Raw genomic sequence first — 288,358 nt, forward strand, 5'->3', positions numbered from 1 at the left:
TTTTTATCTGACGTTTATTTTTTTCTGACAATTTTCTTGTTTTATTTCTCGTATCTTAGAAATATCTTGATTCCTTATCTTTGAGGCAGGTGACTTCTTCTTGGACTAGATATTTGCAGGATCATATCCCAGCCTAGCAGGAGTTGTCTTCATGAACCAGGGCTTTGTGTGTGAGTTTTATATCTACTTCTTTTTCTCTTTATATCTACTTTCTCTTTTAACCACATCAATTCTGCTTTTCACAACTAACTTGCGTCCAGGAGAGTTCTGGAGCCCTTAGGTGCACACTGTTCCCTTTGTTGCAGACATGTGGCCTCTCTTCTGGTCCACACCATACCTTGTGCCCTCTATTTTTGCGGAGTCATCTGATTTCTGTAGCCATGAACTCTTTTCTTTTCTCCCTCCTGTCTACTCCCCTGCTCTTTGAAGTCCTTCCACCCATTTTGTTGTTCTGTGGGTTTAACTACCTTCTAGTTTTCTGAAAAAGAAAATTTTGTTTCTGTCTCTTACTTTCCTTTTGCTTTGGATGATTTCAAGAAAAGAAGGGAAAGACTGGCTTCACGCCTTCATCTTCACACCAGACATGTGGATGTTGATATTACAAATTTCCAATGTGAATATTTTAAAGGGTTGAAGACAGCTAACTTTTCTCTACATCTTTTAAAGAAAAACTACACAGGATTCACTACCAGAGCATAGAGCTATTCTGTAGTCTCAATATACAAGGCCAATTTTTAGGTCTTTCTTAGGTTACCACTTGGGCAATTCATTTAATCTCTCTGGACCTCATTTTTCCAATAAGGGGTTTGACTAGAGGATCTCCAAAGCCATAAGACCCAAGGTTTAACTCAAAAAAAAAATGAATCACTGGTGGTGGAATTAGGCACTAAGATACTTGGATGGGGGAGAAGTGGAAAGAGAATTAACTTGTCTTGAGAAATTATGATGTTCCTGGCTCTGTGCTGGGAACTTCATGTATGTTAATATCCCTAGGAGGTAGGTATTATCATCAACTGCATTTTAGAGTCATGAATAAAGGAGGTGCTAAGGGGTTAAGGAACTTATTCAAGATGGCAGAGCCAGGATTGGACCCCTGGTCTTTCGGACTCTGAAGTCTTGTCCTTTCCCAGAGCTTCTCTCATAGGTGCACAGGCCTGTCCCACACCAACTGCATGTTGGCACCTCCAGTCACCCCTGCCCTCTGCTTTCCTCCCACCCCATCTCCATAGCGATTATTTTACAACCAGGTCTTTCAATCTACTTGTCAAATTGATTTAGTCTCTGGTCATGAAGCCAACCAAAATACTCCATTCTGCTCTGAGTCCATTTGTGGCAGGATCCACACCGTGCTAAGGATTCAGCCTGCCTAGGGGAGTGCTCTGGAAAATTCACTCCAAATAAGAGGGAATTCATTTCATTGTTTAGACAAAGCATCCATTTTAGAAAAGAGACAAAGTAGACACCTTTGAAGATCCAGTGCATCTTTTACGCAGATCATTTCTTAAAAACAAGATAAAACAAATAAAAAGCCAGGGGTGCTTTGTTCCCATACTTTAAAATAAGATACTGCATTTTGACTATTTCTCATTGTTCGCTAAGGAAATACAGTTGGTGCAGCCCATTAGAGTTGGTGGTGCAGGACAGGCATATGCACCTAGGCAAATAACCTTTGTATTTGTTTTAAAAAAAAAAAAAAACCAAAAATACAGCTCTTAAAAATATATTTGCTTAGAAATTCTTTTCACCTGTGAACTTCCTTGGCTTATAAACCTGTCAGCAGAGTAAAGTGGGGGTCAGTTTCCTGCAGCCATAAACTCCACCACCCTTTTTACAAGTCTTTATTCCTTGGAAATATAACACCTGTGTTGAAAAGCATTAACAGGGAAGATATATGAGCAACAAAATGATTAGTGCCCATGTAGTGGTTAGTTGCCTGTGGCTGGCTTGTTAACAATGGGAAGCTGCCTCCATCAGCTTTGAAAGCTGTCACCTTGGCTTCACACCTGGTTCTCAGTGGGTGGGTGTCACAAAGAAGAAGAATAAATGAAGTCTCCTGATTGCACTCTGGTCCTGCCTGGGCCTGCCCAGCCCGGGGCCCCCAGACAGCCCCACCACTGCACATCCCAGGGGGCTTGTTAGCCTGCTGAGTCTACAGAGCAGAGGTTCCAACTTCTCTGCCCCCTTTAGGCTCCTACAGCAGGCAGAGAAAACATGAAATTACATTCCAAAGCGATTTTCCAAACCCCAAAGAGTTGAGGCTGCCTCCCTCCTGAATTCTCCGTTTCTGATTGGAGGCAAAGACAGTTGACGCTCATGGTGGGGTGGGTGTATATGCTGTTCATACCCTTCTCTCCCTTGGGCCATGGCCCAGGCCCACCTTCTTCATGGAGCCCTCTCCATCGAAACCTGGCAACCCTCATAAAAAAACATAAAAAAAAAAAAAAAAAAAAACCCTCATAGCTCCCTTTTTATACCTATTCTGTTCTGTTTGAGAACCTTCATTTCCATCCGTTTCAAAGCCAAACTCTTCAGCCTGATCTTCAAGACTCGGATCACCTTTCCTCGCACAACTTACTGTTGACTGCTCCTGGACACATAATTGGTTCTCTGTGTAGCCATGATGGGTGCTGCAAAAAAACTCGAAACCGGTTGCTGTTGACTACGACTCATGGCGATCCCATGTGTGACAGAGAAGAATTGTGTTCCACAGGGCTTTCAGTGGCTGATTTTTCCGATGTAGATCACAAGGCCTTTCTTCCAAAGCACCTCTGGGTGGACTTGAACATCCAACCTTTCGCTTAGCAGCCGTGAGCATTAACTGTTTGCACCGCCCAGGGTGTGCCAATTAACAGTTGACAAAAAAAAAAAAAATTTTTTTTTTTCATATCCTAGTCTGCTGCCTTACATACAGAAGGGTTAAAAAATGGTAAATGGTTGGATTTACATTTACTAGAGGAGGGAGCTTCCCCGATACAGTAAGTGACATATGTATCCTCATCACTGGTAATGAGCTGTAACCAAATATTCAAAACAAAATGAATTACTTCATGTTATATGGAAAATGAAGCATACATTTCTGGGGGTGAGTGGTGGCATAGACTACTGGTCTTTCTTACAAACAGTACTCATCAATGACTTTCTGCATTACAGGGGACTCCTTATGGGTGGCTCCATCTGAATACCCCTGATTTTTATGGTTTTGGGTTCTCTACCTGCTTTTCCTGGTTACTCCACCTCATCTTGTGCCATTGAGGTGAAAGGTGCTGTTTCTTCCACTCATCAGTGTGCCTGCCTATTGGCATGGGCTAGCAAACCGGAAAACAATATTTTTATTATGTGTTTCTGAAATAAGAATAAATTGGCCTCGAGTGGAGGCATTGACCTTGTAAAATCTGATTGCTCAAAAATGGGGGCTGGTAAGGGGAGCAGGGGTGGCAGGGCTGAGGGGAGGGTGAAATGAAGGGAGCTGTCAGGGCAGGGGGGAGGGATAAGGGAAGTGGAGGAGGAAAGTGAGAGAAGGCGAGTGGGGGTATCAGGGCTGGGGAAGAGGGGGAAGGGGACTGGGGGTGTCAGGGCTGGGGGGAGTGGGAAGGAGAGTGGGGGTGTCAGGGCTGAAGGGAGAAGGGGGAAGGAGAGTGGGGGTATCAGGGTTGGGGAGCAGGGGAAGGGGAGTGGGGGTGTCATGGCTGGGGGAGGAGGGGAAGGGGAGTGGGGGTGTCAGGGCTAGTGGGGAGGAGGGGAAGGGGAGTTGGGGTGTCAGGGCTGGGGCAGAAGGGGGAAGGAGAGTGGAGGTGTCAGGGCTGGGAGAGGAGGGGGAAGGGGAGTGAGAGTGTCAGGGCTGGGGGAAAAGGGGAAGGAGAGTGGGAGTGTCAGGGCTGGGGGAAGAGGGGAAGGGGAGTGGGGGTGTCAGGGGTGGGGGAGGAGGAAGGGGATGAGGACTGTCAGGAGGGTGGGCTGCACATTAAAATCCCAGTGCCCGGGCCACACCTCTGACCAATTACATCAGAATCTTTAGGGGTGGAGCCTGGCATCCATTTTGTGAAGCTCGTCCAAGTATTCCTGATGAGCCAAAATTGAGAAGCACTGCTCCTGACATAGGCCATGTCACTCTGCACATAGAATTGGCCAGAAATGCAAACAAACACTTGGTGCAGAGGTGGGGAGAGAAGGCAGTAAAGCCAGAAAAGCAGTATCTGGGCCAGGTGAAGTCCCCAGTCCCAACTTCTTCCCCTGACAATTCAGACCCAGAAAATTAACCCTCATGAGAAAAAAAGTCCTGTGAGCCTCCGCCACACAAAATCTCCAGAATTGTTTTTTTTTTATTCTGCATTTTCCAGAATTATGTACATTCCCCATTTGAGTAGTTAGGATGTAGTTGATAAATTATATTTTATCTGGGTTCTTTTGAGAGTTTTCACAGAATAGACAGCCCTGGCCCTCTGGGATCATTTTCATTTTTATTAAAAAATATATTTATATGCATTATACCACTTATTAAATGTCAAATACTGTGCAAGGTTCTGGAAATAGAAGGGTATGTTGAGGGTCCCCAAGACCACTCCCATGTTAGGAGACCTGCTGTAAGGGCTCACAGACATCAGTATACAGCTGTACTCACAGCGGTGCACAGAGGATACATGGCTGGACCCTAGGAGGCAGAGGTAACTCAGTGGTAGAATTCTCACCTTCCATGCAGGGGACCTAGGTTGAATTCTGGGCCAACCACCTCCCATCTGTGCGCTGCTATGATGCTGAACAGGTTTCAGCAGAGTTTCCAGACTAAGATGAACTAGGAAGAAAGGCCTGGCGATCTACTCCTGAAAATCAGCCAGCGAAAGCCCTACGGATCGCAAGGGTCTGACCCACAACCAGTCACGGGAATGGGAGGACTGGGCGGCATTTCATTCTGCTGTGCGTGGGGCCACCACGAGGCAGGGCCAATTCAGTGTGGTGATGGGTCATTCAGAGCACACTCTGCCCCAGCCACAAAACTCCAGCAATGTATGTGCAGTTTTTCTGCCCAGAGAAGCCTGTTGGAGACTCCGTGCCCGAGGTTTTTATCGGGACTGGTCACACAGGCCCCCTCAGAAGGAAAGCAAGTGTTCCAGCATAAACTGCATTTTTTGCACAAACAGTTTGGGCACAGTGGGCCACTCTTGCCAATTATCATTCAGGGAGGGTTTTATATGAGCAAAGGGAACTGTTTCCCAGTCAAGTTCCCAGATGTCAGCCAAGGGCCAGCACTGCAAGAGGCCTTTCTAAGGACAGCAGGCTCAGACCTGCTCTGTAAGCTCTTTCCTGAGCAGATGGTCTGTGCCTTCATGAAGCTTTGTGTAACTGGGGAGATGAATATTAATCCAATTATACACACAAATATACAAATGTGACTGTGATAGTTCCATGAAGGAGAGGTGTAGGGGACCATGAGAGCCTGTGCTAGATCTGACCCCTAAGGCATCCCGTCTTCGTCTCCTAGGCTGCCATAACAAAATACCGCAAACGGGGTGGCTTGGAAGAACGGCAACTTATTATTCCCTTGCAGTTCTGGAGACTAGGAGTCCAAACTCTGGGTCTCAGAGGGGCCATGCTCTTTCTAAGGGAAGAGCCTTCCTTGTCTACTCCAAGTTCTGGTCACCCCAGGTGTTTTCCTGGCTTCTAGACGCAGCTCCACATGGCATCTGTCTCCCCTCAAGTGACTCTGTCTGCCCTCCCCTTTTATAAGACACCACTCAGAAGGGATTAGGACCCACCCTACTTGGTGTGGTGCAGTGGTTAAGAGCTCAGGCTGCTAACCAAAACATCGGCAGTTTGAATCCACCAGCCACTCCTTGGAAACCCTATGGGGCAGTTCTGCTCTGTCCTCTAGGGTCCATATGAATTGGGATTGACTCCATGGCAATGGGTTTTATTCTGGTATAAGCTCCTTAACTGATAATATCTTCCAAGAAAAATCCTATTTCCAAACACGGTCCCATTTAGAGGTACAGGATTAGGACTTCAACATATCTGTTTTGGGGAAAAAAAAATTCAATCCATAACACTTCCCTAAACCCTAAGGCTTCCCTAAGGTAGACTTTCAGGCTGACATCTGAGGGAAGATCAGGGCTCAGGTAATTAGAGAGGGGCCGGAAGAACATCCAGGAGAGGAAACAGCACGTATCAAAGCTAAGTGGCCAGAGAGAACATGGCCTCCCTCAGGGTCTGTGCTGGTCTAACAGAAATAGCACAAATAGATGGCTTTAACAAACAAAAATTTCTTTTTTCATGGTTTAGGAGGCCAGGAGTCTGAATTCAAGGCACCAGCTCTAGGGGAAAGCTCTCTGTCAGCTCTGGGGGAAGGTCCTTGTCTCTTTTCAGCTTCTGTTCCTCGGTTCCTTGGCCATCTTCATGTGGCTTCTATCTTTCTCCCATTCCTGCTTGCTTTTGTGCCTAAGCTACTCCTTTAATATCTCAAAAACGATTGATTTAAGATGCCCTATGCTCCTCGGAAACTCTATGGGGCAATTCTACTCTGTCCTATAGAGTCGCTATGAGTTGGAATCGACTCGGCGGCAATAGGTTTTTTTTTTTCCTACGCTGACATAACCTCATTAACATAACAAAAACCATAGTCCCAGTTGGGGTTATAGCCACAGGTATGTTATTTTTAGGTACCCTCGAGTCGATTCTGACCCATAGCAATCCTATAGGACAGTGCAGAACTGCCCTATAGGGTTTTCTTGGCTGTAATCTTTACAAAAGCAGATCACCAAGTCTTTCTCCCACAGAACTGCTGGGTGGGTTCAGACCCCCAACCTTTTGTTAGTAGCTGAGAGCTTAACCATTGTGCCACTGGGGCTCCTCATCCACAAGTATAGGGGCTGGGATTTACAACACATATCTTTGAGGGACACAATCCAATCCATAACAGTCTGAACAGGTAGAGTAGCTGCAGCAGAGACGGGAGTCCTGGAGGTATAGCATGCAAAGCCTCACAGATCATGGCAAGGATTTGACACTACATCCTAAGGGCAGTGGGCAACCACTGAAGGGTTTTAAGTGAAGCTGGGATGCGTGTGTGTGGAGGAGGCAGGGGGCGATACACAATGAAGCTTGTATTTAGAAATGTGCACTCTGGCTGTAGTGTAGAGAAGGGACAGGTGGGTTCTAGAACGGATGTAGGCAGGCTGGGAGGGAAACACAGCAGTACTCCAGAACAGAGATAACGGTGGTTTGGACTAATGTGATGGTGATGGGGATGGAGCGAGGTGTCTGGTTTTGTGCGATTTTTACAGGATAAAATAGAAAGACCATACATGGCATGCCCAGGTTGAAATAGAGTGAGGGGTCAAGGATGGCTCTAAGATTTGTGGCTTGTATGATTGGATAAAGCTAGGAAAAACTGAAGTGAACCGTATCTGTTTGTAAAGTGGCTTTTCTTTCCTTCGTTCCTTTTCTTTTTCCTTTTTTTCAGTTTTTGGTAAAGGAGATCACGAGTTTGAATTTTCTGTGAGGCACCAAAATGTGACGTCAAGCAGGCATCTGGACATTCAAGCTTGAAACCCAGATGGGAAGTGTGGGTGGAGATATAAATTTGTTGGTCACCTGTACACACTGGCACTTGAGTCCATGGGTGTTGATGATGTCACCTAAAGAGGTGGTACAGAATAAGAAAAGGCATGGCTCTAGGACCCAGTTTTGAGGAATGGGAAAAATGATCTTTTCTGGACTGGATATTTTCAGGATTTTATGCACTAATCAAGTATTGGGGTAATTGAGCTCTGAAACTTTGGAATAATAACTGAAAGGTGGTATTCAGCCTAATAACTTCATAAAACAAACAAAACCCGTTGCCGTCGAGTCAATTCTGACTCACAGCGACCCTACAAGACAGAGTACAATTGCCCCCAAGTGGTTTCCAAGGAGCAGCTGGTGAATTCAAACTGCTGACCTTTTAGTTAGCAGTCAAGCTCTTAACCACGCTGCCAACATCTTCATAAAAAAAAAAAAACCAGTGCCATCAAGTCGATTCCGACTCATAGTGACCCTACAAGACAGAGCAGAACTGCCCCATAGTTTCCAAGGAGTGCCTGGTGGCTCTGAACTGCCAACCCTTTGGGTAGCAGCCGTAGCACTTAACCACTTTGATATATAACATTTAATGGAATACAACTGGATTTTTCATAGGCTGGTGATATGGAAGCTCTTAGGAGCTGTATAGAGATGGAGCAAATGATGTGAGCATACACATGTATAACAATAACAAAAACTCAGAACAACAAAAAAACACCCAAGTGTTCTTAAATGGATAGAATTCTGGACTAGGATCTGCTTTTGAGGCTAAAGCGGCACTGATGTGCGGTTGGAAGCATCAATACCACTAGATTTGCTGGGTAGATGGATCAGCTTAGCAGCCCTGGTGCTGTAATGGTTAACAACTATGGCTGCTAGCCAAAAGGTCAGCAGTTCAAATCCACCAGGCACTCCTTGGAAACTCTACGGGCTAGGGCTAGTACTACTCTGTCCTATAGGGTCTCTATGAGTCGGGATCAACTCGACAGCAACGGGTAATGAGTGCTTTTATTAAAAATTTTGAATATCACTCTGGTATAATGTGTCTAAGGAAGATACTGTTGTTGTTGTTATGTGCCGTTGACCCTATATACCACAGTATTGGAACACTGCCTGCTTCTGCGCCATCCTTACAATCATTGTTAGGCTTGAGCCCATCGTTGCAGCCACTATGTCATTCCATCTCATTGAGGGTCTTCCTCTTGTCTGCTGACCCTGTACTTTACCAAGCGTGATGTCCTTGGAAGATACAAGAAGGCTACAAGTTCCAAAGGTATTTTATGGAACATCAGTTCATCAAGACGCTATATTGGGAAAATGGTCACTGTGGTAAAATACACTTGAGAAATGCTAAAAACTATATCCATTCTAGGAGTTTTACGATGCACATTAAGATATGTGCTCCCAAATCCAGTAAGAAAGAAATCCGTTTAATTTGGTCTAGACTCGACGGCACTGGGTTTGGTCTTTTCAGATAATATCTATCAATAGCCAACCTCTTTTGGCAATGATGATGTAAAAAAGAAAAATGTATCTCAATCTTCTAAAGGTGCCTCAAAAATATCAAAGTTTTATAATTTCCTTTATTAATTTATCTAAGTCATATAAAATATGTGAGGAAATGAAAAATTGAGTAAAAACCGTACAATTTTGCATATCTTTATAGGTGGCTTAAGTAACTTAAAGACCGTTAAAAGTATCAGGAAAGCCCTGGTGGTACAGTGGTTAGAGCACTCAGCTACTAACAGAAAGGTTGGCAGTTTGAACCCACCAGCTACTCCACAGGAGAAAGATGTGGCGATCTGCTCTCATAAAGAATACAGCCTCAGAAACCCTATGGGGGAGTTCTACTCTGTCCTGTAGGGTCACTATGAGTTGGAATCAACTAGATAGCACTGGGTTTGGTTTGGTTAGAGCTCAGGAATTCAGTCTCTAAAGTTCTTGCTATAAAGTTAAGCAATTTGGTTACTATTACCAGGGGAAAAAAAAAAACAGTCAAGGCTTCAAAACAGTAAGTGTGAAACATTTTCTGCACTCTCTTCAGTCAGTCATATGGGTTTTCTCCATATAAGTCTAAATATATATGGAGAGAGAGAGACAGAGAGAGGGCAAGAACACAGTTGTTAAGTGAAGCCAGTGGTAGAAGGAAGAAACAGAACTGTACCAACAAGCTTTTCGCAAATTGGGGGAGCTCCGCCATTTGGGTCCGTGGTGTCCATACCAAGGTCTCTCAGGGTCAGACTTTCTGAAGGAGGGAGAGCTAAGGGGAGGGTTCCATCGGCACCCTGCAGCTACCCTGCCAGCTGGCCCTACCTGGGATGTGGTCCCGAGAGGCTAACAGATTCTCTGAAGGACAGACAACACACTTGGCAGTGAAACTCCAGTGCTGGCAACTGTGTTGGGTTAAAACAGACACTGATCTCTGAGGACAGTGCTTGGGACTGTGTGAGGAGAATATGCAAAGAGCCAGGTTTTCACTCCAGCAACGTGTGTGGACCTATGTGTCAGGCTCGTGATTCTTACCAAAATGGCCTGGATTTCAAGCAGATAATTTCTGGAGACTGCCCCCTCTGAAACTCCTCTGGAAGGCTGTGTAATGCATTCCGAATTCCACAGCTGACTTCTTGCTTCGGGTTCTTGGACAGGAAGGAGGATTCACTTATCAACTACAGCAGTGTGGGAAAATCCCTACTTGTGAAAAGAGGTGAATAAAAAGCACAAGGCACTTCCCAGACCCAAGCTCTACTTACCTGACGGAGCTAAGAGTAGAGATTCAATAAACAAAATTCTTTCCTGAAGAACAGACTCAGGAAGCTGCTTGAAACCAGGAACATTGACTAGCAGCCTCCACCGTTGCTGTTGCATGTCGGGGGCGGAGGGCGGGGGGCAAACAGCTCAAACCCGGGATATTTTTGCACAACCCTTGCTCCCACTGTCCCTTAAGGCATAATCTCAATGCACCAGAATTGCCCACTAAATTACCTTTTGGTGTCCACTTTAAACTTTCCTCCATATCCTATGCCTTACTCTCAAAAGAATTTAAAATAAAAAATCAAATAATACACATGCTGGACAAATCTTTTAAAAATGAGGTGATGTTTATAACTCCAGGAGATCATAAAACGTGTATGTTTAGGTATCATTATGAATTAAAAGTTGCCAAATTGATACGGGGCAAAGAAAGGTCTCAGGCTTTTTTTTTTTCTTTCTGTTTTTTAAAGTAAGGGTTGAAGCTTGGTTCGCAAAGCCTTTAGCGTGGAATCAAGCGCTTAGAGTCGCCACAAACATACCTAAAGCATGCAGGCCTGACTTCAGGGAAGCAGAACAGGCCAACGTGGTCAGGCCTAAGAAATGACCCGAATCTCACCACGCGCCTTCTCCAGCCGTTTTGCGATCTGAGGCACTCTACTGCAGAGATCATGCTTTTATGTGGCTTGGGGGCTGGGACACAGGGTGATGCGCCTGCACCTCAGACCTGCCGCCTGCCAAGCCGATCAGCACATTCAAGCTCCGGGACAGTCACCTTACCAAGTGCTCCAGCGTGTCATGCCACTGCTCCAAAGACGAGAGGCAATTATCAGATAGAGTCAAATCATTCGTGGTTAGTTCTTTAGAATACACCTTTTTGCTTTTGGTCATTTTCTAGAAAACGCAGAAGAAAAAAGTCTTAGGCTCTTGGGGTATCTGAAGTGTTGCAGGAAGCAGCTGAGTCTCCCATGCAGCCGCTTCACTTGTTCCTCCTCTGTCTCTGTGCTGCCATCTAGAGAGAAAAGAAGAACGTCTGTGTCCTGGTGCTGAGGAACGACATTCACCTGGAGTCCCAGGCACCAGCTGCAGTTCTAGAACAGGGAAGCAAGACTGGCTGGTTTACTCCTGAGAATTAGCAGCTGTTCTTTCTGCTTCTAAGAGAAGACAGCAAGTGAAGGAGGGGTTTCAGTGTTGCCAGCCTTGGTGATGTCCCTAGGCCTAGACATCAGGCTCCTGGAGAGGCAGCCGGCTAAGAAGGATGTGTTTCTGCCAATGATCAAAGGAAATAAGATGCAAAATAATGTTGGAGGTGCCTGAACTTTTGTAATACACACTGTTATTTTAAAGAAAAATGAAAATAAAAGAAACCTATGAAAACAAGGTTTTAAGGTGAATAATTCTTAACCATGTTTCGTCCTTTTTTTTTTTTAGGCAGATTCTTTTAAAAAAAAAAAAGGGTAGGAAACTTTATGTAAACTCTAATTTATAGACTAATTGGTTGAAGCAGTAGCCCCTAATATCCTTCTGAAGAATATAACTGAACAAGCTTAATTACTATACATGTGTTTCTTATTGAGTATAATGTCAAAAATAACTTCTTCTGGAGCTACAAGTTATAAAAAAGGTGTTGTTAATGGAAATCGGATTGCTGTGCCACAATGTGGATAAGAGGTGAAGATGAGGCCTTCCCTGACCAATTTAAAATTGCAAGCCATTCCTTCAGAGCCTCCCCAGAACTCTGTTCCCATCCTGCTTATCTTTTCCCATAAGCCCCTAGCACTATCTGACAGACCAGCCGTCTATGCACCCTAGAAGGGAAACCCTGTGAGGGCAGGCTTTTTTTTTTTTTTTACACACTTGTTCATTCTTCTTCTTCTTTTTTTTTTTTATTGTGCTTTAAGTGAAAGTTTACAATTCATGTCAGTTTCTCATACAAAAACTTATACACACGTGGTTATGTGACCCTACTTGCTCTCCCTATAATGTGACAGCACACTTCTCTCCACCTTGTATTTCTCATGTCCATTCAACCAGCTCCTGTCCCCCTCTGCCTTCTCATCTCGCCTCTGGACAGGAGGTGCCCACTTAGTCTCATGCGTCAACTTGAGCTAAGAAGCACACTCCTCACCAGTATCATTTCATGTCTTATAGTCCAGTCTAATCTTTGTCTGAAGAGTTGGCTTTGGGAATGGTTTTAGTTTGGGGCTAACTGAGAGTCCGGGGCCATGTCCCCTGGGGTCCCTCCACTCTTTTTACTAGAATTTGAGTTCTGCATCCTACTTTTCTCCTGCTCCATCAGGTACTCTCTCTTGTGTTCCCTGTCAGGGTAGTCACTGGTGGTAGCTTGGCACCATCAAGTTCTTCTGGTCTTAGGCTGATGGAGTCTCTGGTTTATGTGGCCCTTTCTGCCTCTTGGGTTCATGTTTTCCTTGTGTCTTTAGTGTTCTTCATCCTCCTTTGCACCAGGTGGGTTGGGACCAATTGATGCATCTTAGATGGCAACTTGCTAGCTTTTAAGACCCCAGACACCACTCACCAAACTGGGATGCAGAACGTTTTCTTAATACGCTTTGTTATGCCAGTTGATCTAGATGTCCCTTGAAACCATGGTCCCCAGACCCTAGCCCTTGCTACTCTGTCCCCTCAAGTTTTTGGTTGCATCCAGGAAATTTCTTAGCTTTTGGTTTAGTCCAATTGTGCTGACTTCCCCTGTATTATGTGTTGTCCTTCCCTTCACCTAAAATAATTCTTGTCTACTATCTAGTTAGTGAATACCCGTCTCCCTCCCTCCCCAACCTCATAACCATCAAAGAATGTTTTCTTCTGTGTTTATACCTTTTCTTGAGTTCTTATAATAGTGGTCTCATACAATATTTGTCCTTTTGTGACTAATTTCACTCAGCATAATGCCCTCCAGATTCATCCATGCTATGAGATGTTTCACGGATTCATCGTTGTTATCATTGCGTAGTATTCCATTATGTGAATATACCATAATTGGTTTATCCATTCATCCATTGATGGGCACCTAGGTTGTTTCCATCTTTTTGCTATTGTGAACAAGGCTGCAATGAACATGGGCATGCATATATCTATTCATGTGACAGCTCTTATTTCTCTAATATATTTTCCAAGGAGTGGGATTGCTGGATCCTATGGTAGTTCTATTTCTAGCTTTTGGAGGAAGCGCCCAATTGATTTCCAAAGTGGTTGTACCATTTTACATTCCCACCAGTGTATAAGTGTTCCAGTCCTTCCACAACCTCTCCAGCATTTACTATTGTGTGTTTTTTGGATTAATGCTAGCCTTATTGGGGTAAAATGGTATCTCATCGTAGTTTTGATTTGCATTTCTCTAATGGCTAATGATCGTGAGCATTTCCTTATGTATCTGTTAGCTGTCTGAATGTCTTCTTTGGTGAAGTGTGAGGGCAGGCGTTTTTGTCTGTCATATTTACAGCTGCTGGGTTTCCAGTACTTCAAAAGATGTGGCAGTCTGCTTCCATAAAGAAGCTTTGGAAACCCTATACAGTCGCTATGTGTCAGAGTCAGCAGCAGTAGGTTTGGTTTTTGGTTTAGAGCAATGTTTAGGAGTCCCTGGGTAGCTATGGAGTCAGAATTGACTTTACGGCAACGAGTGTGGTTTGTTTTTTTCTGGGTAGCACATACGGTTAAGTGCTCAACTACTAGCCAAAAGTTGGCAGTTTGAACCCATCCAGAGGTGCCTTGGAAGACAGGCCTGGTCATCTGCTTCCAAAATGTCACAGATGGCAACTAACAATAAACAACACAATAATGCTTGGTACACAGCGGGTGTTCAGTATACGTTAGTAAATGAATGCATGAATCTAAACTTATTCCTTGACTATTTATTTTGCAAGAACTAATGACTAGATTTAATTTTACACAGATTCTGATTAAAACACATGTGTAAGGTTTTTTTTTTAAGACTATAAAGAGGGCAGATCTAATCTGGTGCTTTTCTGCCTCTCAAATAGGTGTGATTGTTGTGAGGCCACCAAAAAAACACATTTATTAATGGAAGTACAGTAAATGTTAAAACGCTCACAGCTAAATTAAAGATTTGACATATAAATGTACCAGATAAGTAGAAGCTTTACTTAAATTTTGGATTACCACTGCTGAGGAGAAATTGACCTGCATAATTCATTTATGAATATAGCAAGAGAAAGAAGCAGAATACAGTCTGATTTTTCTTTTCTTAAAATAAAACACACAATTAGACCAAAAGCTACAAAGCCAGTGGTATGACTAATGTCCTTGGGTAAGCAGAAAGGAAAGAGGCCTGGGCTTGAGGGTGGAAGAGTGGGTGTTATGGATTGAATTGTGTCTGCCCCCAAATATGTGTTGAAGTCCTAATCCCTATACCTGTAAATATGACAGTTTAATAAGGGGTTTCTTTTTGTTTGTAAATGAGGTCATACCAGAATACTGTGGGTCCTAAACCTAATCACTTCTAACAGGCGTCTTATACAAAGAGCAGAGCAGACACAGAAACACAGGCACAAGGGACAGGAAGGAACAACAAGGAACCAATGAGGAAGGACCTTGCTTTAGAGCCAATGCCCTGATTTGGACTTCTAGCCTCCAAAACTGTGAGACAATAAATTCCTGCTCTTTAAAGCCACCCACTTGTGGTATGTTTTGTTACAGCAGTGCTAGGCAAATAAGATGGTGGGTGTCCGGCTTCTGCCACTTACTCTCTGTAAAACAGGTATACTACCCGCTTTCTGGTCCACCTCAGAGGGGTGTTGTAAAGACTACTTTAAATGCTAAATACGTAACTGCTGTGAAAACTTCAGAGTACTATTAAATATAAGGTATCATGATAAAAAAAAAAATTCTTTTTTTTTTATCATGATTGACAATGTAGGAGGAAAACTTCGTCACTCTGATTGTGCTAAGCATGTATATCAAATCATTTCTTCTGATTATCCAGATCCAGTCAAACCTGTGGGCATCTTCCAAGCACACTAAGGAAACACTCATTATACTCTTCCTGGACCTGGAGCTGTTTGTCTTCCAGGAAGAGTTTTGACCACATAACATAGCTGACCCTAGACATTAAGAAATTTTGGATTAGTCCTGGAGAAAAGAGTGTTTGGAAAAAAATATGTGAGACAGCATGGCCAATCAAGCTGGGTCAACTTTAAGAATATAGAGAAAGTAAATTCCTAAGATACGTGAAGAGGCTGTCTATCCCATCTGGTGGAGAGGTGACTTCCTAGGATGTAACAGAAGTCAAAGGCAGGGCCTCTGGGGAGAGGGAATTTGTGTGGTGGAATGAGTCTGGAGTCAGGGGTCTTGAGTTCAAGTCCAGATTCAGTCACTTATTAGCTGTATGACCATGGGCCAATAATCTGACCTTACCTTCTTCATCTTTAAAATGGGGGAGATAATACCACTCGTGCCTTATGGTTTCTGGAAGGATTAAATGAATATATCCACATGAAAAGAGCTTTAAGAAATTGCAAAGCATTTTATCAGTCTTTGTGATTACTTTGCAATAATTGTGCTTCGTGTTTCCTTCATTGAAAAATTGTATTTTTGGAAAACCAAGAAAAGAAAAATAATATCAATGAGATAATCCATCTTAGGAGTTAGAAGAGTGCCTGATGAATGCTATCTCTAAAAGCATTCTCCTCATGGGCATAAATGAGATGGGGCTCTCCAACTGTCAGTAACTATAGGAAAGGGCATAAAACAATTCAACCATCTAGTCTATTCCTGGGGTTGGGTTAGTCTTGTATCACGGAGGAGGCAGCTGTGGGCCAGCAGTGCTGGTGATTTGTCAGTGGATCACAGAATTGAGGCAGGGCTGGGACTCTACCAGGTATAATCAAGGTACTTTAAATTAACTGGTCTTTTTAATATGATCCCACTTGTATGAAATACTGCATTTTTACACAAGTAACGTGCACCTTCTATGTTTGTTTGCCAACCATGCCCTCCCCCTGCAAGGTATTTTTGTAAGCGGCTCTATGCCAATTCTTTTTTACATGTTGCTGTAAAAAAAAAAAAACTAGCATAGTGCACATGCAAAAATACCTTGTGGGGGGCGTGGCTGGCAAATGAATGTAGAAAGTGCATGTAATTGGTGTAAAATACAGTACCTAGAAAAGACAAGTGTGTAGAGACCCCACACGTCTGTCAATTTGTCATACAATGGGGGCTTGTGTATTGCTGTAATGCTGCAAGCTATGTCACTGGTATGCAAATATCAGCAGGGTCACCCATGATGGACAGGTTTCAGCAGAGCTTCCAGACTAAGGTGGACCAGGAGGAAAGACCAGTGAAATCTTTATGAATAGCAGCAGAACACTGATATTGTGCTCGAAGATGAGTCTCTCAGGTTGGAAGGCACTCAAAATATGACTGGGGAAGAGCTGCCTCCTCAAAATAGTCAACCCTAATGACATGGATGGAGTCAAGCTTTCAGGTCCTTCGTTTGCTGATGTGGCACAACTCAAGATGAGAAGAAACAGCTGCAAACATCCATTAATAATAGGAGTGTGGAATGTATGAAGTATGAATCTAGGAAAATTGGAAGTCATCAAAAATTAAATAGAATGCATAAAGATCGATATTTTAGGCATTAAGTGAGCTGAAATGGACTGGTACTGGCCATTTTGAATTAGACAATCATATGGTCTGCTATGCTGGGAATGACAAATTGAAGAGGAATGGCGTTCCATTCATCATCAAAAAGAACATTTCAAGATCTACCCTGAAGTACAGTGACAGGATAATATCTATATGCCTACAAGGAAGACCAGTTAATATGACCATTACTCAAATTTACGCACCAACCACTAAGGCCAAATATGAAGAAACTGAAGATTTTTACCAATTTCTGCAGCCTGAAATTGATTAAATATGCAATCAAGATGCATTGATAATTACTGGTGATTGGAACTCGTAAGTTGGAAATGAAGAAGTATCAGTAGTTGGAAAATATGGCCTTGGTGATAGAAATGCCAGAGATCGCATGATAGAATTTTGCAAGACCAGCGACTTCTTCATTGCAAATACCTTTTTTCAACAACATAAACAGCAACTATACACATGGACCTCACCTGATGGAATACGCAGGAATCAAATCGACTACATCTATGGAAAGAGAAGATGGAAAATCTCAACATCATCAGTCAGAACAAAGCCAGGGGCTGAATTCAGAACAGACAATCAATTGCTCATATCCAAGTTCAGGCTGAAGCTGAGGAAAATTAGAACAAGTTCATGAGACCCAAAGTACAACCTTGAGTTTATCCCACCTGAACCTAGAGACCATCTCAAGAATAGATTTGACGCGTTGAACATTAATCACCAAAAACCAGATGAGTTGTGGGATGACATCATACATGAAGATAGCAAGAGGTCATTAAAAAGACAAGAAAGAAAGAAAAGACCAAAATGGATGTCAGAAGAAAACTTCTGAAACTTGCTCTTGAACATCAAGTAGCTAAGGCGAATGGAAGAAAGGAGCTCAACAGATTTCAAAAGGTGGTTCGAAAAGACGAAGTGAAGTATTATAATGACATGTGCAAAGACCTGGAATTAGAAAACCAAAAGGGAAGCGCACACTCGTCATTTCTCAAGCTGAAAGAACTGAAGAAAAAATTCAAGCCTTAAGTTGCAATATTGAACGATTCTGTGGGTAAAAAATTGAAAGACACAGTAAGCATCAAAAGAAGATGGAAGGAATACACAGAGTCACCCTACTAAAAAGAATTGGTTGATGTTAAATCATTTGAGGAGGTAGCATATGATCAAGAACCAATGGTACTGAAGGAAGAAGTACAAGCTGCATTGAAGACATTGGTGAAAAACAAGCCTCTAGGAATTGATGGAATACCAATTGAGATGTTTCAACAAACAGATGCAGCACTGGAAGCATTCACTGGTCTGTGCAAGAAATTTAGAAGATAGCTACCTGGCCAACCGACTGGAAGAGGTCCATGTTTATGCCAATTCCAAAGAAAAGGTGATCCAATAGAATATAGAAATTATCAAACAATATCATTAGTATCACACACAAGTAAAATTTTGCTAAAGATCATTCAAAAGCGGTCGAAGCAGTACATCAACAGGGAACTGCCAGAAACTCAAGCAGGATTCAGAAGAGGATGTGGAATGAGGGATATCATTGCTGATGTCAGATCCAGGCTGAAAGCAGGGAATACCAGAAGGATGTTTACCTGTGTTTTATTGACTATGCAAAGACATTCGACTGTATGGATCATAACAAATTATGGATAACATTGTGAAGAATGAGAATTCCAGAACACTTAATTGTGCTCATGAGGAACCTGTACATAGACCAAAAGGCAGTTGGTCATTCAAACAGAACAAGGGGATACTGCGTGTTTTTAAGTCAGGAAAGGTGTGTGATAGGGTATTATCCTTCCCCGTACTTATTCAATCTGTATGCTGAGTAAATAATCCAAGAAGCTGGACTATATGAAGAAGAACGGGGCATGAGGATTGGAGGAAGACTCATTAACAGCCTGCGATTTGTAGATGACACAGCCTTGCCTGCTGAAAGTGAAGAGGACTCGAAGCACTTACTGATGAAGATCAAAGGCTACAACTTTCAATATGGATTACACCTCAACATTAAAGAAAACAAAAATCCTCATAACTGGACCAGTAAGAAACATCATGATAACAGAGAAAAGATTGAAGTTGTCAAGGATTTCATTTTACTTGGATACACAACCAACGCCCATGGAAGCAGTGGTCGAGAAATCAAACAACACATTGCATTGGGCAAATCTGCTGCAAAAGGCCTCTTTAAAGTGTTAAAAAGCAAAGATGTCACTTTGAGGACTAAGGTGTACCTGACCCAAGCCATGGTGTTTTCAATTGCCTCATACGCATGCCAAAGCTGAACAATGAGTAAGGAAAACTGAAGATTTGATGGCTTTGAATTATGGTGTTGGTGAAGAATATTGAATATACCACAGACTGCCAGAAGAATGAACAAATCTATTTTGGAAGAAGCACAGCCAGAATGCCCTTTAGAAACAGGGATGGCAAGACGTCTCACACACTTTGGACATGTTATCAGAAGGGACCCGTCCCTGGAGAAGGACATTATGCTTGGTAAAGTAGAGGGTCAGTGAAAAAGAGGAAGACCCTCAATGAGATGGACTGACACAGTGGCCGCAACAATGCGCTCAAGCATAAGAATGATTATGAGGATGGCCCAGGACTGGGCAGCATTGAGCTCTGTTGTATATGGTGTCGCTATGAGTCGGAACTGACTCGACGGCACCTAAGTACAACATAGGACCAAAGTTTATGAGTGGTTATGAGAAGCAGGTGGGAGGGAGGGGGAAATGAAGATGCAATGGTTAGGGGACACTGAGTTTCTGGTAAGGGTGTTGGAAAAATTCGGGAACGGTTAATGGTGATGGCTGAATGTGGTGAAAGTAGTGAATGTTACCGAACTGTACTTAAGGATATTGTTAAAATGGCAAATATCTTGTTACCTATATACTTACAACAGTAAATTTTTAAAAATTATTTGGTCTTTTTAGTCCTAAAACAAGGTTGTCATTTGAAGTTACTTTTCATTTCATTTACATTTTTAAAAATGAAGATATGTTTATTGTTGTCACAAGTTTGCATACAATATGAACAGCACTGTACATTTAGTGGGGCCCTGGTGGCACAGTGGTTAAGAGTTATGACAGCTAATGAAAAGGTCAGCAGTTTGAATCTACCAGCCGCTCTCTGGACACCCTATGGAGCAGTTCTACTCTGTCCTGTAGGGTCGCTGTGAGTCGGAATTGATTTGATGGCTATGGATTTGTATTTTTTCTTATGTTTATGTTTGTATGTTTAGTAAGTAAATGGGTATATTTTTGTTTTTCACTTCTAACTTCTAAATTGCTTTGTGTTTTGCTTAGGCCCCAAGTAAGAGAAGTATGATCCTGGGAATGGACAGCAGCACACTATGAAATAGACCCCAGCCAAGGAAAAGCAACCCACTGGACAGCCGCATTAAATCTTATGGACAAAAAGCTCTTTGGGAGTGCAGAGAAGCATAAACCTTGACAGGTGAAGAGGCCTGAGAGCTGACAGTATAAGATAAATCTGAACTGAAAATAAGTTAGATAGCACAATGGACATAAAAAAGGGAAAGAAAGGTGGTACCCTGGGATTAATTTCATAAATATATGTGGTTTGATGAAAAAATGGAGGCTTCTCTGTGTGCACACCCAAGTGGTTTTATAGTTTGCAGAATTTTTTTGATGCTTTTCCCACACTCATCACATCAATCAAAAAGATGTAATAAGAGAAGCAATGGGCCAAAAAAAAAAAAAAATGGATTTGAGTAAGCTAAAATATCCCAATGTTTGCTATAATAAAGTCTAAAAAAGCTCTAGTTTGAAATTCTTTAAAAAATTTGAAAGGACAGGATATATGTGTGTATGCATGCATATGGGCATATATGTGTAGTACATGTATATGTTCATGTATGCTTATGTATCTGTATATGTGTGTGCCTATGTATGTGTGTGTGTGTGTGTATGTATAAGCTCGTATCAATTTGTTCCTAATATCATTCCCCAAAACAGCACTTGGCATGTGTAACGCCTTTCATTGCTTCATTTTTCAATTACTACTCACTTTGTAGTTAATGTTGCAAGTGAGGTTAGGATCTACATCTTGGAGTCAAAGGTAAAGTCAAACATGCAAGAAAACAAAATTGATGATCTCCCAAATTGCCATTTAATCTGTGGCTATGTCATGGTGAGAGCTCCTATTTAACACTCCTGGGAAGATAAGGAGTTTATAGAGACCATATGTATTTTCCAGCTTCAATCATTTAGGTCGTGGGCTTAATATAAATAATCTCTAAATGCCATTCAAAAGCAAACTTATTAACATTAGGACGGCCACACAGATGTAAACAATGTATTCTATCTTCAAGTCTTGTGACACAGATAAAATGTCTAGAGAAGTGCGGTCCACATGAACTGACACAAGAAAACTCACAGCGCTTTCATCCTGAAAAGCTAAAGATTGTGCTATTTCATTCACTGCCTCCGTCACTGGCTTACAAGTTTAAGATCCATACAAGAAGTTTATGAATCTGTTCTTGGACTTCAAATACTAGAGCATCACTCTTAGAATGAAACTTGCAGTTCTAGTTGGAAACCACAGACCATTCAAAGGACCCAAATGTACTGCACAAGACATGTCTGAAGTGCCCAGTAAAGACTGATTGGCTAGTTGATTAGTTCTTTCATGCAACTACTATTTATTGAAGGCCTAATCTGTTGTGCTGCCCTGTGTTTGGTGCTGTGGATATAACCATGAACCAGCCAGACAAGGACCTATCAAGAAAGACAAGGCAGAATAATGGGATGAAGAGGGACTGAGTAGGAGATGGAGGCAGGTGAGGAAGGTCAGAGACTGCATCTCTGAAAAGGTGATTTTTGAGATTAGTGATGATGACAAGCTGGAACTAGCCATGTGAAGATCTGGAGGAAAAGGGTATAAAGATAAACCATCATAAAAAGGCACCAGTGTGAGAACAAGCTTGGCATATTGAAGGATAAAAAGGAAGGCCAGATAACACCTTTGGCACTTTAAAAGACCAAGATAGATCAAGATCTTGCCTGTGACCCTGGGAAAAATACTGTCAGGTCTCAACTGGCTAGATAATTCCAGCTACCTATCATGTACTCAACATTTGTCAGTTGCAGACTCGGTGCCTAGCACTGTGCAAGACACAAACTTGAATAGCAGAGTTTTTGCTATTAAAGAGCTTACCTCCAATAGGGATGCTGTCTTAGTCATCTGGTACCTCAAGTGAATGGCTTTAACAAAGAGAAGTTTATTCTCTCACAGTTGAGTAGGCTACAAGTCCAAATTCAGGGTGTCTGTACCAGGGGAAGGCTTTCTATCTCTGTCAGCTCTGGAGGAAGGTCCTTGTGATACAACAGTCTTCCCTTGGTCTGGGAGCATCTCAGCGCAGGAACCTCAGGTCCAAAGGATGTGCTCTGCTCCCAGGACTGCTATCTTGTTGGTATGAGGTCCCCCCGGCTCTCTGCTCACCTCTTTCTTTTATACCTCAAAAGAGTGCCTCAAGACACAATCCAGTCCTGTAGGTTGAGTCCTGCTTCACTAACATAACTGCCACCCATCCTCCCTCATTAACATCAAAGAGGCAGGATTTACAACATATAGGAAAACCACACAATACCAGGAATCATGGCCCAGCCTAATTGATGCACACATTTTTCGGGGGACATAATTCAGTCCAGGACAGATGCTAATGCCAGTGTTTACACAGCCTCTCCTCTCATCCTCTGCCCTTTGGGGTGGGTGTCATTATTCTGGGTCCTATGGCACCCTGCCCAACAACTAGAGTTACTGCGGGGATTAGATGATTTTATGTAAAGTGCTTAGAGCAGGGCCAAACGCATAAGTGCTATACAGTGCTTGTTAGTATTATTAAATGATCACGTTCTTGAGAAGCAGCATGTTGGCATAGTTTCAAAGTATTTAATAGATACTTATGAAATATAAAGGGGAAAATAGTGGCTTTACAGTGAAGAAACCTCGCAGACAACACCTTAGCCACGTAATCAGAGTTAGCACCACTAGTAATAAGACATATTGACATCGTGTACTTTTGGTAGAATGCCCTAAGAAGGGACCAGCATCTTCTTTGTGGTATTCTTGCCAAGACACATAATCTCAACCTTATCATGTAAAAAATACCAAACAAGCCCTCGTTAAGGAGCAGTCTACAAAATAACTGACCAAAATTCTCAAAAGTGTCAAGGTCATTAAAGACCAAATAAAGACTGAGGGATTCTTACAGACGAGGGTAAAAAGGGTACCACAGCTAAATGCAATGCGGGTCCTGCACTGGGTATGGGGCAGAAAAGGGACATCGGTGAAGGGACAGGCGAAGCCGAGATAAGGTCATCGAGAGGTAATGACACTGCAATTTTCTGTTCTGATACTTGGTTTATGGGTATGCAATATCACTATAGATGCACAGATCTTAACAGGATAATAAAAATATGATGAAAAACTTATGCCAATAAATTTGATAACTTAGATGAAATAGACACATTTCTTGAAAGACAGAAATTATCAAAACTGGCACAAACAGGAGAAAATCAGAATAGACCTATATCTAATACGCAAACTGAGTTGGCAGTTAAAAAACTTTCCAGGGAAGAAAGTTCTAGGACCAAGTGGCTTCACTGGTGAATTCTGTACAGCACATAAAGAAGAAATTATACCAACCTCACACAAACTCTTTCAGAACATAGGTGACGAGAGAGTATTTCCAAACTCATTGCATAAGGCCCGTTTTACCCTGATACCAAACCAAAGTCATTACAAGTAAAGAAAATTACAGATCAATAACCCTCATGAACAGAGATACAAAAATCTTGAACATCAGGAAATAAGACCTAATACTGTATATGAAATGAATAATACAGTGACCAAGTACAGTTTAGCAAGACTGTAAGTTTAACATTAAAAAATCAATCATTCAAAGGACTTTATCAACAAAGGGAAGAGAAAACCTATAGATTGGGAGAAAATTTGGGGGACCTTAATATCCGATAGGGGTTTAATATCCAGAATATATAAAGAACTCCTACAACTTAACAACAAGAAGACAACCCAGTCCAAAAAATGGGCAAGGGCTTGAATAGACATTTCACCAAAGAGGATATATAAATGATTAAAAAACAAAACAACAACAAAAAACCAAACCCACTGCCGTCGAGTCGATTCCGACTCATGGCGACCCTACAGGACAGACTAGAACTGCCCCACAGAGTTTCCAAGGAGCACCTGGCGGATTCGAACTGCTGACCTTTTGGTTAGCAGCTGTAGCACTTAAACCGCTATGCCACCAGGGTTTTCCATAAATGATAACAAGCACATGAAAAGATGCTCAAAAGCATTAGCCACTAAAGAGATGCAAATCTACAATGAGATGTGACCTCACCCCCACTAGAATGGCTGTTACGGATTATATTTTGTCCCCGAACAATTTGTGTATCAATTTGGCTAGGCAATCATTTCCAGTGTAGTGTGATTGTCCACCATTTTGTCATCTGATGCGATTTTCCTGTGTGTTGCAAATCCTATCCCTATGATGTTGATGAGATGGGATTAGTGGCAGTTATGTTAATGAGGCAGGACTCGGTCTACAAGATTGGATTATGTCTTGAGCCATTCTCTTCTGAGATATAAAAGAGAGAAGTGAGCAAAGAGACACGGGGATCTCATACCACCAAGAAAGTAGTGCCAGGAGCAGAGCATGTCCTTTGGACCCTAGGGTCCCTGTGCTGAGAAGTTTTTTGACCAGGAGAAGATTGATGACAAGGACTTTCCCCCAGAGTGGACAGACAGAGAAAGCCTTCTCTCGGAGCTGGAACCATGACTTTAAGCTGCTAGCCTCCTAGACCATGAGAGAATAAATTTCTCTTTGTTAAAGTCATCTACTTGTGGTATTTCTATTATAGCAGCACTAGATGACTAAGACAATGGCTAAGATTTTAAAAAAAGAAAATAACAGGTGTTGACAAGGATGTGGAGAAGCTGGAACACTCATCCATTGCTGGTGGGAATGCAAAATGGTACAGCCACTGTGGAAAACACTTTGGCAGTTCTTCAAAAAGTTAAACATAGAACTACCATATGCCAACAATCCCACTGCTAGATATACCCCCAAAACTGAAAGCAGGAACGCAAACAGAAACCTATACACCAATGTACATTTCAGCACTATACACAATAGGCAAATGGGGGAAACAACGGAAATGTCCATCAAGAGATGAATGAATATACATACATTGGAACATTGTTGTTGTTGTTAGGTGCTCCAACCCTATGCACAACAGAATGAAACACTGTTCAGTCCTGTGCCATCTTCACAATTGTTGCTATGCTTGAGCCCATTGTTGCAGCCAATGTGTCAATCCATCTCGTTCAGGGTATTCCTCTTTTTTGCTGACCCTCCTCTTTACCAAGCATGATGTCCTTTTCCAGGGACTAATCGCTCCTGATAACATGTCCAAAGTATGTGAGATGTCTCATTATCCTTGCTTCTAAGGAGCATCCTGATTGTACTTCTTCCAAGACAGATTTGTTTGTTTTTTTTTTTTTTTGGCAGTCCATGGTATATTCAATAGTTTTCACCAACATCACAATTCAAAGGCATCAATTCTTCTTTGGTTTTAATTATTCATTGTCCAGCTTTCCATGCACATGAGGCAACTGAAAACACCATGGCTTGGATCAGGCGCGCCTTAGTCCTCAAGGTGACATCTTTGCTTTTCAACACTTTAAATCTGTCTTTTACAGCTGATTTGCCCAATGCGATGCATCTTTTGATTTCTTGACTGCTGCTTCCATGGGTGTTGATCGTGGATCCAAGTAAAATGAAATCCTTGACAACCTCAATCTTTTCTCCGTTTATCATGATGTTGCTTATTGGTCCAGGTGTGAGGATTCTTGTTTTCTTTATGTTGAAGTGTAATCCATACTGTGGTCTTTGATCTTCATCAGTAAGTGCATCAAGTCCTCTTCACTTTCAGCAAGCAAGGTTGTGTCATCTGCATAACAAAAGTTGTTAACGAGTCTTCCTCCAATCCTGATGCCCCATTCTTCTTCATATAGTCCAGCTTCTTGGATTATTTGCTCAGCATACAGACCTAATAGGTATGGTGAAAGGACATAACCCTGACACACACCTTTCCTGACTTTAAACCATGCAGTATCCCCTTTTTCTTTTCAAAGGACTGCCTCTTGATCCATGTACAGATTCCTCATGAGCATGATTAAGTGTTCTGGAATCCCCATTCTCCACAATGTTATCCATAATTTGTTATGATCCACACAGTTGCATGCTTTAGCATAGTCAATAAAACGCAGGTAAACATCTTTCTGGCATTTTCTGCTTTCAGCCAGGATCCATCTGACATCAGCAATGAAATCCCTGGTTCCACGTCCAATGTTTGGACATTGGAAAATTACTTAACCATAAAGAGAAATGAAGTCCTGATACATGCTACAACAAGGATGAGCCCTGAAAACATTATGCTAAGTCAAAGAAGTCAAGAGGACAAATACCATATGATCCCACTTATATGAAATAGGCAAATGTATACAGACCAAAGCTTAATAGTGGTTAGTAGGGGTGGGAGGGGAGGGGAAAGGGGGAGTTATTGCTTAGGGGCACGGAGTTTCTGTTAATGGTGGTGGAATAATTTTAAAAAGATAGCGGCAATTGTTGCACAACATTATGCATGTAAACAATGTCATTCAATTATATATGTAAAATTTTTGAATTGGCAAATGTTTTGTTATATATACTTTTACCACAATAAAGAGTATAGGATAATAGTCTATATTAGCAACTTAAAAATTAATCATTATAACTCACCAGTTAAAAGACATTCCATTATTAAAGGAAAACTGTATGATCATCTCAATAGATGGAGAAAAAGTATTTGACAAAATATAATACTCATTCATGATAAAAATTCCCAGTGAATCGGAAATAGAACTTCTTCAACTTGACAAAAAGACCACACACAGGTGTGTGTGTGTGTGTTTCTATATATGTCCAAAACCAAAAACCAAACCCATTGCCATTGAGCCGATTCCGATACATACATATATATATATATATATATATATATATATATATATATATGATGGATAGATTTAGATATTTTGATAGAGGATTATATCGTGTGTATATTTGGTTTGGGGTTTTTTATGTACATATATGCAAGCACACACACATACATTTCCTAGCTGTGGCCACTAAGTGGGCCTATAAGCAGACAATGACACACCAATAGAAATGAGCACACTTTGTGGCTACATCTTGGTTTCTAAATACCATTTTCCACTAAAAGGAACTGGGGTCCTTGGAGAAAAGCCTGATTCCAGGGCTTGGGCAGGAGAAGTACAGGAAGAACCTGGGACATCATATCACAGGAAAAGTAAGAAAGTCATTCTAAAGGAAAGGATAAAAGTTGTGAACAAGTATTTACATACAATCTGATTCTTCACAACATTATGTATAACAGTGACCATCTGGAAATAATCTAAATATCCAAAATAGGATCATGATTATTAAATAATCAAATACATAAATAATGGAAAATTATACTGTCTTTGGAGTCATGCAAATGGTTAACACACTTGGTTGCTTACCAAAAGGCTGGAGGCCTGGTGAGCTACTTCTGAAAAATCAGCCATTGAAAACCATATGGAGCACAATTCTACTCTGACACACACAGGGTTGCCATGAGTCAGAATCAACTTGATGGCAACTGGTCTACTGCTATACTGTCTTTAAAAAAGATATTTATGCAGAAAACTTAATAGCCTGCTGTTACCCGGTGAAAACCTTATGAATAGCAGTGGAACATTGTCTGATATTGTGCTGGAAGATGAGTCCCTCAGGTTGGAAGGCACTCAAAATATGACTGGGGAAGAGCTGTCTCCTAAAAGCAGAGTCAACCCTAACGGCGTGGATGGAGTCAAGCTTTCAGGATCTCCATTTGTTGATGTGGCACAACTCAAAATGAGAAGAAACAGCTGCAAACACCCATTAATAATTGGAACGTGGAATGTACGAAGTATGAATCTAGGAAAATTGGAAGTCATCAAAAATGAAATGGAATGAATAAAGATAGATATGCTAGGCATTAATGAGCTGAAATGGGCTGCTACTGGCCATTCTGAAACAGACAATCATATGGTCTACTACGCTGGGAATGACAAATTGAAGAGGAATGGCATTGTGTTCATCATCAAAAAGAATATTTCAAGGTCTACCTCAAAGTACAAGACACTCAGTTAAGGATATCCATACACCTACATGGAAGACCAGTTAATATGACTATTTATTCAAATTTACACACTAACCACTAAGGCTGAAGATGAGGAAATTGAAGATTTTTACCAACTTCTGCAGTCTGAAATTGATTAAACATGCAACCAAGATGCATTGATACTTACTGCTGATTGGGGTACAAAAGTTGGAAATAAAGGATCTGTAGTTGGAAAATATGGCCTTGGTGATAGAAACAATGCCAGGGACTGTATGATAGAATTTTGCAAGACCAATGACTTATTCATTGCAAATATCTCTTTTCAACAACATAGATGGCTACTATACACATGGAGATCACTGGATGGAAAACACTGGAATCATATTGACTATATCTGTGGAAAGAGACGATGGAAAAGCTCAATATTATCAGTCAGAAAAGGACAGGGGCCGACTGCAGAACAGACCATCAACTGCTCATACGCAAGTTTAAGTTGAAGCTGTAGAAAATTAGAACAAGTCCACGAGAACCAAGATACAACCCTGAGTATATCCCACTTGAATTAGGAGACTACCTCAAGAATAGATTTGATGCACTGAACACTAACGAGCGAAGACCAGGCAAGTTGTGGCATGACATCAAGGATATCATACATTAAAAAAGCAAAAGGTCATTGAAAAGACAGGAAAGAAAGAAGAAAAGACCAAATTGGATGTCAGGAGAGACTCTGAAACTTGCTCTTGAACGTCAAGTAGCTAAAGCGAATGGGAGAAATGATGAAGTAAAAGAGCTGAACAGAAGATTTCAAAAGGCAACTTGAGAAGAGAAAGTAAAATATTACAATGAAATGTGCGAAGACCTGGAGTTAGAAAACCAAAAGGGAAGAACACACATGGTATTCTCAAGTTGAAGAATTGAAGAAAAAATTCAAGCCTTGAGTTGAAATTTTGAAGGATTGTATGGGTAAAATATTGAAAGATGCAGGAATCGTCAAAAGAAGATGGATGGAATACACAAAGTCACTGTACCAAAAAGCAGTAGTTGACATTCAACCATTTCAGGAGGTCGCTTTTGATCAAACTGATGGTATTGAAGGAAGATGCTCAAGCTGCACTGAAGACGTTGGTGAAAAACAAGGCTCCAGGAATTGACAGAATACCAGTTGAGATGTTTCAACAAATGGATGCAGTGTTGGAGGTGCTCACTCATCTACACCAAGAAATTTTGAACAGCCACCCAGCCAACTAACTGGAAGAGATCCATATTTGTGCCCATTGCTAAGAAAGGTGATCCAACAGAATGTGGAAACTATTGAACAATATCATTAATATCACACACAAGTAACATTTTGCTAAGTATCATTAAAAAATGGTTGCAGCAGTATATCCCCAGGGCACTGCCAGAAATTCAAGCTGGATTCAGAAGAGGATGTGGAACCAGGGATTTCACTGCTGATGTCAGATGGATCTTGGCTGAAAGCACAGAATACCAGAAAGCTATTTCCCTGTGTCTTATTAGCTATGCAAAGGCATTCAACTGTGTGGATCACAACAAATTATAGATAACATTGTGAAGAATCAGAATTCTAGAACATTTCATTATGCTCATGCAGAACCTGTACAAAGACCAAGAGGCAGTAGTCACTCAAACAGAATGAGGGGACAGTGCATGGTTTAAAATCAGGAAAGGTGTGTCAGGGTTGTATCCTTTCACTGTACTTACTCAATCCCTGTGCTGAGCAAATAATCCGAGTACCTGGACTATATATGAAGAAGGACAAGGCATCAGGATTGGAGGAAGACTCATTATTAACAATCTGCAATATGCAGATGACACAACATTTCTTGCCGAAAGTGAAGAGGACTTGAAGCACTTACTGATGAAGATCAAAGACGGCAGCCTCCAATATGGATTATACCTCAACATAGAACAAAAATCCTCAAGACTGGACCAATAAGCAATATCATGAAAAATGGAGGAAATATAGAAGTTGTCAAGAATTTTATTTTACTTGGATCCGCAATCAACACCCATGGAAGCAGCAGTCAAGAAATCAAATGATGTATTGCATTGGGCAAATCTGCTACAAAAGATCTCTTTCAAGTGTTGAAAAGCAAAGATGTTACTTTGACGACTGAGGTGCACCTGACCCAAGCCATGGTATTCTCAATCATCTCACATGCACGTGAAAGCTGGATAATGAATCCGGAAGACGAAAGCATAACCGATGCCTTTGAATTATCGTGTTGGTGAAGAATATCGAATATGCCACGGACTGCCGGAAGGAGGGAGAAGTCTGTCTTGGAAGACATACGGCCAGAGTGCTCTTTAGAAGTGAGGATGGTGCAACTTCATGTCACATACTTTGGACATGTTATCAGGAGGGACCAGTCTCCGGAGGGTGACACCACGCTTGGTACAGGGCCAGCGAAAAAGAGGAAGGCCCTCCATGAGACGGATCGAGACAGTGGTTGCAACAATGGGCTCAAACATACCAACAATTTTGAGGATGGTGCCGGAATGGGCAGTGTTTCATTCTGTTGTACACAGGGTTGTTCAGAGTTGGAACTGACTTGATGGCAACTGACAACAACGGCATATCAATAACTTCTTTTAGAATGAAGTAGTAATTAAAGGAAGGAGTGATATATGAGAATTACAAGAAAAATTACTAAGGTTTCTTTATGTTCTGGCATGGGAGGATATCCATAGGGGGTGACACAATGAGCTACCATACTGGGTGATGTTAACCCAAAGATGTCACTGGTAGAGGGCCAGTGAGGGCAAGGGAGACCCTTAGTGAGATAAATTTGTACAATAGCCACAATGATGGACTTGAACATGCTGGAAAATGTGAGCATGATGCAAGACCAGGCAATATCTCATCCTGTTGTGCATAAGGTCACCATGAGTTGTAATCAACTTGATTACAGTAATCCATCCATCCATCCATCCATCCATCCATCCATCCATCCATCCATCCATCCATCCATCCATCCATCCATCCATCCATCCATCCATCCATCCATCCATCCATCCATCCATCCATCCATCCATCCATCCATCCATCCATCCATCCATCCATCCATCCATCCATCCATCCATCCATCCATCCATCCATCCATCCATCCATCCATCCATCCATCCATCCATCCATCCCCCTACCCACCCACCTACCTATCATCTATATTTTCTACAATGAACATATATTCATAAAAACTGAAAAATACCATTAAACAAAGATTTACTAAAATCCAAAGCTTTTTGAAAAGTAGTAGCTTACCTGATGACTTTGCTATACCATTTCTCTCAGTAGATTGAAAACAGTATTGCTATAGCTATTGTGTGGCAAAGTTGTATGAAATAACAGGCACGTAGTCAAATACCATCACATGTCATTTTATTGGGGGAACTGTGTTAGTACATGTTAATTCTATTTACTTGGTTGCTTTTCATTCTGTCAAACAAGGCTCCAAAGGCCACAAGCCCATGAAATTATACAATTATTCTCCCATAATTTGCTCGAGAACACAAAAATCAAATACAAAGAATTGTTCAAGTGAATATGAAAACTGTCCTTCAGCTTCTTTGGTTGACATTGTTGTTTTTTTTTTTTTTTTGGTTTCTCCCCAAAAGGTGGCCATTAAGGATCAGGGAGTACAGTGGCATGGAAGAAGGATGAAAATGGAACATGTAAAAAGCAAAAACAAAGTTTTGCTACATTTTATCTTCAAAGTTTCAAATCTTTTTTTTGCTTTTTGGACCAAAAAACCTATCAATACTTTTCATTCCACTCTTGTCAACTTTAGCCAAAGCCTTCTGAGCTGCAGTCATTTTGCTATTTTTCTGTTAATGGAAATAAGAGAGAAAAACTGTCATGAATCATAACATTCATAAATCACATGTACAAATCAAACAAAACGTGTATGTCTTGAGGTTTATTAAGGGGAGGTAAGCCTTCACTGCTAACGTGCTTCCTACGGGAGTGATTATGGAGAAGAAGTTCTAATTCTATCCAGAGTTCAGACCTAAGAGTCAGAGTATGTTAAAAGAGGCAGGAGACAAAACTGCCGCCTTCTGAGGAGTGGGATGTTACAGCGATTTACTGGAGGGGATAATTCTGGAGGGCACGTTAAATGCAATGACACCAGCGATGGAACAGACAGACTGCAATTCCGTCTGCGCTGTCAGAGGGAGGAGCTGCAGCCTTGTATCACCACATGATGAATAAACCACACCAATTCACCATTTCATTTTACTCATACACTCTATAGGAAACCAACACTAACTATTATGTCCCAAAGATGACCTGCATTGCAAGGCATACTGGGAGCAGAAGAGCTGCCCCATTTTTCTTCCAACAAAGAAATACTTCCCAAAAAGCTGATCCAAATGACCCTGCCCTGTAAATTTCTGTCTCTCCCACAACTTGCTCAGAATACCGGATGAGAACCGGCAAAGAAAAAAATCATATGTCTCCCCGGGGGCTGTGAAACAAGATCATTGCCAAAGTAGCTTTTCAGGCTCCAGCATGTGATCGCCACACTCTTCCTTCTCACAGTCTGTCACTTATAGTTTAGTGGGCTCATTTTTTGGCTGGATGGTGAAAAATGACAGTCCCTTTCAGACAAGCTATCCCACACACTTTACTGACATTCTGGTCCAACCTCCGACCTCACCGGTGCTATTCCCAGTGGATACAATGGAAAGTTGGCTTAGAAGGGTGGGACACAAGTATTACTCTTAGAGAAACTCAAAATGTCCCTGCTAACAAAGGGCACTGAGAAAACCAGCTAGTTAGCCAGCTCTCAAGCTGGTTTATCCCCTGGCACCACAGGCCAGAATAAATTACCTATAGACTAAAGAATAAAATTAAAAAAACAAACAAACAAAGGAAAAAAACCTCTAATGGTGGTTGTTAAATGTTGTTAAAATCTAAGTGGAAGTTACTTTATCTTGGGATGGCAAGACCTTTCTAAGCATAAAAACAATGGTCAAATCATAAAGAAAAGCTATTCTTATACTTAATCTCAGGAAATATAAAACTGTTAAAAATCAAAAAGGCTAAAAAATATTGGACAATTATTTGCATCTATACATCATGAAAAGTGTTAACAGCCATAATTTAGAATGAACTCTTACCAATCAGCAAGGAAAACATTAGTATTCCAATATAAAAACAGGCAAGGGACATGAATCAACAATTTTCAAAAATGGAAATTAGCAATAAGCATTTGGAAAAAAAAAAAAAACCTTTTTTAGTTGTAAACTAATTTGACAGGCAAAATTTTTCAAGAATAAAAATCACATTCAATGTTGTCAAGCATGCAAAATGAATACTCACCAGCAATAATGGTTGAGGGTACAAATTTTACTACATTTTTGGAAAGCATTTTGGCTATATGTATTTCAGTAATTATGAAAGGGCTCATGTTTTTTGAGCTCTTACTTTAACTTCTAAATTGTACCTAAAAGGTATCATTAGGAGTGTAGGGAGACTATAAATAAGAATGCTGATCACTTCTTTGTAAGAAAAATTTAAAAAATATGAAGTAATCCATGTGGCCAAAAATAGGGGAATGATTAAATAATGTTCCATATGATGAAATAAAGTAACACACATACTTGAATGCTGTGAAGCAATTAAAATGTTTTCAAACAATATTTAATGACGTGAATATTTTTTATAATACAATGGTAAAGGAAAAGAACTAAAAACCACGTAAATTTTATAATGCCAATTTAAAAATCTATGTATATGCATATGTATATATGTATGTGCGTATACATACTGTATATATATTACATGCATAAAACTTAAGAAGAAACATTTGCTGAGGTTATTGCTGAGTGGTAGATTAATAATTATGTCAGCATCATGATTTCAGGGAAGCTTCTGGGTAGTAGGGTTGGCAAAAAATTACCTGTGGCTGCCCCCTCTCTTGCCCCACCCTATCACTCTGTGGACACATAGCAAAGTTCAGGCACACTCATGCTAAGCACATTGCATTTCTTTGATTTGTAAGAAGTTTTAATTGCCTAACACTTTCAATGCCAATCACAACTTTGAATTAATTATTACATCAGGGAAATGCAAGTTGCTCATTTGCATGATCAGGATTGCAAAAGCGCCCACCATCCAGTGCACCAACCTCCCTTGATGTGCTCAGGTAGCAGCATCCAAGTGTACAGACAGCATGCCACTGCCCTGGACACACATACCTTTTCGGTCTTCAAATCTTTAGTGTTAAACTTAGTATAATCTTCTTTTGCTTCTACAGGCTCATCAGACAACTTTATTTTCTGCAATGTTAGAGCAGTGAAGTGCTGTCAAACATCACCTTGACACTTATATCAAACCATTCAAAAACAACAATGATCAGGTGCAATCTGGACCCAGCAGTCACCTCACAAAGAGGCCAAATGGGGCAGCAGATGCCACAAAGGGCTTGAAATTTTCCAAGTTCCTTCACATTTTGCTAGTTTTCTAAGAGCTAAGGCACACGCCACTTCCCAGAAGGAGACCTGGTGATGTGGGCTATGGATGGGCAGCTACACCATCCAGCCCCTTAGGCAGTCTCACAATACTAAATACAGACTGTGTATGCACCAGGTATGGCGGGCATCTGGTGACTGCTGACTGCCAGGACAGTGTGAGTGGTGAAAGCAAGGCAAAGTGATCACGGGTGACAAGCCCCTCTAGGAGGGCAAGTGCCAGCCAGAACCCTGCTCCATTCCCCTCCTGGGCTGGTTTAAAACCCCCGTATGAATACAGAGACCATGTCATTCTATTATTGCCATCTTTGCACAACTGTGTGTTCCTCCCTGCTCTGCATTCATTTTATGCACGCAAGAACAACCCTGCAAAGCAAGCAGCTAGCAGCAGAGAGAAGCACAGAGAGGTAAATGATTAGCTTAAGGTCATCACGGAGAGGACTTGGGACAAGATCTTTGTTTTCAACAATTGTTCTTTCCATTAAGCCTAGTGACAGCTAAGCTAAACCTTTACTTAATATCTTCATCTCTCACATGAGTGTTTTGTACCAAAGAATGTGAGAATCTTGTCAAGAGCAAGTGAGGCCTTAATGTTCATAATACAGAACAAATTGTGACACACTTGTTATGAGAAGGTACCATAGCTGGGCAGATAAGTCTGGATGTTTAAGATGCAGGATTGACTGCCTGGTGATCACAGCTTGGATTCTGACAGATCTTTAAGTTCTTTGTGGAGACACCAGGCTAACAAGACCCAAGAGAGATCTAGCCCAGGAAATGTGGCTTTGCTCCTTGCCTCATGCTTCATTCCCGAGCTCTTGCTGAACACAGAACCGGTGGAGCTGGCAATAAAAGATGGCCAGTGTGCACGGCACAGGGAGAAAACATGTCTTAGGGATTCTTCACTGGAAGTAACACAGGTGCATCCTGGGAAGGCACCACATACTGTGGAAACCTCTCAGCCACACAGCAACCTCTAGTGTTAAAAAATTAGTATACATCATCTATGAGTCATCTGTCCGCCCAAAGTGAAAGCATACGCACAACTTTCTTAGGAATACATGTTTCTATTTAAAGTAAGAGAGTAAAGGGTATATAGGTGATGTGTATTTTTACTAGTAAGGTATCTTCAACCAGGAGAGTTGAGCTCACAGCTAATAATGCTGAAGGCTATAATATTTTCAGAACACAAAACACTAGAAGTTATGTGGATGTTTGAGCTCCTTTTCAGTGGAAAAATGTTTCTAATATAGATGTCACTGTCACAACTTGAATACTATTCACTTTTCACTGATACATCAAATAAAAAATCTTCATGGTGAGGGCTTAAGATGAAAGACACTTACTTATAAATAAATATAAAGTGTTTCACAACATGACTGGTCCAGATGTTTCCATTCCTCATTCCCAAACAAGATACCAGTTTAAGAGCTTATGAAAAAGAAAATGATTGTGGTAGCTTCTGCACGTAATCAATTCTTATGTTCTTCTCAGCATGCTGTCGAGTTGTTGGAGAAAATATCATTGCTATATTTAATGAAACTCTTCTTATTTAAAGACCGAAAGTCCATGGATTTGGGGGAATGTCTCAGTATAGTCAGATGTGGCTCAGAAAAAACGTAAAAAGGGTCTGAAAAAAGAAGCGCAAACAGCAGAGTACCACAGAGATCAACGCTGGGATTGGTTTTACCACTCTTATAAATTATTTATAAGCAGTAACTCAGGAATCTCTCCAAACCCACTGACTGCATTCAGTTCTTCTTGTTAGTGAAAGCAGTGACAAATTCAAAAGTCTGAAGGGATGGGAGGTTGGAAACTGAGCTTCAACATAGCCAAGTGTATAACAGTAAAGGAAAAATAATGCAAAACATATGGATGACAGGCTCCAAGCTAACAACAACAATGAAAATCTAAGAGCCATTGGAATGCATTTCCTGAAAACAATCAACTATATTACCATAAAAATCAATCACAAAATAGACCTTAAAGCAAAATCCATCACAAAGGATAAGAAAGGACACCATATAATGATTAGAGAGTCAATTCAACAAAAAGACATAACCATAAAAAGTACCTATGCATCCAACAACAGGGCTCAAAACACATAAAACAAACTCTAACAGCAATGAAAAGAGAAACAGCCTCACAATAATAGTAGGAGACTTCAAAACACCACTTTTGGTGAAGGACAGAACATCCAGAAAGAAGCTCAATAAAGACACCGAAGATCTAAATGCCAAAATCAACCAACTTAATCTCATAGACATATACAGAACACTCCACCCAAAGCAGCCAAGTATACTTTCTTTTCCAACACACATGAAACATTCTCCAGAACAGGCCACATATTAGACCACAAAGCAAGCTAAACAGAATCCAAAACATTGAAATATTACAAAGCATCTTTTCTGACCATAAAGTCACAAAAGTAGAAATCAATAACAGAAAAGGCAAGGAAAAAAAAATCAAATACATGGAAACTGAACAACACCTTGCTCAAAAACTACTGGGTTACAGAAGAAATTAAGGACAGAATAAAGAAATTCACAGAATCAAGTAAGAATGAAAATGCATCCTACCAGAACCTTTGGGACACATCAAAAGCAGGGCTCAAAGGTCAATTTACAGCAATAAACGCACACATCCAAAAAGAAGGCCCAAAATCAAAACATTAATCCCACAACTTGAACAAATAGAAAGAGAGCTGCAAAAGAAGCCCTAAGGCACCAAAAGAAAGCAAATAATAAAAATTAGAACAAAAGTAAATGAAATAGAAAACAGAAAAACAATTGAAAGAGTTAACAAAACCAAAAGCTGGTTCTTTGAAAAGATCAACATAATCAATAAACCATTGGCCAAATGGAAAAAAAGAAAAACAGGAGTGGAAGCAAATAACCTGAATAAGAAATGAGATGGGTGATATCACAACAGATCCAAATGAAATTAAAAGAATCATTACAGAATATTGTGAAAAACTGTACTACAACAAATTTGAAAACCTACAGGAAATGGACAAATTTCTATATATATATATACTACCTAAACTAACACAGAGGTAGAACAACAAAATAAATCTGTAACAAAAGAAGAGATTGAAGAGGTAATTAAAAACCTCCCAACAAAAAAAGCCCTGGCCCTGATGGCTTCACTAGAGAATTCTAACCAAACTTTTGAAGAACAGTTAACACCACTACTACTAAAGGTATTTCAGAACCCAGAAATGGATGGAATACTTCCAAACTCATCACATGAAGCCAGCATAACCCTGATACCAAAACCAGGTAAAGACACCACAAAAAAAAGAAAATTACAGACCTATATACCTCATTTATTATATTATTATATTTATTATATTATTATATTAACGGGTTATACCTCATGAACATAGATGCAAAAATTCTCAACAAAATTCTAGCCAATAGAATTCAACAACATATCAAAAAAATAATTCACCATGACCAAGTGGGATTCATACCAGCTATTTTTATGCAGGGATGGTTCAACATTAGAAAAACAATCAATATAATCTATCGCATAAATAAAACAAAAGACAAGAACCACAGGATCTTATCAATTGATGCAGAAAAGGCATTTGACAAAGCCCAATGCCCATTCATGATAAAAACTCTCAGCAAAATAGGAATAGAAGGGAAATTCCTCAACATAATAAAGGGCATTTATACAAAGCCAACAGCTAACATTATCCTAAATGGAGAGAGTCTGAAAACATTCCCCTCAAGAATGAGAACCAGGCAAGGATGCCCTTTATCATCACTGTTATTCAACTTTGTGCTGGAGGCCCTAGTCAGAGCAAGCAGACACAAAAAAGAAATAAAAGGGCGTCCGAAATTGGTAAGGAAGAAGTAAAAGTATCCCTAATATACAGAAAACCCCAAAGAATTCACAAGAAAACTACTGGAATACAGATTTCAGCAAAGTATCAGGATACAAGATAAACATACAAAAATCAGCTGGATTTCTCCACATCAACAAAGAGAACTTTGAAGAGGAAATCACCAAATCAATACCATTTACAATACCCCCCAAGAAGATAAAATACTTAGGAATAAATCTAACCAGAGACGTAAAAGACCTATACAAAGAAAACTGCAAGACACTACTGTAAGAAACCAGAAGACACCTACAAAAGTGGAAAAACATACTTTGCTCATGGATAGGAAGACTCAACATTGTGAAATTGTCGATTCTACCCAAAGTGATCTACAGATACAGTGCAATCCTGATCTAAATACCAATAACATTTTTTAATGAGATGGAGAAACAAATCACCAACTTCATAAGGACAGGGAGAAGACCTCCGATAAGTAAAGCATTACTGAAGAAGAAGAACAAAGTGGGAGGCCTCACACTACCTGATCTTAGAACCTATTTATGTTAGTCATCTAGTGCTGCTATACCAGAAATACCACAAGCTGATGGCTTTAACAAAGGGAAATGTATTCTCTCATAGTCCAGTAGAGTACAAAGTCTGAATTCAGGGCATTGGCTCTAGGGGAAGGCTTTCTCTCTCTCTATTGGCTCTGGAGGAAGGTCCTTGTGATGCATCAGTCTTCCCTTGGTCTGGGAGCATCTCAGCACAGAAATCTCAGGTCCAAAGGACACACTCTACTCCTGGCACTGCTTTCTTGGTGGTATGAGGTCCCCATGTCTCTCTGCTCGCTTCTGTCTTCTGTATCTCAAAAGAGATTGGCTTAAGACACTGATCTTGTAGATCTCATCAATAAAACTGTCACTAATCCATCTCATTACATCATAGTGATAGGATTTACAACACACAGGGAAATCACATCAGATGACAAATAGTGGACAATCACACAATGCTGGAAATCATGACCTAGCCAAGTTGGCAGATATTTTGGGGGAACATAATTCAATCCAAGACACTATTATACTGCCATGGTAGTAAAAACAGCCTGGTACTGGTACAAAAACAGATACCTAGACCAATGGAACAGATTGAGAACCCAGACATAAATTTATCCACCTATGAGCACTGATATTTGACAAAGGCCTGAAGTCCGTTAAATGAGGAAAAGGCAGTCTCTTTAGCAAATGGTGCTGGCATAACTGGATATCCATCTGCAAAAAAATGAAACAAGACCCACACCTCACACCATGCACAAAAACTAACTCAGAATGGATCAAAGAAGACCTAAATATAAAATCTAAAATGATAAAGATCATGGAAGGAAAACTAGGAGAAATGCTGGGAGCCCTCATACATGGCATAAACAGAATACCAACCATAACTAACAATGCACAAACACCAGAGGAGAAACTAGATACCTGGCAGCTCCTAAAAATCAAACGCTTATGCTCATCCGAAGACTTCATCAAGAGTAAAAAGACAACCTACACTGGGAAAAAAATTTTGGCTAGGACATATCCGATCAGGGACTAATCTCTAAAATCTACAAGATACTGCAAAACTTCAGCAACGAAAAGACAAACAACCCAATGAAAAAATGGGCAAAGGATATGAACAGGCACTTCGCCAAAGAAGTCAGGCATCTAACAGATACATGAGGAAATACTCACTATCATTAGCCATTAGAGAAATGCCAATGGAAACTACAATGAGATACCATCTTACCCCAACAAGGCTAGCATTAATCCAAAAAACACAAAATAATAAATGCTGGAGAGGTTGTGGAGAGACTGGAACATTTATACACTGGTAGGAATGTCAAGTGGTACAACTACTTTGGAAATCAATTTGGAAATCATAACATATGCTGAGTGAAACTAGTCAGTCACAAAAGGGCAAATATTGCATGAGACCACTATTATAAGAACTCAAGAAAAGATTTAAACACAGAAGAAAACATCCTCTGACAGTTATGAGGGTGAGGAGGGAGGGAGAAGGATATTCACCAACTAGATACTAGACAAGAATTAGGTGAAGGGAAGGACAACACACAATACAGGGGAAGTCAGGACAACTGTACTAAATCAAAATCTAAGAAGTTTACTGAATACAACTCAACACTTCCAGGAACAGAGTAGCAGGGGCAGGGGTCTGGGGACCATAGTTTCAGGCGACATCTAGGTCAATTGGCATAAGAAAGTTTATTGAGAAAATGTTCAGCTTGAGACCATAAGAACTTGATGGTGCCCAGCTACCACCAATGACCACCCTGACAGGGGACGCAACAGAGAGTCCCTCACAGAGCAGGAGAAAAGTAGGGTGCTGAACTCAAATTCATGTAAAAAGACCAGACTTAATGGTCTGACTGAGACTACAGGAATTCCAGAAGACATGGCCTCTGGATTCTCTGTTAACCCAGAACTAAAACCATTCCCAAAGCCTAATTGTCAGACAAAGAATAGACTGGACTATAAGATATAAAATGATACTCATGAAGAGTGTGCTTCTTAGCTCAGGTAGATACATGAGACTAAATGGGCAGCTCCCATCCAGATTCAAGATGAGAAGGCAGAAAGGGATAGAAGCTGGTTGAATAGACATGGGAAGCCTGGGGTGGAAAGGGTGAATGTGCTATCACATTATATGGATAGCAACTAGGGTCACATAACAATGTGTGTATAAATTTTTGTATGAGAAACTAACTTGAGCTGTAAACTTACACCCAAAGCACAAAAAAAAATTATTAAAAAAAAAAATCAATCATATCCTGGGCACAGAAAGGAAAACCAGCAGAAGACATTAGCCTACATTGGTTTAAACTATGGTACATAATCCAGTACAGTCTGTAATGTGTACAACGGAACGGGAAGAAGATATGATACAGAAGACCTCAAAAAGCAACTCAGAGAATCCAGGAAATGAGGCTGAGGCTTAGGAGGAACCAGACACCAAGATCTAAATCAGAGGTTGACAACAGATGGCCCAGAGGTCAAATCTAGCTGGCTGCCTGTTGTTGTAAATAAAGTTTTATTGTAACACAGCCACGTCCATTCATTTACACATTGTCTATGGCTGTTTTCACACTACAAACAGCAGAGGTGAGTAGTTGTGACAGAAACCATCTGTCCCAGGAAGCCTAAAATATTCACTATCTGGCCTTTACAGAAAGGTTTGCTGACCCTTGATCTAAATCATAAATGATGAAATCACAAACTAGTTTTGGAAACTAAAATGAGAAGACAAAAAACTGAGACAGAAAAGAATAAACTTATGAAGCTTGTTACCCCAGAGGGTATTACAGGCTAAAACCTGCAAAAATAGGTTTAGATCAATTCATGAATGATCTCTAAGCTACTAAGGAAAAAGACATTTGGGAGAAAGGGATATGCTTAATTTTGGGAAAGAGAAAGTAAGAAAGAACAAAATACTTTCAGAGTGCCTGCTCTCTTAGTTACAGCACGACAATTATGATTCTCTATATCTCCTGTTAGGTCTCTGGGTGGTGCAAACAGTTTGCACCGGACTAGAGTAGCCCTGGAAACCCTGGTGGCGTAGTGGTTAAGTGCTACGGCTGCTAACCAAAGGGTTGGCAGTTCGAATCCGCCAGGCGCTCCTTGGAAACTCTGTGGGGCAGTTCTACTCTGTCCTATAGGGTTGCTATGAGTCGGAATTGACTCGACGGCACTGGGTTAGAGTAGCCCTGGTGATGCAGTGGTTAAAGCTCTTGGCTGCTAACGGAAAGGTCAGTGGTTCCAACCCATCAGCTGATCTGTGGAAGAAAGATGCGACAGTCTACTTCTGTAAAGATCTACAGCCTTGGAAACCCTGTGAGGCCGTTCTGCTGTCCTACAGGGTCGCTGAGTCTGAATCAACTCCAAGGCAGTGAGCTGGGTTTACTAACCTAAAGTTTGTGTTTTGAACACACCCAGAAGCCATGGAAGAAAGGCCTGGTGATTTTCTTCCATAAAGATTACAGAAAAGAAAAGCCTACAGGAGAAGTCCCACTCTGTAACACACAAGTTCACCATGAATCAGAATCCACTCTACGGCAATGTGCTTGGTTTTTTTTGTTTAGGAGCCCTGAAAGGGTGGCAGTTTGAATCCACCAGCCACTCCTTGGAAACTCTGTGGGGTAGTTCTACCCTGTCCTATAGAGTCGCTATGAGTCAAAACTGACTCGACGGCAACGGGCTTGATTTTTTTTTTTTAGTGCTATTGTTAAGCACTCAGCTGCTAACTGAAAGATCTGTGGTTCAAACCCATTAGCCAGTCCATGGGAGAAAGACGTGCCTTGGAAACCCTGTGCGGCAGTTCTACTCTGCCCTATAGGGTCACTGAGTTGAAATCGACTCGACGGCAATGGGTTTGTGCTACCATAAGGAGCCCTGGTGGTGCAGTGATTAAGTGCTTCGATGCTAACTGAAAGGTCAGCAATTTGAACCTACCAGCTGCTCCGAAGGAGAAAGGTGTGGCCGTCTGCATCCAGAGGGTTTGGTTTGGTTTTTACTGCTACAACTGGACCAGCTGCTCCGAGGGGGAAAGGTGTGGCCGTCTGCATCCAGAGGGTTTGGTTTGGTTTTTACTGCTACAACTGGACCAGCTGCTCCGAGGGAGAAAGGTGTGGCCGTCTGCATCCAGAGGGTTTGGTTTGGTTTTTACTGCTACAACTGGACCAGCTGCTCCGAGGGAGAAAGGTGTGGCCGTGTGCACCCAGAGGGTTTGGTTTGGTTTTTACTGCTACAACTGGACCAGCTGCTCCGAGGGAGAAAGGTGTGTCCGTCTGCATCCAGAGGGTTTGGTTTGGTTTTTACTGCTACAACTGGACCAGCTGCTCCGAGGGAGAAAGGTGTGGCCGTCTGCATCCAGAGCGTTTGGTTTGGTTTTTACTGCTACAACTGGACCAGCTGCTCCGAGAGAGAAAGGTGTGGCCGTCTGCATCCAGAGGGTTTGGTCTGGTTTTTACTGCTACAACTGGAGATTTAACTACTAGGCTGGAGGCTGACAGGTCCGACCCAGAGGTAGTTTTCTTATACAGTGAAATTTGTGATAGCTGGAACTTGATGAGACTGCCTTGTTTTTCCGGCTCTTGAAAGTCTTCTGCTTTTTACAGGGCACGGTCACCACTTCTCTATCACTCTTGAATTAGTGGAAAATATTTGAGTTTTCCTTCCCTGATAGGTTTCTGCCTTACACAGGCTCTGTCTTTCAGAGGCTTTACTATATCTTACAGCATCTCATTTCTTCCTGGTGCTATTTTTCGAGGGTAAACATTGGGGCTCCTTTGACAACCTGCTGAAAATGGTCCAAAAGTCACAACGAAGATTTTAAAAACTTAGTAGTCCTTTTCTAAAAGTCAAAGTAGTAAGTGTTTTTGGAGGCTCCATCACCTCCAAACAAGACATGATTCAAAAAAAGTGCTGGGTATGTTGGCGACCTTGACACACGAGGGATGAATGCATGGGGAAGGGACGCTGTTGAACATCCGTGACATGTCCTTCACGTTCTCAGGGCCACCATGATTTCACTGGCTGCAGTAGGCGCAAGGAGAATGACCTCACTGACAAGCTTACTTCCTGTCTCTGAGCAGCGCCGACTCATCTGAGATCTGGCCTGGGCTGAATGATACTTCATTTTGAGATGAGGTGTGGCTCATGACTGGCTTCTCCACTCTCTGGAGTCCCTAGGTGATGCAAATAGTTAACGAGCTTGGCTGCTAACTGAAAGGCTGGAAGTTCAAGTCGACCCAGAGGCACCTTGGAAGAAAGGCCTGGCAATCTACTTCCATTGAAAACCCTATGGAACACAGTTCTACTTTGGCACAAATGGGGTTGTTCCATGCATTGCAGTCGGCTCAAAGGCAACTGTTTGTTTGTCGCTTTGTTCTTTTTCTTGGTTCTCCAAATCTGGGAGATAAACGTGAGTGGCAGCCCGCTGTGCAGAGAGGCTGTGGCAGCAGTTTGTGACCTCTGGGAGAAGAAAAGTTTTTCCGCCAGCAGATAAAAATTATACACAAATTTCCTTCATCATTTCAAATACAGAAGGAAAAAAAAAAATGTGGCCATCCTTGTTCAAAGGATTCTTTGTGTTGCAAAAATCATGTTTTGTGTACCTTTGTGCCAGTGACAATTAGATTTAGCAAAATGAGTTTTAGCAATAAGGAGGGTATGCCTGTTATTCATAAAGTTAATTGATTAGCTAATTAAAGAAGACAAAAGTTAAATTACACATCTGTAATATTTTACACAAATATCTTGTTAAAGCTTACTCTTACATTAGGTTTTCATGGTGCTTTATTTACCCCTCAGGGAAAACCTACAAAAATAAAATATACTGAAGGAAAGCCCAGTATACTCCTTACTCCACACAGTGTCACTCCGTCCACGGTGAGTTCAGTACGCTTACGCTAGAACAAGCTTAGTCTCAGATGGAAAAAGTGTAATATTTTTCCAAGTCCCCCAAAGTTATCTCAGTCAGAGCTTCTTACCTTTGATGGAGGGTTTGGCAATGAAGCTGAAGGCTGTGAAAGCCTAAGGAAGAAAAAACCAAAAATTGTAGTCATGGTTTTTCAAAGATAAGCAAACAGAAAGCCTGGACAATTTCAGACTTAGTAAGCCTTGCTTTCATAGCGCAGCTTTGCCTTCATACATCTGACCGTGCGACCACTGCAGCGTAAAAACGAGGTTCTTCACATGACTAAATCTTCATTTTGCTACCTAATTCCTTAGATTGGAATTGTCTGAATTAAAAAAAAAAAAAAAAAATTAGAACCCATTTGTTGAAATACAGTTGCTTTTTTATGGCTCCCAGAAATGTGCATTTTGGCACCGGATGATTTTTCTTCACAAATGACAACACTAGCATATATTAAAAAATGAAGTGAAAATATTTTAACTATTGACAAAAAGCCACACGAACTTTGCTTTTTTTTTTTCCATTGAAGAGAAGTTTGTCTTTCCCCCCAAATCCTTCACCAAAACTTAAACATTCCAGTGAAAAGAAAAAAAAAAAAAATCCCAAAAAATAATCGCAGACAGAGACATAAGGTCTTTAACAAGACAAGCAGCAAAGAAACCCAAGGAAATATCGAACAGAAGGAGGCGCAGGTTTTCAACATACTTTAACTATTACAGAAACCAGTTTCTACAATTTTTAAAACAGGTCCTATGGAATTTGTTAAAAACAACAACTAAATCTATTAAAAACTCATTTTATCTAGATGCATCAGAAGGCAAAAAAGATTTATAAGGACCAGGAAAAGCTATTAAATCATTACACAAATAAAATCTTAACAACAGTTGCTAAAATCTAGGACATAAACACATTTTTTCAACCTAAGATAAGGATCTTTGAAAAGGAGGAAACACAAATCCCGTCATTCTGAAAGCCCTTCTTAAGCCCCTCAAGGACACAGATTGGGTGATACCCTCAAGTTCCAAGCACTGGGCACAATAAAGATACTTAGTGAATATCAACTGATGACAGTCAAAATGATACAAAACCTTTAGATCTAATTTTCAAAAACATTCTAAATGCCATCTACTCTTTCCTTCTCACTTCCTGTTCAACATGATAACGGAGAACTCAGATTATCCTCTAAAATTATTACCAGTTGCCACGGGAATGATACCAACTCATGGTGACCCCATGTGTCAGAGTAAAACTATCCTCCACAGGGTTTTCAGTGGCTGATTTTCCAGACAGATCACCAGGTCTTTCTTCCAGGGCGCCTCTGGGTGGACTTGAGTATTCAACCCTCCAGTTAGCAGCGGGTTGGTTGGTAGTTAGCAGCTGAGGACATTAACTGTTTGCACCACCCAGGGATTCTCTAAAATTCTGTCAATCTGTAATTCCAGTCCTAACTACTCGCTAGTTCCTGCAATCGGTACCCACCAATCACTTTGTTACAATTAGGCACTATCCATTAAAAATCACCTCCAAACCATACAATATATGACACAACTCAAGAATAATCTCTAATCAGAAACAATGATATGAAAAGCCATAAAAAAACCCTTGCTGGGAGAGCCCAGAGCACATAGGTTCTTGTTCAACATCACTGCACACGAACTATACTTACTTTAAGTGTTTAGATAAGTCATCACTTAATTCTTTAGGAATGTAATCAGATATCAGACCATGGGCATAACGAATGTAATCCTCTGAAAGAAAGAAGAATGGAGAAACAAAACAATTAGTAATAATTATGGTGGTTTTACACTCAAATCGACCTGAGTTCAAATTCTGGCCTTCAGGAACTCACTTAACTTCTTGGCCTCAGTTTCCTCATTTGTAAAATGGGTGTACCAGTAGGTGGGGCGATGACAAAAGTGTAACCAGGGCTTCTAACCGGTTTATTCCAGTTTGAGCCTTTGCTGCGAATTTGCATTTCTAACGAGTTCCCAGGCAGCAATGCTAATGCTGCTGGTTAGGGACTGATTCTTTTTTTTATTGTGCTTTAGGTGAAAGTTTACAGAGCAAATTAGTTTCTCATTCAAAAATTTATACACAAATTGTTTTGCGACATTGTTTGCAATCCTCGCAATGTGTCGGCAACCGCCCCTGTCCACCCTGCGTTCCCCATTACCATTCCTCCAGGTTTCCTGCCCCATCCTTTCTCCTTGTTGCTTTAGGCAGGTGTTGCCTATTTGGTCTCATGTACTTGACTGAACTAAGAAGAAGCACGTTCCTCATGTGTGTTATTGTTTGTTTGATAGTGCTGTCTATCTTCAGGAGTGGCTTCAGTTCTGTATTAGAAGGGTGTCCAGGGGCCAGTCTCAGGAGTTCCAACAGTCCCTGTCAGACAAGTAAGTCTGGTCTTTTTAATGTTTTTCTCCTGCTCTGTCCAAGACCCTGTATTGTGTTACCTCTCAGAGTGGTCATTAGTGGTAGCCGGGCACCATCTAGTTCTGGGCTCGGGCTGGTGGAAGCTGTGGCTCACGTGGCCCGTTATTCCTTTGAACTAATATTTTCCTTCTGTCTTCGGTTTTCTTCATTTTCCTTTTCTCTGGACAGGATGGGACCAAAAGCTGTATCTTAAACAGCTGCTAGCAAACTTTTAAGACCCCAGATGCTACTTACCAAAATAGGATGTAGAACATTTTCTTTATGAACTATGTTATGCCAGTTGACCTAGACATGCCCCAGACCATGGTCCCAGCCCTCAGCCCCAATAACTCTGGCCCTGGTGTTTAGATGCGTCTAGGAAGCTTCTGTGATTGTGCCCCTTTGTGTTCTATGATATATATATGAATATACACACTGTACATACAAACGTGTATGTGAAAATATCCACAGTCTAACCTATATTATGTACGTGGGTATATCCTATATGCCCCCACTTCAGCATACATATCTGCTTATCAATTATTGTTTTTATTGTTGTAGAGTTGTATATGCTATAGTATTTACTGTGGTTGCCCCCCATCCCCCTCTCCCCTTATGTTTCTCTAAGTGTCTTGTTTTGCCCCGGTCAAGTTCTGCTGACTTCCCCTCTATTGTATACTGTCTTTCCCTTCACCAAAGTTACCACTTCTGTACTATCTAGTAAGTGATTTATCCTTCCCATCCCTCGCCTCCACTGTAACCATCAAAGATTGTTTCTCCGTGGGTAGATCTTTTGAGTTTTTATAATAGCGGTGTTTATACAACATTTCACTCAGCATAATGCCCTCCAGATTCATCCATGTTGTGAGATGTTTGCAGATTCGTCACTGTTCTTTATCGTTCCATAGTATTGCACTGTGTGTATGTACCATAATTTGTTTATCCATCCACCTGTTGATGGGCACTTAGATTGTTTCCACCTTTTTACTGTTGTGAATAATGTTGCAATGAACATGGGTGTGCATATGTCTATTTATGTGATGGCTCTTATTTCTCTAAGATATATTCCTAGGAGTGGGACTGCTGGATTATATGGTATTTCTATTCTAGCTTTTTAAGGAAGTACCATATTGTTTTCCATAGTGATTGTACCATTTTACATTCCCAGTAGCAATGTATGAGAGTTCCAATCTCCCCACAAGCTCACTAGCATTTGTTGTTTTCTGAGTCTTTGATCAATGCCATTCTTGCAGAGGTGAGAGGGTATCTCATCATGGTTTTGATTTGCATCTCTCTAATGGCTAATGATTGCGAGCATCTTTTCACATATTTGTTGGCCTCCTGAATGTCATCTGTGGTGAAGTATCTGTTCATGTCCTTTGCCCATGTTGTGCTTGGGTTGCTTGTCTTTGTATTGTTGAGATGTTGAAGTTTTCTGTATAGAGTTTAAATCTTTAACAGATACGTCGTTGCCAATGATTTTTTCCTAGTTGATAGGTTCTCTTTTTACTCTCTTGGAAAAGTCTTTTGATGAGCATAAGTATTTAACTTTTAGGAGGTCCTAGTTATCTAGTTTATGTCTGGAGTTTGTGCATTTTTAGTTATGCTTGATATTCTATTTATGTCATAAATTAGGGACCCTAGTGTTGTCCCTATGTTTTCTTTCATGAACTTTATGATTTTAGGTTTTACATTTAGGTCTTAGATCCCTTTTGAGTTAGTTTTTGTATATGGGGTGAGGTATGGATCCTGTTTCATTTTTTCTGCAAATGTATATCCAGTTTTGCCAGCACAATTTGTTGAAGAGACTATCTCTTCTCTATTTAATGGATTTCAACTATTTGTCAAAAATAGATGTCCATAGGTGGATGGATTTATTTCTGGGTTCTCAATTCTGTTCCATTGGTCTATGTGTCTGTCGTTGTACCAGCACCAGGTTGTTTTGACTTCCATAGCTGTAGAGTAGGTTCTGACATCGGGTATTGCGAGGCCTCTTTCTTTTCAGTAATGTTTTACTTACCCGAGGGCTCTTTCCTTTTCATATAAAGTTGGTGATTGGTTTTCCATCTGGTTAAAGAATGTTGTTGGAATTTAGATCTGGATTACAATGTGTCTATAGATCGCTTCGGGTAATATCAACATTTTCACAATATTTAGTCTAGTCCTATCCATGAGCATGGTACATTTTTCCATTTATGAAGGTCTCTTTTGGTTTCTTGCAGTAGTGTTTTGTAATTTTCTTTGTGTAAGTCTTTTACATCCCCCAAAACCAAAACCAAACCCACTGCCGTCAAGTCGATTCTGACTCATGGCGACCCTTTAGGGCAGAGTAGAACCGACCCACGGAGTTTCCAAGGAACGCCTGGTGGATTCGAACTGCCAACCTCTTGGTTAGCAGCTGTAGTACTCAACCACTACACCACCAGGGTTTCCTTTATATCCCCAGTTAGGTTTATTCCTAAGTATTTTATCTTTTGAAAGTACGTTGTAAATGGTATTGTTTTCCTGATTTCCTTTTCAAAGTTCTCTTTGTTAGTATAGAGGAATCTGACTGATTTTTGTTGATCTTGCACTCTGCCACTTTGCTGAATCCTTCTATTAGTTCCAGTAGTTTTCTTGTGGATCCTCTGGGATTTTCTATGCATAGGATCATATTGTCTGCCAGTAGGGATATTTTACTTCTTCCTTACCAATTTGAATGCCCTTTATTTCCCTTTCTTGTCTTATTGCTCTATTCAGTACAATGCTGAATAAGAGTGGTGATAAAAGCCATCCTTATCTGGTTCTCATTCTCAATGGGAATGCTTTCAGTCTCTCTCCATTGCAAACAATGTTGGCTGTTGGTTTTGTGTATATGCCCTTAATTATGTTGAGGAATTTCCCTTCTATTCCTATTTTGGTGAGACTTTTTACAGGAATGCGTGTTGGGCTTTATCAAGTGCCTTTTATGTGTTGATTGAGAAGATCATGTGATTCTTTTCTGTAGTTTTATTTATGTGGGGGATCATATTGATTGGTTTCCTAATGTTGAACCATCCTTGCATAAGTGGTATGAGTCCCACTTGGTCATGATGTATTATTTTTTGATATGCTGTTGAATTCTATTGGCTAGAATTTTGTTGAGAACTTTTACATTAATATTTATGAACAATATTGGTCTGTAATTTTCTTTTTTAGTGGGTCTTTGCCTGGCTTGGTATCAGCGTTATGCTGGTTTGATAGAATGAATTTGGGAATATTCCTTCCTTTTCTATATTCTGGAATATTTTGAGTAGTAGTGGTGTCAACTCTTCTGAATGTCTGGTAGAATTCCTTAGTGAAACCATCTGGGCCAGGGCTTTTTTTGTGGAAACATTTTTTATTACTGCTTCCATTTCTTCTTTTGTTATGGATCTGTTCAGATTTTCTACCTCAGTTTGTGTTAGTTTAGGTAGGTAGTGTGCTTCTAGGAATTTGTCCATTTTCTCCAGGTTTTGAAATTTATTGGAGTATAATTTTTTGTAGTTTTCATTTATAATCCTTTTTATTTCAGTTGGTTCTGTTGTGATGTCACCACTTCATTTCTCATTTGGGTTATCTGGATCTTCTCCTTTTTTTCTTTTGTCATTTTGGCCAGTGGTTGTTAATTTTATTGATCCTCTCAAAGAGCCAGCTTCTAGTCTTCTTGACTGTTTCCATTGTTTCTCTGTTTCATTTATTTCTGCTGTAATCTTTACTGTTTCCTTTCTTCTGGTGGCTGTGGGCTTCTTTTGCTGCTTGTTTTCTATTTGTGGGAGTTGTAGGGTTAAGGTATTGATTGGGCCCTTTCTTCTTTTTTGATGTGTACACTTATTGTTAGAAATTGGTCGCTGAGCACTGTCTTTGCTGTGTCCCAAAGGTTTTGGTATGTTGTATTTTCATTCTTGTTTGATCCTAGGAATTTTTTAATTTCTTCTATTACCAGTGGTTTTTAAGCATGGTGTTGTTCAATTTCCAAGTATTTGATTTTTTTTCCTTGTTCTTCCTGTTATTGATTCCTAATTTTGCAGCATTGTGATCTGAGAAGATGCTTTGTATTACTTCAATATTTTTGAATTTATTGAGGCTTGATTTGTGATCTAGGTCCATTCTAGAGAAGGATCCACGTGCGCTGGAGAAGAATGTGTTGGGTAGAGTTCTCTGTATGTCTATGAGTTCAAGCTGGATGATTGTGTTATTTAGATCTTCAGTATCTTTGCTGAGTTTCTTTCTAGCTGTTTTGTCCATCGTCAAAAGTGGAGTGTTAAAATTTCCTGCTATTGGTGCACAACCATCTCTCTTTTCATTTCTGTTAGGGTTTGTTTTATGTATTTTGGAGCTCTGCCATCTGGTGCATAGATATTCATTACGGTTATGTTCTCTTGGTGGATTGATCCCTTAATCATTATATAATGCCCTTCCTTGTCTCATGATAGATTTGATTTAAAGTCTATTTTATCAGAGATTAATATTGCCACTCCTGCTCTTTTTGGGTTGCTGTTCACTTTCCATCCTTTAATTTTTAATCTCTTTATGTCTATCTCTTGTAGGCAACATATTGATGAGCCATTTTTTTAAATCTATTCTGCCACTCTGTCTCTTGACTGCATTTAATCCCTTTACATTCAGTGTGATTATAAACAGATATGAAAGTACCGCTATCATTTTGTTATGCATTTTTTTGTGTGTGTGGTGTTGACAGTTTCTTTGCTCCGGTTAATTCCCTGTGCTGAGTTTTTTTTGTTCATGGATTGTCTTTTCATCTCCTTTGTTTTTGTCGATTTTGTGTTTACTGAGTATTTTTGATTTTCTTCTTTATTTTGGTCAGTAGACTTATTAATTTTTTTTTGTGGTTACTGTGAAGTTTACCTTTAATGCAGTATGTTTAAAACAGTCTGTTATTTTTAGATATTGCCTTGACTTCCTCTGTATATGGAACTTCTGTAACTATACCATTCATTTCCCCTTTTCTGTTTTTGAAGTTGTTATCGATTTCAGATTGACATCTCTGGTTTCCTTTTTGGGTTCTGTAGCTTTATTTTACTTTTGAGATTTCTCTGTCTCGGCTGGCATCTTGGTGATGTCGTTATGTGGTTCACTCTCAGGTTGTCATCTGCTGTTGTTGGTTCTCTGTCTGAACAACTCTCTTTAATATTCTTGTAAAGATGGTCTGGTTTTTACAAATTCCCTTAATTTCTGTTTATCTGGGAATGTGCTAATTTTGTCACTGTATTTGAGGAACAATTTTGCTGGGTATACAGTTCTTGGTTGGAAACATTTCATTGCCTTTTAGTCTGCATGGGCTCTGCCGAGAAATCAGAGCTTAGTCTTATTGGAGTCCCTTTGTAGGTGATATTTCACTTTTCCCAAGCTGCTCTCAGAATTCTTTATCTTTGTACTTCGAAAGTATGATTATGATATGTCTTGGTGACTTTCTTTTGGGGCCTATCCAGTATCAGGTTCACTGACCGTCTTGGATGGAAATCTTCTCATCTTTCATGATATCGGGAAGTTTTCCTTCAGCAAATCTTCAAAAAGTCTGGTTTTTTTCCTTCTCCTCCTGTTTTGGGATTTCCAATATGTATAAATTATTCCTCTTCATAGTGTCTCACATAACTCAGGCTTTCTTCATTTTTATTCATTCTTTTTTCTAATTCTTCCCCAAACAAATCTGTATCAAGGTATTTGTCCTCTATTTTTCTAATTATTTCTTCTTTTGTTTCAATTCTACTGGTATGTCCTTCCATTGAGTTATTTATTTCTGATATTCTATTGTTAACCTTCTGGATTTCTAGTGGCTGTTTCTGTATGATTTTTAATTGCCTATTTAATTTGTCCTTTTGTTCTTGTATTGTTTTCCTGAATTCTTCTAGGGTTTTATGTGTGTTTTCCTTGATCTCTTTGAGGACCCTATATGTAAACCTTTTGAACTCCTTATCAGGCATTTCCATTGCCATCTCTTCCTCAGGAAGGTTTTCTACCCCTTTATTGGTCATCTGGTTGAGCCATCTTGTCTTGTTTCTCTATGTGATTTGATATTGTCTGCTGTCTCCAAGGCATTAAGGTGTTGTTTTATTTATTTATGATTTTTGTTTTGTTTTGATTTATCAGTGGGGGTTGGTCAGGCATGCTTTGGTGATTGCTCGTCTGGCGGCACCGGAGGGTTCACTTCCTGTCCCCAGTTGGACGGGGTGACAGTGGGCAGGGTGAGCCCTCATCATTGTTTACTGTATGTGTGAGACGGCTGAGGGCATACTGTGTGGGTGCTATCTGGCAGTACAGGGATGCTCAGTCACTTATCAGGTGGGTAGGTTATGGGCAAAGAGGAAGGCAGGTGTTTGGGGGGTGCTAAGGTGCTCCCTCTGTCAGGGGGGCAGTGCGGTTAGCCAGGGAGCAGGCAGGCACTGTCTCCAGTGGGGGAAGGGCAGTTGGCAGGGGAGTGCAGGTGCTCTTTCTGGTGGGGGAGAGGCGATGCAGTCAGCCAGGGGGCACGCAGACGCTGTCTCCAGTGGGGATGGTGCACACAGCCAGGGGTTGCGCAGGTGCTGTCTGGCAGAGGAGGGATGGAGCAGTAGACCAAAGGTCATGCTAGTGCTCTCTCTGGCAAGGGGCGGCAGGGAGGGCAGCTGGGGGGAACACGGGAGATCTCTCAGGTGGGGGAGGGGAGGACGAGCGGCTGGGGTCACACAAACACTGTCTCCAACGGAAGAGGAGCAGGGTGTGCAGATGGGGAAGGGAAGAGAGAAAATATATATATATAAAAAGAAAAGGAAAAACAGTTAGAGGTTCATCTACTACTCCATGCTCGCCATCCACCCTACCAGTCATACACCATTGCTGGGGAGTTGTCCTGGCTCTGAGTCCTGGCTCCCTCCCTGCTCTGTGTACTCCAGGATCCCTGAAGTTCTCATTTACCTTCCTGTATTTTCCCTCCTTATCTCAAGTTCATGTCCTGCTCACCTTGCTTCACTCTGGGTATGTTACCACAGTTTCTCTGTCTTCTGTTGGGAGTTCCATGATGTTGTCTTCCTGGGCTCCTCACCCATGATCACTGCTGATTTTGTCTCAAAATGGCCCCACTGTGCCAGGCTGTCTGGCAGGGCACCTCTACTTCATATATCTCCCCATTTGCTGCTATCAGTCAGTTTCTTTTTCCAATTGGTTTTTGATCTAATTCTGTATCCTTTCATTTGATGCTCTGGTGTCATCTATATCTGTTTCACTTTGTTTCTTGGGTCTTTGCTGTAAAGGGACATCATGGTACATGCGACTAGGTTGTCATCTTGAATCCAGATCCTCGGGACCAATTCTGAGAACCACTAGTAGAGCAGTGGTTCTAAAAATTTATTATACATAAGAATCACCTGGGAATCTTGTTAAAACAGAGATTCTGATTCAGTGTATCTGGGGATGGAAATGCAAATTCTCAGCAGGGGTTCAAACTGGAACGAACTGGTTCAAAGCCTGAGGGCAACATAATAGATACCCATTGTTGGTGCTGTTGCTGTTAGGTGCTGTTGAGTCAGTTCTGACTCATAGCAACCCTGCGTACCACAGAATGAAACACTGACTGGTCCTGTGCCATGCTCACAATCGTTATTCTTAAGCCCACTGTTGCAGCTACTGTTGTCAATTCATCTCGTTGAGGGTCTCCCTCTTTTCTGCTGACCCTGTAGTTTACCAAGCATGATGTCCTTCTCCACAGACTGATGCCCCCTAAGAACACATCCAAATTATGTAAGATGCAGTCTTGCCATCCTTGCTTCTAAGGAGCATTCTGGTTGTACTTCTTCCGAGACAGATTTGTTCATTCTTTTGGCAGTTCACAGTATGTTCAATATTCTTTGCCAACACCACAATTCAAAGGCATCAATTCTTCTTCAGTCTTCCCTATTCATTGCCTGGCTTTCGCATGCATATAAGGTGACTGAAAACACCATGGCTTGGGCCAGGCGCACTTTAGTCTTCAAGATGACATCTTTGCTTTTCAACACTTTAAAGAGGTCCTTTGCAGCACATTTGCCCAGTGCAATGCATCTTCTGATTTCTTGACTACTGCTTCCATGGGTGTTGACTGTGGATCCAAGCAAAATGAAATCCTTGACAGCCTCAATCTTTTCTCCGTTTATCATGTTGTGGCTTATTGGTTCAGTTGTGAGGATTTTTGTTTTCTTTATATTGCGATGTAATCCATACCGAAGGCTGCGGTCTTTGATACCATTAAATGATACCCATTAAATGACAGTAAAAACAAAAATTCAAAGGTTTTTTTTTTTTTTTTTTCTAGTTGATGCCCTTGAATACAAATAAAGTTCAAAAATCAGCTGTAACAATATAAAGTACACAGGTCTTTTTCTTTTTAGGTAATCTTTTATAGATCTACTTCAATATAGAATAAATCTAAAAAATTAGTATGCTTGTTTAAGAGATATAATATATATAATATCTCTTTTTTTATCTCTACTAAGTACTTGCTTATTAAGAACACTGAACATATTTACTCAAAAACTAATAAAATGCTTTTTTAAAAAAATTTAAAAAACTAATTCAACAGAATATTTATTAATTCTAAAGCATCTGGACCTGACAATTATTTGGCAAAAACTTTAGTACTAAACTGCATTTCTGGCCTCAATTAAATACAGTTAGATAAGGCAATAAAATCTGTTTTAAAGCCCTGTTCTTAATTTGATATTTTATGTAGAATACTAGAGGATAATCAATCTTAATCATAAGATGGAATAATCACATAGGGATCTAAGCTACCAAAAGCAGATCGCTGGTCTGTTGCTGGGGTATTCATTATCTTCCTTTTGCCTTTTCTACCCTACTTTCAAGCTCAGGTAAAAATTTGGCTCAGCATTAGTTATGAAATGACTGTGGTCTGATAACCACTTGATCTTAAAAAGTCTCCAGTAAGACACTGTTGTTGTTAACTTAGAATCAAAAATTATCACAGCTCTGGGTTACAAATTATCTGCTGAGTCATAAGTACACAAAGCAAAGACAGCACTCATTTGTTTCTTCTGGTGCCATGCCAAATTAAAGACCTAAAAATGGAAATAAAGTGTGCATGCTTACTTTATAGCTAGGACAATAAATGGCAATACGACCAAGCCCAGGCTCTTCTATTTACAGTACTGGTAAAAGCACTGGGCTTAAGGCAAAAGACCTGGCTTACGAGCCAGGACGGTGACCTTGGATAAACCATTTACCTCTCAGAGAATCATAGTTTTCACTTTCAAAGTGAGAGGATCTGTCTAATTAACCTCTAAAATCCTTTCTCATACTTAAAAGAAAAAATCTATGGTTTGAGTGATTCATTTGACTCAGTCCCTCGTCTTTTTTTGTTAGCTCCAATTAAAAACATGGATGCCTCGTGTACTCAGTGGTCCTGGCCACCACTCTGAAATGGTGGCAATCAGCCATCTGTACGTGTGGGGTGTTGTAAGGCAGAGTTCTACAAATGAAGACCACCTGAGTTAACATCAATCACAAACAAGCCAGTATTCCTAGTTTGAATTTTTTTAATGACTAAAGCTAGATGTTTTAGAGTTGCATATCTAGAACAGAGGAACACTGAAGTGGAGCTAAAAGTCAGAATAATTTCTGCCCCACCAGCTGAGAATGTTAATTGCATTACATAGCTATTTTTACTCAGTTATACATATAAAAAATCTCTGGGTGGCTTAAATGGTTTGCACTTTACTATTCACCTAAAGGTTGGTAGTTCAAACCCACCCATAAAGATTACAGCCAAGAAAACCCTATGGAACAATTTTGCTCTGTAACAGATAGGGTCATCATGAGTTGGAATCGACTCGATGGCAACAGGTTTAAACCCAATAAAAAAACCAAACCCATTGCCATTGAGTTGATCCCAACTCATAGGGACCCTATAGGACAGAGTAGAACTGCCCCATAGAGTTTCCAAGGAGCGCCTGGTGGATTCAAACTGCCAACCTTTAGGTTAGCAGCTGTAGCACTTAACTCCAGCGTTTCCAGGCAACAAGTTTAGTTTTTGTTTTTTCATATGTAGAAAAATAAGAGGGTGTTGCACTGGAAAAAGCAAAAGAATATAGTCTAATAGCCTAAAGGAAGAAAATCTGGCAAGTGAATCAATTTTCATCTAAAATCAAAATACTGAGACTACTATCAGGGCATTAGCTTCTTGAGAGCACGATGCAAACAGCTTCAGCCTATTGGAAGCCTGTGCCGTCGGAGCAGTACAAGAAAAGGTGACGAGGGAAACAAGCTCGGCTGGTGGCTCTGCTTTGCCGTTTTAGTAGCCGTGTGACTGCAGACACAGACTCAAGGCTCTCATGTGTCAAAGGAGACTGACTGAGAGGGTCAAATTAGAGAATGTGTATAGACGGGCAATTTAGCAAAGGCGCACACAGTGGTAGCCAGGGTTGTTCTTATTAATGCCAGGCGCACACAGTGGTAGCCAGGGTTGTTCTTATTAATAATGCAAAATAAGTCTTTGCTGAAGGAGTGCTTTGAGTCTGAATCAGTGACAGAAGCAATCTATAGTATAAATAACACTTGACCCTGAAATAAAATGCATACTGGCCACGAGATGTAGAACACACTGACAAGAACGTGAAGCTTCTCCAGTGCAAGGACTCTTTTATCTTAGAGAGGCATTCATACATCCGCAACCTACTATGGATGAAAATCATTTCTGATGAAGTGATGTACTTACCTTCCCTATTACTGGACATCTGGTCACTGGGGAAAAATGCAGCGGACTGGACCCGGGCGCCAACATTTATTTTATTGGTTTTTAGCGCCACCATAGTCTGATTCACCTACAATGTAACCAACAGGGGAAAATCAGGGTATTTCCAGCTTAACCTTAGAAATTGATGGCTTTATCGATGGTCCTCAATCCATTTAAGATCCAGGGAGAAGTAATGCCAGGTACCGGAAGTTGAGAGATGGCTGCACATTTACAGAAAGCCAAGAGGCAGCAACAATATATCTGGCTGATCGAAACACACGGCCTTTCAAGGACCCACATACTCTAAGAGGTGCGGTGATAGAGACCCCTGACTGCAGGGCCAGGATTCTTGGGTTTGCTCTGTGACCATGGGCAAGTTACTTAACCTCTCTGTGCCTCTATCTGTAAAGAGGGAGAAAAATAGTACCTACCTCGTAGGATTGTTGTGAGGGTTAAATGAGTTAATACAAGTAAAGCCCTTAGAACAGCATTTGGCCCACAGTAAATACTACATGAGTGTTTACCATTACTTCTATGTAGTAATCTTCTAAACAGAATAAACAATATAAACCTCCCACTTCCTAGGAAATTAAGAAAGTAAAAAAAAATCAATAAACATAAATTTCACTTTGTTATACATGCCATAAAGGAGCCCTGGTAACGCAGTGGTTAAGCGCTCAACTGTTGACAGAAAGGTCAACGGTTTGAACCCACCAACCGCTTCTCGGAGAAAGGCGTGGCAGTCTGCTTCCATAAAGATTACAGCCTTGGAAACCAGATGGAGCAGTTCTACTCTCTTCTACAGGGTCGCTATGAGTCAGAATCGACTCGATGGTAACAGGTTTGGTTTGTACGCATGCCGTTATCATTTGCTAAAAGCAAACACTACACACAAGATTCTGCTGAGTTTCATACTCATACTTCAACCTCATAGAATGCTACCATTACCGCATAGATGAAAAGTGAAACACGGTGGCATTTTTTAAATCTTACTATTTTGTACATTAAGAATCTGACTAGTTCTACAGGGTTCCTTTCCATGTTTCCTGGCTTCCATGTGCCCAGTAACATGATATGACAAACAAACATGTTTTTCATATATAAGAATAAAAGAATCTTAGGAAACAGTATGATAAGTGCTGGTAACCAGCAAACTTGTAAAGCTTTGTCATCAGTTGATCTGGTTTGGTGAGGTTGCAAATCAGTGTGAACACACACTGTTCCTTAGACCGGTAGCTTTTAAAGTGTTTTTACTTTTTTTTTTGTTTTGTTGTTACCATAACCCACAGTAAAAAATACACAGCAATCCAATACTCAAACACATATATAAATACATGTTTCATAGAGCCATCTTCAACATTTGCCCTTACTCTGTGATGTACTTTGACACGTTCTGTTCAATTCTATTTTCTATTCCATTCCATTCCATTCAAAAAGAAATCCTGGCTGTGACTTACTCAGTCAATTTGTAAAGCACTGGCCTAGACCTTGTATTGAGTCATAATTCTTAGGCTTACTAAGAAAGTGATGGTTTGCCTAGAAGGTGACCCCTCTTCAGAGCCCAGACAGTGAGCATGGGAAACAAACCATCTAAGCCCTGTGTGGCTGTGTGTGGGCAACATCAACAGCTCAGACACCTGCAGGGCCGACAGCAGCAAATGCACGTCAAGCCTGGCATCACCTGGCTTGGAAGGCACAAATTCACACCAACAAAAAGCAAGACATTCTTCCATTCAGTGCTGAGGATCAGGCAGAATGGGGATGTCAGCTAAAGGAGAACATCAGGCTGACGGCAGATATATGAATTAGGAAGGATAAAAACGAAAGATTTTTTCTCACACCTGGATATTTTTAGATAGTTTTCCTATTTTAGTTGGACATATAACATGGACTTTGAATTTATTAAGGAGCTCCGGTGATGAAGTGGTTAAGAGCTATGGCTGCTAACCAAAAGGTCAGCAGTTTGAATCGACCAGCCACTCCTTGGAAACCCTACGGAGCAGTTCTACTCTGTCCTCTAGGGTTGCTATGAGTCAGAATTGACCTGACAGCAACAGGTTTGGTTGTTTTTTTTTTTTTGGGGGGGGGGTCTTGTCTAAAGATTTTTTTAAAAAGAGCATTACATTTTTATTTTACCACGAGGCACTTAGAGAGTACTATACCTTTTTTTCCAGCCACTTCAGTGTCTTCTCTTTGCTGTACTTGTAATATTTTTTGCTGTCTATTTCTGTATTAAATTAAAAGGAAAAAAAAGACAGCATGGTAGATTAAGCATGAAATAAACTCATCAGGTTATCTCATATACACATACAATTAATAATTTAAAAATATTTCCTAGTAGTTTGTGTTCTTGAAAGATTCGATTTTATAAACCTGAGGTCCTACTTGGATGCAAAAAAGAAAAAAAAATTCCAAAACAGACTTTGGGTACCCCAGGGTTCATCCAACCACTAAATCAGGTGGAAATTTACGAAAATCATCAAATTATACAAATTATGGAAAAGGTAATTTTGTTTAAAACTCAGCAAACTAACATGCCAGTTAACCTTAGTTTTTCTAGATAATTTTAAGCTCACCTCAATGTTTTTGATGAAAGCTGTCTCTTCTAAAATTATAATGGAAATCCCAAGAAAGAAAATAGAAACCAAATGCTGATGCCTACAAGGTTCACTGTGTGTTTTCAGGAAAGAAAATTAATAAATCCTATCGACTACTCAGTACTGCACTGGCTGGGTTAGTGGAGCAAGACAGAAAAGATACGTATGTCTTTTAATGTATTACAACAGAACCACAGCCATTTCGAGGGACTTTTTTTTTTGGATTTATGGCAGACTCAACCTGCTCCTTTACGGGAATAAAATTTTCACCTTTTATAAGTTATACTTCTGCCCCTCACAATCCACTAAGCTTTATGTGCTATGTCACTAAACCGCTGTTTCCTCTGTAACACTTTTCTTTCACGCGGTTGCTTGCTTTCTGAGCAATTAGCAAAGGCAGCACTTCTACTCCCCACCCCCTCCCTCTGGTAGGATTGTCTGCATGACCACGTAAATCTTAAATCCTACGCCAGAGGCAGGCTTGCCACCTGTGACTCCACGGGCGCTCTCCTAGGGTGATACAGAATGCCTTTTTCTTTTGCTCCCCTCTGTATAATTGCGGTGGGAAATGCAAACTGCTTATTCAGGGATGGATTTCTGCAGTCTGTTAAACTGCCTGAGCACCACTAAATGATCTGTGTGCCACAGGGGCCGGGAGGTCCTGTGCGTTTCATCCCATTTTGGTGGTGCTGGCATCAACATCATGGACAATAATAAGGCAGGATAGAGTGGGGGCTGGGCTTTGCACCATATGCTCAGGACGTGTCACGGCGATAACAAAAAGGAGGGACATTTGAAATTGGCATGTCAGCAGTTTGAGAATTCAAAGGGGCAATGTCTGCCACCCTGCAGCCAGGCTGCCTGGGCTCCCAGCCTGCTGTCCGGCTTTCTCATTTCGTTCTCAGAATGACTCTCAGGTGGCAACCACTATTCACCCCCATCTTAAAGGACTGAGTTTGAGTGCAGTTCAGTGCATTATCCAAAGGCACTGAGCTAGTCAGCCATGTTTTTGTCACATTCAGTGCACTGGTCTTGCACAAGTTGTGTTAAATTTATCCCTTCGCACTTAGTGCTCAGATGCTAACCATAAGGTTGGCGGTTTGAGTCCACCCAGAGGTGCCTCAGAAGAAGGACCTGGTGATCTACTTCCAAAACTCAGCCACTGAAAACCCTATGGAGCACAGTTCTGCTCTGATACACATGCGGTTGCCACGAGTAGAAGTCAATTCAACAGCAAGTGGTTAAAAAAAAAGATTCAGGATTTCTGATATTATGAACGGTAAGTTTTCATTCCTTTATCCAGTTGTACACTGCTAGCATACAGATAGATTCCTTTGGAGTTTTTCAACACACGTGACAATGAATAAAGATAGTTTTACTACTCACTTCCCCATTCGTCTGATTTTTATCTCTTCTTTGTCTTCCTGAGCCTGCTGGCACTTCCACTACAATGCTGAACGGAAGTGGTGAGGATACCCTGGCCTTGTCCCTAATCTTAGGGAAACAGTGCTCCGCCCTTTACAATGAAGCATGATGTTGGGTGGAAATTTTTCGTACATGTTCCTTACCAGATTGAGGAAGTTCCCTTTTATTCCTAATTTGTTGAGAATTTATATCATGGTTGAATTTTTTTAAATGCTTTTTCTGCATGGACTGAGATCATCATATGGTTTTTCTTTTGTAATGTGTAAATATTGTAAATTACACTGATTTTCTAATGTTCAACCAACTTTGTATTCCTGTGATAAACTCTACTTGGTCATAACGTATTATCCTTCTTATGTGTTTAATTTGCCAATATTTTGTTAAGAATTTTCAGTCTATGTTTACAAGGGACCATTGGTTTAGTTTTCTTTTTGTAATAATTTTGATTTTGGTATGCGGTCAATTATGATTTCATAAAGTTAATTGGAAAATATTCCTCATTTATTTTCTGAAAGAGTTTGCGTGAGATTGGTACTATTTCTTCCGTAACCAAAAAAAAACCCCAAAACCTGTTGTCGCCCAGTCAATCCCAACTCATAGCGATCCTATAGGACGGAGTAGAAATGCCCCTAGAGTTTCCAAGGAGCAGCTGGTGGATTCGAACTGCTGACCTTTTGGTTAGCAGCCAAATGCTTAACCACTGTGCCACAAGTAAGGTAAAATTTACCAGTGAAGCCATCTGGGCCTAGAGTTTTCTTTCTAGAAAGTTATTAATGACAAATTTATTTCTACATTAAACATCCCCTGGACAAGAGATCACTAAGGACCATTCAGCTTGAATATCCCAAAATTCTATACAAGAACCAAGTACATGAACTACTGCTTACTTTTTAAATTTGCAAATTTTGATAAGCAAGGAGATTTAAGACATTCATAAAGGTAACAGACTACGCATAATTATGAAAAACGCCACAACTTGTTTGTGTCCTAAACTGAATATTTGTGAGAGCTAGAAAGTTTGATAATGTGAGCTATTCTGGAAAGGTTTTCCCCTAATGTGTCTGGTACCTATAAAACTGGTCTCAAACATCTGGAAAGATTAGATTTAGAAAATAAAGATGGCATAGAAGTGAGTCCACAATTAAACAGCATGTTCAGCAATTGGGTAATCGCTGATGTATTGCTGAACAAACTGCCCGAAGCACATTTTAACACCTACTTCCTCAATGTTTTCCATAACTGAGAAACTCACATGGTCTCTTTTTTTCCTGCCTCCTGGGGATAGAAACTTGGCAGGTGGACTTGGGGTATTTTAATCAGGTAAGTTTTCCTGGCTCTTCCTGTTAATCACATCAGACAGCACATCGCAGCCTTTGCTTGCAACATGAAACAAAGTGTAATGCTCAAGAATGAAGTCCATAACCCTCTCCCCTGTCATCCCTCCACCGTACGTGAACTTCCTTGGCAAGAAATGTGCTTTACAGCCCAGAGCTAGCAAGCAGAGACACAGCATTTCCTTCTCTAATAAAGTAGACAAGGCGAAGGTCACCGCCATCATTATTCAGGGTGCAAACAACCATGGCTTCGTCACCGGGGAGAATGGAAGAGGAAGGCTCTCACAAACCCAGCAGAGTAAACCAGGTCTTTAATGCCACAGACTTTTAAGACCACATCTGGAGCTTAATTTCAAAATAGCTGGTTGGGGAACGTAAGTACTGCAACTTTACACTATCTGCAGAAGTGTCCATGAGAGGATGGAAGTTAAAAAATATCCATTTTCTTCTTTATCTTTGCTCCTGGTCACGGATATTACCAGAACTCTCTTTCTCTTCCCAGTTGCTGTTAATTCAACTTCAACTTGCGGCATCATGCGTGCCAGAGTAGAACTGTGCTCCACGGAGTTCTCAATGGCTGATTTTTTGGAAACAGATCATCAAGCCTTTCTTCTGAGGTGTCTCTGGGTGGACGTGAACCTCCAACCCCTTGGTTGGCAGCCAAATATTTAACGATTTGTACCACCCCAGGGACTCCAACCTCTCTTTGGCAATCATCTTTTTTTTTTCCTTATTTAAAAATCATAGAAATAAAATACAGAAAATGGAATTGAGCGTTAATTTATAAATGATCAATAATCCAAATTCAAATAAGCAGTCAGTACCCAAGGCAATCACTAAGATGACCTGCAAGGGACCACGGTGCCTGGAATAGAAAGCCTACTGCTGGCAAGGAGGACTGTTTTTTCCACATTTTCCACACCCTGTTAAAGATCTTTCTGTCTCCTTTTTCACGACACACAAAGATGAAATATTAATAGGAGGTATACACACACACACAAAAATCAAGTTCCAATTTTACACGAAACAACACCTAAAAACCCTAATAGAGCATTTTAGAAGTGTTGCAGAGCTATAAGAAGGATGGGAGAAAAGGGAAAGGAGAGAGTCGGTGTCAGACAGACGCAGGGTTCAATTCTTGGTTTCACCACTTCTAGCTCTGTGATGTTAGTCAAATTACTTAACTTCTTTGAGCCTCTGTTTCTGCATTTGTGAAAATGCAGGTTATAATATCAGTGACAGAGAATTGCTGCAAGGATTAAATAACATATATGTGTGTGTAGAACAATTGGACAATAGGAGTCCCTGGTGCTGCAAACATTTAAGTACTCGACTATTAGCCAAAAGTTTGGTGGTTCGAATCTACCCAGAGGCACCTTGGAAGACAGACCTGGTAATCTGCTTCAGAAAACCCTATGAAAACCCTATGAGGTAGTTCTACCCTGCACATATGGGGTTGCCATGAGTCCAAGTTGACTCGATGGCAACTAACAACAACAGAACAATATGCGGTAGCTATTTTATTATTATCTAGTTATACCCATTTTCCTACTTAAACCACTTGAATACATACTAACCAACTGAGCATCAAACACGTGTGTACTCGTCACTTTCTGTGTACCTAGTACTTAAAGTAAAAGTCAGCAAAGAATTAAGATTTTCTAATTCAGCAAGTCTTAATGATACTAATATTACTGAGCATTTACGATATACCCACGACTCTTCTGGGCATTTACTTACTTGTATTATTTCATTTAATTCCTCAAGCCTCTCTTTGTGGTAAATGCTAGATGCTATTAACCTAAATACTTACATAATGTTCATATGTTTGTCATTCAGAAATCATAACACTATAAAGCTAAGAGAATGAAAGCTTTATTTCATGATTTAGAAAAACTGCAAAATACTTCTTATAAAAGAAGAAATGGGGGATAGTCTTTCCTTCAACCCCTTTATCTTACAGGTCAAGGACACTGGAAGTTTCAATGATTTGTTCAAAACTATATAGTGAATACATTTTTAATTTTCCTTGCATCCAGTCAAACCCCGAGACCAGATTACTAGATTGTTCTTAAAGAAAAAGAGCTACAAAGCAAATATAACAAAACATTAACATTTATTCATTCTTAGGGTTAAGTATAAACATCTATAATATTAATCCATATATTTTTCTCCATCTTTAAATTTTTTAATTAAAAAAAAATTGCAAGAGGTGGAGCCAAGGTGGCAGACTAGTCAGGTGCACTAAGCCCTCCCTCTGCAACAAAGACCCAAAAAAACAAGTAGAACAGGTACAGACATCAATCCTGGAACCCAGCACCTTAAATGAAGTGATAAAGTATTAGACAGGAATCCACTGAGAGGAAGAAACTGATCGAAAACAGCAAATGAGTAGATATACAGAGTGGATGTTCCTGGCCAACCGGCACAATGCAGTGTGGCCATCTTGGAATAAAGCCAACACAACTGCAGGAAGAGCACAGAAAGGCACCTTCATGGAATTCCCAATAGGAAATAGAGGAACAGCATGAACATACCCAGAGTGAAGTAAGACCATGCTTGCTGGCTGCATCTCAAGTGCCCGCCTCTCTCCTCTATCCTTCTATGCCCTGCACCCCAAGTGGAACCAGTGATGCCTTAGCCTGTCACCCACCAGTTCCACCCTGCTGTACCCCGCAGCCCCAGCCAAACCAGCTCTGTGACACCCCTGTCCCCACCAACTGCAATCTGGCACGTACCACAGCCCCGAGCTGAACCAGCCCCGTGACACAAGCCCCTGCCAGCTCCGCCCTGTTACAGCCCTGAGCAGAACCAGCTACGTGGTGCCCCCTTCCTCGCTGGCTCCAGCCCACTGTGCCCTGTGGTCCCGAATGGAACCAGGCCCATGACACCGCCTCTCTGCTGGCTCTGCCCCACTGCGATGCAAACAAACAACCCATACCCATCCCTCCCCTTCCCCCACTGGACCTGCCCTGCTGTATCACAGCTGAGCAACCAGCTCTGCCCACCCAGAAAAGATGGCGAGAACCATCGTGCCCACAAACAAAGCAACAAAGCATGCCCAGTCTGCTGACCCAGACATAACCAAACAAAACAAAAAAGCAGGATGAAACAAACTAACAGTTGATAAATAAAGAAAATAATACCTGAATGTCTCAGGGACAACAGATGATATCAAAATATATAAAAAAAGGACAAGATGGCTCCAGCAAATAACCAAAATAAAGCATAAGATGACCTTTTGGTAGAAGAAAATGCACTGGAGCTACATGATAGAGAAGTCAAAAGCATAGTACTCAGGGCTCTCCAAGAAATTAGGAAACAAAGAAAACACAGAAAAAAACTCAGGAAAAAATCCAGAAAACACAGACAAAAAAAATACCAAAATCAAGGAAAACACAGACAAAGCAATAGAAGAATTCAGGAAAATAATACAAGAAGGAAGGAAGGGAGGGAGGGAGGGAGGGAGGAAGGGAGGAAGGGAGGAAGGGAGGAAGGGAGGAAGGGAGGAAGGGAGGAAGGGAGGAGGGAAGGAAGGAAGGAAGGAAGGAAGGAAGGAAGGAAGGAAGGAAGGAAGGAAGGAAGGAAGGAAGGAAGGAAGGAAGGAAGGAAGGAAGGAAGGAAGGAAGGAAGGAAGGAAAGAAAGAAAGAAACAATTAGAAAACATACAAAAACAGTAATTAGAAATCCATAAGATAAATGACAAAATTTTGGAATGGAAAACTCAATAGAAGATTTTAGGAGCAAATCTGAAAAAATGGAAGACACGATCAACAAAATTGAAGACAAATCCATGGACGCCACCTTGAGGATAAATCAGAGAAAAGGTAGAAGAAAAATGAAGAAAACCTAAGAATCATGTGGATACAATAAAAAGCAAGAAATATGCACAAGATCAGAGTTTCAGAACATGGGTTAAAACAAAAAACAAAGGGAACCATTGAAGATTTGCTGGCAGAAAACTTAACAAATATCATGAAAGACAAAAAGCTGACAATCCGGGAAGCTCAATAAACCCCATACAGGAGAGACACCAAAGGAAAGCCACCAAGACATATCACAGTCACATTTGCCAAAACCACAGACGAAGGAAGAATCCTGAGAGCAGCTTGAGAAAACCAAAAAGTCACTTACAAAGCAGCAGAAACTAAGCAGGCAAGAAGGCAATGGGATGAAATATATAAAACTTAGAAAAAAATTGCCAACAAGAAAATATGTCATGCAAAACTCTCCCTCAAATACGATGGTGTAATTAGGACATTTCCAGATAAACAGAAATTAAGGGAATTCGTAAAAACCTAACCAAACTTACAAGAAATATAAAAGGGAATCTTTTGGTTAGAGAACCAACAGCATCAGACAACAACTTGAATCTAGGACACAGGACATCATTAGCCAGATACCAGTATAGATAATGAATTCTCAATAATAAAATAAAACTAAAAGTTTTTAAATAGGGAACCAGAGATGTCAATCTGTAAATGACGACAATGTCAAATCAATAAAAGGAGGATTACACGGTGTAGGTATAGAACTTTGGAATACAGAGGAAGTTAAGGTGATATTGACTAATAAAAGGCTGGTTCAAACTTAGGAATGTAAGAGTAAATTTCAAGGTAACCATAAAGAAAGTTAACAAACTGACTCAACAAAATAAAAAAGAAGAAAAACATAAAGACACAATAAACACAAAATCTACAATAATGAAAGAAATGAAAAAAAAAATTTCTCAAACAAAATTCAGAACAGGAAAGTAACAGGGAGAAAGAAAATATTGCCACTGCAAAAAAGAAAAAAAAAAAACTCAACATACAACTAAATAACAGCAATAAACTGACACCTATTGATAATCACACTGAACATAAATGGCTTTAATGCACCCATTAAGCAACAGAGAGCGACAGAATGGATTAAGAAACAGGACCCATCAATATGCTGTCTACAGGAGACACACTTTAAAAACAATGACATAAATATATTAAAAATCAAAAATATATCAAGTAAACAGAAACCAAAAAAGAGCAGAAGTGTCAATACTAACCTTAGATAAAACAGACTTTAAGGCAATACCCACCATAAAAGACAAGAAAGGACATTATATAATGATTAAAGAAACAATCCACCAAGACAACATAACCTTAATAAATATCTACATACTCAATGACTGGGTTCTAAAATACATAAATTCTAACAACACTGAAAGAGAAATAGACGCTTCCACAAGAACAGTAGGAGACTACAACACACCACACTCAGTAAAGGACAGAACATCTAGAAAGAAACTCAGTAAATACACAAAAGATTTAAAGGCCACAATCAACCAACTTGACCTCACAGACATATAAAATACTTCATCTAACAGCAGCTAAGTATACATTCTTTCCCAACACACATGGAACATTCTCCAGAATAGACCACATCTTAAGCCACAAATTAACTCTCAACAAATTCCAAAACACTAAGATAACACAAAGCATTCTCTTTGATCACAACGCTATAAAAGTAGAAATTAATAATAGGAAGAAGAGGCAAAAAAATAGAAAACATGGAAACTGAATAACATCTTGTTTAAAAATCACTAGATAACAGAAGAAATCAAAGAGGGAATCAAAAACTTCCTAGAATCAAATGCAAATCAGAATACATTATACTAAAATCTTTGGGACACAGCAAAAGCAGTGCTCAGAGGTCAATTATAGCAATAAATGCACACATCAAAAAAGAAGCAAGAGACAAAATCAAAACATTAGCTCCACAACTCAAACAAATAGAAAGAGAACAACAAAAGAAGCCCACAGAACCAGAAAGGAAATAATAAACATCAGAGCAGAAATAAATGAAACAGAGAATAGAAAAACAATAGAAAGAATCAACAACATCCAAAGTTGGTTCTTGGAAAAGGAACAGAATCGAGAACGCAGATGTAAATCCATCCACCTACAGTCAGATGATCTTTGTCAAAGGCCCAAAGTCCGTTAAATGGGGAAAAAACAGTCTTTTTAACAAGTGGTGGTGGCAACCTAAGATGTCTATCTGGAAAAAAATGAAACAACACATACCTTACACCATACACAAAAGCTAATTCAAAATGGATCAAAGACCCAAAAATAAAACCTAAAACTATAAAGATCCTAGAAGAAAATATAGGGTCAACACTAGAGGCACTAATGCATGGCATAAACAGGATTTAAACCATAACTAACAATACACAGACACCAGAAGATAAGCTAGATAACTGGGATCTTCTAAAAATTAAACACTTAGGCTCATCAGAAGACTTTACCTAAAGATTAAAGAGAGAGCCTACAGAACAGGAAAAAAAATTCGGCTATGACAAATTCGATAAAGATCTTATCTTTGAAATCTATAGGCAAATCCAATGCTTCCACAACAAAAAGAAAAATAATCCAATTAAAAAATGGGCAAAGGATCTGAATAGACATGTCATCAAAGAAGACATTCAGGTGGCTAACAGACACATGAGGAAATGCTCACAACCATCAGCTATTAGAGTATTGCAAATCAAAACCACAATGAGATACCATCTCAACCCAATATTACTGGACAAATCAAAAAAACAGAAAATAACAAATGTTGGAGAGGCTACGGGGGGCTTGGAACTCTTATGCACTGCTGGTGAGAACGTAAAACGGTACGACCATTTATGGAAAATGATATGGCACTTCCTTAAAAAGCTAGAAAGAGAAATAAGCATATTATCTAGCAATCCCACTCCCAGGAACATATCCTAGAAAAATAAGAGCTGTCACACAAATAACCATATGCACACCCATGTTCATTGCAGCATTGTTCACAATAGCAAAGAGATGGAAACAATCTAAACATCAATAATAGATGTATAAATAAACTATGGTACATACAATGAAATACTACATGACAATAAAGAACAATGATTAATCTGTGAAAAAGCTCACAACATGGATGAATGTCGAGGGCACTATGCTGAGTGAAATAAGTCAACCACAAAAGGACAAATACTGTATGAGACCACTATTATACAAGCTCACACAAAGGTTTACATACAGATAGAAACAATCTTTGCTGGTTAATAGGAAGGGGAGGGGTGGGAGGGAAAATTGAATATACCACAGACTGCCAAAAAAATGAAAAAATCTGTCTTGGAAGAAGCAAAACCATAATGGTCCTTAGAAACAAGGATGGCAAGACTACATCTCACATACTTTGGACATGTTATCAGGAGGGATCAGTTCCTGGAGAAGGAAACCACGCTTAGTAAAGTAGAGAGTCAGAGAAAACGAGGAAGACCCTCAATGAGATGGACTGACACAGTGGCTGCAACGCTGGTTCAAGCATAACAAGGACTGGGAGGACGGTCAGGACCGGGCAGTGTTTTGCTCTGTTGGACATAGAGTCGCTGTGAGTCAGAACCAATGCAACATCACCTAACAAAAACAACAGACAATAGATTAAGTGGTAACTTTGGTGAAGGGTAAGACAGTACAGAATACTGGGCAAGTCAGTACAACTTGACCACAGTAACGTCATAGAAGCTTCATATATACGTCCAAATGCCTGAGAGAATGAATTACTGGGCTGAGAGCTGGGGACCATGGTCTTGAGAGACGGATCACAATAGAGGGCTGCAGACAGAGGGGAAGAAAAATGTAGAACAAAATGAAAATTCACAAAAAAAGACCAGACTTACTGGTCTGACAGAAACTGGAGAAATCCCAAGACTATGGCCCCAGACACCCTTTTATCAGAACTGAAGTCATTCCTGAAGTTCACCTTTCAGCCAAAGATTAGACAGGTCTATAAAATAAACAATAACACATGTGAGGAAGTGCTTTGTAGTTCAATCATGTATATGAGACTAAATGGGCACTCCTGCCCAAAAGCAAAGATGAGAAAGCAGGGATAGACAGGAAAACTGGATTAATAGAAGTGAGGAACCCAGGGTGAAAAATGGAAGGGTGTTGACATATCACGGAGTTGGCAACCAGTGTCACAAAACAATTTGTGTATTAACTGTTTAATGAGAAACCATTTTGCTGTGTAAACTTTTACCCAGAACACAATTAAAAAAAAAAAAAATGCTTCAGGTGCCCAAACAGGTTTCATTTTCAAAGCGGGTATCTCAACCTTCCGGTGTATCAGATTTCTAAAACTCCAGGCCTGCATTTTTTCTTCTTCTTTTAAAATAATGATAATAAGGCAAAACAGATGAAATTTCATACAGCAAAAAATCTGTATAATTCTCTAGAGGTTTTTTCCAGTTTCTTCATAACCAAATTCTTCCCATTAATGAACTGGAATCTGTAAATCTTAAAATAATGTAAAGTCTAATGGTAAAACCAAAAATCACACTAAATAGACAATAGATAAGTAGTAACTCTGGTGAAGGGTAAGACAGTACACAATACTGGGGAAGCCAGCCCAACTTGTATAAGACAAGGTCATGGAAGCTCCAGAGACACATATAAACTCCCTGAGGGGCCAAATTGCTGGGCTGAGGGCTGTGGGGTCCATGGTCTCGGGCAACATCTAGCTCAACTGGCATAACATAGCTTATAAAGAAAATGTTCTACATTCTACTTTGGTGAGTAGCGTCTGGGGTCTTAAGGGCCTGTGAGGGGCCATCTGAGATAATCCACTGGTCTCACCCTGTTGGGAGCAAGAGAGAATGAAGAAAACTAAAGACACAAGGGAAAGAATAGTCCAAAGGACAAATGGACCACAACTACCATGGCCACCACCAGACTGAGTCTAGTACAACCAACTGCTCTGACAGTGATCACAAGACAGGGTCCCAGACAGAGCAGAAGAAAAATGTAGAACAAAATTCTAACTCACGAAAAAAGACCAGACTTACTGGCCTGACAGAGACTGGAGAAACCCCCAGAGTATGGCCCCTGGACAACCTTTTAGCTTAGTACTGAAGTCACTCCTGAGGTTCAGCCTTTATTCAAAGATTAGACAGGCCCATAAAACAAAACAAGACTAAAGGGGCACACCAGCCCAGGGGCAAGGACTAGAAAGCAGGAGGCGGGAACCCAAGGTCGAGAAGGGAGAGTGTTGACATGTTGTGGGGTTGTTAATCAATGTCACAAAACAACATGTTTACTAACTGTTTAATGAGAAGCTAGTTTGTTCTGTAAACCTTCACCTAAAGTACAATGAGAAAAAAAAAAAGAGGGTGGAGATAACAAGATCTCTCATGTCTCATCCCCAAAAAGGCCTCTTCATCAAAGTGCATGTAAGCAATTGCACAGTACTTGCTTCACCCCTTGACCCAGAACATGAAGCTGTGAAATATTTTTATTTATCTAAGTAGTGTGTACAAGGAGAGCATATGAACAGACTTTTTTTCCATGAAGATCCAAAGGGGAAGGCATGGTATTCTGAAGTTTACAACTAGTTTTTAGGACCAATCAAATAAGATAAATGTAGGGCACACATTTCTAATACGGCAGAACTTCTAGAAGTCAGGCAATGATGGAGAAGTATGAAAGATGAGATAACGATTCAATAAATGGGTTCAGTGTGCGAGAGGGAGACATAGGCTATAACACAGACTATCAGCTGACAGACGGAGATGAGCTAACTGTGCTTCTGAATCTGGGTTCCTGGGTTTCATTTAAGATACCTGCTCTTATGCAGCTAATAGCAAAATCCTGGACAATGAATTACTTGCATTTTTAACTTGAGTTAACTTGGTAAAAATTAAAATGACTTGTAATTATTCTTCATTATTTTAGCTTTCAGGAATGGTTATGGGCTACTTCATTTGTCACTCACAGAAAGACTGCCATCTCCTGCCAAACTCAGCACCCGAGAAAGTCTTTGAGGGAAATGCTTTCATAAATCCTTGGTGCCACACAACCCTCAGATACAAAACGGAGCTCCAAGTTCGGCCAAGTGTGAAGTTAGAAGACTCCACCAAAATAAAATGTAATCGCTTAGGTTCTCCCCTCTCCCACTGAAAGCTTACGCTTCTTGGAATTACTTTCTTGGTCCCAGAAGAACTTTCATAGTTTGCCAAACCACCTATGACCCTGACCAGCCATGAGCTGTCAGCTTGTTGATCTGGTTCCCACACTATGTTTCCATATTAACTCTGAAGACACGTATAGTGCTTCTAACCTGTCAAAACACATTCACACACACTGCCTCACTTCCTCTCAAAATTTAGATGAATTGTATTGAGAACTCCCCTTTTCATTACCCCCATCTGCCCCTCCACTTGTGTGCCCTGTCTCCAAGACAGCACAAGGCACAAACCCACAAATCATCCTTGACTCTGCCTTCTCCTGGCCACCATCCAATCACCAAAGTAGCACAGTGGTTAAGCACTCAGCTGTTTAACAAAGTCTGAAAGGTTTAAACTCACTAAACACTCCGTGAGAGAAAGATGTGGCAGTCTCCTTCCATAAAGATCACAGCCATGGAAACCCTGTGGGGCAGTTCTACCCTGTCCTATAGGGTTGTCATGAGTCAGAATCGACTTGACAGCAGTGGGTTTGAGTTTTGATTCTAGTCCCATGTCCTAAGCTCAGGTAGCATCTGCCTAGGCCACTGCAGCAGCTCCTTATACCTGGCTTTAGCTTCTCCAATGTTCTCTCCACACCAAAGCACTGACTGCCCTGCTTAAAACTTGACTGACACTCCACCACTTACATGCATATACAGCCCAAATGCATATAAGGCCCTTCACAATTTGGTCCCTTGCCCAGCATTCCCACCCCCTTCCATACCAAACTTCCCTGGCTTCCTATACACGGCCACACTAAGCTCCTCAAGCCAGAAAAACCAAACCCACTGCCGTCAAGTCGATTCTGACTCATAGCAACCCTACAGGACAGAGTGGAACTGCTCCATAGAGTTTCCAAGGAGCGCCTGGCGAATTTGAACTGCCAACCTCTTGGTTAGCAGCTGTAGCACTTAACCACTACGCCACCAGGAGCTCCTCAGAGCTCCCTAAACGTGACAACACTTCCATACATCGACCCCTCTGCCATGCTGTTTCTCTGACTTAGCCTTTAGGGCTCCACTTAAGGTCACATCCCCAGGAAGCAACATGGTACCCACCTCCACCCCTACCTAACCCAGGTTCTGCACCATCCTCATAATCATTGTTATGCTTGAGCCAATTGTTGCAGCCACTGTGTCAACCCATCTTGTTGAGGGTCTTCCTTTTTTTCACTGACCCTCTACTTTATCAAGCATGATGTCCTTTCACCAGGGACTGGTCTCTCCTGGTAACATGTCCAAAGTACATGAGATGAAGTCTCAGCATCCTTGCCAATGGAGCATTCTGGTTGTACTTCTTCCTAGACGGATTTGTTCTTTCTTCTGGTAGTCCATGGGATATTCAATATTCCTCACCAACACCATAACTCAAAGGCATCAATTCTTCTTTGGTCTTCCTTATTCATTGTCCAGCTTTCACATGCATATGATGCGATTGAAAACACCATGGTTGGGTCAGGTACGTCTTAGTCCTTAAAATAACAACTTTTCTTTTTAACACTTTAAAGAGGCCTTTTGCAGCAGATTTGCCTGATGCAATGTGTCCTTTGATTTCTTGACTGCTGCTTCCATAGGTGTTGACTGTGGATCCAGGTAAAATGAAATCCTTGACAATTTCAATCTTTTCTCCGTTTATCATGATGTTGCTTATTGGTCCAGTTGTGAGGACTTTTGCTTTCTTTATGTTGAGGTGTAATCCATACTGAAGGCGTTAGTCTTGATCCCCTCAGTATGTACTTCAAGTCCTCTTTGCTTTCAGCAAGGAAGGCTGTGTCATCTGCACATCATAGGTTGTTGGTCTTTCTCCAATCCTGATGCCGTGTTCTTCTTCATATAGTCCAGCTTCTCGTATTGCTTGCTCGGAATACAGATTGAGTAAGTATGGTGAAAGGATACAACCCTGATGCACACCCTTCCTGACTTTAAACCACCCAGTATCCCCTTGTTCTGTTCAAACGGTCTAAGTACACGTTCCTCGTAAGCACAATTAAGTGTTCTGGAATTCGAATTCTTTACAATGTTATCTATAATTTGTTATGATCCACACAGTTAAATGCCTCTGCATAATCAATAAAACACAGGTAAATATCTTTCTGGTATTCTTTGGTTTCAGCAATGATAACCCTCGTTCCACGTCCTCTTCTGAATCTGGCTTGAATTCATGGCAGTTCCCTGTTGATGTACTGCTGCAACCGCTTTTGAGGATGATATTAATGAGGCCTGGTTACCAAGGGGCCCAGAAGTGCAGAATATTAGAATTCAGAGCATTATTCTTCCCACTTAGGTTTAGTTTAGGAAACCCTGGTGGCATACTGGTTAAGTGCTACGGCTGCTAGCCAAAGGGTCGGCCGTTCGAATCCACCAGGCACTCCTTGGAAACTCTATGGGGCAATTCTACCCTGTCCTATAGGGTCGCTATGAGTCGGAATCGACTAGACGGCACTGGGTTTGGTTTTTTTGGGTTAGGTTTAGTTTGCCTTTACTTCACTAGTAGTATGGAGAAGTGAAGTTTGTCTAGATTAAGATATCAGTCCCCTGATAATGTGGATACCAGACTTTGTAAAAGATGGATGGTTTTGCCCATGTGCCAATTCTAGCTCACGCCACTTTTCTGTTTTAGTGATAACTATTTTTTTTTTATACAGTGTAGCCCCAAAGAACCCAGGGCTCACTTCTATTACACGGTGCTGGCATTGCCCCATGTGTCATTTATCCCTTAGATTCGAAGCAATCTGAGAAAAAGGGCAATGCCCTGTTCATAAGTATCTCCAGAACACAACACTAGTACTTAACAGATGCTTCTTAATAGGTGCTCAAGAAACACTTCTTGAATCAACAAAGGTAGAGGTTTTATATAATTTTACGAATGAGGATTCTGAGGCAGAAAGCAGTAAAGTGACTTGCTTAAAGAGCTGAGACTAAAGGCCATGCCTTGTGATTGCCGGCCCTGTGGGGCAGGGGCCACCAGCTGTCAACAGGAGCCACCCCAAAGACTGAACAATCCAATGCAATAACGAACCAAACCCATTGCCATCGAGTTGCTTCCAACTCATTGCAACCCTACAGGACAGAGTAGAACTGCCGCAAAGAGTTTCCAAGGGGCACCCGGTGGATTTGAACTACCGACCTTTTGGTTAGCAGCCACAGCACTTAACCACTATGCCACCAGGGTTTCATCCAGTGCAATAGAGGAATAGTACTGATAGGTGGGAGCAAATCTTCTGAGTGACAGCTTCCCCTATGACCAGCACAAAACAAACATGACATCCGGTGGGCCTTCGGCAGCTACATTTTCAGACATATTCCCAGGCTTTCGAGCAGCTTGATTCTAAAAGGCCCACATACTATACCTTTTTCCTCTGTTACATGACCAAGGAACTTCTCAAGCTCAGGAAGTTTCAGCAACAGGGTGCAATTCGGAAACGTGTCATCCATCACAACTTGATCTAGAGGCTGGAATTTTCCCTGAAAAAATACTTCATTTAGTCAACAAACTCACACAAGAAAAGATGAGAAAGGGGTATATTACCTTATGGCTAGGTCTTTATGCTCAGGTCAGAGTCACTCGTCCCATATAATGCATCCCTAAGAATCCCTACACTGAATGGGGCAGGCTCCAGAACTGACCCTTTAGGAAGCTCTTGTGAGAGCTGGGGCTCCACCCAGCACACCATCTACCTTAGGGCACAGTCACCAAATTAAAGAGGGGCATTATTCTGGAAATCACTGGAAGCACAGAAACTTGCAAAGACGGCAGCGATTACCTAGGGCTAGTCCAACCTACTGCATGTGAAGATGAAGCAGCTGAGGGCCACAGAGCAGGAGTCCTGATTATCTGGGGCCAGATTGGAGTCCCTGGATGGTGCAAATGGTTAAGTGCTGGGTTACCAACCAAAAGGTTGGCGGTTCAAATCCACCCAGAAAGGCCTGGCGATCTGTTTCCAAAAGGTCACAGCCATGAAAACCTTATGGTGGCTAGTTCTACTCTGAAATCCATGGGGTCACTATGAGTTGGAATCAACTGATGACAACTGTTTTGGTTTTGGGTTTTTTTTTGGGGGGGGGAGGGCGGTTTGATTCTTTGGGGAATGCATCTCTCACCTCCCCATATTCCCTCCAGGACTGAAGAAACACTCGCAAAGAAAAATCCAAAAGTAAATCTACTCCTGTCGAAGCTGTCTGACATGCTTTCAAACTGAGACCATAATAAAAGAATGGACAACTAGGGGGTAAGTACAAGCAAGCTGCAGACACACTCAAATCAGGCTCGGAGAGAGAAACGTAGGGGCCTGGGCGCCAGAGGGCCCAGAGGGGCAGAATTCACACATCCTTCTCAATTCAGTTTAGTTTGTCTTCATTTCACTAGTAGCATGGAGAGTGGTTTGTCTAAATTAAGATATTAGTCCCCTGGCTTGGGGATATCAGAATGCAGGTCATTGTAAAATGACTTACAAAAGACGCCTGGTTCCGCCCATGCACCACTTCTAGCTCCCTCTGCTTTTCTGATTTAGTGACAACTCCTTTTGAAGACAGAAAAGCTGTGTCTGATCAATTTTCTTTCTGAAAGTGTAGCTTTCTTTGGTTTTAAGGGTGAAATCTTCCCACTGATTTGGTAGTATGTGTAGTAGCTTTTCATATTTTCTGTTAGAATAACAAGTAGCAAGAAATGCCTCAATTCAAATGTTCTCTTTTTCCCTCAAATGGCAAGAATAATCCACAGATTTCCCAGATCTCACTGTCTTCAGATTTCTACCGTAATTTGTATTCTTTTATGATCAACCAGTACTTTAAATGTTTGCTCTAAAGCAGTACTCTGTCTGTAAGGGATCATTAGACAGTCGTGACATAATTCGTTTTTCACTCTCATTTTCTTAACCACACATACATAAAAAGAAAATGCATCAAAACAATTTGCTAATCCTTTGAATATAAAATCTGTAACACTTGGGAAAGCTAGAAAGTAGAGTTATTTTTACTGAGATTAAAATAAGTCTGGTGATTAAAAAAGAATAGGTCAACATTTCAAAAGTGCTTACCGATTTTTTTCTAAGTAAGAAAAGATCACTTCTAAAATACAGGGAAAGAAATGACTAAATGTCTTAAGTGTTACTTTAAAGGATCTCTCTAGCACTTGACAGAAGAATGTAACATGGTTTAAAATGAAAGCCAGCCAGCCCCCTGGGAATGATTTCAGCTTCATTCTCCACCTGCCAGCCTGAACCAGCCCAGGCACCTGGGGGCTTCAAGGGGAGTCATGGTGCTAATGGGAAATGGTGAGAGACAACCAAAAGAAGGGGAGGGGACTTAAAAGTACATCAATACAGGCACTACGGCTGGTTAGTGGTGTTCTCTCTGTAAAACTCCACATATGTGTGCCAACTAACATTTTCAGCTTCTTCCCGGAACACTCTCAGGGCCTTCCTAGTTGATGAGTGCAACAGTTTCTGCATATTAGAGAAACAGGACTTGTGCCCTTATTGATGATAATGACATAATTATACTGGCCACCACGGCAGCTTCCAGATATACAACTTCACTAATTCATACCAAGGAGTTGCTGGGAGGTGCAAATGGTTAACACGCTCGGAAGCTAACCAAAAGATTGGAGGTACGTCAGAAGAAAAGCCTGGCGATCTACTTCTGAAAAATCAGCCACTGAAAACGCCATGAGTCAGAATCAACTTGATAGCAACTGGATGAACCATGATTATTCAAATTTAGGTGTTTGGTGATAACTGAAGTGAACCTCTCACATCCAGGGAACGACTGACAGTATTTGTTGCCAATGATAAAGCTTGAACTTTGAAGGAAAAATAAGAATTGTGGAAACTTTGTATCTGCCACCATGACAGCTTCCCAACACTTAAAGAATCTTCTGATAGGATCAGTGATGATATTAACCAAGGTGATTTTTTTACATTTATAAGGAGATTTGGAAGGTGTGCATAACTCAGTGAATGGATATTTTTCAAAATGACCCATGTATGATGCTACAAAATCAGACATGGGTAAAAGATCCATTTTAAGTGCAAAATGGACCCGTGGATTTTAGTTTAACAGAGTACGAAAAGTTCACTGTTAGTTTCAGATTCCACAATGCAACTAACCTTTAAGAAAAGTTTTTTGATTTTTGGAGTTGTATCAAAGAAGTTGGTGTTGTTGTTAGGTGCTGTCGAGTCAGTTCCAACTCATAGCGACCCTATGTACAACAGAATGAAACACTGCCCAGTCCTGCGCCATCCTTACAATTGTTGTTATGCTTGAGATCACCATTGCAGCCACTGCGTCAATCCACCTCGTTGAGGGTCTTCCTCTTTTCCGCTGACCCTGTACTCTGCCAAGCATGATGTCCTTCTCCAGGGACTGATCCCTCCCGACAACGCGTCCAAAGTATGTAAGACACAGTCTCGCCATCCTTGCCTCTAAGGAGCATTCTGGCCGCACTTTTTCCAAGACAGATTTGTTCATTCTTTTCACAGTCCATGGTACGTTCAATATTCTTTGCCAATGCCACAATTCAAAGGCGTCAATTCTTCTTCGGTCTTCTTCATTGTCCAGCTTTCACATGCGTATGATGTGACTGAAAATACTATGGCTTGGGTCAGGTGCACCTTAGTCTTCAAGGTGACATCTTTGCTCTTCAACACTTCAAAGAGGTCCTTTGCAGCAGATTTGCCCAATGCAATGCATCTTTTGATTTCTTGACTGCTGCTTCCATGGCTGTTGATTATGGATCCAAGTAAAATGAAATCCTTGACAACGTCAATCTTTTCTCCGTTTATCATGATGTTGCTCACTGGTCCAGTTGTGAGGATTTTTGTTTTCTTTATGTTGAGGTGTAATCCATACTGAAGGCTGTGGTCTTTGATTTTCATTAGTAAGTGCTTCAAGTCCTCTTCACTTTCAGCAAGCAAGGTTGTGTCATCTGCATAACACAGGTTGTTAATAAGTCTTCCTCTAATCCTGATGCTCCATTCTTCTTCATATAGTCCAGCTTCTCGTACTATTTGTTCAGCATTGCTGGGGGCAGTGGGTGCAGAGGGGCCGCCCTTGCAGCCTTGCTGCAAGGGCGGCCCCTCTGCACCCACTGCCCCCAGCACAGCATACAGGTTAAATAGGTATGATGAAAGAATACAACCCTGACGCACACCTTTCCTGACTTTAAACCAATCAGTATCCCCTTGTTCTGTCCCAACAACTGCCTCTTGATCTATGTAAAGGTTCCTCCTGAGCACAATTAAGTGTTCTGGAATTCCCATTCTTCGCAGTGTTATCCATAGTTTGTTATGATCCACACAGTCGAATGCCTTTGCATAGTCAATAAAACACAGGTAAACATCCTTCTGGTATTCTCTGCTTTCAGCCAGGATCCATCTGACATCAGCAATATCCCTGGTTCCACATCCTCTTCTGAAACCGGCCTGAATTTCTGGCAGTTCCCTGTCGATGTGCTGCTGCAGCTGTTTTTGAATCATCTTCAGCAAAATTTTGCTTGCATCTGATATTAATGATATTGTTCTATAATTTCCACATTCGGTTGGATTACCTTTCGTGGGAATAGGCATAAATATGGATCTCTCCCAGTCAGTTGGCCAGGAAGCTGTCTTCCATATTTCTTGGCATAGACGAGTGAGCACCTCCAGTGCTGCATCTGTTTGTTGAAACATCTCAACTGATACTCCATCAATTCCTGGAGCCTTGTTTTTCGCCAATGCCTTCAGAGCAGCTTGGACTTCTTCCTTCAATACCATCGGTTCCTGATCATATGCCACCTCTTGAAATGGTTGAATATCGACTAATTTCTTTTTGGTATAATGACTCTGTGTATTCCTTCCATCTTCTTTCAAAGTTTCCTGTGTTGTTTAATATTTTCCCCATGGGATCCTTCACTATTGCAATTCAAGGCTTGAATTTTTCTTCAATTCTTTCAGCTTGAGAAATGCCAAGCGTGTTCTTCCCTTTTGGTTTTCCATCTCCAGCTCTTTGCACATGTCATTATAATACTTTACTTTGTCTTCTCGAGAGGCCCTTAGAAATCTTCTGTTCAGTTCTTTTACTACATCAATTCTTCCTTTTGCTTTAGCTGCTTGACACTCAAGAGCAAGTTTCAGAGTCTCCTCTGACATCTATCTTGGTCTTTTCTTTCTTTCCTGTCTTTTCAGTGATCTCTTGCTTTCTTCATGGATGATGTCCTTGATGTTATTCCACAACTCATCTGGTCTTCGGATGGAGTAAAGCTTTCGGGACCTTCATTTGCTGAGGTGGCATGACTCAAAATGAGAAGAAACAGCTGCAAACATCCATTAATAATTGGAACCTGGATGTACGAAGTATGAATCTAGGAAAATTGAAAATTGTCAGAAATGAAATGGAACACATAAACGTCGATATTCTAGGCATTAGTGAGCTGAAATGGACTGGTGTTGGCCATTTTGAATCGGACAATCATATAGTCTGCTATGCTGGGAATGTCAACTCGAAGAGGAATGGTGTTGCATTCATCGTCAAAAAGAATGTTTCAAGATCTGTCCTGAAGTACAACGCTGTCAGTGATAGGATAATATCCATATGCCTACAAGGAAGACCAGTTAATACGACTATTATTCAAATTTACGCACCAACCACTAGGGCCTAAGATGAAGAAATAGAAGATTTTTATCAGCTGCTGCAGTCTGAAATTGATCGAACATGCAATTGATAATTACTGGCGGTTGGAATGTGAAAGCTGGAAACAAAGAAGTATCAGTAGTTGGAAAATATGGCCTTGGTGATAGAAACAATGCCAGAGATCAAATGATAGAATTTTGCAAGACCAACTACTTCTTCAATGCAAATACCTTCTTTCACCAACATAAACAGTGACTATTTTATACACATGGACCTCGCCAGATGGAATACACAGAAATCAAAATGACTACACCTGTGGAAAGAGACAATGGAAAAGCTCAATATCATCAGTCAGAACAAGGCCAGGGGCCGACTGTGGAAAAGACCATCAATTGCTCACATGTAAGTTCAAGCTGAAACAGAAGAAAATCAGAGCAAGTCCATGAGAGTCAAAATATGGCCTTGAGTATCAAAGAAGAGTATCCACCAATTATCTGAAAAGGCTATCATAATATTCTTTCCTTTTCTGACTGCATATCTGTATGAGAACAGATAGTCTTCATATACTTCCACTAGAACAATGTATCAGAACAGGCTGAATGCAAAGTCCTGGATGAGAATTCAGTTATCCTCTCTAAGCCAGACCGTAAAGGGATTTGCAAAAATGTAAAAGAATGCTACACAGCTGATTACATTTTTTAAATTAAAATGTGTTATTTATATAACATGCAATGGGCTTATTTATTTTTAAATAAATGAATAAAAATATTGTTAAAATTCTCAGTTTTAATTTCTAATATGGCACATATTGATAGATAGAACCCACAGAAACAGAAGTTCTTTGGGATGTTTAATACTTTTTCAGAGTATAATGATACCCTGAGACCAAAATGTTTCAGAACACTGGCTGAAACTGTCGGTATTAGTAAACTGCCTTTATTTATATTATGGAGGTAAATTTTATCCAGCAGTTGAAACTTTATGGACTTCCCCATTAATGAGCTTTTACTAGACACCCCCATTTTACCTATTACACCCACCGCCATCAAGTCAATTCTGACTCATAGTGACCCTACAGGACAGAGTTGAACTGTCCCACAGGGTTTCCAAGGAGCGACTGGTGAATTTGAACCGCCGACCTTTTGGTTAGCAGCCGAGCTCTTAACCACTGCGCCACCAGGGCTGCTACCTATCACACAGTCTCTCACAAAGAAGAAAATGAGAGAAAATAAGCCTTCTTTCTTCCTCAAGGTTTGTGGTCAAGTTTTTTTTGGAACATTTGTACTGTATTGCATATCTAATGAGTACTTAATGATAAAAGTTTTTACTGTGAGACTTTGTCAACCCAGTAAGGCACGTGGGGTTGGATGGTTCTCAGGTCACGTGGCAAGCTGGTGTTAAACCAACCGGGCGCCGTAGATTTGACTTCGACTCAGGGCAACTCCATGTGTGTAAGAGTAGAATTGTGCTTCACAGGGTTTTCAGGGGCTGATTTTTGGAAAGTAGATCACCAGGCCTTTCTCCTGAGGCACCTCTGAGTGGACTTGAACTTCCAACCTATTGTTCAGTGGCCAAGAGTGTTAACCATTTGCATCACCCAGGGGGTGTTAAATTGGATCAAGATTAAGGACCTGGTTGTCAGCTCTGTGTGTCTCCATGCTCTGATCTGTACTAGCACACAGGATACGTGTTTTTTACAAAACCAAATTAAATCTGAAGTGTGGGGAATCTACATTCAGATAATTAAAAGGAGAGAGAAGAGATAAAGTAAAAAACAGTCTATTCTGTTTCTTCATTAGTAATACTCCAAACTGAGAAACTCACCTCTTTATCAGCCTTCATAAGATAGTGGAGAACCAGAAATAATGGGTCCATTGGTGTAGCAAAGTGGAGATGACCTTCTACAGATTAAAAAGAGAACAAAAAGAATTAAATATCTTAGAAAGACAATTTGGTTATTTCATCTTAGTCCCAGTGGGAAAACCATTCATTGAAATCACAAATTAAGATGGTCTTTTTACATAGGCCAAAGATTTCTAGGCGACTCTCTCAAAAGACAGAATGTGGTCCATGAGATTTTACTCTAAAGAGCTTCAAACCCCTGTGAGGAGAAGAAAGCCAAGGCATTGAAATGGATTTTTAACTTTCCTCTTTCTCCTTTGGAAATCATTTTCAACAGCAGCCAAGAAAGAAAAGGGGGCAGGAGCCTGCAGACAGAACAGTGAACTAGGCAAATATTAGGAAACCTGTGTAAGTAGGTCCACCTATAAAGCATCTGTAGTTTCCTGTGGTTTGGGGGATGAAGCCAGGGGAAAACGATAGCATCAGTCTGCACACGGCTCCTCCTATGGGCTGCTCTGCCATGGGTTCACAGCTGAACAGACCACTGGCTCAAAGCTCATAAGGCCGGGAACCACCATGCCCCTCCTGCCCCTGGAAGAAAAAGGCAAGAGGGCAGCAACCTAACAAGACTGGACATAAGCACACAGAACCAAAGATCAACAATGTTTTCCAGGCCAGAATAAAAAAGGCAAATCAATACAAACCAGCCTACCTGCTCCCCACTTCTCTTTCCTCCATCTCACTCCCCTCCAAGCATCCCAGACTCCTCCTTCCATGGACATGAACCAGAAGGGGTATTTCACCAAATGGAACAGTAAATACTTCATCCACCTCCTCAAAACTTACTGCCTTAGCTTCAGGAAACACACTGTTACGGCTTGAACTGTATCTTCTAAAAAGATACACTGAAGTCCTCCTAACCCCTGTATCTGTAAATGTGGCCCTGTTTGGAAATATAATCTTTGAAGACGTAACATGAGGTCATGCTGAAGTGCGGTAGGTCCTGAACCCATCTGAGCGCTGTCCTTATAAAGGAGGAGAAGGACAGCCATATGAAGACAGAGGCAGATGTATCTACAAGCCAAGGAGCACCAAGGATTGCCACCAGAAGGTTGGAGGAAGACACTGGAGGAAGACACAAAACAGTTTCTCTCTCAGAGTCCTCAAAGGAATCAAGACAGCCGATACCCTGATTTGGACTTCTAGCCTCCAAAACTGTGAGATAATAAATTTCTCTTGTTTAAAGCCACCCACCTTGTGGTATGTTGTTATGCCTGCCCTAGGAAACCAATACACACATGTACTCACATTTATTCTCTAACAGAGCAACCTACCTGCATAGCCAGAAATTCTAACCCTAAGTATAGGTGTTTGGATAGATAGATATGCAAATACATGCGTGTGCACGCATACACACACACACACACACACACACAGAGTCCATTTCATAGTACATAAGTAAAAAAAAAACTTAAAGTAATTTCATACTGTTATGCCACTGCTTGATAGTTTAGAAAAAGTCGAAGTTTATATAAACAACCTTATCAGAAGCTCTAAGCTCATTTTATATGTTGTTGTTGTTGTTGTTAGGTGCTGTCGAGTTGGTTCCGACTCATAGTGACCCTATGCACAACAGAACGAAACACTGCCCTGTCCTGAGCCATCCTTACAATCGTTGTTATGCTTGAGCTCATTGTTGCAGCCACTGTGTCAGTCCACCTTGTTGAGGGTCTTCCTCTTTTCCACTGACCCTGCACTCTGCCAAGCATGATGGCCTTCTCCAGGGACACTGATCCCTCCTGACAACATGTCCAAAGTATGTAAGACGCAGTCTCGCCGTCCTTGCCTGTAAGGAGCATTCTGGCTGTGCTTCTAAGACAGGTTTGTTTGTTCTTTTGGCAGTCCATGGTATATTCAATATTCTTCACCAAACACCACAATTCAAAGGCATCAATTCTTCTTCGGTCTTCCTTATTCATTGTCCAGCTTTCACACACATATGATGCGACTGAAAATACCATGGCTTGGGTCATGCACACCTTAGTCTTCAGGGTGACATCTTTGCTCTTCAACACTTTGTTCTGTCCAAACAACCGCCTCTTGATCTATGTAAAAGTTCCTTACGAGCACAATTAAGTGTTCTGGAATTCCCATTCTTGGCAACATTATCCATAGTTTGTTACGACCTACACAGTCGAATGCCTTTGCACAGTCAATAAAACACAGGTAAATATCCTTCTGGTATTCTCTGCTTTCAGCCAGGTTCCATCTGACATCAGCAATGATATCCCTGGTTCCCTGTCCTCTTCTGAAACTGGCCTGAATTTCTGGCAGTTCCCTGACGATATACTGCCGCAGCCGTTTTTGAATGATCTTCAGCAAAATTTTGCTTGCATCTGATATTAATGATATTGTTCTATAATTTCCACATTCGGTTGGATTACCTTTCGTGGGAATAGGCATAAATATGGATCTCTCCCAGTCAGTTGGCCAGGAAGCTGTCTTCCATATTTCTTGGCATAGACCAGTGAGCACCTCCAGCGCTGCATCTGTTTGTTGAAACATCTCAACTGATATTCCATCAATTCCTGGAGCCTTGTTTTTCGCCAATGCCTTCAGAGCAGCTTGGACTTCTTCCTTCAGTACCATCGGTTCCTGATCATATGCCACCTCTTGAAATGGTTGAACATTGTCTAATTCTTTTTGGTATAATGACTCTGTATATTCCTTCCATCTTCTTTTGATGCTTCCTGCGTCGATTAATATTTTCCCCGTGGAATCCTTCATAATTGCAACTCAAGGCCTGAATTTTTTCTTCAGTTCTTTCAGCTTAAGAAACGCAGATCGTGTTCTTCCCTTTTGGTTTTCCCTCTCCAGCTCTTTACACATGTTATTATAATACTTTACTTTATCTTCTCGAGAGGCCCTTTGAAATCTTCTGTTCTGTTCTTTTACTTCATCGATTCTTCCTTTTGCTTTAGCTGCTCGACGTTTGAGAGCAAGTTTCAGAGTCTCCTCTGACATCCACCTTGGGCTTTTCTTTCTTTCCTGTCTTTTCTATGACCTCTTGCTTTCTTCATGGATGATGTCCTTGCACAACTCGTCTGGTCTTTGGTCACTAGTGTTCAATGTGTCAAATCTGTTCTTCAGATAGTCTCTAAATTCAGGCGGGATATATACTCAAGGTCATATATACTCAAGGTCATATTTTGGCTCTCATGGACTTGCTCTGATTTTCTTCAGTTTCAGCTTGAACTTGGATATGAGAAATTGATAGTCTGTTCCATAGTCGGACCCTGGCCTTGTTCTGACTGATGATATTTTTTCTGTCGTCTCTTTTCAGAGATGTAGTCAATTTGATTTCTGTGTGTTCCATCTGGCAAGGTCCATGTGTATAGTCGCCACTCATGTTGGTGAAAGAAGGTATTTGCAATGAAGAAGTCATTGGTTTTACAAAATTCTGTCATTCGATCTCCAGCATTGTTTCTATCACCAAGGCCATATTTTCCAACTACTGATCCTTCTTCTTTGTTTCCAACTTTGGCATTCCAATCCCCAGTAATTATCAATGCATCTTGACTGCATGTTCGATCAATTTCAGACTGCAGCAGCTGATAAAAATCTTCTATTTCTTCACCTTTGGCCCTAGTGGTTGGTGCATAAATTTGAATAAAAGTCGTATTAACTGGTTTTCCTTGTAGGCGTATGGATATTATCCTATCACTGACAGCACTGTACTTCAGGATAGATCTTGAAACGTTCTTTTTGATGATGAATGTAACACCATTCCTCTTCGAGTTGTCATTCCCAGCATAATAGACTATATGACTGTCCGATTCAAAATGGCCAATAGCAGTCCATTTCAGCTCACTGATGCCTAGGATATCGATGTTTATGCGTTCCATTTCATTTTTGACAATTTCCAGTTTTCCTAGATTCATACTTCGTACATCCAGGTTCCAATTATTAATGGATGTTTGCAGCTGTTTCTTCTCATTTTGAGTTGTGCCACATCAGCAAATGAAGGTCCTGAAAGCTTTACTCCATTCACGTCATTAAGATCGGCTCTGCTTTGAGGAGGCAGCTCTTCCCCAGTCATCGTTTGAGTGCCTTCCAACCAGGGGTCTCATCTTCCAGCACTATATCAGACAATGTTCCACTGCTATTTATAAGGTTTTCACTGGCTAATGCTTTTCAGAAGTAAACTGCCTGGTCCTTCTTCCTAGTGTGTCTTAGTCTGGAAGCTCAGCTGAAACGTGTCCTCCATGGGTGACCCTGCTGGTATCTGAATACCGGTGCCAGAGCTTCCAGCCTCATAGCAACATGCAAGCCCCCACAGTACGACAAACTGACAGACATGTGGGGGCATTTTTATATGACTATAATGGATGCCTCATCACACACACATCATTTTATATGAGGCATCCATTATATTCAGAAATTAGCAACAGGATTTTGGTCTGAAAACAATATCCTGATAGCCACTCTTGAAAACAGCTATAGTGTATATCCTGAACCCAATCACTGCTAGGTGACTTAAGGAGTAACACCGACACAGGAACAAGCAGGCACAAGAGAGGGGAGGGTAGATGCCATGTGGAGATGACCAAGGGACACGGGGGTTACAGGAGCTGAGACAAGATCTTTCCCAAGAGCGGATAGCTAGTGCCCTGAATTTGGGCTTTTAGCCTCCTGAACCATTAGAAAATAAATTTCTGTTCATCAAAGCCACCCCCTTGTGGTATTTCTGGTATAGCAGCACTAAAGAACTAAGACCAAAGTCCTCAAGAGTGGCTAAGAGGAAAAGCAAAGAAGTTCCAGGTGATAGGATGCACTCCTTGTCACGAAGGTGATCTGACTTCTGACTGAGCCACTGCCAGGGATTTAGTAGACAAATCAGAGGTATTCATTTAGAATTTCCTACCATCTAAGACACACAGGCATTGATCTAACCCACTGCTGTCGAGTCGATTCCGACTCATAGTGACCCTATAGGACAGAGTAGAACTGCCCCATAGAGTTTCCAAGGAGCGCCTGGTGGATTTGAACTGCCAACCCTTTCATTAGCAGCCGTAGCACTTAACCACTACGCCACCAGGATTTTCAGTATTGATCTAAACCTACTCAAATTACCTTCCCTTTCTCCTTGAGTTATTAAACCCTGCTATGGTTCCAAGGTAAGCATTTGGCTGCTAACCAAAAGGAGAGCAGTTCAAATCCACCAACCGTTCCTTGGAAACCCTGTGGGGCAGTTCTACTCTGTCCTATAGGGTTGCTATGAGTTGGAGTCAACTCAGTGGTAACGGGTTCGGTTTTGATTTGATATGGTGTCAAGGAAAGTGAAACCAACCATGGCCCAGGCTCAAACCCAGGCTGGCAGGCCTGTGTGAACAATGGAGCACACACTCGGCTGCTGGAACTGCTTACACCATGTCACTCACCTGACTGAACTGATTGGTTTATGAACCAAGAACGGTGTTTCTCCTTGAAAATTTTTATCTCAAACAGCTGCTGTAGACACATATCGAACAGGTAAATGGCTCCTTCCCCTGTTAAGACAAATCTGTTTTTTATTTGTTAAGTTTCCACATTAAGAAAAGAAAAAAATCAAAAGATTATCCAATAGTTCTGAGGACTGTTCCTAATAGGAACATAAACATACATAGATATATTCTTTACAGACTGACTCCAAGTAAAGCTTACAGCTATTACACACAGATGCTTGTTTTCCAGCTCCATAGACTCCACTGGACTTAAACCAAGAAATAAAGACACACAGACCGTTTATCTGAACTGCTCAAAGCCTCTCACTGAGTCCTCATCAGAGCAGGAGGGAAGATCCATTCCTGCACTGTCAACACCTAATGGAGCAGCCTGCAGCTCCCCTGACACAGGGACCCAGAGGGGGTGCACGCTGCAGAGCAGCTCCACGTGAGAACGGCAAGGGCCCTGCAACATGATTCATGCCGTAAGAGGGCAAAGCCTGCTTCAACTGGATGGACTTCCCCTTTCTTAATTAAAAATAATGGGGGGGCGGGGCATGACACCTGCGTGTTTTATCCCTCCAATTCACGCAATGTTTTTCTAAGCACAGCACAATCTCTGAGTGTGAATCCCTCTCCACTGTATGTGGGCATTCACACTGGGCCAGTTACATAGCCTTTCTGTGCCTCTGTTTCCACCTCTGCAAAGTGGGGGCATCACTGAACCGACCTCTTAGGGTTTTTATAATAGACTAAAAAGACAGAATACATAATAAAGTTCCTAAAACAGTACTTGGCACATAGTAACTGCTCAGCAAAAGACAGCCTTTTATTTTCCACTGTCAGCGTAGCAAATAAAAACATTTCTTCCTCTACTGTCTACGGACATTAAGATAAAACAGAAATTTTAGAAGAGGGCCAACTCTTTTTTTATACCTGTAATTTTGTTAAATGTTTTCAAACCTTTAAACTCGTTGCCATCAAGTCAATTCCAACTCATAGCGACTGCCTAAGACAGAGCAGAACTGGCCCGTAGGGTTTCCAAGGAGTGGCTGGTGGATTCAAACTGCTGGCCTTTTGGTTAGGAGCCAAACTCTTAACCACTATACCACGAGGGCTCCTTAAAACTTTTACTGCTAACTAAAACTTCTCTTGAAGAAATATTTCTCACCTCGACTTAATCTTAAGCATATAACTAGGTGTTTCAAATAATATAGCCAACGAATGACATTCAATTCATTCTGAGGAATGGAACACTGGAAGGAGCCAGGATGATTTTCTTCTCTTGTTGCTTAGATTTATGTGTCTTTTCATAACAACAGCAGAGGTACTGCCAGTTGGCTTTCCCTTATTTTTACTATTCAGTGTTACAGTCGATAGGAGAATGCTCTGACTTGATAAATCTCAGAACCTTATAAATTAATAAGAAAAACACTCCCACACAAAGATAAAAAATATCACCAAATTCACTGCATATATATATATATATACAGTATATTTTAATATTTTTGTCTCAACAAAAAATTAGGAGACAAAACAGAACATGCACTGAATATAAAATTAAGTAAAATTATTTCTAATAAAATAGGCATCTCTTCAATATACAATATTTTTATTAAAAAAAAAATTCCCTGACAAGGAAAAATATACTTATTAGAGAAAATGAATTAAGGAAATACAGCTAAAAATGAAACTACTGAAAGTTCTGGCATGTCACATAAAACCCTTCTTTTTTAAAAAAATTCTAGTTGTTTATTTTACTTTATAACATAAAATGAATATAAATGAAAGCTAATGTTGGATAACTACTCTGAGAAAAGTTGGCTTAAGAAAGCCAAAGAAAATTAATATGTTTCAAGAGAGAAACCAAACTTGCTACTTTTTTGTTTTGCTAGCATTTCAAATGAATGAACAGTTCTGTGGATTAAAATTATAAGAAAAAACAATAAAGTGTTGAAATTGAGAGAAGTATCTGGGAAGACAAGTAACATTTTCAGCTTGTTTTTGTCATCTCTCATGATGCCGTTTTAGCTTTAAAAGCTATTCCAGAAGAATGGAGACACAAAGTCAAATAAGTACATATACTTATCAGCCACAATGTTTAAAAAAACATTCAAGTTATCGTCACTGGGGGAAGGGAAAGGGAGGAAAGGGGTAAGGAGAGAAGGCCAGGGGAGAGCGAAGGAGGGGAAGGGCGAGGAGAAATTTACCTGAACATGGGTTAACCAACTTTACAAACATAAGCCCACTTTTCATCTTCTTTGAAGCATCTTTCAAATATTCTGAAAAGAAATGGTGAATTTGTAAAATTAAAAGACATTTGCTTTGTTGCTCATCTTACCCCTTTTCCTTTCTTCTGCTTACATGATTTTTCTTTCTAAAACTTTTAACTCATTTCCAACACTTATAAGCTGTGTGATCTTGAGCAAATTACCAATTTCTCTGTAACTAACTATGAGATTTCAGGTCATTTTAGTTCTTTGAGAAGTGATGAGGAGCAAAGCTCTAGAGTCAGATGGCCTGGGTTATATCGTGTTTCAGCCATTTGACACTTTGTCACCTTGGGCAAATTCCTTAATCTCCTGTCTCTGTTGCCACATTTATAAAATAATAACAATACACTTGCCTTTCAAAGGATTCAATTAGCTGATCTGTTGAACGCTCCTAAAACAATCAGGCAAATAGGAATAGGTAATAAATCAGAGCTATAAAAAAAATTTTTTTTTTATGGTTACTAGCATTACTGTTTTTATTATTACTATGAAATAGAACATTTTTAAAAATAAATGTTCAGGGGTGGGGCCATGATGGCTGACTAGGTTGAAGCTACTGTGGACCCCTCTTGCAACAAAGACTCGGAAAAACAAGTGAATCGATCACATACATGACAATCTATGAACCCTGACCATCGGAAACACAGAACTAAGGAGTTGACCTGAGTGACAGGAGAGCGAAAAGCCGTGTGCTGAAGCAGCAACCGCTTCTGGAACCGGCATCCCGCACCACAGCCTTCAGCCCTCGCAGTTCCCTGGTGCCAGAGTGGTGGCGCTGATCACGGCTTACTGAGATGGGACAAGCACGGAACGCAGCCCTAAACCCTAAGCCCCTGGAGTAACCTCGGCAGAGCCTCTGCCAGCGCAAGCAGGCTGCACACTGACACGGGTGACAGGAGAACAAGAAACCATGGGGAAGCAGTGACTGTTTTTGGAGCCAGGAGCCAGCAACCCAGTCAGAAAACCTTGGCGCTGGGCTTTGGACTAAGTGCAGAGGAGCTGATCACGGCTTCCTGAGACGGCGCAAGCACAGGATGCAGGCCTGACCCTGATCTCAACCTAGCCAGCGCACACAGGCTACACGCCCCTCTGGAATCTCAGATAAAACAGTCTTCACCAAACAAGATAAGTAACTTTGTCTATACTGCCAGTGCTACTCTCTCCTATCTATCTGATCCCTCCCCTCCCTGCCCCAGGTGGCTTCATTAACATTGGACTTCCCTGGGCCAGGGAGTGAAGTGCTCTGTGGGGTTCTTTTTTTTTTTTTTCTAACCCATTCTCCTGGCCTGGGAGAAGAAGCAGTTAACAATCTGGGGAGGGGGGTGGGGGGAACCCGTCTCTGGCTTCCCTAAACTGGAATAATAATACAGAACAAGCTCCAGCATAGGAGATCCACAGTCTTTGGCTTTCATCCCTACAGGGAACAAGGTGGCTACTATAATGCAAAGGCAATTCTGATAGAGATCTGACTGTAATTGTTTTAGCAGAGCAGTGGAAAAAGAAGTTTTGGAGGTCTGATACCTCTCTACCTATTAAACAGAGCCCTCACTGATCCACAGGAGGGAACTGAGGGCTGAAGCTCCACCCACACCACCTAGCCACCTGCTAAAGGGGTCTGAGGATACTGACACCTACCAATCTTTAGAAGTACAAGCACTGGGTGCCTAAGGTACAGCTGCGGAGCCCACCCACCAAAGTATTCTAGGAATAGAGACACACCTACTTCACTGGCAAGTGGGGGAAGGCTGTCAGCATCCTGCCCTCCTCGGAGTGTGACCCCCTGCCACTACTAGAATCTGGTGCATACAACCATCACCACTACTCTTCTAATAGGTGATAGCCTAACCCACACACTAGGTGACCCACAATCAGGGCACCTAAGCTGATTCTATTCAAGAATAGTGAATGGACTGATAGGCTCATATATCTGGTAACAGCTCAAACCAGCTGGTAACAGGACATAAGTGATTCAAAGGCTACAACAATCAAGATAGCGCAATCTAGTAGCCCATCTGGGTGTATTGAAACACAACAGAACAAGAAGGTAAGATTCAGTAAGCAAATATAAAATAAATCATTACAATATCTTATAGATGGCTCGGAGACAGCAGTCGATATCAAATCACATAAAGAAGCAGACCATGATTCTTTCTACAAATCCCCAAATCCAAGAATCAAAATCTTTCCCAAATGAAGACACATTCCTGGAATTGCCAGATGCAGAATATAAAAAACTAATATACAGAATGCTACAAAATAGCAAGGATGACCTGAGAAATGAAATAAGGCAATCTACAGAAAAAGCCAAGGAACAAACTGATAAAGCAGTTGAAGAAATCAAAAAGATTATTCAAGAACATAGTGAAAAAATTAATAAGCTGCAAGAATCCATAGACAGACAGCATTCAGAAATCCAAAAGATTAACAATGAAATTACAGAATTAGACAACTCAATAGGAAGTCACAGGAGCAGAATCCGGGAATTGGAATGCAGAGTGGGGGTGGGGGGGGGTTGGAGGATAAGGCAATTGACACCAATATAGTTGAAGAAAAATCAGATAAAAGAATTTCAAAAAATGAAGAAACCCTAAGAATCATGTGGGACTCTATCAGGAAGAAAAACTTGCGTGTGACTGGAGTTCCAGAACAGGGAGGGATAATAGAAAATACAGAGAATAGTTGAAGATCTGTTGGCAGAAAACTGCCCTGGCATCGTGAAAGATGAAGGGATATCTATTCAATATGTTCATCAAACCTCATGCAAGACAGGTCCCAAAAGAAAATCACCAAGGCATATCATCATCAAACTTGCCAAAACCAAAGATAAAGAGAAAATTTTAAAAGCAGCCAGGGATAAATGATAAGTCACCTACAAAGGAGAATCAATAAGAATAAGTTTAGACTACTTGGCAGAAACCTGGCAGGCAAGAAGGCAATGGGATGACATATATAGAGCAGTGAAGGATAAAAAACTGCCAGCCAAGAATCATATATACAGCAAAACTCTCTCTCAAATATGAAGGTGAAATTAAGACATTTACAGATAAACACGAGCTTAGAGCATTTGCAAAAACAAAACCAAAGCTACAAGAATTACTAAAGGAAATTCTTTGGTCAGAAAATCGATAATATCAGATACCAACACAACACAAGGTCACAGAACAGAACATCCTGATATCAACTCAAATTCGGAAATCACAAAAACAAAATAAGATTAATTTAAAAAAGAAAAAAATGCTCAAAACAGGGAATCATTGAATTCATTATGTAAAACCTTACAATAATCAAAAAAGAGGGAGTAAATACAGGAGGTATAGATCTTCCATATGGAGAGGAAAGCAACGCAATATAGGATGATAAAAGTTAGGTTTTTACTTAGAAAAATAGGGGTAAATATTAAGGTAACCACAAAGAGGTCTAACAATTCCATACTTCAAAATAAAAACCAAGATAAACATAACGACTCAGCAAAAATAAATTCAACTACTATGAAAATGAGGAACACACAATTTACAAAGAAAAACTTCTCAGCACAAAAAAAGTAAGTGGAAAAATGAAATTGTCAACAACACACAAAAAAAGGCATCAAAATGACAGCACTAAACTCATACATATCAATAATTACGTTGAATGTAAATGGACTAAATGCACCAATAAAGAGACAGAGAGTCTCAGAGTGGATAAAAAAACACGATCCATCTATATGCTGCCTACAAGAGATACACCTTAGACTTAGAGACACAAATAAACTAAAACTCAAAGGATGGAAAAAAATATATCAAGCAAACAACAATCAAAAAGAGCAGGAGTGGCAATATTAATTTCTGAAAATATATGCTTTAAAGTTAAATCCACCACAAAGGATAAAGAAGGACACTACATAATGACTAAAGGGACAATTTACCAGGAAGATATAACCATATTAAATATTTATGCACCCAATGACAGGGCTGCAAGATACATAAAACAAACTTTAACATAATTGAAAAGTGAGATAGATACCTCCACAATTATAGTAGGAGACTTCAACACAGCACTTTCGGTGAAGGACAGAACTTCCAGTAAGAAGCTCAACAGAGAAACAGAAGATCTAATTGCTACAATCAACCAACTTGACCTCATAGACGTATACAGGGCACTTCACCCAACAGCTTAAAAGTATACTTTTTTTTCTAGTGCACATGGAACATTCTCTAGAATAGATCACATATTAGGTCATAAAACAAACCTTTGCAGAACCCAAAACATCAAAATATTACAAATCATCTTCTCAGGCCATAAAGCCATAAAAGTAGAAATCAATAACAGAAAAATCAGGGAAAAGAAATCAAATACTTGGAAACTGAACAATGCCCTCCTCAAAAAAGACTGGGTTAGAGAAGACATTAACGTGGGAATAAAGAAATTTCATAGAATGCAACGAGACTGAAAACACTTCCTATCAAAACCTGTGCGACACAGCAAAAGCAGTGCTCAGAGGTCAATTTATATCGATAAATCCACATATACATAAAGAAGAGACAAAGTCAGAGAACTGTCCCTACAACTTGAACAAATAGAAAACAAGCAACAAAAGAATCCGTCAGTCACCAGAAGAAAACAAATAATAAAAATTAGAGCAGAATGAAATGAATTAGAGAACAGAAAAACAATTGAAAGAATTAACAAAGCCAAAAGCTGGTTCTCTGAAAAAGTTAACAAAATTGATAAAGCATTGGCAAGGCTGACTAAAGAAATACAGGAAAGGGAACAAATAACCCGAATAAGAAATGACATGGGCCATATCACAGCAGACCCAAATGAAATTAAAAGAATCATATCAGATTGCTACAAAAACTTGTATGCTAACAAATTTGAAAACCTAGACGAAATGGATGAACTCCTAGAAACACACTACCTACCTAAACTAACACAATCAGAAGTAGAAAAACTAAACAGATCCGTAAAAAAGAGATTGAAAAGGTAATCAAAAAACTCCCAACAAAAAAAAGCCCTGGTCCGGACGGCTTCACTGCAGAGTTCTACCAAACTTTCAGAGAAGAGTCAATACCACTACTACTAAAGGTATTTCAAAGCATAGAAAAGGATGGAATACTACCTCATTCTATGAAGCCAGCTTATCCCTGATCCCAAAACCAGGTAAAGACACCACAAAAAAAGAAAATTACAGACCTATATCCTTCATGAACATAAATGCAAAAATCCTCAACAAAATTCTAGCCAATAGATTTTAACAACATACCAAAAAAAATAATTCACCATGACCAAGTGGGATTTGTACCAGGTATTTTTATACAAGGTTGGTTCAATATTAGAAAAACAATTAATATAATCCACCATATAAATAAAACAAAATACAACCACACGATCTTATCAATTGATGTAGAAAAGGCATTTGACAAAGTTCAACACCCATTCATGATAAAAACTCTCAGCAAAATAGGAATAGAAGGAAAATTCCTCAACATAATAAAGGGCATTTATACAAGGCCAACAGCCAACATCATCCTAAATGGAGAGAGCCTGAAAGCATTTCCCTTGAGAATGGGAATGAGACAAGGATGCCCTTTAACACCGCTCTTATTCAACACTGTGCTGGAGGTCCTAGCCAGAGCAATTAGGCTAGACAAAGAAATAAAGGGCATCCGGATAGGCAAGGAAGAAGTAAAATTATCTCTGTTTGCAGACAACATGATCTTATACACAGAAAACCCTAAGAAATCCTCCAGAAAACTACTGAAACTAATAGAAGAGTTCAGCAGAGTTTCAGGTTACAAGATAAACATACAAAAATCAGTTGGATTCCTCTACATGAACAAAAGGAACATCAGAGAGGAAATCACCAAATCAATACCATTCACAGTAGCCCCCAAGAAGATAAAATACTTAGGAATAAATCTTACCAAGGATGTAAAAGACCTATGCAAAGAAAACTACAAGGTACTACTGCAAGAAACTAAAAGGGACCTACATAAGTGGAAAAACATACCTTGCTCATGGATAGGAAGACTTAACATAGTAAAAATGTCTATTCCACCAAAAGCCATCTCTATATACAATTCACTTCCGATCCAAATTCCAATGACATTTTTTAATGTGATGGAGAAACAAATCACCAACTTCATATGGAAGGGAAAGAAGCCCCGGATAAGTAAAACATTAGTGAAAAAGAAGAACAAAGTGTGAGGCCTCACTCTACCTGATTTTAGAACCTATTATACCGCCACCGTAGTCAAAACAGCCTGGTACTGGTACAACAACAGACACATAGACCAATCTAACAGAATTGAGAACCCAGATAAAAATCCATCCACATATGAGCAGCTGATATGTTAACTGGGGAAAAAATAGTCTTTTTAACAAATGGTGCTGGCATAACTGGATACCCATCTGCAAAAAAGCAAAACAGGACCCATACTTCACACCATGCACAAAAACTAAATTCAAATGGATCAAAGACCTAAACGTAAAGTCTAAAACGATAAAGATCATGGAAGAAAAATACAGATAATGTTAGAAGCCCTAATACAAGGTGTAAACAGAATACAAAACATTACTAAAAAAAGACGACAACAAACCAGATAACTGGGAGCTCCTAAAAATCAAACACCTATGCTCATCCAAAGGCTTCACCCAAAGAGTAAAAAGACCAGCTACAGACTGGGAAAGAATCTTCAGCTACGACATCTCCGACCAGCGCCTGACCTCTAAAATCTACATGATTGTGCTAAAACTCAAACACAAAAAGACAAATAACCAAATTAAAAATTGGGCAAAGGATATGAACATACACTTTACTAAAGAAGACATTCAGGCAGCTAACAGATACACGAGGAAATATTCTCAATCATTAGCCATTAGAGAAATGCAAATTAAAACTACAATGAGATTCCATCTCACTCCAATAAGGCTGGCATCAATCCAAAAAACACAAAATAATAAATGTTGGAGAGGCTGTGGAGAGATTGGAACACTTCTACACTGCTGGGAATGTAAAATGGTACAACCACTTTGGAAATCGATTTGGCATTTCCTTAAAAAGCTAGAAATAGAACTATCATAAGACCCAGCAATCCCACTCCATGGAATATATCCTAGAGAAATAAGAGCCTTTACACAAACAGATATATGCACACCCATGGTTACTGCAGCACTGTTTACAACAGCAAAAACATGGAAGCAACCAATGTGCCCATCAATGGATGAATGGATAAATAAATTGTGGTATATTCACACAATGGAATACTATGCATCGATAAAGAACAGTGATGAATCTGTGAAACATTTCATAACATGGAGGAACCTGGAAGGCATTACACTGAGTCAAATTAGTCAGTTGCAAAAGAACAAATACTGTATAAGACCACTATTATAAGATATTGAGAAATAGTTTAAACTGAGAACACATTCTTTTATAGTTACGAGATGGGGAGGGACGGAGCGAGGGTGGGAGAGGGTTATTTACTGATTAGATAGTAGATAAGAACTACTTTATGTAAAGGGAAGGACAACACTCAATACAGGGGAGGTCAGCACAACTGGACTAAACCAAAAGCAAAGAAGTTTCCAGAATAAAATGAATGCTTCGAAGGGCAGCAAAGCAGGGGCAGGGGTTTCGGCACTATGGCTTCAGGGGACATCTAAGTGAATTGGCAAAATAAAATCTATTAAGAAAACATTCTGCATCCCACTTTGAAGTGTGGCATCTGGGGTCTTAAACGCTAGCAAGCAGCCATCTAAAATGCATCAATGAGTCTCAACTCACCCGGATCAAAGGAGAATGAAGAACACCAAGGTTGCAAGGTAATTATGAGCCCAAGAGACAGAAAGGGCTACATGAACTAGAAACTACATCATCCTGAGACCAGAAGAACTAGATGGTGCCCGGCCACAACCGATGACTGCCCTGACAGGCTACACAACAGAGAACCCCTGTGGGAGCAGGAGAACAGTGGGATGCAGACCCCAAATTTTCATAAAAAGACCAGACTTAATGGTCTGACTGAGACTAGAAGGACCCTGGCGTTCATGGTCTCCAAACCTTCTGTTGGCCCAGGACAGGAACCATTCCTGAAGACAACTCATCAGACATGGAAGGGACTGGACAATGGGTTGGAGAGAGATGCTGATGAGGAATGAACTACTTGCATCAGGTGGACACTTGAGACTATGCTGGCCTCTCCTGTCTGGAGGGGAGATGGGAGGGTAGAGGGGGTTAGAAAGTGGCAAAATGGCCATGAAAGGAGAAACTGAAAGGAGGGAGCGGGCTGACTATTAGGGGGAGAGTAAATGGGAGTATGTAGTAAGGAGTATATAAGTTTATATGTGAGAGACTGACTTGATTTGTAAACTTTCACTTAAAGCACAATAAAAATTGATAAAAAAATAAATGTTCCTTGGTCATTTATAATTTTGCCCCTAACTGTGATTACCTAATCATGTCCTTTTCCCATTTTTCCAGGTGGGTGTTTATCTTTGTTTTACTACTATATTAAAAAAAAAAAAAAATTTAGGAGTCATTATATCAACTCTGTTTTTAAGTCTGTTTATAATGATGTCTTGCCATACAGAAGAAATAAAATCTTTGTGTAATCATACCATCTTGCCTTTATGGTTGTATTCTTTGTGTCATACTCAGAAAGATCTTCAAGGTTATGAATTAATTACCTATATTTTCTTCTAATACTTTTATATCTTTAACCTGTCTGGAATATATCTATGTATAATACATACAGAGGAGATCTAACTTATTTTTTCACTGAGTTGACCAGTTGTACTGAGGTTACTAAGCCGTCACTGAAATGTCACCTTTATGCTCACTATATAAAATGTACCTATAAGTATATCTAAGGACAATCAATTGTGATCCACCTATCTGTGTCTGAAGAAGCCCTAGTGGCATAATGGCTAAGTGCTCAGCTGCTAACCGAAAGGTTGGCAGGTCCACCCAGTGGTTCCACTTAAGAAAAGACCTGGCGATCAGCTCCCATTAAGATTACAGTCTAGAAAAGCCTATGGGGGCAGTTCTACTCTGCCACATGGGGTCGCTATGAGTTGAAATTGACTCAGTGGCAGCTAACAACAGCAAAAATCCAAGTCTGTATGAGCATCTGTACCTCAATATTTTAATTACTAAATCTTTATGTTGGGAGGATGGTCTGGCTCTACAGCTCCCATCTGGAATATTCTCTGATAAAGAGGCTGGGAATTGGGTCTCTTTCTCTCTCCCAGACCCTTCTCCTTACCAGAGAAGTCTTCCTCTCTGTTCTGGGCATACAATAACTTTGTCTCGTGCTCATGCAAGGGCACTATACGGTACCTGGCCAACCCGACTTCGGTATCTGTTCCCACAAGGGAAGGAACAGGATCTCTCTGTCGCATAGGGAGGTGTGTGTGGAGCAAATGCCCTGCACTGGCTTCAAAGGGGGACTCTCTGGCCATGGGAGACCAATGGCCACAAGTGAAGCTGATCTTGCTGTAGCTCTCCTTTTTGTGAGTAAAGTGTTATCTCATGCATTAGTACAGCATGTGGTTTGTGTCTTCAGCTGGTGACCTCGAACCCTGATGTGACACTTTAAAAATACATTTTAATACCTAGTAAGTCCCGTTATTATGTTTCCTCTATAATAATTGACTGTCAGAGTTTTAATCATGTAGATTAGAACATTGTTCCATGATAATCTTATTGATAACTTATCTTCCATGTACTCTAAGTAGTACATTTACAGAACTCATTTAAAGAGTCTCTCTCCAAAAGGTACAAAAGGGCTTTGGTTGACAAAGGAGTATAATGACAATCTACCAGAAAGCAAAATGGAAAGCTTCAGAGGAAGTAGAGAAGTTTTACTCTCTCTTATTCCCTGTGGCTCTCACTCCATTCCTCCATTTTAGAGCTTCATAAACTTAAAACATAGCAAGCATGTTTAGAAATTGGCTTGCTCATAAATGGCTAGGATACATTTTTTTTCTTAAACTAAATGTGACATTAAATATGCAAAGGGAAAAGAACCCACTAGTTTTGAGATTTCCACTTCCAAAAAAGATAGAGTAACAGGAACCCTATTTACAGTCCCATTGGAGACAACAACAAAAAGCCATGAAGAACGATAACCTTTGAGAGATGGGAAACAAATGATATGAGCCCTATGATTGGCCCAGCTTACTGCCTTGGCAGAGATTCCAGTACACAGCATGAGAAGGAATTCAGGTGAAGCCAGACAGGCTTCCTGAGTAGAGAAGACGGAGCTGGGGGTTCTGGAGATACCAAGGTATCTAGAGTTCACAGGACAACATACAGGAAAGGAAAGAGCTACAAAGAAAAAAATCCCAGAGACCTGCAGAGGGTCCTCTTTGTGCATTCAACAAAGTACTGATTAGTACTTACATGTGATGAAAATACCTGATGCCAAGGGAAAAATGGGCACTGGGTAAGGTTCTGCTGTGCATAGGGTTGCTATGAGTCGGAACTGACTCGGCGGCACCTAGCAACAACAACAACTCAAAAAGATCTTGCCTCAGCAGTAAGGAACAGTATCTCTAGACTAAATACTGCTCTGATCCTGGCGAACCATTTTTAAAAGCAAGATCTGAAAAGATCAAACAGGTAAATTAACTGTGTCCCAGAACAAAGCTCAAAAATATTTATAGGAATATAAAAATATTAAGCATCCAACAACGTAAAATATCCAATGTCTGGCATCCAGTCAAAGATTACTAGGCATACAAAAAAACAGAAAAATATGACCCATAATTAGGAAAAAAAAAATCACTGAGAAAAAGTATTGATATTAGACACAGATATTAGAACTAGTAGACAAGGGCATTACATACAGTATTTCTCATGTACAAAAAGTTAAGTACATGGAAGAGAAAGAGATTTTTTTTTAAAGACCTAAATTGAATTCCTAGAGATGATGAAAAATACACAGGATGGGGTTAACGGCAGAAGAAAAAAACTAGTAAATCTGAAGACGTAACAACAAAAATTATCCAAAATAAAAATGCAGAAAAAAACTTAAAAAAAGAGAGTATCAGCATCCTAATACATGTGTAATTGGAGTTCCCAAAGGAGAAGAGAGCAGGGAGCAGAAAATATATTTGAAGAATGTATGCCTAAAATGTTTCCAAATTTGATGAAAACTATAAACTCAGAGATCCTAGAAGCTCAATGAACCCAAAACACAAGAAACATGAATAAAACTAACCAAGACACATTATAATCAATAGTTCAAAACCAGTAATAAAGAGAAAGTAAAAAGCAGTCAGAGAGAAAAGACATATTACTAACAGAGGGAAAAACAGTACAAAACAAAAAACTAATGAAACAGCAGATTTCTTGTTAGAAATGATGCAACCCAGAAGACAATAGAGCAAAATCTTTAAGTACTTAATAATAAAGCTAGACTTCTATATCCAGGAAAAATACCTTTGACAAATGAAGGTGATACATATAGGCTTTTTCAGACATACAGAGTTGAAAGAAATAATCACCAGCAGACCTGCACTGTAAGAAATGGTAAAGGAAGTCCTTCGGGCAGAAGAATATAATACTAGATGAAAATATGAAGCCTACGTAAAGGAACTGGAATACCAGTAATGGCAACTATGGAGGTAAATAAATAAGACTTTTTTTTTCTTATTTAAACCTCATTAAAGATAACTGTTTAAAAAAAGATAACGATTTAGTGTGGGGTTTATAACACATGTATAAGTAAAATGTATGAAAACAATAGCATAAAGGCCGGGAGAGGAGAAATGTAAATATACTATTGTTTTTTAAGTTTCTTATATCATGTGTGAAGTGGTATAATATCATCTAAAGGTAGAATGTGATAAGTTAAACATGTAGACTAAAGCAAGCACTAAATAACAAAACAAAACAAATCACTAAATAAACCCTAAAGCAAGCACTAAATAACAAAACAAAACAAATCACTAAATAAACCCTAAAGCAAGCACTAAGTAACAAAACAAAACAAATCACTAATGATACAACAAAAGAGATGAAATAGAATCATAAAAAAAAATAAAATCAGTTGGTCCAAAAGAAGGCAGAAAGAGTAAAGGTGGTAGAAAGAACAGATGAGATAATTTGAAAACAAACAGCAAGGTGACAGACTCAAACCTAACCATATCAATAATTACATTAAATGTAAATAGTCTAAACACCCCAATTAAAAGGCAGAAATTATCAGATTGGATTAAAAAAAAAGACAAAACTATATGCTGCTTATGAGAAACACATTTTACATATAGACATATGTAGGTTAAATGTAAAAAGAAAGAAGACATAACATGGTCAAAACTCATTACTGTCTAGTCAATTCCAACTCATAGCGACCCTATAGAATAGAGCAGAACTGCCCCATAGGGTTTCCAAGGAGCACCTGGTGGATTCACACTGCCAACCTTTTGGTTAACAGCCGTAGCTCTTAACCACTATGCCACCAGGGTTTCTCATAACGTGGTAACACTAATTAAAAAAAGAAAGATGAGATGGCTACACTAATAAAAGAAGGTCACTTCATAATGATACCCATTGCCAACAAGTCAATTCAGACTCATGGTGACCCCATGTGCTACAAAGTAGAACTGCTCCGTAGGGTTTTCTTGGCTATAATCTTTATGGAAGCAGTTTGCCAGGATTTTCTTTCACAGAGCTTCTAGATGGGTTTGACCCGCCAACATTTAGGTTAGCAGCCAACTGCAAAACTGCTTGCATCACCCACTTTTGTAATAATAGAAAGGTCAATAAAGCAAGAGGACATCAGAAAAAAATGCATATTAATTATTTAATGAGAACTAATTTGCTGTGTAAACAATGTAAAATAAAATTAAAAAAAAAAAAAAAAAAGGACATAGGGAGCGGGGCCAAGATGGCAGAATAGTCAGATGCTTCATGTTATCCCTCTTACAACAGAGATCCAAAAACAACCAGTTAATTGGATATATGTGATAATCTAGGAACTCTAATCATCAAAGACAGAGATGAAGAATTGGACTGAGCAACATGTGGGAGGAAGGACAATTCAAAAACAGTGGAAATGAGGAATTATGGATCATGGATCACCAGTGTTCTGCTAGCTGAATCTGCACAGCACACACAGGGTGACGCAAACAGCAACATCCCAAGCCAAAACCCACCCCATCTGGTGCAGCAAAGCAGCAGCAAATCTGCACGCACCTCCAGAACCAAACAGGAGCAACAGCAGACCTGTGAAAGTTAAGTGCAAGCTCCCAAACCACCACGCACACACAATAACCCTTCCCCCCACCAGAGCTCCACGGCTAAGGAGTATTCCCTTTTCCTCACTCATCCCCCTCCCCGATTCAACACCAGTCCAGCGGCATTCAACACCACCATGACCCCTAGGCCTGGAACTCATGGCCAAGTCTGGAGGCACCTGCTCCTTAGCTCAGCCACTAGCACAGGGGTTCCATGGACTTGCAGTGCCCTTCACCTACGCTGACTAGACACCGCACACCCTCATTAGGAGAAAACGGACAGGGAATGCGCCTGAAGCCCATTTTCACCTGCAGAAGCCAAGTGGAAGCTGCAAATTTTTGACATTTGACACTGCCCTGCCCCCTAAGAAGGGATCTCACCCACCCACACCAGGTGCATGAGGGCTGGTGGTACCACCCTTCCACCTAGCCATCCATGAGAATGGCACCAGGTGCCCAAGGATCGGCTGCACTACCCTCCCTTCCATGTGCTCTACTGGACAGGGACACATTCTTCATCTGGACACCTGGGGGCAGCCAAGAACCCCAGACCTTGTCCCGCACTGCAACCAGAGACCTGCACCTGCTCCAAACACTCCCACACAGGCCTGCCCACCCAGAACTGTAGGCGAGAGTCTCCACACCACACACTTGGTGACCAATGACCTGGCACCTGCACCCTGACCAACCAGTGGTGCAGTGCACAGACAACACCCAGCCCAATGACCAGGGAGAACATCTACTGCACCCACGGCCAGGTGGCCAGCAGGACAGATTCATCACCTCACCAAAAACATCATCTACATCTTCAGTGCCCCTGCAAGAACAGTGAACAGACTCCTGAGCTCACACACCTACTAGCTGCTCTGAGCACCTGGAAACAGTTGGTGAGAGCTTCAACGATGCCAACAACCAGAGTAGCACACATGCCCAACCTACTTGGACAGATCAAAACAAAAGTCAGGATCAGTAAACAAAAATACAATAAATAAACATAGTAACTTATTGATGCCTTGAAGACAACCCCCCAACCCCCAGTGCCATCAAGTCGACTCTGACTCATAGTGACCCTGTAGGACAGAATAGAACTGCCCCGTAGAGTTTCCAAGGAGCAGTCAATATCAAATCATATAAAGAGGAAGGACAAGATGGCTCCAACAAGTGACCAAAATAAAGAAGCGGAAAACCTTCCACAGGAAGGTAAGGCAATGGAGCTACCTGATAAAAACTTCAAAAAAGACTAATGTACAGAGCTGTCCAAGAGGTCAAGGACAAGATCAGGCAAAACACAGACCAAGACAAGGAACACACAGATAAAGCAACAGAAGAATTCAGGAAAACAATAAAGGAAAAAAAAAAAGACAATAAACAGCCTGCTAGAAACCAAACAAAAACAGCAACTAGAAGACCAAAAGATTAACAATAAAATTTCAGAATTAGACAACTCAGTAGAAGGTCACACGAGCAGAACTGACACAATGGACATCAGAATTAGTAAGATTGAAGATAAATCCCTTGACACCAATTTGTTTGAGAAAAAATCAGAAAAAAGAATGAAGAAAAATGAAGAAAGCCTAAGAATTATGTAGGATACTATCAAGAGGAAAAACCTATGAGTGATCGAAGTACCAAAACAGGAGAGGATAACAGAAAACTAAGAGACAATTATTGAAGATTTGCTGCCAGAAAACTTCCCTAATGTCATGAAAGACGAGAAGATATCTATCCAAGAAGCTCAACAAACCTCATATAGGAAAGACCCCAAAAGAAAGTCAGGGAGACATATCACAATCAAACTTGCCAAAACCAAAGACAAAGAATCCTGAGAGTGGCTAAGTATAAATGAAAAATCACCGACAAAGGAGAACCAATAAGACTAAGCTCTGATTACTCAGCAGAAACCATGCAGGCAATAGACACATACATCAAAAAAGAAGGGCCAAAATCAAAACATTAACCCCACAACTTGAACAAAAAGAAAGAGAGCAGCAAAAGAAGCCCTCAGGCACCAGAAGAAATGAAATAATAAAGATTAGAGCAGAAACAAATGATATAGAGAATAGAAAAACAATAGAAATAACGAGATCATAAGTTGGTTCTTTGAAAAAAATCAGTAAAATCAGCAAATTGTTGGCCAAACTGACAAAAGAAAAACAGAAGAGGAAGCAAATAACCTGAATAAGAAATGAGACAGGTGATATCACAATAGACCCAACAAATAAAAAGGATCATAACAGAATATTATGAAAAATTGTACTTCAACCTAGAGGAAATGCACAAATTTTGAGAAACACACTAATTACCTTAATGACCACAAACTGAGGTTTAAAAAAAAAAAAAAACTAAATAGATCCATGGCAAAAGAAGGGATTGAAGAGGTTAAAAAAAAAGCCCTGGCCTGGACAGCTTCACTGGAGAATTCTACCAAACTTTCAGAAAAGAGCTCAAAGCAATACTACTCAAGCTATTTCAGAGCATAGAAAAGGAAAGAATACTCCCAAACCCATTCTATGAAGCCAGCATAACCCTAATACCAAAGCCAGGCCAAGACACCACAAAAAAAGAAAACTACAGACAAATATCCCTCATGAAAACAGACAGAAAAATTATCCACAAAATTCTGGCCCATAGAATTCAACAGCATGTCTAAAAAATAATACATCATAACCAAGTGGGATTCATACCAGGTATGCAAGGATGGTTCAACATTAGAAAATCAATCAATGCAATCTGCCACATAAATAAAACAAAGAACCACATGATCATGTTAGTAGACACAGAAAGGGCATCTGACAAAGTTCAACACCTATTACTGATAAAAACTCTCAGCAAAATAGAATACAAGGAAAATTCTTTAACATAATAAAGGATATTTATACAAAACCAATAACCAACATCATTCTCAATGGAGAGAGACTAAAAGTATTTCCCTTGAGCATGCCCTGTATTACCACTCTTACTCAACATTATGCCGGAAAGTCTACCTAGAGCAATAAGGCAAGAAAAAGAAAGGGCATCCAAATTAGTAAGGAAGAGGTAAAACGATCCTTATTCACAGGTGATATGAACTTACACACAGAAAACTGCAGAAAATCCACAAGAAAGCTACTGGAACTAATAGAAGATTCCAGCAAAGTAGCACGATACAAGATAAACATACAAAAATCAATTGAATTCGTCTACATCAACAAAGAGAACTTCAAAAAGGAAATCACCAAATCAATACCATTTACAATATCCCCCAAGAAGATAAAGTATTTTGGAATAAATCTAACCAGGATGTAAAAGACCTATACAAAGAAAACTACAAAACACTACTGCAAGAAACCAAAAGAGACCTACAGAAGTGGGAAAACATACCATGCTCATGAACAGGAAGACTCAACATTGTGAAAATGTCGATTCTACCCAAGGTGATCTACAGATACAATGCAGTCCTGATCCAAATTACAACAGTATTCTTCAATGAGATGGGGAAAAAAAAATCATCAACTTTATATGGAAAGGGAAGAGCCCCTGATAAGTAAAGCATTACCGAAAAAGAAGAACGAACTGGGAGGCCTCACGGTACCTGATTTTAGAACCTATTATACAGCCACAGTGATAAAAAAACAGCCTAGTACTGATACAACAACAGACACATAGACCAATGGAAGAGAATTGACAACCCAGACATAAATCCATTCATTTATGAGCAGTTGAAGTTTGACAAAGCGCCGAAGTCAAGTAAATGGGGAAAAGACAGTTTCTTTAACAAATGGTTAAACACATTTGTTAAGCACAACTGGATGTCCATCTATAAGAAGGAGCCCTGGTGGTATGGTGGTTAGAAGCTATGGCTGCCAACCAAAATGTTGGCAGTTTGAATCCACCAGCCACTCCTTGGAAACCCTATGGGGCAGTTCTAATCTGTTGGGTTGCTACGAGTCAGAATAGATGGCAATGGGGTTGGTTTTGTTTTGTTTACCTATAAAAAAATGAAACAAATTCCATACTCACACCATGTACAAAAATTAACTCAAAACAGATCAAAGACCTAAATATAAAATCTAAAACAATAAAGATCTTGGAAGAAAAAATAGGGACAATGCTAGGGGCCCTAATACACGGCATAACTAGTATACACAATGTACAAACACCAGAAGAGAAACTAGATAATTGGGAGCTCCTAAAAATTAAACAATGCTCAACAAAAGACTTCAGCCAAAAGAGTAAAAAGAGCCTACAGAATGGGAAAAAATTTTTGACTATTACAAAACCAACAAAGGTCTAATCTCTAAAATTATAGGAAAATCCAACACCTCTATAACAAAAAGACAAATAATCCAATTTTAAAAAGGGCCAAAGATGTGAACAGACATTTTACCAAAGAAGACATTCAAGGTGGCTAACATGAGGAAATGCTCAAGACTACTACCCATTAAAACAAAATGCAAATCAAAACTATGATGAGATACCTCACCCCAACATTACTGGTACTAATAAAAAAAAAATAGAAAATAACAAAAGTTGGAGAGGCTGCAGGGAGACTGGAACTCTAATGGCACTGCTGGTAGTAATATAAAATGGTAGAACCACTTTGGAAAACGATATGGTGCTTCCTTAAAAAGCTAGAAATAGAAATGCCATATGATCCAGCAAGCCCACTCCAAGGAATATACCCTAAAGAAATAAGAGCTGTCACACAAATAGACATAAGCACACCCATGTTCACTATAGCACTATCCACAATAGCAAAGAGATGGAAACAACCTAAATGCCCATCAACAGAAGAATGGATAAAAAAATTATGGTACATACACACAATGGAATACTACACAATGATAAAAGAACAATGATGAATCCACGAAACATTTCACAACTTGGATGAATCTGGAGGGCATTATGCTGAGTGAGATAAGTCAATCACAAAAGGGCAAACATTGTATGACACTAATATTATAAGAACTCAAGAAAAGGTTTACACGCAGAAAAATCTTTGATAGTTAAGAGCATGGGAGGGAGAGGAAGAGGAAGTCACTAACTAGACAGTAGACAAGTATTAACTTGGATGAAGAGGAGGACAACACACAATGTTGGGGAAGTCAGCACAACTGGACTAAAGCTAAAGCACGGAAGTTTCCTAGACACATTCAAACACCCTGAGCGACTGAGTTACGAGGGCTGAGGCATCGTGTCCATGGTCGTGGGTGGTCATCTAGGTCAACTGGCATAACAAAGTTCATAAAGAAAATGTTCTACATCCAACTTTGGTGAATAGCATCTGGGGCCTTAAAAGCTTATGGGCAGCCATCTCAGGGACATCTACTGGTCCCATTCTGTCTGGACCAAAAGAGAATGAAGAAAACCAAAGACACAAGGAAAATATTAGCCTAAAGGACTAAAGGAACACGTGAACCAGAGACTCTACCAGCCTGAGTCCAGAAGAACCAGATGGTGCCCTGCTACCACCACCAACCGCTCTGACAGGGATCACAACACAGAGTGGCGGACAGAACAGGAGGCAAATGTAGAAAAGAATTCAAATTCACAAAAAAAGACCAGACTTACTGGTCTGACGGAGACTGGAAGAACCCCCAAGACTATGGCTCCTGGACACCCTGCTAACCCAGAACTGAAACCATCCCCGAAGTCCACTTTTCAGACAAAGATTGGACAGGCCTACAGAACAAAAAATGACGCACATGATGAATGTGCTTCTTAGTTTAATCAGGCATACAAGACCAAATGATCAACTCCTGTCCAAAAGTAAGTCAAGAAGCCAGGAAGGGATACAAACTGGACGAATGGACAATGGGAACCCAGGATGGAAAGGGGGAGTGTACTGTCACATTGTGGGAATCACAACCAATATCACAAAACAATATGTGTATAAATTTTTTAATGAGAAATTAACTTGAGCTGTAAACTCTCACCTGAAGCACAATACAATCTAAAAAAGGCGGGGGGGGGGGGGGCGGCGCATAACAATCCTAACTGGATATGCATCCAAACACGGAGAACTTCAAAATACATTAACCAAAACTGACAGAACCCACCTGCCCATCCTAACCCCTGGTAACCACTAATCTGTTCTCCATCTCTTTATTTGTGTCATTTTGAGAATGTTATATAAATGATTCAATTTTAAATCATTGAAGAATTTCCTTTTTGCAACTTATTTCCAGATAAAAATGTAAAGGATAAAGTTTAGCACTGTTAAAAAATTTTCCAAAAAACTAACTAAAACAGATTGGTTTTCTCTCCTTTTTCTCCCTGCTGTGATTCACACTTTCCCAGTATCACGGATCTTCATTAGATCTCAAGGCACAGAAAAGGTGACCACTCTCTATTTCAGCAATATACCACCTTCTTCTATTTCACTACTCCAGCAGATCTTTCAACTTTAACTTGGTGAATTAGTGTTGCTTTTTGTATATAGAAAGCTCCGGTTCTAATGATCCTTACGTTTTCCTTCAGCTATCCCATTCCTCCAGAGCTTAAAATAATTAAAATTAAAAAATATCAAAAGTAAAAAAAATAGTAATTATAATAGCTGTTCAAGGGAAGCAGTGTTTCTTATTTTCCCAGGAAGAGCTGTAAGTCCAGAAGATTAGCTATAGTCAAAAATGTCAAACTACAAGAAGTGCCAGAATTACTAACTACAAATAAATGCTGACATGAAGGAGTTATACAGCAAACCTCAGTGTTCTCCATGATAGATCTGAGATACACTAGGGTAAATAACATTAAAATGTCTACTCAGTGGGGAGAAAAAAATCATCTTTTCTTACCCTGGGTAGACAAAACAACTTGCTGTCTAAGTGAATCTTTCAACCAAGAATTCCAAGTGAGACCCCATACTTCGGGTGTTTTGCCTCTTTGTAGCTAGAGACTGTATTTCAAAATTAGTCTTTCACAGACAACACACAATACAGGCGAGGTCAGCACAACTGGACCAAACCAAAAGCAAAGAAGTTTCCGGAATAAACTGAATGCTTCGAAGGCCAGCGTAGCAGGGGCAGGGGTTTGGGGACCATGGTTTCAGGGGATATCTAAGTCAATTGGCGTAATAAAATCTGTTAAGATAACATTCCGCATCCCACTTTGGAGAGTGCTGTCTGGGGTTTTAAATGCTAGCAATCGGCCATCTAAGATGCATCAATTGGTCTCAACCCACCTGGATCAAGGGAGAATGAAGAACACCAAGGTCACAAGGTAATTACAAGCCCAAGAGATAGAAAAGGGCCACATGAACCAGAGACTACATCAGCCTGAGACCAGAGGAACTAGATGGTGCCTGGCTACAACCAATGACTGCCCTGCCAGGGAACACAATACAGAACCCCTGAGGGAGCAGGAGAGTAGTAGGATGCAGACCCCAAATCTTGTAAAAAGAGCAGACTTAATGGTCTGACTGAGACTAGAAGGGCCCACGTGGTCATGGCCCCCAGACCTTCTGTTGGCCCAGGAGAGGAACCATCCCCAAAGCCAACTCTTCAGACATGGATTGGACTGGACAATGGGTTGGAGAGGGATGCTGGTGAGGAGTGAGCCTCTTGGATCAGGTGGACACTTGAGACTATGTTGGCATCTTCTGCCTGGAGGGGAGATGAGAGGTAGAGGGGGTTAAAAGCTGGCGAAATGGGCACAAAAAGAGAGAGTGGAGGGAGGGAGAAGGCTGTCTCATTAGGGGGAGAGCAACTGGGAGTATGTAGCAAGGTGTATGTAAGTTTTTGTGTGAGAGACTGACTTGATTTGTAAACTTTCACTTAAAGCACAATAAAAAATTTTTTAAAAATTAGTCTTTCCTGTCTATTTCCTCCATTCACTTATCAAAGACTGGCAAAATAGATCCAGTATCTGCCTTCACAGAGCTTATGGAAGTTCCATGATAGAGACAGATATTAAAAATAATATTTTCATTGAATTGTACACGTGAAAAATGTTGAATTGGCAAATGCTGTGTTAGCTATATTTTTACAATAAAAAGAGAAACACACACACACACAAATGTAGATTACAGATGTAACAACTACTACAAAGAAGAAATACATGGACTTTGATACCCTATGATGGACAATATAACCTCGACAAGAATGTCTGGGAAGGTTTCTGTGCTAGCCCTGGCTAAGTTCATTGCTTTTGATAGCTAAGGATTGAAAGAATTATGCATTCACTTCACCAGCTATATCTTTAGCTGGCTCCTGGAGCTAAACCCTGTTCGCAAAAGGGTTTTAAAATGCACATTTCAAAAAATTTTAATTAGGTGCCGATATTTGAAAACCAGGTAATTTTACATGAAGTTGCAGACTTCAAATATATTCCCCTATTATGAAAAAAAAAAAGTATTAGGCAAAGGTTTTGCCCTGCAAAATCAAAACACCTGGCCAGAACAAACTCACATTCTCCAATGGCAACAATCACTCTAGTTCCTCTCAGTCCCCTTTAGTATCTTGCACACACATCTCATCGCTGGATAATTACCAATTGTCGTGTCTGTCCTTACTAAACTGCCTTTTCATTTACTATATCGTATGGACCTACTGCAAGGCCTGGTAAGTATCACGTGCTGAGTAAAAAACCATTCGGTAATAAATACCACCTCTTACTGAACTTTATTATAGTACCAATTTCATGTTACCAGTTCAGGCACTGTGCTGAGCCAAAAAAAAAATCAAATCCATTGCCGTCGAATAGATTCCGACTCTTAAGACCCTATAGGACAGAGCAGAACTGCCCCATAGTTTCCAAGGAGTGCCTGGCGGATTCGAACTGCTGACCTTTTGTTTGGCTCTTAACCACTACACCACAGGGTTTCCAGGCACTGTACTAGGCACTAATAGTTGTGAATAAAACAAAGCCTGTGCCTTCACAGAAGAAATGCATCCAATACATCCCTTCATCTTCCCTTGCCTATCTCTTTTCCAACCTAGTCCATCAATCCTCATGCTCTGCAGGCCCCTCTCAATCATCCAGTCTCTACAGGGCAGAGCAAAGGGCCAGGTGTGCTGGAACCTGGAGGCCCTGGGTCTAGAACTGCACCGTCCAGTTGAAGTAAAATGCATGCCACAAACAGGAGCCAAATATATGATGTAAAATTTCCTAGGAGTCACATCAAAAATAGGTAAAATTAATTTGAATAATAAATTTTATTTAACCCAATACATCCAATATCTGTTCATTTCAACATGTAAAAAGTGAAGAGATTCATGACTATTGAGCACTTGAAGAAATGTGGTGACTGTGATCTGTGACGTGCTGGAAGTGTAAAATACAAACTGGATTTTTTTAAACAGCTTTATTGCGACATAATTCACATAGCATAAAATTTATCCATGTAAAGTGTACAATGCAATGGTTGTATATTCACAGGGTTGTGCAACTATCACCACAATCTAATTTCTGAATATTTTCATCACTCCAAAAGGAAACCCATACCCATTAGCAGCCACTCCCCCTCTTTTCCCTCTCCCAGACCTAGACAACCAGTAATCTACTTTCTGTCTACTGACTTGCCTATTCTGGACATTTCACATGAATGGAATCCTACAATATGTATGGTCTTTTGTGACCATATAGCATGATGTTTCAAAGTTCATTCAGGTTGTAGCATGTTTCAGTAGTTTTTTTGCAGCCAAATACTATTCCATTGTATGGATAGACCACATTTTGTTTATCCATTCACCAGTTGATGGGTATTTGGGTTGTTTCCACTTTTTTTCCTATTGTAAATAATGCTGCTATGAACATTCATGTACAAGTTTTGTGTGGACATGTTTTCATTTCTGTTGGGTATACATATATATGTATATATAGTTGTCATTAGGTACCATCGAGTCAGCCACAATTCACGGCAACCCCATGTGTTACAGAGTAGAGCTGCTCCATGGGGTTTTCTGGGCTGTGATCTTTATGGAAGCAGTTCACCAGGCCTTTCTTCTGTAGAGATGCTGGGTAGATTTGAACTGCCAACCTTTATGCTAGCAGCCAGTTGCAAACTGCTTGTACCACCCAGGCTCCTGGGTCATAGGAGAACTCTATGTCTAAACTTTTGAACAACTACCAGACTCTTGTTCCAAGTGACTCCACCATTTTATGTTCCCACCAGCAGCATATGAACGTTGTAATTTCTCCACAGCCTCACCAACACTTGTTATTTTCTGTCTTTTTAATTATATCCACCCAAGTGGGTATAAAGTGGTATTCCCATTGTAGTTTTGATTTGTATTTCCCTAATGACTAATGATGTTGAACATATTTTCATGTGCTTATTGGCCATTTGTATATATTTTTCAAATACTCAAATCTGTCCAAATTCAAATCCTTTGCCAATTTTTTAATTGTGTTGTATTTTTATTATCAAGTAGTAAAATTTCTTTACATATTCTGGATGCAATTCCCTTATTTGATATATAAGCTACAAATATTTTCTCATTCTGTTGGTTGTCATTTCACTTTCTTGATGGTACTTTTTGCAGCACAAGGTTTTAGTTTGTTACAATTTAACTCTGATTTATCTATTTTTTCTTTTGTCGTTTGTGTGTTCAGTGTCATAGCTAAGAATCCATTGCCTAGTTCAAGGTCAAGAAAAAATACTTGTATGTTTTCTAGGAGTTTAAGTTTTAGCTTTTATTTTAAGGCTTCCATCCATTTTTAGTTGATTTTTGTGTATGGTGTCAGGTAGGGGTCAAAATCCATTCTCTGGTATGTGAATATCCAGGTATCCAAGGATAATTTGTTGAAAGGATTATTCTCTCCTCATTTAATGTTCCTGGAACCCGTGTTGGACATCAAGTTGACACAGATTTAAGGGTTTATTTCTGGACTCTCAGCTCCATTCCATTAATCTTTATGTCTGTCCTTACAACAGAATCATACTGACTGAATTCCAGTAGTTTTATAGTAAATTTTGATATTAGGAGGAGCCCTAGTGGCACAGTGGTTAAGCACTCATCTGTCAACCAAAAGGTGAGTGGTTTGAACCCACCAGCCACTCCACAGGAGAAAGACGTGGCAGTCTGCTTCCGTAAAGATTACAGCCTTAGAAACCCTGTGAAGCAATTCAACTATGTCCTAAAGAGTTGCTATGAGTCAGAACCAACTCGACAGCAATGGGTTTGGTTTAGCTTTTTGGTTTTGATATCAAGAAATATGAAGTTTCCAATTTTGTTCTTCTTTTTCAAAATTGTTTAGGCAATTTTGGATGCCTTGCATATGCATTATAGAACAACTTGTCAATTTATACAAAAAAGCCATCTGGGATTTTGATAGGGATTACATCAGACTTGTACTTCAGATTGTCACCTTGACAATATTAAGTCTTCCATTCCATGTGTATGGAATGTCTTTCCATCTTTTTAAATTTCTTTTAACAGTGTTTTGTAGTTTCAGTGTACAAGTCTTACAATTCGTTATTAAAGTTATTCCTAAGTATTTTTTTTGTATTGTAAATGGATTTTTTCTTCAAGATTTTTCATTGCTAGTGTATACAAACACACTTGATTTTTGCATATTAATCTTGTGTCCTGTAACTTTGCTGAAGTCGTTTATTAGTTCTAATAGTTTTCTAGGTTCCCTAGGTGGTGCAAACGGTTAAGTGTTTGACTATCAGCCAAAAGGCTGGCAGTTTGAACTCACCCAGAGGCACCTTAGAAGGCAGGCCTGGTGATCTGCTTCCAGAAGGTCACAGCCTGGAAAACCCCACGGAGAACAGTTTTACTCTGCACACACGAGGTCACCATGAGATGGAATCAACTTGATGGCAAATAACAAGAACAGTTTTCTTATGTATTCTTCAGAACTTTCCATATGCAAAATAATTTCATCTGCCAAATTTACTTCCTTTCCAATCCAGATGTCTTTTTTTCTCTCTCTTTCTTGCCTAATTACTCCGGCTAGAACCTCAAGGATAATATTAAATAGAAGTGGTGAAAGGGGACATCAGTCTCTTGTTCCTGATCTTAGGGGAAAGCATTTAGTCTTTCACCATTAAGTATGATGTAAGCTGCAGATTTTTCATATATGCCTTTTTATCAGACTGTAAAAATGTCGTGGCATCAGATCTCTAACTTCAGGGGGAGAGAATAGAAACAACATCAGCCCAAGCTGATTCCCATGAGCTGGAGGTCAGACACACCATCTCTCTCCAACCTTTTTATCAACTCTGACACGAACCATCCCTCCCACAGTACTCTACTTCTCTGCTGTGTTTGATAATTCATTCCGATGGCCAGACAAAACTCACAGACCATGCTCACAATTATGGAGTCCACTAGGGAAATAACAGGCTACGATTCAGGCTAAGGAACAACTTGGAAATAACAGGAAAAACTCAGGGCACAGTTCTTCAGGCAAGGCAGCTTCTTCTTCGCCATGCCCATACGTAGGCCTCTCAGCCCTTGGCCCTTGGGCTGGCCTATGACCTGCTCGGACAAGTGTTACCAAGCTCTTTAGCTCAGCAGGTAAGTACTCAGAGATACCCCACTCCACCAGGAAGCCTTCTGCCTGAAGGTACTCAGCTCTTTCCATCCATGGGTTGGCAAGCCTAGCTCCACCAACAAGTGCCCAGAGGAACCCCACTCAAGCCAGCAAGCCACCTGCCCCAAGGATCTCAGCTTTCTTGATCAGTGCGCTGGGAAGCGAACTGTTCCTGCCTCTCTCTGTGCACCAGGAAGCCCATCAAACCGTCTCATGCACGTCTCCGGGTTCCTGCTGTATTGCGCTGCTACTGCCTATAGTGTTAATGCTCTCCCTCTTCCGGGTCAAGGACGTCCTCAGTGCTGTACAGAGAGACAGAGTGACAGATTTACATCAAGGAAATAGCTTGCACGGTTATATAGGCTGGCAAGTGCCAAGTCTGTGGGTCAGGCGTCAGGCTGGAGGCTTCTCCTGACTCATGTAGCTGCAGGGGTGAAGAATTCAAGATCCACAGGTCAGATAGCAGGCTGCTGGCTCACAGTCTGCAGAAACTGATGAATTCAAGATCGGCAGACTAGATGGCAGGCTGCTGGCGCAAGTCCCAAGAATCAGAGGCCAGATGATAATGAGCTAAATGCAGGATTCAACGCACAGCAAAAGCCAGTGAGCTTTGCCAGAAAGTCCATATATATTGGATACAGGCCATAACCCCAAGAAAAATCCCTTTCAACTGACTGGCTGCTCACAGAAGATCTCATCATGGAGAAGGTTACATTATATCAGATTTCATCATGGAGGTGATCACATCATTACATAAATGCCAAACTACATCATAACTGTCAAACCACCGAGAATCATGGCCAAGCCAAGTTAACACACAACCTTAACCATCAGAGTCTACCCCTTGTCAACGTGGCACCTATACACATCACCTTAATCATACATTATCTCTAAATAAAGATAATTATAAAGTCATATTTGTGCCTAACATGATACAACTAGCATGCGGACAACCAAAAATGCACTAGCCTGTTTACTTTTAATGTTTTATAAATGAAGAAAACAAAAATATTTCATGCACACATACAAGGAAAAACTATTCTTAACAATTACAGTTCTTGTTTCTGCAACTGGTCACGTGGTTGTAGCTGGTAGTTACCTTCTTCCACCACCCATTTCATATTCCCTTTGCCCTCAGCAAGCACTTCAGCTGGTCGTGTTTCTTCACCTGGTGGGGTGACACAAACCTTTATTCCTGAAGGGTCTGGGCCGTGAGTAGTCATGCCAGAATTGGATTGCTGTAGTTTTCCACTGACGTTAATCACTGGGCATGGTAATACTAAGAGATGTCCCAAGGGCTCTCCTGCATTCCAGACATACTCTTCTTTACCTCCATTATGTATTATCAGTAAGATTTCTCTTGGTAATCAGGATCAATCACACCAGCCAATATGGTAACTCCTTTCTTAGCCTGTTGATCCAGAGGTATAAGAAGCCCAAAGTTGCTAGGTGGCATTCTTAACTTCCAGTTCAATGGAATCAGTGATGTGTCTCCAGGTGGGAGCATTCCTCGATTTAGAACTAAGAACTCTAGACCCGCAGTGCATAGGGTCACAGGGATGGGGAGAAAAATTTTGTGAGTGGGTTGCTAGGGGTAATAGTGAGTGGTGCCTCTCCTGTTACCACCCCTTGATTCCTGGACTCATGAGTCCTGGCTATCACAGAAACAGCACTAAATACTGGATGCTGGTTTAGAGCACATACAGCCTCCTGGAAAACACTGCCCTAACCCTGCAAGTTACTGCCACCTAGCTGGAATCATAATTGTGTTTTTAGAAGGTCATGCCATGTTTCTATCAAGCCAGCTGCTTCAGGATGATGGGGAACATGGTAAGACCAACGATTTTCATGAGCATGGGCCCATTGCCACACTTCATTTGCTGTAAAGTGAGTCCCTAGATCTGAGGTGATGCTGTGTGGGATACCATGATGGTGGATGAGGCACTCCGTAAGTCCGTGAATGGTAGTTTTGGCAGAAGTATTGCATGAAGGGAAGCCAAATCCTTATCCAGTTAAGTGCCTATTCCAATAAGAACAAAACACTGCCCTTTCTATGATGGAAGTGGTCCAATGAAGTCAACCTGCTACCAGGTTGCTGGAGGATCGCCTTGAGGAATGGTGCCATATTGGACACTCAGTATTAGTCTCTGCTACTGGCAGATTGGACACTCAGCAGTGGTTGTAGCCAGGTGGGCCTTGGGGTGTGGAAGCCCATGTTGCTGAGTCCATGCATAACCTCCATCCCTGCCACCATGGCTACTTTGTTCATGAGCCCATTGGGCAATGACAGGAGTGGCTAGGGAAAGACGATAACTAGTTTCCACAGTACACATCATCCTATTCACCTGATTGTTAAAATCCTCCTCCACCAAGGTCACCCTTTGATGAGCATTCACATGAGACACAAATATCTTCACTCTATGGACCATTCAGAAAGATCTATCCACAAACCTCTTCCCCATGCTTCCTTGTCTCCAATTTTCCAATCATGTTCCTTCCAAGTTCCTGACCATCCAGCCAAACCACTGGGCACACTCATGAATCAGTATACAATTGCACATCTGGTCATTTCTCCTTTCAAGCAAAGTGAATAACCAGGTGCACTGCTTGAAGTTCTGCCCATTGAGACGATTTCCCTTCACCACTGTCCTTCAGGGAGGTCCCAGAATGCTGACCAGTTTCAAGTGGTGCCTGTATATTGTGCAGAACCACCTGTAAACAAGTCACGAGTTTTCTCTTCCTCAGTCAACTGATCATAAGGAACTCCCCATGAGGCCATAGGTGCAGACTGGGAGATGGAAGGTAATGTGACAGGACTGGAGACCACAGACATTTGTGCCACTTCCTCATGCAACTTACATGTGCCTTCAGGTCCTGCTCAGGCCCAATCTTTTACATACCACTTTCATTTAATGATGGAGTGCTGCTGTGCACATCCAACTTTATGACTCTGTTAGTCAGACAGCACCCAGATTGTGATGGGCCGTTAGGCCAAGTGGTGACTTTTGGCCCATGGTTAAGTGTTCAGTCTCTACTAAGGCCCAGTAATAGTCAAAAGTTGTTTCTCAAAAGGAGAGTAGTTTCAGCAGAGGATAGCAGGGCTTTGCTACAAAATCCTAAAGGTCTGCACCATGATTCACCAGTAGGGTCCTGCCAAAGAATCCAAAGAGCATCCCTATCTGCCACTGACACTTCAAGAACCATTGGATCAGCTGGATCATATGGCCCAAGTGGCAGGGCCACCTGCATGGTAGCCTGAACCTGTTGCAAAGCCTTTTCTTGTTCTTGACACCACTCAAAAATAGCAGCTTTTTGAGTCACTTGATAAACAGGCAGGAGTAGCACACCCAAATGAGAGATATATTGCCTCCAAATCCAAAGAGGCCCACCAGGTGTTACGCCTCCTTTTTAGTTGTGGGAGGGACCAGATGCAATAACTTATCCTTCACTTTAAACCAAATATCACAGCATGCCCCACACCACTGAACCCCTAGAAATTTCATTGAGGTGTAAGGCACCTGAGTTCTTGTGGGATTAATTTCCTACCTTCTATCACGCAAATGTTTTACCAGTAAGTCCAAAGGCTTTGACATTTCTCCTTACCAGGTCCAATCAACATGTCATGAATGTGATTGGCTAGTATGATGTCTTGTTGGAAGGGAAAAGTGATCAAGATTCCTCCTGACTAAATTATGACACAGGGCTCAAGAGTTTATATACACTTGAGGTTGGACAGTGAAGGTGTATTGCTAGCCTTGACTGCTGAAGGCAAACTGTTTTCTGGTGGTCCTTTAAAACAGGTATGGAGAAAAAGGCATTAGCCAGATAAACAGCTGCATACTAGGTACCAGGAGATGTATTAATTTGCTCAAGCAATGAAACCACATCTGGAACAGTACCTGCAATTGGAGTCACCACCTCCTTAAGTTTTCAATAATCCACTATCATTCTCCAGGATCCATCTGTTTTTTGCACAGGCCAGATAGGCAGGTTGAATGGGGATGTGGTGGGAATCACCACCCCTGCATCCTTCAAGTCCTCGATGTTGGCAGTAATCTCTGCAATCCCTCCAGGAATGTGGTATTGCTTTTGGTTTACTATTTTCCTAGGTGGGGCATTTCTAATGGCTTCCACTTAAGCTTTCCTACCATAATAGCCCTTACTCCTCTCATCAGAGATCCAATGCGAGCGTTCTGTCAGTTGATAAATATGTCTATTCCAATTATGTATTTTGGAACTGGGGAACTTACTACAGGATGAGTTTGTGGACCCACTGTACCCAATATGAGATGGACATGAGCTAACACTCCATTAATAACCTCGCCTCCATATGCCTTCACTCTGACTGGTGGGCCATAGTGACGTTTTGGTCTCCTGAAATTAGTGTCAGTTCAGAGCCAGTATCCAGTAATCCCCAAAATATCTGATTATTTCCTTTTCCTCAGTGAACAGTAGAAGGCCGTAGATCCTTCTTGGGGAAGACCGGGAAAAAGATTAACAGTATAAATTTTTGGCAGTTGTCATGGATTGAATTACGTCCCCCAAAAATATGTGTCAATTTACCTAGGCCATGATTCCCAGTATTGTGTGATTGTCCACCATTTTGTCATTTTATGTGATATTCCTCTGTGTTGTAAATTCTACCTCTATGATGTTAATTTGGCAGGATGAGAGGCAGTTATGTTAATGAGGCAGGATTCAGTCTAAAAGATTAGGTTGTATCTTAAGTCAATCTTTTTGAGATATAGCAGAGAGAAGCAAGTGGAGACAGGGGAACCTCATATTACCAAGAAACAACAGCCAGGAGAATAGTGTGTCCTTGGGATCTGGGGTCCTTGTGCTGAGAAACTCCTTGGCTGGGGAAAACTGATGACAAGGACCTTCCCCCAGAGCCAACAGAGAGAGAAAGCCTTCCCCTGGAGCTAGCACCCTAAATTCAGACTTCTAGTCTCCTAGACTGTGAGAGAACAAATTTCTCTTTGCTAAAGCCATTCATTTCCGTTATTGCAGCACTAGATAACTAAGACAGCAGCGTAGTGGGGTCCTTTCTCAAGGGGATCTGGCCTCTCCTTCATTCAAGAGGTTGTGGGTCTGTAAACTCACTCCAGTCTGGTAATTGAGGAGCTGTGATTCTCTATTCTGCCGATTCGACTTAGACTGCTGTTCCCTTGACCTAGAATTCTTCCGCTTGTACAGATCAAATAAACATATAGTACTTTTCCCATCTATGAGGGACACCTTGACTAAGTAGACAGCATCATAAGTCCGTATGAATCAGACTATTCTGATTACTGTTTTGACTCCACTGTCCATTACAGTAACCACACCCACCTTGTCTGTCGATTGAGTGCTGAAAATTGGCCCCTACCGCCACAGGGTCCAATTAGCCCCATTGTAGTTAGGTGTTTTAATTTAGTTAGGGCAGCTCCCACTGTCAAATTTGATTTAGTAAAATAGCAATCATGGGAATCTTCAAGGATGCTGGGGCTCTCTTCACAAATTTGTTCCCCATTGTCGTCATAAAAGGAGTGTACTCTGGCACTCCAGGTGTGTCTGTGGCCATAACCAGACAAACCCACTCTAAAATGCCAATTTCCCTAAGCCTTTGGATACCTTCTTTTACAGTATACCAAGGCAGGTCTGGTACTTCAATGTGATTCACTGTAGGCCACTGCATAATCCATGCTTCCGGCAAATAAACTATTAGATCCTTTCCTAACCTCTCAAGCTGAAACACTGAATGAAGAATCTGTGCTTAGTGGCCCCCATATCAATAAACTCAGACTGACCCCACTTTCTGTTCCTTACACTATTATCCCACACCCTTAATAGCCATTGCCACACATATTCCCCAGGTTTCTGTTTGTACATATTAGAAAAGTCAAGCAGTTCTTCTGGAGTGTAGCATACCTCATCCTGGGTCACACTTTGTACTACACCTTTCGGGGCTCACTGGGGCTTAAGTCTAGTTATTGGTCTAGCAGAAAAATGGATGGCGGGGTATGTTTTGAGAACATTCAGTAATGTCCCGTAAGGCATCTGCCTCTAAGGCAATACCTCAGACAATGACTCAAATGCCACCCCAGGAGATATCGCAGACAAATGCTCTTCAGACACAACTGGGTTAATCTCATCAGATGGGGGTGGAGGGGCTAATGGTTTTGTTGGCAGGAGTGATTCAATGGAATTTAGGCCCAGCTTCCTGATTACCTGCCCTTATGTCCCCATCCCAAGTTTCAGGATCCCATTTCTTCCCAATCAATGCCCTCAACCTCAGACACCATTTGAGCCTAGGAATTCAACTGGTGCTGTAATTTAGCCACTCATGTGCTAAAGAGTCTGGGTTCGGTTTTCAGCAATTTCAGCTCTGTTACTACAAGACATAAGACTTTCTTTCAGGGCACAAGTGGAAACTGAGGTCGTTTATGTGGTCCTTAAGCTTTGACTCTGAAGCCCTGAGCTCATCTCTTTCATCACTTTTTCTAGTGAAAGTAGGACCAACCAACCAGCTTTTTTTTACTTCTCGTTCTGACAAAATTGTAGAAAAGTATCAAACATGATCACCCAGAGCCTCGCCTGTCACCAGTAGTATCTATTGGTGGTGATATTTTGCGTATTTCTATTGCCACCTCACAACAGGGATTAGCAGTGCCCTCTTTACTACTGGAAGCAGAGCCATCAACATCTTTAAGACTAACCAGTCTTGAGACTCAATTTAGGAAATTCATCCTTTCAATTTTGTTTCTCTGGAACACTCTCAGTATCAAACGTCTTAGGCTGGGTTGTCTAGAAAAGCAAAACCAGTAAGGCGTGTGTATACAGAGAAAGAGAGGGGGGAGAGAGAGAGAGAGGTTTATATCAAGGAAATGGGTCATGCGGTTGTAGACGCTGGAAAGTCCCAAGTCTGTGGGTCAAGTGTCAGACTGGAGGCTTCTCACTCATGTAGTTGCAGGGGTTGACGAACCAAAGATCAGCAGGTAAGATGACAAGTTGCTGGCTCAAATCCCAAGAACCAGAGATCAGATGATGATGAGCCAAATGCAGGATCCAGAGCAGAGCAAACACCAGCCAGCTTTGCAAGAAAGTCCATACATATAGGATGCAGGCCACACCCCCAAGGAAACTTCAGTTCAACTAATTGGCTGCTTATAACAGATCTCATCATGGATGAGATTACATTATATGAGATCTCATTATGAAGGTTATTACATCATTGCATAACTTGCAAACTACATCATAACTGCCAAACCACTGAGAATCGTGGCCCAGCCAAATTGACACATGACCTTAAATGTCACATTGACCAATCCCCTACAAAAGTCCCATGCACCTTATATGTACAGTCCCACCCCCACAAGGGTTCCCTGTACCTTATTTGCATTATTAGCAGGCTGTCCAACCCCCTTGGTGGGCCACAAGCACTTTAACTGCATAGTCCCATCCAATTATTTTTGGGGAGTTACCACACCAAGGCTAGAAGGGCCATATAAAGTAATTCTCTGCACCACAAAGATTGAGGAAATTCCCTTCTATTTCTGACAGAGGTTATTTTTATCAAGAAAGGTTGTTGCATTTCTCAAATGCTTTTTCTGTGGCTATTGAGATGGTCGTGTGGTTTTTGTCCTTTATTCTGTTAATATGGTGTATTACGTTGATTGATTTTGGTATGCTGAACAAACATTGCATTTCCTGGGATAAATCCTACTTGGTCATGATGTGTAATTCTTTTCATATGTTGCTGGGTTTGTTTTGCTAGTCATTGAGGATTTTTGCATCTATATTCACAGGAGATATTGTTCTGTAGTTTTCTTTTATTGCGATATCTTTTGTTTTGGTATCAGAGTAGTGCTGGCCTCACAGAATGAACTGGAAGGTCCCTCTTCTACATTTTGGCAGAGCACTTTAAAAATCGATACTAATTCTTTCAATGTTTGGTAGAATTCGCCAGTGAAGACATAGGGCTGGGCACTTTTGGGGGGAGTGGAGAACATTTTAAATGACTAATTTAATCTATTTACTTGGTATAGATCTATTCAAATTCTATTTTCTTTCTTCTTGAGTCTGTTTCAAATTTTATATCTTTATAGCACTTTAATCTAAGTTATCTAATTTGCTGGCATACAGTTACTCATAATGTTCCCTTATAATTCTTTTTATATCTGTAAGGTTGGAAATGATATTTCCTCTTTTATTCTTGATCTTAGTAACCTGAATTTTCTCTTCTTTTTTTTGTGGTCAGTCTAGCTAACAGTTGTCAGTTTTGTTGACAATCTTTTCAAAAGAATCAACTTTCAATTTCATTGATTTTTCTCTTACTTTTCTATTTGATTTTTTCTCTGCTCTTTATTATTTCCTTTCTCCTGCTTGGTTTGAGTTTAGTTTGTACTTCTCGGTCTAGTTTCTTTAGGTGGAAGATTAGGTTATTGATTTGAGATCTTCCTGTTTTTTAAGATAGGCATCATAACTACATATTTTTGTGTTACAAACTGCTTTCCAAGTATCCCACAAGTTTTTATATGTTTTGTTTTGATTTATCTCAAAGTATTTTCTATTTTCCTTGTGATATCTTCTTTAACCCAGTGGTTATTTAGGAGTGAGTTATTTGTGAATTCCCCAAATGTCCTTCCATTACTGCCTTATAATTTCATAACACTGTTTTAAGAGTACCTACTGTATCCTGAAGCAAATAACACATGCCCTCTGCATTTGTTTGCTGACCGTCCCCTTCCATGAGGCACCCTCACAAGCGCTGCCATGCCAATCCTCTTCCAAATGTTGCTGTAAAAAAGATTAGCATACTGTGCTTACAAAAATAGCTCATGGGGGAGGGTGTGGCCAGCAAACAAATGCAGAAGGTATGCATTATTTGTGTAAAAATATGGTATTTTGTATGACTGCAAACCTTTTAAATTAATTGAGGCATGTTTTATGGCCTACCATATGGTCTGTCCTGGAGAATGTTCCATGTTCACTTTTAGAAGAATGTGTTCTGCCATTGTTGGTCTTCTATAGATGTCAGTTAGGTTTAGTGAGTTTATAATGTTGTTCATGTCTTCTATTTCCTTGTTGATCTTCTGCCTAGCTGTTTTATCCACTATTGAAAATGGTTTATTGAAGTCTCCAACTATTATTGTTGAAATATCTATTTTCCCCTTCAATTCTGTCAGTTTTTAGTTCAGGTATTTTGGGGCTCTGTTATTAGGTTCATGTATGGTTATTATTGTTATATCTTCCTGATAGACTGAGCCTGTTATCATATAAAATATCCATTTTGTGTCTAGTAAAAACTTTCATCTTAAAATTCATTTCATCTGATAGCCACTCCAACTCTCTTTTGGTTAGTGTTTGCATGGTATATACCTATTTGTGTCTTTGAAACCAAAATGTATCTCTTATAGGTAGCATATAGTTGGTTCATATCTCTTTTTTTCTTTACCTGCCAATCTCTTCCTTTTAACGGGAGTACCTAACCATTTACATTTAATATAATTACTGATAATATAGGATTTACACCTGCCATTTAACTCTTTATTTTCTATATGCCTTATGTCATTATTGGACCCCTGGTGGCACAGTGGTTAAGAGCTATGGCTGCTAACCAAAAAGTTAGCAGTTTGTATCCACCAGCCGCTCCTTGGAAGCTCTACGGGGCAATTCTACTCTGTCCTATAGGGTTGCTATGAGTCAGAATTGACTTGAAGGCAATGGATGGGTATGTCATTATTCTTCAATTTCTCTATTATTGCCTTCTTTTGTGATAGATATTTTCTAGTGTATCATTTTCATTTCCTTGTCTTTTCTTTTACTATATTTTCTTGGGAGTTATTTTCTTACTGGTCACCCTGGGAATTACAATTAGCTTCTTAACCTACAATGTAGTTTGTAATTTATAATGTAGTTCAGATTAATACTAACAATATCAATTGTTCATAGAAAATTTCCTGCAATATAGTACTTTTCCTCCCGACCTTAGTGTTATTATTGTCATTTAAATTACATCAATATATACTGTAATTCCATCAACAGTTTTATAATTATTGCTTTATGTAGTTGTCTTTTAAATTAGAAAGGAGAAAAGAGTTACAACCAAAAATACATTTATATTGTCTCTTATATTTACCTATGTAGCTATCTTTATCAGTGATCGTTATTCTTTGCAGGCATTCTTTCTTTCTTTCTCCCTTCTCACTCCCTCCCTCCTTTCTTTCAGTTTGTGAATGTTTTAGTTTCTCCTGCATTTTCGGAGGATAGTTTTACTGAATATAGAATTCTGGGTTGACTATTTTTCTTTCAGAATTTTGAATGTATCATCCCACTGTCTTCTAGCCTGATAAGAATCAGCTGTTAATCTTATTGACATCTCCTTGTACTTGCTTGGCAAGTAATTTTTCTCTTGCTGCTTTACAGATTCCCTTTGTCTTTAAACAGTTTGACTACGATATATTTAAGTGTGGACTTTCTTAAGTCTATCATACTTGGGAGTTCACTGAGCTTCTTAGATGTGTAGGTTAATACTTTTCAACAAATTTGGCAAGTTTTTGGCCATTGGTTCTTGAAATATTCTTTCTGTCCCTTTCTCTCCTCTCCTTCTGGAACTCTTGGTATGTTTGATGATGTCCTACAGGTTTCTTAAACTTTGTTCAGTTTCCTTATTCTTTTTTCTTTCTGTTTCTCAAATTGGATAATCTCAGTCTATCTTCAAGTTCTCTGATTCTTTCTTCTGCCAGCTCATATCTGTTATTGAGCCCATTGGTGAATTTTTCATTGCAGTTATTATACTCTTTAACTCTACAATTTCTATTTGGTTCATTTTAAAATAATTTATACCTCTCTTTGGTGAGACACCATTGTTATATTTTTCTTTCATTATTTAGACATTGTTTCCTTTAGTTCTTTGAATATATTTATAAGCTAAGTCTTTGCTGAGTAAACACAACATTTGGGCCCCTTGGGGACAGTTTCTATTGACTGCTTTTTTTCACTATATATGGGTCATGTTTGTGTGTCTCATAATTTTTTTTTTCTTTTTGCAGTTGTTATTGAAATCTTGACATTTTAAATAATATAATGTGGCAATTCTAGAAATCAGATCTCCCTCACCCACTAACTCCCCAGGATTTGCTGTTGTTGCTGATTTTGTCATCTTTGTGGTTACTGGTGTATGTTTGTTAAATGACTTTACTGACCTAATTCTGTAGCATCTGTATTCCCTGTAGTGTGCAGCTACTGAGGTCTCTGCTTGGTTAGCTTCATGGTTAGCTAATGATTGGACAGGGATTTCTTCAAATGCTTTAAAACCATAAGTCTCTCAGCCTTTGCTGAGAGTCCCTCCGTGCAGCAAGCCTTCAACACTAAAGCACTTTACACTTCTACCTTAGCTTTTATTTACTGCTTTCCCAGGGCCTCAAGGTCAGCCAGAAGTGAGAGACTGGGACACTCTTTGGTCTTTCCTGGGAAGGCACATAACCCTGCACATATGCATAGCCTTCTAATTCCCTTGGAATGTGTCAGAGCTTTTCAAAGCTCCTTATGGACATGTCATTCTCCCCATTTTCCTTTTATGTTTTTGACCAGGTTCTTAATTGCCCCAACTGGGTATCTTCCCAACAGCTATAATTTTAAACAATTACCACCAACTGTTTTCAACAAACTCCCTGAAACAGGACTTCTCCCTCAAAACAAGTGTGAACACCAAATTAGGTCAAATAACAACAATGCCCTGCAAATGGGGCTTTTCCAGGGAGCTGCAGGATAGGTCAGATAGGTGCAATGCTCCAGGGATGGGACTTTTTGAGAACTCCAAACCCAATCTGCTCCCTCCATGAGCTAGAAGGCTGCTGGTTTTCAGAGCTGAGGAGAAGCAGATGGGAGTAGTTCAAGTTACGCACAAACTTTACTCTTCTTATCAAGACTCAGCAGTTTTTCTTAAATAAACACTCCTCGGATTGTTGGAAGCCTTTAGTTAATTTCAGAAATTCTGGAAAAAAATCATTTTGACATTTTTTGCCAGTGTTTTTTATTGCTTTTGTGGAGGAATGAATTCATCCTCACCAGATTTTGAAGGCTTAGTACAAAAAAATGAACTCATATTTATACTTCTGATAAATTCCCTAGTCTAAACCTAGCCTTAGACACACAAAATCACATGTGACTATGAGCTAAAGGCTCCATCAAAGTTAAAGAGTTTTTAAATTTAGTTGAAATTTTAAAAACCCTGGATCATCTCATGGGCTAGTGCCTCACCCTCCAGGTCAGGAAGCTCTATCTGCTTTCTAACTCTTATGATCAGACTTGGATCTAAAACAACTGAAGGATAAAACACTTGTTGCCGTCAAGTCGATTCTAACTCGTAGAGACTGTATAGAACAAAGTAGAACTGTCCCATATGGCTTCCAAGGAGCACCTGGTGTATTTGAACTGCTGACCTTTTGGTTAGCAGCCATAGCTCTTAAACTGTATGCCACCAGGGTTTCCAACTGAAGGATAGCTAACTTAATTAGAGAAGAAAAAACCTGCTTTTAGAGTCATGGGAAAGAATCAGAACAGTAAGACAGGGAGAGTATGGAAAAGGGTTCTCATCTACAAACCTGTTTTCTACTGATGCTTACTTATTTAGCAGTGTCAGCACAGTCAGGGCACTGTTTCTGGAGTCAGACAAGCCCATGTTCCAATTCCAGCTTCTCTCCTTATTCAGCAGTGTGACCTTGAGTAATATATTCAACCTTTCTGTTTCTCAGTTGTTTTATCTATGAGATGAGCATAATAATAATTATTTTACAGGCTACTGGTAAACTTACATGATGATGGACGTGAAAGGGTCTAGAACATAGGATAAGCACTCAATTAAGAATCAGTTTCCCTATCTCCAAATACACCGAAATGCCAAGAATATGTATGCAATAAATAAGATCAAAATATAAAGGTCACAAATTCCAAGCACAGAGCTCCCAAAGAACACTAACCCTGAGGCTTACCAAGAGAAGATTAAATTAGGACCAGGATATCTTATTTTAAAAGCCAGAAGGCAATGCATTTTATGTGTAAAAATTGAGATAATGTATATTAAAATAACTGGAAGAATTTCTGCTGTATGAAACATACTCAGTAATGTTACATAAATGTGCTGTTGAATTCTAGGAAAAAACTCAATAAAAAATTGGAAAAGTAAGTTTTGATATCTAAAAAACCAAACTTCACTTATCTAGAAAAATTATTCACATGAAACACCTTCCTCCAAAACTATGCTGAAAACACAGGACTTCACACTATATTTTTAAAAGAGCAAGCTCTACTTATGCTTTCTCTCTTTGACTGCTTTCTCTTACATAAGGGATGACATAAGCTTTGCTGGCTACAAGATTCTTTTTCCAAACACAGAAAAATTCCGACAAATCAGAAGCAGGTATTCAATCTATTTGACCATTTCAGACTCAATAGTATCTTAAACTTTCCAATCATTCCCAGCCTTGTCACTCTGGTTTTTTTGTATCTAACTGATTGCACAGCAGTTTCGTTAGGGTCTCTGTGTTCTCCGTAAAGATCCAATCGTATGTCCCATGGGGCACCATTAACTCTGGCAGCAAATCTTCCATCTGTTTACCATCCAGACCTAAATACCTCAACGAAAAGGAAACTCTGATTGCTACTTTCTTGACATTTGAACTTTAAAGAAAACACAGCAGTGACATAGAGAACTATGTGTCCCATGAATGTAAAACAACAAAGAGCTAATGTTTATGGGGCATTTACTATACACCAGGCACTATTCTAAATCCTATATGTAGGTTACATAACAGAATACTCATAACATCTCTGTGAGGTGGGTATTGATTCAATTACCATGTTTTTGGATGAGAAACTTGACCAAAGTTTAAAAACCTGTCAACTGCAGAGCCAGGATTCAAGTGCAGGCAAGCATGACCCCAGAGCCAACTTTTAAAACTATGAGCCTCTAGAGAAGCTTAGTCTCCAGCCTACCCTTCTTAACTCAGAAAACACAAAGTGGAAGTGGCGGGGCCAAGATGGCTCACTAGTCAGAAGATTCTGCTGAACCCTCTTGCAACAAAGACCTGAAAAAACAAGTGAATCGATTACATATATGACAATCCACAAACCCTGAGCATCAAAAACAGAGCTAAGGAATCGAACTGAGTGACAGGGAAGCAAGAGACGTTGCAGAAGCAGCAACAAGTTGCTGAGCCCACATCACGCCTCACCTCCGATTCCTTGGTGCCATTCTGTGGCGTGAATATGGCGCGGCTGATGGTAGTTTCTTGAGACAGCAGATTCAGTGAAAGAAGGCAAGCAATGTGGTGCACCCCTAACCCTGAGGTGTATCTACAGCAGGGCTACCCGTGGAGTTTAGGAAGCGGCTGCTTCAGTGAAAAAAGGCAAATGAAGTGTCAGCATTCCGATCCCCTGGTGTGATGGCTGCAGGTCTCGCTGTGGGGTTTAGGACAAAGCTGCTTCAGCTAAAGAAGGCAAGTGCGGGATGCAGCTTTAACCCCCTGGGGCAGTCTCAGCAGGGACCCAGCCAGCACACACAGGCTATACACACCTCTGCAATCTGAGAAGAAACAACGCTCTCAACACAAGGTAAGTGATTTTGTCTAACTTACCACGTGGACCTTACAGTTCCTTCTTCTGAAAGCACTCTCTCCTATCTATCTGATCCCTCCCCCAAAACCCCAGCCAGCTTCATTAGCAGTTGAATTCCCTGGGCCTGAGATAGAACATGCCACACTCTCCTGGCCTAGGAGAAGGAGCAAATTAACAAACAGGGGAAAAATACTTTCCCAACTTCCCTAAACTGGAAGCTGAAGCAGAAGCAGCTCCAATCCAGGCACTAGCAATCCACAGACTTTGGCTTTCACCCCTACATGGAACCAGGTGGCTAATATAATGCAAAGGCAAATCTATTAGAGGCCTGACTGTAATTGTTTCAGCTGTGCCGTGGAGAGACAGGTTTTGGAGGTCTGATACCACTCTGCCTATTAAACAGAGCCCTCACCTACCCACAGCAGGGAACTGAGGGCTGAGGCTCCATCCACACCACCTAGCCGCCCACAAAACAGGTCTGAGGATAGTGGTTCCTACTAGTCTTTACAGGTATAAGCATTGGGTGCCTAAAGTACAGCCACAGAGCCCACCCACCAGAGCACTCTAGAGAACAGGGACAATCCCTCCTTCCTTCCACTCTTTACAAGTATAAGCATTGGGTGCCTAAAGTACGGCTACAGAGCCCACCCACCAGAGCACTCTAGAGAACAGAGACAATCCTTCCTCGCTGACACTTGGGGAAAGGCTGTCAGGACCCTGCCCTCCTCAGAGTGTGACCCCCTGCTGCCACCAGAAACCAGTGCATACAACCAATACCACTACTCCTCTAAGATAGTAGGTGAGAACCTACAACACACACTAGGTGACCGACTATCAGAACACATAGGCTGAATCTGTACAAGAATACTGAATGGGCTTACAGGCTCATATACTTGGTAATAGCTCTAACCATTGGGTAACAGGACATTAGTGCTTCAAAGGCTCCAATAATCAAGTTAGCACACTCTAGTAGCCTATTTGGGTATATCAAAACAAGAAACTAGGACACAGTAAGCAAACATAAAATAAATTATTACAATAACTTATAGATGGCTCGGAGACAGCAGTCGATATCAAATCACATAAAGAAGCAGACCATGATTGCTTCAACAAACTCCCAAAACAGAGAATCAAGGACTCCCCTGGATGAAGATGTGTTCCTGGAATTGCCAGATGCAGAACACAAAAGATTAATATACAGAACACTTCAAGACATCAGGAATGACATCAGATATGACATCAGGAACAAGATCAGGCAATATACATAAAAAGCCAAGGAACACACAGTTGAAGAAATTAAAATGATTCTTCAAGAACATAATGAAAAATTTAATAAGCTACAAGAATCCATAAAGAGACAGCATTCAGAAATTCAAAGGATTAACAATAAAATGACGGAATTAGACAGAGGATAAGGCATTTGGCACCAATATATTTGAAGAAAAATCAGATAAAAGAATTTTTAAAAATGAAGAAACCCTAAGAATCATGCGGAATTCTATTAAGAAGAATAATTTCCGAGTGACTGGAATACCAGAACAGGGAGGGATAACAGAAAATACAGAGAGAATTGTTGAAGATTTGCTGGCAGAAAGCTTCCCCAACATCGTGAAAGATGTAAGGGTATCTATCCAAGATGCTCATCGAACCCCAAACAAAGTAGATCCCAAAAGAAAGTCACCAAGACATATTATCATCAAACCTGACAAAATGAAAAAGAGAAAATTTTAAGAGCAGCCAGGGATAAGCAAAAATCACCTACAAACGACAATCAATAAGAATAAGTTCAGACTACTTGGCAGAAACCAGGCAGGCAAGAAGGCAATGGGATGACATATATATAGCACTGAAGGAGAAAAAATGCCACCTAAGAATCACGTATTTGGCAAAACTGTCCCTCAAATATGAAGGTGAAATTAAGTCATTTACAGGTAAACACAAGCTTAGGGAATTTGCAAAAACCAAACCAAAACTACAATACTAAAGGGAATTCTCTGGTTAGAAAATCAATAATATCAGATATCAACATAATACTAGGACACAGAACAGAGCATCCAGATATCAATTCACACAGGGAAATCACAAAAATAAAATCAAGATATAAAAAAAATACGCTCAAAACAGGGAATCTATGTCATTATGTAAAAGATGACATTAATCAATATAGAGGGATAAATAAAGTAGGCATAGATCTTCCATATGGAGAGGAAATCAAGGCAACATAGGCAGATACAAGTTAGGTTTAGACTTAGAAAAGTTGGGGTAAATATTAAGGTAACCACAAAGAGGACTAACAATCCCACACTTCAAAATAAAAACCAAGAAAAACATAAAGACTCAGCAAACACAAATTCAACTACAATGAAAAAGAGGAACGCACGATTTACAAAAAAAAAAAAACTTCTCAGCACAAAAAAATTAGGGGTACAATCAAACTGTATACAACACACAAAAAAAAGCATCAAAATGACAGTACTAAATTCATACTATCCGTAATTACGCTGAATGTAAATGGACTAAATGCAACAACAAAGAGACAGAGAGTTGCAGAATGGATAAAAAAACATGATCCAATGATATGCTGCCTACAGAAGACACACCTTAGACTTAGAGACACAAACAAACTAAAACTCAAAGGATAGAAAAAAATATATCAAGCAAACAACAATCAAAAAAGAGCAGGAGTGGCAATATTCATTTCTGACAAAATAGACTTTAAAGTTAAATCTACCACAAAGGATAAGGAAGGACACTATATAATGATTAAATGGACAATCTACCGTGAAGATATAACCATATTAAATATTTATGCACCTAATGACAGGGCTGCAAGATACATAAAACAAACTCTGACAGCATTGAAAAGTGAGATAGGCAGCTCCACAATTATAGTAGGAGAGACTTCAACACACCACTTTCAGTGAAGGACAGGACATCCAGTGAGAAGCTCAATAAAGACACAGAAGATCTAAATGCCACAATTAACCAACTTGACCTCACAGACATATACAGAACACTCCACCCAACAGCTGCAATGTATACTTTCTTTTCTAGTGCACATGGAACATTCTCTAGAATAGACCACATATTAGGTCATAAAGCAAGCCTTTGCAGAATCCACAACATCGAAATATTACAAAACATCTCTTCTGACCATAAGGCCATAAAAGTAGAAATCAATAACAGAGAAAGCAGGGAAAAGAAATCAAATACTCGGAAACTGGACAAAAAGACTGGGTTATAGAAGACATTAAGGATGGAATAAAGAAATTCATAGAATCCAATGAGAATGAAAACACTTCCTATCAGAACCTTTGGGACACAGCAAAAGCAGTGCTCAGAGGTCAGTTTATATCAATAAATTCAAACATACAAAATGAAGAAAGGGCCAAAATCAAAGAACTATCCCTACAACTTGAAAAAAACAGAGAGTAACAACAACAACAACAAAAAACCCTCAGGCACCAGAAGAGAGCAAATAATAAAAATTGGAGCAGAATTAAACAAATTAGAGAACAGGAAAACAACTGAAAGAGTTAACAAGGCCAAAAGCTGGTTCTTTAAACAAATTAACAAAATTGATAAACCACTGGCCAGAATGACAAAAGAAAAACAGGACAGGAAGCAAACATCCCAAATAAGAAATGAGATGGGTGATATTACAACAGACCCAACTGAAATTAAAAGAACTGTATCAGATTACTACAAAAAATTGTACTCTAACAAATTTGAAAACCTAGAAGAAATGGATGAATTCCTAGAAACACACTACCTACCTAAACTAACACAAATAGAGATAGAACAACTAAATAGACCCATAACAAAAGAAGGGATTGAAAAGGTAATCAAAAAACTCCCAACAAAAAAAAAAAAAACCCTGGCCTGGATGGCTTCACTGCAGAGCTCTACCAAACTTTCAGAGAAGAGTTAACACCACTACTACTAAAGGTATTTCAGAGCATAGAAAAGGATGGAATACTCCCAAACTCATTCTATGAAGCCAGCATATCCCTGATACCAAAACCAGGTAAAGACACCACAAAAAAAGAAAATTATAGACCTATATCCCTCATGAACTTAGATACAAAAATCCTCAACATAATTCTAGCCAATAGAATTCAACAACATATCAAAAAAATAATTCACCATGACCAAGTGGGATTCATACCAGGTATGCAGGGATGGTTCAACATTAAAAAAACAATTAATGTAATCCATCACATAAATAAGACAAGAACCACAGGATCTTATCAATTGATGCAGAAAAGATATTTGACAAAGTTCAACACCCATTCATGATACAAACTCTCTGCAAAATAAGAATAGAAGGAAAATTCCTCAACATAATAAAGGGCATTTATACAAAGCCAACGGCCAACATCACCCTAAGTGGAAAGATTCTGAAAGCGTTCCCCTTGAGAATGGGAACCAGACAAGGATGCCTTTTATCACCACTCGCACTCGACATTGTGCTGGAGGTCCTAGCCAGAGCAATTAGGCTAGACAAAGAAATAAAGGGCATCCAGATTGGTACGGAAGAAGTAAAAGTATATCTATTTGCAGTTGACATGATCTTATACAAAGAAAGCCCTAGAGAATCCTCAAGGAAGCTGCTAAAACTAATGGAAGAGTTCAGCAGAATATCAGGATAGAAGATAAACATACAAAAATCAGTTGGATTTGTCCACACCAGCAAAAAGAATATTGAGGAGGAAATCACCAAATTAATATCATTTATAGTAGCCCCCAAAAAGATAAAATACTTAGGAAGAAATCTAACCAGAGATGTAAAAGACCTATACGAAGAAAACTACAAGACACTACTGCAAGAAACCAAAAGAGGCCTACATAAGTGGAAAAACATACCTTGCTCATGGATAGGAAGACTTAACCTTATAAAAATGTCTATTCTATCAAAAGGGATCTATAGATACAATGCAATTCTGATCCAAATTCCAATGACTTTTTTTAATGAGATGGAGAAACAAATCACCAACTTCATATGGAAGGGCAAGAGACCCCGGATAAATAATGCATTACTGAAAAAGAAGAACAAAGGGAGAAGCCTCACTCTACCTGATTTTAGAACCTATTATATCATCACAGTGGTCAAAACAACCTGGTACCATTACACAACAGATACATAGACCAATGGAACAGAATTGAGAATCCAGACATAAAGCCATCCACATATGAGCAACTGATACTTGACAAAGGCCCAAAGTCAGTTAATTGGGGAAAAGACAGCCTTTTAACAAATGGTGCTGGCATAACTGGATATCCATCTGCAAAAAAATGAAACAAGACCCATACCTCACACCATGCACAAAAACTAACTCAAAATGGATCAAAGACCTAAATATAAAATCTAAAATGATAAAGATCATGGAAGAAAAAATAGGGACAATGCTAGGAACCCTAATACATGGCATAAACAGTATACAAAACATTACTAAAAATGCAGAAGAGAAACCAGATAACTGGGAGCTTCTAAAAATCAAACATCTATGCTCATCCAAAGACTTCACCAAAAGAATAAAATGACTACCTACAGACTGGGAAAAAGTTTTTAGCTATGACATTCCTGATCAGAGACTGATCTCTAAAATCTTTATGGTACTGCAAAAACTCAACTACAAAAAGACAACCCAATTAAAAAATGGGCAAAGGATATGAACAGGCACTTCACTAAAGAAGGCATCCAGGCTGCTAACAAATACATGAGGAAATGCTCATAATCATTAGCCATTAGAGAAATGCAACTCAAAACTACAATGAGATTCCATCTCACTCCAACAAGACTAGCATTAATCCCAAAACACAAAGTAATAAATGTTGGAGAGGTTGTGGAGAGACTGGAACACTTATACACTGCTGGTGGGAATGTCAAATGGTACAACCACTTTGGAAATTGATTGGGCGAGTCCTTAAAAATCTAGAAATAGAACTACCATACAATCCAGCAATCCCACTCCTTGGAATATAACCTAGAGAAATAACAGCCTTTACACAAACAGATATATGCACACCCATGTTCACTGAAGCACTGTGTTTACAATAGCAAAAAGATGGAAGCATCAAAGCTGCCCATCACTGTGTGAATGGATAAAGTATGGTGTATTCACACAATGGAATACTACACATTGATAAAGAACAATAATGAATCCATGAAACATTTCATAACATGGAGGAACCTGGAAGGCATTATGCTGAGTGAAATTAGTCAGTTGCAAAAGGACAAATATTGTATAAGACCACTGTATTAAGAACTGAAGAAACAGTTTAAACAGAGAAGAAAATATTCTTTGATGGTTATGAGATGGTGGAGGGAGTGGGGTGTTCACTAATTAGATAGTAAAAAACCAAAACCAAACCCAGTGCCGTTGAGTTGATTCCAACTCATAGCGACCCTATAGGACAGAGTAGAACTGCCCCGTAGAGTTTCCAAGGAGCACCCGCCGGATTTGAACTGCCAAGCCTTTGGTTAGGAGCTGCAGCACCTGACCACTACGCCACCAGGGTTTCCATTTAGATAGTAGATAAGGTTTATTTTAGGTGAAGGGAAAGAGAACACACAATACAGGAGCAGTCAACACAACTGGACTAAACCAAAAGCAAAGAAGTTTCCTGAATAAACTGAACGCTTCAAAGGCCAGCGGAGCAGAGGCAGGCGTTTGGGGACCTTGGTTTCAGGGGACATCTAAGTCAATTGGCATAATAAAACCTATTAAGAAAACATTCTGCATCCCACTTTGGAGAGTGGCAACTGGGGTCTTAAACATCAACAAGCAGCCATCTAAGATGCATCGACTGGTCTCAACCCACCTGGAGTAAGGAAGCATGAAGAACACCAAAGACACAAAGTAACTATGAGCCTAATCCAGAGACTACAGCAGCCTGAGACCAGAACTAGATGTAGGTGGTACCCAGCCACAACCAATGACTGCCCTGACAGGGAACACAACAGAGAACCCCTGAGGGAGCAGGAGAGCAGAAGGATGCAGACCTCAAACTCTCGTTAAAAGACCAGACTTAATGGTCAGACTGGGACTAGAAGGACCCCGGAGGTCATGGTCCCCAGACCTTCTGTTAGTCCAAGACAGGAACCATTCCTGGGGCCTACTCTTCAGTCAGGGATTGGACTGGAATCTGGGACGGAAAATGATACCGGTGAAGAACGGGCTTCTTGGATCAAGTGGACACATGAGACTGTGTTGGTATCTCCTGTCTGAAGGCGGGATGAGAGGGCAGAGGGGGCCAGAAGCTGCCCGAATGGACACGAGGAGAGAGAGTAGAGGGAAGGACAGTGTTGTCTCATTAGGGGGAGAGCAACTAGGAGTATATAGCAAGGTATGTATAAATTTTTGTATGAGAGACTGACTTGATTTGTAAACTTTCACTTAAAGCACAATTAAAAAAAAAAGAAACAGCCAAAAAAAAAAAAAAATGTGCAGCTTTGAAGCACAATGACTATCTGGATATGACTGTTCTCCTGTGGCACAAACACTGCAAACCCATCTGTCCCCTGCCTGTCCTGTCCTCCTCAGTCCCGGGAACGGAAGGGTCATCTGATCAGCTGTCTTGACCCCACTTCCACATTGCCAGGGGTGCATCAGAAGGAAAAGGATGGAGGGAGAGCTGCAAAGGCAAGAGAGAAAAAGGCAGGATCAAAAACTACATAAAAGAAGGATGGGAGAAATTTGTTCAGAATTTAAGAAATATCTACTGATAAAAACTGATTGGCCAAGCTTGACCAATGACAAGAAAACAAATCTAATCTCCCTATTCAAAACCAAAAGTGCACAGAGAATGCTCCTTAGAAGCAAGAATTGCAAGCCTTTGTCTCGTGTACTTTGGACATGTTATCAGGAGGGACCAGTCCCTGGAGTAGGACATCATGCTCGGTAAAGCAGAGAGTCAGCGAAAAAGAGGAAGACTTCAGTGAGATGGATTGACACAGTGCCTGCAACAATGAGTTCAGATAGCAACAATCGTGAGGATGGCACAAGATCCTCACGTATATGGGGTTACATATGGGATCGATATGGGCTGGAGCTGACTCGTGGCACTTAACAACAACAAAGGTGGTGCAAACAGTTTGTGCTCTACTGTTGGTGGTTCAAACTCACCCAACGGCGCCATGAAAGAAAAGGCCTGGCGATCTGCTTCCATTAAAATTACAGCCAATATTATAAACCCTATGAAACAGTTCTACTCTATAACACATTGGGTCACTGTAAGTTGGAATCAACTCAACAGCGATTACCAACAACAATTTTATAAGCTTTAGACCATACAAAACCTGGATCCACCCTGGCGATTTTCTTAAGTCTTATGACAATCTTACCAGAGTAACAGAATCACCGGGGTTCTAAATCTGCATGAATTTAATACTCCTTATTCCCTTTTTTGCTGTCACCAGAAGATCCAATGGCCTCTTACTCTGCATATAACTACACAGAGAACAGATATAAATAACAGAGCTATCAGGCCTCATGGAGCACTTTACTAGGCAAACTGGGGGCTTCGTTGGGATAAATGGGAGCCCTGCAAGTTGAAAGGATAGGATCACACCCCCTTAAGGGGACAGAGAGGGAAAGACATTATGTTAGAAAAGAGGCTGAGCTGGAGGGAAGAGAGCAAGCAAACCCTGGAGGTCAGTTTGGGGAACATCCAAGATCTTGGCAGCTGAAAGTTGGCTAGTCGAAGTCAATATGGTGCATTGGTCAGGCATATATAGAAAGAGTGTTGGGTTATAAGCAAAATCCTGGAGGTTGTTCCCACTCCTCATTAGGTTAGCCAGGAAGATGATGAGTCTGCAAGGTAGGAGAATAGAAAAGGGTAAGATGCTCAGGCTCTGCCCTCTTAGGAACCAACCTTACAGTCAGTGGAAGGAGGTGGGATCATTGTTACATACTTTCACAGGAAGGGCAAACAGAAGTGAAGTGGCTCTTTTCGACTCATAGAGTGATCATATGTTCTGATTTGTCCAGTAGAGTCCCAATTTATGCCTGGTGTCCCAGTGAATGAGGCATGGCGCCACCTTTCATTCTCAAAAGTGTCTTGGTTTGGCCAACAAATTAAGTGGTTGCCCTGGGGTGGGGGCGGGGGGGAACAAACCTGTTATCATCAAATCAGTTCGGACTCTTGGCAGCCCTACATGTTACAGAGTAGAACTGCTCCATGTGGTTTTCTTAGCTCTAATCTTTATGGAAGCAGATCACCAGGCCTTTCTTCCATGCAAAATTTTTTTTTTTTTAATCACTGGGTGGGTTCAAAACACCAACCGTTAAGTTAGTAGTAAAGCATAAACTGTTTGTGCCACCTAAGGACCCTAAAACTAATCTTTCTTTCAGAGATGACAATATTGTAGGTATAGCTGTGTACAACCCCAGTTATCTGTGATATTTTAAATTAGGGTACACATCGTGTATCAACATGGAGACAACCATTCTGTACTTTTGAAAAGTTAGTCACGAGGTCTTGTGTAAGCAATAACAGTACATTATTTTTCATCTGCAGGCTACATACATGAGGTTGTTGGACAGCTGAGATGAAGTTATTTATCAACCAGTTTTAAAACCTGGCAGCTCCTCCTTACCCCTCTCTTGGTGAAGACAAGCTTCTTCTTATCATTTAAAGTTCAAAGACACGAGACAGCAGAAAGCCACCCATTTGTCAAGGGTTCATATGACTTGGCAGCAATGGCCATTTGTTCCCGACTCTGTCTGACATTTGTTTGGTGCATAGGAGATGAGCTCTGAGATGCACACTCTGCCGTTACACAGAAGAGAAAATACAGACTCCGTGCACCATTCAGTTCCTTTTTAAATACCTCACCGAGGCCGTTCAGGTTTCTTAAGAAGATCCAACAGAAAAAAAGGGGGATGAGATTATCACTGTGATGCTCATGCGATCCCGTGTGCTACATAGGTCCCACTTCATTTCTGTAGACTTCGGCCATTAGACTATGTTCAGACCCCCATTCCCTCCTGTCTGATCACCAGGGAATCTGTGTTGGAAGCACTTGCTATGACACAAACACAATGGGTGCAAGACAAATCCACATAACTGTCAAGTTATAGGCCGCTTCCAGGAATGCTCGTTTCAGTAATAATTATATGCCTACCTCTCCCAAAATATTACCACTGCCACCAAAGTGATCTGGCTTTGAAGCTCTCCGCTCCTTCAAAAACTGCAGGGGCAAACCAAGAAGGCTAGAGCCAGGCATGCACTATGAAAATAATTCCCAAGGAACAGCTTCCTCTAAGTATGACTTTTTGGAAAAGCTAGAGGGGGTGTGTCGGTGGGCTGGCCTTCAGAGACCATAAAAGATAAAACCTCTGGTCTTTCAGGGCTGCCCCCATCAAAGCTACGTTTCGTGCAATGGTCTCTATACCAAGGAAGAAGCTGATGGAAACCTTCAGATTCAGAGGTGACTCAGAGTCACAAAGACCAGCAACATTTACAGATGGAGCTAATGGCTTCGACTACCTGGGAAGCAGGAAAATCTAGGAGGGTGGAAAGACCAGGCCTGATTGGGATGCGGATAGCAGCTGGTTTCAGGAGAAGAGGCACCCGCCGCCCATGGTCATCAAACTGACAGCAGAGGGAACCCCAGCCATTCCCGGTTCTCCCCACCTCTCCCACAGTGGCGAGATGCCACCATTCAGTCAGCAGACTGGCCTCTGGCACAGAGCAAGGGTCCTGGAGAAGGACTCAGGAGAGCCAACAGTCTTTGCCTCTGAATTCCTGTTGCCTGTTGGACGGATCATTTGACTTCTCTGAGTCCTGGTTTCTTGATCTGCAAAATGGGGATAATAAAGCTTGCCTTACCTACTTCCCTGGGTGGTGCAGTTAAGTGCTAGGCTACTAAATGAAAGGCTGGAGGTTAGAATTCACCCAGAGGCACCTTGGAAAAATGGCCTGGTGATCTACTTCCATCATACCTACATACAGTACAGTCAAAGAGACCACACCAGTGGCTAAGGAAGTCGCTAAGCCTTCTGGATGGAGTACAGCGTCATACTGTTAGCCGATCGCAGCAGCTATGAGCGCTTGTGCTGTCTGTCCTGTACTCTCCCCAAATCCTTCTGGAAAAGCACCCCTTACCCTCTGTCCTCTTCCTCTCCCACCGTGAGCTTCTAGTGCAGCTGGCCCCTCCCTGCACCGTTAATGGCAGCGGGGCTGAATGCAGCTGCCACCACAGTGGAACCAATCAGAAGGTTGTCCTGAAATTTTTCTAACTGGAACTAAGAGAAGAGGGCTAGTCCCCTACAGGAGACATCCGGAGATTTGAAGCTTGGGTGCAGTGGGCAGCCTGTTTTCTATCAATAATCCATTTCAAATATGCACCCCCTACCCTGTGGAGCAAAACTTCCTATTTTTTTTTTTTTTACAATATAAAAAAATACACTCATATATACATCTTCAATGCTCAAAGTAGGACCTGTAGATTCTCTTTATCAATTTTGTTAATATCGCTGGGTGAGTTTCTGTCTTCATCTAAATTAAGAGCAAAAATCCCAGCCCCCGGTTCTCTGTGAGATCAATTTGACCATCTTTCTCTAAGTCTATGCTGAATTTCATGAACAGAACCATACAGTACCCTCATGGAACGCCATGTTTCTGTGGGGTACTCTAGGACATCTCAACATTTGGGAGTGTTTTAGTGATTATTACAGCAAATAAGTAATAATAATACATAATGAAATAAGGCAGAAATAGAAAAATGAGAAAACATTTAAGAATAATGGAATTCATTTTTTGATACACACATCACAAAAAGCTGGGAAAGAAATAGCTCCAAAATTGTTGTTCCTAGGTAAGAGGATTATGGATAAATCTTTTTATATTTTTCTGCATTACTATGTTCAATCCATGCTTGCATTAAAATTATAATGAACTGATTAATTGTGATAAAACATTTTGGTGTTCTAAGAGGGGTCTCTACAGAGTACCAGATACATACTAGCCTGTGTACTAACAGGGAGAAGGCCTGGAAGGAGGAGAGGCTTCCTGGAGGAGGTGACATGAGCTGGGTGGTGCAAGTGGTTTATGCTTGTCTACTAACCTAAAGGTTGGCAGTTCAAACCCAACCAACAGTGCTGTGAAAGAAAGCCCTGGTGATCTGCTCCCATGAAGATTATGGCCAAGAAAACCCTATCAAGTAGTTCTACTCTGTAACATGTGGGATTGCCAGGAGTCAGGATCAATTCAACAAAGACAAGTTTGATTTGGTTTGATTTTTAGTGGAAAAAGTGGAAAAGAGCAGACAGGGTACAAGGCAGATACAAAGTCACAGGAGTTCAAAGAGAGAGAATCTGGGCTGAAGCAAATAGGAATGGCTTGGCTTCTTGGAAACTAAAGCCAAACCTAGTCTTGAAGACAGAGAAGAATCTGGATAGAAGTGGAGGGGCAGGAAAAAGGACAGTGTTAGCAAAGACACTGTGGGAAGAAATGGAATGTGAGACATTTATTCTTTAAATAAATATTTATTGAATATATACTCTGTCCCAGGCCTGGAGCTAAGAGCTTGGGGGTAAAACCAAACCAAAAACCTGTTGCCATCTAGTCAATTCCAACTCATAGCAACCCTATGGGGCAGAGTAGAACTGCCTCATAGTGTCTCCAAGGCTGAATCTTTATGGAAGCAGGCTACCACATCTTTCCCCCTGAGGGGTGGCTGGTGGGCTCCAACTGTTGACCATTCAGTTAGCAGCTGAGTGCTTTAACCACTGCACCACCATAGCGCCTCTGGTATACAACAGGGAACTTAAATGTAACTTGAACCAGCAGACAGCAACCCTGTGAGACCAGTACTGTTCTTCCCACTGTAGAGATGAGAAAGTTGAGCTTTACAATGAGTAAGCAATTTGCCCAAGGACACAGAGTTACCATAAATGATTAGACTTATAAAATCTAAATGAATAGCATAAATCTATAGCCAAGCTTTAGGGAACACTGATTGGGTGGCTTGTGTCTTACTATATGGTTAAAGACAATGAGAGAACCCATGCAGTGCCTATTCTGCTGTTTAAATAGAAAATTATGAACACTGCTTACTTTCCTTTGATGAATTTCTTTTCTGCCCTGAAGGACAAATATGTAGGAGTCACCAGTTCTTACTTATAAATGTCCCAGATCTTTAGGAACAATTACCGGTAGGACAAAAGTTCAGGCTGTGGAAGCTGTCTGACTACACCATCTGGCAACTGATTAAGTCCATCCACTTCAGAATGTGCTCACATAGCTAGGGGAGCAGATCCAGGGGCCATGTGAGAAAGGCCAGGCAGCTTCCCACCAAAAAACGTTTTCATAAAGACAAAGCCAGACCAGACGCAGATCCGTGTGGAAAATGTTAAGCAAGCTCCCTGCTGGAAAGCTGAGACTCCCACATTGCTGACTGCTCGCAGGACACGACTCAGCAAATGAAATATTTTCCAAGAAGCTGAGCACAAGTAGTCAGTGGTTGTCTCTGATCAGCACTTGCATTGGCCAGGTTCCCTAGTGCTAAGTGCTGCTTTGTCCCTTCAGAATACACTCTTCTGGAAGGAAGAGAACTTTCAGCCTACAAAGGCTGTTCCCAAACACCAACACACGTACACACAAAGAGCTTTCACAAGGAACAAAAATATCTCCTGAAATTTGTCTTCTGAGATTAACGACATGCCCTTAGGGAAGGGAGGGAAAAGATTTTTTTATGGTGATGAAAATAGATCTATAGTGGTTCTTCCTTCGCCATACGCTTTTTTTTTTCCCCCCCAAACTAGAAGCATTTCTTTTGGGCTCATAAAAAGGTATATCCACAAGACTATAATCAGAAATAACATTAATATAAATTTTCTCCAACATTAAATAGGAAAATTAGTTTCCCCTTTTAAATTTGATTCCTTTTCTAATCCTTTAATTAGAACATAGTTCTAAAGGATCCATTCATACAATATTTCACCTCCAGTTTTGCACTCCATTTGGAGAAACAAATCTGATATTAGTATTATTTGTGATTATCATTACGTTTCACATAAAAAGCTTGCTACTGTATCGGAAATGGACAGCCCTGTCTAAGGTAGACAGGCCTGGGATTCTCATCTCCCCAAAAGGAACTCATCCTCTACCCCCAAAAAACTGGCCCTTACTTATGGCGTTGTTATTGGTTGCCAGTGAGTCCCATAAATCCCCACTTAGGGCAAACCCACATGTATAAAGTAGGACCACTCCATAAGGTTTTCAAGGCTTTAACCTTTCGGAAACCAGTCACCAGGCCTATCTTCTGAGGGTATCTCTCGGGTGGGTTTGAACTGCCAACCTTTTTAGCTAGCAGTCAAGTACTTAACTGCACCACCCAGGGACTCCTGCTAGGTGCAGGAAAAAAGATAAAAAACACAGCCCTTCCTAAAATACCTCCTAATGTGTATTTTCATTAAATAAAGGGGAATAATTTTACTGCAGTTGAGGATGCAACCTAAAGGCCACTTTGATCTAATTTAATGGACGCTTTGACCAACCTAGGTGGACCCAAATGAGTTTCTTTATGGTCCTGAGATCATTTCTGTTCTCCTTTTTTTCTCACTTAACATTAAGGTTTCCAAATGTTTTACCATTTCCATGGAGCTGGGCAGGTAATCAGTATTACCCAGGCAAAAGCAATAAACGGAGTCTTACATCCTACACTCTGCGAATGTGTTCCTAGCTCACCTTTCACGCCTGGGGCCGCCTCAACTTAATAAAACTGATGAGCGTACAAAACTTGGACTACAGAAACATGTAAAAAATATTTCTTAAACATTTATTATTAGAAAAGCAAAGAGGAATGGAAACTTCCACCACATTCCAAAGATGTTAATGGCCTCTTATAATAACTGTAACTTCAAATAGGCTATCATTTCCAGGGCATTTTGGAGAAAACATTTAACACCATCTGAAACTACAAGGAATGCTTACTTTGCTGAAATGGGAAGCAGTCTGTCTCCACCTGCCTATGAAAATCAACGTCCCAAGTCAGAATACCTCACAAGTGTCCCTTCCAAGTTGCAGCTTTTTTTAATCTGCAATATTTGGCTTCTCCAGACAAAATGAAAACTAGAGGGTGAGACCTAAATCTTATTTTTAAACATATCTTCCAAGATAGAACACAGTACTCATGGTTCTAGTTCCAGTTGCTATCGAGTTGATTCTGCCCCATGGCAACCCTACACGTTATCAGAATAGAACTGTGTTTCACAAGATTTTCAGTGTTTGATTTTTCAGAAGTATATAGCTAGGCCTTTCTTCCAAGACACCTATGGGTGGACTCCAACCTCCAATCTTTTGATCAGCAGCTTAGTTTATTAATAGCGTGCACCACCCAGGGATTCCCCTTTCTGCTTACGGTAAGCAACTCAATAATGTGAATTAAATGTTGGAAAAAAGTATCATCTCAAGGTTAGGTGATTTTACATTTGTTTCACAGATAAATCTCTTAAAGCTCTGTTGGCCTGTTGGTTAATGTGCTCACTTTTCAGCCTATAGAGTAAGCTCTTCAGATCCCGGAAGTTTTTTAAAACTGAACACAGACTGCCTCCACCGAACAGTTTTGAAAATTTTTATATTAAACTTTGTTTTCTTTAGTAAGGCTGCAACTTCATGGTAGCTATGGTGCTCTCTGCCAAGGGTCTATTCTCCTCCTCTTCAGTGACAACTAGCTGGAATGACTTCCCACCTACTGGAAAAAACAGCAAACACATCTGTGAAGACGGCCTCATTCCCTGTGCTTCCGTGTACCCCCTTCACCACGTAAACCCTGGCCCAGCACAGAGAGAGCTAAGCCCGAGGCTGGCCATTCCTGTTCCCAATCCCAGCTCCCAGCTGCTACTCCTCACCGCTGAGGCTCCCAGTGGGGTCCCCGGACCTGCAGCAGCATCCTCTGGCGACTTGGTAGAAATGCACATTCTTGGGCCACCCCAACCTACTGAAATCAGAAACTCTGGGTGCGGGGTCCAGCTCCCCAGGTGATTCTGATGCCTTCAAGTTTTTGAGCCACTGATCCAGAGCCAAACCAAAAAAAAAAACAAACCCAGGGCTGTCGAGTCAATTCCGACTCATAGCGACCCTATAGGACAGAGTAGAACTGCCCCATAGAGTTTCCAAGGAGCACCTGGCGGATTTGAACTGCCAGCCCTTTGGTTAGCAGCCATAGCACTTAACCGCTACACCACCGGGGTTTCCTGATCCAGAGCAGCAGCTATCAAAGTGTGTTTGTGGACTTATCCTCAGAGCCTGCAGGTGGCACTGGAGGCCGGATGGAAGAGCTAGAGGCTAAGGATGCTCCAGTTTGGGCTGTTACAGAACCTGCCTGGATGACCACACAGTTCTTTATTATCAATTCACTAACAGCTGCTCAGCCACCCCCAGAGAGTTAAACGGTTACAGTACAGCTTAGAACAGGAACTGGGCCGAAACCGTTCTCACAGCCCAGCAGTAGATATACTAAGCCTACAATTTTCAGGAATACAATCAATACTTAAATCTTTCGAGGGTTTTAGTGTTTAATACAATGAAGATACAAACACACTTTTAAGAATGATGTCAATATTAAGAAAAATATAACAAAATTAAAAACTCAAATTACCCTCAGCTTTTTTGTGTGTCTGTATATTAACAACGCACTTGATTCTGAAAGATTAGAGTCCCATCCTTAAAATCGCATTGCTGTGACGGAAGTGCGAAGGAGGACTCTCCATGTAAAGCAAGTCCTTCACTAGACTGAAGCCAAAACCCTGACCTTCTCAGTAACTATTTTACTCTACAAACATCTCTGGTGAGGCTCTGAAGGAATAGAAAGTCTCATATGCTGCTCAAAAAAACACTGCTAGTGGGAGTGTAAATTGGAAAACTGTGGCACAACAGTTAAGCGCTCAGCTGCCAACCGAAAGGTCAGGGGTTCAAACCCACCAGCCACACTGGGGAAGAAAAGACCTGGCTATCTGCTCCAGTAAAGATTACAGCCTAGGAAACCCTATGGGGTGGGTCTACTCTGTCACATGGGGTCATTAAGAGTTGGAATAGACTCAATGGCACACAACAACAAACAACTAAAACTAAACATATGAATACCTAAGACCCAGCAACTCCACCCCTGATTATAAACTCTACAGAAATGAGTGCCATGTCTATCTAAAGCCTCCTAAAAAAGTATTCTTTGAAATGTAATTCATAATAGTTACAAACTGAAAACAATCCAAATGTTCATCTATAGTAGAAGAGATAAATACTATGGATATTCATCAGTGCAATGTACCCAATAAAAAAAAAAAAAAAAAAAAACCACCGCGACACACCTGGATGAACGTCACAGGCATGGGAACTGAAGAAGCCAGACACACGGGTACATACTGATAGAAACAGGCAAGCCTAATCTCTGGCAAGGGAAGTCAGCATAGAGGTTACTAGAGATATTCAGGGAGGGGGCATGAAGAGCCTGCTGGAAAAATTCTGCGTCTCCACCTGGGATGGTTACAGGGCTGTGTACATATGTAAAAGATGACCGAACTGCACACTTAACTCTTTATAAAAGGAGGAAAAATCAAACGTACACACACACAAAATTCTTCACAGACTGCCATGTAACAATTTTCAGTATCCTCGCTATGAGTCGGAAACGACGCGATAGCACTATTTTTTTTTTTTTTTACCATACAAATCTAGACTACTGGACAACTATATCATCACCAGAAACCCTGGTGGCATAGTGATTAAGAGCTGCGGTCGCTAAACAAAAGGTCGGCACTTCGAATCCACCAGGCGCTCCTTGGAAACTCTATGGGGGCAATTCTACTCCGTCCTATAGGGTTGACTGGACGGCAACGGGTGTTTTTTTTTTAATCATCACCAGTGTGTATTTACCGCAAAAACTCCCTGCATTTGCTGAGCTCAATCTCAAAATTAACAGTGAACAACGGATTTTCCTTTTTTCCAGTGTTATGCCACAATCCTATTATCGTATCAAAAGGCCAAACCTTTTTACAGTGTTTGCACCCCTTTTATTTGGCACTTAATGGTCCCTTCTCGTTTGGTCGTCCGTCACTGGTAGCTCATCCTCCCAAGCCAGCTGTCTTGGAGGGCTGGTTATCTTCCTCAAGGAAGAGCCTAGCTCCAGCCTCAGTGGTAAACGGCCTGAATCGCTTTGAACCTCCCTTGTTCTAACCACTACCAGGATCCGGCTTCCCTTACTCCCAAGGGAATTTCTACTGCCTCGCTACCCAACGCTTGTCAGAGGGCATGGACCGTGCTAACAGCGCTATCTTCCAAGGCGACTCCGGGCCTACTGGATCAGTCGGCACCTAAGCCAAATGCCCAGTGGGGCACTTCAAGTTACACCCAAATCGCAAAACCCCAGGCCCTGCAGTGCGCCCTAGGCTTCGCCCCACCCTACCCCCGCGCCCTCCGCAGGCCAGAGCCGATCCCTCTCGCCCACGGGACCCACGAGGATCCGAGCTAGGGACACACTCGGTCCGTGTCCTGCTTTGGGCTTTGGTAACGGCATCCAGCTGTAACATGGGATACAACCCAGTCTCACAGAGCCTCGGCCGCTGCGCATGGGCCGAGCGCAAAGGGGCCGGGGTCGGCGCGCGGTGGGGCAGCGGGTGGGAGCCGAACACTGAGGGCCCGAGGGCGGTCGGGGCGGCGTCATGGGGGCCAGCCGGGCCGTGGCCGGTGCGCGGAGGGGAGGGGGGCCGGGGGGAGTCAAAGGTTGGCTCACGGAGGAGAAGCGGGGCCGTACCGAGCACTGAGACACCGAGGGCCGCGCGCGGAAGGGCGGCGAGACCGGGGCCGAGCGCAGAGCGGCGGGGTCGGCACGCGGAGCGGAGGGGGTGTGGGCCGAGCGCTGAGGGCCGTGGGTCGGCGCTCGGAGGGGCAGCGGGTCCCGGGCCTGGCGCAGAGGGGGTGTTGCGCCTGCCACAGGTTGGGGCCCGCGAGGTCGTGCGCGGCCCCGCTGGCCGCTCCGCGCGTTCCCGGCCCAGCGGCGTGCGGCCCGAGGCCGGGCTCGGCGTTCCCTTCCCGGCGGGCGTGTTTACCTGGAAGCAGGAACACGTACTGCCGGGCGTGAAGCCCGTCCCCAGAGTCCACGGCGGCGGCCATGCTGCCCGCCGATCCCGGGACACGAGCACCACGCGGGGCGAGCCCCGGAGCCGCGAGCCTCAGCTCTTGGAGCGCGGGGCCGGCTGCGCGCGGGTCCCGACTGAGAACAAGCCGAAAATGGCGGGAGAAGGGTCTATTCCGGGTAGCGCGGCGCGCCAAGGGTCTGGGAGAGCTAGGAAGCGGCCCGCGGTACGAATTTGGTTTCGTTTCCGGGGCTGGTCGGCTGCTGGTGCTCAGCACTTCCCTGGCGTCATTTTTAAGTTTAGCGCCAGGCCGAGGCGGCCGTAGTACCGACGCACTACCAGCCGGCAGGAGGAAGGGGCCGCGATCTCTCCCCTCCGATACTCGGCCAGTGGTAGGTGCTGGCCGCGCGGGGCGGTGACCCGGGGACGCGGCGGCGGCGACGGGCGCGGGCGGGGTCGCCTGGGCCCAGGCCTGGCTGCAGACGCTCGGTCACAACGCCCTACAGCTCCACCCGCGAGGTTCTTGGGGACGCCGAGTGACCCAAAGTGGGAGGGCGTCACGGGGAGCAAGGCCCGGATCCCAGGGTGTGGGCCTGGGGGACGAATGCTGTCCTTATACACCGAGGGGGAAAGCCAGGAGAAGAGTCCATGTTAGGACAGTGGTCGTAACATCTGAGTCCTAGTGAACGCAGACGTGGTAACTAGGATCTCAGTAATTATCAGTTGCATTCTGCTTTAAAGTTAATAGTAGAATATTGTTTGCGCTGTGACTCATAAAACATGTAAGCAGCCCTGAAAGTCTGAATGAATTTGTTTATTATTTTGGAAGATTGAGTGATGAGTTAAAAGTTAAAGGATTTTAAGAGTAATGTTTCAAACGTTAGGATTTTGAGATTTAAGCTTTTAAAAATAAAATTTTTAATTGAAAAGGGTAATTCCTTGTACATAATTTAAAATATATATATATATATTTTTTCTTTCTTTCTTAAAAAGTAAGTCTCCCTGCTACTTCAGATCCCCAGTCCCCCTCTTCAGCGATAATTACTGTAAACACTTTGTCTACCAGAATTCTTCCCCTGCAAATACAAACTTATGTGTTTTACTTTTGCGCAAAGGGAAGAATAGTATGTTCAACTCTCCTGCACTTTGCTTTGTTCTATCATGAAGAGAGTTAAATTTGGAGAGAGAGATCTCATTCTGCCTTCTGAACGGATAATTAACTTCGCTCCTACTTCCAGTGGAATGAGACAGATGCTAAAGTTGACTGCAGGGGTGGCAGAGGCCAGTTCTGGGGCAGGGTAGGCAGCAGGTTGGTGTTGCCCTGATCTGCCTGTTCTCCCTCGAGATTATACTGTCTGAAAAGCTATCATGTAGGCCAAACTCCCAGACACACCCACAGTTCCCTTGCTCTCACACACGTAGCTGTTTTCATTTTTCTCTGATTTTTTCCAGCCCTTGGCTGTGTGAATGTATATTTTTATGTGGTTATTTTCATAGCATAAACACAATTTTTTCTGCTTTTTCCGCTTAACATCGTAAGCATGTTTCCCATGATATTCAGAACTGTCATTAGTAAAGGCATGCTATTTCACACTGCTAATTTACCACGGTCACTTAATCATTCCCTAGTGTGCAATGTTTAGTTTAATACAAACTTATAAATAATGCTGCAATGTATAATGTAAATGGACTATACAGCAGTTCCAAGCAATGAACTAGATGTATATATAGCAACGTTGATCCTTTGTATTGATAGGAAAAAAGCAAGACACAGGAGAAATTTATAGCAGACTACCATGTCAGTCAATTACAAACACACGTAATACGATACTACATATTTTACCCAAAACTAGTCTGTCAGTTTGTTGTGCTGCGGTGGCTTGTGTGTTGCTGTGATACTGGAAGCTATACCACCGATATTTAAAATGCCAGCAGAGTCACCAATGGTGTATGGGTTTCAGCGGAGCTTCCAGACTAAGACAGACTAGGAAGAAAGGCAGTCTACTGAAAAAATTTGTTAGTGAAAACCTTATGAATAGCAGTAGAACATTGCCTGATATAGTGCCGGAAGATGAGCCCCTCAGGTTAGAAGCCACTGAAAATACAACTCGGGGAGAGCTGCACTCTCAGAGTGGAGTCGACCTTAACGACGTGGTGTAAAGCTTTCAGGACCTTCATATGCTCATGTGGCACAACTCAAAATGAGAAGAAACACCTGCAAGCATGCATTAATAATCGGAACGTGGAAATTGGGAATGGTCAAAAATGAAATGGAATGCATAAACATCAATATCCTGGGCATTTGTGAGCTGAGATGGACTGGTATGGCCATTTTGAATCGGACAATCACGTGGTCTACTATGCTGGGAATGACAAGTTGAAGAGGAATGGCATCTCATTCATCATCGGAAAGAACATTTCAGTACGTATCCTGAAGTACAACGCTGTGAGTGATAGGATAATATCCATATGCCTACAGTTAATAAGATTTTCATTTTTACGCACCAAGCACTAATGCCAAAGATAAAGAAATTGAAGACTTTTACCAACTTCTGCAGTCTGAAATTGATCAAACAGGCAATCAAGATACTTTGATAATTACTGGTGATTAGAATGTGAAAGTTGGAGACAAAGAAGGATCTGTAGTTGGAAAATATGTCAGTGATAGAAAGGACATTAGAGATTGCAAGACCAATGACTCATTCATTGCAAATACCTTTTTCAGCAACACAAATGGTGACTATATATGTGACCTCACTGGATGGAATATAAAACCAAAACCAAACCAATTGCCGTCAAGTCGATTCCAACTCATAGCGACACTATAGGACACAGTAAAACCACCCCATAAAGTCTTCAAGGAGTGCCTGGTGGATTTGAACTGCTGACCTTTTGGTTGGCAGCCGTAGACACTTAACCAGTACGCCACCAGGGTTTCCAGATGGAGTATACGGGAATCAAATGGACTACATCTGTGGAAGGAGACTATGGAAAAGTTCAATATCATCCATCAGAATAAGGCCAGGGACTGACTGTGGAACACACCATCAATTGCTTATATACAAGTTCAAACTGAAGCTGAAGAAAATTATAACAAGTCTGCGAGAGTCAAAATACAACCTTGGGTATATCCCACCTAAATTTGGAGACTATCTCAAGAATAGGTTTGATGCATTGAACACTAATGACTGAAGACCAGACAAGCTGTGTGATGACTTCAAGGACATCATACCTGAAGAAAGCAAAAAGTCATTACCTTTGTCGTCTAGTGCTTCTAAAACAGAAATACCACAAGTGGATGGCTTTACAAAGAGAAATTTATTCTCTCAGAGTCTAGTAGGCTACAAATCCAAATTCGGGGCATCAGCTCCAGGGGAAGGCTTTCTCTGTCAGCTCTGGAGGAAGGCTTAGGTCATCTGTCTTGGCCTAGGAGCTCCTCCATACAGGAACCTCAGCTCCAAAGGACACACACAGTCTTGCTCCTAGCACGGTTTTCTTGGTGATATGAGGTCCCCATGTCCCTCTGCTCGCTTCTCTTTTTTATATCTCAAAAGAGATTGCCTTAATATACTATCTAATCTTGTAGATCTCATCAATATAACTGCCACTAATCCATCTCCTTACATCATAGTGATAGGATTTACAACACAAAGGGAAATCACATCAGGTGGCAAAATGGCAGATAGTGACACACTACTCAGAATCATGGCCCAACCAAGTGGACAGACGTTTTGGGGAACACAATTCAATCCATGACAGTCATCAAAAAGAAAGAAAGAAAAGGTCAAAATGGATGTCAGAAGAGACTCTGAAACTTGCTCTTGAACGTAGAGTAGCTGAAGTGAAAGGAAGAAATGACGAAAGGAGGAAAAGAGCTGAACAGATTTCAAAGGGTGGCTTGAGAAGACAGTAAAGTATAATGAGAAGTGTGAAGACCTGGAGTTAGAAAACCAAAAGGGAAGAACGTACTCAAGCCTTGAGTTGCAATATTGAAGGGTTATATGGGCAAAATACTGAATGACGCAGGAAGCATCAAAAGAAGATGGCCGGAATACACAGAGTCACTGTACCAAAAAGAACTGGCTGATATTCAGCCATTTCGGGAGCTAGCATATGACCAAGAACCACTGAAGAAAGAAGTCCAAACTATACTGAAGACATTGGTGAAAAACAAGGCTCCAGGAATTGACAGAACAGCAATTGAGATGTTTCAACAAACGAATGCGTCACTGGAGGTACTTACTGGTCTATGCTGAGAAATTTGGAAGGCAGCTACCTGGCCAACCAACTGGAAGAGATCCATATTTGTGCTTATTCCAAAGAAAGGTGATCCAACAGAATACAGAAATTATTGAACAATGTCGTTAATATCACACATAAGTAAAATTTTGCTGAAAATAATTCAAAATGGTTGCAGGAATACATCGTCAGGGAAAACCCAGAAATTCAAGCCAGATTCAGAAGAGGACATGGAACAAAGGATAGCATTGCTGATGTCAGATGGATCTTGACTGAAAACAAAGAATACCGGAAAAATGTTTACCTGTGTTTTATTGACTATGCAAAGACATTCAACTGTGTGGGTTATTACAAATTAAGGATAACATTGGGAAGAATGGGAATTCCAGAACACTTAATTGTGCTCATGTGGAACCGGAACATAGACCAAGAAGCAGTCGTTCGAACAGAAAAAGGGGATACTGTGTGGTTAAAAATCAGGAAAGGTGTGTGTCAGGGTTGTATCTTTTCATCATAATATTCAACCTGTATGCTGAGCAAATAACCCAAGAAGCTGGACTCTATGAAGAAGAACACAGCATTAGGATTGGAGGAAGACTCATTAACAACCTGCAATATGCAGATGACTCAACCTTGCTTGCTGAAGGTGAAGAGGACTTGAACCACTTACTGATGAAGGTTAAAAGAATACAGCCTTCAATATGGATTACATCTCAACATAAAACAAAAATCCTCACAACTGGACCAATAAGCAACATCCTGATAAACAGAGAAAAGACCGAGGTTGTCAAGGATTTCATTTTACTTGAATCTACTATCTATGCTCGCAGAAGCAGCAGTCAAGAAATCAAATGACTTACTGCATTGGGCAAATGTGCTGCAAAAGATCTCTTTAAAGTGTTGAAAAGCAAAGTTGTCACTTTGAGGGTTAAGGTGAATCTGACCCAAGCTGTGGTATTTTCAATAGCCTCATATGCTTGTGAAAGCTGGACAGTGGATAAGGAAGACCAAGGAAGAATTGATGCCTTTGAATTATGGTATTGGGGAAGAATATTGAATATACCGTGGACTACCAGAAGAACAAACAAGCCTGTCTTGTAAGAAGCACAGCCAAAGTGCTCCTTGGAAGCAAGAATGTCAAGATTTCATGTCACATACTTTGGACATGTTATCTGGATAGACCTGTACCTGAAGAAGGAGATCATTCTTGGTTAGGTAGTGGGTAAGAGAAAAACAAGATGGATTGACACAGTGGTTGTAACAATAGACTCAAACATAAAAACGATTTTGAGGCTGGTGCAGGACTGGGCAATGTTTTGTTCTGTTGTACAGAGGGTCAGTATGAGTCAGAAGCAGCTTGCTGGCATCTAGCAACAACATTTTGTAAAGATACATACATATTTAAGGCCAGGTCGCTATGAGTCAGAATCTGTTGGCAGTGGGTTTGTTTGTTTTTGTTTTGTTTTGTTTTTGGCTTAAACACATAAAAAATGGATATATTTAAAAAGGAGGAGAAAGGGTAGAGGCAAGGTGCAGGGAAAATAAAGAGAGGAGCCAGGGCTCACATTTACAGGGGTCGTTATGCCCTATGGATGAGAGTATAGTTAACTCCTTATCCCTTAGGTTCAAGGACAATTTTTTTTTAAGTGGGGCCACACTTGTACACCAATGTTCATTGCAGCCCTATTCACAATAATCAAAAGGTGAAAACAGTCTAAAACTGTATCAACAGATGAATGGAATAAACGAAAATGTGGCGTATCCATACAATGGAATATTACTCAGCCATAAAGAGAAATGAAGTCCTGATACATGCCACCATGGATGAACCTTGCAAACATTATGCTCAGTAAAATAAATCAGTCACCAAAGGACAAATATTGTATGATCCTTATTATGAAATATCTGGAATAGGCAAATTCATAGAGACAAAGTTCATTAGCGATCACCAGGGACAGAAGGGAGGGGGACGCTCAGGGGACACTCAGTTCCTGTTAATGGTGGCGGAACAATCTGGAAACAGTGGTGATGGACGCACAACATGATGAATGCAGTCAGTGTTGCTGACTTGTACCTGTAAAAAATGTTGAATTGGCAAATGTTTTGTTATATGTATTTTTACCACAATAAAACTTTTTTTTAAAAACGCTGCCACAAACACCTCTAAACAAATTCCTTTATCCCATTTTAAAAAAAAAATTATTTAAGTACCTTCTTAAAAAGGGGACCAGCAGTTGGTGTGGAGACTGACCGTAGGTCCTTATTGTCTCAGGATAAAGTCCAAGAAACTAGGCTTTGCACATGTGGCCCTTGGAGATCTGTCCTCTCTTGCCCCTCCAGCCACAATTTCTGCCCCATCCATACTCCACCACCGGAAGGAGCGTGCAGTTCTGCCCTGGGTCATGTCCAGCATTGGACATGGTGTTTCCAATGCCCAGACCACTCTGTTCTCCATTGGCTTCATCTCTGCCCCTTTGCCTCCACTGTCCACCACCACCTGCCCAATTTCTCCTCATCCATCAGGTCTGACTTCGACAAGGCGTCTTCCATGGCACTCCTCTCCGTGACTCCTGGTGCCCCGCCCCACCCCCAGTGAGTGAGTTGCCCCCAACCTTCATTTTTACCTCACTGTGTAGTGGAGTCAGATTGCTCCACAGGCTCCACTAGCAGGCTGTGAGTTCCCGGAGAGAACGGCCGCATCTAGTAATTCACCGCTTTACCCTCAAAAAATAACAAAGGTTCTCCCTTGCTGAGTGCTAACTGCCAGGCACCGCACTAAGCACTGAACTTGACTTATCTCTTAGTCCTCCAAAAGCCCCACCCATTGCCAAGGACTCAATTCCAATTCGTGGCGATCCCACGTGTGCAGAATTGAACTCTGCTCCGTACAGTTTTCTTGGCTGTGCCCTTTCAGCATCAGATTGCCAGGCATTTCTTCCGTGGCATTGTTGGATGGGTTCTACCTGCCAACCTTTATGTTCGTAGTCAAGCATAAGCCACTCGTGCCACCCTGAGACCTCCCCAAGAGCCCCAAGGGGAAGTTTTAGCATGCTAACCCACATGTTACAGAGAGAGAACATGAAGTTGAGAGACAGCAAGCAGTTCCAACCAAGGCTGTGGGACTCCAGAGACTGGACTTTCCCCTCCCCTTCCTCTCACTGCCCAGTGTCTAAGGCTACATTGTATGGGCACAGAGCACATGCAACAGACATTTTTTGAACAAATGTTTATGTGGTGAGATAGGTAGTCATGGTAACAGTCAGCAGCTTATGGTGTTTCATAATTTATAAACAAGAATGAATTGGCTGCTTCTAGTATATCATAATACCTTTCATAAATTTGATTTTACATTACTTAGTTAGTCAAGCTGCCATGCAAAGAGACAAGCAAGTCATTCTCCAAAAATAAGAAGGTAGCCACAACCTTAACACTTCTGAATAGAGATTCAGAGACACATTTAAATGCGGAAGCAACAAGTGTTAATTTTCTGGCAGGAAAACAAAACGGCAAACCCAGTTCAGAGTGAATGCCCTTTAGTCATGCTTAGTTAAGGCGACCAGAGCAAGAGGGAGCTTGAACCGCGACTATGGATTTCTCTTACGAATTACTAAAAATGTATGAGAAGGCTTCTTTCAAAACGAAATAAATATGAAAATCTACATTTCTTATGACTTATATCTGGAGGGAGGGTTGTTGCCAAATGCTCATACAGTGACAACACAGTCCTCAAGGAAGGAGGAGAAGAGGGCCAAGAGTTTAGAAGGGACCAATGAGGAGTGGTGCTGAATTGTTGTTTCGGGGCGGGGGAGGAATTAATTGCTCTTCTGTTCACCCTCTTGTTCAAGCCGAGGTGGTGTTACATTGTACCGTTGTAAAAGGGGCAGCGTGGTACATACCTTTGAGATCTGCCCGTTGTACAATGAGAATGACTGCCAGGAGTGAGAAAGGAAGAAGTGCAGCCCCTGACATTCAGAAGCTGGCCTGGTTCTCGGCTAGACCATGTTACCCTCCCATTAGACGCAAACAGTCTCACAGGCCACCAACCCCAGACAAGGCTACTCTGAGACTTAGGATAAACGAGACAAGGCAAGGACTCTTTTGCCTAAGCACAGAAACAAGGTTGCTGTGCCACCCACAAAGTACCAAACATCCCTCTCTTGGCCAAAATAAGGGACTAGTGCTTCTTTACCAATTACAGCTTTATCCTCATTCTCGTCCCCCCTCCCTACAGATAAGAGTCAGTGAGATGTCCAACCATAAAATTGCCCCCGTTTTCTGGCAGCATCCAATCTAGAGTGAACCCTAGACCCTCCCCCAGCTCATCCAACCAAAGCCCAAACCCTATAATAGGTTCTGTCTAACTTCCTGATTCTGAGACACTCCATGATTTTCCCGGGGGTGTGTGTTCTCCCTCCTGCCGAGAGTCATAAACCGACTTGTTCAATGACACGTGTGTAAATGCCATGCATGTCAGTGGTGCTCTTTGGCTGCAGTGTATTGACACTAAGTTCACCCATTTCTGTGCATACACACACCCAGTTGTCAGTTTGTTGTACTGTAGTGGCCTGCATCTTGCTGTCATGCTGGAAGCTCTGCTACCAGAATTTCAAATACCAGCAGGGTAACCCATGGTGGACAGGTTTCAGCAGAGCTTTCAGACTAAGACAGACTAGGAAGAAAGGCTTGGTGATTTACTTCTAAAAAATCAACCAATGAAAACCCTATAGATCACAACAGAATATTGTCCTGTATATTGCTGGAAGATGAGCCTTCTAGGTTGGAAAAAAAATTTTTTTTTTTTTTTAAATACACAGTGGCCACAACAATAGACTTGAGCATAACAACAACGGTGAAGATGGTACAGGACCAGGCAACGTTTCATTCTTTTCTACGTGGGGTCGCCATGAGTCAGAGCCGACTCAGCAGCAGATAACAACAAATAATAATCTAACTTTTAAAAAACAACTACTTCGTATATACTCCTTAGAACAATATCTAGATCAAGCTACCTTTTCTGGATTAAGTACGCGACGACATTGCTGTCTTCATTAGGTACCAGCAACAGCCCCTCCTTCTAACTATGCTGGAAAATCTAAGTCAGAAAAAAAATGAAATGTCCCATGTACATAACCCTCCTTTCCTTAGTGGCAGAACCAACCCCAGTGTAGGCCTTTATTTACTGGGCTGGGTGGCTCCAAATAAAAAAAATCCAGCACCAATCACATTGAGCTGGTTCTTTTTCTCCCTAAATTTCTGCAATAAACCAACCAACTCCATGATTTATTTCCTGACCTCCTTTACAATTTCATTTTCCACATTGGATAAATATGTAAGTTCAGTCAAGATACATGTTTTGATGATTTTGCCTAGATTGGCTGTCTTAAGACTATAAATTGTAACCAGGGGCTCGTATTTCAACATGCTCTATACTCCTCTGGGATGATTCCTAGAAGTTGGTGGGAGCACTTGTCCTGAGCCAGATGAGGAATGGCCCCTGTGAGAAGAAAATGTAAAATGGAATGGCTGCTTCAAAGAAGAGTTAATCTGAATCAATCCAGCAATGTTTATTGATACCTATTCTATGCCAGACACTGATCTTGTTGCTTGGACTACATCAGTAAACAAAACATAAAAAAATACTTGCCCTCCTGGAGTTTACATCTAGGGGAGGGAGATAGGCAAGCCATGCACATAATAAATAAATCGTATAGTGCAGTAAAGGGTGACTAGGACTATGGAGAGAAGAAATACAGCAGGGAAAGGGGTTTGTGGGTACAAGAAGAGCTGCAATTTTAAATCAAGTGATCAGGGTGGTCCTCACTAAAGAAAGTAATATTTTAGCAAAGACTTGAAGGAAGAAAGGGACTTAACCACTGAATATCTGAGGGAAGAATGTTCCAGGTAAAGGGAACAGCTAATGCAAAGGCCCTGAGGCTGCAGCTTATGTGGCATGTTCAAGGACAGCAAACGAGCCTGTGTGGCTGAGCGGAATGAGCAAGGGGAGAGAGCTGTAGGAGATAAGGTCAGAGATGTGAGGGTCTTGCAGGCCATTGAAGAGGGTAAAATGAGATCCACTAAAGAGCTGAGAGAGAAGTAGAAACAGAGAGTAATAATGCATAAGAAAACAACTTTAAACAATTTACAGCCAAGGGGAAAAGGTAGAACAACCAAGAGTACAGGCAAACCCCCGATTACGAACGTGCTCCATTCCCAAGTCTGTCTTTAAGTCATATTTGTATGTAAGTGGGAGCAGTTAGGCACGGTTCGTATCTAACATCAGTTAGTCAAATGTTTGTCTTAATACAAGTTTCCCCCACTATCCAAAAGTAGTGTTCGTATGAAAACTTTCGTAAGCTAAAATGGCGTAAAGCAAAAAAGCAATTACCATTAATTATATAGGGTTGCTGGGAGTGGTGAGGCAGCCCTAAACTGGGAAGGGGCCAAGTACCTTTCCCCGGAACTACACTCAGCTTTCAGCATCAACTGTGTTTGTGTGCAACTATGCTTTACCTCAATTTATTTATCATATCATTAGTGCTTTCACTATATGGTAGTGTTATTTTAGGTTTTGTGTGTTATTTGGTATGACTTGATATGTTATTTTTTGGGTCTGGGGACACTCAAAAATTTTATCCATTACCATAGAGTCGATTCCAACTCATAGTTACTAGGGCAGAAACACTTCCAGATACACTATATCTTTAACATAATAATACAGTAATAATAATAATAATGTTTTGATAATGCTCATTTTTTATTATGAACCATTGTATGTACCTCGAATTTTTAATATAATAGGCTTTACGGTTGTTGGTACCTGTTGTACGTAAGTCTGACATTCGTAACCCAGGGACTGCCCATAGGTGCAACTCAAATCCCTACAGAAGCCCAGTGTTCGCTGAGGTATTTTCATTGTAATCTGCAGTACAAAAAAATTTTTTTTTTACAGCATGACCCAGCAGTCACACACAAAGACACACACACACACACTGAAACAAACGTTTCACAAACAATATTTACAGGCATTATGCTCAATATATTCTAATATTTTTGTACTATTCTAACCTATTTGGTTTCTGTATTCAATGCTGATATAGTGCACTAAATGGATTTTACAATCTATCAATGGGTTGTGATCTGCAGTTGAAAAAACATTGCTATAGGCAATGTGGCCATTTAGCTCTAGGCTAACACATGGATCACATAATCAACATCATTGTCGACTCTTGGCATGTACTGGCTGAAGACCACACCAGGGAACTTTATACAGGGAACTACCTTTAGCTCATTAATCAAAATCCAATGTATATATTAGATATTCTGCTTTCATGACAGCTGTCATTGTATAAAAATATTGTGTGGGCTGGATCCCTATAAGGAAATGTAAACCATGTGAAGTTGGGGTACACCATATCTGACAGCCAGCCAGTATTTATGGTGGTTGGCTAAAGAAATTTTACTTCAAATAAACGAATGTTTAATGTTTCATAAAAGCATAAACATGACCTTAATTAGTGAATTTGCTAACAGTTTTTTGTCTATTATATCCAGATCAATATTCAGATATATTTGTTTCTAGAAAAAAGTACGAATTTTAGTACTATATCTCAAAATGTTTTGAAAGTTTCCCAGAGCCACTTCGATTTATGATTATAAAGCATTAATACTTTTCTGAATTGTTAAATTGCTCTTTTAAAACTCAAAATTTACTTTCAACTTAATGATAGTTTTAAATTATTTTTTTCCTCTGGGAAAAAGTTCTTATATTTACTATTGGATAGGTTCGTTTTATTTTATTTTATTTTATGTTTGTGACAATATGCACAGCACAACATACATCCATTCAACAATCCTTACATGTACAGCTCATTGACAGTGGCCACAGCGTTTAGGTAGTGTCATCATTCTCACTGTCTCGGGCCATATTGTTTCACCATCGTTAACTCAGGCCCCTTAAAGTACTCATCTGTGCCTTAGAGTTACTGGTGTCATTTTTGGTCTCATGTAAGTAATTGTTTAAAAAAAAAAAGGGCACAATGCTCAAGGCAAACATTTTTTACTTATTTAGCTAAGCTGTTATTTGGTTTAATGATGACTTCATGGGACAGATTTTGTTGAAAGTTTAAAAGTTGTTTCCAGGCAATAGATTCAGGGGTTCCTCCAGTCTGAATGTATCCGGCAAGTCTGGTTTCCAATAAGAATTTGAAGTTTCATTCTATAATTTTCCTCCTTTTGATCAAGATCCATCTATTGGCTCCCTGATCAAAACGTTCAGCAACGGTAGCTGGGCACCATCTATTTTATTTCTTCTGGTTTCATGGAAATGGAGGTAATAGTTGATGGAGGCAATTAGGCCTGCAGGTCATTTCCTTCTCAGATTTCTGGGTCTCCTTCTTCCTCTATTGCTCCAGGCAAATAAGAGGCCAATTGTATTTCAGATGGTTGCTTACAAGCCACCACAGCACAACAAACTGATAGATGGGTGGTAGACTTCCATGCTTAAATCCCTTCAGTGACTTCCAGTGACATTTCAAATAGAATCTAAAATCCTCAGATTGTTATTCAAAGCCAACACTAGCTGGCCCCTGCCTGCCACTTGTTCCCTGCCCTCTAGTCACTTGGGTCTTCTTCCATTCCTCCAGCATGCCACACACCTGCCAACCTCAAGGACTTGACACAGTTATTCCCTCTGCAACGAAGGTCTTTCCACTCCCCACCAACGCTCCTCTCATGTCCCCCTTTCCCTGGACCAACTCTTACTCATTTCTTAGGTCTCTTTTTTTCTTAACTTATTCATTCATTCATTCCTTTAACAAATACTTACTGAGTTCCAAGTATGAGCCAGGAACTCTCTGGGTATGGCGGAATGACAGCATGGAAAGCAGACAGAGAAGAATAAACATGTTCCCTCTCTTTGTCAAGTTTTCAGCCTGGTTTGGATGACAGATATTCTAAAATAAATAACCAAAATAACAGTAAGTTGTGGTAAGTGTCTTGAAGCAGAGCTCTGAGCTGGACCAGAGAATGATGGGAAGGTAGGAAGAGGGCACCCAGAAGATGTGACATGTTCACCAAAACCCTGAAGGAAAAGGAGGCATGCATGAGAAGAAAAGGAAGGAGGGGACTGAGGAGCACTTATCACTCATCCAAACTCACTGCCATGAGCCAACTCCAACTCGCAGCAACTCTGCAGGACAGAGTAGAACTACCTCATAGGGTTTCCAAGGCTAGAAATCTTTACAGAAGCCGACTGCTACAATTTTCTGCCGTGAAGCAGCTGATGGGTTTGAGCTGCCGACCTTTTGGTTAGCAGCTGAGCACTTTAATTACTATGCCACCAGGGCCCCTCATTCATCATTATGAAAATGCAGGTCAAAACCACAGTGAGATACCACTTCATACCCATTTTAAAAAATGGCTATTATCAGAAAAATGGAAAATATCAAGTGTTGATGAGGATGTGGAGAACCTGGAACTCAAGTGTCCATCAGTAAGTGATGTGTAAACAAAATGTGGTATATACATACAACAGAATATTATTCAGCAATAAAAATGAATGAACTTTTGATACATGCTAAAACATGTATGAACCTTGAAAACATGCTATGTTAAATAATACACAAAAGGATAAATATTGTATGATTTAACTTACATGAGATATCTAGGCAAGGAGCGCTGGTGGCACAGTGGCTAAGTGCTCAGCTCCTAACCAAAAGGTCAGCAATTCAAATCCACCAGCTGCTCCTTGGAAGCCATACGGGACAGTTCTACTCTATCCTGTAGGGTCACTATGAGTTGGAATCAACTCAACGGCAACCGGTTTGGGTTGAATAGGCAACTTCATAGAGAAAGAGAGAGGCAGACAGGAATGGGAGCTGTTGCTTAATGGACATAAAATTTCTATTTGGGACAATGAAAACATTCTGAATTAAATAGTGGTCCTGGTTGCACAATATTGCAAATGTACTCAATGCCACTAAATTTTAGATTTAAAAAATGGTTAAAATGGGAAATTTATGCTATGGTTAAAAAAAAAATTAAGAACTGATACATGCTATAATGCGAGTGAATCTCCAAAACATTATACAAAGTGAAAGAAGACAGAAACAAAGGGCCACATAATGTGATTCTGTTTATAGGAAATGTCCAGAATAGGCAAATCCATAGGGACAAAAAGTAGATTAGTGGTTGCCATGGACTGCAGAGAGGTGAAAGTGGGGAGTGACAGCTAATGGTTACAGAGTTTCCTTTGCTGGTGATGAGAAAGTCTGGATAGAGGCCCTGGTTGAAGAACATTGTAGGTATGGCACTGAGCTGTATACTTTAAAATGGTTACAATGGTAAATTTTATGTTATGTGTATTTTACCACAAAAAAAAAAAAAAAACTGAAACATGAGGAGAAAAAAAAAGATAATCCACAGGCCTGGAGAAGATATTTGTAATGTCTACAACCACAAATGATTAGAAATCAGAATATATATTTTAAGCCCTACAGATGAATGAGAATGACAAAACAGACAAATGGATCTATATCATGGACAATATTAACAGAGACAAGCAATTAACCTGGATGATCAGTAAATAAGAAAACTTCATAAGCAATCAGGGAAATGATAAATAAAACAACAGGTTACCAAGTTCACACCCATCCAACTGGCAAAGTTTTAAAAGTCTAACAATATCAAGTGTTGAGAAACCTCAGAAACTTTTAGTAGAAGTGTAACTTTGCATAGGCAATTTGAAGAGCAATTTGTAATATCTGGTAAAATTCAAGATGTATATATCCTATCATACAACAGTACCACTTCTAAGTGTATATACTAGAGAAACTCTCAAACAAGTGCATTATTGAAGCACAAGATGCTCCATGTATCATTTGTAATAGAAGATTAGACACTACTTAAATGTGTATCGATAGTAGAATGGGTAAATAAATTATGCAATGGAAAACCAGTGAAGGAAATAGATCTATACGTTCAACTTGGAGAAATCTTAAAAATAAATTCCTACATGAAAAAGTAAATTCCAGTGTGGTACATATGCTGTGATTCATTTATGGAAACAACATGAACACTCAAAGATGGTGCGTATGTGTACGGGTGTGTGTATTCCATAAATCGTGTGTGTATATATACACACACACATATAAACCAGTAATCAGGTGTTGTCAGATTGATTCCGACTCATGGCGACCTCATGTGTTTCAGGGTAGAACTGTGCTCCACAGAATTTTCAAGGCTGTGACCTTTTGGAAGCAGTTTGCCAGGCCTTTCTTTCCAAGCACCTCTGGTGGGCTCAAATTGCCAACCTTTCACTTAGTAGTCAAGTGCTTAACTGTTTGCACCACCCGGGGACCATATATATACATATATGACTTTAAAACTGAACAGTTAGCTTGAGGATTGCAGTTACCTCTGGGAGGAAGAATATGCAATGATACAAAGGAACAATTATATCTATAATATCTTAATTTTAAAAATAAAACATTTAAAGCAAAAGTGACAACATTTCTCTGTATTTTCTGTATGATTGAAAATTTAAAGGGCTTGCCTCAATATAATCAGCACTGCAGACGAACATTTATTTAAAAACTGAGACCAGATTATAAAACAAAACATACATCCTTAGCTAGTAAAGGAGACTAAGTGGTAAACGCATATTTCAAAAACAGTTGTGTGGTGTGGATATGGTTTTCACTAGTCCCTGTTTCCACCTAGGGTTGTGATAAAGGGAACAGTCTTGAGTTGTAGCCAAGAAGATTTAGATTAGACTTTACAAATAACTTCATATCTCTGTAAGGCATTCAAGACTGCCTGGGGACTTTGAGAACAAGAACTTTGCTGAGACACCTTAGGTCCTCCCCTACTTGGAACTAGGAGGGATTATCATTGTCATAGCTGACCTATGAATTTTGCAATTCTGTCTGTCAACTCTACAGATAGAAAGATCTTAACTGGTCTACTCAGAAACCACAACAAGGCAAAAAGGACCATGCGGAAGAGAACAAGCAAGCCTGGTCCTCAATCCTCTTAAGAGCCTGTGTCTTAATTTGAGAAGTGGCACAAAGGCTCTGGGGAGGGTGAGGATGCCGGTGGTGCACAGGTTCACTTACAACCCAAATCAGCTGCCATGGAATCGACTTCTACTCACGGTGACCCCATGTGTGTCAGAGTAGAACTGTGCTCCATAGGGTTTTCAACAGCTGATTTTTCGGAAGTAGATGGCCAAACCTTTCTACAGAGGCACTTCTGGGGGGACTTGAACCTCCATCCTTTTGGTTAGCAGCTGAGCATGTGAACTGCACCACCCAGGGACTCCAGTTCACCTGTACTTTAGGTTATTCCTATCTATCAATCAACAAACATTTTTACAGACGCATTTGAATTTCATGCTGTGCGGAGTGCTCCGCAGAATGAATAGAAGAAAGGAAGAAACCATAGCTTATTTTTTTAAAGTTCGCAATCCAATTTGAAAAGAGTCACGCATGTGAAGTAATTAGAAACCATTACACAGCAGACGCTAATCCAGGGTGAGCATACTGGGGGTAAGGAAAAGAGCAGTCTGGGCTGGACCCACTGTGAACGAGCCATGTAGAGTGGATAGAATTTAAACAGTCGGAGAAGAGTTGAGAAGGCATTTCAGACATTGGAACTGTACAGGGTAACACCTGGAGGGAGGAACATTCATGAAATCAGAGGAGTGTTATACGGAGGTTCTGGCTGTGGTGCAGACGTTTCAGAGAGCACAGAGGCCGTGGAGTGACATCCTTGAACAGCCGGTGATGTGTGCTCACAGAATGCTCTGAAAACCAACCAGAGAATTCTAGACTTTAGGATAGAAGGGGAAAGAAGCTAGCGTGTGTTCCTGGATAGATCAGGGATATACTAAAAATCATGTTCAAACATCTGTTTTGCAGCAATTTTCACAATAAAGCAATTCATATGGATTAGGCATAAAATAATGCTTTCATATACTTTTTCTGCTTCATTTTTATTTTAAAATATAGTTTTGTTGTTGTTAAATGACTATTCTTAATTATTTTAGAGCACACTTAAGAAAAGAAGCCTAGATATATTGGATAGCTTTATCATCAATCAGACAACTTATGCTGCACGTTCATTTGGAACTTAAAACCCTCTCCCAGTGGTTTGTCCTTCTTTAGATTTTTACTGTATTTAAGCATTATAAGCTATTATTTTTCAGAAAACACCAGTAACAGTAATAGCAGCTAATACAGCAAGTATGAAATTCAGACTTCTTAAGTATAGAATCTTAATAGAATCCTAGCAGTTTTATTTTGAATCCCTTATACAACACTGCATCAGTCAACATTCCCCAGAGAGACAGAATCAATAGGATATTGGTGGGAGATTAGCAAGACTGAAATATGTAGGGCAGGCCGACAGTCTGAAAACTTAAGTAAGATTTCTATGTTAGGGCCTTGAGACAGAATTCCTTCTTTCTGAAACCTCAGTTTTTGCTCTAGGGCCTTCAAGGGATTGGATGAGGCCCATCCACATTATCGAGGGTAATCTTTTTCGCTTAAAGCCAACTGATGGTAAATGTTAGCCACATCTACAAAATAACTTCACAGCAACATCTAGGCTAGTGTTTGACCAACAGCTGGGCATCGAAGCCTAGCCAAGTTGACCCACAAAATTCACCGTCACAGGTGATCGTATAACGCTTATGTGCTGCTGGGAAATGACATTATGGGTGAATTTGCAGCCTCAGTACACCAAGGCAGCAGGATAAACACTGAAGTGAGAGCCAGGAAACTTGGCTGTAGCCGGTTGTTTTCCTTAGTCAATTCCCCAGTCTAGGTTTTACCTAAAATTGAAGGAGAATAAGCTGGATAAGCTAACAATATTTTTCAGCTGAAACGTTATTCATCTCTCAGGGGTTCCAGCTTGAACCTAGCCTGACAAATTCTAGGACATAACTGGGCATATTTGGCAGGAGGATAGAAAAAGTCTAGCTGAATGAGGATAGAATCTTTTGGGAAAATAACCCATTCTAAATAGCTGTTTTCTTGCTTTGGAAAAGGTGTCTGTGGGCGGTACAAAGAGTTAATGTGCTTGGCTGCTAACCAAAAGGTTGGTGGTTCGAGTCCACCAGGAAGTGCCTCAGATAAAAGGCTTGGAGATATACTTCTAAAAAATTAACCACTGAAAATCCTATGGAGCACAGTTCTACTCTGACGCACATGGAATTGCTATGAATCAGAATCATCTCAAGAGCAACTTGTAACGAGCAAGCATTGTAGAATGAGGTCAATACTGGGTATATCGCCCACTATTTAGAGCCTCTTATAAACCAGCCCCCAGGGGCTTGTGGTTGAATGCTGGGAAAAATTCACAGCCATTGGAGAACAGATTGCTTATGCTGGAATAGAGACTCTGGATATGGATATGCCTTCCCTGCATGCAGTTCTTCTGCCAAAACCATCATTTGTGGTAAACTTTCACTTAAAGCACAAAAAAAAAAAAAAAAAAAAAAAAAAACTATCATTTGTGGGCTTATAGAATGCCTTATCCACTGTCATGGTACCCCACACAGCATCGCCTCGGATCAAGGGACTCACTTCACGGTAAATGAAGTATGGCAGTAGGCCCGTGCTCATGGAATTCACTGGTCTTACCACGTTCCCCATCATCCTGGAGCAGCTAGCTTGATAGAAACATGGAATGGCCTTCTAAAGACACAATTATGGTGCAAGCTAGGTGGCAATACCTTGCAGAGTTGGGGCAATGCTCTCCAGGAGGCTGTATGTGCTCTAAACCAGCATCCAATATATGGTGCTCTTTCTCCTATAAGCAGTATTCATGCGTCCAGGAACCAAGGGGTGAAAATGGGAATGGCACCACTCACTATTACCCCTAATGGCCCACTTACAAAATTTTTGCTTCCTACCCCCGTGACTCTATGCCTGCAGGTCTATACACCTACCTGGAGACACATCACTGATTCCATTGGGCTGGAAGTTGAGAACGCCACCCATCCACGCGGGGTTCATTATTCCTCTGGATCAAAAGGCAAAGAAAGGAGTTAACATATTGGCTGGTGTGATTGATGCTGATTACCAAGAGGAAATCAGACTGATATTACACTAGAGGGGTAAAGAAGAGTATGTCTGAAATGCAGGAGATCGTTTAGGGTATCTCTTAGTACTACCATGCCCTGCGATTAAAGACAATGGAACACTACAGCAACTCAATTCCAGCATGACCTCTAATGGCCCGGACCCTTCAGGAATGAAGGTTTGTGTCATCCCATCAGACAAAGAACCATGACAAGCTGAGGTGCGTGCGGAAGGTGAAGGGAATACAGAATGGGTGGTGGGAAAAAGGTAGTTCTATATACCAGCTATGGCCACGTGACCAGATGCAGAAATGAGGACTGTAATTGTTATGAATATTTCTTCCTTGTATGTGTGCATCAAATATTTTTGTTTTTGTCTTTTTCACTTATAAAATATAAGATATAAACGGGGCTAGTGCGTTTTTACTTGTAGCCGTGTTAGTTGTATCATGTTAGACACAAGTGTGACTTTATAATTGTCTTTATTTAGAGATTATGTATGGTTTAAGGAGATGTGTACAGGAATCAAATTGACAAGGAGTGGACTGTGATGGTTCAGGTTGTATGACAACGTAGCTGGGCTACGGTTCTCAGTGGTTTGGCAGTTATGATATAGCTCGCCAGTTACGTAATGATGTAATCACCTCCGTGATGAGGTCTGCTGTGAGCAGCCAATCACTCGAAAGGGCGTTTCCTTGGGGGTATGGCCTGCATCCAATATATATGGACTTTCTGGCAAAGCTTACTGGCTTTTCCTCTGCTCTGTATCTTGCATTCAGCTCATCATCATCTGAACTCCGGTTCTTGGGACTTGAGGTAGCGGCCTGTCATCTCACCTGCCGATTTTGGGTTCTTCAGGCCCTGTAGCTACATGAGTCAGGAGAAGCCTCCAGACTGATGCCTGACCCACGGATTTGGGACTTTGCATCCCTACAACCCCACAAGCCATTTACTTGTTATAAACCTCTCTTTCCCACTCTGTCTCTCTTTATATATATGTATATATATATGCATATGTATATATGTATGTATATACACACGTAACTTACCGGTTTTTCTTCTCTAGAGAACTCAGTCTAAAAAAAAAAAAAAAAAGGCAGGTACCGATGCATATTTCACAGGCAGTAAACACCTTCCATGACCTTGATCTGGTATTTGGGGAAAAGAGAGCACCTCAAATTTGATGAAAAGGACTTACCTGGAGGGCTTACCTTTGATGACTAAGGTGCACCTGGCCCAAGCCACGGTGTTTTCAGTTGCCTCATATGCATGCGAGAACTGCGTAATGAAAAAGGAAGATTGAATAAGAATAAATACATTCGAATTCGTGAAAAATGTTAAATATACCTTGGGCTGCCAGGAGCCCTGGTGGCAGAGTGGTTAAGCACTCAGCTGCTAATTGAGGGTTGGTAGTTCAAACCCACCAGCCACTCTGCCGGAGAAAGATGAGACAGTCCTTTTCTGTAAAGATTTACAGCCTTGGAAACGCCATGAAGCAATTCTACTCCGTCCTGTAAGGTCACTATGAGTCAGGGTTGACTTGACGGCAACGGGTTCACCAGGGAAGAGAACAAATCAGTTTTGGAGGAAGTATAGCCTGAATGCTCCTTAGAAGCAAGGATGCTGAGACTTATCACATTACTTTAGGCATAGCATCAGGAGAGACCAATCACTGGAGAAAGAAGCCATCATGTTTGGTAAAGTAATAGTTGTTGTTGCTAGGGGCTGCTGAGCCTTTTCTGACTCATAGCGACCCTATGAACAACAGAACAAAACACTGCCTGGTCCTGTGCCATCCTCACAATTGTTGCTATGCTTGAGCGCATTGTCGAAGCCACTGTGTCAATCCATCTTATCCAGAGTCTTCCTCTTTTTCACTAACCCTCCACCTTACCAAGCATAACGTCCTTCTCCAGAGACTGGTCCCTCCTGATAGCATGTCCAAAGTATGTGATAAGTTTCACCATCCTTGCTTCTAAGGAGCATTCTGGTTGTACTTTCTCAAGACAAACAGTTCTTTCTTCTGGCAGTCCATGGTATAGTTAACATTTTTCACCAAAATTATAATTTAAATGCATCAATTCTTCTTCAGCTTTCCTTGTTCATTGTTCAGCTTTCACATGTATATGAAGCGATTGAAAATACCATGGCTTGGGACAGGTGCACCTTAGTCCTCAAATGACATCTCTGTTTTCTAAAGTTTTAAAAGTTTTGAAGATTTGCCCAATGCAATATGTCGTTTGATTTCTTGACTGCTGCTTCCATGTGCGTTGATTGTGGATCCAAGAAAAATACTTGATAACTTCAATCTTTTCTCCGTTTATCATGATGCTGCTTATTGGTCCAGTTATGAGGATTTCTGTTTCCTTTATGTTGATGTATAATCCATACTGAAGGCTGTGATCTTTGATCTTCATCAGTAAGTGCTTCAAGGCCTCTTCACTTTGAGCAAGCATAGTTGTGCCATCAGCACATCGCAGGTTGTTAATGAGTCTTCCTCCAGTCCTGATGCCATGTTCTTCTTCATGTAGTCCAGCTTCTCGGAGTATTTTCTCAGTATACAGCTCGAATAAGTATGGTGAAAGGATACAACCCTGACACACACCTTTCCTGACTGTGAACCACGCAGTACCCCCTTGTTCTGTTTGAAAGATTTTCTATGTACAGGTTCCTCATGAGCACAATTAAATGTTCTGGAATTCCCATTCTTCGCAATGCTATCTGTAATTTGCTATGATCCACAGCCTCTGGATAGTCAATAAAACACAAGTAAACAACTTTCTGGCATTCTCTGCTTTCAGCCAAGCTCCATCTGACATCAGCAATGATCTCCCTTGTTCCATGTCCTTTTCTGAATCCAACTTGAATTTCTGGCAGTTCCCTGTCGATGTACTGTTGCAACTGTTTTTTAATTATCTTCAGCAAAATTTTACTTGTGTATGATATTGTTTGATAATTTCTGTATTCCACTGGAAAAGCAGAGGGTCAGCAAAAAAAAAAAAAAAAAAAGAGAGAGAGAGAAACCCTTAATGGGATGAATTGACACAGTGGCTGCAACAATGGGCTCAAACATATCAACAATAGTGAGGATGGCACAGGACAGGGCAACATTTCATTCTTTTATACATATAAGATCTCTGTAAGGTGAGTCGGAGCCAACTCAAGGGCACTTAACAACAACCTTGAGGGCACCAGAGCATGGGGGTTGTTGGCAGTATGGGTGGCTGTGATAGTTTTTGAAAGGACTTTTGTTCCTCAAATGAATAAGCCATTAGAAATGTAGATTTGGTAATTCTAATGGTTTCTCTTCTCTGAATATGAATCGATTTGAACTGGTTTGCTCATTCACTGCTGTTGATTTGGAAGGATGCTGGAAGGAAGTTATCTAAGAGAAGTTATCAAACACCTGTGAGGACTGAACACGATACCAAATTTATAGATGATGAAACTGCCGGCCAATATCTGAGATGAGTGCAAATTCAAGAAATACATTTGGACAGGCTTTTGGGAACAGAACTTTTTTTTTTTTTTTTTAATATTTTTTCCTTGATTCACGGCATAATAGTACTTTAAATCATAAACCTAGCCTATTTCTTGATAGGAAACCCTGGTGGTATAGTGGTGAAGTGCTACAGCTGCTAACCAAAGGGTCGGCAGTTCGAACCCGCCAGGAGCTCCTTGGAAACTCTTTGGGGGCAGTTCTACTCCGTCCTATAGGGTCGCTATGAGTCGAAATCGACTCTTTTTTTTTTTTTTTGGTTTATTTCTTGACAGGTGGGTTTGAACTGCAGAAGTTCTAGTTCAGCTTTGACCTCTGCTGATGGCAACTCCTTAACGTTAATGCCGATTGATATATGTCTCCCTTCCTTAGTGATAGGACCTCCTGGAGCTCATAAGAGGAGGGCTGGTTTCCAGGTACTGTCTGTAAAAATCCGATTTCTCTTTCAGTGCATCTAGTTTGCTTATAAACGGGGAGCTTGGCTGTGGCTTAACTGAATTTCTATGCACAGAAGTGTGGTTTCCTGATAAAGAAAATGAAGCCCTGTCTCCATGTCATTATGATCTAACATACAACTACCCTAACTTTTTTTTTTTAACTATGAATCTGACTCGCACTGAACAATCCTCTTTCTACTCCAAAGAACAACAACAACAAAAAGATAAATTTATGTTACATGCCTGTAAGGCATTTTAAAGTTAATCAGGCCCTTTGGGTCTAATTTAATTTGTGTAAGATTGCTGCTGGTGATTGGAATAGCTATTTAAGATTTTTGTTAACAATCTGTTACGTGGACTTAATGGAAACACTCCAAAAGCAGCCTGTTCGCTTTCCCCTGTCAAATTCAGATTACAGAGGCTTCACAGATGTTGTAAATAGACATCAATATAAAACAGGGAGAGAACACAAATTAAAATCATAAGTGTACTCAAACTGCCAGCATTGAGCTTTGGTTAAAAACATCTGTCACATAAAAGCAAACATTTAGAGCCGTTGCTTCCTGTAACAATTGTCTTATTTTTCATATCTTTGGCATTTTCATCATTTTATGTTACTGCTTCCTTTGGGATTTTTCTTACACACAATTGCTTTTTTGCACATCACTGATTATTTCTTTGTAAATAGCACTTACAAGGTTTTGGTGTCAACATTATAAGGTGAGAGAATCCCAAGAACGGATGGAATTCTAATGGTCTTAGAATCGCAAAATCACCTGACCATTGCACAGCACTTTAATGGCACTGCTGTATTTAACTTACCCCTGTTGCTGTTGGGCTGATTCCCACTCATGGCCACCCTAACTTACACAGACCGGTAGTAAATCGGACTGACTCCTTGATTCCTCCTTAACCAGTTGCTGTCATGTCAACTCCAACTCGTGGTGAACCCATTTGTGCCAGGGAAGAATTGTGCTCCATAGGGTTTCCACTGGCTGATTTTTTGGAAGTAGAACACCAGGCCGTTCTTCTGAAGCACGTCTGGGTGGACTCTAACCTTCCACCTTTTGGTTAGCAGCTATTTGAGTTAACTAGTGCTGCTATAACAGACATACCACAAGTGAATGGCTTTAACAAAGAGAAATTTATTCTCTCACTCAGGGTGCCAGCTCCAGGAGAAGGCTCACTCTCTCTGTCAGTTCTGAGGCAAGGTTCTTGTCATCAATCTTCCCCTGGTGTATGAGCCTCTCAGGGCAGGACCCACGGTCCAGAGGACATGCTCTTCTTTCTTGGTTGTATGAGGTCTCCCTCCTCTCTGACAGATTCTGTCTTTTATATCTCAAAAGAGATTGACTCAAGATACGACCTAATCCTTTAGATTGAGTCCTGCCTCATTAACATCATAGAGGCTAGGTTTTACAACACCCAGGATAATTACATCAGACCCCAAAAAGTGGACAAACACACAATACTGGGAATCATGGCCTAGCCAAGTTGACACACATTTTTGGGGAACACAATTCAATCCATAGCAGCATCTAAGTGCATCAACCATTTGCACCCCCAGGAACCCCTTGATTCCTCCAACCAGATTACTTTTTATCTTTTCAAAGTTTACAGCTATCCTTCTTATTTTAAAGATTTAAGACCATGAGACACGCTTTGGTTCAGTTCTCCCTTTAGAGCGTTCAGGGAGATTTTAGGATCCTCTTGAGTTGATGTCTTACTTATTTGTTGCAAATCACATGCTTTTTTCAGATTTAAGAATTTATTTCTGGCATTGCTTTATTTTATAGCTTTAAAATGTTTGTTCCTTTATTCTAGCTTCACATTGTTTCTAGGATTTGCATTTCAAAACCACAATCCTTCTATTTCTTCCTTTTCTCTTCCATCTCTCTTTCTAACTTTCATGGCTTGGGTCTTCATCCTTTACTCTCATTTCCTCTATCCATCACACTACTAGTTGCTGTTGAATCTGTTCTGACTCACGGTGACCACATGTGTGGCAGAGTAGAACTGTGCTCCACAGAGTTTTCAATGGCTGATTGTTTGAAAGCAGATCACCAGGACTTTCTCTCGAAACACTGTTGAGTGAGCTCGAACCTCCAACATTTTGATTGAGCATGGGCTGAGCAAGTTAACTATTTGCACCACCCGAGTACTTCTATTTCATTTATAGAGCGAGAAATTTCCCTGAAGGAATGTTGTGTCCTCTGAACTCCAGCTAAGCATCCATCCATCAGAGACAAAAGCAATGGGACAAATTACCATGGCCTCCACCCAGCGTCCCATTCCAGGGACCACTACATGCTTCTTATGTGGCTGGTGGGTGCAGAGGCAACACGGATAGTAAAAGACTGGTTATAGGCCAATTGTTGGAAAACAATCAACTCATTCACCAAGTGAGAACCGGTTTTTCCAAATGCTAACATTTGTTTGTTCTTGATTCAACCTTATGGTGACAAGTTATGATACTGCAAATTATAAAAAGTAATCAATCAGCTGATAGAGGACTTTAAACTTAAGTGGAAAACATTATTTTAAACTTTTTTTTTATTTCAACATTTAATTTGGAAAATTTTCAAATACACAGCAAAGCTGAAAGAATATCTACCACTTACAATTTACAATTAACGTTTTACTATATTTATTTAGAAGCCCTCACGGCAACGTGGTTAAGAGATCAGCTGCTAACCAAAAAGGTCGGCAGTTCGAATTCACCAGCCACTCCTTGGAAACCCTATGTGGCAGTTCTACTCTGTCCCATAGGGTGGCCATGAGTTGGAATAGACTCGACGGCAATAGGTTTATATTTATCTTACATCTAGTCTTCTACCCATCCTTTTTCTATCCAGTCATCAGCTTATCATATATATAGGTATAGTTTTAAAATTATAAAAATATAAATATCACCACGTTTGCCAATTCAACATTTTTCATATATACAATTCAGTGAGATCAATTACATCAATCATCTTGTAGAACCATCACCAATATCGTTTGCCAAATTTTTCATCCCCATAAACAGAAGCTCAATGCTTCCTAAACAATAATTCTCCACACTCACCCCTCTCCTGCCCCTGGTAACCACTATTAAACTCTGGTCTCCATGTATTTGCCTGTTCTAGGTACTTCATATTAGTGGGATCATACAGTATTTGTTCAGATAACATTATCCTGATAGACATTTGGCTAGAGAGTTACCATAAAGTACTCTTGATCTTAAAATGATAAACAAACAAAAAAACACTCATTAAAAATTAAATGAAGAGCTTTTTTTCTTTTATTTACTCACATACAACCTTAACCATCACAACTATACCACCCATACCCAATGCCATTGAGTCGATTCCAACTCATAGCTACCCTATAGGACACAGTAGAACTGCCCCATAGAGTTTCCAAGGAGTGCCTGGCGGATTCGAACTGCTGACCTCTTGGTTAGCAGCCGTAGCACTTAACCAGTACGCCATCAGCGTTTCCATCACAACTAGTGATCCACAAACATCACTGAAGGACCTCAGAGAACGGGCAACAAGAAGAGTAGCTTCATGGAAGAAGTGTGGTTAAAGGACACTGAGGATTTACTTGTTTGCAAGGTAACAGAGAAGGCATTCCAGGCAGGGGAAGGCTGGAAGGTTGTAATAGGCATGAGGCAGTTCTACTCTGTCCTGTATGGTCGCTATGAGTCAGAATCGACTCCACGGCCATGGGTTTGGCTTTGGTTTTATTCTTGGAAAAGACAAGACAGATTCTCAGCCACCTAGACTGCCCAAATGACTCCTAATGGGAAGCTTTTTGTACTGTTACAGAATCTTAATTTTCTGCTTCTAATGAGCGCTTTACCATTTACTAGGTATTTTTATAAACTATGCCTCTTTTAATCATCATAACAGTTCTGGGAGACAGGTAGAATAAAATAAACCAGTTACCACTGAGTTGATTCCAACTCATGAGGACACCATGTGTGTCAGAGGAGAGCTGTGCTCCGTAAGATTTTTGATGGCTGATTTTTTGAAAGTAGATCGCCTGGCCTTTCTTCCAAAGTACCTCTGGGTGGACTCAACCCTCCAGCTTTTTGGGTAGCAGCTGAGCGCACTAGCTGTTTACGTCACCTAGAGACTCCAGAATAAAATCAGCATTATTATTATTACTCCCACTGAATAAATAAAGAAACAGAATCGGCAGAGCTAGGAGCCTTCAAGGACTCTTGGCCCAGGCAGAACGCTTTATCCCCCCACGTTACTGCCTGCCAGCCTGTGTGCCCTGTTCTGAGCTCCCTCTCTAGTACTTGCATACGGTGGGGGCTCAAACTGCAGAACCCTCAGGTACATGAGTAAGATCCATTTTTCTGTACAAAGAAACTGAAAGACTGGCTCCCTGGTTTTATAAAGAAGTCTATCTCTCCCCTAGTGTCTGGTCAGAAAGGGGCTTTGTGGGTGTGTCACAGTGGAAAACTCACTGAAGTGTGTACCAGGTGAGCTAGGTTCAGGTTTGGGATGTGACACAGAGCTGTGTGATGTTAGCTAGATGGTTTAACATCTCTGGGCTTCTGTGTGTCTTCCGGAAACAGGTGAGTTTACCCGTGCTGCCTCAGAGGTTCCCTTTACCTCCTAAAGTCTATGCTTCTAGACACAGCTAAGTGGCAATCTATAATTACATTGCCAAAGGGGTCTCGGAGAAGCGAGGCAGTCTAGAAGAAGAGTTGTTGTTAGGTGCCATACAGCCAGTTCCATAGAGTAAAGTGTGTTAAAGACTGAAGCACAATTACACAGTGAAACATTTTAACCTAACTCGTTGGGTATGGCTTCTTCAAGACTGTCTTCTCATACAGGCATTGTAGATGTCACTTCTTTCAAGATACAACAAACCTACTTTGAAAAAGTTGTTGTTGTGTGCTGTCAAATTAATTCCCACTCTTGTTGTTGTTGTGTGCTGTCGAATGGATTCCAACTGTTGGTAACCCTGTATGACGGAGTAGAACTGCCCCATAGGGTTTCCTAGGCTGTAATCTTTACGGGGGCATGTCACCATGCAGCAGCTTGTGGGTTTGAACCACTGACTTTTCGTTTAGCACCCGAGCACTTAACCATTGTGCCACCAGGGCTCCTTGCTTTGAAAATAGCCCCCTTACATGTCATAAATAAGGACCCCTACGTGGCACAAGTGGATAAGCGCCCAGTTACTAACCAAAAGGTTGGCGATTTGAGTCCACCCAACCATGCCCCAGAAGAAAGTCCTGCTGATCTATTTCCCAAAAAATCAGCCATTGAAAACCCTGTGAAGTGCATTTCTACTCTGACACACATGGTGTCACCATGAGACAGAATTGACTCAATGGCAACTTGGAAAAATATAATAAATAAACAAATGATTTTACTTTATAATTATTTATTATTCCTACTCTGCCTATTTCTAAAAAAAAAAAAGGCAGCTCAAGGTGCTTTAGGTTGCAAGTGACAGAAACTCAGCCAGAAACTTGCTTAAGGAATGAGGAAAATTTATTGGCAGGTAACATAACCTTAGGATGGGGAGTGGTATACCTGGCTTTAGGGTAAACAGAACTAAAGGCTGCAAAGTCTTTTTCAGACTCCGATCTCTGCATCTCTCAGTGTGCCAGACTTGTGCTGTAGGCCACCTTCTTCCACGCCTTGGAGGATGTGGCCATCTGGTTAACACTGTTGTTATAAGGTGCCATCGAGTTGATTCTGACTCATAGAGGCTCTTTGTACAACAGAGCAAAACACTGCCCAGCCCTGCGCCATTCTCACAATCATTGCTATGTGTTTGAGCCCACTGTTGCAGCCTCTATGTTAATCCATCTTGTTGAGGATCTTCCTCTTTATTGATGACCCTCTACCTTACCAAGCATGATGTCCTTCTCCAGGGCCTGGACCCTCCTGATAACATGTCCGAAGAATGTGAGATGAAGTCTCGCCATCCTTACTTCCAAGGAGCACTCTGGCTGTACTGCTTCCAAGACAGACTTGTTCATTCTTCTGGCAATCCACGCTATATTCAATATTCTTCGCCAACACCGTAACTCAAAGGCATCAATTCTTTTTCGGTCTTTCTTATTCATTGTCCAGCTTTCATATGCATAAGAGGCAATTAAAAATATCAAGGCTTGGGTGAGTCCCATCTTAGTCCTCAGAATGACATCTTTGCTTATCAACACTTTAAACAGGTCTTTTGCAACAGATTTGCCCAATGCTATACTGCATTTGATTTCTTGACTGCGATTTCCACAGGCATTGATTAAGAATCGCATCCTTGACAACTTCAACCTTTTCTCCATTTATCATGATGTAGCTTCTTGCTCCAGTTGTGAGGATTTTTGTTCTTTATGTTGAGGTGTAATCCATACTGAAGGCTGTGTGGTCTTTGATTCTCATCAGTAAGTGCTTCACGTCCTCTTCACTTTTAGCAAGAAAGGTTGTGTCATCTGCATATCATAGGTTGTTAATGAGTCTTCCTGCAATCCTGATGCTGCATTCTTCTTCATATAGTCCAGCTTCTCAGATTATTTGCTCAACATACAGATTGAATAAGTATGAATGATGAAAGGCTACAACCCTGATGCACATCTTTCCTGATTTTACCACTAGTCAAGGAAATACATGCTTCCTTGAATTTCTCGATTCCAATTTGGAAAAATGCTGGGCAAGAACCCTGGCCCAGCTATGATTACTAGGCAAAAACACCTCAGCAACGTCTTGGGGGTGGGAGCCGGAGTGGAAAAGGGCAGAAATGGAAAGCTTTACTGAAATAACAAGATTGGAATTGGGGCTTGGGTGAAGAGAAGGAGCAGTTATCTAAAAGAAGGTGGTGCTACTACCAGAAGGAAAGGGGGTATTGGGGCTGGGAAGACAAAATAAAGGATGTCCACAACAGACACATAAATGTTAAAGCCATTAAGTTAACCGAGAATGGATGGTGATAAGAAGGGTTAGTTGCACCAGAAAGCCTAAGTTAATTATTGTTGCTGGAATTTTGCTCTGACATATATGAAAGTCAGTGTAATAGGGAAAATATCATTTATTAAATAAAAGGAAGCAAACATTTTTCTTATATGTAAACTATAATGTGGTACTTACATTGTTTTACAGGGGCCATTAAATGGACAACATATTCTATAGTGATTTCCAAAAGAGATATAGACTATTTTTATTCTGTTTTTCTTATATCAAAAAATTATGTAACTACTAATATGTAACCAAATACTTCATGGGATTTGGCTCCTTGATTTGGAGGTTTAGGATCATGGTTTCATGAGACATTTCAGTTAACTGGCCTAATGACATGTTTAGTGCTTCTGTTCTACCTCCTAGTTTGTTGTGTAGTGCCTGGAGTCTTAATAGCTTGTAAGTGGCCATCCAAGGCATAGTAATTGGTCTCTATTTGCCTGGAGCAATAGAGGAAGAAGGAAAGTCAGGGATAGGAGAAGGAAATGGAATGCATGGTTAATTGCCTCCATGAATAACTCCCTCTTTCGACATGAGATAAGAAGAACTGGATGAAGCCTGGCTACCATTACTGAACATTTTGATCAAAGGTTCTATAGACGAATCCTGATCAAAAGGGGGAAAATGCAGAACAGAATTTCAAACTCTCATGGACTTCCAACACTCTGGAGCCATGGAGGCTGGATGAACCTCTGAAAACTATTGCCCTGAGATAATCTTTAAACCTTAAACAAATAATACCCCCTGAAGTCTTCTTAAAACCAAACAGTTTAGCTTAACTAGTAAGAAATGCCTGCCTTGAACATTATGCTCTTTTAAGAACTATGTATATGGAATCAAATTGACAACAGTAATTATAAAGATTAAATAGGAACCTTAGGGGGCAGTGAGTTTATGTTAATGGGGGAGGAACGGCTTAGAAAAGGAGAATGAGAATGGTTGCACAACTTGAAGAATATAATCAATGTCACCAAATTTTACATGTAGACACAGTTGAATTGGTGTATGTTTTTCTGTGTATATTCTCAACAACATCAACAAAATAAGCACAATTAAAAAATTATTCAAGAGCATACTAACTCACAGTTCTTTTAGGTCTGTGAGATGTATCTGGGGTAAGAAGTTAATCCAGCTTTGTAGCTCTTAGGTGACCAAACTTCTAAATGTGACTTCCAATTGTTGTTTTTGTTGTTAATAGTTGTCAAGTCAGTTGCAATTCGTGGCGACCCGATGTGCAACAGAACAAAACGTTGCCCAGTCCTGCACCATCTTCACTATCACTGGTATGCTTGAGTCAATTGTTGCAGCCACTGACTGCCTTCCAGCCTAGGGGGCTCATCTCCCAGCATGATATCAGATAATATTCTGTTGTTATTCATAGGGGTTTCATTGGCTAATTTTCAGAAGTGGATTGTCAGACCTTCCTCCTAGTCTGTCTTAGTCTGGAAGCTCTATTGAAATCTGTCCACCGTTGGTGACCCTGCTGGTATTTGAAATACCAGTGGCATAGTTTCCAGCATTTTAAGCCAAAACCAACCAAACCCAGGGCCGTCTAGTGGATTCCGACTCATAATGAACCTATAAGACAGAGTAGAACTGCCCCTTAGAGTTTCCAAGGAGCTCCTGGCAGATTCGAACTGCCGACCCTTTGGTTAGCAGCCGTAGCACTTAACCACTGTGCCACCAGTGTTTCCATCCAGCATTATAGCAACATGCAAACCACCACAGTATGACAAACTGACAGATGGGTGGTAGAACATCCAATTAGTGAGCTACTAACACTTCACATGGATGCCACTGAATTTTTATCAATGTTTAAATGTTATTTTTGTTCCGACTTTGAACTTCTATATTCAATATAGAACACTGTGATAATCACGTTATGTTATACTCTGTAGAAAGGAGTCACAGAGAAAGAGTTAACATTAAGCCAGAGGCAAAGAAAAGAAAGTTTGCCGGAACACGCTAAACTTTGATATAAATATATAAGATACGGCCACCAGGGCAGCAAACAGTTGTACTCAAACAGTGACACTGTGCTGAAAGGAGAGCAAGTGAGTAGTGTATTAATTGTCCATATTTTTATGGACAGTATGAGATACTGTTATTCTTTTGTTGATTTATTTAGTGTTCCGTTGATTCTTTTAGTCCACTGAATTGTGCTAGTCTGAGTTCAAGTCTTTGAAAGTATCCAGCAAACCCCAAAATCCTGATTAGCTTTGATGTAGTAGACAGTGAGAAATAGATCACTAGTTACCAGTTGCGGTTGAGTAGGTTCTGACTCATGGTGACCCCATGTGTGTCAGACTACAACTACACTCCTTGAGGTTTTCAATGGCTTATTTTTCAGAAGTAGATCACTAAGCCTTTCTTCTTAGGCACCTTGAACCTCCAACTTTTGGTTAGTAGCTGCTATGGGCTGAATTGTGACCCCCCCAAAATACGCGTTGAAGTCCTAACCCCTATATGTAAGGAGCCCTGGTGGCACAATGGTTAAGCACTCAGCTGCTAACTAAAAATTGGCGATTTGAACCCACCCAGTGCCTTCATGTGAGAAAGATGCGGTGATCAGCTTCCATAAAGATTACAGCCTATGGGGCAGTTCTTGTCTGTCACATGGGGTCACTATGAGCAGAAATTGACTCGACAGCACCTATCAACAATAACAACATACATGTGGATATGATTCCATTTGGAATAAGGTTTTCTTTATTGTATTAATGAGGCCTTGTTGGTGTAGGGTGAGTCTTAAGGCAATCACTTTGAGATAAAAAAGGAGCAGATTAAACCCAGAACAAAGCAAGCAGAGATGAGGAAGATAGATGCCGCATGAAGATCACCAAGGAAGCGAGGCACGGAAGCTGAAAAGACACAAGGATCTGCCCCCAGAGCTGCCAGAGAGAGAAAGGCTTCCCTTAGAACTGTGCCTAGCTCATAATAGGTGATCAATAGATACATGTTAGATATTTACTGAGTGCTTATTAAAAGTGATACAGTTAAGAGCAAAGTTGGTACTTTATTGTAAAAATTAGAGAGTTGAACTCGTATCGTATTCTTGCCCAGGTGGAGAACTACATCACCTCTACATAGAATTAAAACTTGTCTCAGCCAGAAGCTCTGGTTTTATGAAAGTACTCACAGGATTGAGGAGCTTTCTAAATGGAGTGGATTTAAGAGAATCTCATTTGTTTTGCAGCTGATGACCCAGAGCCTCCTGGTCTTTGCTCTCCCAATCACCACTTGAGGCTCAGCAGAAGGACTTTTAATTTCTTTTGTCCCTGAGATATATTCTTTAACATTTTCTTTTCATTTTAAATAATGAAATGCTGTGAACATACAGAAAAGACCAAAAATAACAGATACCAATGTCTTCACCTACCATATTGAATGAATGTTAACATTTTATCACATTTGTTCTAGTGCACTCTCTTTTTTTCTTTCTCTTTTTAAAGGGGTAAAAATTACGGAAATGGCTAAAGGCTCAGATACCCCACCTCCAACTCCGTTTTCCCTCCTTAGCAGAACCCTCTATGATGAATTCCCACACACATGCTTGGAATTTTAGTATGTATTTATATGTACATGGACAATACACAGCTTTTTGTATGTTTATAAACTTCACATAAACATTATACTACAGTATTCATTCTGTGCAGTGGGCACTGTGGTGTGGCCATGAAGACCCTGCCTCAGGGCCAGGCCCTCATTCCCCGAGTTGATAGTATTGGCTGCCAATAACTCACAGTTGAGTTCCTCACTGGAAATTCCTCTTGGCTGAAAGGAGCTGCCCTGACCAATGTCACTCCCCTCTCTGGAAGCATCCACTGACTGTTGGACAAGGGGAGAGGAGCCAGTAGAAAGGCCTGGCTTTCTTGTCTCAACTCAGGACAACTCCGAAGGAAGATTCCAGCTCCAGAGCCCCCTGTGAAATTAGCTGAAGCCTCTGTCGCAATTGTGCAGTGGTTCGACTTCTCCCTCTGCCCATCGTGCTTCCCTCATTCTCTTACAGGTGTTTATCCTGAGGATACTCCCCAATAAACTTCCTGTGTGCTATCACATAGTCACAGAGTCTGTTTCCCAGGGAATCTGTGCTATGGCATTCTACAACTGCTTTTGTCATGCAAATACTATATCCTAAAGATGTGTCCATGTTGATATGTATAAATCCAGTGCATTTATTACAGCTGCTACATAGTGTTGTTTTCTATGATAAACCACTTCAATTATTCACTCATTGAGTTGTTAGTCCTTATCTGCAGTCATAAAAAGTGACACAATGTATGTATATTAGTGTATATGTCCATTTTGCAGGTGTTAGAGAGATTCTCTAGAGTCTGTACATACAACCAGGTTGTAGGTTATATACGCTTTCAACTTTATTGTTGCTGTTGTTAGCTGTGTTGAGTCAGCTGCAACTCATGGTGCCCTGCGCACAATGGGATCACACCATTCATTGGCTGATTTTGGATGTAGGTCATCAGAGCTTTTTCCTAGTCCCTCTCAGTCTGAAAACTCTGCTGAAACCAATTCAGCATCATGTTGTTGGGTCGCTGAGTCAATTCCAACTCATAATGACCCATGTGACAGAGTAGAACAGCCCCAAAGGGTTTTCTAGGCTGTAATCGTTACAGGAACAGATTGCTAGGTTTCTCTCCCACAGAGCCACTGGGTGGATTCAAGCAGCCAACCTTTCAGCTAGCAGCCAAACACGTAACCATTGAGCCACCAGGACTCCTTTTGTTCAGCATCATAGCAACATGCAAGCCTCCACTGAGAGACAGGTAGTGACTGCACATTAAGTGCACTGGGTGGACGTCGAACTCAAGTCTCCCATGTAGAATGCAAGAATTCTACCACTGCCACTTCCGTCTCAGCTTTATTAACAAGTACTAAATTATTTTACAACATGATTGTAGCAATTTACACTCTAACCCATGTTTTTAAGACCTCTTCCTTTCCCACATCCTCACCAACTTTTGGTGGTGTCAGATTAAAAAAAAAAACACACACTTTTTTTTTTTGCAAATCCAGTCAGTGAAGAGTGGCCTCTTAATGTTGTTTTAGTTTTAATTCCTCTCTACTATTTTTTTTTTTTTCAGTGAGGTTGATCATCTTTTCTCATGTTTACTGGTTATTCAAGTTTCTTCTACCAATTGCCTATTCACATTTTTTGCCAACTTTTCTATTGGGTTATTCATTTTTCTCATTGATTAATTGGAATTCTTTATATACTAATCTTTCTCTGATTTGTGCTATGCAAATATCTTTGTGCCTTGCTTTCCACTTCTTATGTAGTGTCATTTATTGTGCAGAGTTTTTTTTTTAATTTTAAGATACTCAAGTTTATGAATTTTCATGATTTGTATTTTTTTAATCTTTTTTAAAGAAATACTTTGTTACTCCAATGTCATAATGATATTATTTTCAGAATTCTTCCAAAATTTTACAATGTTGTGTTTTCACATTTAGGTCTTTCATCCATCTGAATAGCCAGTTTCCCAAGATTAATAATTTTAACGCTGCTTCTAATTTTCTGTTATAAGCCAAATATCTATTTGTAAGTTAAGTTTCTCGACTCGTCTTTCGTGTCTTAAAGTTTCACTTTATATGTCTAGCTGTGGCCTTATTATTTTCACTCAGGAGTAACGGTGAAATAGAGAAAACAAGCTTGAGAAAACAGTCATAGATTCTCACTGCAAGAGCTACTGAAGGATGTACTGCAGGAAGAAGAAAAGTGAAGCTGGATGAAATAATCAGGATGCAAAAAGCAATGGTGAGTAAAGAATTTTTTTTCTTTTAATTAATTTATTATTATTATTTTATTGTGCTTTAGGTGAAACTTTACAGAGCAAATTAGTCTCTCATTCAACAATTGATACACGTGTTGTTTTGTAATACTGGTTGCAATTCCTGTGATGTATCAACACTCTCCCCTTCCTCACCCCAATTCCTCATTTCCATCCATCCATTTTTCTTGTCCCTTCCTGCCTTCTCATCATTGCTTTTGGGCAGGTGTTGCCCTTTAGATTTCGTATACATGATTGACTTAACAAACAGTTTCCTCATGTGTGTTATTGTTTTATAGACCTGTCTAATCTTTGGCTTGAAGCCCTGGTGGAACAGTGGTTAAGCATTGGGCTGCTAACCAAAATGTTGGCAGTTTGAATCTACTGGCTGCTCCTTGGAAACCCTATAGGGCAGTTGTACTCTGCCCTGTAGGATCACTGTGAGTCAGAATTGACTGGATGGCCATGTTTTTTTAAATCTTCGGCTGAAGAGTGAACTTCAGGAGTGGCTTCAGTTCTGATTTAGAAGGGTATCTGGGGCCCACAGTCTCAGTGTTCCTCTAGTCTCTGTCATACCAGTAAGTCTGGTCTTTTGGGGGTGTGTGCGTGTATGTGTGAATTTGAATTTTGTTCTACATTTTTCTCCTGTTCTGTTCAGGACTGTCTGTTGTGATCCCTGTCAGAGTTGGTGGTGGTAGCCAGGCACCATCTAGTTTTTCTGGGCTCGGGCTGATGGAGGCTGTGGTACTTGTGGTCCTTTAGTCCTTTGGGCTGATATTCTCCTTGTCTCTTTGGTTTTCTTCATTCTCCTTTGCTCTGGATGGGATGGAACCAGTAGCTGTATTTTAAATAGCCACTCGCAAGCTTTTAAGACCCCAGATGCTAGTCACCAAAGTCAGATGCAGAACATTTTCTTTAGGAACTGTGTTATGTCCATTGACCTAGATGACCCCTGTGACCATGGGCCTCAGCCCTCAGCCCCAGTAACTCAGTCCCTCAGGGTGTTTGGATGTGTCTATGAAGCTTCTGTGACTTTGCCTTGGTCAAATTGTGCTTACTCCCCCTATATTGTATACTGACTTTCCCTTCAACAAAGTTAACACTTGTCTACTATCTAGTCAATAATTTCCCCTCCCCACACACCTCCCTCATAACCCTCAAAGATTGTTTCTTTCTGTGTGTAAACCTTTTTGTGGGTTTTTATAATAGTGGTGTCATGCAGTATTTGTCCTTTTGGGTTTGACTTATTTCAGTCAGCATGATGCCCTCCAGATTCATCCATGTTGTGAGATATTTTGTGGATTCATTATTGTTCTTTATCATTACATAGTATTTGATTGTGTGTATGTTCTATAATTTGTTTACCCATTCATCTCTTGATGGGCACGTAGGTTGTTTCCATCTTTTTGCTATTGTGAATAAATGCTGCAATGAACATGGGTGTGCAAATGTCTATTCATGTGACAGTTCTTATTTCTCTAGGATATATTCCTAGGAGTGGGATTGCTGAATCCGATGGTATTTCTATTTCTAGCTTTTTAAGGGAGCTCTATTTTTTTTTTTTTTATATTGTTTTCCATAGTGGTTGGACCATTTTACATTCCCACATGAGTAAAGAATTTGGCAAATAAACAATACAAGCATTGACTGTAAATAACAATAATCATGGTAAATGTTGGTCACTCTAATGTTCTTTAACTGCCAAACCAAAAAAAAACCAAACCCCATGCTGTCGAGTCGATTCCAACTCATAGTGACCCTAAAGGACAGAGTAGAACTGCCCCATAGAGTTTCCAAGGAGCACCTGGGAGATTCGAACTGCCGTCCTTTTGGTTAGCAGCCGTAGCACTTAACCACTATGCTACCAGGGTTTCCATTTAACTGCCACTCTCCTCTTAACTGTGTCATAAGAGGTAAGAAAAGGAAAGCCAGAGGAAATGACAAAAAGAAAAAAATTGAAGACAGAGGTTTTTGAGAAATCTATGCTGTTTGATACCAAATTTTAGCACTATTCTCTTTTTTCTATTATGTTAATTAACGGCAAAAATAACAAAGTTAAAGCTTTTTTATTGAAAAGTTGCAGATATTTTCAGTTTGGAACTGTGTAAGCATATTACAAATCTTATTCTAAGCTTTGGAAAGTAAGTAGTATTTTATAATGTGTTAATGAGCGCAACCACTTCTACAAAAAAATTTGATTGCTTTCTCAAGGTTTTAAGGCATGATTTAGGAAATAATATTGGAATCATTTTTCTCTGTCCTTGAGTATAGAGAACATGACCCAGCTGGAGCTGGACTCAAAAGGGCTCAGAAGGACTCACAAGGACACATCAACTGGGCCCTGAGGTATAAAGACAACAGCTAAGATAATCTTGGAAAACATCTTTTAGAGAAACTTTCACATAAACAAGTCATCAAAGGGAACACAAAAGACTTTCCACTCTTACATTTTTCTATTAGCATTTAGTGAATAGAAAATTTGTTGGACCGATAAAGACCCTCCTGGCTGAAACCTTGTCGTAGTCATCTAGTGCTGCTATAACAGACATACCACAAGTGGATGGCTTTAACAAAGAGAAATTTATTTCCTCACTGTAACCCCCCCCTCAAAAAAAAACCCAGTGCCGTCGAGTCGATTCCAACTCATAGTGGTCCTATAGGACAGAGTAGAACTGTCCCATAGAGTTTCCAAGGAGCGCCTGGTGGATTCAGACTGCCGACCATTTGGTTAACAGGTGTAGCACTTAACCACTACGCCACTAGGGTTTCCTCCTCACAGTAAAGTAGGCTAAAAGTCCAAATTCAGGTTGTCAGCTCCAGGGGACCGTTTTCTCTCTCTGTCAGCTCTGGAGGAAAATTCCTTGTCCTTAAACTTCACCTGGTTGAGGACCTTCTAACGCACAGGGACCTGGGTCCAAAGGTCACGCCCTGCTCCTGGTGCTTTCTTGGTGGTATGAGGTCCTCCTATCTCTCTGCTTACTTCTTTCTTTTATATCTCAAGAAATTGTCTCATGACACAATCCAATCTTGTAGAATGAGTCCTGCCTCACTAACACAACTGCCGCCCATCCTCCCTCATTAACATCATAGAGACAGGATTTACAACATATAGGAAAATCACACAATACCAGGAATCATGGCCCAGCCAAATTGTTACACATTTTTTTGCGAGACATAATTCAAACCACGACAAACTTGTACCGATGATTAAGAAGGGCAGTTCAAAATGTAGGATCACAGTTTCTAGCCAATCTGTGGAAAGGTGGAGCTTTCAATGTTTTTGCCCATTTGTAATGTAAATATATACTGATGATTCTGTAATGTTCCTTGGACTTGGGTAGACATAACTGTAGTAGCATGCATGTCCATTTTCCCACTTTTGCTTATTCTGTAATATTTCTTGGACTCAGACAGACATGGCTACAGCAGCATGCTTGTCTGTTTTCCCACTTTTGTCAGTTCTGTAATATTTCTTTGGATTATGGCAGACATTAACTCTGGCAGCATGCTTGTCCGCTTCCCACTTTTGCCTTTTTGGAATATATGCCAAATAAAACTTTCTTTTACTTTACTAAACTTTGTGATATTTTTTTCCTACCACAGACACCAAGTCCAATTCAAGTCTGCCTTATCCATCCTGCCCAATGCCACATTCCACTGGTCCCTCCTCACTGAAGTCAGTTTTCCCAGTAACTCTGGAATCCATTCCCCATCTCTGTTAGCACTCCAAGCCTTAAGTCAAGCCCTTGTCATTTCTTACTTTTGTTAACACAGTGACATCCAGTCTTCCTGCTGTAATCTATCCTCTATACCACAAGTGGAGGGATCTTTCAAAATCTGTTAAAAGAAGAAAAGGAGAGAAGGAGACAATGGTTAACAGTATGAAATGAGGCAGAAGAGTCAGGGAGAAAATGCAGCCTGAAAAACAGTTGATGGATTGGTGTCCTTCAGGAGAGAAGAGTCAGTAACTTGGAGACAGAAGCCAGGTGACAGAAGTGAGAAAAATGAGAAGAAAGCAAAATAAAATTTCCTCTCTGCCTAGATTTGTTACCTCCTTTTGTCTGCCTGGCAAACGCTTAGTCTTTAAAGAATAAATCAATGGCATCTTTGTCACGAAGTCTTGCTTGACATCTTCAGGCAAAATTGAGAGCTTCCCTCTCCCCTCACCAGAGTGCTTTGTTCATGCCTTTTCCTTGGAACTTAGTGAAGTCCTCTAATAGTTTGTTTCTCATCTCTTTCTGTTACTAGACCAGTGAGCTCTTGGAGGTGCCAAAGAGAGAAGTTGATAACAGATATCTTACTTTGATTTGGGGGTTTTCTTACCCCTGAAAACAGATATTCATTTTAAAGAAATCCCAGACCAAAATTAATCCACCAGCAGCTTTTCTTTCACCCAAATTTGCAAATCTTTTCTTTCCTGTTTGAAGCCAGATTTACTAAATTTGAATTTCAAAAGATATGCTGGGTGGTGGGGCACAGACCATCTTGTGGCCTAACATCCTTTGATCTCAGTAAAAGAGGGAGGGCAGGGGTCAATCAATCATGTTAAGATTAGCCAATGGCTGATATTCTGTATTTCTCCCGCCTCTTCTGTTTATAAACCTCATTGTAACTAGCTTTTTCGGGCCATTTGCTTTGTCTAGAATCAGAATCGTTTCCCTATATGCATATAGAATAACTGCTCAGAATAAATCTTATGTTCACATTTCATCGTTTTAATTATTTTTAACAGAGAGAAGATATTATTTTCTATTTGTCTTTGTATCCAGTGTTTGGATTGAAGTGTGTCCCCAAAAAGACATGTTCGAGTCCTAATCCCCAGTACCTGTGACCTTAACCTTGCTTGGAAATAGAGTCTTTGAAGATGCTATCAGTTAACATGAGGTCATACTGAAATACAGTGGATCATATAATGCAATCTAAATGACTCCTTACAGAAGAACAGAAGCACAAAGAGACAGACAATGAAAGACAGTCATGTGCTCACAGAGTTATGCTGCAGCTGCAAGCCAAGGAATGCCTGGGGCTTCCAGGTGCTGGGAGAGACAAGAAAGGATCCTCTTCTAGAGACTTTAGAGAGAACATAGTCCTGCTGACCCAGTAGAACATGGCACTACTAGTCTCTAGAACCGTGAGACAATGTATTTCTGCTCTTATAAGCTACTTAATTGTGGAAATTTGTTACAGCAGGAAACTAATTACTAGGAAACCAATAGACCTAGTTCCTAAAGCAACGCGAACAACATTAGTGCTGGCCGAATGAATGAATTTTGTTGAAAGCATCTATAACTTGAAAAGTGCTAGTAATCTAGTCAATTCTTTCTCACTCAGATGAAAGCTGAGTCGACTGAGAATCTATCTTCCTGGCCCGTCAGGCTCAGGTTATTAAGGATCGATGTGATGCCCACTCAGATCTAGAAATATATCCATGACAGTCATTTTTTGTGGATAGCATACAGGGAGCCAGCAATTCTGCCTGCAGCCAGCCATGGATCACTGTTTTGTGCGTGACCTATACTTTCTTCTAGAGAGTCTAATTCCAACTCCAGTAATCCCAACACTTTTGTGCAGGGCTTGGCAAATTATGGCCCCTGGCCAAATCCTGTACAACGCCTGTTCTTGTGAAGAGTTTTACTGGATTACAGGCAAGCTCATCTGTCTATGGCTGTTTTCCTGCTACAACCAAAACCAAAACCAAATCTGTTGTCATCAAGTTGATTCCAGCTCATAGCGACCCTGTAGGACAGAGGGTTTCCAGGGCTATATTCTTTTCGGAAGTAAGTTGCCACATCTTTCTCCTGCAGAGCTGGTGGGTTCAAATTGCTGACCTTTTGGTTAACAGCTGAGTGTTTAACCACTGCGCCACCAGAACTCCTTAAATATAAAAGACACAGATAGATTAAAAGTAAAGGAATGGAGAGAGATATACCATATGGACACTAACCAAAGGAAGCTAGAGTTAACTATATTAATTTCAGATAAAGTAGACTTCAGAGCAAGGAAAAGGATCAGGGATAAAGAGAGACATTTCATAATGATAAAGGGGTCAATTTTCCAAGGAGACATAAAATCCTTAATGTGTATGCACCGATTTAGGAAATAATACTGGAGTCATTATTCCCTGTCCTTGAGCACAGAGAATGTGACCCAGCTGGAGCTGGGCTCAAAAGGACTCACAGGGATGTATCAACTGGTCCCTGAGGTATAAAGACAATAGCTAAGATAATCTTGGAAAATACCTTTCAGGGAATCTTTCACATAAACCCTTCAAACAGAATACAAAAGGCTTGCCGCTCTCATCTTTTTCTATTAGCATTTATAGAATAGAAAATTTGTGAGACCAAGAAGACCCTCCTGACTGTCATTACTGAAACCTGTACCAATGATTGTTAAGAAAGACAATTCAAAATGTAGGATCACAGTCTCTAGCCAATCCATGAAAAGATGAAGCTTTCAATGGTTTTCCCCACTTTGTAGTGTTAATATATACTGATGACTCTGTAATGTTCTTTGGACTTGGGCAGACACGGCTGTGGCAACGTGCTTGTACCTTTGCCCATTCTTGCTTACTCTATAATATCCTCTGGATTCAGGCAGACACGGCTCTAGCAACATGCTTGTCCACTTCCCACTTTTGTCTTTTCTAATATATGCCGAATAAAACTTTCTTTTTGCTTTACTAAGCTTTGTGATGTTTTTATCCTACAAGAGCACCTAACAACAGTGTGCCAAAATACATGAGACAAACACTGATAGAACTGCAAAGAGAAATAACCAAATCAACCATTAGAGTTGGAGACTTCAATGCTTTTCTATGAGCAGTTGACAGATCCAAACCAGTTAAAACCAAACCCCTTGCCATCGAGTCAATTCCAACTCAAAGCAACCCCATGCGACAGAGTAGAACTGCCCCATAGGGTTTCCAAGGAGCGCCTGGTGGATTTGAACAGCTGACCTTTTAGTTTGCAGCCGTAGCACTTAACCACTATACAAGATCCAGCAGGCAGAAAATCAAGAAGGATAGAGCTGACCTGCACGGAACCATCAAGCAACTGAATCCAATTGACATTTACGGAACACTTCCTCCAACAACAGCATATACATATTGTTCTCAAGCTCACATGGAATAGTCACCAAGATAGACCACTTCCTGGGCCATGAAAGAGCCCTTAATAAATTCAAAAAATCAGAAATTATACAAAGTACGTTCTCAGACCACAATGAAAATAAACTAAAAATCAATAACAGAAAGATAGTCACAAAGTCCCAAGATATTTGGAGGGTTAAATGCACAACTTCTAAATAACACATGACTCAAAGAAGAAGTGTCAGGAGAAATTAAAAATATTTTAAACTAAATGAAAATACAACTTAACAAAACATGTGAGATGCTGCAAAATCAGTGTTTAGAGGTAATTTATAACATCAAATTCGTGTATTAGAAAGAAAGAAAGGTCAAGAATCAGTAGTTGAAGCTACCATCTTAGGAAGCTAGAAAAAGAAGAGCACATTAAATTCAAAGCAAGTAGAAGAAAAAGAAATAATAAAAATCAGAGCAGAAATCCATGGAATTAGAAACAGGAAGTAATAGAGAAAATCAACAAAATCAATATTCAGTTCTTTGAAAATTTCAATGAAATTCATAAACCTATGGCCAGATTACCCAAACAAAAAAGAGAGAAGACACAAATTACTCACATTAAAAATGAAAGATGAGGCCATCACTACTGATCCTGTGAATATTAAAAAAAATAAATATCATGAACAACTCTATGAGATGGGCCAATTCCTTGAAAGACACAGTCTTGGTTTTGGTAAACTCATATAAGGAGAAATAAATCATCTGAATAGTTCCATATTTATTTTTTAAAAATTAATCAATAATTAAAAACATTCAAGAACAGAAAACACAAGGCCCCTGTGTTTTCACTAGTAAATTCTACCAAACATTTAAGAAAAAAAAAATAACAATCCTCTGTAATCTGTTTCTGAAAATAGAAGAGAAGGAACCACTTCCTAACTCATTCCATGAGGCCAGCAATATCCCAATACCAGAACCAGATAAAGGCATTACAAGCAAGAAAAACCACAGATAAATATATCTTTCATGAACATAGATGCAAAAATCATCAATAAAATACATAAAAAGTGGGATTTATTTCAAGTATGCAAGACTGGTACAACATTGGAAAATCAACTCATGTAATCCATCACATCGATAGGCTAAAGAAGAAAAATCATGTCATCATATCAATAAACGAATAAATAGCATTTGACAAAAATCCAACAACTGTTCATGATAAAAACTCTCAGCAAACTAGGAATAGAGGTGGATTTTTACACTTGATGAACATCTCCAAAAATCCTGCTGCAAACATTGTACATAATGGTGAGAAACTAGATGATTTCCCCTAAGATTGGGAACTGGACAGAGATGTCCCTTTTCACCACACCTATTCAACATTGAACTGTAAATTTAACCAATGCAATAAAACAAAAAATGAAATAAAAGTTACGTAGGTTGGAAAGGAAGAAATAAAATCTTTTTTTTATTCACAGATGACATGATTGTCTATGCAGAAAATCTCAAAGATTTACTGGAACTAATAAGTCATAGCAAGGTTGCAGGATGTTGTTGTTGGGTGCCATCAAGTTGGTTCCAACGCACAGCGATCCTGTCTACGACAGAATAAAACTCTCCCTGGTTCTGTGCCATCCTCACAATTGTTATGCTTGAGCCGAATGTTGCAGCCACTGTGTCAGTCCTTCTCTTTGAGGGTCTTCCTCTTTCTCGCTGACCCTCTATTTTACCAAGCAGGATGTCCTTCTCCAGGAACTGGTCCCTCCTGATAACTTGTCCAAAATATGTGAGATGAAGTCTTGCCACCCTTGCTTCTAAGGAGCATTCTGGCTCTACTTCCTCCAAGATGGACTGGTTTGTTCTCCTGGCCATCCATGGTATATTCACTATTCTTCCCCCAAGACCATAATTCAAAGGCATCGATTCTTCAGTCTTCGTTATTCATTGTCCAGCTTCTGCACGCATATGAGGTGATTGAAAACACTACAGCTTGGGTCTGGCACACCGTAGTCCTTAAAGTGACATCTTTGCTTTTTAACACTTCAAGAGGTCTTTTGCTACAGATTTCCCCGATGCAATACATCCTTTGATTTCTTGACTGCTGCTTCCATGGATGTTGATTGTGGATTCAAGTAAAGTGAAATCCTTGACAACTTCAATCTTTCTCTGTTTATCATGATGTTGCTCATTGGATCATTTGTGAGGATTTTTGCTGGAGCTTTTGATCTTCATCAGTAAATGCTTCAAGTCTTCTTCACTTTCAGCAAGCAAGGTTGGGTCATCTGCATATCATTGTCAATGAGTCTTCCTCCAGTCCTGATGCCCTGTTCTTCTTCATATACTCCAGCCTCTCGGATTATTTCCTCCGCATACAGATTGAGTAAGTATGGTGAAAGGATACAACCTTGACGCACATCTGTCCTGACTTTAAAACACACTGTATCCCCTTGTTCTGTTTGAACGGCTGCCTCTTGGTCTATGTACAGGTTCCTAATGAACCCAATTAAGTGTTCTGGAATTCCCATTATTCTCAATGTTATCCATAATTTGTTATGATCCACACAGTCAAATGCCTTTGCATAGTCAATATAACACAGGAAAACATCTTTCTGGTATTCTCTGCTTCCAGCCAAGATCCATCTGACATCAGCAATGCTATCCCTGGTTCCACATTCTCTTCTGAAGCTGGTTTGAATTTCTGGCAGTTCATTGTCTATGTACTGCTGCAACTGCATTTGAATTATCTTCGGCAAAATTTTACTTGGGTGTGATATTAATGATATTGTTGGACAATTTCTACATTCTGTTGGATCACCTTTCTTTGGAATGGGCACAAATATGGGTCTCTTCCACATAGTTGGCTAGGTAACTGTCTTCCAATTTTCATGTCATAGATGAGTGAGCGCTTTCAGTGCTGCATCCATTTGTTGAAACATCTCAACTGGTATTCTGTCAATTCTTGAGCCTTGTTTTTTGCCAATTCCTTCAGTGCAGCTTGGACTTCTCCCTTCAGCACCATCGGTTATTGATCATGTGCTACCACCTGAAATGGTTAAATGTCAACTGATTCTTTCTGGTACGGTTACTTTGTGTATTCCTTCCATCTTCTTTTGGTGCTTCTTGCATTTTTCAATATTTTGCCCACAGAATCCTTCAATATTGTAGCTCAAGGCTTGAATTTTCTCATCAGTTCCTTCAGCTTGAGAAATGCTGAGCGTGTTCTTCCCTTTTGATTTTCTAACTCCAGATCTTTTCACATTTCATTATAATTCTTTACTTTTTCTTCTCGAGCTACTCTTTGAAAACTTCTGTTCAGCTCTTTTACTTCACAATTTCTGCCTTTTACTTTAGCTACTCTTTTTTTTTTTTTACTCTACATTCAAGAGCATGTTTTAGGGTCTCTTCTGACTTCCATTTTGATCTTTTCTTTCTTTCCTGTCTTTTTAGTGACCTCTTGCTTTCTTCATGTGTGATGTTCTTGATGTCATTCCACAACTTGCCTGGTCTTCCATCATTAGTGTTTAATGAGTCAAATCTATTCTTGAGATGGTTTCTGAATTCAGGTAAGATATACTCAAGATCATATTTTGGTTCTTGTGGACTTGTTTTAATTTTCTTCAGCTTCAACTTGAACTCGCATATGAGCAATTGATGGTATGTTACACAGTCAGCCCCTGCCGTGTTTTGCCTGTTGATATTGAGTTTTCCATCCTCTCTTTCCACAGATGTAGTCAGTTTGATTTCTTGTGTTTTCCATCTTGTAAGGTCCACAGGTATAGTTGCCATTTATGTTGTTGAAAATAGGTACTTGCAGTGAAAAAGTCATTGGTTTTGCAAAATTGTATTATGTGATCTCTGGCATCCTTTCTATCACCAAGGCTATATTTTTCAAAAACTGTTCCTTCTTTTTTGTTTCCAATTTTTGCATTCCAATGACCAGTAATTATCAATGCATCCTGATTGCATGTTTGATCAACTTCAGATTGCAGAAGTTGGTAAAAATCTTCGGTTTCCTCACCTTTGGCATTAGCAATTGGTGTGCAAATTTGAATAATAGTCATATTAACTGGTCTTCTTTTAGGCGTATGAATATTATCCTATCACTGACAGTATTGTACTTCAGGATAGATCTTGAAATGTTCTTTTTGACAATGAATGCAATGTCATTCCTCTTCATTTTGTCATTTCCGGCATAGTAGACTATTATGATTGTCCAATTCAAAATGGCCAATACCAGTCCATATTAGCTCACTAATGCCTAGGATATTGATGTTATTGTATTCTGTTTCATTTCTAAAGACTTCCAATTTTCCTAACTTCATATTTTCTACACTCCACATTCAGATTATTAATGGATGTTTGCAGGTGTTTCTTCTCATTTTGAGTTGTGCCACAACAGCAAATGAAGGTCCTGAAAGCTTGACTCCATCTATATCATTAAGATTGACTTTACTTTGAGGAGGCAGCTCGTCCCCAGTCATATTTTGAGTGCCTTCTGTCTTAGTTATCTAGTGCTACTATAACAGAAATACCACAACTGGGTGGCTTTAACAAAGAGAAACATTTCTTCACAGTAAAGTAGGCTAAAAGTCCAAATTGAGGGAGTCAGATCCAGGGGAAGGCTTTCTTTCTCTGTTGGCTCTGGAGGAAGGTCCTTCTCATCAATCTTCCCCTGGACTAGGAACTTCTTAACCATGAACCCTGGGTCCAAAGGACTCACTCTTCCAGCACTGCTATCTTGGTGGTATGAGGTCTCCCTGTTTCTCTGCTTGCTTTTCTCTTTTATATCCCAAAAGAAATTGGCTCAAGCCACCCTCCAATACTGTAGATTGAGTCCTGCCTCATCAACACAACTGCTACCCATCCCCCCTCATTAACATCATAGAGGCAAGATTTACAACATATAGAAAAATCACAACAGATGACAAAATGGCAGACAATCACACAGTACCAGGAATCATGACCCAGCCAAATTGATCCACACGTTTTTGGTGAACACAATTCAATCCATGACATTCCACTCTTTGGCCCCCAAAATCTCATCCTTGCAACATGCAAAACATATTAACCCCATCATATCACAGCAAAAATCTTAAGTCCAAGTCCAAAATCCAAAATTCCTCCTCATGTGAAATCTAGAATACAAGCTATCTGCTTCCAAAGGTACAAAGCCAGAACAGGCACACGCTAGACATTTCCATTACAAATGGGAGAAACCGTAGGAAAAGAAGTGATAACAGGCACCAAGCAAGTCAGCAGAGCACATTACATTAGCCCTCAAGGCTTTGAAAATAATCTTCTGTTCTCTGAGATAATTTACACAATGGCCTTGCCCTCCAGACTCCAGGCATTGGCCACGCTCTCTGGATTCTGAGTGGAGGCTTCAGCTCTGCCTTCTAGGCCTACATGGATGGCAACTGTGCTCCCTTGGCTTTAGGTGAACCATTCTTGTAGTCTGTCTGATTGGCTACTCCACCCTTAGAAACACCAGAGGCCACAGCTCCACCCTTTGAAACACCTGAAGTCATGGCCATATCTTTTGAGACAGGCAGCTCGGCTTCCTCTGTTCCTTGTCACTTCAGCTGCTGCTTCCTTGTTCCTTGGTCTCTCAGCCCTTGGGCCTCACACCCACACCTGCCCTGCTGGGGTAAGTGTTCCAGAGCTCTGTAGCTCCACTGATAAGTGCCCAGAGGCACCCCACTCTGTTAGGAAGCCTCCTGTGCACAGGTACTCAACTCTCTTGCTCCATGGGTCAACTCCAGCACTGTCCAGCTCTAGTCTCCTGGTTCTGCTGCTGCCAGTTTGCAGCTATAGCCTGTCCTCTGCTGTAGCTGCTCCTCTTCTGCTGTTTCTCATTACCTGTGCCTTCTCTGGTGTTAACAGTTTGCTTCACTTCCTTCTCAGTCTTCTATCCATTCACGGTTTCAAAATCACTTCCACATCTTAGGTGCATGTTAGAACAGCACCCCATTCTATCATTACCAAATATCTTAGGCTGGGCTATCTAGAGAAGCAAAACCAGTAAAGTATACATATATAAAGAGAAATTTATATCAGGAAAATGGCTCACACAGTTTTTAGAGGCTGTAAGTCCCAAGTCCCTGAGGCAAGAAAGAGAATTCTCATGATTCACTTAGCTGCAGGGGTTGGCAAATCTAAGATCTGCAGGCCAGAGAGCAGTGCTCCCACAGGCTGTGGAGATCAACGAATCCCAAGATCAGTAGGCAAGACTGCTGGAAAGCTACTAGCCCAAGTCCATGAACCCAAGGCCAGATGAATGGGAGTCAGGCTGAGGGGGTGGGGAGCCGACACAGATCCCACCCCCACTGGTACCACTTAGCAGGTTCCTGCACAGGGGCGATCAGGTATCAAATCTCAACAGGTAAGTGGCCACATGATACAACTGCCAAAACACTGGGAATCATGGATTAGCCAAGCTGACACAATCTTAACCATCACATCTTCCAACCTGGGGGAGGCTCATTGTCCGGCACTATATCAGACAATGTTCCACTGCTATCCATAAGGTTTTCATTGGCTAATTTTTTCAGAAGTAGACTGCTAGGCCTTTCTTCCTAGTCTGTCTTTTTGTCTGGAAGCTCAGCTGAAACCTGTCCACCATGGATGACCCTGCTGGTATTTGAAATACCAGTGACATAGCTTCCAGTGTCATAGCAACATGCAAGCCCCCACAGTAGGACAAACCGATAGATGTGTGGGGAAGTTTGCAAGATACGAGGTTAATATACAAAAGTCAGTTGCTTTCCTACACACCAGTAACGAGCAATTGGAAATTGAAATTAAAAACACACACCATATTGTTTAGCACACACATAAAAGAAAAATTAGGTATCAATCTTACCAAATATATACAAGATGTATATGGAGAAAGCTACAAAACCCTGCTGAAAGAAATCAAAGAAAATATTCCATGTTCATGGGTAGGAAGATTCAATATTGCTAAGATGTCAGTGCTTCTCAACTTCATCCATAAACCCAACAACAAGAAACCAAACCAAACCCATTGCCATTGAGTTGATTCCAACTCACAGTAACTCTATAGGACAGAGTAGAAGTGCTTTATAGAGTTTCCAAGGAGTGCTTGGTGGATTTGAACTGCCAACCTTTTGGTTACAGCCAAGTTCTTAACAACTGCACCACCAGGGCTCTGTACACAATCCCAATTAAAATCCCAGCACATTGCCTTGTGGGTATTGACAAATTATTCTAAAGTTTATGTGGGAAAGAAAAAGGCCCCGAAAAGCCAACACCATACTGAAGAAGAAGAGTTGGAGAACTGATACTACTTAACTTAAGACTTACTATAAAGCTATAGTAATTGAAAAAGTGTGATAGTGGTGCAATAACAAATAGGTAAATAGAACAGAATAGAGAGCCCAGATATAGATCCACACAAATATACTTACCTTATTTTGACAAAGGAGCTAAGGCAATTCAATGGATAAAGGATTGTCTTTTAAAAAAATGGTGCTGGACCAACTAGACATCCACCTGCAAAAAAAAAAAAAAAAATGAATCTAAACACTGACCTTACACTCTTCACAAAAACTAACTCAAAATGGGTCATGACCTACATGTAAAATGTGAAAGTATAAAATGTCTGGAAGACAATGTAAGAGAAAATCTAGGTGGCCTTGGGTTAGACAATGTGTTTTTAAGTACAACAGCAAAAGCACAATTTATGAAAGAAAAAATTGATAAGTTGGGCTTGCTTAAAATTAAAAACTTCTGTTTCTGCCAAATAAATTGTTAAGAGAATGAAAAGACAAGCCACAGACTGAGAGAAAATATTTGCAAAACGCATATGTGATAAAGACCTTGTATCCAAGATACACAAAAAATTCTTAAAACTCAACAATAAGAAAAAAAAAAAACTCAATTAAAAGGTGGGCAAAAGATCTGAACAAACACCTCTCCAAAGAAGGTACACAGATGGCAAATAAGAATATGAAAACATAGTCAGCATCATACGTCATCAGGGAATTGCAGATCAAAACAATAGTGCAATACCACTACATACCTATTAGAATGGCTAAAACACAAAACACTGATATTGCCAAATGCTGGTGAAAGTATGGAGTACCAGAAGCTATCATTAACTGCTGGTGGGAATGTAAAATGGTACAGTCACTTTGAAAGACTTTTTGGAAGTTTCTTACAAAGCTAAACATTATCTTACTATAAAATTCAGCAATAGCGCTCCTAGGTATTTACCCAAATTATGTAGTAGGAAAACTGTGTCCACATAAAACTTGCATGCAAATGTTTACAGCAGTTTTATTAATAATTGTCAAGAGCAACTAAGACGCCCTTCAATATGTGAATGGACAAACTGTGCTCCATCCATAAATGGAATATTAATTAGCTATGAAAAGAAATCAGCTATCAAGCTGAGAAGAGACATGGAGAAACCTTAAATGCATACTGCTAAGTGAAAGAAGCCAGTCTGCAAAGGCTACATACTTTGTAATTCCAACTACATGACATTCTGAGAAAGGCAATACTACAGATATAATCCACCACTCATTTGTTAATTTGTCATACGATGGTGGTTTTCATGTTGCTGTGATGCTGAAAGCTATGCCACCAATATATCAAATACAAGCAGGGTCATCCATAATGGGTAGGTTTCGGCAGAGCTTCCAGACTAGACAGACTAGGAAGGAATACCTGGAGCTTAGGTATAAAAATTAGGCAATGAAAATCTTATGGGTCGCAACAATATTCTCCAGTATAGTGCTGGAAGGTGACCCCTCTAGGTTGGAAGGCACTACACAGTAGCCACAACAATGGGCTCAAACATACCAACAATCACAAAGATGGTGCAGGATCAGGCAATATTTTGTTCCGTTAAAAATGAGGTACCTATGAGTCAAAGCCAACTTGGCAGCAACCAGCACTAACAGACACAATGAAAAGATCAGCGATTGCCAGGAGTTGAGAGAGGGAAGAAGGGAGAGATGAATGGATGGAGCACAGGGCATTTTTAGGGCAGTGAGACTAGTCTGTATGATACTAAAATGAAAGATACATAAGATTATTCATTTGTCAAAACTCACAGAACTACACAACACAAAGTAAACCTTAATGTAAACTATGGACTTCAATTAACAATAATGTATCAATGTTGGTTCAATAATGTAATAAATCCACTACTGGTGTGTCAGTTTGTCATACTGTGGTGGCTTGGGTGTTGCAGTGATGATGAAAGCTATGCCACCGGTATTACAATGAAGTGTGCAAAGTCCTAGAGTTAGAAAACCAAAAGAGAAGAACTCTCTTGGCATTTCTCAAACTGAAAGAACTGAAGAAAAATTTCAAGACTCAAGTTGCAATATCGAAGGATTTTATGGGCAAAAAATCGAATGATGCAAGAAGCATCAAAAGATGATGGAAATAATACACAGATTCACTGTACCAAAAAGAACTGGTCAACACTCAAACATTTCAGGAGGTAGCATAAGATCAAGAACCGATGGTACTAAAGGAAGAAGTCCAAGCTGTGCTGAAGGCACTGGCAAAAACAAGGTTCCGGGATTGACAGGATACCGATTGAGATGTTTCAACAAATGGATGCAACACTCGAAGCTCTCATTCATCTATGCCAAGAAATCTGGAAGACAGGAAAAAGATCCATATACATGCCCATTTCAAAGAAAAGTGATTCAACAGAATGCAAAAATTATTGAACAATATCATTAATATTACATGCAAGTAAAATTTTGCTGAAGATCATTCAAAAATGTTTGCAGCAGTACATCCACAGGGAACTGCCAGAAATTCAGGCTGGATTCAGAAGAGGACGTGGAACCAGGGATATCATTGCTGATGTCAGATGGATCCTGGCTGAAAGCAGAGAATACCAGAAGGATGTTTATTGACTATGCGAAGGCATTTGACTGTGTGGATCATAACAAATTATGGATAAGATTACAAAGAATGGGAATTCCAAGACATTTAATTGTGCTCATGAGGAACCTGTACATAGACCAAGAGGCAGTTATTCAAACAGAACAAGGGGATACTGCATTGTTTAAAATCAGAAAAGGTATGCATCAGGGTTGTATGCTTTCATCATACTTATTCAATCTGTGTGCTGAGCAAATAATCTGAGAGGTTGGACTATATGAAGAAGAATGGGGCATCAGGACTGGAGGAAGACTCATTAACAACCTGTGATATCCAGATAACACAACCTTGCTTGCTGAAAATGAAGAGGACTTGAAGCACTTATTGATGGAGATCAAAGACTACAGCCTTCAGTATGGATTACACCTCAACACAAAGAAAACAAGAATCTGTCACAACTGAACTAGTAAGCAACATCATGATAAATGGAGAAAAGATTAAAATTGTCAAGAATTTCATTTTACTTGGATCCACATACAATACCCATGGAAGCAGCAGCCAAGAAATCAAAGGTCGTGTTGCATTGAGCAAATCTGCGGCAAAAGATGTCTTTAAAGAGTTGAAAAGCAAAGATGTCACTTTAAGGACTAAGGTGCGCCTGACCCTAGCCATGGAGTTTTCAATCACCTCATAATCATGTGAAAGGTGGACAATGAATAAGGAAGATTGGAGAAGAATTCATGCCTTTGAATTATGGTGTTGGCAAAGAATATTGAATATACCATGACTGCCAGAAAAATGAACAAATCTGTCTTGAAAGACATACAGCCAGAATGCCACTTAGAGGCAAGGATGGTGAGACTTCTCACATTCTTTGGACATGGTATCATGAGGGACCAGTCCCTGGAGAAGGACATCATGCTTGGTAGAGGGTTAGAGAAAGAGAAAGACCCTCAACAAGATGGATTGACACAGTGGCTGCAACAAGGGGCTCAAACATAGCAATGGCGCAGGACTGGGCAGTGTTTAGTTCTGTTGTACTCAGGGTCGCTGTGAGCTGGAACCTGACGGCATCTAACACAAAAACATGGATAGATGGAAACTGTGGATGGGGTAAGGATCCCTGGTGGCACAATTAAGTACTTGGCTGCTAACTGAAAGGTCTGATGTTCTAACCCACCAGGAGAAAAAAATCAGGCAATCTGCTTCCTTAAAGAAATGGACTTGATGGCCCACAACAATAACAACAATGTGTGCAGTAGAGGAAGTATATTGGACCTCTGTACTTACTGGTCAATTTTTCTTTAAACCTAAAACTGCTCTAAAAAATAAAGTCTATCTTTAAAAAATAAAAATAAAAAACATGTTTGATGGAAAGAAGCCCGTGCAAGAGAGCAGTTGAAAACTTATGAGAAAATAAATAAATAGGAATCCAGTAATGATATTTGTCAGGTGAGTGAATTGGTTTGTGACTTGCCTTTTCTCCGTGATAGTGGCTATAGTTCTACTTATCCTTTGTAATGGTTACATACTGCCCCATGGACTTGATGCCCAGTAATTTTATTTAGCCATTCCTCTACAGATAGGCATTTCAGTTATTTACATTTTTCCCATTTTATCACACATACTGTGTGTACAACTTTGCTCATGTGTAGATATTTCTGTAGGACAAAAGTTACCCAACAGAAAGACTGAGTTAGTATAGTCCCACCACTAGCATTTGAGACTAGCTACTACGGTACATTGTTGGCAAACTGTTCATAGTCTTTCATTTCAGCCAGTCTGACCAGCTGGGGAGTAGGGAGGTCCTATCTCACTGCTGATCTAATTTGCATTTTCCTGATTACTAGTGAAGTTCACTGTTTTTTCATACATTTATTGGACATTTGCTTTCTTCTACATCCTTTGCCAAGTAGCCCTGGTGGCACAATGGTTAAGGACTCAGCTGCTAACTGAAAGGTCAGCAGTTTGAACCTACCAGTGGCTCTGTGAGGGAAAAGATCTAGTGATCTGTTCTCATAAAGATGTCAGCCTAGGAAACCCTATGGGGCAGTTCTACTCTGTCATATAGAATCACTATAAGTCGGAAGAGACTCAACGGAACACAATTTTGATTTTTAATCAAAATTCATGTTGGTTTTAAAAAATTCATGGCTGCTTTTTATATACCAGGTACTAATCCTTTGCCTGTTTTTTAATGTTGCAAATATATTCTCTGAGGCTGTCATTTGTTTTTTAGTATGACTTATGGCATCTCATCACATAAAATTTTAATATTTTATGTAAAAAAAATTTATCCAGTTTTCCATTTATGATGTCTACATTCTGTATCTTATTAAGAAATACCTTCCCGACTCACTCACTTTCAGTATATACAACAGTATTTTTCTCAAATACTTTTAGAGTTTTGATATTTTGTATTTAGCTCTTTTTTATTAATGTTTGCATATGGGGAGCAGATCTGAATTTATTTTTATAGAAATGGATATCCAGGTGGGGCCAAGATGGTGGAGTAGTCAGATGCTTCCTGGGATCCCTCTTACAACAAAGACCAAAAAAAAAAAAAACAAGTGAATCGATTATATATGACAATCTAGGAGCCCTGAACATAAAACCAAAGTTGAGGAAGCAGACTGAGTGGCAGAGGGAGTGAGAGATGATGGCTCAGAAGCAGTGAAAAGTTGCCCGACTTGACCCAGCAGGAACCAGCACCCTGCAGGCTGGGATCAGCTGGTATGAGCAGTGAGGCAAGCAGGGCACTCCAGACATGTTTTCCACAACAGGAGAGACCAAGCAGCAGAGAGTCAGCTCAAACCTCCAAAACCAACGAGAAATGGTGGTCAGTCAGCAAAAGATAAGCACGATCATCTAACCTACTGCATGGATCAAAAAACAAAAACAACAAAAAAAAAACCCCTCCTTTTGGGAAATAGCTCCCTCCTATTTATCTGCTCCCTCCCCGCTTTGCTCCAGGTCCTGATCCAGCTTCAGAGATTGCTGTGCAACCTGGGCTGGAAGCAGGACCCATAATGTGCCCTGAGCCATCCTCCCGGCTTTGGAGAGAGAAAAAATTAACAAACAGGAAAAAATAATCTACCAGCTTCCCTAAGCCAGGAACTCAGGGCAGGCAAAACCCTTTTGCCTAGGCACAGGCATAAGGGGTCAACAGACTTTGAATGCCTTTGACCCCTGCATAGGCCTGTATGGGCCCATTTCAACAGTGTAGGCCCTCATTAACACAGTATACCATGGTATATACCTGAAGCCTATTTTCATCTGTATCTGCTATAAGGGCATATGGCAGATTCATGATATTTGACACTGCCCTGCCCATTAAGCAGGGTCCTCACCTACCCACATCAGGGGCCTGAGGACTGGTGGCTCCACCCACTCCAATGAGCTACCTGCGACAGGGGTCTAAGGATAAAAGGTGATGCCCAGTCATTACAGACAACAGCGTTGGGTGCCCATAGTCTGTCTGCAAAACCCACCTACCTACATGCTGTAGGAAACAGGGACACACCTTCTACCCAGATTCAGGGGCAGCAGTCAGCCCCCTGCCTTGATCAGCACATGACTTCCTACCGCACCCAGATACCTGTGCCTACTCCAATCACCCCTTCACATCTAGGACTGTAGGTGAGAAGCCTGTACCATACACTCGGTGACCAATGACCTGGATATTTGAGCTGAATCAACACAAGAAAGGTAAATGGACTTGTGGGCTCGCAAACCTAGTAACAGCTCTAGCTACCTGGAGACAGGACATGAGAGCTTCAAAGACACCAATAGTCAAACTAGCTCACACAATCAGCCTATTTGGGCATAAAAATAATACAAAACAAAAGCTAGGGCACAGTAAGCAAGCATAAAATAAATAAATATAATAACTTATTGATGACTCAGAGACAACAGTAAATATCAAATCACATAAAGAGACAGACCATGGTTACATAAAGAGACAAACCTTCTAGAGAAAGAGAACTTCTTATAATCACCAGAGGTAGAACTCAGAAGACTAATATACAGACTCTTTTAAGAAATCAAAAAGAAGATCAGGCAAAATGCAGAACAAGCCAAGGAACACACAGACAAAGCAATAGAGGAAGTTAAAAAGGTTATTCGAGAGGACAATGACAAATGTAACAGGCTGCAAGAATCCACAGGGAGACAGCAAACAGAAAGCCAAAAAAATTAACAATAAAATGTCAGAATTAAGCAACTCAATAGAAAGTCATAGGAGCAGAGTTGAGGCAATGGAAGTCAGAATTAGTGAGATTTAAGATAAAGCACTTGACATCAACTTATGTGGGGAAAAATCAGATAAAAGAATTAAAAAAAAATGAAGAAACCATAAGAATTATGTGGGACTCTATTAAGAGGAATAACCTATGAGTGGTTGGAGTACCCCAACGGGGGGATATCAGAGGATAAAGAGAGAATTGTTGAAGTTTTCTTGGCAAAAAAACTTCCCTGGTATTGTGAAAGATGGGAAGATATCTATTCAAGAAGCTAATCGAACACCACATAGGGTAGATCCCAAAAGAAAGGCACCAGGACATGTTATAATCAAACTTGCCAAAACCAAAGATAAAGAGAAAATTTTAAGAGTGGCTAGGGATAAACAAAAAGTCACCTACAAAGGGGAGTCAATAATTCTAACATCCGACTACTCAGCAGAAACCATGCAGGCAAGAAGGCAATGGGATGACATATATAAAGCCTTGAAGGAAAAAAAAATTGCCAGCCAAGAATTATATATCCAGCAAAGCTGTCTCTCCAATATGATAGTGAAATTAAGGCATTTCCAGACAACCAGAAGTTTAGGGAATTTGTAAAAACCAAACTAAAACTACAAGAAATACTAAAGGGAATTCTCTGGTTAGAAAATCAGTAACATCAGATAACAACTGAAGACTAGAACACAGGACAGTGCAACCATATATCAACCCAAATAGGGAAGTCACAAAAATAAATCAAATCTAAAACACTGAAAATAGAGAAACAGAGATGTCAATATGTAAAAGATGACAACATTAAAACAACAAAGATGGACTAAAAGATGTGGTCATAGATGTTCCATATGGAGAGGAAGTGTAGACTACATAAAAAAATAGAAGATTGGTTTAAACTTAGAAAAATAGGGAAAATATTAAAATAACCATAAAGGGAACTAACAATCCTACACATCAAAATAAAAAATCAGAAAAACCTAAAGACTCACCAAATACAAAATCAACAAGGAAAAAGACAAAAAGAAAATACATAAAGAAAAATGACTCAGCACAGAAAATTAAGTGGAACAAAGAAAGTGAAATAATACACACAAAAAAAATCAAAATTACAGCACTAAACTCATACCTATCAATAATTATGCTGAATGTAAATGGACTAAATGCATCAATAAAGAGACAGAGAGTGGCAGAATGGATTTAAAAATGCTATCAGTACATATGCTGCCTACAAGAGACACACCTTAGACTTAAAGACACAAACAAACTAAAACTCAGTGGATGGGAAAAAAATATATCAAGCAAATAACAATCAAAATAGAGCAAGAGTGGCAATATTAATCTCTGACAAAATAGACTTTAAAGCAAAATCCACCAGAAAGGATAAGGAAGGACACTATATAATGGTTAAAGGGTCAGTACACCAGGAGGACATAACCATAATAAATATGTATGCACGCAACCACAGCTCTCCAAAATACATAAAACAAACTCTGACAGCATTGAAAAGAGAGATAAACAGCTCCAAAATAATAGTAGGAGATTTCAACACACCACTTTCTTTTGTGTGTGTGTGTGTTTATAATTTCCTTTATTTTTTTTAATTTACGTTTTTATTTATTGTGCTTTAAGTGAAAGTTTAGAAATCAAGTCAGTCTCTCATGTAAAAACTTATATCCGGCTTTGTATGTACTCCTAGTTGCTCACCCCTTAATGAGACAACACATTCCTCTTCTCCACCCTGTATTCCTCATGTCCATTCAACTTCCTCCTGTCCACCTCTGCCTTCTCATCTCACCTCCAGACTGGAGCTGCCCACATAGTCTCATGTGTCTCCTTGAGCCAAGAAGCTCACTCCTCTTCAGTATCATTTTCTGTTTTACAGTCCAGTCCAATCCCTGTCTGAAGAGTTGGCTTCGGGAATGGTTCCAGTCTTGGGCTAACAGAGGATCCAGGGACCGTGACCTCTGGGGTCCCCCTAGTCTCAGTCAGACCATTAAGTCTGGTCTTTTTATGAGAATCTGAAGTCTGCATTTCGCTTTTCTCCTGCTCCATCAGGGATTCTGTTGTATTCCCCATCAGGGCAGTCATTGGTGGTAGCCGGGCACCATCTAGTTCTTCTGGTCTCAGGTTGATGTACTCTCTGGTTTAGGTAGCCCTTCCTGTCTCTTGGGCTCATATTTACCTTGTACCTTTGGTGATCTTCATTCTCCTTTGCTCCAGGTGGGTTGAGACCAATTGATATATCTTAGATCGCTGCTTGCTAATATTTAAGACCCCAGATGCCACTCACCAAAGTGAGATGCAGAAAATTTTCTCAGCACAATATGTTACACCAATTGACTGAGATGTCCCCTGAAACCATGGTCCCCAGACCCCTGTCCCTGCTACTCTGGCCTTTGAAGTGTTCGGTTGTATGCAGGAAAGTTCTTTGCTTTTGGTTTAGTCCAGTTGTGCTGACCTCTCCTGTGTTGTGCAACACACCACTTTCAGTGAACGACAGAACATTCAGAAAGAAGCTCAATAAAGACACGGAAGATCTAAATGCCACAATCAACCAACTTGATCTCATAGACATATAAAGAACACTCCACCCAACGGCAGCCAAGTGTACTTTATTTTCCAATGCACATGGAACATTCTCCAGAATAGATCATATGTTATGCCACAAAGCAAGACTTTAACAGAATCCAAAACATCGAAATATTGCAAAACGTCTTTTCTGACCATAAAGCCATAAAATAGAACTCAATAACAGAAAAAAACAAGAAAAAAAATCAGATATATGGAAAGTGAACAACACCTTGCTCAAAAACTACTGGGTTATGGAAGAAATTAAGGATGGAATAGAGAAATTCACAGAATCAAATGAGAATGAAAACATCTTACCAGAACCTTTGGGACACAGCGAAACCAGTGCTCAGAGGTCAATTTATAGAATAAAAACACACATCTAAAAAGAAGATCCAAAATCAAAGCATTAACCCTAGAACTTGAACAAGTAGAAAGAGAGAAGCAAAAAAAAAAAAAAAAAAAGCCCTCAGTTGCCAGAAGAAAGGAAATAATAAAAATTAGAGCAGAATTAAATGAAAGAGAGAAGAGAAAAACAATTGAAAGAGTTAAACAAGACCAAGTCTGGTTCTTTGAAAAGATCAGCAAATTCAGTAAACCAGTGGCCAAACTGAAAAAAGAAAAACAGGAGAGGAAGCAAATAACCTGAATGAGAAATGAAATGGATGATATCACAACATGCCCAACTGAAATTAAAAGAATCATGACAGAATACTATGAGACATGGTACTCTAACAAATTTGAAAACCCAAAGGAAATGGACAAATTTCTAGAAACATGCTAACTAACTAAACTAACACAAATAGAGGAAGAAAAACTACATAAGCCTATGATAAAAAAAAAGATTTAAAAGGTAATTAAAAAACTCCCAACAACAACAACAAAAAGCCCTGGCCATGATGGCTTCCCTGGAGAATTCTACCAAACTTTCAGAGAGGAGTTAATATCAGCACTACTAAAGGTATTTCAGAGCATACAAAAGGATGGAATACTCCCAAACTCATTTTATGAAGCCAGCATAACCCTGATACCAAAAACCAGAATATAGATGCAAAAATCCTCAACAGAATTCTAGCCAATAGAATTCAACAACATATCAAAAAAATAATTCACCATGACCAAGTGGGATTCATACCAGGTATGCAGGGATGGTTCAACATTAGAAAAACAATCAATGTAATCCATCAAATAAAATAAAAGACAAGAACCACATGATCTTATCAATTGATGCAGAAAAGGCACTTGACAAAGTCCAACGCCCACTCATGATAAAAAAAACTCTCAGCAAAATAGGAGTAGAAAGGAAACTCCTCAACATAGTAAAGGGTATTTATACAAAACCAACAGAAAAAATAGTCCTAAATGGAGAGAGTCTGAAAGCATTCCCCTTGAGTGTGGGAATCAGAGAAGGATGCCTTTTATTACTACTCTTATTCAGCATTGTGCTAGAGGTCCTAGCCAGAGCAATTTTCCTAGAAAAGGAAATAAAGGACATCCAAATTGGTAAGGAAGAAACAAAAGTATCTCTATTCGCAGATGATGTGATCTTATACACAGAAAACCCCAAAGAATCCACAAGAAAACTATTGGACCTAATAGAAGATTTCAGCAAATTATCAGGATACAAGATAAACATACAAAAATCAGCCGGATTCCTTTACACCAATAGAGAGAACTTCAAAGAGGAAATTCCCAAATCAATACCATTTACAATAGCCCCCAAGAAGATAAAATACTTAGGAATAAATCTAACCAGTGATGTAAAAGACCTATATGAAGAAAACTGTAAGACACTACTGCAAGAAACCAGAAGAGACCTATATAAGTGGAAAAACATACCTTGCTCATGAACAGGAAGACTCAACATTGTGAAAATGTCAGTTCTACCCAAAGCCATCTACAGATGTAATGCAATGCCAATCCAAATTTCAATGACATTTTTTAATGAGATGGAGAAGCAAATCACTAACTTCATATGGAAAGGGAAGAGGCTCTAGATAAGTAAAGCATTACTGAAGAAGAATAAACTGGGAGGTCTCACACTACCTGATTTTAGAACTTATTATACCACCACAGTGTTCAAAACAGCCTGGTTTTGGTACTGGTACAACAGATACGTAGACCAATGGAACAGAATTGAGAATCCAGATGTAAATTCAACCACCTATGAGCAGCTGATATTTGACCAAGACCCAAAGTTCAATAAATGGGGAAACGACAGTCTCTTTAACAAATGGTGCTGGCATAACTGGATATCCATCTGCCAAAAAAATGAAAGAAGACACATACCATGCACAAAAACTAAAAATGGATCAAAGACCTAAATATAAAATCTAAAATGCTAAAGATCATGGAAGAAAAAGTAGAGACAATGTTAGGAGCCCTAATAAAGAGCATAAATAGAATACAAAACATAACTAACAAGGCACAAACATCGGAAGAGAAACTAGATTACTGGGAGCTCCTAAAAATCAAACACTTACGTTCATCAAAAGGCTTCACTAAAAGAGTAAAAAGCCAACCTACAGACTGGGAAAAAAATTTTGGGCTACAACATATCTGTTGTTGTTGTTGTTAGGTGCTATCAAGTCAGTTCCGACTCATAGTGACCCTATGCATAACAGAACAAAACACTGCCTGGTCCTTCTCCATCTTCCCAATCGTTGCTATGCTTGAGCTCATTGTTGCAGCCACTGTGTCAATCCACCTCGTTGAGGGTCTTCCTCTTTTCCGCTGACCCTGTACTCTGCCAAGCGTGATGTCCGTCTCCAGGGACTGATCCCTCCTGCCAACCTGGCCAAAGTATGTAAGACGCAGTCTCACCATCCTTGCTTCTAAGGAGCATTCTGGTTGTACTTCTTTTTTATTGTGGTTGAAGTTTTGCAGCAGCTTGTAGATCTTAGAGATTAGACCCTCATCAGATATATCTATAGTACAACATATCTGATGAGGGTCTAATCTCTAAAATCTACAAGCTACTGCAAAACTTCAACCACAAAAAGACAAATAAGGCAATTAAAAAAATGGGCAAAAGATATGAACAGGCACTTCACCAAAGAAGACATTCAGGTGGCTAAGAGATACATGAGGAAATGCTCACAATCATTAGCTATTATGCAAATCAAAACTACAATGAGATACCATCTCACCCAACGAGGCTAACATCAATCCAAAAATCACAAATTAATAAATGTTGGAGAGGTTATGGAGAGACTGAAACACATACACTGCTGGAGGGAATATAAAATGGTACACTTTAGAAATAGATTTGTTGTTTCTTTAAAAAGCTAGGAAATAGAACTACCATAAGATCTAGCAATCCTACTGTTTGAAATGTATACTAGGGAAATAAGAGCTGTCACAGGAATAGATATATACACCCCCATGTTCATTGCAGCACTGTCCACAATAGCAAAAAGATAGAAACAGCCTCGGTGCCCATCAACAGATGAACGGATAAACAAATTATGGCATATTCACACAATGGAATACTATGCAACAATAAAGAACAAGGATGAATCTGCAAAACATCTCATAACATGGATGAATCTGGAAAGCATTATGCTGAGTGAAAGTAGTCAATCACAAAAGGACAAATACTGTATAAGACCACTATTGTAAGAACTCAAGAAAAGGTTTAAACACAGAAGAAAACATTCTTTGATTGTTATGAGGGTAGGGAGGGAGGGAGAGGGGAATTTGCTAACTAGATAAAAAAAAAAAAAAGATAGTGGACAAGAATTATCTTAGGTGAAAGGAAAGACAACAGACAATACAGGGGAAGTCAGCACCACTGGACTAAACCAAAAGCTAAGAAGTTTCCATAACACAACAAAACAATTCGAGGGACAGTGTAGCAGAGCCAGGGGTCTAAGCACCAGGGTTTCAGGGGACATCCAGGTCAAATAGCATAACAAAGTTTTTTAAGAAAATGTTCTGCATCCTACTTTGGCGAGTGGCGCCTAGGGTGTTAAAAGATAGTGAGCAGCCGTCTAAGATGCATCAATTGGTCCCAACCCACCTGGAGCAAAGAAGAATGAAGAACACCAAAGGCACAAGGAAAATAAGAGCCCAAGAGACAAAAGGGCCACATAATCCAGAGATTCCGTCAGCCTGAGACCAGAAGAACTAGATGGTGCCCACCTACCACCAATGACCTCCCTGACAAGGAACACAACGGAGAGTCCCTGATGGAGCAGAAGAAAAGTGGGGTGCAGAACTCAAATTCTAGTGAAAAGACCAGACTTAATAGTCTGACTGAGACTGGAGAAATCCCAGAAGACATGGTCCCTGGACTGTCTGTTAACCCAGAACTAAAACCATTCCCGAAGGCAACTCTTCAGACAAAGAATAGACTGGACTATAAGACATAAAATGATACTTGTGATGAGAGTGCTTGTTAGTTCAAGTAGATTAAAAAAAAAAAAAAAATTTTTTTTTTTTCAAGTAGATATACAAGCCTAAATGAGCAGCTCCTGTCCGGAGGCGAGATGTGAAGGCAGAAAGGGATAGTAGCTAGTTGAATGGACACAGGAAACTTGGGGTGGAGAGGAGGAATATACAGCTACATTATAGGGATAGGAACTAGAGTCATGTAAGAGTGTGTGCGTAAATTTTTGAATGAGAAACTAACTTGAGTTGTAAACTTTCACCTAAAGCACAATTAAAAAACAAAAAAAGAGAGAAATGGATGGCCAATTGTTTTATCACTAATGACTAACTCACTCATTTGACGTAAATAAAATATATCTGCTTTTGAATCTATTGATTTGTCTATTTTATACCATTCCCGTACTTTTAAAATTACTATAACTTATAGTACATTTTCATATCTGATAGAGAAAATCTCTCCTCATTGTTCTTCTTTCAACATTTTCTTAGCTATTTTGATGTTTTTTATTCTAGGCGAACTTGAGAATTAGCTTGCCAAGTTTCATAAAAATTCTTCTGGGATTTTTATTTGGATTCCTTTTGAGTATCTGGATTAATTTAGGGAAAATTGGAAGAGTTATAATATGTGGTCTGTTCAATCAGATATGTAGTGTTTTTCTTCATTTATTTAGGTTTTCTTTATTTTTAGGCATTTACACACATACACATCTTTTTGTGATAAGTCTTGAAAATTTTTTGTTAAATTTATTTCCAGTTAATTTACAAGTTTATTATTATGCACTAGACTGTTCCACCACTCATCTGTCAGTTTGTTCTACTGTGGCGGCTTACATATTGCTATGCTACTGTTATTTTGAATACCAGCAGGGTCACCCATGGTGGGCAGGTTTCAGGAGAGCTGCCAGTCTAAGACAGACTAGGAAGAAGGACTTGGTGGTCTACTTCTGAATAAACTGGTCAGTGAAAATCTTATGGATAGCAGTGGAACACAGTCTGATATAGTGCTGGAAGATGAGCCCCTCAGGTTGGAAGGCATTCAAAATATGACTGGGGAAGAGCTGCCTCCTCAAAGTAGAGTCGATCTTAATGATATGGATGGACTCGAGCTTTCGGGACCTTCATCTGCTGATGTGGCATGATTCTAAATGAGAAGAAACAGCTGCAAACATCCATTAATAATCGGAACCTGGGATGTATGAAGTATGAATCTAGGAAAATTGGAAGTCATCAAAAAAGAAATGGGATGCATAAGTATCGATATTTTAGGCATTAGTGAGCTGAAATGAACTGGCATTGACCATTGTGAATCAGACGATCACATAGTCTAAAAAAAAAAAAAGTCTACTATGCCAGAAATGACAAATTGAAGAGGAATGGCATCACATTCATCATGAAAAAGAACACAAGACTGTCAATTTTAGGATAATATCCATATGCCTACACGGAAGACCAGTTAATATGATTATTATGCAAATTTATACACCAACCACTAATGCCAAAGATTAGGAAACTGAAGATTTTTACCAACTTCTGCAGTCTGAAATCGATCAAACATGCAATCAAGGTGCATTGATAATTACTAGTGATTGGAATGTGAAAGTTGGAAACAAAGAAGGAGGATCTGTGGTTGAAAAATATGGTCTTGGTGATAGAAAGGACGCTGGAGATCGTGTGATAGAATTTTGCAAGACCAATAACTTATTCATTGCAAATACTTTTTTCCAACAACATAAATGGAAACTATAGGGTTGGTATGAGTCTGAATTGACTTGACAGCAACAGGTATACATGTGGACCTCACCAGATGGAAAAACACAGTAATTAAATCAATGATATCAGTAGAAAGAGGTGATGGAAAAGCTTACTGTCATCAGTCAGAACAAGTCCAGGGGCTGACTGTGAAACAGACCATCAATTGCTCACACACAAGATTAAGCTGAAGCTGAAGAAAACTAAAACATGTCCACCAGAACCAAAATAAGACCTTAAGCATACCTCACCTGAGTTTGGAGACCATATGAAGAATAGATTTCATGCATTGAACATTAATGACAACAGATCAGACAAGTTGTAGAATGACATCAAGGACATTATACATGAAGAAAGCAAAAGGTCATTAAAAAGACAGGAAAGGAAAAAAAGATCAAAATGGAAGTCAGAAGAGACTTTGAAACTTGCTCTTGAATGCAGAGTAGCTAAAGCAAAAGGAAGAAATGATGAAGTAAAGGAGCTGAACAGAAGATTTCAAAGGGGGACTTGAGAAGACAAAATAAATATTATGACATGTGCAAAGACCTGGAGTTAGAAAACCATAAGGGAAGAACACAGTCAGCATTTCTCAAGCTGAAAGAACTGAGTAGAAAATTCAAGCCTCAAGTTGCAAGTCTGAAGCATTCTATGGACAAAATATTGAACAATGCAGGACGCATAGCATCAAAAAGAGAAGGAAGGAATACACAGAGTCACTATACCAAAAAGAACTGGTTGATATTTAACCATTTCAGGAGAGAGTATATGATCAGGAACCAGTAGTATTGAAGGAAGAAGTCCAAGCTGCACCGAAGGCATTGGTGAGAAACAAGGTTTCAGGAATTGACGGAATGCCAATTGAGATGTTTCATCAAAAGGATGTAGTGTTGGAGGTACTCACTCATGCACTGTTTCCTTCTGCTGTACATAGGGTTGATATGAGTTGGAAGGGACTCAACGAGACCATTTTCCCCTGACATTTCCTAATTGGTTATTGTGGTATAAGGAAAGCTAATCACTTTTTGTAAGTTGACTTTATATCTCAAATAAGCTCTAATTCATTCTAATATTTTTCCACTTGATTTTCTTGGATTCTCCAAGCAGATGTTTCTATCACCTTTAAGAGCCCAATCTGTTAGCTCCTGTTCTATACTGCCTCTGCTATGCCAAGGGATTTGAAAGACGGCTACCTGGCCAACCGCCTGGAAGAGATCCGTATTTGTGCCCATTCCAAAGACAGGTGATCAAACGGAATGGGGAGATTATCTAACAGTATCATTGATACCACTCTTTCAGTTGCCTAGTGCTGCTATAACAGAAATACCATACGTGGATGGCTTCAACAAACAGAAATTTATTCTCTCACAGTCTAGTAGGCTAGAAGTCCAAATTCAGGGTGCCGGTTCCTAAGACTTTCTCTCTGTGTCAGCTCTGGGGGAAGGTCCTTGTCATCAATCCTCCCCTGGTCTATGAGCTTCTCAAGAGCAGGGATACCCCCCTCCCCCGGGTCCAAAGGATGCATTCTGCTCCCGGCACTGCTTTCTTGGTGGTATGAGGTCCCCCTGTCTCTGTTAGCTTCTCTCTTTTATATCTCAAAAGAGATTGACTTAAGACAAAACATAATCTCATAGGGTGTTTCTTGCCTCATTAGCATAATTGCCACTAATCCTGCCTCATTAACATCATAGAGGTAGGATTTACCACACATATGAAAATCACATCAGATAACAAAATGGTGGATAATCATACAACACTAGGAATTATGGCCTAGACAAGTTGACACACATTTTTGGGAGACACAATTCAATCCATAAAATCATACACAAGTAAAATTTTGCTGTAGATTATTCAAAAACAGTTGCAGCAGTACATTGACGAGGAACTGCCAGAAATTCAAGTCAGATTCAGAAGAGGACATGGAATGAGGAATATTATTGCTGATGTCAGATGAATCATGGCTGAAAGCAGAGAATAAAAGAGAGAGGTTTACCTGTGTTTTAATGGCTATGCAAGGGCATTCGACCATGTGGATCATACAAATTATGGATAAAGTTGTAAAGAATGAGAATTCTAGAACACTTAATCATCGTCATGTGGAACCTGTACACAGACCAAGAGGCAGTTGTTTGAACAGAACAGGGGGATACTGCATGGTTTAAAATCAGGAAAGGTGTGTTTCAGGGTCGTATCCTTTCGCTAGACTTATTCAATCTGTAGGCTGAGCAAATAATCCCAGAACTGAACTTTATGAAGAAGATTGTGGCATCTGGATTGGTGGAAGACTCATTAACAACATGCATTGTGCGTGACATAACCTTGCTTGCTGAAAAGTGAAGAGGACTTGAAGCACTTATTGACGAAGAACGAAGACTACATCTTCAGTATGGGTTATACCTCAACATAAAGAAAACAAAAATCCTCACAACTGGACCAGTAAGCAACATATAAACAGATGAAAGATTGAGGTTGTCAATGATTTCATCTTACTTGGATCCGCAATCAATGCCCATGGAAGCAGCAGCCAAGAAACCAAATGACACCTTGCATTGGGCTGTGAAAGACCTCTTTAAAGTGTTGAAAAGCAAAGACGTCACTTTGAAGACAAAGGTGTGCCTACCTAATCCATGATAATTTCATTCACCTCATAGGCATTTAAAAGCTGGACAAGGAATAAGGAAGATTGAAGAAGAATTGGTGCCTTTGAATTATGGCGTTGGCGAAGAATATCGAATATACCATGGACTGCCAGAAAAACGAACAACCTGGACTTGGATGAAGTATAGCCAGAGTGCCCCTTGGAAGCGGGAATGGTGAGGCTTCCTTTCACTTACTTTGGACATGTTATCAGGAGGCATCATTTCCTGGAGAAGGACATCATGCTTGGTAAAGTAGAGGGTCAGTAAAAAAGAGGAAGACCTTCAACAAGATGGATTGACACAGTGGCAGCAACAGTGTGCTGAAGCATAACAACGATCGTGGGGATGGCGCAGGACCGGGCAGTGTCTCGTTCTGTTATATGTAGGGTTGCTATAAGTCAGAACCAACTCTGTGGCACCTAACAACAACAACAACGAGACCATTTTCCCCTGACATTTCCTAATTGGTTATTGTGGTATAAGGAAAGCTGATCATTTTTTGTAAGTTGACTTTATATCTCAAATAAGCTCTCATTCATTCTAACATATTTCCACTTGATTTTCTTGGATTCTCCAAGCAGATGTTTCTATCATCTGTAAGAGCCCAATCTGTTAGCTCCTATTCTATACTGCCTCTGCTGAGTGTTAAATTTGGGGATTAAAGTATTAACATGGAAATTTAAGGGGGCTAAGGAAAAGTTGTAATTTGAAGTATAATATAAATTGCAATAAATAAACTGAGAGATTTCAAGGCATATTTTTTCCATTACATGTATTTTTTATTTTACCCTAGTATTAGAATAGTAGTTACTTAAAATTCTTTTTAAAATAAGCCATTGTTAAATGGAATTGTGCACTAAGCTTAACATTCACTAGAAAACATTAGATTTTGTTCTTAGCTAAAATTAAAAAGGACATTAATAATTCCTCCAATGCTTCTTTAACACGTTACCTAGAGTTGTCTAGGAATGATCCATCAAAGGCTACAACTTCAGCCCCTGAGAAGGTTAGATATTTAAACAGGGGATTAACCAGCTTTTTTAATGTGATTTCATTTTTCAGATGGAAAATACAGACCAAATCAAAGTTACACACGATTTTTTGAGCCAATGCTTGAACTTCGATCACTTCCAGGGACTGCTTGTGTTACATGGAGAGAACCTGTAAGACTCTACTTGCAAATGAACAATGAACAGTCTGAGAGAGAGATAACGAGAATTAAAAAAAAAGTATATATATAATGCTAAAATACTGTATGTTGTACAGTAAAACCTGTGAAAGCTGGGACCTGTATAAGGCAGAAACCTATCAGAGAAGGAAAACTCAAATATTTTCCACTAAAACTTGTAATAGAAAAGTGTTAAGCTGCACCGTCAAAGGCAGAAAACTTGCATGACCTCGAAAACAAGGCAGTCCCGTTGTGTTCTGCCTATCACTGTACATATTTATATAAAAACAAGTTTTAAAGTATTTTATGTTTTTTCCTCCAAAGGAAAAAAATGGGTTACTGTCAATCATGTTCAACAAATCTTTATTTTTAAAAATGACTTTTACCTTATTTCATGTCTTCTGATCTTTCTCAATAATATTTTGAAACAAAAGCGATGAAGAAGATCAGACAAAGTAAGCAAATTCGTGGTCTCTCCTGTTTTCCTAGCACAGAAAGCCAATGCCAGGAGGCACTCATCCAGCTTTGAAAGCTGTGTTGGTTCGCCCTTCCTGCATCCAGGGCTTAACAGCTGGAGACTTACAAAGTATCTATTGAATCTCCCAGTATGAAGTTTTGGCTTTGTGGGAACATACCATAGTGATCTTGTAGCAAAGAGAAAGGAGGAAACCATGTTCTCCTGCCACCTCCTTTTTTTCCATTACAATTACCATTGGAACCAGAGCTTTGGAAAGTAGAAGGAAGAGAGGAGTAATTCCCATGATGAGGGAGTGGATACAATCCTGCTGTCTGTTCAATTATGAAGCCTGACAGGGAAGACATTGGGGAACAAAAATAGAATATTCCTTACAGGAAAAAAAAATATATATATATATATATATATATATATAAAGGCATGAGAATGAATGTAAGAAAAGGGATTGGGAAGAATTTATTATTATTATTATATTAAATATATCAACCCAAGTTTCATGGACTGAATTGTGTCCCCCCAAAATATGTGATAATGTGGCTAGGCCATGATTCCCAGTATTGTGTGATTGTCCATTGTTTTGTTATCTGGTGTGATTTTCCCATGCGTTGTAAATCCTACCTGTATGATATTAATGAGGCAGGATTAGAGGCAGTTATGTTCATGAGGCAGGACTCATTCTATAAGATCAGGTTCTGTCTTAAGCCGGTCTCTCTTCAGATGTAAAAGAGAGAAGTGAGCAGAGAGGCATGAGGACTTCATACCTCTAAGAAAGCAGCTCAGGGAGTAGAGTGCATCCTTTGGACCTGGGGTCCCTGTGCTGACAAGCTCCTGGTTCAGGGGAAGGTTGATGACAAGAACCTTCCCCCAGAGTCAGCAGAGAGAGGAAGCCTTCCCCTGGAGCTGATGCCCTGAATTTGGACTTCTAGCCTACTAGACTGTGAGAGAATAAATTTCTGTTTAGCCATCCACATGTGGTATTTCTGTTATCGCAGCGCTAGGTAGCTAAGATACCAAGTTACACATTTTTTTTTTTTCATACCATATTAAAAGGATAACTACCGACAAATGAAGAGGGGTCACATCCCCTCCTCCCCCAAGTTAAGGGTCCTGGAATTTAGTTGGTGAAATCATTAAAATACTCCCTACATTTATCCCTTCCCCCATTTTTTATTACTATTATTCTTTGCTTTCCCGTTTCAATACTATAAGTCATACCTACACAGATAATTGAAATAGTTCAGAAAATCAAGCAGCTTTTTAACTTTTCCTTCCAAGTGAAATCATATTCTTTTTTTTTTTTAATTTATATTGTGCTTTAAGTGAGAGTTTACAAATCAAATCAGTCTCTCACACAAAAACTTACACACACCTTGCTACATACTCCCAATTGCTCTCCCCCTAATGAGACAGACTGCTCCCTCCCTCCACTCTCTCTTTTCGTGTCACTTTCACCACCTTCTAACCCCCTCTACCCTCCCATCTCCCCTCCGTGGGGGAGATGCCAACATAGTCTCAAGTGTCCACCTAATCCAAGAAGCTCACTCCTCACCAGCATCCCTCTCCAGCCCCTTGTCCAGTCCAATCCCTGTCTGAAGAGTTGGCTTCAGGAATGGTTCCTGTCCTGGGACAACAGAAGGTCTGGGGGCCATGACCACCGGGGTCCTTCTAGTCTCAACAGACCATTAAGTCTGGTCTTTTTACGAGAATTTGGGGTCTGCATCCCACTGCTCTTCTGCTCCCTCAGGGGTTCTCTGTTGTGTTGATGACTCAGGGCAGTCATCGGTTGTAGCCGGGCACCATCTAGCTCTTCTGGTCTCAGGCCAATGTAGCCTCTAGTTTATGTGGCCCTTTCAGTCTCTTGGGCTCGTAATTACCTTGTGTCCTTGGTGTTCTTCATTCTCCTTTGATCCAGGTGGGTTGAGACGAATTGATGCATTTTAGATGACCACTTGCTAGTGTTTAAGACCCCAGACGCCTCTCTCCAAGGTGGGATGCACGATGTTTTCTTAATAGATTTTATTATGCCAATTGGCTTAGATGTCCCCAGAAACCATGGTCCCCACCCCTGCTATGCTGGCCTTCGAAGCATTCAGTTTATTCCCGAAACTTCTTTGCTTTTCATTTAGTCCAGTTGTGCTGACCTTGCCGGTATTGTGTGTTGTCTTTCTCGTCACCTAAAGTAGTTCTTATTTGCTATCTAATTAGTGAATGCCTCTCTCCCACCCTCCCCTCCCCCTTCTTGTAACCATCAAAGAATATTTTCTTCTCTGTTTAAACTATTTCTTGAGTTCGTATAATAGTGGTCTTATACAATATTTGTCCTTTTGCAACTGACTAATTTTACTCTGAAATCATATTCTTCAGCAGTTACATTTTATAACCTGACTTGGGGGAAAATCTGGCAAAATTGTTCTATTGAGTTTATTATGTACAAGCAGCAGGAAAATCCATGACTATTCTATCACTCTTAAAAGCTAAATAATCCGAGAAACTACAAGAATTAGGAAAAATTACATCTACTTTTAATAATCCAATTTTGATATATTTTTCCTGCCATTGTCAAGAATTCCTCTTAGAAATAAACTTATTGATTATCAGGACAGAACCAAGTGAAATGATATTTGTATGTCCAGAAAGCATTGCATTTTGTGTTGAGGCCTGGAACTACAATGGGCCAAGGGCAATATCTGGACAAGTAGGTGGGATTCAACAATTTTGACTTCTCTTTTTTCCCTTTACCCAGACTTCCCTATTTTTCTTCATTTTTAGCTTAACAGGGTCTGGGCAGGCAGGGCCTATGTGATGTCCCAAAAACACAGTTTCCCATACAAACAATTGTTTTTGGCAATTCAGGGGTTTTGTGGCAGGACTGCATCTTTTTTTTTATTTTTTATTTTCCTGAAAATCAAATGTTTAGTCCAAAGTTAGAAGTGCGTGAGAATTTTTATGAGCCGGCATAGTCAAGCATTACCATTATATGCTTCAAAAGGGAATTCGATCTTCTTTGCTGTTTATTCTTTGTGCCTACACCTTTTTCCACTTCCACTGTTTTCCCTTTTACAGTCCATTTTCATATCTTGCTGTATCTCTTCAGCATCTGTTTTCCCTCAATCATAATTTTCATGCAAGAATAACAGTTCCTTGGTCCCTTTGGTCATGTTTGTATTTTGCCCCCACTGATGAACTTCACGAGGGTGTATTGAAGGTTAACAGATCCATTTCTGGAATTCTCTTGGATCCTTTTTTGAGAAAAGTGCCAAAGAATATAAGCAAGGCTCAAATGTATCTGAATTCTGCCAAGTCCTTGGAAGAGGGCTCCCACATAGCTGCACCTTCTGCCAGCTCCTTTCTCTTCTCGTTGTGCCCTACTTCTCCAGGATTCCACAGAGCAGCTCATGTGGGGCAAGGAGCTATTGCATTCATAGACACGCCAGAATATTTGTTTACCTAACAAGACTCTACCTGGTCCATTAACAGCTGGAAAAATTGCTTCTTACCTCAGAGTTCTCTATCCCCTCCCCTTTCCCACCTCACTTCCCACAGGGTCATAAATGTTTTCATTGCTTTTTTTTTTTTTTTTTAAATCAATTCTATTGTGGTAAAATATATGTAATAAAAAGTTCACCATTTTAATCATTTTCAAGTGTACCTTTCAGTGTCATTCATTACTTTCACCATGCAGTGCTACCATCACCACTCTGCAGTTCTCAGGTTTTCTATCACTCCAGACAGAAACACAGTAACTCCTATTTCCCACGCACCAGCCCTGGGAACCTTAATAAACTTTGTCCTTAACGCATTTGCCTATTCTTGATGTTTCATATCGGTGGTGTCATATAGTATTCATCTTTTTGAGTCTGACTTATTTCACTCAGTATCATGTTGTCAAGGTTCATCCATGTGGTTCTGATGCCGCATTTTATCCGCTCGTCTGCTGGTGGACCCTTGATTTGTTTCCACCTTGTACCTATTGTGAATAGGGCTACGATGAACATCATGTACGCGTATCTGTTCCAGTCCCTGCTTTCAAGTCCCCTGTGTATATACCTAGGAGTGAAATGGTTGGCTCACATAGTAATTCTACTTTTAATTTTGAGGAATCACCAAACAGTTTTCCACAGCAGTTGTGCCATTTTACTACCCTACCAGCCGCGCAGGAGGGTTCTAATTTCTCCACATCCTTGCCAACACTTGTTAGTTTTCATTTTTCTCATAATAGCCATCTGAGTTGGTGTGAGGACTTTGCCCTTTAAAAAAATTGATACAATTTATTTTTTAGAGAAGTTTTAGGTTTACAGAGAAACTGTACAAAAAACACAGAGAGTTGCCAGGTTCCCTGCCTCCTGCCTGCCCAGTTTCTCCTGTGATTAACATCCTGTGTTTCTGCAGCACGTTCGTTACCATTGATGACCCAATACTGATTCTTCACTATTAACTTAAATTCTTAGGTTGCATTAGGATTCGCTCTTCTTGTTGTACATTGTCCATATTTTAATGCTGTCATCAGTTGTCAGGAATGACTGGAGTCATGGGGAGAGCTTTCCCCACCAGTTTTTGAAATGGTAGAAAGGTTTGGTAAATTGCAAAAAAGCGTTTCTGGAAATAGTTGGTTGGAAGGAACTTTCAGCAATGTTTTTCTAAGGGCAACTGGGTCACAGGGTCACTCCATAACATCGTATCATTCCTATAATATATGCCGCACTGATCGCTTCAGCTGTTATGCCTTCTGTGGCAAGAGGCAGTGAATTCAACTCAAAGTGGCTCAAGCGGAAGAGAATTTACTAGCTTGTGTAACTGAAAAGCCACCACCTGTCTGTCAGTTTGTCATAGTGTGCTGGTCTTCATGCTTCTATGATGCTAGAAGCTAGGCCACTGGGATTTCAAATACCAGCAGGGTCACCCGTGTTGGGTAGGTTTCAGCAGAGCTTCCAGGCTAGACAGGCTAGGAAGAAAGGTCTGGCAATATACATAAAAAATTAGCCAGTGAAATCCTATGAATCACAACAGAACATTGTCCAATGTAGTGCTGGAAGGTGAGCCTCTTAAGTTGAAAGGCATTAAATATGCCACTCAATAGCTGCAAAAGTGGGATCGCCACGAGAGGATGTCGACTTGATGGCAGCTGGCAACAACAGCAAAACTGAGAAGTTCAGAGACGGGGCTGTTCTGGTGCAGCTAAATATGGGGCACACATGGTGCTACAAGGCAATTCGTTTCTCTCCATGGAGCTCTTGGCTTTTCTCTCTTCAGTGTTGGCTCAGTCCTACGCAGGGTCTGCCCCTCAAGCCCACAAGATAACTGCAAAGGCTCCAGAACTTATATCTTCTCGTGCACTGCATGCGCTGCAGTCGGCCTTCTGGTAGCGGAAAGGATTTCTGGTGTATCTGAAGGAGGAGCACCCCTGAAGATCTGACACGCTCTTCACCCAGAAGCACCAGCAGAAACTTCCAGGTGCGCTCTCGCCATCGCTGTGTCTTGCTAACAAAACCTTGATTTGCCTCAAGTATCTTCCATCCTCTGTGCAGTCATATGCTTCAGGGGAGGCTAAGCCCAGCCTTAGCCCCTGGATTGAATTCTGGTTGGTCCAAGACTCTCACGGTGGCTCTATTCCTCTTGACCATGACTGATTGGGGCAAGGGCGTGTGAACAATTCTGGACCAAGAAGTGTGAGAGGAAGTCATCAGGGGGCTTCTGGGAAATGTCACCTTGCTCTTGAGAAGGGACACACAAGAAGAGATGGTCTGTTCTAGAGGGCGTTTTCTGTAAAGGAGGCTACTGCAGTTGTCTAGTACCTGCAGGGGAACTAAGTAAGCCAGGACAAAGCTGACATGTTGGGGATAACATGGCGGAAAGATAGAAGGAATCAAGGACTTCAATGACTCTGTTGAGCTGATGTTAAGCAAACTTGGAGCCACCCTACTTTGGACTTCTTGTGATATGAGTCAACAAATTATTCTTATTGATTAAAATATTTTAAGCTGAGTTTTCTTATAAATGGGACTTTGATCTTTTTTTCTGTTTCTTCCTTGGGCCTACATCTTCTCCTAGTTCCACTGTTTTCTCATTTACGGTTCATTTTCACCCAAAAGGATTCTAAATGATTATCTCATTGGCTCTAATTGGGCTGTATGTCCATTCCTGATCATTCACTGTGCAAATGTGATGTGTGACCGGCCTCAGGCTAGATGACCAGTTACCTCTGGGGTAGTATGTGTTCATCTCACCTGACCCAACTTGAACGCAGGGTGGAGAAGGAGAAATATCCAGTGGGAAATCAGAGTATGGTTTCTGAAAAATGGTGAGATAGATGCTATGAAGCAAAAAATATCAGCTGTTCATTGCATTGTCCTTTTGAAGGTGACTTTTATTACACAGTGGCCTCAAAGTATGAATACGGTGCATTGGGATTGCATGATTCATTGCCTGGTCTGGTAGCCCAGTATCCATAACTTGGAAGGTGTTTTAAACTAAAAGTAGATCAGCCATGCTATTGATTCACCTCAATAGCCTGTGAATACTTGTCTGTTAGCACTTCGTATCTCTAGTTTTGAAACATAAGCAATTTCAAGTTCATTGCAAAGGCACGGGAGTACCTGAGTGATAAAAAAAAAAAAAAGTGATGCCAAGTGTTAAAGTTCTCAACTACTAGCCCAAAGGCTTGTGGTTATAGCCCACCCAGAGGCACCTTGGAAGACAGACCTAGTGATCTGCTTCCTACACGTCACAGCCTTGAAAACCCTAGGGAGCACAATGCTACTCTGTGCACATGGGATCTAACAAAAACCGCAAAAGACAGCGTGACCCCTGGCCAAGACAGACAAAGCAGAGTTGCTGGATGACTCAGTGCTCCCTATAGGATATCGAAAACACCAGGCAGCTATTCAGGCAGCATGCACCACCCCACCACCCCATGGGTTTCTGGAGACTTTCTCTCAGATCCCCTAAGGCTCACTAAGGCTCAGTTGGTCTCAGGGCTCTCAGAGTCAGCTGGCATGTAGAACAGTAGGGCCTTGGGTCAGGCTGCGTCTAGTGATTTCAGTTCTGCTGTTGGCTGGAATTCCATCTGTCAAGAAGGTTTTGCAGTCAGCCATTTGATAGTGGAAAGGTTAGCCATGAAACTGGATTTCCTGCGTATCTGGAAAGAGGAGCACCCCTGGAGATCTGACATGCTCTGTGAAAATTAGGGGTTAGTTTTTGCTATTCCCAGTTAGTCTCTGCTGAACCTAACGCACTTCAACATTTGAGGATTGAAAAAAAAAAATAGAGAAGAATTTCTCTTTCTATTTTTTTTATTATGAATTTAAGTAATTTTATGGCAAGACAATCTAATCAACATTAAACTATTTACTTCCCTCCAAAGTAACTTCTGCTCCATCAAAGCAGAGACATGAATTTTTGCTTAGTTATAATTAGTGTGAACATACTCATTTTTGTTTAAGAAAGGTTTTCTTTACTTTGGCATCCAGATTTGTTTTTATAGGTGAAGAAAACTGAGAACAAGAAGGAGCCTTCGATTGCGAGCTGTGATGACTATTTGGGGTCATACTATCCCAGAGCTAAAGAAACCTTGTTGTTGTTGTTAGGTACCGTCGAGTCAGTTCCGACTCATAGTGACCCTATGCACAACAGAACGAAACCCGGCCTGGTCCTGAGCCATCCTTATAATCGTTGTTATGCTTGAGCCCATTGTTGCAGCCACTGTGTCAATCTACCTCATTGAGGGTCTTCCTCTTTTCCGCTGACCCTGTACTCTGCCAAGCATGATGTCCTTCTCCAGGGACTGATCCCTCCTGACAACATGTCCAAAGTATGTAATACGCAGTCTCACCATCCTTGCTTCTAAGGAGCATTTGGGTTGTACCTCTTCCAAGACAGACTTGTTTGTTCTTTTGGCAGCCTAACACCACAATTCAAAGGCCTCAATTCTTCTTCAGTCTTCCTTATTCGTTGTTCAGCTTTCACATGCATATGATGTGATTGAAAATACCATGGCTTGGGTCAGGCACACCTTAGTCTTCAAGGTGACATCTTTGCTTTTCAACACTTTAAAGAGATCCTTTCTAGCAGATTTGCCAACTGCAATATGTCTTTTGATTTCTTGACTGCTGCTTCCATGGCTGTTGATTGTGGATTCAAGTAAAATGAAATCCTTGACAACTTCAACTTTTTTCTCCATTTATCATGATGTTGCTTATTGGTCCAATTGTGAGGATTTTTGTTTTCTTTATGTTGAAGTGCAATCCATACTGAAGACTGAGGTCTTTGATCTTCATCAGTAAGTGCTTCAAGTTTTCTTCACTTTCAGCAAGCAAGGTTGTGTCATCTGAATAACACAGGTTGTTAATGAGTCTTCCTCCAAACCTGATGCCCCGTTCTCCTTCACATAGTCCAGCTTCTTGGATTATTTGCTCAGCATACAGATTGAATAGGTACAGTGAGAGGATACAACCCTGATGCACACCTTTCCTGACTTTAAACTACTCAGTATCCCCTTGTTCTGTCTGAACAACTGCCTCTTGATCTATGTAAAGGTTCCTCATGAGCACAATTAAGTGTTCTGGAATTCCCATATCCCTCCCATATCTAGATTAACAGACTCATAGGACAGCTTTGTCACTCAAGCTCCGCTCTAGATCTTACCCCCAGCACCAAGAGTGGACTCTTCCTTCTAAAACGAACAAAAAAATCAGCAGCCAACAAGTGGATTCCAACTCATGGCGACCCCATGTGTGTCAGAGTAGAACTGTGCTTCATAGGGTTTTTAGTGGCTGATTTTATGGAAGTAGACCATCAGGTCTTTCTTCCCAGGTTCCTCTGGGTGGATTCAAACCTCCAACCTTTCTATTAGCAGCCAAGGCATTAGCTGTTTGCACCAGCCAGTGACTCCTCTCGCTTCTAAAGGAGGAACAAAATCCCATCCTCCAGGTCTTCCAGGGTCCACCTGTCTGTTGTGGACCTATACTTTCGCCCCTGCTTTCCAGTGCTTTGGGGCTGTCTAAGGTGGTGCGAACAGTCAATGCCCTTGGCTGCTAACGAGCTCCACTGTTATCCTGCTAACTGAAAAGCTGGAGGTTCAAGTCTACCCAGGGGTGCTTCGGGAAGAAGGCCTGGCAACCTACTTTTGAAAAACCAGCCATTGAAAACACTGTGGAGCACAGTTCTACTCTGACACATATGGGGCAGCCATGAGTCAGTAGAGACTGGAAGGCAAGTGGTAATTGATGAAGAAGTTATCTAAATGGTTTCCCTGACAGGAAGAAAGCAGACATGATGCTGTTGTGGGACCAGGGCTGAATTAAGGCCTGTGAGGACCCTAAACATGGATAATCTGTGGTGCTCCCTTCTCTGTCTACTCACGCATTCCAATGGGGTATGTGAGTTATATATATACATGTAAAAAAGAAAACCAAACTTGTTGCCGTCAAGTTGATTCCGACTCATACATATAGTAAAAAAACAAAAAACAAGCCCATTGCCGTGGAGCCAATTCAGACTCATAGTGACCCCATTGAACAGAGTAGAACTGCCCTATAGAGTTTCCAAGGTTTTGAACTCCTGACCTTTTGGCTAGCAGCCATAGCTCTTAACTACTGCATCACCAGGGCTCCAATATGTGTGTGTGTCTTAGCTGTCCAAATTGTTTTCAGATGTGGCTATAATGATGAATGAATGCAAAACTGGCGTGTGTCATTTTAGTAAACCAGATGAACGGCATTGTAACATGTTTAGTGGATGCAGGGTACTAAAATTTTTACTTAGGACATAACTCTGTGCATAAACGCTATACAGCTAAAAAGTAACTTGACTGAATTCATTGCAACGATCCACTCGTTCGAGTTCCCTCGCTATTGTGTATCATCTGGGACTGGAGTTCCCACTGGTTGTTGACCAGGACGTGCACGAGAGCATACCTTTGTGTTTGTATCATGGCAAAAAGCATTGCTGGCCCTCCTGGCTGGAGTGGCTGGATCTGCAGACATGGCTGTACAAGCTGGTTCTCTCAAAATGGATCGGTAATCCATGTTTGCCAAGAAACCACTCATGTTGGATCCAGTTGCATGTTGGGTGAACATAGCAAGAGTTAGTTAGACTCCACAGCCCACCCCCACCTCTTGTTTATTAGAAAGAAATATTACTCTCCAAGTGAGCTGCTGAGATAAGGAGTTTTAATTACATGGGAGGGGACTGTAGGAGACAGGTGTCAATGAAAGTGTTAAAGTGGTAGGGCCTCATTGCTTAAACAACATTGCTGTGAGCACCCTCATGACCCTGGGTGAACTTTATTTCTGGCCAGCACATTCTCAGCACTGGAGCTGGTATCGATTGCATTTAGTGCCCTGCCAGTTCCCTTGCACTGCGGTGCTGGCTTTTCCTTGTGTCCTGTCTGCTTGGCATCTATGGGTCTTTGCTTTGGACACCCGGTGCCCCTGTTTTGTCGATGCCCTAAGCATGTGCTTATCTTGCTCATTGGGTAATCTGTCCCTGTCTGGGAGAGTCTTCCATACTATTCCCCTCAAATGCCTTTTTTTGTTTGGTTTTTAAAGTGTAATTACACACCAACGGTTTTCCAACCATAGAAGCATAAAATTGCCAGTCTTTATTCCTAACCTAAGTCAAGGAAGTAGCAATGTTAGGTTTAATTAAGAACAGCAAATATTTGTACAGCTGTCCCTGTTCACGGCTCATAAAAGGATTTAGCTTCAAACCTTGCTGTCTTAAATCCTTTGGGAGCTTCACACAGAGCTATGAAAGTTCCCAAGGGGGCAGTGCCGGAGAGTCAGTTCCGGAGCAGACTGCACCCCTTGCACCCTGATGCCACCTCAGCTGCCAGGCTCTTCGTTGCAAATGTGCCATGGACAAGCAGAACTTGGAGACACACAAACCCACCCTCTTCTGTGCGATGTGAGGCCTTAAAGGAGAGTCCAAGAAGTTCCCGAAAATTCCCCTCAGCTGGGGGTTGGGGGGAAGAGCAGGCACAATCTAATTTTGTGTTTGTCTGTGTGTGTCTTCACACTTTCCCTCTCAGGGGTACCCCACCCATAGCGTAAGTGGTTTCTGAAAGCACCCTTCAGAGGCAATGGGGGCGGGGTGTCCACATTGAAGCAGGCATTCTCACAAAGCGGCTCCTTCCCCATCAAAGCCCTAGAGAGGAGAAAGAAGCAGCGCTCAGCATCTGGCTGATTTTCGAGTGCACACGAGCAGCGCTTCAGGCAGTCTTGGGTCCCCACAAGCCAATTCCGACTGGAAGCCAAAGCAGGGGCCAGCACGGGTCACCGACCGCCGGCCGGGGGCGGGGCCGGCCACCCACAAGTAAAGACGCGATGGCCAAGGAGCCGCGGGTCGGGAAATGTGACCCCGGCGACCCCAGCGCCCCCGCCTCCCCCGCCCACAGCTCCACCTGCACGCTGAGCCGCTGGCTAGGGTCATGGCCAGCCCCGCGCCCTTGGTGGCCTCCATTAGCCCCCAAGTGGTGGCTCTGCAGACCCTGCAGCTGTTGCAGCAGGAGTGGGGTTGGGGGGACTGTCCGGGCGCCTCTGGGAGCCCGCGCGACCCGGACCACGCGTCCGCTGCCCCGGCCCGTCGCTCAGGCCAGAGCCGGCCTGGGCGGGGTCCGGGCGCCGGGAGGGGGCGGCGGGGGCCGGGATTGGGGGCGCCGCGGCGCCGGCCAGCTCCCCAGAGATGGAGGCGGTGCGAGGCGCCGAGGGAGGCGCGGAGCTGCTGCCCTTCCCCCGGGCCCGCGGGCCCTGCGCCCCGGCCCGGATGGCGATGCGCAGCGCGCTGGCCAGCGTGGTGGACTCGACCTCGGAGCTGGTCAGCGTGGAGCAGACGCTGCTGGGCCCCCTGCTGCAAGAGCGCGCCTTTCCCATTTACCTGAAGGTAAGTCCACCCGGTTAGGCACCCTGGGGCACAGGGTCCCCCTCAGGGCGGGGCTGGATCCGGGATGGAGACTGGGTGGGGCTGTGGGGCCGACGCGGGCTGCCCACCTGGATTCAGCCCCGGAAAGGGGAGAGGTGGGAGGTCGCAGTCAGGCGACTTGGCATTTAGGCGGGGAACTAGGGGCTTAACTGGGGCTCACCTGGGGCCCACCAGACTGCGGAACAGAGAGGTGGGGAGGCCTTGCCAAAACTTTCTTCTGCAACTCCTCCTTTCTGCACAGAAATCCTGCTTCAGCTAAAGGCCCCTCCCACGTGTGCAGCTCTAGGGAGGAGGACAGTCCCCCCCTCCCCGCCCCAGCCAGCCGCCTTCCAAATTAATAACTCCCCGGAGCCTTAAATGCACTTATTAAGTCCCCTCTGCCTTTTGTTTGAGGAAACTAGCTACATTTATTTAAAGTTCCCTTACAGTCATGAATCACAATTATTTTTGCATAAATCCAATTCCCCACAGAGCTCAGGGGCCTTATAGAGTCAACCTAAATTCTTACAAAGTGGGGTGAGAGTGGGCTTGGGCCCGGGTGTTGAAGCGCGAATACACATACTAAACTACTGCTAAGTCACACAGCTCATATTTGCAGGGCACACTTTCCTCTTAAGGCACCAAATTGTTTTACCCAATTTAACCAGCCGTTAGAGCAGCTCCCTCCCAAGCGGAGTGGGATGTGAACAACATGGGGGTCTGGCTTCTAGTCCTGATTTTGCCACTAGCTAGCCTAACGGGTTTAAGATCACAAATATCTTTGAAATCTTCTAGCTTCCAAAGCTTGACCTGGAGTATTGCTTCATTCTTACCTTCTAGGAGTCTTTTTTTTTTTTTTTTTTAGGAGTCTAGCACATACCAGCTGCCCTGGAGTTGATTCCAACTCATGGTGCCGTGTGTGTGTGTGTGTGTGTGTGTGTGTGGGTGTGTGTGTGGGTGTGTGTGTATAAAACTGTGCTCCACAGGGTTTTCAGTGGCAGATTTTTTTGTAAGTAGATTGCCGGGCTATGCTTCCAAGGTACCCCTGCGTGGATTCTAACTTCTAGCCTTTCCGTTAACAGGTGAACTGAGTAACTGTTTGCACTAGAGTGCATAGACCTGTGAAAACCTCTTGTGAAGGATGTGGAGTAGCGGGTGGTGAGGAAAGCTTAGAATGCTTCTCAAAAATTGCTCTTCTTGCTCTAGAAGCCAAGGTTTGGGAAAAGTGGCTTTGTGTTAGGTTGCACAATACACTGTGAAAGATTTATTTTAAATCCAACACAATAAAGCATATTTACACCCAAATAAATTTTGTTACCCTACACCAAGGTCTCTTTTACACCAAGGTCTCTCAGCCTTCGCACTGCTGACAGTTTGAGGCGGATGATTCTTCGTTCTGAGTCTGTCCTGTGCATCACAGGAGGTTTAGTCACATCCCTGGCCTCTACCTGCTAAATGCCAGTAGCACCTCGCCCCAACTGAGACAACCGAAAGTGTTTCTAGGCCTTGCTAAATGTCCACCATGGGGGAGGGTGGGGAAGGAAGACCACCTTCAGTTGGGAACCGCTTCTGCACTCACCTTGGGAGGTCAAAGACACAAATGTAACATGTGCCTTTTTATTTGTAACAGGAAGAAATAAGAAATCCTGTCAATTAAAGTATGACACTCTGTTGATTATAAAATACATCCTAATTTCAGAGATCTTAAAATGTGAAAAAATATGCATCTTAGAAATGATGAATATCAAGTGCTATCGGAATCGACTTGACGGCACTGGGTTTGGTTTGATTTGGATATATATGAAATATATATAGGTTGGCATGAGAGAATGAGAGATCAGTTTTACCTAAGGTGATCATGGAAAGCTTCTTGGAGGAGGTAACCTTAAAAAATGAATGTTTGCTCTCCAGGCATTAGAGAGAAAAGAATTTCAGGGAAACCTTGTGAGTTCCTGGGTGGTGTTAACGCACTCAGCTGCTAATTGAAAGGTTGGCAGTTCAGGTTCACCTGGAGATGCTTTGGAAGAAAGACCTGGCAATCTACTTCTGAAAAATCAGCCATTGAAAACCCTATGGAGCACAGTTCTACTCTGACACACTTGGGGTCACCATAAGTCAGAACTGACTCAAAGGCAACTGGTTGGTTTTGGTGTGAACCAATGCCCAGAAGCATTGAAAGGGCCTAGGGCTTTGGGAGGACTGCAATTAGCTCATGAGGGCAAAAGGCAACAAATGATGCTGGAGAAATGAAACCCATAGCGACCCTATTGGACAGAGTAGAACTGTCCCATAGAGTTTCCAAGGAGCGCCTGGTGGATTTGAACTGCCGACCCTTTGGTTAGCAGCCATAGCACTTAACTACTACGCCACCAGGGGAGAAATAAGTGGAGGCCAAATGGTGAAAGGCCTGTGTGTCAGGCTGAGGATCTTGGGTTATCTTGCAGGCAAATGGTGGTCGTTCACATGACTGGAGCCTAGATAAATCATGGGAAGCTAAGTTGCAGTTTGGGAATCAAATCAGAAGACGGTTGTCTGAATTTCTGACACAGGCCAGTGGCAATGGGGTAAATCCCACCCTCTGCTCAGGGACAGTCCCCTGCCAAAAAAAAAAAAAAAACCCATTGCCATCAAGTCGTTTCTGACTCAAAGCCACTCTGTGGGGCAGAGTAGAGCTGCCCCACAGGGTTTCCAAGGTTATAATCATTCTGGAAGCAGACTGCCACATCCTTCTCCTGTGAAACGGCTGGTGGGTTACAACTGCCGACCTTTCAGTTAGCAGCTGACCGCGTAACCACTGTGCCACTGGGGCTCCTTCTGTTCGCTACAAATAATGCCATTTCAGTTCAGTGCAGCCCCACTTCTACATGGTAATCCTTTTAAGACCTTTCAAATTGACTTTCCCCCATGTTGCATTCAAAATTTGTCCTGAAATTTTCTACCCTCCTCAAGCCTTCTTCAGGAGCCCTGCTGGCACCGTGGTTAAATTCTAGGCTGCTAACCAGAAGGTCGGTGGCTTGAACCTACCAGCTGTTCCATGGGTAAAAGATGTGGCAGTCAGCTTCCGTAAGGTTTACAGCCGTGGAAATCCTATGGGGCGGTTTTACTCTGATGGCAACGGGTTTGGTTTTCTGGTTTTCAAGCCTTCTTCAGTAAACTCCAGCCCCCTCACTCCATCTCTGAGAAAGTTGAGGCCTTCCTCTCGACCTAAAAGATCTCATTTCACTGATCATCTCCTTTCTTGTCTTTAATAAAGAAATGTTGTTGTTGGGTGCCGTCGAGTCAGTTCCGACTCATAGCAACCCTGTGTACAACCGAACAAGACACTGCCTGGTCCTGCGCCATCCTCACAATCATTGCCATGTTTGAGTCCATTGTTGCAGCCACTGTGTTAATCCATCTCATTGATTGGTTATTTTCCCCAATGTAAATTCTTATTCTTGGGCATTGGAACCCTTTCACCTGCCCCTAGATCTGTTCTTATTAATTCCATTCTCTCTCCTGATCTTTTCTACTGAATTCTTTCTGCCACTTCCTCTCAGTCTCTAAACACGCTCAAAGCTTCCTTCACCCTTCCTTCCCCTTGAGTCATGAGTCCTTCCTTGTCATGAGCAAACTTTGCAGATATAGGGATGTGTTGTTCCCACTTTTGGAAATATCCAGAGTGCTCCTTAGAAACAGGGATCTTAAATTTTCTTACTACTTTCCAGGTGCCCTTGAGTCTACTCTGACTAAAGGCAACTCTGTGTGTTGCAGAGTAGAACTGTGCTCCATAGGGTTCTCAAAGCTGTGACCTTTCAGAAGCAGATCTCCAGGCCTTTTTTCTGAGGCACCTCTGGATGCGTTTGAACTGCCAACCTCTCAGTTAGTAGTCCAGCACGTCACTGTTTGCAGCACCCAGGGACTCCTTTCTTACTGCTGGAGTCTGCTCTTCACCTGCCTGGGCATGATGAGTCTCTAGGGCCCCTGAGCAGCCGGTACTTACAGAAGTGAGTGAGGTAGGAGCAGTTTCTCCAGAAGCTGTGCCTCCTGGCCAGGGTCCTGGAATTTCGCTTGGTTAGCTATTTGGAGAAAAGGTTAAGATCTCCTTTAGCTTGTAGAGTAATGATTACAAAGCACTTAGACTTGAGACAGCATTCTGTCTTTCCAGGGGTCTGGTTATGCATACTTGGCTTCGTTCATACTAGTGTTAATTCAAACAACTTGGAGGAGTGTTTTTCATATTTTTTTAATTAAAAACGTGCAGATTGGTTTTATACACCAGAATGGTTTTAGGAGGATTTTTGCTAATGGAAAAAACACTTGTGTTACTTGAAGTATGTGTACACCTCCCTGACATCAGGGATCCTGAGGGGTGTTACTTGCCACTGCTGGTGGGAGGGGGTATCACGTGAACTAGACCCAGCCGCCCAGGTGACAGGCATTAAAGACCTTGAAGTGGACAGCACAGACCAGAAGTCTAGCGCTCTGCCACCTCCTGCTGTGTGGCCTGAGCAGCTTGGTTAGCCTTCCTGTGCCTCTGTTTCCTGACCTGTGAAGTGGGCAAGTAGGACCTGACCCTGTAGAGTTGTTGTGAGGGTTCAGAGGATGCACATCAAGCCTTAGTCAGAGGCTGCCCATAGTAAGTCTCAGTACATTTTAGCTGTCATTATTATTACTATTCACAGGTTGGTGCCTCATGAATTATTAATGACTGCTATTATTGTGAATACCATTTCTTGAAATTAATGGATCCGATCCGTGAACTCTGTGCTTATCTTCCTGGACCTTTGACAAAAGCAGGGTTAGGATGCCCCAAAGAGATGTCTAGGAATGACTCAGCTCTTCAGAGGTCAGCTGTAGCACCACCCAATGAGCGACTTAGAGGTGTCGCCATTGAGTGGCTCACCCGTCAAACTATTAGGGTTATTGTTGGCTGCTCCTCAGAGACCCATGTGCAACGGATCAGTTTTTTTGAAAGTATATCATCAGGCATTTCTTCCTACTCCATCTTAGCCTGGAAGCTCTGCTAAAATCTGTTCATCATCATAGCAACATGCAAGCCACTGGTGACCTACAAGTGGTGGCCACACATGAGATGCACTGGCCGAGAATTGAGCCTGGGTCTCCCTCACGGAAGGTGAGAACTCTACTGATGAACCAGCAATGTGCCCTAAGGGTTAAGAAAGTGAAGTTTTCAGACTGAAGGCAGAGTAACACTCATCGTAATCATAACAACATTTGGTGGTATTTTACCCTTTCCTCAAAGAAACCAATACTTAATATTCCCTTTGAACATTTAGAGATTATGGAACAAAACACATGGGAAAAAAGTGAACTTTTTCATAGTGGATGCAAAAGGTTTAAGAGCACTAAATCTTGTTAAATTAGATCGATAGAGAGAATGGAGCTACTTGGCCTGACAAACATTTATCACAGGAGGAAAATGAGGCTCAGAGGAATTAATGATGCTGATCAATATCTCACAGCAAGTAAGTGCTGGACCCATGATTGAAACACGGTTTTATCTGACTCTTTTTTCTGCATCACAGTGCCAGCTCCTAGGGATGTTACGAGCATCACACTGGAATAATGTCTGTGAGAGTGCGCTATAGATGGGCCGCTGTGCACATGGTCGCACTACACACTGCTAGCTCACTGGAAGTTGTGCACCTCCTTGTGCCTTACATGATGACTTTAAAGCATCAAGTACACTTAAGAAATCATTACCAAAAATTGGAACCCTTATCCGTTGCTGATAGGAATGCAAAATGGTACAGTTGGTATGGAAAACATTTTGGCAGTTCCTCAAAAAGTTAAACATAGAACTACCGTATGACCCAGCAATTCCGCTCATAGGTGGATACCCAGAAGCTTGAAAGCAGAGAGTTGTACACCTCTGTTCATTGCAGCACTAATCATAATAGCCAAAAGATGGAAGCAGTCTACATGTCCGTCAACAGATGAGTGGACAAACAAAATGTGGTACATACATACAATGCGATACCACTCAGCCATGAAGAGAAATAAAGTCTTGATACATGCTACGACATGGATGAACCTTGAAAACATCATGCTAAGTGAAATAAGTCAGAGACAAAAGGACAAATCTTCTATGATCTCACTTAGAGGAAATGACAAGAATCGACAGATGTCAAGAGACCAAAATTTATTAGTGGTTCCCAGTGGCAGGAGGGAGGGCAAGGGGGAGTGCCATTGTTTAGGAGGCAGGGAGATTTTGTTCATGGCGATAGGTAATTTGACAGCAATTATGGGTAATGGTTGTAAAACACAATTAATGGCATTGATGTCACCAAATCGTACACCTGAAAAATGTTGAATTGGCAAATGTTACGTATATTTTTACAACAATAAAAAGAAATAAATTGTTACCAAACTAATAATACCAGCAAGAATTCATTAGACATTTGCCACCCAAAGGGAACATAGAAATGTGTAGGGCCCCAGAAGAAAGTCAGCCTAGTATTTTAAAAACTGCTGAAAATGACCGATTGACAATGGGACCTTTACCGAAGCCAATTATGAAGTCACTCTGATTGAGTTTTGTCTGTCTGTCTTTGAGAGTTCAGAAAATTTATAGTTTCCAAGAGTTGTGTTCTGAAGCCAGTTGCATGGAAACTGTCTGGCTGATGGCAGCTTCAGGAGGCAGGCGAGCTCTCCTGGCTTTGCAGATTAAGCTGCTCTGTGAGCTTACTCATTTCACTTAGCTAATTCTGTTACCAATTATTCCGTCCCGTTCCGTGGCTTCGCTGCTTTTCTCGTTCCACTCCACAAGAGCAGCAGTCAGAAACTGCCAGCTTTGGCTTCCCTGTCGTTCTTAATGCTCTTTGCAAACTGCATGTGTGAATATTGGGCGGCTCGGAGGCAGACGTCAATGCTGAGCGCTTTTTCCCCTTTTGCGATTGGTATGGAAGCCAGTTTCTGCAAACTTGGGAACTGTGTCTTCAAAAATTATTAATGCACTATTGGAGAAAAAGAGCGTTTATGTGATCAATAGCTATCAATTGGGCATTGCTCTGTATTTAGGACACAATTGTGCTTTTAGAAGAAGGCACAGTGATAGCCACGGCATTTCTGTTCCTTTTGGTTTTCCCATGGACGAGGCTCATTTGTAGCTTCTGTAATTCCTTCTAACATGAATGTTAGGTGAAGAGCAGGACATTTAAGCTTTCTAAAATGAGAAATCTGAGAAAGATACTCCAGGGAGTCCCTAAAATAAAACTATTTATGTTTGACATCTCCATGGAAATGCTGCCATGTTTTATTTTCTCACTTTTTGGTTTGCCTTGTGAGCACCCCGGAATCAAGGACTGCTACCCATCACAAAGTGCTTTTCACTGGACTTTTCAAATAAAAATGGTATCATCCTCAAGGCAAATACCTGAGGAACCTGGAACCTTAGTTACTTGTGGACGTTTTCACTGGGTACACTGCAAATAAAAATGGTTAATTTCCTGTGGATGGTAGGCTTTTCATGATGACTGGCAGATACTTTGGTTCTTCATTGGGTGTTTTATTAATAAACAATTGCATATCTATTTGAGACTGACCTTGGGTTCCAGCAACTGGTGAATTTGTAGTTCATAGCCAGATTTTAAAGCACCAAATGAAGTTGGGGCAATTTGTAGTATACTATGGTTTTCACTCCATCCCTCTAAAACTGAGAGACATCATTCTCATTTTATGTGCACAGCCTCTGTGGAGGATCGTGATGGGTCTGGGGAAGGGGTTTATATTCATTTGCAGGACCCAGCATTGGGCTGCTCTAAGGGAGAGCGGTCTGCTGGGCAGCCTGGGCGCAAAAAACTGGGGGAAAGATCTTTCTTTCTTTAGTGCTCTCCGTAGAGGATGTCCCTGCATGGTGCAAACGGTGAACCTGCTTGGCTGCTAACCACAAGGTTGACAGTTCAAGTCCACCCAGAGGCACCTCAGAAGAAAAGCCTGGTGATGTACTTCAGAAAAATCAGCCGCTAAAAGCCCTACAGAGCACAGTTCTACTCTGACACACTTGAGGCCTCCATGAGTCAGGGTCAGCTGGACGTCAGCTGTGGTAGAGGATGTGAGGTATTCGGACAGCGAGAGGGGAAAGCGTGAGGAGAAAGAAGCTTGTGGAGGCCACCGTAAGAGAAAGTAGCTCAAGATGTGACTGTTTTGAAAAGAGCCAGCTTATTTTAAAGTCAGATATTGAGAGGAGGAACTAATTTATCGTTATAAAACAAAAGCCTTGTGAATTGTTTAGAAGTTATCTACGTTTGTAAAGCCTACAAGGCCATATTGTACTTTTGACTTTATTACCCTTTGGTGTTGGTTTCAGAAAACAAGCTTTGAAACTGACTTCTGCTGCCACGTTCCTTTTGCCTTCAAACCTTCAGTTTTGACGGGACTGTTCATTTTTAGAAAGTCGCTAAAAAAAAGGGCTTATCTTTTCTTTCTTTTTTTGGACCTTGCAGGAGCATTTTCGATTGTCCAGGCTTCCAGACATGCAGATTCCTAGTAAACACAATGTACGGTGCAGAAAAGTGTGAGCACAGCGGTATTTCTAAGAAGGCCACCTTCTGGGTAGAAGAGAACAGAGCTGAGGAAGGGAGAATTCTAACTGGGAGGTCTCTGATAAGCTAGCGGTTGGTTTCATATGGAGGCTTCATAGAAGGTTCCATGTCTTGAGTATCTTCAAAATAGCAAAGCCCTTTCAATTATGCTGCAAGGAAAAGTGTTGGGCCAATAGGCCAGTCTTCAATTTGGATATGATCGTTGCCAATCTGAGCTTCATAATACAACAGTAAGTTAACCTTATAAAACCTTGAATATGGCCAAGGAAGAAATAGGAAACAGTTCACTTGCAGATATTTTTGCTCCTTCCCAGAGAGCCAGTTTAGTTCTTCTCCTGCGTGCTTTGTCGTTCCTGGTCACTGGTCTCTCCCACACCAGATGGTGAGCTCTGTGAATCTCTACCATTCCTGCAGCTGAGCTGCTGGCCCAGTTTCTGATTTTGGGTGGATGTTTGAGGAACCTTTGAGTTCTGACAGTGAGAAGTTAATTCCAGCTCTGACTCTCACTTGCTCTGTGACTTAGTAAGTCAGTTAATCTCTCCAAACCTTGTTTCTTGTCACCTGTCATGAGTTGTGAGCATTGAGTGAGGATGTGTATAAGGAGCCCAGGTTGGAGCCTATTAGGTGCTCAGGGTCATAGGCCAGACCAGTATTCTTAAAAAACCCATGCTTGGAAGTTTCCTGTGACCTTGATGTGACGTCCAAGGCCTTCTGCACAAACTTACATCCTGGTATACAACACAAACCTCTGTTCATTTCAGGCTGGTCCCTCAAGGTGCCAGTCCCTTCTTGACTCCAGGCTTTTGCTTATGCACCTGGGGGGTGCAAATAGTAAACATGCTTGCTGTTAACCAAAAGGTTGAAGGTTTGAGTCCACTCAGAGGTGCCTCAGAAGAAAGGCCTGGCAATCTGCTGAAAAATCTGCCACTGAATTGTATGGAGTACAGTTCTATTCTGACACACATGGCATTGCCATGAGTTAGAGCTGTCTTGGTAGCAACCAGTTTGGTTTTTGGTTTATTCATCCTGTACTGCAGGGGCCATTTCCTTTCCTGATGACAAGCCAAATACTGCCTTCCCCAAATCTTAAAAAGTCTAGTTCAGTCCTTTCTAGCTACCGCTACTCTGATGCTTTTTCCAAGCCTCAATCCCTTGCAAAGGTCAGCCGTATTCTGATGGCCTGGGCCACTTTCTCGGAGCCTTAATCTTACTCTGTGTGACATCTCTGCTGAATACTTTCCAGTACCTTTCATCTCACCAATTATATTCTGAGCTTCTACAGAGCACATTTCTCTTGTCTTTTTTCCCTCCCTCTCAGTTCTTACCTCCCAGCATCTAGCAAATTTCTGTATTCATAACCTTAGATTGATCGAATGCTTTACAAATACAAAGAACTTTCATATCCGTGAGCTAATGTGATCTTCGCGGCCTCTCCATGTGGTTGCTGTTGTTTCCATTTTGCAGATGAGAAAACTGAGTATTCCATGGGTAAAATAGCCTGTCCAAGGATGATCTATCAAAGGGGCAGAACCAGGGCTCTGCTGGCAAGTCCGATGTTTTTGAAAGAATGAACTCTGTGTCCCTGGCTCTCTGTACCTGCCCGGAAGGCTGCGTGTCTCTAAATTGGGCTTATCAGTGACTCGGGTCTTAACTAAATCATGCTGTCATAGGCCTTGCCCTTGTCAACAGTTTAGCCTTTTAAACATTGGCTTGCAGATTATTAAATAACATAAAGGGAAGGGAACATTTTATTAGTTACCTGCTGTATGCTCCTGAGAAACCTGTATATAGTACAAGAGGCAGTTGTTTGAACAGAACAACGGGATGCTGCATGGTTTAAAGTTCGGAAAGGTGTGCGTCAGGGTTGTATCCTTTCACCATACTTAATCTGTGTGCTGAGCAAATCTGAGAAATTGGACTATATAAAGAAGAACGGGGCATCAGGATTGGAGGAAGACTCATTAACAACCTGCATTATGCAGATGACACAACCTTGATTGCTGAAAGTGAAGAGGACTTGAAGCTCTTGTTGATGGAGATCAAAGACTACAGCCTTCAGTATGGATTACACCTCAACATAAAGAAAACAAAAATCCGTCACAACTGAACTGGTAAGCAACATCATGATAAATGGAGAAAAGATTAAAAGTTGTCAACAATTTCATTGTACCTGGATCCATGATCAACGCCCATTGAAGCAACAGTCAAGAAATCAAACAACACATTGCATTGGGGGAATCTGCTGCAAAAGACCCCTTTAAAGTGTTAAAAAGCAAATATGTCACTTTAAGGACTAAGGTACCTCTGACCCAAGCCATTGTGTTTTCAGTCACCTCATATGCATACGAAAGCTGGACAATGAATAATGAAGACCAAAGAAGAATTAACGCCTTTGAATTATGGTACTGGTGAAGAATATTGAATATACTATGGACCACCAGAAGAACAAAACAAGTTTGTCTTGGAAAAAGTACAGCCAGAATGCTCCTTAGAAGTAGGGATGGTGAGTCTTTGTCTCACATACTTTGTACATGTTATCAGGAGGGACCAGTCCCTGGAGAAGGACGTCATCTGTGGTAAAGTAGAGGGTCAGCAAAAAAGAGGAAGACCCTCAATAAGATGGGTTGACACGGTGGCTGCGACAATGGACTCAAGCATAACAGCAATTGTGAGGATGGCACAGGACTGGGCAGTGTTCCGTTCTGGGGTACATAGGGTCGCTATGAGTCAGAACCGACTTGACAGCACCCAACAACAACAACTGTATGCCAGCTACTGTCATACTGTGTGTACCTTTCTCATTTGATTCTCACCATTATTGTCGTTAGGTGCCATGGAGTTGGTTACAACTCACGGTGACCCCATGTATAACAGAACAAAATGTTGCCTGGTTCTGCACCACCTTCATGATCATTGCTATGTCTGAGTCCGTTGTTGCGGCAAGTGTATCAGTTCATCTCACTGAGGGCTTCCCTTACTTTCACTGACTCTGTACTTGTCCTTTTTTTAACCATTGGCCTTTCCTGATGATGTGTCCAAAGTAAGCATAATTCTCACCCATAGCCTTATAAAATAGGTGCTGTGATTCCCATTTTTTACATGTACAGACCAAGTGCAATTAAATTATTTTTTCCAAGGTGATGCATAATGAGATTCAAATCAGGCATATATATACCCTCCCCCAATACTAAATACAGGCAGCTCCTGGGTTATGAACATCTGACTTACGCACAACCCATAGTTATGAACCAATGCCCATAAAGGCTGTTACATTAAAAGTCTGAGGCACATACAATAGTTTATGATAACAAATAGGCAGTACTTTGCAATGCATGTCAAGACATTATTATCATTACTGTATTATTAAAGATGTTTTAGTGTATTTGAAAGTGTTTCTTTAATGCTTTTTATGCATAGAAAGGTACACTATATACTAAGACAGATAACTTGACTAACTGGTGTATATGAACTATACTTAACTTTTCAGACTTACGTACAAATTCGACTTAAAGACAGACTTAGAAATGGAGCTCATTTGTGATCCAGGGACTGCCTGTAGTAGCATCAGGACTCCTAAAAACCATGACATTCTGCAATGATATGCTTAATCAAATAAAATGCAACTTCCTAGAGGTGAATTCACAGAGAGATGCTGGAGGGTATTATGTCTTAAGAGTACACATGTAGAAGAGTTGGAGGTTTTAGATGATAACAGCCTCAAGGAGACCTGACTTAACTCGGAATGAAGGAATTCCTGAAAAAGTTATGCTTTGAGCCTCAGGGATCAAGGACCATTTTGTTCTTATTCACAGACTTATTTACCGAATGTTGAAAAAGCTAATGTTATCTCAGGAATGTGCCTCTAGGACTTCAATGTCCAGAACAAAGTCAGGTCAGAATCCCACCCTTCTCTCTACTGGTCAGGGTTGACCTGAAATTTTGAATTTAGTTCCCAACACCATGAGATTTATAGTCATGGGGCTTTGTGGTGAGACAATTCCAGATCATACATGGAAGTAAATGATAATCTTTAGCCTAGAAAAGAGAAGATCTGAAAGTATGAGCTTGGATTTCTGGTTCTGAAGCTGTGCTTCTCAGCTTGCTTGGGCACGATGGGATGCCTCGAATGGTTAGATATTGGTTCCTTAGCCCCCTCGGTGGGCTGGCCCTCGAGCAGCTGGAATCTCTGGTTTTTCCTTTTACTTCTGAGTGTCAAAGAAATATAAGCATTTTCTATGTGTGCCATGTCACAGAAGAGACTAGAAGGGAATACTCTAGAGGGTAGAAGGAGAAACAATAGGGGCTATATTAGTTTTCTATCACTGCCATAACGAATTGCCACCAACTTAGTGGCTTGAACAATACAAATTTATTATCTTACAGTTCTGGAGGGCAGAAGTCTCAAATAAATCTCACTGGGCTAAAGTCAAAGTATCGGCAAGGCTGTGTTCTGTGTTCTGTGTTCTGGAGACTCCAGGGGAGAATTCATTTCCTTGCCTTTTCCAGTTTCTAGAAGCCATCCACATATATCTCTTGACTTGTGCCCCTTTCATCTTCAAAGTCAGTGACACTGCATCCCTCTGGCCATTTTTGCAAAGTCACATCCCCTTCTGATAGCCAGGGAAGTGCCCTGATTCTCAGCACCCATGTGACTAGTTTGGGTCCATTCTGATAATCCAGGACAATCACTCCAACCTCGAGGTCCTTAATTTAATCGCATGTGCAAGAATCCTTTCGCCATGTGGGTAACATATTCACAACTTCTGGGAACTAGGACACAAACATCTTTGGAGGGCCTATTCTGCCTACTTCCGGGCAGAGTTCAGCTAAAAACTAGGAAGAATGTTGTGAGGAGTAAAGGAGTAGAGCTCTTTCTTCTAATGGATTGCCTCCTAAACACAATATCTCTTGAGTTTCTCTAGCATATCCAAGTAAGTTTTGGAAAGCCACACATCACGTATGCTGTAGAAAGGATCTGCACATCAAAAAAAGCTTTGTACAAACCCTGTGCAATGCTTACACTAGGAGTCTGTAAACGTCTTCCACAGGAGTGGGTTTTTACCATAGCCCTCATCACATTTCATTGGATATTTGGATATTGTCTTAGTCATCTAGTGCTGCCATAACAGAAATACCACAAGTGGATGGCTTTAACAAAGCAGAATTTATTTCCTCACAGTAAAGTAGGTTTAAAGTCCAAACTCAGGGCATCAGCTCTAGGGAGGTCTTTCTCTCTCTGTTGGCTCTGGAGGAAGGTCCTTGTCCTCAATCTTTCCCTAGTTGAGGAGCTTCTCTGCTCAGGGACCCCGGGTCCAAAGGAAACGCTGTGCTTTCTTGGTGGTGTGAGGTCCCCAACTCTCTGCTTGCTTCCCTTTCCTTTTATTTCTTGAGAGATAAAAGGTGGTGCAGGAAACACCCCAGGGGAACTCCCTTTACATTGGTCAGGGATGTGACCTGGTAAGGGTGTTACACTCCCACCCTAATCCTCTCTAACATAAAATTGCAATCGCAAAATGGAGGACAACCACAGAATACTGGGAATTATGCCCTAGTCCCGTTAATACACACATTTTTGGAGGAACATAATTCAATCCATGACAGATATATACACTATGTAGCTCATTCGCCCTAATAAGTTGTAAGATCTTTAGAGATTAAGTACATGTTTTATTGCCTTTTAACCAGTGCAGTCAATCATGTAGTGAGGGCTTGATACACGTTTAAAATGAATTTAACTGATTCATTCACTGAGTCAAACAGGCTGATGTCATTGTCCCAGTATATTAGTTGAGTCACAAAAGAGTATCTCAACTCACTTTAAAATGTAAATGCAGGCCATCAGTTTGGACCACTGTAGCAATACATTTCATGTTCAGAGTCTAAAATTACACAAGCCTTTGAAAGTTCCAAAACCTGCTTTTGAAGTGCTCAGCCATACCATTCATAGAGTTCTTATTCTGGCAAAGTGCTCAAAGTTACATCATTCCTGGGAGCATCTGGGACTGGCTAAATAAACGTGCTGGGAGGATATGCTCTGTCATTAAATGGAAAACATCACAAGTGAAATCATTGCCAATATCGATCACACGAGTTTCCACTAAAAACCCCTGAGCCATTTAATATACTGCTCCCTTCATGCTGTGACTGGTGGTTTGATTGGAGGTCATGACTCTTGGATCCACGGCTGGCCTTCAGACCTTCCAGAAAGAAAGAGAAACGATCATCTGTTTTATTTTTCCCTTCCCTGGCTTAAGAGTTCCATGAAAGCCTATTTCTATTACTTTGTTTTCTTTGACTGTTATTATATTTGAGAAAGGATTAAAAGGAAATTAAGTACTAAAATAGTAAAATAAAGAAACTTTGCTAAGCTCGCCAGAGATCTAAAGTTTACCCAGGTCCTCAGGGACCAGTACAACCCAGCAGTTGGATTTTATTGCATATATCATTTCCCCAAACGATGCCTTCTTTGATTCTTTACAGTAAACTGAAATTGACTTTAGAGTTAAGGCCCACAGAAATATTTTTAAAGGCATTTTCATTTTCTTTGGGTGATGAATGCCTTTGCAGACCGGCTAATAGGCACATGTCAGCACAAATTTCAGTGATTCCTCCTATTTTGAATTTCCCTTTGCACGTTGTCTTTGCTCCTTCCACTTTGTACTGAGAATTGGGTTACTTCTATAATGCAAGCAGACAATTTCCCTTGATGTGGGTCTTGGGGAAGTAGTCCAGAGTGATTTAACCCCCTGCTTTCCAATTTCCAAGCAATACAGATTATCCTATAAACTATGGAACAGATGATCCAAAAAGCCTGTGATACCTTCTGAGCATAAATGAGGAACACTAGAAGAATGCTTTAGAGCAAAAAAAAAAAAAAAAAAAAGCCAAGAAACATGGTAGTCTGGGAGTACCTGAGTCCAGGAACTATAGCATGTTCATCTTTTCCATCCCAGCATCTAGCTCACACAGCAGTCCTGATGTCCTTGTTTGTTAAGTTGAAATAAATGGGTGTTTTTTTTGTTTTCTGGGGGTGGGTTCTGGTTTTGTGAGAAGCCCAGTTCCTTCTCATCCAGGTGGAAGGGCTTTGCCTCAGAGAACAATAGCTTCTCCTTCTATATAGAATATGAGCTGGGCTGCTAACTGAAAGGTTGGAGGTTCGCATCCACCCAGAGGGGCATTGGAAGAAAGGCCTGGTGATCTACTTCTGAAAAATCAGCCACTGAAAATGCTATGGAGCACAGTTCTACTCTGACACACTTGGAGTCTCCATGAGTCGAAATTCACTCACCAGTACTTTTTTTTCTCCCTATGCAGAATGCAGAGCTAGTTAGGAAGAAAACTCTAGTCCTTGATCAGACTTTGATTCAACTTTTAGTTCTTCCTTCAATTTTCTTTTGCGTTATCTATTTTTATTTTCCCAATTTATTTAGGTGAATTCTTAGCTCACGGATTTTTAATGGTTATTCTTTCCTAATATAAGCATTTTAAGTATACGCATTTCTCACTTAACTACACCACACAATTTGTTGTACAGTGTTTCTGTAATTGTTCAGTATATTTTAAAATTTTAATTACTTTTTCACCGAACCACGAATTGTTTAAAAGTGGATTTTTTTTGGGGGGGGGGACAGGTTATCTTGCATTAGTTTCTCATTTATTTGCATCATGGTGTATGTGATACTGACTTTTTGATTTGGCATTGTAAATAGTCACCTTTCCATATGTGTTTGAGAAGGCTGTGTATTCACATATTCCCGGTAAGCCAAGCTTATGATCACTGGTTTTCAATCTTCTTTATCCACTGCTTTGCTGCGTGAGATGTCAGTTCCTGAGAAAGCCAGCTGAAAATCACCTTTAGGGTAGTGGATTAATTGTGTTTTGAGGTTACAATGTGTGAGATGTCAGTTCCTGAGAAAGCCAGCTGAAAATCACCTTTAGGGTAGTGGATTAATTGTGTTTTGAGGTTACAATGTTAGGCACACACAAGTACCAAATTGTTATCTCTTCTTGAGGAATAGGTGTTTTCATTAATTGCAGTTGATTTTATCCTGAAGAAAAATTTTGTCAGCTTTATTTTGGCTTTTCTTTGCCTAGCATATCATTTAGTATTTGTTTATCTCCAGTATGTACGTGCTTTTGGTTTTAAATGTGTTGCTTGTAAATAGCACATAACTAGAGTTTTAAAAATCTAGTCTGGTAACCACTGTCTTTTAAAAGGCAAGTTTATCTGATTGCATTTATTGTGCCCTCTGAAAATACCTAGATTTATTTCTACCACCTTATTTGGTGCTTTCTGTTTACCATGCTTTATGTTTGTATCTTTTTTTCTCCATCCCTGCCTTCTATAGACAGGATCAGTAAAGCTTTAACACCCCTTTTCCCTCTGCTGGTTTTCATGCATTATATCTCTACTTTAACAATAACCCTTACATTTCCCAATAGTATAGTTAACAAGTCTAAAGCTTATCAGTTTTGCAACCCTTCTCTTAAGTAATACGGTACCTTAGAGTACCGCTTTACCTTAACTGTTACTGCTAGTATTTTAGAATCACCTTGCTTTTGTAAATCCCAACTTACTTGTTATAGCTTTTGTCTTAAACAATCAGTTATTTATAACCACGTAAACTTTGTTGACTGTGCCTTCTTGCATCTCCTTTTTTCCTTCTGAGATGAATTTCCTCTTTCTGAATTATGCCTTTAGAAAGTTCTAACAGTGAAGCTGTCTTAGTGGTGAACACCTGTCCTTTTAAATGAAATTGTCTTTATTTTGCCTTCAGATTTGAGTAACAGTTTAGTTGGGTAAAACAAAAGTCTAGGCTGATAATTACCAGAGGAGATTATTCCATTCTCTTCTATCTTCACATGTTGTGGTTGGGAAGTTTTCTGTCTGTCTTGCCATTCTATGAATGCCATCTTTCTTCTTCTCTCTGGTTGCTTATAAGAGTTTTGCTTCAGTGAGTTTAGATTTGGATCTTGTTTAATTTAGTCATGTCAAGACTTGTTTCAGGAGCCCTGGTGGTGTAGTGGTTAAGAGCTTGGCTGCTAACCAGAAGGCCGGCAGTTCGAATCCACCAGGTGCTCCTTGGAAACCCTATGGGGCAGTTCTACTCTGTTCTGTAGGGTAGCTGTGAGTTGGAACCAACTTGATGGCACCTAACAACAAGACTTGTTTCACTTCTGAATCAATCCAGCAATTCATGCCTTTGATCAATCCTGGATGATTCTCATACATTATTCTCTTTGAATATTGTTTCTCTTCCATTCTCTCTTTCTTTCCTGAAAATGTGTTTGTTTGACTTTGCTGTTCTGCTGCCCATGTTGCTTAGCCTCTCATTTGTATTTCCCATGTCTTTGTCTTTTTATCTTGTATTCTGAGTAATTTCCACATATTTACCATTCGGTTTATTATTCCTGGTTTCGGATACATTAAGCTACCCACTACATTTTTAATTTGTCACGATAGTTGTCATTTCTAGAAGTTGTATATGGTTTTTTTTCAAACCTGTCTGTTTTTTCTTAAAGATTTTTTCTTTTATATCTTCAGTAGCTTTAAACATAACTACTTTGTAGTCTCTATCCTAAATTCTGGATCCCTGATAGCACAGTGGTTAAGAGCTCAGCTTCTAAGCAAAAGGTCAGCAGTTCAAATCCACCATCTGCTCCTTGGAAACCCACAGGGCAGTTCTACTCTGTCCTATAGAGTTTCTGTAAGTCAGAATTGACTCAATGGCAGAAGGCAGGTGAAAATGTTTTTTTTTTTTATCATAAATTCTTGGAGGTTAATTCTGCCCTGCATTGCATCTACTGTATCATGGTAGATTGTATTTTATATTTAGTATTTTGAGTTCATCTTTGATGGATCTTTGTGAGATTACTGCAGGCTTGGGTTGAGGACATATTCTCCTAGAATAAATATTATTTGCTTTTCCCATGCACCCATGGGTATCTCCAGCTCATTTCCAGTTTTTAAGTTAATATCTAGTATAGGTGTTTCCAGAGCATGTATATGGCGTAGAGGGAAACTCCTGTGGGTGCAGTTCCACAGCTGCACATTTTCAGGGGCAGCTTTATTCACCTCAAACCTAGCTCAAGAGAGACCAACTTTCCTTTCTTGCTTCTGATGGCAGCTAAAGTAATCCTTCTCTTTCCTTTCTGTCCCTTGAGGCCTTCTCTTACTTTCTTGCAAGCTCAGAAAGAATGTTTGTTCTATTTTGTTAGTGTTTCTATGAATTTAATAGCAAGATGTTTTCACATCACTGAGTGTGCCAAGTTGCTAGAACCAGATGTTTGAGAGAAGTGATTTTGTTGTCAGGTGGGAACCCCAGGTTCTGGTTGGCATGACTCATATTGGCCAATAAAGAAGAGACCAAGGTGGGGGAGCAGAAAAGACAACTTTATTTCATTGTGCAAGAAGAAGGAGTCAGTCAGAGCTGTTGCCACCAAGACTGCTCCACAAGGGTGAGGGGAAGGGTTACTCTTTTTTTTTTTAAATAATTTTTATTGTGCTTTAAGTGAAAGTTTACCAATCAAGTCAGTCTCTCATACAAAAATTTATATACATACTCCTAGTTGCTCTCCCCCTAATGAGACAGCACACTCATTCTCTCCACCCACTATTTTTGTGTCCATTTGGCCAGCTTCTGACCCCCTCTGCCCTCTACCATCCAGACAGGAGCTGCCCACATATTCTCATGTGTCTGCTTGATCCAAGAAGCTCACTCTTCACCAGTATCATTTTCTATCCCATACCCACCAAACCCACTGCCGTCCATAGTCCGCTCCAATCCCTGTCTGAACAGTTGGCTTTGGGAATGGTTTCTGTCTTGGGCTAACTGAAGGTCTGGGGACCGTGACCTCTGGGGTCCTTCTAGTCTCAGGCAGACCATTAAGTCTGGTCTTTTTAAGAGAATTTGAGGTCTGCATCCCACTGCTCTCCTGCTGAAAGCTTACTTTTAAGGGGTTTATAAGTAGGGAGTTCATACAAGTTATGTCAGTAACATTCTTAATCATACTACACAAGAACAGTGGGATTTACATATAACTTCATGCATCACTAGGATTTTAATGTAAAATTACGGGGCATGCCAAGCAAAGAAGGCAGAATTCTAATGCAAAGCTGTGGGGAAGGAAGCCAAGAAAAGGAAACAGAATTTTAATGCAAAGCTTTGGGGCACGCAAAATGAAAGAAGGATTCTGATGCAAAGCTGCTTGAGGTAATGGAATTTTCCACAGCCTGGGGCTTTCTATCTTATTCCCTTATTTTCTTTTTCGGCATTGGTCATTCAGGACCAGTGTCCATTTTGAACTATAGCCCAGCTCGGAATTGCCTGGCATGTTCTTGGGGAGTGGGCAAATATTGGACCTCGGGATTGTACCACTTCTTCTTTTACCTAGTAAGTTGAAGAGGTACAGTGATTATGAGTAATTCCTGCTTATGCAGTATGGTTTACAACTATTCACTAAATGCTAAAGAAAAAGATAAGAATGGCTTTTATGCCCTGTTTATGTGAATGTTTCCCTAAGAGATGTTTCCCAAGATGGTCCTAGCTATATTGTCTTTATATCTCAGGCCCAGTTGATGTGTCTTTATGAGTCATTGTGAGTCCAGCTCCAGCTGGGTCACATTCTTTACGCTAAAGTACAGGGAATAATGGCTCCAATATTATCTCCTAAATCATTCTTTTCACCTGATCAGAGATTGAAGATAACACACTGATGACTAATACCTAGACTTAGTCGTGCCCCTAGATGGTGGCCACAGCAGGCTGTTTAAACCCACGGTACTGTTTTTCCACCAGATGCTATCTAGCTCTGTCTTAGGCTGGGTTCTCTAGAGAAGCAAAACCAGTACAGTGTATAAATATATAATAGATTTGTAGCAAGGAAACAGTTCATGTGATTGTAGAGGCTGAAACGTCCCAAGTCTCTGTATCAGGATAGAGGCTTCTTTCAATTCATGTAGCTGCAGGGGCTGGCAAACCCAAGATTGGCAGGTCGGTGAGCAGGGCTCCTGCCCTCAGGCTGTAAAAATCGATGAATTCCAAGATCTGCAGATAAGCTGATAGCTCAAGTCCCAAGAGCCAGAGGTCAGACGAACGGGAGGTAGCCGCAGGATCCAGAGTAAGCAAAAAACCCAGAACGTCTGATTATATTTGGATGCAGGCCACACCCCCAAGGAAACTCCTTTTCAACTGATTGGCTATTCACAGCAGATTCAGTCATGGGAGTGATCACATATACTCAGTGAGAATCATGGCCCAGCCAAGTTGACACATAATCTTAACCATCACTGGTTCTTCACCAGGATCTTAAGTAAGAGCAGCGTTCCCATCAATTGCATTGTCGAAGTGAGCAGACTCAATGTATATCAACATTTTAGCCTGAGGTTTTCTTAAGTGTGTAAGATAATAGAAGATAAGTTTTGTTATGCTGAATATGATCAGGATGCAGACTAAGAATATTACAATTTCTTGCAATAGTGATTTAGCTCATGTACTTATTCTTGATGGTGATTAACCAAATAAATTTGGTGTTTGTAAGTGTATTACGGAAACCCTGGTGGTGTAGTGGTTAAGTGGTGGGGCTGCTAACCAAAGGGTCAACAGTTCAAATCCTCCAGGCGCTCCTTGGAAACTCTATGGGGCAGTTCTACTCTGTGCTATAGGGCCACTATGAGTCAGAATCGACTCGATGGCACTGGGTTTTTTTTTTTTTTAAGTGTTTTACAGTATGTAACCAAGTAGCTTGCTGTCTAATTCTGTGTATATCCTGTTTTACTTCTCCTGTGTTATTTATCTGAATACAACAAGCGGTATTTGCTACAGTGCAGATTACAGTTTCTTGCACTAATAAAAAAAAATCTAATGCTATTTTGTTATCTCATGTCACCTTGGCTAATGAGGTCAGAGACTGCTGTTGTGCTTCTGTACCATTAGCAACTCCATCTGCTATTTGTCCCATAATGGTTGATAAATTTCTTAAATATTTCTCCAATTCAACTCTACCATAATAGGGATAAAAGCTACCAATCCCACCCTGAGTATTGGACCAGTGGGTTTCCTTTTGACTCTCATGTTACAATGTGTAACAATTTAACATTACCTGTTCAGTATTTACTAGCATTATTACTATTTTTTTTTTTTATATCTAAAGGTAATCCTAAAACCCCCAAAGTGCATTGCCCAAGAATCTAAACAAGAGATTGTTCACATAAACTCACTGTTAGTTGGAAAGGGATAAGCTAAACTAGTATAGTTGGAGCTTCTACACAAAAACATATGTCCATAAGGAGCACACAAAGTTTGTCTAGAGGGAACAGAAGGTATAGAAAAATGTACATGTGACAACCGAGTTTCCATTAGAGAATACATGATTAGCAAGATAATACAGGATGGACCTCATCTGTTGGAGGTCTTCAGTTAATCTATTTAAAACATACTAAATGTTCTTTCCAAGGGCAAGCTGCCCCTCTGTGGTTTATCTATTAACAGTCATAAGTCACTTTCTCAGAAGCAGAAGTGGAGTCTAAGACAAAACAGAATCTGAGCCATGAGGTCCACCTCCTCTCAGAACCTGGTTTCTTTGAGGTATATAATTTTCTGCATGGTAAGGGGGTGAAAGTTTGATTACAAACATCAGACCGGTATTTCATACAACACTGTGTTGAAGATGGATTAAACTAATTACTGATTTTCCCTAAACATAGCTCTCAGTCTAATCTTTGGAGTCCATTTCCCAAAACAGACTGAATTCTTCAAAAAAAAAAGCACAATGCCCAGAGCAAAATGGCCTTATTATTTTATCTGGACCATTGTTTGATTTAAAAGTGGCTTCAGGAACCAGTTTTTTCCCTCAAAACTCGAGGTTCCAAGGACACCCAAAGGTGATGGGCTGTGTGAGTTACCCCAGCCCCCAGGAAAGCCAGAAATCTAGATACCAGGAGAATTACAACTCGTCCACGGTTCCCTCCTTTCACTTATGATCTTGCTATAGAATCTTTGACCAAAAATATCCAATAATAGTAGCTGGGTACAATCTGGTTTTTAAGATCCTAGGCACCCTATAGCAAACTAGGAAGTAGAGCAGAAACACTTGCAATAGTATTAGACCAATTGTCAGGAATAACCACTGAAACCATGACCCTAAGGTCTTTGAACCGAGGAAACAAATCGCATGAGGTATTTGTAACTACCTTTCAGTTACAACAGTTAGTAGCTGCTTTTCACTTCAACAGCTTTTTGCCTCAACGGCAACTACATTCTGCAAACCCACAGATTGCATATTAATATAAACACAGCAACATTTATCTGTTAAGGCACAAAACTAATAGGAAATCTAGTGCTATTGGCTGGGTAGTGCTATTCTATTTTGTAAAATCATAGTTAGAACAAATTTCAGACACTTCTCTGTTTATGATATTTACAGCTTTGCCAAGTTTACCAATAAGAACTTCTAATTCAGAGCTGTAATATCTAACCCTATTAGTTAGATAATTTAGGAGAAAAGAAAATGTTTTCTTATATCCAGAAAGTAGGACCTTAAAACATCAGCAATATTCCCACATAAAACCCATAATATTCCTTTACTCAGTCTTATGTAGTTAATTTCTGTTCCATGTGATTCTGAATCAGCCACAGTCTGTGAACTGATCAGCTTCTATGTAAGAGTTCTGGAAATCTTGATTCAGTCTAGTCGCAGTCCTTTTCATAAGTCCAATATAGCACATCTTTTTGTTGAGATATTTTGGTCAAACGTTTTCAGCAAATCAGCAGGGTAAAAACTTATCTGCAGATGACAAATCTTAATATGGCTTAATCAAAGCAGAATACAGTAAGTTTAAAAAAAAAACTTTAGACAAAAAGTTTTTAAATATAATGATTAAACTTAATTTCAAAGAGCTTCAGATATAATATATTGCATAATAATTTCAAGACATAATACCATATAGTCAGGATATACCAAGATTATCAAGTCTCTAAATACTTGAATAGTAATAAAAAAAAGACTTCATAGGTAAATGATGTGAATTCCCCAGTCAAATCATTGGCTTTGATGCTAGATTCAAAAAAATAAAGTTGCAACCAAGTTAACAATAAAGAAATAATAATAAAATTATGGCATGATATTATGTGTTTGCTGTCTAATATTAGGTCAAAACCTAAGAGGAAATACTAACAAAGAAATTTTGACCCAAAGAGAATCAGGGGTTTCTCTTGATCTTGACAACACATTCCATGTAACTTATATTAAATAAACCTTTCCTTTATATAAAAATATATATATATATATATATAAAATTTGTGGCTTTCCGTAAAGTTTCAAAGTTGTCAGAAGTATATTATAGGTCACCATAAAACAATATCTAAGTTATTTAACCAAAGATCTTAAAGGTAAAAACTTTAGGTTTTTTTTTTCCTTAAAGCCATGCAACTTGGTTTTCAACTCAGAAATCTTATTCTAATGAAAACACCAAACCTTTGTCTTCGAAGCAGCTTACACAAACAATAAATTAACTCTTTAACTGAGAAATCAGAGAAAATTTTGCTATTTTAGCAGCAAAAAACCCAGTTCTTTGTTTTATATGCTTGTCTTAGGCTGGGTTCTTTAGACAAGCAAAACCAGTAAAGTGTGTGTGTGTGTGTGTGTGTGTATACATATACAGAGAGAGAACGAGAGGGAGAGATTTATATCAAGGAAATGGTTCATATGGTTTTTAGAGGCTGTATGTTCCAAGTCTATAAGGAAGGAAAGAGGATTCTCTTGATTCACATAGCCGCAGGGGCCGGCAAACCCAAGATCGGCATGTCAGAGAGCAGGGCTGTTGCAGGCTGTGAAGATCGATGAATCTCAAGATTGGCAGGCAAGACTGCAGGTAAGCTGTTAGCCCAAGTCCCAAGTATTGGAGGTCAGATGAATAGGAGCCAACTGCAGGATCTGGAACAAGCAAAACCCTGGCAAGGTGAGCAGGAAGGATGTAGGTGGAGCAGGGAAGAGAGATGAAGGCTGATGGGGTGGTGAGCTGCCACAGGCCCCGCCTCTGTCGGTACCCAGTAAATTCCATCATGGGGGTGATCACGCATCAAATTTCAAGAGGAAAGTGATTACAACATTATGCGACTGCCATAACACTGAGAATCATGCTCAGCCAAGTTGACACACAATCTTAAATATCACAATGCTATTTAACATTTTTTTATTTAACATTAGCGCTCCTAAAAAATCTCATAAATTAAACCATTAAAGTTCAGTCAGACATAAAACTTTTGACCATTACCAAATAAATTTCTTTTTAATAAACCTCTTAAATGTTGTCTCTGTTGCACATCTCTTATAGTGCATCCTTTAAAATGGCAGAAATGAACATACTCATTAGCAGACTTAAGTCTTTTCTCTTGTGGCATGAAAAGAACAAGTATATAAACTTAAATTATGATGACTATTAACTCAGTTTAATATCAGTAAGTTACCTAAAAGGTATAGAAATTATTTTAAGCCTTTATATCATAAAACATAACTGCTGATATAAAGTTTATTTAATATTCTAAGTTTTTATTCAACTTTTACCATTTTTCATATTTTTCCCAATCTAATTTTAACTCTTAACAATTTTATCAACTGGCTTGTGGAAATCACAAAGTCTTTGCTCAACTGACCAATTCATTGACATGAATATAACCTAAATCTCAGTTTCCAGGTACTTTCAGATGTGTCTCATCATGAGTTCTATTTTTTTGGCTTCTTGAAGTTCTCCTCTTAGCGAGAACTTGTTTATAGTTCTTTTATGATTGGGACCCACCCAGTTTATGATAACTATAGTTAGACAGTAATTGTTTCTTGTTTCCTTTTGTCTTAAAAAGTCTCCACCTAGTTGGAAACTTCCCTGGAGCTACATGACTTCAGAGGCTGGGGGCTGGGGAAGCCTGAATCTGTCCTGCCCTCACTCTCTTCACTCATGGAAGACAAGATTGGGTCATCCCAATTCATTTACATATGCTTAAGTTGACCTAGATTTTGAAGGGCTATCTATCTAGTAAATACCAAAGCTCTTAAGCAGTTTTGTAAATAATATGTCAATTCTTCCCTATGTTCTCACCTGCCCCCCACCCAGGTTTGTCCTATGCCTCCTTTTTCCTATTCTGGAACTGCTAGCTTTACTTTAAGACCAAATTATCACTTTTCTTTAAATAAAACACATTTCATATAATATGTAGCTTAAGTTCCGTAAAAAGGTTTTGCTTTTAAGATTGACATACAGAACATAGTTTTTCAAAGTAGCTACTAAAAGTCTAAATCATAAGACAGACGCAAGACACAGTTTTTCTTTGGACTAGGAAAGAACTGAGGTTGTAAGACAGCCTTACAAAATACAGCAATTCTCAGCCAAAGCCGCCAATCTGACATAAGACAGAAACTCAGACAACGCTCTTGACCAGAAGTAAACTGTCATGGCAGAAGGAGACAGAAAAAAAAGGATCACATAAACTCGCTGAACAATACTGCACAAAACAAGGATATGGGAATCCTAGTTTCCTGGAGTATATAAATCAATTTTTGGGAAAATGACTCAATTCAACAGAAAAAACAGGTTCTAGATAAAACTTACTAACTTGGCAGAGCCTCAGATGGAGGAACAGTAGACCTTTTGACAAAATCTGAGCATCAAGCAAAAGTTCCCCAAAAAGGAAAAGACAGGACATACAAATGGAAGCTCATTTTCCCAAAGTGGCCACTGAAATTCCAAACTACTTCTAGTATATTCAGCTTAGAGTGTTTTTAAATATGAGCCCCAAACCAGTGTCTCAGTAGCTGGGGGGTGGGGGGGGCGGGCAGAAGGAAATCCAGCCTCATTTATCAAAAATGTTAAGCTCTAAGGTTTAAGCTTTTGGTTTTCCTCCTTCTGAACTTAATTCATTTTGCTGGCAAGAGGCCTAGTCTCTTATTTTAAACCTTAAATATACTAGTTCCTTCAATTGGAAAGTATTTTAAAGTAGCTACTGATGATTTTCTCCCATGTGTCTGTCAGTTTGTCCTACTGTGGGGGCTTGTGTGTTGCTGTGATGCTGGAAGCTATGCTACAGGTGCTCAGATACCAGCAGAGTCACCCATGGTGACAGGTTTCAGCACAGCTTCCAGACTAAGAAAAAGGATCTGACAGACTACTTCCGAAAAGAATTAGCCAGTGAAAACCCTATGAATAGCAGTGGAACACTGTCTGATACAGTGTCGGAAGATGAGCCCTCCAGGTTGGAAGGCACTCAAAAGACGACTAGGGAAGACCTGCCTCCTGAAAGTAGAGTTGACCTTAATGATGTGGATGGAGTTAAGCTTTCAGGACCTTCATTTGCTGATATGGCATGACTCAAAATGAGAGAAACTGTTGCAAACATCCATTAATAATCAGAACGTGGAATGTATGAAGTATGAATCTAGGAGAATGAGAAATCATCAAAAATAAAATGGAATGCATAAACACCGATATGCTAGGCATTAGTGAGCTGAAATGGACTGGTATTGGTCATTTTGAATCAGACAATCATACGGCCTACTAGGCCGGGAATGGCAACTTGAAGAGGAATGGCATTGCATTCATTGTCAAAAAGAACATTTCAAGATCTATCCTGAAGTACAGTGCTGTCAGTGATAGGATAATATCCATACACCTACAAGGAAGACCAGTCAATACAACTATTATTCAAATTTACGCACCAACCACTAAAGCCAAAGATGAAGAAATTGAAGATTTTTACCAGCTTCTGCAGTCTGAAATTGATTAAACATGCAATCAGGATGCATTGATAACTACTGGTGATTGGAATGCGAAAGTTGGAAACAAAGAAGTAGTTGGAAAATATGGCCTTGGTGATAGAAACAATATGGGAGATTGCATGATAGAATTTTTGCAATACCAACTACTTCTTCATTGCAAATACCTTTTTTTTCACTGACATAAACAGCAACTATACACATGGACCTCACCAGGTGGAATACACAGGAATTAAATCGACTACATCTGTGGAAAGAGGCCATGAAAAAGCTCAATATCACCAGTCAGAACAAGGCCAGGGGCCTACTGCGGAACATACCGTCAGTTGCTCATATGCAAGTTCAAGCTGAAACTTGAAAATTAGAACAAGTAGATGAGATCCAAAGTACGACCTTGAGTATATCCTACCTGAATTTAGAGACTATCTCAAGAATAGATTTGACGAAGTTGAAAACTAATGACCGAAGACCAGGTGAGTCATGGAATGACATCGAGTATAATATACATGAAGAAAGCAAGAGGTCATTAAAAAGACAGAAAAGCAGAGAATACCAGAAATATGTTTATCTGTGTTTTATTGACTATGCAAAGGCATTCAGCTGTGTGAGTCATAACAGATTATGGATAACATTTCAAACAATGGAAATTCCAGAGCACTTAATTGTGCTTATGAGGAACTTCTACATAGATCAAGAGGCAGTTGTTTGCACAGAACAAGAAGATACTGTGTGGTTCAAAGTCAGGAAAGGTGTGGGTCAAGGTTGTATTCTTTCACCCTATCGATTTAATCTGTATGCTGAGCAAATAATCAGAGAAGCTGGACTATATGAAGAGGAATGAGGCATCGGGATTGGAGAAAGACTCATTAACAACCTGCGTTATTCAGATGACACAACCTTGCTTGCTGAAGGTGAAGAGGACTTGAAGCACTTACTCATGAAGATCAGAGACCACAGCCCTCAGTATGGATTGCACCTCAACATAAAGAAAACAAAGGAGGTGGAGCCAAGATGGTGGAATAGACAGATGCTTCCGTCGAGCCATCTTTACAACAAAGACCCAAAAAAACAAGTGAAGTGAGTATATTTGTGACAAGCTGGGAGACCTGAGCATCAAAGGCAAGCTTAGACAATGAACTGAGGGGTAGGGGGGTGGGGGGCGGGGGGGCGGTGGGGAATAGGCTGTTCAGAAATGGAGAGGAGTTACTGGACCTGAATCGCGGGGAGCCTTCAGGCACCATTCCCGGAAAGCGGCAGCAGTGGTCTGGCCCTAGCATTCAGTCACAGTTTCCTGAGGGAGAAGCAGCCAGCCACATAGCCCACTCACACCTCAGGAACCTGACAAGGACGGTCTCGGCAAAAGCTAAGTACTTGCGTATATTTTACTGCATCCCCCCCACCCCCAAGCCAGCTTCAGCAGCTGAATTCCTGGGCCTGAGATAGACCCTGGTAAGGACCTAGAGCCATCCTCCTGGCCTTGGGGAAGTAAAAAATTTGCAACAGGGGGAAAAAGATAATTTGCTAGCTTTATTAACTGGGGGAGCTCAGGACAGAAGCGGCTCCTGTCCAGGTATAAACCATCCACGGACCTTGAGCACCTTTCCCTTCTGTGTGGACCTGTGTGGGCCTATTTCAGGAGAATAGACCCTTGTTGGCAAACTTTACCATTTCAGCTGTGCGGTGGAGAGGTGGCTGTTTGACGTTTGACATTGCTTTGCCTATTAAACAAGGTCCTCACCTACCCACAACAGGGACCTAAGGACTGGTAGCTCCACTCAGGTCACCCAGCCACCTGCGACAGGGGTCCAAAGATAACTGTTACCTCCCAGTCCTTACAACCAAAAACTTTGGGTGCCCATGGTCCCTCTGCAGAACCCACCCACCAGCACACTCCAGGGAACAGAGATGCGTTTTCTTCAGAGACACTTGGGGGTCGGTTCTCATCCCCCTGCCTTGTTCAGAGCATGACCCCCTGCTGCAATCAGATACGGGTATATATGCCAATCACTCCTGCCCCTCTAAGACTGTAGGACAGAGCCTGTACCACACACTTGATATCAGCTACCTGGAAACATGAGCTGAATTCATACAAGAAAACTGAATGGACTCTAGACTGATAATACCTGATAACAGCTCTAGCTAGCTGGGGACAGGACACCAGAGCTCCAAAGGCAAAAATAATCAAGCTAGCTCACTCAAGGAGCCCATAGGGGTATACCAAAACAAAACAGAGCAAGCAGCTGCGACACAGTAAGCAAGCATAAACTAATACAATAACCTATAGATGGCTTGGAGACAACAGTCAATATAAAGTCACATAAAGACACAGGCCATGATCACCTCAACAGGCTCTCAAAACAAAGAATCAAGGGATCTTCTAGATGAAAGTGCATTCCTGGAATTACCAGATGCAGAATACAAAAGTTTAATATACAGAACCCTTCAAGACATCAGGAAGAAAATGAGGCAATATGCAGAACAAGCCAAGGAACACACAGATAAAGCAACTGAAGAAATCAGAAAGATTATCAGGAACATAATGAAAAGTTTAATAAGCTTTAAAAATCCATAGACAGACAGCAATCAGAAATTCAGAAGATTAACAATAAAATTACAGAATTAGATAACTCAATAGAAAGAGGAGCAGAATTGAGCAAGTAGAAGCTAGAATTTCTGAACTCGAAGATAAATCACTTGGCACTAATATATTTGAAGAAAAATCAGATAAAAGAATTTTAAAAAATGAAGAAAACTTAAGAATCGTTTGGGACTCTATCAAGAGAAATAACCTATGAGTGATTGGAGTACCAGAGCAGGGAGGGATAACAAAAAATACAGAGAAAATTGTTGAAGATTTGTTGGCAGAAAACTTCCCTGATATTGTGAAAGATGAGAAGATACCTATCCAAGATGCTCATCGAACTCCACATAAGGTAGATCTTAAAAGAAAGTCACCAAGACATATTATAATCAAGCTTGCCAAAACCAAAGATAAAGAGAGAATTATAAGAGCAGTGAGGGATAAATGAAAAGTCACCTACAAAGGAGAGCCAATAAGAATAAGCTCGGAGTACTCGGCAGAAACCATGCAGGCAAGAAGGCAACGGGGTGACATATTTAAAAACTGAAGGAAAAAAACTGCCTGCCAAGAATCATATATCCATCAAAACTGACTCTTAAATATTAAGGTGAAATTAAGACATTTCCAGATAAACACAAGTTGAGGGAATTTGTAAAAGCCAAACCAAAACTATAAGAAATACTAAAGGGAGTTCTTTGGTTAGAAAATCAATAATATCAGGTATCAACCCAAGACTAGAACACTGGGCAGAGCAACCAGAAGGCAACCCAGACAGGGAAATCCAAAAAAAAAAAAGCCCAACACAGGGTAATGGCGATGTTATCATATAATAGAAGACAACATTAAAATAATAAAGAGGGACTAAGAAATGTAGTCATACACCTTCCATATGTAGGGGAAGATAGACGATACAAAGAAATAAAAGTTAGGTTTAAATTTAGAAAAATAGGGGTAAATAATAAGGTAATCACAAAGGAGACAAGCTATCCTACTGATCAAAATAAAATACAAGGGAAAAATACAGACTCAGCAGAAACAAAAACAACAACAAATATGAAGAAAGAACAATATATAAAGAAAATCTACTCAGCACATAAAATCAAGTGGGAAAAAGAACTGTCAACACACAAAAAAAGACATCAAAATGATAGCACTAAATTCATACCTATCCATAATTACCCTGAATGTAAATGGCCTAAATGCACCAATAAAGAAACAGAGAGTGGCAGAATGGATTAAAACCAAGATCCATCTATATGCTGCCTACAAGAGACACATCTTAGACTTAGAGACACAAACAAACTAAAACTCAAAGTATGGAAAAAATATATCAAGCAAACAACAATCAAAAAAGAGCAGGAGTAGCAATATTCATTTCTGACAAAACAGACTTTAAAGTTAAATCCATCATAATGGATAAGGAAGGACATTATATAATGATTAAAGGGACAATACACCAAGGAGATATAACCATGTTAAATATTTATGCACCCAATGATAGGGCTGCAGGATACATAAAACAAACTCTATCAGCATTGAAAAGTGAAATAGACAGCTCCACAATAATAGTAGGAGACTTCAACACACCACTTTCAGTGAAGGACAGGACATCCAGAAAGAAGCTCAATAAAGACACAGAAGATCTAAATGCCACAATCAACCAGCTTGACCTCATAGACATATACAGAACACTCCACCCAACAGCAACCAAGTATACCTTCTTTTCTAGTGCACATGGAACATTCTCTAGAATAGACCACATATTAGGTCATAAAGCAAGCCTTAGCAGAATCCGAAACAATGAAATATTACAAAGCATATTCTCTGACCGTAAGGCCATAAAAGTGGAAATCAATAACAGGAAAAGCAGGGAAAAGAAATCAAACACTTGGAAACTGAACAATACCCTGCTCAAAAAAAGACTGGATTATAGAAGACATTAAGGATGGAATAAAGAAATTCAGAGAATCCAATAAGAATGAAAACACTTCCTATCAGAAAGTTTGGGACACAGCAAAAGCGGTGCTCAGAGGCCAATTTATAACAATAAATGCACACATCCAAAAAGAGGAAAGGGCCAATATCAAAGAATTATCCCTACAACTCAAACAAATAGAAAGAGAGTAACAAAAGAAACCCTCAGGCACCAGAAGAAAACAAGTAATAAAAATTAGAGCTGAACTAAATGAAATAGAAAACAGAAAAACAATTGAAAGAATTAACAAGACCAAAAGCTGGTTTTTTGAAAACTCAACAAAATTGATAAACCACTGGCCAAACTGACAAAAGAAAAACGGGAGAAGAAGCAAATAACCTGAATAAGAAATGAGATGGGCGATATTACAACAGACCCAACTGAAATTAAAAGAATCATATCAGATTACTATGAAAAACTATACACAAATTTGAAAACCTAAAAGAAATGGATGAAATCCTAGAAACACACTACTTACCTAAACTAACACAAACAGAGGTAGAACAACTAAATAGACCCATAACAAAAGAAGAGATTGAAAAGGTAATCAAAAAACTCTGAGCAAAAAAAAAGCCCTGGTATGGGTGGCTTCATTGCAGAGCTCTACCAAACTTTCAGAGAAGAGTTAACACCACTACTACTAAAGGTATTTCAGAGCATAGAAAAGGATGGAGTACTACCAAACTCATTCTATGAAGCCACTATATCCTTGATACCAAAACCAGGTAAAGACACCACAAGAAAAGAAAATTATACACCTATATCCCTCATGAACATAGATGCAAAAATCCTCAACAAAATCCTAGCCAATATAATTCAACAACATATCAAAAAAATAATTCACCATGACCAAGTGGTATTCATACCAGGTATGCAGGAATGGTTCAACATTAGAAAAACAATTAATGTAATCCATCATATAAATTAAAAAAAAGACAAGAATAACATGATTTTATCAATTGATGCAGAAAAGGCATTTGACAAATTTCAACACCCACTCATGATAAAAACTCTCAGCAAAATAGGAATAGAAGGAGAATTTCTCAACATAATAAAGGGCATTTATACAAAGAAAACAGCCAACATCACCCTAAATGGAGAGAGCCTGAAAACATTACCATTGAGACCGGGAACCAGACAAGGATGCCCGTTATCACCACTCTTATTCAACATTGTGCTGGAAGTCCTAGCCAGAGCAATTAGGCTAGATAAAGAAATAAAGGGCATCCAGATTGGCAAGGAAGAAGTAAAAGTATCTCCATTTGCAGATGACATGATCTTATACACAGAAAACCCTAAGGAATCCTCCAGAAAACTACTGAAACTAATAGAAGAGTTCAGCAGAGTATCGGGATACAAGATAAACATACAAAAATCAGTTGGATTCCTCTACACCAACAAAAAGAACATCGAAGAGGAAATCACCAAATCAATGCCATTTACAGTAGCCCCCAAGAAGATAAAATACTTAGGAAGAAATCTTACCAGAGATGTAAAAGACTTATACAAAGAAAACTACAGTACACTTCTGCAAGAAACCAAAAGAGACTTACATAAGTGGAAGAACATACCTTGCTCGTGGATAGGAAGACTTAACATTATAAAAATGTCTATTCTACCAAAAGCAATCTATACATTTAATTCAATTCTGATCCAGATCCCAAGGACATTCTTTAATGAGATGAAGAAACAAATCACCAATTTCATATGGAAGGAAAAGAGGCCCCGGATAAATATGGCATTACTGAAAAAGAAGAACAAAGTGGGAGGCCTTACTTTACCTGATTTTAGAACCTATTATATTGCCACAGTAGTCGAAACAGCCTGGTACTGGTACAACAACAGATACATGGACCAATGGAACAGAACTGAGAATCCAGACATAAATCCATCCACATATAAGTAGTTGATATTTGACAAAGGCCCCAAAACAGTTAAATGGGGAAAAGACAGTCTTTTTAACAATTGGTGCTGGCATAACTGGATATCCATCTGCAAAAAAATGAAACAAGACCCTTACCTCGCTCCACGCACAAAAAGTAACTCAAAATGGATCAAAGACCTAAATATAAAATCTAAAAAAATGAAGATCATGGAAGAAAAAATAGGGACAATGTTAGGAGCCCTAATACATGGCATAAACAGTATACAAACCATTATAAAGTATGTAGAAGAAAAATTAGATGACTGGGAGCTCCTAAAAATCAAACACCTATGCTCATCCAAAGACTTCACCAAAAGAGTAAGGCTACCTGCAGATTGGGAAAAAGCTTTTAGCTATGACATTTCTGATCAGCACCTGATCTCTAAAATCTACATGATACTGCAAAAACTCAACTGCAAAAAGACAAATAACCCAGTTAAAAAATGGGCAAAAGATATGAATAGACACTTCTCTAAAGAAGACATTCAGGTAGCTAACAGATATATAAGGAAATGTTCACGATCATTAGCCATTAGAGAAATGCAGATCAAAACTACAATGAGATTTCATCTCACTCCAACAAGGCTGGCATTAATCCAAAAAACACAAAACAATAAATGTTGGAGAGGCTGTGGAGAGATTGGAACACTTATACACTGCTGGTGGGAATGTAAAATGGTACAACCACTTTGGAAATCGATTTGGCGCTTCCTTAAAAAGCTAGAAATAGAACTACCATACGATCCAGCAATCTCACTCCTTGGAATATATCCTAGAGAAATAAGAGCTTTTACACGAACAGATATGTGCACACCCATGTTTATTGCTGCACTGTTTACAATAGCAAAAAGATGGAAGCAACCAAGGTACCCATCAATGGATGAATGGATAAATAAATTATGGTATATTCACACAATGGAATACTACACATTGATAAAGAACAGTGAGGAATCTGTGAAACATTTCATAACATGGAGGAACCTGGAAGGCATTATGCTGAGTGAAATTAGTCAGATGCAAAAGCACAAATATTGTATAAGACCATTATAAGAACTTGAGAAATCGTTTAAAATGAGAAGAAAACATTCTTTCATGGTTACGAGAGGGGGGAGGGAGGGTGGGAGAGGGACACTCACTAATTAGATAGTAGATAAGAACTACTTTAGGTGAAGGGAAAGACAGCCCACAATACAGGGGAGGTCAGCACAATTGGATTAAACCAAAAGAAAGAAGTTTCCTGAATAAACTGAATGCTTTGAAGGCCATCATAGGAGGGGCAGGGGTCTGGGGACCATGGTTTCAGGGGACATCTAAGTCAATTGGCATAATGAAATCTATTAAGAAAACATTCTGCATCCCACTTTGAAGAGTGGCGTCTGGGGTCTTAAACGCTAGCAAGCAGCCATCTAAGATGCATCAATTGTTCTTAACCCACCTGGATCAAAGGAGAATGAAGAACACCTAGGACACAAGGCAATCACGAGCCCAAGAGACAGAAAGGGCCAAATGAACCAGAGGCTACATCATCTTGAGACCAGAAGAACTAGATGGTGCTTGGCTACAACTGATGACTGCCCTGACAGGGGACACAACAGAGAACCCCTGAGGGAGGAGGAGAGCAGTGGGTTGCAGACCCCAAATTCTCATAAGACCAGACTTAATGGTCTGACTGAGACTAGAAGAACCCCGGTGGTCATGGCCCCCAGACCTTCTGTTGGCCCAGGACAGGGACCATTCCTGAGGACGGCTCTTCAGACATGGATTGGACTGGACGGTGGGTTGGAGAGGGATGCTGGTGAGGAGTGAGCTACTCGGATCAAGCGGACACTTGAAACTGTGTTGGCATCTCCTGCCTGGAGGGGAGATGAGAGGGTAGAGGGGGTTAGAAGCTGACAAAATGGACGCGAAAATGGAGAGTGGAGGGAGAGACCCAGCTGTCTCATTAGGGGGAGAGTAATTGGGAGTGTGTAGCAAGGTGTGTATGGGTTTTTGTGTGAGAGACTGACTTGATTTATGAACTTTCACTTAAAGCACAATAAAAATTACTTAAAAAAAAATAGAAAGAAAACAAAAATCCTCACAACTGGACCAATAAGCAACATCATGATAAATGGAGAAAAGATTGAAGTTGTCAAAGATTTCGTTTTCCTTGGATCCAAAATCAACATTGCATTCGGCAAGTCTGCTGCAAAAGACCTCTTTAAAGTGCTGAAAAGCAAAGATGTCACCTTGAAGACTAAAGTGCACCTAACCCAAGCCAAGGTATTTTCAGTCACATCATGTGCATGTTAAAGCTGGACAATGAATAAGGAAGACAGAAGAAGAATTGATGCCTTCGAATTGTGGTGTTGGCAAAGAATATTGAATATATCATGGACTGCCAAAAGAATGAACAAATCTGTCTTGGAAGAAGTACAATCAGAATGCTCCTTGGAAGCAAGGATGGCAAGACTACATCTTACATACTTTCGACATGTTGTCAGGAGAGATCAGTCCCTGGAGAAGGACATCAAGCTTGGTAAAGTAGAGGGTCAGCAAAAAAGAGGAAGACCCTCAAGGAGATGGATTGACACAGAGGTTGTAACGATGGGCTCAAGAGTAACAATGATTGTGAGCATGGCACTGTACTGGGCAGTGTTTCACTCTGTAGTACATAGGGTTGCTGTGAGTCAAAACCAAATCGATGGAACCTAACAACAACAATGACAACAACAACTGATGATTTTAATTTTAACATTGTGATTCTTTATTGAGTAATGCTATCATAAGAAGTCTGGAACTACCACTTCTTCCTGTGAATTTCATGAAACAGGTCAGGAGCTATTATTTTCCCCTACAAATTTGGCAGAACAGTGCACTATTGCCCAGGTTTTCTCTGAGTCACAAAAAGAACCCTAACAAGAAACGCCACGGGGTTTGGACAGTGTTTCACTTGGACCAATGTGTACCTCCATTGCATGAGTTTGCTTGCGGGTGGCAGGCAGCCTAGTGCTCTAGCCTGTCTCTCCACCACCTTATACTGTCACAGGAATCTTTAATGCTCGTGATGGGCACTGGCAATTGCCCTAATGGCTTTTACTGGTCAGCCCGTGCCCAAATTTTGCAGCTTATAGTGACAGCTCTTTGGAAATAGAATTATCTCTTTAATGTTTCAGGCGCCTGACTGCATTTCACCAAAAGATTAAATGTCACTCTTAACCAGTCAAGCAAAAATTAAGATACTCCTTCATCAAATAACTGGTTTTCAAAACAAATATGCCAAACAAAACTTAAGAAAACATGAGAAAGAGAACAAAAAAAATAAGCAAAGCCTCGTTTTCCAAGAGCACTTACCCCCTCAGTATTGAAGGGACACAGAGTCCAGAAGGGACACTTGGGTGCAGAAGATAGGACCTCTCTCTTGGCCAGCTTCTGCTCCACAGTCAAGGTCTCCTTGAGGTTGACTGGATTCATGGTTCTAGGATCCCTGCAACTACTACGCCATTAACTGTGTAGGGTGAAAACACTACCAAGCTTAGTAAAAAAAAGCAGAAAGGCTTTATTTAGCATATATTTAAAGAGGTAAAAGTAGGAAACGGACAGGCATGTTGCCACAGCCATGCCTGTCTGAATCTCTGTTCCCAGTTCTTAAGGGTGCATCCCAACGGGCTAAATTCAGGGATCCCTTGAAAGTTCCACATTCTCCAGATACACACTATTACACAGTCACACAACCTAATGCGGTATACCAACCTAACAGGTATGTAGAGTGAGTGTTCTCCACCCTCACAGGTCAATTCCTCGCACTTCTTGGGACTCTTCTAAGGCCTTACCTAGGATTTACCCTGTTATGTACCAAATAACCTCGGATACCTAATGCGCTCAATGGTCAGTTCCTCCCGCTTTTTGGGACTCTCGTAACGCGTTACCTAGGTATTGCCAAATAATCCCTGTGCATTTTGTGTCTCCCACAGAGGAGCCACCATCCATCCAAGGTGGATCAGCTTCCAGAGCTGCTGCAAGGTCTCCTGGTGGCACCAGACGTTGCAGCTGGCCTGCTGTCCCACCCACCTCAGGAACTGAGTGGATGCCTCCTGGCTGGCTTGCCAGACATGTTACTGGGTGGAAACCCCAGGTTCTGCTCGGCGTGACTCGTATTGGCCAATAAACAAGAGACTGAGATGGGACAGCAGAAAATGCCCCTTTATTTCATTGCACAAGGAAGAGGAGTCAGTTGGAGCTGCTAATAAGACAGAGATCCCCAGGCTGTGGAAAATTCCACTACCTCAAGCAACTTCGCATCAGAATCCTGCTTTTTTTGCTTGGCGTGCCCTGTAATTTTACATTAAAATTCTGGTGATGCATGAAGTTATATGTAAACCCCATTGTGCCTGCATAGCCTGATTAAGAATGTTGCTGACATAACTTGTATGAGCTTCCTACTTGTAAACCCCTTAAAAGTAACCTTCCCCCTCGCCCTCATGGAACGGTCTTGTCCCCAGCAGCTCCGACTGACCCCTTTTCTTCAGGCAACGAAATAAAGATGCCTTTTCTGCTCTCCCACCTTGGTCCCTCATTTAGTGGCCAATATGAGTCCCGCTGAGCAGAGCCTGGGGTTTCCACCCAGTAACAATTTCTGTGTATTTAAAAGAGATCATATATTCACCATTATCTCTAATGGGGAAGAGTTTCTGTGTATTATTTACTTCCAGTGGATTTTAGAATATGAAACATTCAGGGACTGAAAATATATTGGGGAAAAAAAAGGTAAGCAACTCAACTGAACACTGGGAAAAGAGCTTGACTAGACATGTTTCTGCAAAGAAGATATACAGATGGCCTATAAGCACATGAAAAGATGCTGAGGTGTGATGGATCGCTTGTGTGTGACCTTTCTTGCCATGGTCTTGTAACTCCCACCCAAGTGATTGGGCAGGACTGTGTGATAGCATAATTGTGGCCCACCGAAGGGATTGATCAGTTTTGCCATCCTGCTGGGTTTGAAATGAGCCATCCCAGAGGTAGGAAACAGAGAATCCCACCACCACCAAGGAAGAAGAGTCAGAAGACTCTTTGGACCCAGAAGAGAAGACAGTGAGCTGTAACCCTGAAGATGGTGAGAAGTGGTGGCAGAAGAGACCTGGCAGCAGAGACCCAGCAGCAGGAGATGGCATGGTGGGCTTCCCAGCCCATGGAGAGAGAAAGCAAGTGCTTCTGGGCAGAAGCCTAGGGCTAGGGAGAGGCATGCCTGTGAGAAGCTGTCCTGGTGGAAGAACTCTTTCCTTGGGTGTTCCTGAGCCTTAATTGTAACCCATTACTTCCCTAATAAACCCCATAATCATGAGTATGGTCTGTGTGCTCTGTATGGCCATTGTGATGAATTATTGAACCCAGCAGAGAAATAGAGAGTGCTGGGAGGGATGGTTGGTGTCAGAATTGGTAAAGATGGTGGAGAGAGGAACCTTGTCTGGCCTTCGCCTCATGGGAGCCAGCCTTGCACTATTGATCTTTGTTCCCCTTCTCCCTCGTGACGTGAGAGGTGGTAAGATGCTGCCCGCCCTCCCATGCCATTTTTACAGTTAGCATCAGAAGTGGGATTCTTTGTAATGGCTCCAGACTCATGGAAGGATGGGACTTTGTATGAGAAAGAACGAACGGGCTTGGAAAGTGAAACTTTTGATTCTTAGATGGTTGCTTTGATTGTTGTTACCTGTAATGGCTGAGGAAACCCTGGTGGCGTAGTGGTTAAGTGCTACGGCTGCTCACCAAAGGGTCGGCAGTTTGAATCCACCAGGCGCTCCTTGGAAACTCTGTGGGGCAGTTCTACTCTGTCCTACAGGGTTCTATGAGTTAGAATCGACTAGACGGCACTGGGTTTGGTTTTGGTTTTTTTTTGGTAATGGCTGAAAAGCAGCACTTGGAGTGGCCTGGGGCAAAAGCCAGTCCAGCTAAGCAGGATGACTGATATGAGGCCAGGGTCTTCTGGTTCCACCCAGCCAGAGGCCCAAGGCCATATGCATATGAATGGAAAGATAGTTAATGTGTGGAGAAGAGAATATGCAACCGGAATGTTTTAAAAAGGGTTATGCGTTCAGAGCTATGTGTTTATCTGAATGTACTATGGATATTGAATGTTTCTCCTACCTACTCTCGTAAAGTAGACCTAAATGTATGGTAAAAATGAATACTGGGTACTATAGATTACACGGGGAAACCCTGATGGAGTAGTGGTTAAGAGCTTCAGCTGCTAACCAAAAGGTCGGCAGTTCGACTCCACCAGGCGCTCCTTGGAAATGCTACGGGGCAGTTCTACTCTGTCCTATAGGGTCGTTACGAGTCCGAATCGACTGGAAGGCAATGTTTTTTTTTTTTTTTGTTAATGAGTTTATAGATTACAGACAGCATGGAACTTGATTGGATATGCTGAAAGGGGAATTAAGATTTGCACCAGGGAAACACAGGCTGTTTGAATGCGATAGTCCTGTATATAGAGGTGGGCTTAGATGGAAACATGAGCCCCACCCAGATTTTACGTTTGAAAAGACATGTGGAACTACCCAAACCTGCTGAGAGAACTGGAGATTTGCATTTGAAGCAAGCATCTGTGGAGAAAAAGTGACTGTTTTGCTTTTTGAATTTCAAGCAAGCTGTTTGCTATTGGATGCATTGAGGTAGGAGAAGTCACTGTCCATCAGAAAAAGCCCCTTTCCAGGACTGGAAGTTAAAGGGAGCTGGTGACTAGACAGCTTGGTCTGCTCATTTGTGGTGACCACCTTGTCCACTTGATGAGTGGAAGTGGGGACAGTGCATCAATGATCCATTGGTACCTATTGACCTAGCCCGTGGGGGCTAGAGATTAGAGTGAGAGGAAGGGCTGGCTGGTCAGAAGTAAAAGGAGTTGTGTGGACTCCTGTGTTTACAGGTGGAACCCATTGACCTAGCTCAAGGTGGTTAGGGATGAGAGAGTGTGTGAAGGGGCTGTCTGAAGTGCCAGGAAGTGGGTGTGAACTTTCAAGCCTGAGGCTACTACCCATTGTGACCTCACTTGGATGGCTAAGGATGAGCTGACTAGAACCCAGCTGTCTTAGACTGGGTTCTCTAGAGAAGAAAACCAGCAAAGCATATAAATATCTATATAAAGAGATTTGTATCCAGGAAACGGCTCACGCGATTGCAGAGGCTGGAATGTCCCAAGTCCGTGGGTCAGGATAGGGGCTTCTCCTGATTCATGTAGCCGCAGGTGCTGTCGAACCCAAGATTGGCAGGTCGGACAACAAGGCTCTTGCTCACAGGCTGCAAAGATCGACAAATCCCAATATTGGCAGGCAAGATGGCAGGTAAGCTGCTAGCTCAAGTCCGAAGAATCAGAGGTCAGACGAACGGGAGCGAGCTGCGGGATCCAGCGCAAGCAAAAAGCCCCCAAGCCCTGCCAGAATATATTTGATGCAGGCCACATGCTCAAGGAAACAGCCTTTCAATCGATTGGCTACTCACAGCAGCTCCCATAACGGAGGTGATCACATTACATCAGATCTCATCATGGAAGTGATCACATCATCATATGATTGCCAAACTGCATCACAACTGCCAAACCACTAAGAATCATGACCTAGCCATGTTGACACATAACTGTGATGATCACACGGACCGAATGAAGAGAAAGATGTTTGACACCATGACTGGTGTAGATCGCTACAATCTGGTGGTTGCTCTGGTCTGAACTTTGCTTATGGATGCAGATGCTTTGAGTTCCAACTGGAACAGAAGATTCTTCAAGACCAAGGAACATTCTTGTCTCCTCAGAGTACTGGTTTGATAGGGACGGGCAATTTAAACACTGGCTATCTAAAACAGGGGGCAGATATAGGCATGAGATGGCTGCCTTACATGCCGCCTTACATGCCTTCATAGGTGTGCTTACATTAAATGAGGGGACAGGGGAGGATCCCCATTAAATAGTTTCCTCTTTTCCTGATGGGTCTGGGGAAGAGAGGGTGGGAGAAGATGCTGATTAGATTGTATGATTCAGTTGTGAGTGTTGATTGTTAACAGGGTTAGTTGTGATTGTAAAATTTGTAATTCTAGAAGCTGTAACTGTGAAAGAATGGACTAAGTGGGAGGCACTGCTAGACTGGAGTACAGTGGCGAAACCCAAAGTCCCTTAAAGGTTTTGCTATGCTGATACCTCGTGAGGCTCAGAGCAAGGGAATAATCTTCTCAGTTAAATTTTGTCAGAATCCAGAAAGAGTGAAGACGAGGTGACTTTTGGAGAACCTAACCAGATCAGATGGAACCTGCAGCAGATCTGAGTGGCTGGTGCCTGAGTAGCCTCACCCTTGAGGACTCTTTGCCCTATTGAAGGACTAATGGTTTATGATTGTTTCAGATTGGTAAAATGATTGGGAGGGGAAAGTTATCCTCCACGTATAAAAGAACCATGGCTAGAAAAGCCAGGGGGTGGCCTGCATCGTGATGGATCACTTTTGTGTTGCCTTTCTCGCTATGGTCTTGTAACTCCCCCTGCAAGTGATTGGGCAGGACTGTGTGATAGGGTAATTATGGCCCACCAAAGGGACTGGTCAGTTTTGCCATCCTGCTAGGTTTGAAATGAGCCACCCCAGAGGCGGGAAACAGAATCCCACCACCACCAAGGAAGAAGAAACCAGAAGAGCCTTTGGACCCAGAAGATAGTGAGCTATAACCCTGAAGATGGGGAGAAGTCGTGGCAGGAGAGACCTGGCAGGAGAGTCCCAGCAGCAGAGACTCAGCAGCAGGAGATGGCATGGTGGGCTCCCTGGCCCGTGGAGAGAGAAAGTGAGTGCCTTTGGGCAGAGGCCTAGGGCCAGGGAGAGGCGTGCCTGTGAGCACAGCTGAGAAGAGGCCGCCCTGGTGGAACAACTGTATCCGTGAGTGTTCCTGAGCCTGAATTATAACCTGTTACTTCCCTAATAAACCCCGTAACGGTGAGTATGGTCTGTGTGTTCTGGGTAGCCATTGCGGTGAATTATTGAACCCAGCAGAGAAGTGGAGAGTGCTGTGGGAGGGACAGTTGGTGTCAGAATTGGTAAAGATGGCAGAGAGAGGAGGCAGGTCTGACCCTTGCCTCATAGGAATCAGCCTTGGCTGTTGGCCTTGATTCTCCTTCCTCCTCGTGAAGTTAAAGGAGGTCAGATGCCGCCTCTGTGCCGTTTTTACAGATGCTGAAAACCTTTCATCATGCGAATTGAAGCCTCAATGAGTTACCACTTAACACCCATTAAGATTACTATAATACTAATAAAAACCAACCAACCAAACAAAAAACCCAGAAAATAGCAAGTGTTGACAAGGATGTGAATAAATTGGAGCCCTCTTTCCTTGCTGGTGAGATTATAAAATGGTGTAGCCACTGTGGAAAGCAGTTTGGCAGTTTCTCATAAAGCTAAACAAAATTGCTGTACAATTCAGCAATCCACTCCTAGGTATATAACCAAGAAAACTGAAAACATATATTCAGACAAAAACTTGGTGTATGAACGTTCGTAACAGTGTCATTCACGATATGCAAAGGGTGGCAACAGATGCCCATCGGCTGAAGAGTGGATAAACAAAATTTGATATATTCGTACAATGGAATATTATTCAACCATGAACAGGAGTGAAGTACTGACCCATGCCACGACATGGATGAACCTTGAAAACATTATGCTAAGTGAAGGAGGTCAGACACAGGAAGGTCACATACATTGTATGGTTCCATTTTGTGAAATGTCCATAATAGGCAAATCCATGGAGACATAAAGCAAGTTAGTGGTTGCTAGGAGGCCTGGGGAGCAGGGAATAGGGAATGCTTCATGAGTACAGGGTTCGTTTGTTTTGGTAGTGAAAACGTTCTGGAATTAAATAATGGTGGTGGTTGTACAACATTGTAAGTGTACCCAACCAGTTGTTGAGTCAGTTCCAACTTAGAGCACCCCAGGCGTGTCTATGCTCCAGAGGGTTTTCAGTGTCTGATTTTTTGGACGTAGATCACCAGGCCTTTCTTCTGAGGCGCTTCTGAGTGTACTTCAACTGACAGCCTTTCAGTTAGCAGCTAAGCACGTTAACCGTTTGCATCACCCAGGAACGTGAATGTACTTAAAGCCACTGAACTGTACATTTTAAAATGCTTAAAAGGGTGAAATGTTATGTGGATTTTACCTCAATTAAAAAAATCTATCGAATTATTTAATTCTTTTAAACCAACTGGGTAGTATTCTTTCTAAATTTGCATTGAGAATTTCTTGAGAGCATGTTCATAGAGTGTCAAATTTTGTATTAGAATCTTGGCTGTGGTGAGTGTGGCATCATGGGAGCAGAGGTTATTTTTGTATTTGTCGGCTCTTTTAGGAATAAGTAACAGGAATTCAACTCAAACTGGTTTATGGAAAAAGGGATGTTTATTGACTCCTATAGCCAAAAGATCTTGAGTTTTACTATTCAAGCCCAGCTGGATTCACATGCTCAGAAGGTGTAATTGGAATCAGGCTCTTTTCATCTGTTGGAGCTGCTTTTTTCTGTGTTGGCTTCATTCTCATTCTTATTCTCCCCTCACAAAAAACCAAAAACCAAACCCACTGCCATTGAGTTGATTCTGACTCATAGTGGCAAGATATTTTCCAACAGCCAGTTTCAGGTAGGCCTGTGAGGTTTAATATGGTTATTTACATGATTTAAACTGCATGATTCTTAACATTATCTTGAATAAATGGTATTTATATGATAATTTATTTATTTTTTTCTTCTTTTTCCCAATGGTTCTAGTAGATATCCTGGCTTAGTTCACCTGTCCCTCTTTGATGGATGAGTATGGCTGGAGGTTATATGCTCCAATTGGCTCCTGGTTTTGTGGAGCCAGTTGGAGTTGTGAGGTGGGGTAATGTTGGTCAATCCCTGTGGACTGAAAGTGGGGAAGGGTAGTTCCCTGAGAAGGAGTCTGGTGGTGCAAACGCTTGGCTGCTAACAGGAAAGGCCGGCTGTTTAAACCCACCAGCTACTCTGCAGGAGAAAAGACCTGGCTATCTGCTCCCATAAAGATTTCAGCCTAGGAAACCCTGCCCTATAGGGTCTTTGTGAGTTGGATCAACTGGATTGCACACAACACTAGTTCCCTGAGAGAAAAATTGGGGTGGCATTACCAAAAGGGAAGAAAGACCTGGCGATCTACTTCCTAAAATCATCCAGCGAAAACCCTGTGGATCACACAGTCCAATCATGTGAATGGCACAGGACTGACAGCATTTTGTACTATTGTGCTTGGGGCTGCACGAGTCAGGGCCTACTCCTTGGCAAACCAAAAAACCAAACCCACTGCCGTCGAGTCGATTCCGACTCATAGCGACCCTACTCTCCGGCAGCTAACAACAACTAGCAGAAGAGAAGGAATTAGAGGCCGGGTAAGCAAAACACACCGAATGTCCCCCTTAATCTATCTAATTTCTTGCTTGTGTTTGTTGTTTACTTCAGGATAGTGTTGAGTTTAGAAACATCTGCAGTCCTCTGGCTCTACAGATTGAAGGACAGCAGTTTGACAGAGACTTGACTGCTGCCCACCAGTGTTTGAAGACAATAGTCAAGAAGCTGATTCAGTCGCTTCCTTCGGATTCGCACGTGGAGCTTGTGCTTCCTTGAGACAGATCTTACAGAATCACCCAGGTGCATGAGTGTTAAAGACACCAGGGTTAAAACCACACCTAGCACTACTAAAAGAACTATGGACTTGGCCTTTCTAATTAAATCAGCAGACAATGGGTGTTTTGTCACCAGTAAGGAGAGCCGTGAGAGCATCTGTAGCTGTGTGACCAGTGGCATCTGCAGCCTTCAGAATTCTAGCATGTCGGTGAAGTTTTTAAAAACAGTATTTCACATTTTCAAGTATGTTGACATCTTTGCTGACTTTTTGATGGAAATATATTCTACTTTATGCAGCTGAATGGATTATATATATATTTATTTTTAAAATTCATATTAAGTATTAGTTTTAATTGAACAATACCTTAATCTATATTCATCTAGGCCTATGAAGTTTAATATGGTTATTTCTATGATCCATGGTTCTTAAAGCTATCTTAAATAAATGGTATTCGATAATTGATATGTTCTGTTTACTGAGCATTCTGTTTTATGTTATGGGAATGGTCTTTAGACGTTGTAAGACCACGTGTGGCAGTTAGTATGAATTCTCTTCCAGGCATTAATGACTTTCTGTTAGGCAGCAGGAAAGTTGCTTCTAAAGCTTCTGCTTTCATATACTGATTTAGAAATTTAAAATGATAATGACCTGTGAAGTGCGAAGGATACAAGTGCATCACTAAAAGCTGACGGGAAAAACGGCTAGGTCTTCATACTCTTTCTAAATGTTCCAACTGAAGTAGGAAATTCTCGTGAAAAAAAGGAGGGAGTGGATATACTAGCAGTTTTACCTACACATTTACAACTTGCAAAAGAGAAAATAATTTTTCATCTTTATTTTGTGGCACTAACCTGCACACAATTAGGAAAAATTGTATCTCTTGTTTTTCAGTGAAGACTGTGTCCAGAACCAAAGTAAATTGAAATATTTCCTGTCCCCTAAAATTTTCAGAGAAACAGTATCAGATATAGGAAAAACTAGAAGAGTACAATGTACACATGTGGCTCATTTTCTGAAAAAGTTGTAAACTGGGTCTGTGCGGTAAGAGAAGACTATCTACTATTAAAAATGTGTCACAGTAATTCCACAGAGTCTGTTTTTCTGCTCTGTAAGCTAAGAGAAGTCATTTATCATTTAATTACTCGGTTCCAAATATTTTCTTCCAGAGTCTGAGGGTGAAAGGTAACTATGTTGCATCTGTTTGTATGTAACAGCATGTCCACAGAAGAGAAGTAAGTATGTGAGACTGAACTCTAAGAGAAAGATGGCAGGGGTGTGTGTGTGGGGGGGGGGGGGGGGGCGGGTGATGTAGAGTAGCCCTGGAAGGAAGAGTATTTTGGGGTACAGTCCTTGCCACCTAGTCCTCCTACACCTAGGAGACATTGTCTTTGGGGGAATCCCTTTATTTTATGGTGAGGCCTTTCTGCCTCAGTGAAATTATCCCAGATCCTTCTCTAAAGACCTATCTTTACTTATAGGCTGCCTCCCCCATTGTGATTAATGGTTCTCTCAATAAATATTAAGATTTTTTTTTATTCCTACCATAAGAAATATCAAAATTTTTTTTTGCTTTTGTATCTGTGCTTGTGCTTTCTGCTCACTTCTCTCTTCCATAGACTGATTAAAATCCCATTCATCCTTCAAGGCCCAGTTTACCAACCATCCACTCCGTCCATGAATTTTTTGGATCATCTCGGTAGGAGGTGAGCCCTTCCTCCTCTGAAATCATATAGAGCACTTGTGCTACTGACCTGGCATTTATCATGTAATATCTTATGGAACATTTACAGGTATACCTGCCATCAAGATCAGCTTGCCGAAGGCGGGGATTACTCTAGATATCTTTGTATGTTGCATGGCATCTACAATTCTAAAAGTTCTTTGATCCTACTAGAACCTCCTTTGATCCTACCACCTTTTTGCTTCCTCTCCCTCCCCCCCCCCCCGCCGCAGCACCAAGCCTTACTTCCGTGGCTTGTGTTCTATAGTAAAGATGTATAATCATTCTGTTGTGCGTGTCACTCATTCCTTTCCTCTTTTTTTCCTTTGGTGAATGCTGTTGGCAAAACTTCATTCCTGGCTAAGATAATTCTCCATCTACTCCACATCTGAAGTAGCTGAATATAGCTGGACAAAAACACACAACCATGCCAATCTCACTTAGTTTCATGACTCCCAGTCTCAAGGAGGTCCTCAGTATTGTCCATTAGCCCTACTTCATTTCCTGTGCTGTCCAATATGGCAGCCACTAGCCATATGTGGCTCCTGAGCACTTGAATGTGGCTAGCCTGAACTGAGATGTGCTGAAAGTGTAAAATATACCCTGGCTTTTGAAAGCTTAGCACTGTAAAACAGGAATGTAATCTACCCCATTAGTAGTTTTTATACTGATTCCATGTTGAAATGACAATATTTTGGATATGTTGGGTTAAATGAAATATATTATAAAAACTAATTTTATCTGTTTCTTTTTATTTTTAGAATGTGTCTACTTGACAGTTTAAAATCACATATGTGGCTTTCATTATATTTCTATTGGATACTGCTACCCTAGAAAACTCACTAGACGATTCAATGCTGAGCAGGCCTTTGCACACCTCAAATTTTATTCTTCTCCACCCTCCTCATTCTCCACTGATGACCTTGCTTCTGATTCACTGGGAAAATAAAAGCTGTCAGAAGAGCGTGCACACCTGTCCCCTAGCAGATCTACTAACCTTGCATCTGCTCTGTGTATGGTGACTTTCTTCTTTTTTGGTCAAAATATACACAGCAAATAATGCACCATTTCAACAAGTTATACAGGTACAATTCAGTGAGGTTGTTTACAGTCTTCAAGTTGTGTGACCATTATTGATATCCTTTTCAAAATTATTGCAGAGATGGGCCAAGATGGTGGAATAGACAGATGCTTCCAGTGGGCCCTCTTACAACAAAGACCTGGAAAAACAAGTGAAAAGAGTATATTTGTGACATGCTAGAAGCCCTGAACATCAAAGGCAAAGTTAGAAAATGAACTGAGGGGCAGGGGGAAGAAGAGACGGTTCAGGAAAAAAAAAAGAAGAAGAAGCAGAGAGGAATTACTGGACCTGAATCACTGGAACCCTTAGGCACCATCCCCGGGAATGGCTGGCAGGCCGATACTAGTTTTGGGCTGCAGTTCCCTGAGGGAGAAACATCCAGCCAGACAACCTACTCAAACATCCAGAACCAGAGAAGAACAGCACTCTTGGCAAAAGCTAAGTACTTGTGTGTATTTTACCCCGCCCCCCCACCCCCAAGCCAGCTTCAGTGGCTGTTGATTTCCCTGGTCCTGAGATAGGCCCTGTAGAGCACCTAGAGCCATTCTTCCGGCCTTGGAGAAGGAAAAAATTTGCAGTTGGGGGAAAAGATAATTTGCCAGCTCCACTAACCGGAGGAGCTCAGGACAGAAGCAGCTCCTGTCCAGGCATAAACGGTCCATGGACTTTGAGTAACTTACCCCTCTGCATGGACCTTTGTGGGCCTATTTCAGGAGGATAGGCCCTTGTTGGCAGACTACAACTGTTTCAGCTGTGTGGTGGAGAGGTGGGTGTTTGATGTTTGACAACACTCTGCCTATTAAACAGGGTCCTCGCCTACCCACATCAGGGGCCTAAAGACTGGTGGCTCCACTCAGATCACCCAGCCACCCACGATGGAGGTCCAAGGATAATTGGTACCTCCCAGTCCTTACAACCAAAAACATTCGGCGACCATGGTCTGTCTGCACAACCGACTCACATGTACACTCTAGGGAAGAGGAACACGCTTTCCTCAGAGACACTTGGGGGATGATTCCCAGCCCCCTGCCTTGTTCAGAGCATGACCCCCTGCTGCAACCAGATACTGGTACCTACACCAATCACCCCTGCCACAGTAAGGCTGTAGGACACAGCCTATACCACACACTTGATGATCAGCTACCTGGACACCTGGGCTGAATTCATACAAGAAAAGTGAATGGACTCCTAGACTGATATACCTGATAACAGCTCTAGCCATCTGGGGACAGGACATCCGAGCTCCAAAGGTGAAAATAAGCTAGTTCACTCAAGCAACCCATTTGGGCATATCAAAACAGAACAAAGCAATAAGCTATGACACAGTAAGCAAACATAAACTAATACGATAACTTATAGGTGGCTCAGAGACAACAGTCCATATCAAGTTACATAAAGAAACAGCATGATCACCTCAACAAGCTCTCAAAACAAAGAATCAAGGGATGTTCTAGATGAAAGTGCCTTCCTGGAATTGCCAGAGGCAGAATACAAAAGATTAATATACAGAACCCTTCAAGACATCAGGAAGGAAATCAGGCAATACGCAGAACAAGCCAAGGAGCACACAGATAAAGCAATTAAAGAAATTAGAAAGATTATTCAGGAACGTAATGAAAAATTTAATAAGCTGGAAAAGTCCATAGACAGCCATCAGAAATTCAGAAGATTAACAATAAAATGACAGAAATAGACAATTCAATAGAAAGTCAGAGAAGCAGAATTGAGCAAATGGAAGGCACAATTTGTGAACTTGAAGATAAATCACTTGGCACCAATATATTTGAAGAAAAATCAGATAAAAGAATTAAAAAAAAAAAACGAAGAAACCTTAAGAATCATGTGAGACTCTATCAAGAGAAATAACCTACAAGTGATTGGAGTTCCAGAATGGGGAGGGATAATAGAAAATAGAGAGAATTGTTGAAGATTTGTTGGCAGAAAATGATCATTAGCCATTAGAGAAATGCAAATCAAAACTACAAGGAGATTCCATCTCCAAGGAGGCTGGCAATAATCCAAAAAACAAAATAATAAGCTTTGGAAAGGTTGTGGAGAGACTGGAACACTTACACACTGCTGGTGGGAATGTAAAATGTTACAACCACTTTGGAAATCAATTTGGCACTTCCTTTAAAAGGTAGAAATAGAACTATCATATGATCCAGCAATCCCACTCCTTGGAATATATCCTAGAGAAATAAGAGCCTTTACACGAACAGATACATGCACAGTCATGTTCATTGCAGCACTGTTTACAATAGCAAAAAGATGGAAGCAACCAAGGTGCCCATCAATGGATGAGTAGATAAATAAATTATGGTATATTCACACAATGGAATACTATGCATTGATAAAGAACAGTGAGGAACCTGTGAAACATTTCATAACATAGAGGAATCTGGGAGGCATTATGCTGAGTGAAATTAGTTGCAAAAGGACAAATATTGTATAAGACCACTATTATAAGAACCCAGGAAATAGTTTAAAATAGAAAAGAAAATATTCTTTAATGGTTACAAGAGGGGGGAGGGAGGGTGGGAGAGGGGTATTCACTAATAGTAGATAAGAACTAATTTAGGTGAAGGGAAAGACAACACACAATACAGGAGAGGTCAGCACAACTTGACTAAACCAAAAGCAAAGAAGTTTCATGAATAAAATGAATTCTTCAAAGGCCATCATCGGAGGGGCAGGGGTCTGGGGACCAGGATTTCAGGGGACATCTAAGTCAACTGGCATAATAAAATCTATTAAGAAAACATTCTGCATCTCACTTTGGAGAGTGGCGTCTGAAATCTTAAACGCTGGAAAGTGGCTATCTAAGTTGCATCAATTGGTCTCAACCCACCGGGAGCAAAGGAGAATGAAGAACACCAAAGACACAAGGTAATTATGAGCCCAAGAGACAGAAAGGGCAACATAAACCAGAGACTCCATTAGCCTGAGACCAGAAGAACTAGATGGTGCCCGGCTACAACTGATAACTGCCCTGACAGGGAACACAACAGAGAACCCCGGAGGGAACAGGATAGCAGTGGGATGCAGACCCCAATTTCCCATAAAAACACCAGACTTAATGGTCTGACTGAGTGAGACTAGAAGGACCTGGGTGATCATGGCCCCCAGACCTTCTGTTAGCCCAAGACAGGAACCATTACCAAAGCCAGCCCTTCGGACAGGGATTGGACTGGACAATGGGATAGTAAAAGATGCTGTTGAAGAATGAGCTTCTTGGATCAGGTAGACACTTGAGACTATGTTGACATCTCCTATCTGGAGGCGAGATGAGAGGGCAGAGGGGGTCAGAAGCTGGCAAAGTGGACACAAAAAGAGAGTGTAGGGAAGGAGCGGGCTGTCTCATTAGGGGGAGAGCAATTAGGACTATATAGCAAGGAGTATGTAAATTTTTGTATGAGAGACTGACTTGATTTGTAATCTTTAACTTAAAGCACAATAAAAATTACAAAAAAAAAAAAAACTATTCCACCACCATTAGCATAAACCCTCTCTCTGCCCTTCAGGTAATATTTGAGGTTCTATTTTGTCACTTTGGTTCATGCAGATATAGCTTTGAAAGACCTCAATGCTCAAGGCAGACATAATTAAGCTAAACTGTTGTTTGGTTCAAAGTAGACTTCTGGGGAAAGTTTTTGTTTGAGGTTTCAGGTTTAAAGATTATTTTGGGTGTTTGTTCGGCCTCCATGGCTCCAGGTCTGGCTTCTATTGAGAACGGGAAATTCTTTTTTCATTTTCCCCCTTTTGATCAGGATTCTTTGATAGAATCTTAGATCAAAACATTAAGTAATGATAGCTGGGCATCATCCATCTCTTCTCATCTCATGGCATAGGAGGCAGATGTTCATTGTGGTGACATTTCCTGCTCCAATTCCTCTTTACCTTCCTACACTGCTCCAGGTGAGTGGAGACCTATTGTAGCTGGGATGGCTGCTTGCAAGCCTTAAGACCCCAGGCTCTGCATTTCTTCTTGTTATAAGGTGGTCTGCCCCACTGCCATCTGTGGCTGCTTGGCCACTCATGCACTGGACTCCATCCTCTCTCACTTACTCCTGGGCTTCCCTCCTGTACCCTTGCCTGCATTACCAGCTATTTACCTCTCAACGGGATCATTTCCCTCAGCATGATATTATGTTATCTCCAATCTTTACGAAAGAAAATTTTCCAGCTACTACCTTATTTCTCTGCTCCCCTTAATGGCAAAACTCATTGCGATAATTCCAAATGGACTTTTGCACCCACAACTCCACCCAAACTGCTCTTGTCAAGACCCCTAATGACTGCTCCACTGATAAATTCCATAGTAAATTCTCAATCCTCATCTTACTGGATCTACCAGCAGCTTTCGACACAGTTGATGACTCCCTCTTTGACTCACTTTCTTATTCTGATTTCCAGGTCAGCATGCTTTCATGGTTTTACTTCTTCACTGACTCACATCACAGATTCCTTTCCTGGTTCCTCCAAATCTGCATGACTTCATAAATTTGGCATCCCTTGGGCCTCAGTCTTTGGACTTTTTCTCTATCCACACTTACTTCTTGGGAATTTTAAATACTGGCTATACATCAGTGACTCCCAGATATGTCTTTCACCCTGAACTTCAGGTTCCTGTAGTCAACTGACTACAGAACATTTCTACTTGGATGTCTAAAAGGCATCTCAAATGTAACACCCAAAATGGAGTTCTCGATCCCCCAAATCTGCTTCTCCCCATCCTCTAAATCTCAGTACATGGTGACTCATATCCTTCCAGTGACACAGGCAAAAAACACTTGAGTCATCATTGACTGCTACTGTCACCTCCTCTGTTTACTCAATCAGCAAATCCTGTAGGCTCTACCTCCAAAATATACCTCAAACCTGATCACTTCTCATCATTCACTACTCTAGCCCTAAAAAAAAAAAAGCTGCTGTTGAGTCAATTCCGACCTGTAGGGACCCTCTAGGACAGAGTAGAACTGCCCCATAGGATTTCCAAAACTGTAATCTCTATGGAAGACCTTTCTGTTGGCAGCCAAGCTCTTAACCACTGTGCCACCAGGGCTCCTTACTCTAGTCCAACCCCTGTCATCTCATGCCTGGAATTTTGTGGTATCTTCCCTCTTCAAGCAGTAGTCACAGTGATCCTTTCAAAGCCTAAGTCAGATCATGCTACTCTGCTGCTCTAAACCAACCCCTGCTTCCTTTTTTTCTCAGAACAAAGTATGACTTCTTACCTTGCCCGGTATCGTTGCTGTTAGTTGCCGTCCGGTCGGCTCTGACTCATGGCAACCGTACGCGTAACAGGACAGAACGTCGCCCAGTCCCGTGTCATCTTCGTGACCGCTGGTACGTGTGAGTCCATTGTGGTGGCTGTTGTGTCATCCATCTCACTGAGGGTCTCACTTGTTTTTGCTGGCTCTCCACTTTATCAACCATGATGTCCTCTTACAGAGATTGGTCTTTCCTGATTACATATCCAAAGTAAGAGAGTCAAAATTTTGCCATCCTCGTTTCTTCTGAAAATTACCAAAACCAAAAACCAAACCCAGTGCCATCAAGTTGATTCCGACTCATAGTGACCCTGTAGGACAGAGTATAACTGCCCCATAGAGTTTTCAAGGAGCGCCTGGTGGATTCGAACTGCCGACCCTTTGGTTGGCAGCTGTAGCACTTAACCATTACACCACCAGGGTTTCCCTTGGCTAGTGAAAACTCTATGATCACAAACTTGCCCAATAAGACTCACAGATCTGGCCTCCAGCGGCCTTGCTGACCCATCTCTTACCACCCTCTGTTCTAACGACACTGGCCTCTTTGCCACTGTCACCTCTTTAAACACAACAGCTAGTCGTAGGGCCTTTGCACTTGCTCTTCCCTTTGGTTGGAAGACCTCTCTCATCTATGAGACTCACTCCCTCACTTCAAGTAGGTCTTTGTTCAAATGCCACCTCATTAGAGAGGGCTTCTCTAACACCTTAATAAAAATAGCATCTGCTGTCACCTTCTCCCTACTTTGTTTTCCTCAGAGCTCTTACAAAGTCCTAAAGGGCTGCTAACCAAACAATCAATCGGCAGTTCGAATCCACTAGCAGCTCCTTGGAAACGATATGCGGGCAGTTCGACTCTGACATATAGGGTCACTATGAGTCAAATTGACTTGTGGGCAACGGTTTTTTTTTTTTTTCTTTTTAATATATGCATGTGTTTATTGCCTCTTGTAATGGATTGAATTACGGCCCCTCAAAAGATATGTCCATGTCTTAATCCCCAGAACCTATGGATATTACTTGATGTAGCAAAAGAGTAACAGATATGATTAAGGGTCTTAGGCAAAGAGATTTTCTGGGATTATCTGGGTAGGCCCTAAATGCCATTACAAGTGTTCATATGAAAAAGAGGCAAAAGAGACAAAGGCAGAAGAGAGGGAGGCAATATGACTTTGGAGGGAGAGATTGGAGTTATATGGCCACAAACCAAGGACTGCCAGCAGCCACCAGAACTGAAGGTACAAAGAATAGGTGGCCCCTAGAACCTTCAGAAAGCACATGGCCCTACCAGCACCTTGATTTCAGACTTCTGGCCTGCAGAGCTGGGAGAGAATACATTTTTGTTGTTTTAAGCCACCAAGTTCAAGCCAGGTACTACAATCCCAAACACGTAGAAAGCAGTGGGCTAATTTGTCCTTGGGGCTCTCCACAGACTCACCTTAAAAGGGCTCACCAAATGAGTTTAGTTGGTATGTTGATTTGATCAAATGAAAAATACAGTGCTTCCTGCACATGCAATGAGTAAGCAGTGCTGATGTCATAATATAGTTACATTACACGCACCTCATTCAGTTCTTAAAGTCTGCCTTGAATACCTTACCTTCTCTTTTTCTTCATACTTCATCTCACAGCCCCTTTCTGTGTCTTTGATTATCTTTTCACATAATTTGCAGGCAAGGGCGTTTGTAAGAGTATTAATATGGTTCTTGTGTCAATATTCTTTTAAACACAAAGTTAAAAGATCTTAGTTTCTGATTCTTTTCCATCA

At 40.9% G+C, this 288,358-nt stretch overlaps 2 protein-coding genes across 8 annotated transcripts; one reads left to right on the forward strand and one right to left on the reverse strand.

Annotated features, from left to right (window-relative positions):
- Window positions 1-4,169: 4,169 nt before the first annotated feature.
- RNASEH2B (ribonuclease H2 subunit B) lies at window positions 4,170-151,511 on the reverse strand. 7 transcript variants are annotated; one of them, XR_007513038.1, is made up of 12 exons: window positions 150,999-151,511; window positions 91,600-91,671; window positions 89,348-89,455; window positions 83,889-83,965; window positions 76,808-76,922; window positions 60,253-60,317; window positions 58,073-58,178; window positions 46,625-46,706; window positions 45,032-45,074; window positions 10,302-11,311; window positions 10,075-10,187; window positions 4,170-7,628 (listed from the first exon to the last, which is right to left on the reverse strand). XR_007513038.1 is itself a non-coding variant. In XM_049852910.1 (11 exons), exons 1-11 carry the CDS (start codon window positions 151,060-151,062, stop codon window positions 31,902-31,904), a joined length of 921 nt encoding a protein of 306 aa, XP_049708867.1. In that variant the 5' UTR covers window positions 151,063-151,511; the 3' UTR covers window positions 31,765-31,901. The 7 variants fall into 7 exon arrangements, 4 of the variants coding, with proteins under 4 accessions (XP_049708869.1, XP_049708867.1, XP_049708868.1 ...); XR_007513035.1 differs by having other exon boundaries at window positions 10,075-11,311; XM_049852910.1 differs by lacking the exons at window positions 4,170-7,628; window positions 10,075-10,187; window positions 10,302-11,311 and adding exons at window positions 31,765-32,009; window positions 34,386-34,466.
- An 81,121-nt stretch (window positions 151,512-232,632) lies between these two features.
- Window positions 232,633-278,589, forward strand: DLEU7 (deleted in lymphocytic leukemia 7). The gene is made up of 3 exons (XM_049853206.1): window positions 232,633-232,844; window positions 232,877-233,084; window positions 278,354-278,589. Exons 1-3 carry the CDS (start codon window positions 232,633-232,635, stop codon window positions 278,516-278,518), a joined length of 585 nt encoding a protein of 194 aa, XP_049709163.1. The 3' UTR covers window positions 278,519-278,589.
- Window positions 278,590-288,358: the final 9,769 nt, after the last annotated feature.

This window comes from Elephas maximus, chromosome 14 (assembly GCF_024166365.1).
Source record: "Elephas maximus indicus isolate mEleMax1 chromosome 14, mEleMax1 primary haplotype, whole genome shotgun sequence".
Lineage (NCBI taxonomy): Eukaryota > Metazoa > Chordata > Mammalia > Proboscidea > Elephantidae > Elephas > Elephas maximus.

What these genes read in the sequence shown, in the direction of transcription:
- RNASEH2B (XM_049852909.1), bottom strand. Translation starts at nt 151,062, where the DNA reads ATGGCCGCCGCCGTGGACTCTGGGGACGGGCTTCACGCCCGGCAGTAC. An exon ending in GTACGTGTTCCTGCTTCCAG is followed by an intron (nt 91,672 to 150,998) that starts GTAAACACGCCC and finishes ATTTCTTTTCAG; the next exon opens with AATATTTGAAAGATGCTTCA. An exon ending in GTTGGTTAACCCATGTTCAG is followed by an intron (nt 89,456 to 91,599) that starts GTAAATTTCTCC and finishes TTGTCTTAACAG; the next exon opens with GGGAAGGAGCCATTTACCTG.
- DLEU7 (XM_049853206.1), top strand. Translation starts at nt 232,633, where the DNA reads ATGGCCAGCCCCGCGCCCTTGGTGGCCTCCATTAGCCCCCAAGTGGTG. An exon ending in GCCGGGAGGGGGCGGCGGGG is followed by an intron (nt 232,845 to 232,876) that starts GCCGGGATTGGG and finishes GGCGCCGGCCAG; the next exon opens with CTCCCCAGAGATGGAGGCGG. An exon ending in CCTTTCCCATTTACCTGAAG is followed by an intron (nt 233,085 to 278,353) that starts GTAAGTCCACCC and finishes TGTTTACTTCAG; the next exon opens with GATAGTGTTGAGTTTAGAAA.